Here is a 278,606-nt window from a genome sequence, read left to right as displayed (position 1 = left end):
CTCCCAGCCCATTCCCCCTAAACTAAAAGAATAAAATGCAGGTGTAAGTCAAATAAACGCATTCAAGGATATATTCACTTTGCTTTTTTTTTTAACACCTTTACTTCAAATCATTTTACTTTCCAGCTAACCATTTTTATAACATGCTGTGTACTGAATTTTTGAAAATCCACTTTGTGAGACACAAACTTTCTGAACCCATGATGTTACTGTCAACATCTTCTGAACTTGTACTTGGTGTTTGACACTGTTGCATGATAATGTAGTTTGTTGGTGTAGATTCGTTTCACAAATCAAAAGTCCTCTATTCAACAACAGAGCAGAAAAGGTACATATATAGTATTCATTGTGATTTATTATCTAAGACAAACACGTTTCAAGTCTCTACCGACAGATTTTTATAATGTCATAAATGGAACCCATGTTGCAAAATTCAGGTTGTTCACATTGAAATATCTAAAGCGCTTTGGAAAACAGTTGGCAGTGATATAAATGTCAAATAATTTGGATTAAATTGGCTAAAAGATGCGGAAACAGCGGCATTATGATTTGTTCTCATTAACTTATCACATAAATATTAAATAACTGTGAAACATGATGATATAATGCAATAAAATATGACCTAAAATAATGACAATAAAACTTACCATAGAGTTGAACTAACAACTCCCCGATCCCGTTTGTTAAGGATCAAAAGGAAGGTAATATTTGTTGCAGAGTAACTTAATTGTATCCCTCCATGTTAATGATAGGGAAACAAAAGACTGGTGGCTAACACAGACAATCACTGAAAGAATAAATTTAAAGTAGAAAGTGTTGTAAAGATCACGATTATCAGTTCTTAAGTGAAGAGGCAGCCTGTCTCAGGACAATTAAACTATCATTCAGATAATCAAAAGCTAACCACATTATTTAGAAGAAAAAGAAAAAAACTAGAATGGCACTCAGAGAGTGCAGACCTCCACCAAGGCCAATGTCAAACAACACACACCAGACTTCAGAGAAAAAAATTCAAATTCATAATAAATGATCTGGATCTGCTCCAAAATTTAATGGGCTCTTCCCTGGCCCATGCCCCATCCCTCCACCAAGTTTCATGGAAATTGGTTGAGTACATTTTGCGTAATTCTCCTGAATAATAAAGAGACATGGGCAAAAACACAACCTCCTTGGTGGAGGTAACAGAAAGATATAACAGGCTCAGGGCATACATTATGAGAGTATGGTGGTTGTGTTCCCTTAACTTCACCAGAGTTCCCACTCATACTGTATGTACATATATATAGGTGCCTCAGAAAAACTCAAAGCCTGAACCTTGGATTGACACTCCGACATGTCAATAGGTCTGACAGGCCTCTCCGGCAGCGGTGGATCTGAGATGTCAACAAAAAGTTGCAGTGAGTAATGCTTTGACCAGTCTTGTCTCACCACTGTTTACCTTCCCCTGCTCTCCCTCCATCCAGGCTCATCCTCTGTTTGCTAAGGCCCAATTTGACACAGAGGCGAGAGAAAAATGAGTCCTGCGTGCCTGTCCGTATATGCTCATCTCAGCAAATGAGCATAACTTCATCTCCAATATTGTTCTTTTCTTCTCTTTATCAGCCTCTCTCCTGATGTCTGCTACCATTGTAAAGGTTTGGAATAATGCTCAGTATGCCTATATCACCTCTTAAAATTCAAGTCTTTATGCTAAGCTAAGATAACCAGTTGCTAGTAGAAGCTTCGTATTTATTGCACATTGATGAGAGTGGTACCAATCTTCTCATCTAGCTCCCAGCAAGAAAGCATATAAGTGTATTTCCCAAAATGTCAACCATCCCTTTAATATTTTGCTTGTTAAGTTTACTGTGTCACTTACACATGGTGGGAGAAAATTGAAGAACTGAAAGGAAAGCTCAGCGTAACACAAAGAAAAACAATTATTAATCCCACAGTAATACATTGCATTGCTGAGTCTACTCTATCAGGATGGGTTTATTTGTGTTGGTTTGAAATGGCAGTTGGGTGATCACTGCTCCAGGTGTGTTTGCCACTCACTGCTCCTGGTAACTGGGATTACTGCCCCTGTGGTTTGGATACTAACCTTGGGAAACATTTGCTCAATTGCATCCTTCTCCTGGCTGCCCCTGAAGATCAGCTCCGCCAAACTCTCCCTTGAACCAGACCTTTGCTCTAATAACCTACACAAAAGACATTTGAAAAGAGTCCATTTTAAGGCTGGAAGAACAAAAGACCCTCCGCAGGAACTCAGATTTTAACCCATTGGATAACGATTGAAGAAAACTGTGTCAACCAGTTGCAAATGTGTAAAAACATCTCTATCAGCTTTCTTGCTGCTGTGATGTCTGACCTGCACACAAAATGTTGGGTTGTTAATATATTCCTGAAGGTCTGCTACTTCTCAAGAGTAGTTATAGTGTGGTGCCACTCACACCCGATAACACTGCGCACTCGGGTGACAACACACTTTGTCTGCTGGGTGCAAACTGGCTCCAGGGAGGACTCCTGAGCAAGGCAGCGTTTACTCACAGGACAGTGCAGCAGGTAACAGATCTATACAAACCCCACGAGCCGCACAGGATGCAGGTGGAGGAATGAGGATGTGGACCTGTGCGCTCATATATGGCCAATATTAGTGCTGACACGTTGACAGGTGATGTTGTAGAAACTTGAATATGAAAAACTCCAATAACTCAATAGAATGTTGCCTCGCAGGATCCTGCAACATGAGAGGCAGTTGGACCAGCCCCAGTCTTATCTAGGTTTTACACTCATTAGGGTCAACTTATAGTAATAGACACGGTATGTTCTAGTCAATCAAATTTTGCAGATCTGTACTTGTGAAATTCAACATGTTGAAGAGACCGTGACCAGATGGCCACAAAGATAGCAAATTACCGCCTCAACTGTCCAATAAATTATAACAGCTAATAATAAACATATAAATAGCCACAAAGCAGGACAGATTGGATAAATTGGCTCATTACTGTAAAAAATAACCAAGGACTTTGCCAACTCCATATTTTGGCTCCAGCTCTAATTGCTTTTATTTTGGGTATTTCTCATGGATGTGGGGAATGTGCCTATGGCACAGGCGGGTTGGGGGCACGGGGGGCTGCTGTCTCGCCATGTTTGCCTGTGGAGCGGTGAGATTTCACACTGATGGAAGACTTGTCAGCACAGGCCTTCACTTGCCTTCTTACCAAGCTCCTAATGTCCCCAAGCCAGTGCGCTGTTTCACGGTGACAGCCTCGTACTAACATCATACATGCTCCTACTAAACAGAGTTCAGCCCTAATTAACAACAGTATAACACTGTATTGTTATATATTCACAACATGTAAACACAAAGGCCACTGAGGGTGGTATGAACAGGTGCAAACATTCACACAAGTGGATCTAAAAAACATTCCTTGGAGATTAATTTCTTTACATTAATAGCTAAAACAGTGGTATAGAATAATTTGTTAAATTCGTATTTGAAAATTAAAGCACTTTAGTTAATCTGTTGTGTGTTTGGATATGAAGACACAGTGGCAGGCATACCACTCAACCGGGAGAAAAATATACTTAAATCAATGTCTTAAGTGCTTTCAAGGTATTACAAGATCTTCAACTAGAAAAAGGGTATATTTGGAAAAGAAAGTTTGTGTGCACTTGCTGCTGAAATTTAGCATCTGGCACATTTAAAAGAGCCAAAATAGGGAAACATTTGAAGTGGCATTCGAAATGAAGTTATTGGAAGTTGTAATAGCAGCTACAAGGGAAGTGCTGAATGAAGTTTTCAGTTTAAGTGCAAGCGCTAAGTGAAGTCCAAGTGTCAGTTGTAGTGAAAGTGCTGAAAGCTGCTGAAAATCAAAGCTCAAGCACGGTGAGAAGTTGAAATGTCAGTTGATATTAGGTGAAAAATTGAGCTAGAAGTGTCAGTTGATGACGAAGTCTGGAAAGAAATTAGTGGTGTGTCAGCAAAATCTTCAATAAATGTCCTAAAACTAAAGAATACTTTACATAGTTAACTTGTTTTGTTTTTTTAGAATTACTTACGTAGTTAATACTTATTAGAATACTTATATAACTAATCTTGAGTGGAACCGCAAAACAACTCAAAGTCTAACAGGCTCTCAGATTATCTCTGCCACTTTTGGTAAATGGAGCAGTGTTTGCCTGGAAGCCCATAAAGCTTTAAAAGAGAAGAAACTCTCCAAACATTTCAACATCTGCTCACAGTGCTGGCATGAAGTGACACCACTGGCCCAATTGCTATATCTCTTTTGTAGTGGACATAATTACAACATTTTCCCCTGGATGATGTTTGCAAGAGTCAGAGTGGCCGTCCGAGGAGGTGAGTCTCCACAACAGAGGGGTCAGATTGTGTTTGGTCATCTCACTTCTACGTGAGTAATCGCAGCTCTCTCCTGCGGGAGGGTCCTTGCTAAACAAGCCTCCAGTGGAGTCTGTGTTTGTTCTTGAATGCAGCGCAAACAAAGATCCAGAGTACTCACCGTTTCAGACCAGAGGCCTCTGCAGCTGAGTACCATCTCTCTGCCCACTCACCACCAATACTGGCTCTACCTTCCGAACATAAAACCCCAGACGTGCTGTAGGTCCTCAGATACAGTCAATATACTATAAGCGATCAAACTTTATTTGACAAACATTTTGGCACCAGTAGAACATTTTAGGCTCCTCTAAACTGTGAACTTACATGTTTTATATGATCAAAAGGGCAGAGATGAGAGAAATCTATTTGAAAAATGTTTGATGAAACTTTTGCCTATAATTATCCATAGATCTACTTAATAAAAAGTACCCACTGATATATGTTTTACCGAAGGAAAAAGTGATGCATGTTGATGGCAGTCAGTACTTAATCTGATTGGACCCAATGCAGACTTATTGGAGCTTAGGAAGTCACAACCTGGAACGGCAAACGTCATCCTTGTGTCCTCTATCTTCAGCAGTGCAGGGATGTTTTTCTGATGTCTTGTACTGAGATGTTTAATCAGCTGCAGACCTGCTTTCTAGCACTGTTAACATTACATCGCATACGTACATAGTCACATTTACTGTTTTTCCTTATACTGTAGATCTAAGAAGAAGAAAAACCAATAGTTTTGAGTATGGACCTGAATCGTTACTCTACTTCCTGCCATCCTGCAGACTTGTCTGTAGCTGTGATGGGTGACCATTATACTTGATGCACCTATAAAAGTCTTCCCAGTTGTGGAGGGTTTTCAGATGTCCACGCTCAGCTAACTGCTTCTGGAGGTCAAAGATCTCAGAACAGATATACAGGGACAGATGACTTTGATGAATGTTATACTGAAGGATGGAACATGCAGGAAATCTCAAGTCAGATGTGATATTTTTTGTTGTAATCACGCTCTCAGGACAAGATCTACCAGGTAATAACTGGTTTTTGGGAGGGACTTCAGGTATGAGTCATACTGCTGCAGCTTGGAAAAGGCCAACTTCTTTTGTTTCTGAGCAAAGACGAAAAGGGAAGGAGGCAGACAGACAGTCAGAGACGGGAAATGTGGGAATAGAGATTTAAAGTGAGCCTCCCTTGTTTAAGGGGCTGGGAAACAGTGCATAGAGAACAAATGGGAAGTAAACATGCAGCCACAGGAAGCCATTCAACTGCAGCAAGGACCAATTAGACCCCAGCAGGTGTTCTTGCCTTTGCCTGCTTTGGTCCTGCCTCACCTCCATGTCTGTGACAGAGCCTCTCGATCTGAGCTGAGGAAACAACGGGTAGTTTCATTTGCTCAGCATTTGAAGCAAAGGATTCCTACTGGAGGGCCTCTAAAGTCCTTTATTGTGCTCTCTTTATCCCCCCACCCCAAGTGCAAGTCATTAGAGAGGACAATTACATCCTCCTGAAGAAGCTCTGCTTTTATAGGAGGGGGAGATAAGACAGGATCTCTCTCATGTTAGACCCCCTCTACGCAGGCGCTCTCTGAAGCTTATTGCTCTTTTCACACGCAGTCAGTCAATAGAGACAGGACAGTCAAAATCAAAGTCAATCACAGCGGCCGCAGTGGAAGGAGAACTATAAAGTAGATTTTGAATCTTTTAAGCAACTCAATACCTTATTATGAAACGTGGCCATTACTAAACGCTTGCTGTTGATACTAGTATACCACTGAAATCATAGCATTGACATATTTTGTTTTGAAAATCCTCTTTCTGATTTTTTGTGGTTGGAATTCCCGTCTTTCAAATTTCCAGAGGTTACTTTTAAGTGATGCAATTTCAAAAACAAGATTTTAAGTATTTTTAAGGGTTCGCTAATGTAGACAGAAAATTGAAGTGCCCAGTGTTCAAAAACTTTATTCAAGCTGTTGAAATGTAGTTGGTCACTTTTGGATTTTGAAATTCAAGTCAAGCCCAAATTGGATTAGTGAAACTGAGAGACCAAAATACACGATAAAAAAAAAAAAATCAAACTTGAACATCTGCGTTGCCTTGGATAATCGATCAAGCCTGAATGGAATCTATTAGACCTCTGTCCTATCAGATTATGTTCTGTTAGTCACATGATCCAAGAAAGATGTCCAGATAACTGACTGGAGGCAGTAAGTTGACATTTGACAAAAATAGGTTCATACAACAGTTGCTTATGAAGTCACATTCATCATAAGTGTTTGCCTATACTGCCCAATCTGTGCAGGACATACAGACTCACAGGATTAAGTGCTGTGATCATGTTAATGATATGCATGTCACTTCAGGAGTAAAAGAGAGTGTCAAGGTGCTGTAGTCAAAACAGAGAGGCTTTGACACACAGGGTTGTGTATTTGAGCCCAGACAAAGTGTAGCGCAGTGATAGTGGCCTGCGGGCCAAATCCGGCCCCCCAGCAAAATATTTGGCCCCCTGAAGTTTTCACTGTCCTAGTTTACTCTAGATACAAATGCCGATTCAACACTCGTGTAAATCTCAATAGATATGAGCTTGGTGAATGTAACACTGCCCCCATGTGAAGAGAAACAAGCAAACCACAGCCGTGCCAGGCTATTTGATCAGAGCACGGTGCTGAAGCGAAGTCTGACACAAACTGATAATAAAATATACTTCATTTCAATGAATAAAGCACCACGTGGATTCCAAAGCTTTTCCCAAGGCAACAACAACGGTATTTTCATTTAACCATAAATGTATCACCCCTGGTGTAGAGTGTGTCAGAGAGTTGACCAACCAGGCCAGGGGCCCCAGACACCCGGGGGCCCCTAAAATCTCCATTTCATTTCATGTGAGATGGGTTTTCATATTTTAGTTGATTGTAAATTTGTTAGGAATGTTGCAAATTTGCAAGTACAATATCTGCTGAGGCGTGTCCTGCCTTATTGCCTGATTTTGCCTGTGTCTTGTAAAGGGGCCCTGTGTCAAAATCTAGCTGTAAGACCTTTATAACTGCCGTTTATGTTGCGTTCATATAGTTCATATTTCTAAATAAACTTGTTTAAGGAAATTACCACAAGCTAATTTAGACACAGAACCATGGGCCAGGCAGTATAATCTCAAATGACACATGGCCCTAAAGCAGGCTTTTGGTTTGAAAACTTTCTGTGGGCAACTCATAGAAACAATAAACTGGAAAAAATAATATTACTACAAAGAAAAACGCTTATCTTTCATTTGAAACCGTTAACTGTGAAAGTAAGGCAGGTAATAACCTCTACAAAACATGCACAAGACATAAGTAAAGTTTTTCAGCATTGGGTTTTTAATGATTTACCAGGTTAGTTTCATTCTCTGACTTTGCCCTGGCAGTCTCGTCTCTCTGCTGTAGCAGTAATCTTTGCGAGTGGACCTTTGTCTCTGAGCAGAGCAGCATAGCGACAATAGAGAGCGTCTCTGACACGGTCCATGTTCCTGTAGGTCTCTAGATGGCGCTGAAGGATAAACAAAGAAAATGAAGGCAGCCAGCTGAAGGGGAAATGAGCTCAGAGGAAGCGCCACCTGAGTGTGGAGGCAGAGAGCAGTGTGTCAGTATTGACTACAGATAAAGAAATAGTGAATGATATTGATTACTGGGAGGCATTGCTCAAAGAACCCCGTTCTCTCGCTGCATTATTAATATTGTGCCTTCTCTGCGATGACGATTGACGATCAAGTGTCTTCAACGTTATGACATGAGCACAATATTTATCAAGCTGCTCCAGCTGAGCCTGACGCCATGCCTTGGCCTCTTGGTCTGGGTCTGGGCTGCCGTCTTGCATCGCCTTCCTCGTCCAGGGCTCCACTGTGACTTTATCCCCTGCCCATCAACAATTTAGAAAAAACAATTTAGATGCTGTGGGAGTGAGTCAGTCAGCTTGCCTCAAGATTAAAAAAAGAATGCATTTTTGGTAATCCCTCTCATCTGCCAAAAGCAGCCCACACAACAGCCTGACATTGTGTTCTTGCAATGCTCAGCCAAAAAAAAAAAAAAAAAAAAAGAGAGAGATACGCAGGAGGAATCTGCCCACCACCTCTCCTATAAATCCCTCACCTTTTTTCCTCATCTTCCTGAAAACTAATTTGTAAGGTTATAATCTGCCCTAAACCTATATTAGGCAACAGTATTCTTTAATCTTTAATTAGTGTATTTAATCCTGATGAAGAATGACACTCAACAGATGTTGCAGAGGGAGCTTGTAGGGACAGATTTCACTACTACATCCTGAGTCAAATGTCGACTTGTCCCAGCAAAGACTGCTGAGGGTATAAAGAGAAAATATAAACTGAAAAGGAATGCAAAATGTGGAGCATGTTACAAAAAAAAAAAAAAATACAAGGCTAATGCGAGTAACAGCTTGCATGCCAGAGCAGATTAAGTTCACAGAAAAACATGGAGCTCTATGCTTCCTTTTAAAACCTTCAAGTGAAGAATAAAACATGCTTGAGCATTTATGGGAGGACTGTACTCTCTGATCTAAATCTTCCCGCTGAGGTTGCCCTGTGCCTGGGAAATGTCTCATTCTTAACAGGCTGCCACTGAATGACCGCATTGCTAAAGTTTATGGGCCAAGACTGTTCAGGGAGTGTCTGCTCTGTCTTTTCTCACAAAAGCTGCTGGAGACGCAGGATTTATCAGTTCCGTTGCCACAGTAATACTGTCGCGGAGGAGCAAAGGGACCTGCTGTTCTCTGCTCTCACTGCCGTGTGCAAAGTGTCAGTGACAGGCCGAAGGCAGCATCCATCTGCGCTGCCTGCCACTATAAATCAGAGGAGGATAATGCGGCTGTCTTGCTGTACCACGTCACTCCTCTAGACAGTGATCATGACACTGCAGCGAGGTTGACAGAAGCACGCAGCCATTTCTTTTTTTACTCCTGATCTGAAAACGGAAGATTAAATGGGAATGGCTTATTAGAAACTTAGACATAAAAGACATTAGATGCTGAGGGCGTAAACGAAAAAAGCAGTTTTTGGCAGAGGATGAAAACTGAGTTGAAAAGAGAGACCTGCAGCATGGGTTGGAGTTAACAACTCCAAATGAAAAAGACCTTGAGGGGCGCTTTAGAGGAAGTGTTTCCACTTGTAACCAAGCCGACCGCCTCAACTCTCACCAGCTCCTGCTTCTTTAAATTCTACTTTTCCTATTGAATACAAGTATTTGAGTTCCTTCAGACATAATAATGCAGTTCTCACCCCCAGGACAGTCACGAATAGCTCGGCTTCGGGCCTAAATCGGACGGCAATGAATACCAGAGGGAGGCACATAAACAAGGACACAATTGAAATGACACAATAGACGAGGATTACACAACTTTCAGTCACCGAGCCAGTAGATAATATCATCACAGGAGCAATGGAGAACCGAAGGGGTCTTGGTACAAACCGTACCGGCTCAGCCATGATCTCAGTCTGCCACATGTGACAATAAAACCACTTTGTGACACTGAATAGGAACATCTATTCAGGACAAGATGCTGTATTCTAGCAAGTTGTCTGTTTACTCATGCGACATAAATGAGAAAACCCTTAATGTCTTGTACTGGCCCACAATATTTACAAAGTTGTACCAGGAGATGTATTCGACACGTGACTGCGTTCATCTGTTCCTGAATAGAATGCCATTCAACAGGGTAACAGTAGAGCAAGTTGTAAAAATCTCAGTGCTGATGAGTGGGTTATATAAAATGCATTTATGACACCTTATTAACTGACAACAGATAATAAGTGTGCACCCAAAGCAGAGGGCAGAGTGCTTGACTGATGAAGATCTTTGCCCTCAGATCTCATGGCAAATCCACTATCGGGGCCTTTAGAGATAACAGTCTGGTCTCACTGTAATAATGTAAGAACTCACAGCGCTGATATGAAAATGATTTCGCATCAAATTCCAAAATAATATCAAACGACAATGTTTACTGAGGATATGAGTAGAGGTCATTTTAGCTTACCAGTTGTTGTGTGAGCTTTTCAAATGCACTGCACTGTCCTAAACGTTAAGTTCCTCTGTCCCAGTTGTAATTGAGCTTTTAAAGTGAACCACGCTGAGTCAAACTCTGGTTACCAAGTTACAGAGAATAATAGAAAAGAGTTAAAGCTTATTGCAGTGAACCTCCACACTGTACACACATTCAATTATGTCTGTGACCCGGCATGAAGGTTTAATTTGTGTCCAAGGCTTGCACGTGATCGGTGTTTCCTTCAAAGTTTCCCTTGAGTGGTTTAATGATCAGTGCAATAAAGTGAAGGCAGCTGAAGTGAATCAACAAAGAAACCAAAAATATCTTTATGGCTCAATTTTCTCTATCTTTGGTTTATTGTATTTTGCTGAAAACAGTCATTTACTGGTTTCTACGCTCTGAATCAGACCCGCTCTTTCTCTCTGAGTTGCAAACCAAGTTCATTGCTACTTATAGAATAAAAATATGGTCCTTTGTAGCTCGGTGAGTACCACATGAGTACGGAAATGTCAGGATGAGGCTCCTAGTTCAGAGTGGGAATACCTCTGCTGCAAATCACAAAGTTTTCTGGCACTAATTTACTCTTGTAGCTGCATGCACTGTGTGTTGTTTGATATGACAAAAGAAAAGCAAGCTGGGGGTCATTTTTCCCGAAGGGATCATGTACCTGGGCCAGGAAACAGGAAATCTAAGAAGCTTAGAACACTAATGCCCACATGGCCCCAGGTAGCAACAGTGGCAACAAAGAGCCTTTAAAATACTGACTGGGAACTGGCCAGAAGCATCAAAGAAATCTAAATGACTGCAAATCAGCATCATGTAACAGAATTATTTAAGAGGCACAACACAAATCAGCAAAGATTTACAAGGGTCAGGGACACTTGTATAATTAAAAAAAAACATTTTACTTCAAATGGCATTAAATCATCAGCTGAGAAAACGTTTGACAGTACAAATATTTAGTAAATATTAAATACTGTACATGACTAATAAATCCCTACAAAGGATATAATCCTCTCATTAGAGGAAAAATAAACAGTCCAGTTTGGTTTCAGCAGCAGGCGCATGTAAAGCCCTGTTGTTGACAGCGTATTGTTCTCCAACACAAAGGAACGGTCTCGCTTCCCTTTACGCAAACCCCTCTGCCAATCCACGGGCCCCCCACTGAAAACAGAAACCATGTGCAAAGGACGGAATTATTAAGATATTAAGTTCAAACTTCAACAAAACATTGAACAGACATTAAACTCGCAAAGCAACGCCCCTGTGAACCATGAGCACTACCGGATGAACCAGGCTGTAAATAACCTTTAAAATCTGATTTTTGTTAAGAGGTGAATGCCAAATTACCTCTTATTCCAATGCAATTTGCTGGTCTACTTCTATTTTCCTTGAAGAAATGTCATTCTTAAGGTAGTGACATCTATTTTAGGACATAATAGAAACACATCGGCATTCATTTGGAGACAAGAGGGTGATGTTCTCCCCTCATTTACAAAGCTCAAATTTAAGATGCTACTGCAGCAGGCCTACATCGATGCACACATTTTCGCGAGTCCACCATCTCTTCAATGCAAGTTTACAAATGGGAGATCAGACGTCAGGTGTCAGCAGCCTTTAAGGTGCGGGAGTGCAGAAAGTTTGTCGACTTTTCCCAAAGCAGCGGCGTTTTCGACCCCTTTCAGCCACTCTTTACATTTCCTTACAACAGTCTCATCCACATCTCCGTCCTCTTCTTCATACTCCACATCGTCGTACTTGTATTGATCATTCAACAGGGATATCTTGACGATGGCGGAGATGTCCTGCTCGGCGCTCTCCGCCTTGGCGACAGGAGCGCAGCCCTTGGACGCCCCGTGCGACTTCTTGGACGGGAAAACTCGCCGGTGCCGAAAGTCCGCGGAGGCGCAACACTTCTGCTGCTTTGCCATCATCTGTTTCTCTAGATTCCGTTTTTGGATGACAAGAATGGCTTCAGGGGTGAGACTGAGGGTAAACTGAATCTCCTTCTTTCCTTCCTCTTTGCCATGGAGCTGTCTGGTGGAGTCCATGGAGCTGGAGCGCCTGACTCCTTCGGATGAGTCTTGAGGTTTGGGCACCGCCAGCCAGGAGCACTTTCCCTGGGTCTCCTGACCGGCGGCCGGCTTCTCAGCCGAGCTTTTACTCTTCTCGTGCTGGGCCTTTCGCCCCAAATTCCTGAAATTCGCGGAGGTCCAAGAAGTGGACTGCTTCTCCTTGTCGGACCCCCCTCTCTCTCCGCCGGATTTGCTGGTGAGCTCAGTCTGAGGAGGCACTCCGTTGGCTTTCTTTTTCCCGAACAGATCCCTGCCAGGAGAGGAGATCCGCTGGTGGAGGCTGATTGGCGGAAAAGGCATTTTTTGTGTGTGTGTGTGTCTGGAAGTGATCAGGATATGCAAACGTGCAAGTGTTCAAAGTGCAGCTGAGGGGGCCCTGCGCAAAGCGACGAGCGGCGCTCTGTGGGCATTATCCAGCAGCGAGATGGAGGGCGGCTGCACTGCACCTGTTGTCCGCGCCGACCGGAGCTCAACTGGTGCACACGCAGGAGCCTGGCTGCTTTATGATCGCCGTGGCAGGAAGGCGTGGTCAGCAGACGCACCAAACAAAGCCAAGAAAAAAGTGTGGTGATGTCATTTCATCGCTTCCAATAACTTCCTCAAGCCGTGAGCCACTTCCGCCTCATGTCACCCCTCATCTTTTCTCACAGCGCTGCTCTGCTGCTTTCCAGTCACTGGACTAGTTTTTCACACACACACACACACACACACACACACACACACACACACACACACACACACACACACACACACACACACACACACACACTAATTTGTTTAATAGATGATAAGCGTGAAAACCCATCATTTCCTTCAAAGAGCCGTGGTATCATGATTGGATGGATATATTTTGGACTTACAAGTGGCCACTGGCCTGGGTTTATCTGCTTTCATGAAGACTGACACATTTTGGCCTATTTTAAAGAAATAAATAGTCATTTTAAACGGACAACCTAATTGGAACTGCAGCATAATGAATGAATGATACACCTCCCTATTATCTTACACGGATATGGTCATGAACATACTGTTTGGTCCTTGGGTCTTAAAGATAACTCTGTCTGTCCTTGAACTAAGAAAACATGTCAGGGGCACAATGACATGCACTTTGTTTTTATCCTTTCAGTCTGTCAATATAGTCTCAAATGTCAATAAACTGATGTGTATAGATGGCCCATTGTTGTCCTTTCAGCCATGTAGCCTATGAAAGACATCTGGGGTAATATACAATATTGATTTCGCTCCCTTTCTGCCGTTATCTGCGCTTTCACCCAGACAGTTCCACAATTGATTCAATGTGATTTTGTTTCCCTCGGTGTAGGGTTTAACAAGAAATCGATACCTCCTTTCAAATGTTCAGTTTTTAGACTGTTTATGTGATATTGCCTGAGGATGCTCATATTTTACAGTTGAGTCATGCAATTGATATTTTGTTGCTCTTGTGATTTCCATATCAATACCTGGGATTTAAGTCTAATTTCATGTCTTTTGATTTAATTTACTGTATCAAAGTGCACCAACTGTGTGTAACAAGATGCAAATGACTGCTTATACTTTCCAGAAAATGTGATTCACCCTGGGAAGTTACACTGCAAAACCAGGACAACAGTTCCTTTGACCAAAATGACACTGCTGTAGCTGATTATTTTAATGCACTCCTCTCCACTCTAGGCCAACCATACAGCTTGTGGTATTAATAAATGGCACGGAAATTATCCATGATAACACAGGCCAAGTTATTTATTCATCTGTACAAGATGAGCTGGATCACGAAGCTGAACAGAACACACGGATTTGTTTAATTTCAGTGGTTGTTGTGGCGTGGGAGCCTTCTTCTCTCTGACATAAGAATGGATTACATGTAATTTAGAGGAAACAGTTGGGACAACAACAGATTGCTGAGGTCAGGGGACTTCCTCTTCATCTTCAAACTTTGGCGTAATCGAAAAATGGCGGGTAAAGAAAACAGAATACAAAAACAACCAGAGTCCCTTCATTCATCTGAATTATTTTATCCCTAAGATTACCATGAGAGGGATTAGCTGGGTCTCTGCCAATTTAGTTGAACAAGTAGTACTGAAGGGAGATTTTGTCCATATTAATCCACTACCACATTATACAAGCATCTAAAGAAACTATGTGGGGGCTGCATAACAGGAAGAAAAATGCACTTATTTAGTTACATCAGGCACAAAGAAAACCTTGAGGCATGTTTCAGGGCATATTCTGCAGCGGATACATATGGTGATAGGATGCATTACAGTGTTTTTTATGCAGAGATTTTTTTTCTCTCTCTTTCCCCAGTGTAAACAAAGATCTGGTGATATATTCATGACTGAGTGCCAGTCCAAAGTGTTCTATAGAATGAAACACACTTTCTCATCCCCATAATGTGAACATCTGCACCACAGATTGGGGGTAGAAAGGGGTTATGAATCTTCCGGAGGAGGTTGTCATGACAACTACATCCTCAAAGGCTACACCATCATGCCGAAGCAATATAGGAAACCCAATGCAAGCTATGCTGGGTTATTAGGTCACGTCAAAATTACAATGCTCAGAAAAGCGCAATTAACTGGGTCATTGCTACATGTGGCAGGAAATCAAATTTTAAAAAAAGAAGCAATTTTAATGTCATTTGCTGAGGTGGGGGGGGACAGGTGTGTTCAAATGCACACTGAAGACTAACAAAGTAGACAGGAGCTCCTTTTTTATGTCTGTTTAGCTGGAAAAACCTCAAAAGAGCAGTGGATATCATATATCCCTGTGCATCATCATTGAAGCAATGTCTCAATTGCCTCAGGGAAAATGATCATATATAAACACGGAATAGCATCTGAGAACCTCTTTATACATCATTGCCTCATACACAGACAGAAAACAAAAAGACAATGTGTTTTAATAATGTGTATGTATAAGTAGTCAGACCACCGTTTTAAAATCCAGAAGAAAATAGAATTTCACTGTAATAAATGTATATATATATATGTGTGTGTGTGTGTGTATACGCAATGTTAAGGCACGTGTGTTACAATGTTTAGCAAAGTCAAAATCATTTCCCTGCATTTAAATGGTATAAAATCCTTGGAAAATATCTTTAAATATATTAAGCATTTAAGGCACTAATTGTTCTCACTTCAAAAGCAAAAGACTGAAAAGTGTTATAACTGATGATTGTTACAGACCTTAAAAGCAAAAATTCACAGTATGAAACAGCCATGGTAAAAATTTGGAGATATAATGTATAAACAACATAGATTTGTATTTTACAGAGCAACAGTTCTTGAAGTTTGCATACTGGGACCACTCCTCACATGAAATTGTGGACTCCAGAGTCCTAACTCAGACAGGTTGTGAAGCATTTCATCACAGCATCCCTGTGAAAAAAAATGGAGAGAAAAAGTCCAGACAATTAATAACCAGCATTATAAACAATGAAATAAAAAAAATAAATAGAGGAAAAGGGAAAGAAGGAGTGTTATTTTAGTGTTGTTCTAAAATGATCCAGTAATAAATAAATCCAGTGGACGGAAAATTCTGTCATGCATATTGCATTGTAATTGATAAGTTAAAAAAAAAAAAAAAAAAAAAAGCAAATTCCACCCTTTGTTACGATTATTTGGGTGGGGCTCATCATGAATAAGTGAGTGTGTTTTGGTGGGGAAGCACCACATGTTCAGAGTGATGGGGGCTTCCACTCTCCAGGTAGTCTGTGTTGAAGGATGATGCAATACGAGCAATCTCCATGGCAACCGCAGACCGTTTCCTACTCTGTTTCCCTTCACACCGTTTGCTCTTGCCATCAGTGTGTTGCTATGCAGACTTCGCCTGCAGCCACAGTCAAATTTCGGGGAGGAGGTGTAAAACCCTTCAAGGTTAAAAGGAGAAGGGAGGAATCACAAGGAGCCTGAGAGGGAGGAGGAGGGGAGGTCGGTGGACACACAGGAGACTCGCTCCTTCAAATAATCTGGTTAGTCCCTCTGGTGTATAAACCAAAATCATTCAACACCAGAGTTCTCATATTATGCTTCAATACAGAATGCAGTTTTTTTTTTTTTTTTTTTTAATATTCACTGGAGGCTTGATGCTATTTTTGCCTCAGTAAAACTGCATGAATAAATGAGGCGTCTCAGAGACTTTCCCCCACTTCTGATTAAATATCAGAGCAACAGTAGCCTTCAAGCACTGTGGGAAGTGCATATTCAGCAGGTTTAAGTACCATGGTCTGCAGGCATGAGAGGTTATAAATAGGCAACAAGGTAAAATACATTAAAGGATCAGGTCAACTGGCCATGTGGTGTTGTGGCTTGCCAGGTATCACAGTTTCTTTGACCACAGAGGGGGATGGGAAGGGCAAAGTTTAACGCTTTTGTACGTCACCCAGAGTGATATAGGCCCTGAGATCAAAATATGCAGATGTTCTGTAGCAACATGGCAAACAAAGAGACCTAAATGATGAAATCTAAATTAAATGAAAAATGGATTAAAATAAGAAGCTTAAGGGGAGGGGAGGATAATATGTTGATAAAAAAAATGTAAGAAGTATAATAATATAGGACTAACAAATAAATAAGCAATCACTAGGACTTCTATGGTCAGCCCAAAACTAGCAGTCAAATTTGCATTTCTCCATAGGAATTTATTTATTTGGAAGGGTGTTAGGGGAAAAAGGTCTTTGTTTCAGCTTTGTATTGTAGTTGGCATTTGGGTTGGGGGAGGGGGAGCTCAGGGTTGTTATAGCACGTCTCTCAGCTGTCAGAATGGATTATAAGGTCGCCTAAATACACAAGGCACTTAGTGTGGGGGCTCCGTGGGGGCTCTGGACCTCTCATCAAATGAGACATAACGCTGCTTACAGCTGGACTGGCAAAACAACACCACACCTCATCCTTGGCTTGTTGAAAGCACTGAGGTGGTAGTCCATATGGGACAATTTGAGAAGTGAATAGCTGAGTGTAGGGGAGTATTTTCTTTCATTTAAAATTCTTCACTGTGGTACAGTCTGAAGAAATTACAAAACCAATAGCTGTAGGATTTCAATTAGGCTCTATACTGTGAATTATCTACAAAAAAACAAAACAAAAAAAAAACAAAGTAAGTGACCAGGACAACCTATTTGGGTCTAGATCTAACTAAAATTTTGCATTTTGTACTTCAACCCTATAGAGTTTAACATACGCTCATCAACAGGTAATGTAAAAGCTACAAGGGGGGAGGAATACCTCTGGTAAATCTGGCTGAAAGAGCATTTTTCCACAAAAAATGATTTCATTTAGGATATTATAATTACAGCAAATAACATCACAAGGCTACAAGACAGAGGAGTGTGAAACAACAAAATGCCATTTGTTTGACACTGTGAGCCTGCACTAGTTGTAGAGGGGGATTATAGCCATATGGTGGAGCAAACAGTGTTTAGAGGCAAATAAAAACATGTTTTCATTGAAGTGTCGCTCTTTGTTTTTCCTCCAGTTGGTTGTGTGAGGCAGTACGGTATCATTTGTAGACAGGGCATTAATGAGATATAAATAGCAGAGGAATATGTATATAAAGGTCTCCTCTGACAGTAAGTGGTTTCTCAAAAGCGGTTCAAGTGAAAGGCCTACCCTTATACAGAGACTTAATTCAGAAAGCAACACATACAACTGAACATAACATACAGGACATATGCATCACATTAAGATCAATGCAGACAAAACATAAATCATATCATCATCTTATCTTACCTGGCAAATGGAATGTAAGAGATGCTGTACCTGAAAGAGGAAAACAAAAAACACCAGGATGAGGAGACAAATACTGTTTATGTCAAAGATAAGTTATTGTCTATATAAAAAAAAAAAAAAAAAAAAGACACTAATTACTTAGAAGAAAGTATTAATACACTGTACTATGAGGCTGTTATGAGACATTTTAAAATACACTGCCACTGGTATTTATTTCATGTCAACATGTAATGAATGTGATGTCTCCCTTATATTCGCATCAGATGGCTTCAAAGTTGAAATGTACTTTTCCTTCTGTCTGGCTACTTAAGTGAAATATTTACAACCAAGTTGCCATTATTTGGCTGCACCGTTGCACAGATAGTTTAACATGTCTTTAAATCACTGTCCATATATTTTCGTGTAATTCAACATGACATATCTTTAGAAATCTCAGGATCTTTACTTGAACTTAAGTTTCAGTCTGTTTTAACAATGCTCTTCTGCACATCATGGGTTTGTAATGATGTGATGTCTAAGAGATTTAGGATTAAAAAGGAAAAAAAAAAAAAAAACTTCACAAAGAATGCAGAAGCTAAAATAGATTTAGGACTTCATAGCAGCATAATAATGGCTATTTAATGAGCAAGACACCAAAATGTAAAATGTGTTTAAATGCTCAATCAAGTAGTAATTATTGGACTGAAGGGTCTTTGATGTTGCTCAGCAAGGGGATTAACCAGATGTGATTGTGAATGAATTGGATACACTTCAATCTTTGCACTGATGATTGTAGACAGACTGGTATGCCTAACACCATGTACAATAAAACCATGATACCCTGTACTGGAAGTGATTAAGCTTAAGTTTAGCTTTTTTTAAAAAAAAAAAAAAAAAAAGCCCCTGAGCAGACACATATATATATCAAATATGTGAGGAATCTGGTACAACAGTTGAATTATTAACTAAAGCCCACGACTGAGCATGACTGCCATCTTATTTGACCACCACTGAGCATGAAACCCTCATCTGTCCCATCTGAGTGACAATCACTGTAAGTACTGTAAACACTTTTCAAGTGAATGTTCTGAATGTCTAAACTAAATAAGTTAACTAAACAAGTAAGGTAAGTAGAAGCAATCAGTACTGTTTCATTTTTAAACTTCCTACTGTCTCCCATGCTGTATACTGAGTCAGTCTCTGCCAGTGGCGCTTTACTGTGATATGGTCACTTGACTGATTTCAGCCTGAGGACTGGACTTTGCCCACCTCTGTGTGGGTCAGTGGCGACGTCTTGTTACAGAACCACCTCCACACAGACCTCCGAGTGCCTGCGTGGGAGTGCACTATGCCCCCGCTCTTTTGTGAATGAGTATGGGATGTGTGATTGTGGTTGCCATGGTGATGCCTCTGCAAACGCCAGCAGAGCGGAAGTCAATGTACTACGTGTAGGTGCAAAAGCAGTGTAGTCATGAGGCTGACACACTCCTGCTCCATGATGCACTGAAATTGTCCATTCCCTTCTTCCTGAGTCGCTGGTGTTTGTGTTTCCATGCACATTCACACACTGAAACTCTTTTGTTACTGCTGTGCAAATATGTTCAAATTAGTGAACGTACAAGTGCTGACATGCCAATACACATCATTCACAGGTCTTGTTATTCACTGCCATGCTGTAACTTAACCCCACTGACTTTAATACCATATGTTCTCTTTTCTCAGTCAGCTAGTCTGATTTATCTGCAGGATTCATTGAGCCAAATTTGAGACTCTGAATTTAAAAGTAGTATTAGAACTAGGACTTTAACAATTATTCACATTTTTACTTGTAATAGACTAACCGTTCAGTCTAAAAAAAAAAAAAAAAAGTCAAAATAGTCAAAATCACTATTCCCCTATGGCACAATCACTATTTCCCAGAACCAAAGGTGATGTCTTGTCTTGTCCCACCAACAGTCCAAAACTCATAGATATTCCAATTGCAATCTTATAAAAACCAAGAAAAGCATCAAATACTCAGATTCTGAGAAGCAGGAAACTGAGAATGTTTGGCAATTTTCTTCATAAATGACTACAGCAATTAATCAATTATCAAAATTGTTGACTGTCTATTTTCTGGAGATTGCCTACTTAATCAATTAACTGAAGTGTTTAGCCCTAATGAACACACATTTCATGTCAAAACCATGTTTTTTTTTTAAAAACTGAACAGAGCTGATTAAAGCTTTCAAACCAGATAGTGTAAAAAAACAAAAACAGGAAACTGATTTTGTAGAGCAGATGAAATGATAAAAAAAGCCCTCTGTGTACTCCCATAAAATCTTGAGAATGAATCTCAAAGTGAAACTTGTATCACTTAACATTCTATACTTTCTATATAATAATAAATAATAATGTGTTCAGGTCTTTATTTGTGTGTGTGTGTGTGTGTGTGTGTGTGTGTGTGTGTGTGTGTGTGTGTGTGTGTGTGTGTGTGTGTAATCTCTGTCTCTGCCAGGGCTGGCATTGACTTTGTCTCGTGTGTAAGCAACAAAGGCGGGTACACCTGCCTATCTCTACTTGCAAGGGCTTCAAAAGCGATTCTAAACAAGAAGTTTCCACACTGATCCTGGCACTAATTCATCCTCCACAGGCCAAAAATATACTGACCTACTATGACAACTGGCATGATCTATCTACCAGTCTTATTACAACACCACAGATTCAACCTTTATATCAAGCACATATCACTGAATGCTGAGGCAAACTAGGGCAAATCAATTCAATCAAATTTTTCATATTGCATTTTATATGCTTCTATTTATCATTATATGACACTTTACATGGAATGACATTTGCTCTTTATAATCCAAGTTAAAAAGCTTAAACTATCTTGAAAAGTCATGGTGCTCTGAAACTTTGGAAAATGTATAGTGTTTATATTCAGGTATACTGTGGTTGAATGTGCAGTGTGACAATGATCGTGTAGGTTTAACCTTTTATAGATTTAGCTGTGCATGTGCCGACAGCAGTAAGTCATCTTAAAGCTTCAGCAGCGTGATTATCTCAACTCATTGACATTTAATGCAAGCCAAACCAGCTGGAGCACGGAAAAACGGCTTCATCTGGTTAGGTGTGAGTGATGAGTAAATGAACAGTAAACTATATTACAGTGGAAAGATGGCTGAGACTCTCGGGTCACACTTACCATGTCATTGCCAAAAACTGCAGAATACAGAAGATAATAGCCAGTCCCTTTTTATGCCACTGTAAAATAATAACACAATGGTTATTCTAATGGTTTAAAACACTGCACTAAAAACAACACAGACTTTAACGGCCTTGAGAACTATGTATTAACTACTTACCCAAAACACTGCACAAAGTGTTAAGACAAGGCAGAGCTGGCAGAAGAAGAGAGAAACGATTACGATATCTTCCTGTGTGCTTGCAGAGTGATGTCTGCTATTTGACAACTGATTTCTTACAAAAAGGAACTGTACAATTCTAACCCCAAGAAAATTACTAAATCTGTTCACAGAAAACAACAACAGTGTCAAGCTGAGAAATGTAGGCAAGATAGTCACTTTATCTGCTCAATCCTTTAAGAACACATGGTGATGAGTATCTGACCTATAAACCGAACCTGGCCTTCTAATCCAAAGTCAGAAAGATACAGACCTTTCAGGGGTAGGTAAAAGCAGATACACTATGAGAAATGTTGCTTTCTGTCAAGGTTTTATCAAGAAAACTGTTTCTGACACTTTTAGTAAAAAGGTAAAGACCACAAATAGTTTCCAATATAAACTTACAGGTGTATAAATATCCAGTGAAGCATAATAAGGGCTCAAAGTAACAGTAAAACACAAAATACTTACCAGCATAACAATGGTGGCTATCAGTCTTGTTGGTTCAAACATGCGCTTCAGCTGTTTTAGTGGTCCCATTAGGAAGCAGGTGCTTTAGAAGAACAAAAATGAAACAGAGTGACACTTTTTAAACATCAGTAAAAAGTAAAGTGACCTGTTGTTTAAAATGTTCATCCAGGAAATTATCACATCAACTTTTGTCACTGTGGTATAATTTCATTGCATTTTCCAGAGATCACATACTTAATAGTGCAGCCAAGACTGTGTCAGCACGCCTGCTATTGTTTTAATGTTAAGTACAAAGGTTTGATAAAAAGAAAAAATATATCATCACCCTGGTCAGCTATAAAAAAGACATAATACACAAACCTCTATTTTTACTCAATATTTGGGGTCAAAAAAAAAAAAAAAAAAGTGTCTATTCCATAAATTAAACATCAGAAAATGAATACTCTGTAACTAAACTTCATACTCTAGGTGGATTTCAGAATAGTCTTTATTTACTGAAATATAAGAATATTAAAAAACACATCTCTCTTCTGAGGGACAGAATTGTCTGGCCACGATAATCAAATTTACACTACATGTTGCAGTTAGTAGGGCGGTAAATATTTCATGCCCAACGCCACGATGACACATTTAAAACCTCCTACATGATGCATGCGTGACATCAGTAAATGCAACAAGACAAAGGCTTTCCCCGCTGACGAGGCACGCAGCGCTGGGCTCAACAGAGCTGTGTGGGTAGCGGGAGTCTGTGGAGCATCATATCTGTTAGATGAGACACGAGGGTAGTTTGTGTTGACGCAGGCTCTTTCTACTTGTCTGCTGAGAGAGATGGATGCTTTTTTTCCCCAACTTAATGTGACAGAGACAGTAATTACACCCCACACATGCTGTTACTGCTGATTAGAGAGAAGGAAATCAGTCATCTACTATATATCTATCTCTATCTATCTATATATATTATTGACCAAAAAACAAACAAACAAAGAAACAAAAAAAAATTACTTGACATAACCTTCCACTACTGTGGATTAAATAATGGAACTAATGGTCTCTGCGTAGTCAGAGTCACATACAGGTGAAAAGTGGTTTTATTCTCCTCAAATATGACACTCTCTTGCTTTGGATTGGAAACCTGGGCTATGAAAGCAGAAGGTGACCCAGTTTCTTGATGCATCTAAACCTTCTGGACATATGATACCTGAAAACAGAGACCGCCCTGTCTGAAAACAAACTCCTCATCAATGGTTCACTGTCTGTCAAACAAGTCAAAGACATCATTATTAGGTTTTAGACCTTGGAGTATCTACATTAAATCATCCATAATGTTGTAAAATCCAGTTGGCCGCTGATATCTAATTAAGTCAAAATTCTACTGAACCATTACAATCAAGATAGACAAAACTATCAGAAATAAGAATAAGTGTCTATATGTCAGTGTGGCACACAGCCAGATCCTTTCATTACTGGCTGAATGAATGTCGCACCACAAAAAGAAAACTTTTAGGACTTAAAACTTAATCTACTGTGCTCACTTACATGTTCAGTTTTTTTGTAAATTAGAATAATATAAAAACAAAGATTAGATATTGCGTGTGTAAGGTGACTGTCATGACAGATCTGTAAGTATGGAGCCCTATCACTGGGCAGGATTTAACCTTGTATCTTCTATAAAGAGGTGACATTTACTCGATACACTCCCACAGAAAACTTAAGGAAAAGGTTGGCAAGCAAACACTAATGTCTTCTCTACTAATAGAAACAGATGGCGAAACAAACACTTAGGAGTCACAGATAGCTCGTAGGTTCCCACTGACCAGTCTCTTTATCCCTAATCATTACCTATTGACTTTCAAGTAACAAATAATTGAGCATAATTACTTGCATAATAATTGAGATCCCAATTAAAATAAACCTAATTAAGTGCAATAATTGCCCTTTGCTTTTAGAGTGACTGCACTGTTGCATCATAACTGTGCAACCCCTATTCACAGGTAAGACTGCCGAACCAATCTGTGTTATTCAAGTAGTGATTAAGAGTCTCTGCTTCAAAAACAAATGTGCAGCTGCAAGATAGTGGATTCTCACTACAGAGGTACCTTCTAGTGTAGTGTAAGTGCATTTTCTATGTAGGCTTTAACAGTCTCTATACAGCCACATGCTCAAGTTTCATTATTAGCAAGCTCCGTTTTACTTACATTAAGTTGGGTATACACCCTTTATTATGTGACCTTTTTACGAAGTAGACTTTATGTTTAGTTTTACTAAGTCAAATGTGATCGCAAAGGCCGTTTTTATGTTCATTTAAACTGTAGCAATACTTATAGTTAATACTAATATCATTCTGTTCAAATCGTAGAGATTTGTTTTAGCTATTATCCTACAGTCCTGAGCTGAATCAGCAGGCGCCACTGTTTATCATCGGTATCGGAATGTCAATATCAATAATTCAGAATGAAAAATCTAATGGTTCCCTAGGCACTGAGATCCAAATGCTAGACAACAGGTACTGAGCGCACACAGGGGAATGATGGTACAGATATGACTACTTGATGTGTCGTCTTTATAAAACAGCCTAGAAGCTAAACTTGGAGAAATGTCTAGCTTTGCCAAGGATGACTATAACAGGGTGTGGCAGTTGTCAAGGCAAAACGATATCAGAGTTTATTAGTCTGCTGCTCATAATTTGTTGTATTCCTGGCAATGCACCACACTGGTGATCGAAATATAATATCGAGTTAATACTCAGACCAGCCAAACCTCAGCTGGACCTACCTGGAGAGAGCTGCGACGTTCCCCAGTGTGTAGAAGACAGCGAAAAGTTTGATTCCATGTGGAAGGAACAACAGTGCTGAACCCTGTTAAAAAAACAAAATGGTCTGTCAGCTACACAGAATAATGTCACCACACTTGAATTGAGATTTAAAAGACAAAATAATATAGACTTACCAAATAGCTAAGTGAATCCTGGACCTTAATAAGACTTAAGGCTTACATCTTTTGTTATTTTTTGTCATTAAAAAAAGAACCAAAAAAAACAAAGAACCAAAAAAACCCCAAAAAAACCCAAAGGATTCTGTGGGCTGTCCTACGGTTTTACTGAAACATGACAACATGATGGGCTCCCCCTAGTGCTAACATACCACAAGGCTGTGTTTAAGATTAAATTATATTATATTGCTGTGATTATATTAAATTCCACAAACATGTCCACTATTTAGATCACTGTCAGAGAGGAAGAGTGGTGAGCCATGCATTCAACAGAGTATGCATTTCACTATGAGATTTAGAAAACACAGTTATGAATAAAGCTTTTAAGGAGATGCAGCAACTATCATTTTACTTAAGCACTGTAATTTGTAGGGACATTCAAATAACCCGCAGCTCATAAAGGCATCTAATAGAAGGAACAAATTCTGGACATTGTTTATTCCTAAAGAAAACGGAAGGTGGGGAACCCCCATGGCTTAGGGGTTACTACCCCAAACATGAACCTGGTTTGCATCCTGCTGACAACTTTTGCTGCATCTCTCTCTCCCTCATTCCTTCTCATCTATTTACAATCTGTAATGAAGGCTTGAAATGCTAAAAAAATACTTTTTTAAAAAGGAGTTTTTTTTAGTTTGACCAGTGAAGATCAAACCAAACCCCTCTATGCATGGTTTTGTGAATGTGTGAATTATTGCAGACAGCAAAAGAGATAGACAGTGGTTAGCTGAGCGACCATCCAGATATGAATGATATGAGACATTGATATATTAAGAAACTTTAAGATTATGTGATGTTTAGTTGACAGATGCGCAGATATCTCCCAACTGGGAATCTCACCACCAGGCCTCCACAGAGAGGTTGTGTCAGGGCTTTGTCAGTGTGAATTATCACTATGAAGTGCCTTCAAAGCATAGTCAGTGCCGCCTGTGACAAGACTTCCTGTCATCTTAACTGCAAGTCTACAAACTGAAACTTCTTTTGACATGAAGCAACCTCTACGTGGTAATTAGGGACAAGTGACATGTGTCCGTCACAGGACTTTGTCTTGATGATAATGGCGCTGAGCCATGTTAACAACATGAGAGTTTATAATGCCTACAAACCAAACATAGCACAAGAAAAACTAACTTGGACCTTTGCTAACAGCGTTACAGTATATGGACGCTCTGCATCCTAAGCATTGTTAATGTCAGTATAAAGTCAGACAGGACAGAAAAGCTGCTTTTTCAATTTTACACGTAGAGACACTTACAAGTATTGAACACAGGATGCCTGCGGCAAAGCATATGACGAACCATTTCACCCTGGTGCTGTAGCTCAGAGTGGTGGCATCAAGGACCTGGTGAGAACAATGGGAGGATGTCACAAGACAAACCCAGTGACCTGCACAAAGACCCACAGGCTTCCTAATCATAATTTAACCACGTTGGCTGGAGCCGAGCAGATAACACCCAGCAACAGTTTTATCTTAAAAACACAAAACACACACAGCACAGCGCTAAGTTACAGGCACGGGACGTTACTCAGCACACTGAGCTTTGGCAGATGAACCAATAAAAACGACATTGTAAAGTAAAATCTGCAAAGCAACGCACACTTGCATGCTTTGGAGACTCTGGTGTGCCAGAGTGAAACTTTAACTTTGTGACAAGTTAAAAAAAAAAAAAATACCATCATGTAACAGAAAAACACAGGGTTCAAATCAGCTCCTTACCTTATTTCCTTCTCATCGTGAACGCGTGTAAAAAAGTATATATAAACAAACAAATACAACTTATTAAATGCTGTCAGAAAAAAATACGATAGCTAGCTTTAAACAAGGCTTAAAAGAAACCTAATATAAACATGTTAGTGGCACTGTTTTGTTGGCTACCGTTAGCTAACTCTCAAGCTGTCGTAAACTGACATTTTTACTTACAGCTACTAACGCTTAGAAAAAAAAAAACACTTTAATGTTAACAGAAGGTATCTGAACAGGAACGCTGAGTCTCAGACAAGCAACAAAACTAACACACTGCTACTTTTTTTAATTAAACTTCATCCATTGACAGAACGTTAGCATTAGCAGCGTATACTGTCGTTCACAAGCTACCTGTGCAGTGAGACCCAACTCTTCATTTTCCTCTTGACCGGATAACACACGACGAAGCTTGTCCATTGCTACGGGCTTGCTAGCAAACTGGTTAGAAAACAGTACAGTCCGTGTCTATAAATATATATATATATATACACACATATATATATATATATGTGTGTGTGTATATATATATAAATTACTTACTTTACGTCTAGTATTTAACGATGTCTACAATTTTTGATCGTTGCAGTAGCGACTTTGACTTCCTGAACGATACTTACTTTAAGTACTGGTTCAGAATCGGTTAGTCCGCACCCACTGTTTGCTTATGAATAGGGAGGTTTGTCAAACACCGACCGCAGATCAGCGTAAGAAGGCCACTTCACCAACCCAACTTCCTCGCAAATGCTGCTGCCTTTCGGTGCCGTCGGAAATAATGGAATTCCGAAATTAACTTCGTACAAAAAAGAAAAAAAAACTCGTACTGAATTGATATTTTGACGGCGTCTGTGATTGACTGTTGCTGCCTTACAATATTGAATAAAATTGAAAAAAAGGACAACAACATCAAAAGCCTATTTATTTAAAAAAAAAAATCGGGTAGAAACTCATTGATTAAAAATATTTTACGTTAAAACATTTTAAAGCTTGGAAAGGAGAATATCAGGCTTTATCAGTGGTATTGCTCTCTAAAAGACCAGTGTTAATCCGTATTATGTTGTTTTTCAAATATACAAATCCGATCACTGTTTTACGCGCCCTGCTTTCGCTGACGCTCTGTCGCCACCCGGTGGAGACAAGACGACACAGCAAGAAATAGTTGTTGGGGTACTAGGCTGTAGTACGTTCTCCTGACATGACAATGCGTGGTGGTTTCACTTGCTTATCTTGTGTAGAGTGTTTTGAATAATTCCACACATAACTTTGCCATTAGCTAGCCAATGCAAAAAATACAGGGGGTCATACACTATTATTTTAATGATTTTTTGAGGAGGTAAAAAGCTGGAAATTAAAAATAAATAAAAACAAACTTTTTCCCCGCAGTTTATGTCTAAACAAGTGGAAATGGCATGCTCTGTTTGTACCTGCGGCTTTCATAAATCCTATAGATCTAAGTGCCATGATTTCTTTATTCCACATTTAATCCTCAAGGAGGCAATAGGGGAAAATGTATCACGTCTCAAAATTAAATAAAACAACTTTTTTTTAAACAAAGGATTATCTACATTTAGTGGCTAAATGGATGACTGTCCCTAAAATACAGGGGAGTCCGGGACATAATTTCACAGTTCGGCCCAGTTTCCCTCCCCCTAAAGTCAGTCAACTTTAGTACACCTATAGTAAACCATGTATGTGGAGGTAAACTACCCTATTCAGGTATATGCACATTTAACCATAGTCAAGATGCCACATTCAAGTGGGGATGAGGCTGTTCAATCAATCGGGAGTGTCTACAAGATGTGCTCCATGGAAATGTATACATTTATCCCCACAGATTATTACCACCTTAAAAAGCCTCTACACTGATTTAATATGATTTGTTATGTTTAAACTTTCCTTACTATGAAGGAACATACCGGTCATATTCAACTACCAAATGACCAAAAACAGCTGTTCACAACATCTGACTTTATTATCAGTTTTAACTGACTGCTTTCCACATCGTTGTGAATATCGCAGAGAGCTCAGCCGACACACGAGCCGCTGGGTAAGAAGCCGAGCATCAGGGGGCCCCTGGGTGTTCGGACGTTGTCCAGACAGCAACAACAACAACGTGGACTTCGCTGCCAGTGCTCTTGTCTGTTGTATTCTTCTATGGAGGCAAGTGCGCCTCGGGGTTCGCCTGCCAAGGGATCTGCCGCTGTTTGTCCAACAACAGTCCGACGCAACACAGTGGCAGAAGGGGTCTGCTCTGATGTTGGGCCCCGAAGAGAAGAGACTGTAAGTTCACACCCCTGACATGGTTTTACGAATCTAGTAAAGACCGAGAGGTGGCGCGTGTATGATGTGATGCGTTGAGTACGGTGAGTGGAGCTGTTAGCTGAAGAGTGGTGAAGCTCGACTGACAACTTATCACCAGCCTCTGTTTGTTAATGCGTGATACTATACTTATATCAGATAGGATTCATTGCTATCTGTTCCTTTATGCAACTAACTCACCTGATAAAGCCATCACCCAGAGCATTTCGTGCGTATTTACGCAGGGGGCGAGGTTCCACCTGAAACGCACGCGCTTGGTCACACATTGACATGCGTTTAGATTAAAGTGACCGTTGCGCATTTCACATTTCTGTCCTATGTGAAGAATGTGCTGTGACTGTGCCACTGCTCAGCCGCCGGTCACCCGCTGTCCTGCACAGTGGCAGGATAAGTATTTTTTCGGAGATTCAGGGCGCCCTGATATATGCTGTGCAAGTGTAGCGTAAAACCATTTCACACGCAGCTTCTCTCCTGCCAACGCACTGGGGCGGCGGGAGGAAAGAGTCAAGTTGTTCTCACAGTACACAGCGCGCCCCCCTCGGTCTGCAGGGCTTCCGGGCATCGGAGCTCACCTTTAGACTTCAGCAGACTCTCGCGCGCCTTGAAGCTGGGGAGTCTCGACCTCCGCTCTGGTAAACGACGGAACCTTGAGTCTCTCCCGATAAGTGTCCGTGAACACCGAGGCTAACAGCCTCACGAGTGTATGAAACACCCACCCACCCACACACACACACACACACACACACACACACACACACTCCAGGAACGTTGTGATTTGTGCAAGGAACGGAAATTTTAAGTAAATTCACCTTTTCTTCACTTACTTAAGGTGTCCTAAATGATCTTCGGGGTACTTTGAAATTGCACTGAATTTGCATTTCCATATCCTTTTTTTCAGGTTTCTCTATCACTATTTCAAGCCATTCCTTCCCGGGTTTGAAAGGAGTCCAGAGGATGCATGTATCAATTTTCTGCCAGTGACTAACTGTCATATAACTGCAATGAAAGGTGGTAATCTCAAAGTTTTTCCTGTTTTCCCTTTGTGTTTTTCTTCCTCTGTGATCCGCTAGTCAACCAACCCTGGATTATCAAGATCAGATTTTTTTTCAACTCAAAATTTACAATTTCAGTTCTCACAGTGCTACCCCTTTGGTTTGGAGCAAATATGAAAAATGGATGCATTGCCAGTTCCCTAATGTTTACCATAGAATAGGGTCAAAGATTATATTTCAGTGCACGTCCCCTTTACAAAAATAAGTGGTGTTGTTTGAAGACCCTGTCTGCACACTGAACAGCAATCTGTCTTTTACTTTGAGGGTTAAACTTTGAAGGTGAATGTTCTTTGGACGAACTTAATTGTTTTTTTTTTTTCTGCTGTGTACTCAGTGAGATTGCTCAGAGCATAACCCTGGAAACCATTGAGACATTAGCGTTTAATAACCTTCTCAACCTGTCTGAAATGTAAGTCCTTTCTGTGGTTATATGACATAACTAACATAATGATTACTGTGGTGCAGCGCTGTGTTGACTGGTGTTTAATATTGCTTGGCAGCTCAATCCGGAACACGAAGAGTCTGATGCGCATTGGCAGAAGGACATTTAACAACCTTCCCAAACTACATCACCTGTGAGAGAAATCAAAATATACAATCTGAATTTATGTGTTTTTTAGTTTAAAATTTAAAAGCACACATTAGACAGAAATCTGTTTGTTTTCAAATCCCATTTACTCAGGCAATGACCAAATCTCAATTTGAATCCAATATCAGACACATAGTAACTTATATTGCTCTTATACGAACACCAAGAAATAACTTTTTCACTACATTGAACAATGCCGAAGCAATTAATTTACATTTGGTTTACATTCAAAGTAACAAAACATATCACTAAATAACACGTGTTTCTCTGTGCATAACAGGAGCGTCTCAAATACTGGGATAACAGTTTTCCCTGAAATAACATCTATCAATTCTCTTGAATCAGAGTTTATCTTGTAAGTACATTGGTTGCTGAAGCCTTAGAGACTCATGACAAATAAGAACAAACGGCACATGACAAGAAACACATTACATTGCGACGCATTGCCAATGAATACATTACAACGTAAGTGATGCAAGAAGTGTGTCTTCAACTGTCAGTTAGAGACAGTAATTCCTCACCTTTAATCAAATCATCTTGTGACTGATTGCAGGAACCTGTACAACAACGGCATCAGAGAAATACATGACCAGGCCTTCAATGGGACGAAGATAGATAAGCTGTATTTTTCCACATTTAGTTTTTCTCTCCTAATGAAATGATTTCAGTTGACTTTCTACTCTCATAACATTAACGTTTGTTCCCTTACCCTGCCTTCTGTTATCCTCAGGGTCTCAAAGAATAACCGAAACCTCAGAGTGATCCACAGAGACGCTTTCAAAGGAGCCGCGGGCCCTGGGGTCTTGTAAGTGAAGTTCGTAAACCTCTTGGCAGACATATGCTATGCTTTTATTTGCTTTGATTTATTTGGGAGAGGAAAGAAGAAGATGTTTATCAAATTGACCGTAGAAATCATTGACTGGCTTCAAGCTAGATGGGTGGATAAGGTGATCTTGACTGACTTTATGCTCTAAGGTACTGTACAAGCAGGACGATGCTCACAAAGAGGCTTTTATACAACCCTGCAGTTATATCCTTGTACATGCACCTCACAGGGACGTATCTGCGACAGCTCTCGTAAAGTTACCACCACGGGGCCTGGAGTCAGTTCTGGTGTTGTTAGCTCAGTCGGCATACGCCTTGAAGAATCTGCCTCCTCTGCAGGGACTGTGGAGCCTGCGAGAGGCCCACATCACCTACAGCGGTCACTGCTGTGCACTGCTGAGCTGGAATGCACACAGGTGACTTACGCTGCGCACTCTGCCGGTTAATCAAGGACAGATTTGTTTGTGGATTGCCTCAGTAAGCCCCCCTGCCCCGCTGCAGTTACGGTTTTCACCAACTACTTTAGTGGTTGAGTACAGCAAAAGCAGACTCTAATTCAGACAAACTACTAACTTGTTTATTACAGTATAAAACAAACAATATTGGACCACAATATAAGCATGATATACAAAATATACAATATAAGTACTAGTATTTCACAGATTTGTTTGTGTGTCTGACATAATTTTGGAGTCACTCTGCATGATTTCTTTCCTCTTTTCCAGGGACTTTCCAGTTAATCCTGCATGGACTAATGGCTCTACATATTGTGATGAGAGTGATCCGTCAGCAAGGTAAAAGTTTTCCTGTCCTACACCTGCTTCTGGTGAAACTGAACTCTGTGCCTCTAGCCTTAGTAGTTAATGAAAGGTGTTATTGGCAGCACCAAAACTATTAATATTTGATTTGAAATGACACACTCACGTATAAGTCTTGTTTTTTAAGCCATGACTGCAACAAAAGAGACACAACTAAGATCTTTCTGCTTGAAAAACTGTGACTTTTATGTACTTGACAGGGGCCCGTGTTGCTCATATTATCAACTCTTTATTCTGAATTCTTCAATTTAAGATGAACCAACCAGAACAATTTTGTCTCCTTTTTCTTCTCCTTTGAAAACAGGGATCAGCGTGTGACTTGAGGTTCAGCACACACAACTCTAGCTATGGACATGCCACTTTTCTTAGATGTTGACCCATTTGTCAAGGATGAAATTTTTGGAGATGTAAATTTACAATATCCAGAACTGGACTTCTGTCAGACCGGACCAACTTTGGTTTGCACAGCTGAAGCAGATGCTTTCAATCCCTGGGAGGACATTGCAGGTTTCAGTTTTCTCAGAGTGGCCATTTGGTTTATCAACGTGCTAGCTATAGCAGGTAACCTGAACGTGCTCCTGGTCTTCTTTACCAGCCGAAACAAGAAGATGGTGCCTCGCTTCCTCATGTGCCATCTGGCTTTTGCTGACCTCTGCATTGGGATCTACCTTCTGGTGATAGCGACCGTAGACCTGCGCACACGTGGTTACTACAGTCTACATGCCATCGAATGGCAGACAGGGCCGGGTTGTAGTGCTGCAGGCTTCCTCTCCGTGTTTGGTGGGGAGCTGTCAGTCTACACACTTTCCACCATCATCCTGGAGCGCTGGCACCCCATCGCCAATGCTTTACAGATAGAGCGCCGTCTGGTACTCACACAGGCAGCAAGTATAATGGCAGCTGGTTGGTTCATCTGCCTTGGGATGGGGATGCTGCCCCTGCTTGGTGGGAGCAGTTACACCAAAGTCAGCATGTGCTTACCCATGGACATAGAGACTCCTCTGGCTCAGGCCTTCATCATAATCATCCTGCTCTTCAACGTGGGCACCTTCATTGTTGTGTGCGTTTGTTATGTGCTGATCTATCTGGCTCTAAAGAACCCCGAATTCCCTGGACGAAGCGCTGACACCAAGATTGCAAAGCGCATGGCTGTACTCATCTTCACGGATTTTCTCTGCATGGCACCTATCTCCTTCTTTGCCATCTCTGCTGCCTTCAAAGTCCCCCTCATCACAGCAACTAATGCCAAGATTCTGCTGGTCCTCTTCTTCCCCATTAATTCTTGTGCCAATCCGTTCCTCTATTCTATCTTCACCAAGGCTTCCAGAAAGGATGCATATCAGCTCCTGAGTGCCATGGGCTGCTGTAAAAACAAGGCCGGTGTTTTTCGCATGAAGGCCTACTGCTCAGAAAATGCCACCAAGAGCGACCTGGGATCCAATAATAAAGGGCTCCCCGTGGGAACGGGGCTGGCTGCCGTGTCGCTGCAGGGCCATCCCCTGAAAGAGGAAATACAGCTCACCTGAAACCAACAAGGAGATGAATAACCCATATACAATACAGTACAACTGTTTAAGACTGATAAAGGGACAAAGTATCAAGAGAAACTGAAGAGAAACTATTCATGCTGGACAAAGTACTTGGCCACCTATCATGAAATTAGATTAGAAAAGTATGATTAGCCTATTTGGTAAACTTTCTGGTACCTCTGCTTTTCCCATCAAGTCTGATATCAGTTCAACTCACTCAGTAGGTCTAACAGGGAAAGCACAAGTCTAACTACTAACTAAAAACACTGACGACGGCTCGGTTCAACGAAGTGTCCCAGTGAACCCTGGAACTGGTAAACCTAAATGGAATGCAGCCATAATCGATGGCATTAGTCCAAGGCTTAGTTTTCCTGTGTCTCACATGTCCAAACGTGTGCAGTGACAAAAGGGTGGACATCAATAAATAGAAATCTATCAAAGAAAGCTCCAGAACAGCTGATAAATGGACCTGGATGGACCATAAGTCTCCCAAAAAAAAAAGGGGGGAAAAATGGAAATCTGAACATCTACAATTCCACAACTGGGCACAGTCCATTTGCTCCAGATAAGCTACTAAATGGACCGTGTGGTGAGATTGTTTACTCAAATAGAAATCGTCTCTCCAAGTGGTTGTTATGGAGAACAAAGGCTATCTCAATCCAGTTAGGAATTCGTTTCAAATAAAGTATTGGTTTGAGTCTGACCCTGGCTAAATGTATTTCGATGAACAGTATATATGGCCATGATTAATATGGGAAGCTCAGTAACCTAAACTGACCATGTGGTGGAGGAGTTGGACCGACAGCTCAACTACACAGCTGAGGTTTTTGTTTTTCTGCTCCAGGGTTTTTGAGATCTTGTAACTGAAAATAAAGGAGATCACCTACCGTGCTAGTCTATCTGTCTGTAGGCTATATAAATGTGCATAATGCTTATTATAAGATTATATTTGTAGGGGTCATATTTTTCTGTCTAAAAAAATAGAATAAGGAACAATTTTAAAAAATAAAAACACATAAACTCCCGTAACATATGCTGAGAGTCTGTGGCCCTTATCACTTATCCGTTGCGTTACTGCACTAAGTCGGTTGTTCTCGGTATTTCGGCGCATTTCCACACTCGGTCCCGCCTTCGTGGGAGCTCTCCTGTGACGTCGGGAAAGGTGAACTCCCCCACCACCCCCTCCCTGCGGCCAAAATGTGATCCTGGGTCAGCAACTCGCCACACAAGCTGTGCTGAAGCCCCAGCAGTGCGTGGTGTCGGAGACTGTCGCAGTCGAAGCACAGTCCGCCAGGAGTTTCAAACGTGGACGTTTGTCTTTCGGGCTGTTGCGGGACACGAAGCGGAGGCGAGGAGAGCTCAGACCGGTCATGGCAAAGAAGTCAACCCCAGGCTGGTTTGGAGCTTTTCTCTCTACAACGACCATAGTCAGTCTTGTTGGAAGTCCGGTCCGGGGTGAGTTGTTTGTTTTTGGAGGGTTTTTTTTGGAGTTTTTTTTTTTTTTTTCTCTTTTTTTCCCCCCCTCCGCCCTTAAAGTGAGATTTCAGGCGTAACTCGATCCAAAGTACAGTCGGGACCAGTTCACCGCATGATGGACTGCAGCTGGAACAGATTTAAATGCCAGTTTAAACGACTTTACGCATCCGCCCCAGCAAAGCTTAACGGATTTCTCTATAGACGCACAGAAAGTCCTGAACATTTGTTTCCTAGCGCTAAACGTGTATTTCCCCCTCCTCCTATTTAATGATAGTAATAAAAATAAGGCTTATTCGGCTGCGGGAAGCAACAGTGTCGGTAAAAAAGACAGCTTATGATCACTGAAAAGTATTTTAAAACTTTCAGTAGATAGACTGCCTTTGTTTTTTATTTTTATTTTGTGGCCTAATTTCACCAGTCCTGCCTCCATAGAAAAAGATTTTGATTTATAGGCTAAATATGAATCTAAATGTTCTTTTTTAGAATAATTAAAACTGATGGCTGCTGAGACATTAAGTTAATATATTGATTAGTCAATCATACAAGGTGAACCCCCAACTATTTTGATCATCAGTTAATCGTTTACGTTATTTTTTAAGCATTAAAGCCAGAAATTAACTGGTTCCAGGTTCTCAAATTTGAGGAAATGCTGCTTTTCTCGGGTTTTGTATCACTGTCAATAAATAAAAATTAAATTAAAAATAAATAAATTAATGAAATTTGATGGCCATTTTCACTATTCTGACTTTCAACAGACTAATCGATTAATCGATTAATGAAAATAATAATTATTATGTCACAGGCTCATGATCTTTGAATGCTTCTTTATGGTGCTTTTGTGAATTTTTAGATGTGAACATATACCAAGTGACTTTTGATCTAAAGTCTTTGATTCTTATTTTTATATTATTTACTATATATTTATTATATTCCATATATTTTTTTATGTTGTATAAAGCAGAAACCCTATTTTTCATTCAGTTTGCTGTCAGTATTAGATAATCTAACGGTTCCCTCTATAAACAGCCCAGTATTCGAGGATCCGGTTTCACCGAACAACCCGGACCTCAGAGCCTCTTGTGATACCGGGCCGTGTTTCAAGGGTTTATCTGAGCCCGGATCAGCTCAGACAGCTGCACTTCAGGCCCACCACAGGCTCCATCCAGCTATCAGAGGGCCATGAGGCTAAGTTCAACTGCTCAATCGACATCCCCGATGCCAGGGTGGAGCCCACCATCATCTGGGTGAAGAACGGCCAGGACCTGGCAGCAAACGTTCAAACGGTGGTGATCAACGAGCTCCAGACAATCACAGACGGGGTCACAACTCTCCTCTCCACTGCCAGGTATGTAAAACATGACGGCGAAATTTGAAAAAGCGTATGACAGGCCGACTACACAGAATGATGTGTCCTCATGTACTGTATTACAGCATTAAAAATGTGCAGAGAGCGGATGCTGGGGAGTATTGCTGCAGGCTGAGTATCGGCACCACGATGGTAGAGTCTCAGCCAATCATCGTTGAGGTGGATGGTGAGTTTTAACATGATATTGGCTTTGGGAGCTTCTTCTTCCTCGTTTTTACTGATGCCCTCGCGCTTCTTTGATCTGTCCATAGGTCTACCGACATTTATCCATCAACCCGAGGACAGGAACGTAACAAGAGACACACCTTTCACGCTATCATGTGAGGCGGTGGGACCTCCAGACCCTGTTCGAATCCTCTGGTTCCGTGATGGATTGCCTGTTGATGATGATCATGACTCTGCCAGCAACTACTCTGTGTCAGGTGAGAAACCAACAACACAGTCCAGTTTTCCTCATCTCTCTCTCACAGACACAGAGGTCATGTACCTCGCAGTCATCTCCACAGTAACAGCTGTACTCTTTCCCTCTTGTTTAATTTTACTCTCAAGTTGGTGAAAACCTCTAAAGAGAAGGGTAATTTCTTGCTGTTTCCTTACACATAGTTCAACAAATGGTCAGAATATGATGCTACATCAGTCTGAATGACACCGTGAATCAGATAGAAAGAAGCTGATGATGCACTTTGTGGTTTATCGCACTCAGATGAGATTCATGCTTTGTTCTTTTATCATTCTGAAACGTGTTAGAGGAGCCGAAGAATCTAAATGTTTGATCTAAATTAAAAATCAAAAGTGCTCCTTTAAAGTCTGATCCATCCGTGGAGATTAATTGAAAGTGCTTTTTGATCATGCTCTACATTTGTGGGTTGTTTTTTTTTGAGAATGGCAAGAGTAAGGAGAACATTTTTTTACCAGAAGAACTTCTGGCTTGTATAAAAATGTCGTAAAAGTAGAGTGCTGCAAATAATGCATCGCTAAAGTTTATTAACCAATTAAATGGTTTCGCTTTGGTTGACGTCCTTAGTGATTGGTCAGCTGAAATAAAGGGATGTTTGGTTCTTTGATAATGGTGACAAAGCATGGAGGTGGTCTCACTCAGCTTGCATTACTTTGTTGGTGGTTTCTATTCTGCCTTGTCCCTGCTGCCTCAGCATCTGTACCCTGCTTCCCCGCAATGAGATTTATCACCACGGTTAGTGTCACTGGGGCCTCTTGCTCCACTGCTGAATGGTTAATCGTGGTGATTTATGCAGGGTCAGTGGTTTTCGTAACACCGCTCTGCTAGCTGTACACTAGATAGAGAGGAAGATTGACACCACTCACAGATCTGTACAGCAAATATCTAGCTGGAGCCAGCAGCTGGTTTTCTTAAAAAAAAGCAAATAAGCGTACTTACCAAAATTTTGAACTGTTGCTTTTAAAATGAGGGTGCGCCCAACAATTATTTACATTATTTGTTGCATAAAATGTCAGAAAATAGTTAAAAGCCCAGGTTTACATATTGAAATGGTTTGCTCCTAAATATCTTTGGGTTTTATAGTCCATAATCTTAGGATATTAAGTTTAATAACATAGAAGAATATGAAAACCATCAAATTTTACAATTTTAAATTTTAAAAGCTGGAACCAATGAAATTTAAGGATTTTAGCTCAAAAAATACCTTAACAATGAATCTGTTATCAACTGTTAGTCAATTGACAAATAATTAATTGCTAATTGATTTCTGGGCTCTACGTTAAAGCGATCATCAAAGTAGCCATGATTAATTTTCATAAATGTACTGTGTGTAAAAGTGAAGACTAGGAGTTTTATTTTCATGTAATACTCTAAGATAAACGAGGAATTTTCTTGAAATAATGTAGCATTAACTTTTGAAAAACTAAAAGAACTGCTGCCAAAATGTTTTTTTTTTTTTTTTTTAAGTGGGCTCTCCCTTTCTGGCCTCAACCGCCCTCTTCTTGAATTCAAACATTTGTTATTAGGAGCAAAACATTTTGCTCTGAATGCTCTAACCCTTCATTTTCAGCTCGCCGCAGGCTAAGCACTCCTGCCGTAGTCAGTGAGTGGTGATAGAGCCCGAAGCTGAGGGGGTTAAAGGTTCAGAGCTGTGCTTTGGTCCAGCATGTGCAAGGGCCTGGTCCTGGCTTCGGGATGGAAGGCTGCACAGAGAGTCTGTTCGGGGGTTGACCCCGGGGACAAAGACCTCATTCAGAGAACGGCCCACTACCCAGCAGGGAGGGGCTGGACACAGAGGCTGGCAAGCTGCAGGCTACCAGAGCTCTGTGCAGGACCAAATATTGGCACAATAAAAGAGTGTAAACCCACTCTTCTGCATACTCAACTCATGCATACTATGTGCCTAGGGCCCCTTTTCCCCTAAAGGCTGGACTCCATGATATCATCCGAGTGCAGTGGTAAATTATTGTTTGTTTTATTTTAGGAATGTCACTGGCATGTATTTGTCATTCATATTGCTTGAAATCAGGTCATCAAATGTTTATTAAAGAGATGCAGAAGTGGATGTGGTTTTAATTTGGGTTATGGAGAGCCTTCGTATCGGCATTTCTTTATTTAATCTTTCTCAGGACAGCAGCGGAAGATCGGGCTTATGGTGGCAAGTTGAACCCAAGTTTGGCACTTCAACATTGAAAATACAAAAGAAACGGATGGAGCAAAGGGAAAAGTCATAGGCTTAGTTGTAACCTGACAGAGTAATTTGTGGCTGTATTTGCTGCCCAAATATAAAAATGGAAAAATAACTTAGACATCTCAGGCAGCTCAGTAAGCTGGAGCGCTCCCAAACCTGATAATTACAGGCTGCTGGGTCTAGACTGCAGGTCTTCCACATTATACATATGGTTCTTCCCTCTCATTGGCTACTCTACATTTACTGAACGCTTCCATCATTTCTGATGTTTCCATTTGAGAGGCCAACCCATCTTTTTTTTTTCTCCATTGTTGTTGTTTCCTTTTTGTTTTCATTTACTTGCCAAATACAGTGTAAGCAGAAAAGGTAGTGCTTGACCTTTATTCAATTCCCTTTTCCAAGAAATATATACCTTCAAAAGAATTTGTGTCTTTAGTGAGCCATGAGATTGAGATACTCTTAAAATCTTCTCTGTCTTTGACCTAAAAATAGATACTCTACTGTAGGGGTTCTATGGAGGATCAATTCATGATACCACTGCTGCATCATAATCCACCTCTCTGTTGTCGTATATTAACACAGTATTTTCGAAACACTCATTTGTTATAGCAAAATACTGCTGGATACATGCAAACAGGTACTCCCATGTTGCTCTTTCACACTCCTTGTAGCTCTGTTAGAGACTCTGTTAAGACCTTTTAGCCGTATTTTAACACGATTATGAATGGAACATACTGATCATATGTATAGGCAGCAGAGAAACCGATTAATGTGTAATTGGAGTGTAATTGGAGAAGGTTTTGTGTACATTGTGATACTGTTTCCACTATGAAAATTTATCACCACTGGCATCATTTTAAAATGACCATAGCACAAAGAGCAAACAACAAACTATGTACAGCAATGCTTCAACCCAACAGGGGCTGAAATTTCAAGACTCAAACGACAGATTTTGGGAATATCACTTGAAGGTAAAGCTGCCAGTGATGTTGTGACATCTGCTAACTTGGCTTTTTTTCCTCTTGTCCCTTTGCTCTTTGGTGAAATTCTATAAGAATGGCCAGTTTCATTTAGGATGACAGTCAAACGTGCTCAGTTCCCGCTATGCCCTAACCATCTGTTTGCCATGCAGTTTGAAATGAGGCATGTGGTGATTATATTTACACAGCTTGGCTGGAAATGCACATTTCTCTCAGAACTTAAACATCCGTTTTATTGTCTGATTTCAATCCATGTGATCCGAAATTTATTTTAAATGTTTTTTGTTTTGTTTTTTGTTTTTTAACGTGAATGTAACTTAGATGAATGATTCAATCAGACCTATTTTAACTGAGGCTCTATCTTTGTGCAAGCAAACGTACTGTGGTCATGGTTTGAGTGAAAACTGAAACACTCTTTACCCCGGTGCTCCCAAGCAGAGGAAGGCAAACTAACGAGGTCTTGATATTCTGCAGAATGTAAACAAAACATCCTAAGTTGGTTCCAGTCATCTCTCACAGGCTGTTCTGTGGCTGGCTTTGTGGAAAGGTTTTCTGAGATAGAGACAGTGGAAAACAGAACACAAAAGGGACATTATTTAGCAGCTGTCCCAGTCCTATTCTAACTGGCTAGATCTGTGGTTGTTGAAAGATGAGAACTTTGTGTCCAGGGAAAGAGACCAAGCAAAAGGATTGTTACAACAGTACATCACACTGGAGAGGCACAATTTGAGCTTACTGCATGTGTGAAATTTTGAGTTATAATAAAGAAGTTAATCATCCATAAATCTGTTTTTTTGTAACATTTTCCATCTTGCTTCTCCATTAAGGCTGACATGGCGCTATTGCCCCAGATTCACCTTTGACACAGAGAGAAATCAGTTAGTTTGTCCAAAATGTAGAACCTCACAAGAATGTGTCTGGCTGGCTTGTGCTTAAGGTTTTTCTTCCCAGTTTGAAAGTAAAATAACACCTCAGTTGAGGTTGATTTGCTAAGATATTTAGTGCTATCATGACCTTGAGGATTGGTTGTTTTGAATTCATACAACATTGAAGTACTACATTGTCCCTTCCAACGTGTCAATTGCAGGTGTGGACAAGCACACTCAGTTCAGCTGTGAAGCTTACAACGCAAAGGGAGTTGCCACCTCCAGAGAAGCAAATATCAACATCAAAGGTAAAACTATGTCCCTGTGGGCCTATTAGACATCCCAAGAGGTTTTTCATGCTCTGTAAGCTGAACATTTGCCTCCATATTAGGGAGTTAATGAGGGTTTTTATGGTGTTTCGTAGTGCCTCCCAGTCCTGTGTCTAATGTTACTGCAACGGCAAGTCAGTCCAATAAGTTGATGTTGAGCTGGAGCCCTGGTCACGATGGCTTCTCTCCACTCACCAGATGCCACATCAGGGTAAGCCCCACATCTGCACAAGCAGTGCTGTCATTTAATGTCCTCCGATTGTTCCTTACATGTACTGTTGTTCCGTCTAAGGTTAAAGAGGTGAGTCGGCGGAAGGGGGAGGTGACGACCACCCGGTTCATCAACGTCACAGTGCCGCCTTTCCAGTGTGAGGTCCCAGGGCTGCAGGCTATGACGTCGTACAACATGAGTGTTTCCTGCAGCAATGACGTGGGAGCCTCTCCTGTCACCATGTGGATCCAGAGCAACACCACAGAGGGAGGTGTGTGAGAACTTAAGGAACCTTGGAATACTTTGCAGGTTGAATTTTTGTCGACTTGGCGATACACCAGCAGATTGAGTGCAGTTGCAGTAGATACTTGCCTGAATCGGGGGAAGTTGAGCAACCACCTGCTCTGCTCCCGGCAAGTCCCCTTCAGAGGAAAGTCATATCCACTAAATCTCTGTTGTTTTCCTAAGGGGTCACATAGGAAATAGGAGGGGTCTCACTGAGAAAACACAAAGCTCTTACTGGGTGGAACTGCTTTTAATTTCCTTCCTGAAACCATCACAGGGGATATTTTAGGTGAAAGATTTGATATGCTGCTCCAGGAAGTGCCTACATTCCAAAGTGTAATCAAAGATTTCAATGGAGTTGCAGTTTTAGTTTCTCTTTTCTTTCATTTTGTGATAACTCTCGATGATGTCTCAATCCACCGGTTTCCCATGTCTTGTCACATTCTCAGTGCCATCAGTATATCCCCGAAATGTCACAGTACAGCTGAACGGGTCCTGGCTGGTGGTCAGGTGGAAGCCTCCACCAGATGATAAGATAAATGGCATCCTGCGTGGTTATGATGTTATTGTCAGACATGGCATGCAAGAGAAAAAGGTGAGTATGTCAGCAATGCGGTAATTTAAGATTTATGTAGCAGTCACGCTCATTTACATTATTAACTAAATAAACATTAGGAACAAAGGGAAGGATGGGAAAAAAATACATATAACAGATTTTAAATTGTAATCAGTGATTTCAATGCTGTGTGTGTGTATGTTCATTTTGGGGGCTGAAGTTTGTGATGCCGTTGAACTGTATTGCATTCTACAGAGAGATGTATCTGTTATTTAGTCTACCCTCATTGATATAAATACACCCACAGAGAAAACTGAAACATGATTTATATCCATTTATACTGATTATATGTATATTAGTATATTCTCCCTCATATTAGGGATTAGTATGACTCTCCTCATATATATTGTATATTAGGTAAAATGAACAGTAGTTGTGCTATTGTTCATAGTCATGTTCACGGTGTTGTCATAGTATTTTGAAAATTTTTGATAACCATTACTAATGTATGACAAATATGAAAAGAATGAGCCTCGCATATCGGGAATATGTGATCCTCCCTTTGTCCTGTTTACTGAACCAGAGGTCAGCTTCCCTATTATCAGTGAACAAGAGTTTTATCGCTCTTCTCAAGAATCAACGAGGCTGGCTTTTTTTAGATCTACACTCTAAGAGAAGGCACAGTTTAACTTAATAACAACCTCTTTTGTTTATATTAGTTGTCCCGTGCATTATTCCATTATGCTGTTTGTGTGTAGTCTTGCCTCTGTTACTGCATTGGTGCTCTCTAGTACAATTGTGTGTTTCCTGTCCCTTGTGTCTGTGTCATAGTCAAAGGAAGCTGATGGTGTGAAAACTGGTAATCAGTGTTTTTCCTTATTTGGCATGAGACCATGAGTCATCCAAGATCGAATAGAATATGAATACAACGGGATGTGCACCATAGACCCAAATGTCCTTATGTGCTGTCCAGTCAGTTGGTGATGTTATTACACACCAAGACTTTGTAATGGTAGCAGTGACTGGAAATGCGAACAAAGGCTACTTGTTTAATCCTCATTCACCTGCTCCTACAAAAAAAAATTCTTGAAGTGAAAAAGTCCAAAAAAAAAAAATAGCGACAAACTCAATTATAATCACTATAAATTAGAGGAATAAATTAGTACTATTACTTGCTCATAATTTTGTGTGTTTCATGGTAGACATCAACCACACGTTGCCTTGTGTTTGGTGCCACAGACATGGCAGACCATTAATCATGGGTTCAGCATTCCCCATCAGACTGTCAGCACATTAGTGGAGCAGAGGAGCCCCAGATGCTAACATGTGGTGTTGCGAAATACAGGACTATGTCTGTCACATGCTCCCTACCACTGCAGCTTATCCAGAAACTTTTGTCTCCTTCCCTTTTTTCGTAGGGAGTGTCATAATATACGATAATCCCCAGTATCCATTTCACAGGGAAGTGACAAGGTGAAATTAGCTTTAAGAGACTTTTTAACTGCATTTGTTGTAGTGCATTAAGTGGAAAGGAGGTAAAAAGCAGGAGACAACAGGTTGAATTTTCTCTCCACGAATATAACGATTGATCTTAAAATGTGTTTTTTTTTTGAAAATCAAATAACGACACTAGACACAATCCACATTTAAATGATCTCTGTTGTTGTCTGTTGTTTAAGATCCACAGTTACACCACCACGGTCTCTGTACCTGTGCAGGAATTCAACACAACCTACATTGTGGAGGTGGCTGCATGCACACAGGCAGGGAGCGGCATGGTCAGCCCACGAGTCTGGCTGTTTGTGCCAGAGGACAGTAAGCTCCCCTATTGATTTATCTCCTCACTTCATTACCTGGGAACTGTCAACTTTATAAAATGGCCAACGAAGTTCAGCTGATGTATTGTACTGTACTTGAATACTAGAAAATGGTTCTAGGAATGGCAGTGTCTGCCGATTGGTCAGTTTCTTTGGTCCAGATTGGTAATCTCAGCAACCATAGGATGGATTGTATTTTGTGTCTAGTGCTAATTAGCAGATGTTAGCATGCTAACACCTTACCCCTACATTGTAATTGATTATGGTAAATAAAATGTATTAACGTGAAATAACTAAAGATTACTGCAATGAAATATCCCATTTTCTTTTGTAATATAATTCAGATATGTAATCTTCATTTTTGGATTTTGGATATCCCATTTGCTGACTGTTATGTGTCTAAACTTTGATCATGCTCATCATTTCATCTGTCTGTCTCAGAATCAGTTGTGTCCCCATCGTCCAGCCCTGACACCGGAGTTCCAGACTCTGTCTATATTGTGCTTGGCGTGGTGTGTGGCATCTGTTTTCTGCTGATTATCCTCTGGGGGGGTATCTGTGTACACAACAGGACTTCTGACTCCTGGTTTGGGTATGCTGACTTCAATCTTTCACCTTCTGAGCAAACACAGTGTTGATTTAATCACCAACCTTGCTCCAAGTTTGATTGTCTTATCTTTGAAGTTGCTACCAATCACTCTTTTTGAGAAAAGTTTTTCTGCATGGGCAGCCTTTCACTCAGTCATTACTCTGACTTAAAAACATAAAAGTTTGATGTTGTTGTATATTTGGTATGGACACCTGGGGGTAGTGAGTAATCCCGCTGCAGCAGTAGGACTTCCCTTTGCTTCCTCTTAATCACCACTGTCACCTGTAATGACTGTGCAGCTGGAGAAGCGGACAACAACTACCGGTTAATTCCCTGGAATTCATTATTATGAAGTCTGTGAGTCAGACTTGCCACTCAGGATAGGAATGTGTCACAGGCTGTTGATCAGATAGGAAAACAGTATCTGAGCCCATTCAGGAAAGAAACAACTCAGAGGGCTGCCTCACTATGACCACCTCTTCAGCTGAATGTCTGTATATGTGTGTGTGATTACAGAGCTATAAAGAATTTAGTGAAAGGATTAGCTCACTGTTCAGCATTCCCTGTTTTTTTTTTTCTTTTTCCCTGTCTCCCCCTGCAGGCAGATGTTTGGAGGTGGAGAAAAGCCGCACCTTATCGTACAGTACCAACCCCAGAGATCCTACAATCGATCAGCCATCGGAGTCACACGTATGTTCTTGGATGTACCACTGGGAAAATAATATGTAGACATTTATGTTACCCTGTTTAAGACACATTTTTAAAATGCACAATAAATTGAGAGGGTCCTGTCTGCAGTTGGGAGCCTTGGTGTTAGTGATGAACTCCAGGCCAAACTCCAGGACGTGATGGTCATGAGGAACTTGCTCTCGATAGGGAAGGTTCTTGGAGAAGGTGAGGGAACAGATTCATTTTGGGAAGTGTGTACGCAGAGGAAACATGCCTCTCCACATCATTATATCTAGAGTTACACAGATAATAACACAAACTTTGCAGAGTACGAAGTATTTATGATTTGTTTTAATTTATCAGGTGAATTTGGCTCCGTGGTGGAGGGACATTTAAGAGAACCAGACGGAACATCAGAAAAAGTTGCTGTGAAGACAATGAAATGTGAGCTTTCCATTCCTAAAATGCATCCTTTGATCATCTCCAAACTATTAAACAAGTAGACTTGCAAATATTGAACTCACTTGTCTTCAAACAGTGGACAGCTTCTCTCAAAGGGAGATTGAAGAATTCCTAAATGAGGCGGCCTGCATGAAAGATTTCAACCATCCTAATGTCATCAGACTGCTCGGTAGGAGTAATGTATTACCTCTTTAAAGAATGGTGGAATCCCACTACTCTGTTCTGTTCCCTGGTCCATTTTCATTTGCACATTCTGAGATTAATCGTGTGTACTGGCTTGTTCCCTTTAGGTGTATGCTTGGAAGTAGGCTCAGGACATTTTCCCAAGCCCATGGTCATTCTGCCATTCATGAAATATGGAGATCTGCATAGCTTCCTCCTGCGCTCACGCCTAGGAGAGAGTCCAATGGCAAGATTTCAGCCAGACCCTGAAATACATATATTATATAATATATTATTATTACAAGAAGTCATATTAACTCATAATTATTATTATTATTTTTTTTTACACAGTTCTTGCCCACTCAGACACTCCTGAAGTTCATGGTTGACATTGCTTTGGGTATGGAGTATCTCAGTGGGCGTAACTTTCTTCATCGTGACCTGGCGGCTCGCAACTGCATGTAGGTTGCAATACAAACTTTTTTTTTGGTCACTTTTAGATTAAGTGCAAAACTTATCTGGGACTATTTACCAGATTTTATTTTCCTGTTTTATATAAAGTCTGTTCCTTGTTTGTCCCGCAGGCTACGTGATGACATGACAGTGTGTGTAGCAGACTTTGGGTTATCTAAGAAGATCTACAGTGGAGACTATTACAGGCAAGGCCGGATAGCCAAAATGCCTGTAAAATGGATTGCAGTAGAGAGTCTGGCAGACAGAGTTTTCACTGTAAAAAGTGATGTGGTAAGCACCTCCATCTGCTCCCGTCTGTTCTTTACTGTAAGTCTTTGGTCGTGGTACACAATATGGGAACGTGTTAGATAAAAGACAACTATCGTCTCTTCCAGTAACAAAAGTCACTTTAAAACAGTGTACAGTCACAGAAAGAAGAACTGTACCCTGGTCTGCGCTCTCTTTCACTCATTACTTTCTGTTGTACTACGAATGAATTTCAAAACCTTTTGTCTGTCTTTTACCTTATTTTTCAGTTTTTCCCTGCTTTTGTATTTTTCAGGACTCTAAAAGTAATAAACAGTAGATTAAAATTCAATTTCCTGAAGTATCAGGTGAAAAACAAAAGCCATCTTTTGCATTGTTGACAAAAAGGCAGAATTCACGCACTTGATATGTTTATTCCCACTTCTGTAACATTAAAAATGAAAACCAGAAATGAAATCTGAAAGAGAGAACACATTCCCAGTTCTCACACCTTAATAGGGGACTGCAAATACAAATGTACATTATTCTTTTGAAAATTGTTTTTTGTACTTTTCACATCAGCCCCACTTTAAGGATGAGGGTTTATCTAGGAAAGTATTTATATTTCTAGATAGCAGAGAAAATGACAGGTTGTTACATGCACTGTAAGTTATTCACACGATGAAATATCATCTAATGTTAACATTTCTGTGTCTTGTAGTGGGCATTTGGCATTACCATGTGGGAGATTGCTACACGAGGCATGACACCCTACCCTGGCATCCCAAACCATGAGATTTATGACTACCTTGTTGAAGGACACAGGCTGAAGCAACCAGCAGACTGTTTGGATGAGCTGTGAGTGTTGTCTCTTCTGGACACAAATGTTGAATTTGGCTTGGATTGTTTTGGAGGTAACAGAGTCAAGACAGACTATGAAAGTAGAGTGGAACCCTTTTTGTCTAAATGCAGGAATAGGGGTGATTTTGAAAATAAAACAATTAGAACAGGAGCATTTATGCTTTTCACGGGCACCTCAAAAATAATTAGTTGTTAAAATGCTGTAACGTGGATGTATTGGAGCTGAAGTTCCACTATACAACCCCCTCCTATGTGGTCCTCCCTTTCTCCTTTGTGTTGCAGCAAACTACATGGTAAACTTGAACACCTTGAAGTTGTTTTGCAATGGACTACTGATATACAGTATATTCCGTTTTTAGTTCTCCTCATTTTGGCTTTCATCCAGTCCAGCAAACTGGATGGCTTTGCTCACCACAGCCATTGAGGTGAAAGTGTATATACAACTTGCAAATGTGTTTTTAAAAATTGAGATTTTACTGGAAGGAATGCCTCCAGTTGTGTTAGCTGCATCCCAAATCAAGACATGATTTAAAAAAAAAAAAAAAAAAAAGCTTTATTAAATGATTGTTCCTTTTATTTATCTGCATCTAGATATGAGATCATGTACAGCTGCTGGAGGGCCGATCCACTGGACCGACCCCTCTTTCCCCAACTGCGAGAAATGTTGGAAAAGCTCACGGAAAAGCTCCCGGAGTCTTTCAGCAAGGACGATATCATCTATATTAACACCAGCTTTCCTGAGGAGGACCCCGACGGGGAAACACTTCCTGCAGAACATCCTGTGTTCAGCTCCTCCCCTTCCTGCAGCCATCGGGCAGAAGAAAATTCAGTAGTTACTGCGGACATTCATGGGAGCGTGGAGGAGGAGGAGGAGGAGGAGGAGGAGGAGGAGGATGATGATGATGAGGACGGTGATCGTTATGTGGTGGTGATCTCCTCTGCTCCTTCCCTGAGATCTCCTTCAGCGGACATTCCTCTTTTGTCGAGTGACGCTTTAAGTTAAGCAAATGGAGACATGGTCACTGATGTGACAGGCATGGATCACAGTTCAAGTGACACTTCTTTCCTGCTGTAACGATTGGTACCCAGCAGATTAAAACTAAAAAAGCTGTCACCTGGATTCATCAGTACTAAACATTTTTCCTCGTTGCACTGGGAGCACCTTGACATTTCCTGACGTGGACTTTCTATAATATTGTTATACAAACAGTTTATGCTTTACATGGACAGCCTATATGTCAGTGTTAGAAATGTTGCCTATGTGTGTCAACATCAAACATGTTCATTCACTATGTTCCAATAAGCTTGAGATACACTGAACTGTGAAACTCTTTACTGTATTGAACTGTTGCTATGTGTATATATAGAAATGTACAGAACATTTATAAAGTGACCTTGTATACTGTAAAAATAAAAGCTTTATTGACTCATTTGAGACTTGATAATTAAACTGGGATATATTTTGCCAAGATTTCTTCACATTGGTCACTATGATAATTATTGTAGTGGGAAAAAGCTCAAAATATCCACTTGTGTAAAAAGTAGGGGGGGGGTACTTCAGTAAATATAATAATTTAAGTAGAAGTCTATAAATATAGCCTACAATTAAACGTATAAACAAAACTACTCATCCTTAAAAAGGCTTATTTCATCATTGATGCATAAATGCTGAAAAATAAATAATCATAGGAGTCAGATATGTTAGCAGCATAGGTGTTAACTGCCATAAAATGGAAATATTCGGGTGATTGCCAGTACCTCAAAACTGTATAAAAATAAAATAGCGAATGTAGATTTGAGTTCGTTTTTATTTTTCCATCAACACTCAAGGTAGCGGGAATGGATTATGTGTCCTACTCGAGGAAACTTGAGCAGCTGTCACGTTGAGATGGTAAAAAGGCACGAACTCATCTGCGTCGCCTTTATTTCACCTTTCTGCCTGCGAGGTAGGCTGCGAACAAGTCAGTGCGATGACCGACGGAGATCCATCATGTCGGAGTAAGACTTTGTTCCTTCGTAACAGAGAGCAGTCTTAACAGCCTGCTGGGACGGCAGGGGACGACAGGGCACGCAGGTACAGTCAGGCACAGTCCCTGCGGGTTCCTCCTCCAGCCTTTGCGTCCACGGTGCCTCCCTGAGGGTAGTGTCGTCTGAGCCCACAGCGAACATGGCTACTACAGTCGGGATGAGGACGTGGTGCTGTCCGACGAGAGGAGTTTTCTGTCCATGGGGAGTGCTCCTCGTATTTTTACTCGGTACCATAAATGCGGTTGTTGCAGCTCCGGAGACAGGACTATGGAGAATCACAGTTGTAAATGTGAGTATCTTACTGGAAATACTTGACCCGCTGGGTAACTATAGCGCCGGGTAGCCAACGTTAGCTCCATTAGCCTTGTTATGCTAGCTCGCTATCAGCTGCGAGAGCGGTGACAGTCGCGTTACCTGTCCCGCAGTCAAGGTATCGCCTTAACCGCTCTTGGCTGCGACTGTCTGTCCTCCGTAGATTATGATAAAGTGTGCCAAACCGAAAGAGCAGAGTATGTCGCTAAGCTAGCTAATTAGCAGTTAGCCCTGAGAAGAAAAGCTGGTGAGCACCTTTAGGTTAGCGGTCCGCTAACTAGCTGGTTTCATCTCAAGTTAGATGGCTGTCCAAAGGGTTTGGGCTATTGACCGAGTTGCCGAGAGACACTCCAATGTATGTGTGTGTATGTGTCTAACCCGCCGACCAGTTCTCAGCCAACACTTGAGAGTCCACATCACATCATTGAGAAAGTATACAAGAAAGAACAACCTGAAAGTTAATCTAAATTCGAATTACTCACTCCTGTAGAGTCCGTCCACTATTTTAGCACTATTTTAGTACTAATGCACAGTCCCCAGACTTAGTCCAAGGAGACCTAGAAAGCCTTGATCCATAATTTAAGTACTGAGAAGTTTCCGTTTCCCCCCGTTGTTGTCTCTGTCTCTGTATCTAGGTGCAGAGGCAGGTTGCAACCTCGAGAGATAGTTAGTCTGTCACTGAAGTCATGCAGACTGACATACACCCTCACACCCAGCATGAAAGTTTCCACTTCACCTGATCCACGCGACTTTTTCGCTCTTCACAAACACAGAAAGGGACCCAGCCTGATTGGGTTTGAACCCAGGACAGTAGTGACCACTGAGCCCCCATCCTGCCCAAATGCTTAATCAGTTCACCAGTCTAATTATATCTGTTTGACAAGAAATTTACCCCGTGGTTTCTCTCCAGCTCACAAACCCAATTTACTGTTCCGCAGACCTCAAGACCACTGCTGTTAAGGAAATCCATGTATAAAGACACTGACATTGAATTGAAAGGTAAGACATAGACAATGTGCTCATGACCTATCACAACAAGTTTTGCCCTTTTTTGTCCCTTGTGTTCATCATCACTTGCGTCTCCTTCTTTTAGTTGTGTCTTTTGGCTGTCCTGAGGAGGTGACCTTCACCATTCACTGGTTTTTGAAATACCACCCATGTCACAATGCATTCAACAACATTGAAGTAAGGACAGAAGCTTAATGTCACACTAAGCATCAGACAGTCTAGACTTGATTGTTTATGAATGCTGAATTCACTGACTGTCATTGTCTGTAGGAAATGTACGATAGAACACCTCTGAGTCGTGGGGACAGCCTGGATCCAAATCCCCTCGGACAAGGAGAGTACATCGAACACAAACACAGTCCGATAACATGTAACAGTGGCCTGCGCTCTTTCCCAATGCTCAAAGTAGGTTTTTTTACATTACTCTCCTTAGCATAGTCACATACTTAGAATCATGGCGTTTATTATCTATTATTTATTATCTGTTTTCTTTATTATAACATCCAGTAACAGCCTGTGTTTTCCAGAAAGCCAAGGCAGATCCACATCCAGTCTCTCCACCTGCCAAGGACAAAGTGCCAGTAAGAAAACATAAATGCTATTTGATTTGAGGAAGTGTTTCGTTTAGTGTGTTTTTTTTCAATAAATGGCTTCCACACACACAGTATTAAATTATTTTTTAAAAGTGATAAACACTGAATAATTTTTTTGTAACACTGCAGGACGAAAATGACACCAGATGGATTACTGAGGAGTATGACAGCAGCAGCACCATGAAGAACAGCAGTGTGAATATCAAAGACAACATCATAGCCACCACGTGGAAGGACGGGCCTTACCTGCTGGTTGTTAAGATTGTGTCCAGTAAACAGGATGCCAAATGGAATTTAACAGGTGAGATTTTTTAAAAGCAATATACTGTGTGACTAACATAGAGGAACATAATCACCCTGTATTATTTTACTGCAATGCAGTTAGAAGCATGGATTGACTGAAAAGTCTGCCAAAGTGGTGCATTCATGTGCAGAAATGACCTTTGCATTCAGAAGCTGGCTTGTAAATGCAAAGGTGATTAGCAGTTGACACTGAAGAGTCAGATTGCAAAACTTGTCACAACCACAAACACATTCCAAACGTGGTGGCAAATCCTCTCTTGCTTCATTTGTTTAATATTTGGATTTTGTTTTTCCAGTTAATGTGGTGATGAGAGGCAGCCATGGCTACATTTCTATCACAGAATGGCCTCTAATGATTGTAAGTAAATGATGCAAGGAATCCATTTTTGTGAGTTATCTCAGGAACATGAATTACCCATTTGTAAAATAAATGTACATTGATATTATATGTCCAGGTTTTTTTCCTGGCTCTAAAGGAGGATTGTATTTTACTGTTTAGGGTTTGTACATGTCAGAAATTAATTGGTTATTTACAGTACATTGAACAATACAGAGTCAAACGATGTGTCCACTACTTTAAAGGGACAGTGCACCTAAAACTCAGTAATAATGTGACTGAAAAGTCGCATTTGAAAAGCCAATGCCTTTGAGCATCACTATAATGAAGTGATCTATAGCTGACAAATCCAAACCCTAGCAGATCTCACTGAAGCTGAATGAATAGTCAGTACTCTGAAGATGTTTTTGTATAAACTGTACATTTTTGTGGAATTTGATCTCTAACTAATGAAGACCAACTGCTCCCATATGCGTTTATAGACTAATCCCTCACTGTGTGTTTTGTAGTTCTACATGGTGATGTGCATAATGTACATCCTGTACGCCCTGCTGTGGTTTGTCTGGGCAGCGTGCTACTGGAAGGATCTGCTGAGGATCCAGTTCTGGATAGCAGGGGTCATATTCCTTGGGATGGTGGAGAAGGCCGTCTTCTGCGCCGAATATGAAAACACCAATGCTGTCGGCTCTGCTAGTGAGCGTCTATAGATCATCACAATATATTTTTACCATTTTCATGTGAGATAGTAAGATGTTTGGTTTATAAAGGTTTTTTTTTTTTTTCCCACTGTTACTGTTGCCTTTAGCTTCAGGCTTATTGATCTTTGCCGAGCTGGTCTCTGCCCTCAAGAGAACTTTGGCTCGATTGCTCGTCATCATCGTCAGTCTTGGCTATGGCATTGTAAAGTATGTCAGCATAAATCTGTACACAGAGATACACAGATACAGTTTATTGAAAATCAGGCAACAAACTTGTTTTTTCTCTTTCGTCTTAGGCCTCGACTCGGGACAGTAATGCACAGAGTTGTTGGGCTCGGTATCCTGTACTTTGCCTTTGCTAGCATTGAAGGTGTCCTGAGGATTACTGGGGTGAGTGGTATTATTGTTTAAAATTCAGATCAGTCTATGCAAATGTGAGAAATAAAAATTCCCATCAGAAGGTAAAATTCAAATTGCTAATTTAATCTGACCAACACTCATAAAGACCCAAAGATATTAACAACATTTTGAATCAAAAGAAAGAAAACATCCTTAAATCAGAGAAGTTGTAACCAGCTAGTGTTAGTTGGCAAATTTCAAACTACTATTCAATGATAAAAAACTGAACTTGATTAAGTTTCTGATGATCAGTGAGTCGACTCATTGTGTCACCACTGTTTGATTGATAAAAGAATTGGGACTGGCAGTGTTAAAGATCTGTGGTTTGTTGTCAGATTGTGTTTTGAAGTAAAACTAACTTCACAATTTGTGTATTTCCTTTATTTGCTGGGGGGCCGAAAATCAAGGGTCGAGACAATGGCCTCGCTCTCATTACAGCAATTGTTCTGGCTGTGTTTGACTCCTGTGCCATCTGGTTCATATCCTTCCAGTGTGTATTCCTCAGCAGCAGCAATAAAAACAAACAAAGTGGACATATTTGTTAATTGATCGAGCCCAAGTGATCATGAGTATTCTTGCCTTTTTGGGTGGGACGATTGGTTATTTTCCTCTCTGCACTTTGGTGAATGCTCTATATTTTACTTTCTGTGCTACTTTTTTTTTTTTTTTTTTTTTTTTTTTATCTCCCATTTTGTGATTTTTCTTTCCACATCTTTCACCCCTTTCCTTGTGTCCTCTGGTCCTGCTCTGTCCTCCCTTCCAGGCGAAAGACTCTGACTTGGCCCTGCTGGCCAACATTCCCCTGGCTCTGCTTGACTCCTCTCTGTGCTGGTGGATATCCTTTTGTGCACCTACAATCTTTCCCTGTGTGGTTCCCCTCTGCTCCTCAACTCCTTCACATGAGCCCAAATTAGACCAGGATAGTTTTGTTCTGCAGCCATCTTATTCCTTTCCCAGATAATTACCAGTGACTGTGTACTTCCAGTACAAGTTTGCAGAGAGACGTACTGCATCTCAGAAGCAATGGCCTTGCATTAATCATACATCATGTACTGAAATTTGTAACAACTAATTTTTTCTGGTTGGTGGTTTAACTGCTCTTGAAATTACCCATACTCAATATTTGTTTTCTGGCACAATCAGTGACATTTTGCTATGTTGCTATTAATGAACTGTCTTGGTGTGAATGGGCAGAAGTGACTGATTTGCAGGCCCAACCACCACCCATTGCAGTTGGTCCTTTTTAAAGATGATATAAATATGGGTGCCAGTAAGGTGGGCAATGTGGATGAAATGCTCTGTTATGATATATGTAATTTAAAGGTGCTATATGTACTTTTTTGCCATCGCTACATAGCCAACGTTACCATTAACAGCTGTTTACTTACCAGTCGCCTAGAAGAAACATTGCAAGTTCAGCATCCAACTTCATTCATTTACGCACCACTTCTTCATCCTCTCATGTTGAATTGAAATGGGCTTTTTATGTAATATCTGCCACATGTTTACCTTGACTGCTATTAACATCTTTGTCAGCCTGGCACAAACTATCAAGACTCTGAAGCTGAGGAGAAACCCTGTCAAGTTGTCACTCTACAGGCACTTTACAAACACACTGATATTTGCTGTGATTGGTAAGTGTTATAGCTATACTTGCAATTACTCATGATTTCTAGTTATTTGTATTTTCATCCATATAAAACCTGTAAGAAAACACACAGTAAAGTATCTCCAAAAAACAGTTGTCTCTCAAACTTTTCCATTTCTTCCCTCAGCTTCCATAATTTTCATGGGTTGGACAGCAAAAAAATTTCGGCTAGCAGATTGCCAGTCTGTGAGTTAGGTTTAGCATGTTTATCAAAAAAAAAAAAAATATATATATATATACGATTTTAGGTTTACGCTTTGTTGATAATTAGACCGGTTTTTGTGTAAAGGATTGGATTGAGCTGTGGGTGGAAGATGCTTTTTGGAGGTTCTTGTTCTCCCTAATTCTGCTCGTCATAATGTTTTTATGGAGACCGTCTGCAAACAACCAAAGGTACGTAGTACATTAGGACTGTTCAACAACCTGAACTGAATTGGACACTTTCTTCTTTTCCCTACTGGTACTTTATTATTAATTATTTAATTCAATGATCACAGGTATGCTTTCACACCTTTGATCGATGACTCTGACGATGAGATCGAGGAGTTCATTGCCTCTTCAAACATTGGTACAGTAACATCATAGACGTGTTACTTTTTACCCAGAACACTGCAAACATTTGGAGTGTCTAATAGTCTTGTTATATTTATTTTTGTTTTTTCTTTGTTTTGTTTTTTTAATTCACAGCTGATGGCATAAAGTTGAGAGCGACTAAAAGTGAGACAAATGGCACAGTGAAGCCTGCAGAAACTAACCCAGTAAGTAACACAACTGCACACCTGGTTTGTAACAGTTCTGTATTACTTGGTTGAATTTGGTGTGGTGTATTAAATATTAAGCATATATGATAAGAGTAGTTGTCCAAGTTAAAGAAATGCAACTTTTCAAATGTCCCATATTTCAGCAGATGGCAGTATTTACTTCTTTCATCCTCTGTTTGTACTTGTCCAGGATGAAGACTTGAAATGGGTGGAGGATAACATTCCTAGCTCTCTGACTGATGTGTAAGCATCATATAACATTTATATTTATTGACCGAGCAAGGCGTTTTCACAAGGTTTGATTCTAAAAGAGTCTGTCTTTGGTCCTATTTCTCACTGCAGAGCTCTACCAGTCCTGCTTGACTCAGATGAGGTATGAATTACATTACTTTTAATCTGCAAAACACGATTCACAAACTTGCTTCTTTAACCAGAGACAGTTAATCTAGATATGTGGGGGTGAGTAACATTGTCCAAAAACAGAAATCAAGAAAGCTTTGCTTGATAATGTTAGGGATTAATTTCACATTGCTATTTTAGTAGCAATATGAGGATTGACTTCAGGGTGTAGTGGCAGGATCCATGGTGAATTTTGTAAATAACTTTTAATCCTTAGCGGCCACTGTGTCTATGTTTTTCCCCATTCCAAAATCTAGTATGGATTTTAAAAGTGTTTGGAGGGTGATGTTTTTTCTTCATTTCCTTTTATCAGTTCTATCAGTTGTAGCCTTAGTCTTTTAGCTTGTTATTGTGTATGTAGCCATGAAATGCATTTAAGACCCATTTTACAAGATTCTCTTTTTAAAATAAGTCTGCAAAAGTCAGCCAGAGACATTGTTTTCAGTCAACTTGCTAGTTACAGCTGATAAAATCTGCCAACAGCACAGCAACATCGACAATTGCCAGCTAGAAATGAGAAGCCTCCTTTTCTCTATCTCTTTGTGAAATTAAGGGCCCGTTGTTTAAAAAATTACTAATAATTTCAAGCAGTAAACAGCTGTGCAAAAACAAAAAGTTTGACAGGCATAAATAAGGGGAGCGGGGCTTAGCAGATGTTACATTGTGTCCTCTACAGTCTAAATAGTAACAGGCAATAACATTGGTCTTCTGGGATTCTTTTCTGAAAGTGAAAAATTTAAACTTGATAGCCTAGGCAAAAATATAAAATGTATATTATATATTTGCATATTGTTTCCCAGGAAATCATGACGACAAAGTACGAAATGTCAAAGCTGGAGTGAGGCAAAGCATTTCCAGCCTTCAGCTGACACGGAGGGATAACACAGCAGCTATCCCTGACTCTGCAGCAGGGTTTTCTCCAGGATTTCCAGTCGGGTGGTGGTGGAGTGCCATTTAGGTTTTCAGGGGATCCTCCTGAATGTGTCCTGCTTCGCAGGGTGGTGCAGGTCACAATTTAGGAAGACCTCTGCTCATTTCCTCAACTTCTGGAGAACAAAGAACTACCAGAGGAAGACTGTCTTTTCACTGACCAACTGGTTCACTACTTCCCTGATAAGATCAGTTTTGAGCCTTTCTTTCCAAAGAGAATGTTTCATTTTATATTAAGTGCTGTATTTATTTCTGTTAAGTTGATGTGATTTTATTTTATCAGAGAATTCAAAACAGTGGGCCTCATGCATGAACATATTTGAAATCTACATTAAGTGTCTTTTTGAGGGTATCTACACATTATTAGTTGGTGGTAATAAAATACGATGCTTATTTATGATGTGGAAAAATAATTAAAAGGCCTTTTTTTTCAGCAGTAATTAACTATAGGAGTGATTTATCTAAGCTATTTTTGCATCCAGAGGAGAGTTTGACTGATTAATATCAAACAGGATTTTTCTTTATATATAAATATAAAATTGTTAAGTTTGCAAAAGTTAGGGATTTCAGTAAATGGTGTGTATTTTTCATGTGACTGTGAGTGTATGAAGTCCCCTTTTTTTGTTGCCAGCATTTAAATTCTGAGACGAGAAAATTCTGAAAATTAAATTGCTGTAACTTTGAATAAAACATTTGCTCTTATGCACTTTGAAGATCAAAACTGTGCCTACATGAAGTTCTTGTATGAGGCCTAATCTGTTCAGGAAACTGAGAATAATATGTATAAAAGTGTTGTTCATGTCTCAGATCGAATATACCCAGCATCCTCTGTATTGTTGCGTGAATGCTTGTGAGAGGGACGAAGCACAAACAAGTAACTTGTACAGTTTGAATGAAATGTTGCTGGGTTCAGTGTAGTGTAGTGTAGAGTTATGGTTTGCAGTCATGTTTCTACTTTATGTGTGTGGGTGGCCAGGTTTTGTGTCTTCTGAAGTAAGGAGCAATGTACTGTATGTATGTTGATATGGAGTGTAATAATCTCATTATTTATTTGCGTTTCAAGTGTACTTATAACTTGTTAAAGTGTGTTCACCATGTTTATTCTAAGTGTGTTTACGATGTGTGCTTCTATTGTTTCAATGACTTGGATCCTGAACAATCTCACAATGTGTTAGGCAAACAGCAGACTGCAGCTTGTTTCATATTTCTTTGCAATGTTTGCTTTCTTTGCCGATAAAATAATTTTGTTGGTTTCTCAGTAACCTTGATAACATTAATTTTCTTTCAACTAAGTCTTAAGATGTTAATTTTTTGTGGTTATTTTTTGAAAATGGCTGGCATGGTTTTTTTCTCTTTGTCAGTGTAGTTTTGGAGTTGGAACTCGTCGTCTTCATATTTCTTGTCTTGAGTAAATCCTGTCTGTTTAGGCCATGCCATATTATGACAGACTAGAAGAGTAATGTGGTTAGCACAAGCACAAGCTGATCATCTGAATGAGTTTATGATGTCACTGTTTTATTTCTTTTTTTTTTTTTTTTTTGAAACATGGAATAGTTGTGCTTATGGTGGCAAGCTGTCCCTCTGTTATATAAAACTGCAGCCACCTGCAGTGGACCTTTATTATTTGTACAGATGGGTTGTGGCTTATTCCTGTTATTTCATAATTCCACTGGTGGTGAGGTATCTGGATAATATGACTCCGCTCTTTCTTTTTCATGGGTGTCATGAAGAACTAGGCTTGAACTTTTCATACCAGCAGTTTTCCTCTCTCTTCCTTCTCAGGAAGTGTGTACACGCAGATTAAATATGAATTGAATACAGGAGAATATTTGTTTCCGTATCTGAATTTCAGAATTAATTTGGCAATAAAAATACATATTTTACTATGCGGTTAAAATCTGTTTTTAAAGCTGTCTTGCAAATACCAGGTTCATGAGAAAATAGAAAAAACAGTCGAATGAATGGACTATTGTGAGAAAAATTATGATGTATGATAATGAAACAAAGATTGAAACACTAAGAGGAAAGTTTGAATGAAGCCCAGTTACAGTAAATATAAACCCTGAATATTTTTGCCAAACCATTAGCCCTTAATAGGCTTGTGACTGGGAGGGCTTATCCTTTAAAATGGACATCACTCTGTTCCAGGTACTGGGCTGAAACACCAGTTTCAGAATTTGTACCCTTCTCCACGAAAGAAGAAAGACTTTGAAATGTGCAAACATTAAGAGCCCATATACTTTTACTGCAACTATACAATTATGAAATCACAAATAAAACCAACCCAATCTCTTTGTGGGGACAAACAGAAAAACGTGGCCTCATTTCGAGAAAAGCCACGTGGCACCGGGAGCCGCAGAGGCTCGGTTCCTCTTTGACAGTTTTACTTATGAGCAACCTGCTACATGAATTTATCTGGTTTTTACAACTGTTCTCTTGTTGCTGACACTAAGACTGCATCAAATCGTAGGATATTTGTATCAAATATACATATGCCATTATTATGGCCTGTAATAGCAGGTTATAGGGCACTTCAAAGTCAGAGACAAAAGCAGAGGGGGCTTCATTCTGCTTTCCTATTACTCTCACATATTTCTGGACCTCTTCCAAACATTTATCCCACATGAAAGATGATGCATAGACGACTTCTCCCCTTTCCGGCATAATAAAAGTAGAGCAAAATTCCTCCACAGTGCCTTTCATTCTGGGCGAACCCACCAGCAACACACGTGCCTCTTTTCGGTTTTGATGGAGATCCATAGATTTAAAATGTTTCTGCTGTTTCACTTCACAACGATTTATGGTTTTGTGCTTGAATGGGCAAAGTTAAGAGATGTTTTAGGAGGCAACTGAGTATACTGCAGCTCAACATTTTACTGCCCCTGGTATTTCAAAAGTTTCCGATGTGGAGATTTTTTCCTCCTTTTTGTGAAAAGGTGCTTGTGCTTTTTGCGGGTGGCACGTAACCAGGAGCTTTAACTACACTATTATACACACTATAGACGTGCAGCTATACCAGACTTCCTCACTTGCCAGAGTTCTGCTGTATTTGTGCCCATTTCGAACAGCAGTTCAGCCTTGACAATTAACAAGGCACGGGAAAGACATTACAGACTTCGTCAAACTGATATTTACCGCACTGTATCTTTGCGTGTACCTACTGTATGTGTGTCCACCCCTGATGGATGGTGCACTAAAGTCACCATGAGCACGGAGAGGGAGACTAGACAGAAGTAAAGTCATCATGTTTCTGTGACTCTGACATAAACGAGTGTAAACCACACTGTGCTGGCTTTGCCTCAAGGCCCTCACTGTATATTTTTATCATTACTCTCCCACAAATGGCTTGTGTTATGTAGCTCAGTGCTCTCCAATTGTCTCTGGCAATATCCTTCTGCCTGAGAATGGATGAAACGTGAACATCAAACAGCCCGAGCACAGGCCTGAAACAAAGGCTGCAATGTGAGCGCTCCTGGTCTGGTTACTGAAGGAAATTAGGCCTGCCATTAAGGCACGTTGTCATTTTCAAAGCAATGTGTGCCGTCATAGCATGTGTTTTGATCCTCACCATCCACTCCCTCCTGAAAGCATGCAGCTCTTCTGGCCCCTTCTATTGCAATGTAAACCGGTGGATGGTGACAGGAGAGGAGTGAAGGAAGTTAAGAGAACACATGTGGGGAACATTAGTCTCTTCTTTCTGTAACAAATAGACACACAGAGGTATGTTTTCAAAATGTGACAGATAGTTCCATGTGTTCAAGTCAAATAAAAATACTGTGAAATGCCTTTTGTGTCTGAGACGTGGGGATTGCTGCTTTGACTTGTGTTATTGGTGAGCTGCGGCCCCAGGGGTTATATTATACAACACACATTCTTCCTCTCTAACCTTTTATCCGTTCATCCAGAGAACTTTTTTTAGCCACCCAGCGTTCGTTTATCAACTGTGTGTTGGTTTGAACTTCGCTCATTAAAATTCACTCTTAATGGATGTAGAATGAGAACAAGCACCGCCACCAGAACATTTAATAGCACACTGTTCAGCATCAAATGAGGTAGTCCTAACAAATACTGAAATGTTGGACTGCCTTTATTAGAGTTATGCAGAGACAATTAAAATTCCAGATAAATTATATAGTGCATTGGCAAGCTTGCCGAATAATCTATGATTTAGATTATAATGAGGCTATTTCTGGGTAACATACAGAATATGAGTATTAGAGGAAATATGCCCAGGTACAGTATTGCATTTACTGTTTAAAAAAAAAACTCCCTTAGTATAATGACTGGTGTCCCAAACAAAGCAAGCTAGTACAAAAAAAACAAATATACAGTATATGATGGAAGATAAACATGTGGCGTACAGTATGTTACAATGTAAAAACCAGCAACAATATTTCCAATAAATTAGAGCCACAGGAGCACTAATGTCTTCAAGGGACTGATCATCCGTAAAACGAGGGCAGTGCATCAGCCCCAGGGCCTGACCCGGAGCTACTCAGACATAATCTATGATGGACATAAAAATACAAACATAAAGCAACAGTAATGGCAAAAACAGTTATCCATCTCTCCCAACCCATTCATTATGCTTTTGTTTAGCTAGTTTTCATGCATTCAGACTCACTCAGTCAAACATGATTAGTCCTAGATCATACTGACAATACTTGAAGTATACTACTAGAAGCATCTATGATGTGTTTTGCCATATACTGTTATATTCATATTAATAACTTTTAAATATTGGCTAGTCACTCTCTCACTCTTTTGATAATATGGCCACTAAACAAATGCTGGTTTGCGACTGGGAGCTCGGACATATTCATTTCTGACAGGGGAGGAAGAAACGGTATCAGAAAGATCAGTGCCCCTTACACACTCTGTCTTGTTCCTCTTAACCTTTCTGTTTCTAGTTTTTCTCCTTTCAAGCCTTTCTCTCAGAAGTTGTAAGGTGAAACCAAAACGTGGACCCTGGCCACATGCTTGGCCTGAAAGGTGCGGTCGCTGTACTCAGACATGTCCACGTCAATGCTGATCTCCTGTGGCCCGCGCAGCTGCTGGACCAGTATCAGCTCACCAGTCTGTCTGTCTGAACGCTGCATGACGAAGATGCCACGGGCGTTTCCGCTCACTATGCCGAAGCGCAGGCTGTCCGGCCCGGTGCGCCCAGGGGCGGCTGCGGTCGCCATTCGAAAAAGCGTGGCAGGAGTCTGCAGGTTGGAGGGCAGAGAGAGGTAGTGGAAGGACACGGTCTTAGGAGCCAGGTGGCAGGAACGGCTGTTCATGGGGCAAGGGTTTCTCTCACACTGACTGCAAGACAGAAATGCAGCACTTATTAAGCAGGGGCCATTACAGGACAACTTGATAAACATTTTCCATTCTGTGTGTTAAACAGTTGTCATGTAATGTGGCCATTTTGTCACTGATAAATGGTTACATAATTAATCTATCCCTGTGGCAAAGTGTTTATAACTGTTACTTTGTGACTAAAGAGAAATGACACACATACATAGAGCATATATGAGGCCCATTGCCCTGCATTACTGGATAATGACCTGGAACTTCATGCTGGAACAACAAGAAAGAAAGTGGACGACATCTTTGCCTGGATATATTGTAAACCCTGCAGGCCACCATCTGTCTTCTCCTCTCATAAAAACTACCTTTGTCTAGCTTTCAATTCCATAACATATAATAATAGAAAGATATTGTACAAAAGTATATACAAATTTTCATAGATTACAATTTTGCAATTAGTATAGAAGACATCAATGTACCTTTTCCATTTCGCACGGGAAATGGTACAGGACATACACTGACAGACATCAGTCAAACAGTAGATTGCAATTGCCAGTCGTACTTCATAAAAAGAGAGAGAGCTGTTTTTCCAAAGATACAATACAATTTGTGTTTTATTTGCTGGGATCTTCCTTCAGATATCACACCATCAACTGGAACTTTTTCAAATTTCTTGCAGCTGTAAGTAGCCGTTTCCTTTAAGCACTGCATGGTGGGACGTAGTTAAAATCAAGTGGATTTAGTATGCCCACTGACACCTGTAATTATACTTAATTTCAGTCACTCACTTTGTCATTGTGAATGCTTAACAAACTCGAAACTTGCTTAGAATTAGTGTGTGGTATCGATTTGGGACACAACTACTGGCTTACTCAATTTCCTGCTTTCTCTCTTGTTACAAGTGTTTTCCTAAACATTTCTCCATCCCCTTTTCTGCCAGTGGAGCAGAATTTCACCACATTGATGGTTCACTAGAAGCAGACAGAGCTTTGTTTCATGCTTTTAAATCAGGCAGCCTGCTGATGACTGGCAAACCGGGAGATGGAAGTCGTAACGTCTCCAAACATTTGGCCAGGACACAGACGCTCGACATGGTTTTAAATAACAAAAAATGATGTCATCTAGTGAAGTTCTGCTGAGCATGCATGTTTTTTGTCAGGAACAATTTGCATCACTGTAATACGGCTATAACCACAACCCCTCCTTTTGTAATTGACATTATTTCTATCAGTTATGATAACACCGTACTCACAAAAGTTAGATGTGGGAACATGGGGGCATCACTACAACGATGTGGCAAGAATCTCGAGCAGTCAGACTATCAGGCAGGCATTAAACAACAGTCGAGAACTTAGTCAGATTATCTAAACCACTTTATTTGAAGATAAAACTGACAGTGAGTGCACCCACAATGTTTGTAATAATCTCCCATTGCACTGTAATAATGTGAACACACAACTTCAGCAAGTACAGCAAGTCAAATGTGAACCAGGTGGTTAGTGGGTAAACCTTGATGGATGTTTACAACAGTTTTAATTATGGTTTCATCGGCAGCCTTCAATTTCTCCTCCAAAAAAGTTTGGTTAACTTCGCTGTTTGTGATTTTACTGCAATTCCAGATCTCAGCAGTTACCATGGTGAGTTTAATGTTATTTTTACTAATAACAATGATGGCCAAAACTACCAATCTAAGTTCCAACTTGTATGAAACCTTTAAGTAGTTTAGCTGGAGAACTCGGGGCTCTTCGGTGACAAATCTTTCTAACCACCACACCCACTAGTGTTGTACAGTTGACTTTGATTTAGCACGCAGAGGGTCACTTGAAAGTTTATGATAATTTCCTGCTGAACGTGGAAGAGGTAATCCTAGTTTATTTTTTTCTGCATATATTCACCGACAGATCAAGTGACAAAGAAAACAAACAGGTCACACTGAGCTGTATCCACTTACAAGGAAGATGTCTTGACATAGCTGATGTTGCCATGAGAACGGGGACACTCTGGGTTGACGCACTGAAAGCCTCCTCCCGTGTTGATACAAGTTGTCCCTCGGCTACAGTTGTGCTGCTGGCTTAAACATTCGTCCACATCTGGAAGACAAAACAGCAGAGGCATGTAAGAATGAGAAGCGGGGAGAGAGGCTTGCCAGGATGACTCCCTGCTTCCTGGTTACCACAGTCTGAGCAGGGGGTGCTGTGCTGTGTTTGTTTATTTGGTTTTTTTGGTTTAGTCTCACACAAACTTCATGTCCTAAAGATCCCTTCTGCTGGGAAAGGATGAGGTCATTCCTTCCACTGGCAAGCATTGTGAGCTTCAGGGGCACTACTGAAAGTGGTAGCAAGGTTTGCGAGGCCGACAGACACCTCTAGAAACTAAAAGCTCTGCTGCTAAAGGCTCCTCGTCTTTCTGAATCACAGGTATTCCTATCTGGAGCTACATAGCCCACCAGATCTGCAGCCAGGGCCCTGTGAATGAGCCTTTGTCCTCTGTTGACTCTTGTCACTCACCCTCACAGCTACGCCCATCTGGGAGCAACTTGTAGCCGCTGGGGCAAGAGCAGTGGTATGAGCCCGGGACATTCACACACTCGTGGACACACAGCTTCCCTCCTTGGTCCAGCCGGTACACTTCACACTCATTTACATCTGTCAAGAAATAGAAAAAAGAAATGCATGTACATGTCTGCCTTAAACATGCATCACGGGACCATGCCAAGGCATTGTGCATATAGAAGTAACTTGGAGGGAGGAGATCTTTGGGATATTGGTAATGATACACCCGATCCAGTTTACAACAGGAAGCCAGGTATGTTGCTGTCGTCAGTACTTAGGTCCCTCAGTTTTGCACTTTGACCATCTTGGACATAAACACATTGGAGCCAGTGTATGAAAACTCTCGTTTCAAAATGTTACTCAACCAATTACATCTTAAAAACCACTGAACTGTGACCTAAATGGATGCTAATCAGCCTGTGACCTCTCGAGAGGATTATTTTGTTTTTTCAGAGACTGGCTCTACAGATTACTCCCATTTGTAACCATATTAATCTCTAGAGGAGCAAAGGATTCGGGTATTCAGGGATCTTTTCACGAGTAAAGCCCCTATGACATCTGCTATTTGCCCCGGTGGGATGTAGTTGAGCGGTGCTCCCAGCTTGAGGGAAGTGCTCTGTAGCTGACCTTGCCTCCGCGTGAGGAGGAGCAGCAAAAGGAGAATCTCCCCGCAGGGATCAATTAAGTAACACATAATTACAGCTCACCCTGACAGATACTGTTGTCAGAGGTGCCACTCATGTGAAAGCCTGCATCGCAGCTGCAGTGTTGGGCTCGGTTCACTTGGGCACAGCGAGGTCTCCGGCTGAATGCTGGATCATTCATAACACTCCACTCAGGTGGTGCTACATTAGGGGAGAAAATGTCAAAGACCTGTGCTACAGTTTGACCTGGAGCAGAACATATTGTAAACATACACAGTAGTAGATCTCAGTTTGAGTCTCAGACATTAATTTTGTCGTACTGACCTGTCTGGGTTTGGTGCTGGCAGTGAGAGCCACTCCAATTCTGGGGGCAGTTGCATTTGTACTGGTTCACACCGTCCACACAGGTACCTCCATTTTGGCAGGGATTACTTGCACACTCACTAATATCTGTGGGTATAGGAGAGAATTATCTTGACTGTGGTCAACATGTTGAGAAAACTTCTTCAGCAGTCTCCAGTAATTTTCAGTCTGAACCCCATGTTCTAATTTTTTCATCATACTGATGCATACAGATGAAAGGCCTAACAGTTACCATTTTGGCCAGTCACATTACAGCTACTTCCTTCTGAGATATATATTCCTGAGATGAAAATGTAAAAACCTTGGCTGAAATCAGATCTGCAGTCCTATTTATCAAACAACATAGTGAAAAGGGATGGTAAGATTAGGTCCTGTCTGAAACACTTTTGAAAGAATATGAAAAAAATATGAACTAAAACAGACTTTGATTCAGGTTTCACTGAAAAGCAGAAGAGTGTGACACTTGTAAAGAAATAGCGAGAAAAAACATGAAAGAGCCTCCGTAAGTCTTTCCTGTCTACCATCCATCCATAGAGAGGGAATGAGAGTCTATCCAGTCTGAGAACTGATACTTAGGAATGAGAAACTGGTACTGTCATTATGGACACAGTATGTCAACAGTAAGTCAGCCATGCCCTTTTATTTTGTTCCATTTATGGAAAAGCAGTAGTTATATTCATGAAATATAATGGGTATCATCATTCAAGAGCAATTCAATAAAATCCATCTGCAGCTTCAAAGTTTTTGTTGTAAGTCTATGTGGACCTATGCTACATTTTACTCATCCTGTCAAGCACTGTTAAACATATAAGAATAAATGCATACAAGCCATTGTTGTTTTGAAGATTTGAGGCTTTTCCTTTCAGCAAAACAAACAGTTGTGAAGTACCTTCTGTCAACACCTTCTCCATAAGTCCCCATAAAAGTTTCTTGGGTTTACAGCAATTCTACCCACGATTTCATGCAAACTTCATTTAGAATTCTTCATAAGCTTTTTAGGGCCTCCATCTTAACCAGTGCAAATTGGTATTACTGTAAATGCCTTTGGCTGTGAGTAAGAGCAAAGTAGTATTGGAAATAGCCAACATTGCGATGTGAGGGATACTTGTACCTACTGAATAATACTGTATGTACAGTGTAAAGTGCAGATTCATTCATTCATCCACCAATGTTAAGTATATTGACTAATTTGTGACATATAGATAATTAATCATCAAAGAGTGGCTCACAAGATGATAGACTTGTGTATAATATAGTCTCACTGAACACAGAAACACTACAAAATGCAAACTGTTGACAACAACAGAAGGTAAGATAAATACAGTCCGCAGCTCTTAAACATGTTTTGTCTGTCAAAGCTGGGGAAAGAGGTGGATAAATAGTACATCAATGCCTTATGATCTTTACTTCTGTAGTCCGCACTGAGAGTTGAGCAGATGTTCTCTGTGGCTCCGCGAGCTCCAGCGCTGAAGCCATAGTATACTGGATGACAACCAATCCCTTTAATATTTATTTGGCTTCCCTACAGGCCACCAGAGGGCCATAACATGAAAAGACCCACTTTACTCTGCTAAATTTTTTTTAAAACTCTTCTTAACTTTAAAGTTTTCCCACTCTGTCAATACTGCTTTTTAAGCATGACTAAATTTAGACCGCTTATGCTGGGCTGAAAAATATGAACAGGGATAATACTATGTAAAGTCAAGCCTTCTCATGTTGGTTTAACCATGAATGTCAATAAATGTATGCACATGTTCAACTGAGTGTGCCACTTGGAATTTTTGGAAGAGTGCCACCACCACAGGCTGAAGGGGCTAGCAATAGAATGCTTAGCATACTTCTGTGCTATCAGACCATGGTGTGGGTTTAATGTCTGGAACTCACCCCGATCCACTGGGACTACTGTCAAAGAACTGTGGAAACATGAGCGGGGTGGGGGTGGGGTTTATCTTACAGTAGCCCAACCACTGCTGTTCATGAGGAGTAGAAACCTGCAGGGGAAGGCACCCCACAGTGGAATGCAGTACAGGTGTTTTTCTGTGTTCAGAGACATTTAATGCCATTTTAACGAGGGCTTCATTCAGTATGCTGAGGAGCTCCAGCCCCTCCAAAGAATGGCTCTTTTCTTTGCCTGTTATCTGTGTGTGTGTGTGTGTGTGTGTGTGTGTGTGTGTGTGTGTGTGTGTGTGTGTGTGTGTGTGTGTGTGTGTGTGTGTGTGTGTGTGAGGCGCTCAGTTTGGCGTCGCCCTAAATGGTTGTGGGGATTTTTGCTCGGCACTGAATAATGCACAGACATAGCGAAAACATTCCAGTCTGAAGTTTTAAAAAAGCATTTTAATCATGTTTTTAACAACTCAAAAAACTGTGGAAAGCCTGTCTTCATTCCAGGCCCTATCCCCACATTGCGCCGAGGAATCGGACATTTTAGTCGGCTGTTCTCAATTCACACATGGCTGCAGTCAGTCTGTCCATCAGACAATCTGTTTTTTATCGACAATTTTAATCTTTTCTGGGAACAAGCTTCCTTTTTCAGCAGTCATATCCACCACAGCTTCCATGGGACCCAGCTTCTATGGCATGGTACTTTCAGCAAACATTTTTCATGCAGCTACTCCAACCTCACGTCACTGACTGACCGCTATTCACTCCACAACAGATCTGGACTACACACTGGTCACTGATTGCTCTTCTCTATTCGAAGTGACCTCTTCACTTCCTGTTTGTATCACCAGCTCCCCCTACAGCCCAACTAATTATTGTGACAATCGAGAGCCTCTCTACCATCCCAGGTCTAATCAATAATAGACCACACATACGCTATAATGCAGTATGCAAAACCTATCTTGCAAAACCTACTCACCTTTTGACATCAAAAAACATATGCAAAAAGTGAAAAAAGCCTGACTCTCCACCTCCCATGTCATCCTCAGATTTGAAGTTTACATTATTAAACATTAACGTAGGAGTTTTTATATTAGTGATTTTATTTCTCAATAACAACACATTATTGCATTAACCATTAGTAGACCCCCAAAGCACAACCCTAATTTTCTATCTGAGTTTTCTGAATTATTGTCAATAGATCTTTTCAAATATGACAGAGTAGTTTTACTTGTTTATTTCAACTTGCATCTAAATGTCCAGATTCTAGAGCAGTGGAATATATGGACATTGTTACTTTATCAAACACGTCAAATATGCTATGCACAACCATGGAAATACACTGGACCTAATTTTTACAAAGGGTGTCGATGTTGATGTTTCAACTATTTTACAGGCTCCAGTTTCTGAACACTCCTGTGTCTTTTTCAATATCTTTCTCTGCACTCAACGTAAGTATTCAGGGTCTCATAGATATACTTATTCATATAGGCCTTATTACTTATTAACAACAATACTTGTGCTAAAATGACTGAGTGTTTCACCGATATGCTTGACTCCTGTAGTGCAATTTCTGATTCCCTTAATAATCTCACAGACAATCTGAATAGTGCCTTGTTCAAAATGCTTGACTCTGTTCTTCCTCTTACAACCAGAAAACACACTCGAGTGAAATCAGCACCATGGTTTTCAGATGACACCTGTGCCCTCAAAGAGATCTGTAGAAAACTTGAGCAAAGGTGGCGTAGAAACACGAGATAACACGAGATAAAACAAGGGATTTTCCGCCTTGCCTGGGTCGGCAGTTAAGAAGTATAACCGTGCACTGTCAGCTGCTACATGCATATTTCTCTCACTTGACTAGCATTAATAAAAATAATACACGGTTTCTGTCTGATACTGTTGTTAAACTTACACAGAATACCTCTGCCAATAGGTCTTCATTCAATGCTGATGATTTTTCTGAATTTCTTTGCAAATAACACTGATTCAATAAGAGATAAAATCCCTGGTCCAAACTCCTCTCAGAGTGATGGCTATGAACTCTCCAATACACTGATGATTGTAGGCACTGTGAGTCGGACCAACTGCACTCTTTCACAGTTTAAAGTCATTTCCCCTGGGGCCTTTACCAGCCTGGTAACTGCTTCCAAACCTACAACCTGCATATTAGACCCTATACCATCTAATCTTTTTAAGGAACTGTTTCCTGTTTTAAAATACTCCTATTCTTATCAATAAGTCACTTTCCATGGGCTCTATGCCCTCAGCTTTTAAAACAGCCATTATTCAACCGCTACTGAAAAAAAACAATATTGAACCACGAATTCTGAAAAAATTATCGGCCAATTTCCAATTTTCCTTTTATGTTGAAATTACTTGAAAGGGCTGTCACTGATCAACTTACAGCCTAGTTGTCAACAACAATCTTTTTGATGAATTTTTATCTGGCTTTCGGTTCCGTCATTCTACTGAAATTGCATTGGTCAGAATAGTCAACCATCTACTAATTACTGTAGATTCTGACTTAACGTCATTGTTGCTGCTTCTTGACTTGAGCACACCCTTTGATGCCGTGGACCACAGCATACTTTAAGCTGCTGGGAGAAGCATATTGGTATCCAGGGGCTGCTGCTTTCATGGTTTCATTTATATTCAAAAAATAGAACTCAACCTATAAGTTACAATAATGCAATCTCTGAAATTTCTCAAGTAAAGTATGGTGTACCCCATGGATCAGTCCTTGGCCCTATGCTTTTTTCTGTCTATATTTTTCCCCTTGATGACAACATTTGCAAATATGGTGTTAATTTTCATTGCTATGCTGATGACACACAGCTATATGTACCTGTAAAGCCAGATGACCATTCCCAACCCATACATTTAGAGGCGTATCTATCAGAAATGTAATTAAAAATAGTTTGGTATGAACTTTCTGCTATTAAATTCTGATAAAACAGAGTTATTAGTTGTTAGACCATCCAAATCTAGGCATTTATTTAAGAATTTGACTGACATTGATGGGTGGATTATTTCTGAAGGCTTGACCACCAAAAACCTTGGAGTGATTTTTGATTCTCATCTGACATTCCAGTTTCATATCAAGCTATTACCAAGACAGCATTTTTTCATTTTAGTAATATAGCTAAAATCCGACCAATTCTATCATTGCGTGATGCTGAAAGCACAATCCATGCTCTGGTCTTCCTAGTTGTGCTACTAGAAGTCTTCAGCTTGTTCAGAATGCTTATCAAGCTAGAATCTTGACAAAAACTAAAAAGCTTGATCATATAACACTCATTTTGGCCTCTCTTCACTGGATTCCAGTGCAAGCTAGAGCCACTTTTAAGGTTCTTCTTTTAACTTATAAATCAATGCATGGACTTGCACCTTACTTACTTCTCTGAGCTAACTATACCACATACACCGGCCCACCCTCTTTGCTCTCTTGATGCTGGTCTCCTGGTCTCCTTAGCATTGAGGTTTTTAATGTGGTTGTTTTATTTTAATTTTTAATATTAATTTATTAATTTATATTGTTTTATTTGCTTGCTGTATATTTTGTCCCATGTATTCTCTCCAATTGTTAAGTGTATTAATGGATGAGAATTCTGCACTTTAAATAAAATTGACTGATTGATTGATTGATTGATTGATTGACCAAATCATACATACAGTAGGTGGTAGTGGATGTGAAAAAAATAATGGTGGGGAAAAGCTCCTAATCCCATGATGAAAACATACTGTAGCATAAATGAGACTGCATTCTTCACGTGAACTAAATGTAACACTTTTCCCACATATGGTCAGAAATGAGGATTTCAGACAGGTTAATGGGTCTGGGATTGCTGTATCTTGCCCAAAAAACTATAAAACCCCAGTGAGACTCACCTTTACAAACAGCACTAATGCCAGTCCAAGTGCCATTGTCCCGACAAACACGTGTGGCAGAACCGACAAGATGGTAGCCCTGGGAACAAGTGAAATGGACCTCATGTCCAACAAAATACTTTGATCCAAACTTGGTTCCATGAGCAGGGGCTTCCAGGGAGGGGCAGGTGGTGGGAGCTGTGGGAGAGAGACAGAGAGCACGAGAGGAAGGCGGGTCACATGTGGAGTAAGCCTCCCGACATCCTCTGGCATTCTCTGCCTGGGGATATACACGTGTCACTGGGCAGCGCAGGGACTTCATGGGAAAGGACGGTTCAAATGCCTCATTTACAGTCAATCAGCGGAGGAACAGTCACTCTATGAGTCAGAATTGCACCAACAGCCAAGTGCCATGCTATGTTGCATGCTCTGGAGAGTTCAATGCTTGTATAATATATAATTCAATTACATTACATAACATTTTGAATGGATTACATTGACTTTTATGAGACGTTTATGCTTCCTCCAACTTGGAGGATTGTGAGAAAATGTTTCCTAATATTTCAATCTCAAGTGAAAACAGTACATTTCAGATACTGCATCATAAGACTTGCATTGCGAGACCTGAGTCATGTCCAGTTCATGTTTGTAGCCAATTTTGTCTCATTGTGCCCTTTTCTGACCATTTCGTGTCAGATATTTTTCAGACCAACATGAGCTACATGGCAGAGGTCAGGCTACATAGGAAACAGTGTTTGCAATATGTATTTATGTGTATTGTAGAGGGGGAAAGAATACATACATTTTAACAGTAACTAAATTCAAATCCTTCTGGATTTGATCCTGATAGGAGCATGTGGTGCAATATTTTTGCTCCTGTCTTTTCATTTTGGTGAGTCTTTATTGCTGCAAATGTAAAATATCAGCTTCTTCCTGTCTTGCCAAGTACTCTCCACAGAGTTATGGACTGGACTGGTCCATCACTAGCAAATCGGCTTCAGCATCGGCTGCCAAACAACACAATACCACAAATCCACTTCCCCTGTCAAGTACCCAGCTCTGTAACTGAGACGGCCTCGCGCTGTTGGACGAATCTGTAATCCCATAATACAAGAAGTTATCTCTGGCTCTCTATTGTCACTGGTGGACAAAAAAACTGTTTGAAGATCAACTTCAAACAACTGAAATTGTAAATTTGATCATTTGAAATCTTCTGTTGCTTTAAACTGAGCAATTATTGGCTGAATTACTGAACAAACCCTCAGTCATATCATGCATGCATGTGAAACTTTATACAACAAATTAAATGACTACTCAATTAGCAAACTCTTTTGTGAAAATAAATGCATAAAATAATCCAAAAAATCACAGATTAAATGATGCCCTACTTATAGTTTTACAACGGACCATATACTGTGTTTACATGATCAGTGGGGCAAATCTTGACTGTTATTCTGTGTGTTGATTTATGATGAAGTATATCTACCTACAATATCTATGCCAAATGGTCAAATAAAGAGATTATGGTAGAATATATGCAAAAAAAAAAAAAACATGCTTCTGTGACAGCCTTTAAACAAACTGTAGTCTCTAACTTCTATGAATAAACCCCCCCACACGTTTATTCATTTATTTACCTGAGCAATTAGATTAATGTTTATAAGTATATTTGAGCAAATTCCATGACCCAGTTTAATTTAAAGTGACCAATCTACAGGCATGAGACTGTAATAATTTCAGTTTTGCAGTGGTAAAATTCATTTATACATGCAGAATGTATGAAATATTATGGTGACATAATGTACATCCCTGCATAACTCGCAGTGACAATTATGATGACTACGACAATTCACAATGTCTGCTGAGAAAAAATAACAATAACGATGAATATGATGACAAGTGTGGGGCTGTGCGTTGTTATCAGTTTATTACTCACCAGCTGACTGGTCTGCCTGAGGTAACTTGGAGACAGAGTTCTGAAGCGTTGCCAGCTTTGACTTCATGATCCTGAGACCCTCTGTAAATCGCATCTCCTGGCCTTTCAGAAACTTCTCCATTTGACGGAGCACCCCAACCACCTGGTGCTTATCCATGCACGTCTGTGAATAAAGCATGAGCACTGTGAGGAGAAGTAAGGGCTGTAAAAGAGTCCTAGCAAAATGTTTCTAAATGCGTCGACTTTCCAACAAGAAAACGAGCCACAGAAGTAAAGGTTACCTTGGTTAAACGGTCATAAAATATAAAACATGAGCGGTGAATAAACATTAAAGTGCAGCTGTGGAAAATGATGTAATTGACACTAAATCCATTTTACTGGTGGGCACATAGTCGTTATGGTTACAAAGATTTTTCATTGATATTATAATATATTATGTAACACTGACAAGGCAAATTAATGAGATGTTTTTATCGTGCTTGCATGATACAGTAACTCACCATGATTTCTTTTACGTACAACGATTTTCACTTTCCACTGTTTTCCATTAGACCTCATTGCACTCACATTTCAGATATTCAAGGGCAACCACCTCCTGTCTTCTCTCCCTCACCCCTTTTCACACAACTCCAGTGGCAGAAACAGCTGGACAAAAGCTGTCTGGCAGATGTCAGTGGGACGTAAGTCCAAAATGCTGTTCCTCTGTATATTTTGCATGGTGGTAGGAAGGCATATGCTCACTGGATAATCCTGAATGGGCAGACTCAAAACAGCATGGGTGCCACTAGCAGTTACTTGAGGGAGAAAGCTTGTCAAGCCCTTACAAAGTTCCTCAGAGAAAGTGCCTCTAATCCTTTCGGGAGGGTTTATTAATCACATGCTCTTTTGAACAATTTCTCTGTGCAGCATACCTTAAATTCCTGTTCTGGCATTTTTAGGGCTTTGTACAATAACAACTAATTTTAACACATTAAAATTCACATTGTGCACACAGTTTGGACCTGTGCAGTAGTTATTAATGCTCTGCTTCTTTTACCTGCCCCGGGCAAAGGGGAAATGCCACCAGCCAGCTGACAAGACATGAGAGGATTCATATCCAGATGCTACAATGAACTTTTTTTTTTTTTTTTTTTTTTTTTTGAAATGGAAAAAGTATGAGGTAATTTCTCCAGTGGAAACTGTAGACTGTAATCACAAACCCTGCACAATATCACAATAGATGGAAGCCGGATAAAAAAATAAAAATAATCTACTGCTTGTTGGGGTGACTCTTTTTTTAGATAATAGGATGAAGATATCAAAACGAATTACTTTTTGTCAAATAGGCCTATGTGAATATTTCCAGATTAAGGCTTGGTCAGATTTTAAGATTTGATATAGTCACACACATTACTGAGCCAGTTTTCCAAGCACAGATCTTCTTGGACACGTGAGTTGTTTCTATAAACTAATGTAAAGTATATTAGTCTTACCTGGACTGCAGCATGACCACTCTGGATAGCTGCCAAACACAGCAAAAGCAAACACCTGCGTCGAAAAGACAGTGCCATCTCTTAAAGTCCAGTAGTAATACTTCTCCCTGTTGATGTTCTCCAGGATTTAGTGGGCTTTTTTTTTTTTAATGGTGCTTCGATAAAATCCAAATACAACAGTTATCTCTTGTGAAATCAAGTCAAAGAGATTAAACAGTTTGGAAGATGCTCATCAGGTGTCAGAGACACAGATGCGCTACTGTCTCTGGAGCAGTGCTTTTGTCAAGTTCAGCCTCTGAGCTCTGCACGCCACCTAAGTTTCCTGGGGCAAAAATCCCTCCCACCGAGATACTCCCAAACACTTTAAAGTTTCCCTTTTTACATCTCTCTGTTGCTGACAAGGAAAGTGTCACACAATACAAAGTCAGCTACATCCGGCAATTTACACGAGTGCAACAGGACTTTTGTGTTTGTTTACACGGTCTGTAAAGGTAAAAATAATTGTTTCCTTTTCCTTGCAAACTCATGACTTTCTTCAGAATAAGACTACCTTCCTAAAATATTGTGATGTAAAACAGGTCGTAGCCCCAAATGACCAAGGTATCTATGTGCAATACAGCTACATAGTTCACTGTTATACTCTAAAGTTCACTGTAAAGGCTACACTGCTTTGTAGCCTAGAAAGAGCAACAACCATTCTGAGCCTATAGTTAGTCTATTGACTAAACATACTGCACACTGCCGGACGTGCATTATGCTTGTTGGCTCGTTTACCCCTGTAAGAGCAAGGCATGGACGAGTCTTTTAGGATGGGATGTGTAGAGTCGGGCCGACACCTGGTGGTACACGACGGGACTGCACGTGAACGTGAAGTCCATTTCAGCCAATGGTCGTGTGCGTTGTGCGTGCGTGCGCGCGCGTGAGCCGGCGTGAGCCCGCGAGCGTAAAAAAGAAAAAAGAAAAAAAGAAAAAGGGGGAGAAATACGTAGCTAATAATAAAGCAATAAAGACAATTAGCCTCAGCTGGTTTGTCTTTAAAAATAGCATAAATCTGGGTCGTTATAACTGCGCACATACCCACAGTCACGAATTAAAACGCTGACAAAGGACAAAACTAAGCGTCGTATCTATTTCGTTGTTGCAGAGGTTGAAAATAACTGGCATGGCTTTGGACCAATGAGAATCGCAGCTCTCTTTACCCCGAGCGCAGTTTGACCAATTGCTGGTGAGAGTTAGCTGTATCCAAGTTAGATAGATCCAGGTAGGACTATATATACTTGGAAGAATACATAATCGAGGAATGTGCTGCAGAACTCAGAAGCCATTTTGAGATGATGTCCCTGTTGAGAAAACCCATGAAGATGCAGAAATCAACGAGCATGGTTACATTTCTGTGTGTTCCTCCCTCCGTCTCCTCTATTTCACCATGGCAGCAGTCAACCGACGGGACATTAGCAAAGCGGGGTATCAAGCTGTGCTCACAGAGTTAGAACGTCATTGATATGAAAGAGGAGAGTATCTGTTTACTGTCTCTGTCGAGACATGTAACACCGTGAGTTTTTTCCAGTCTGAAATCTTCCAGCATCTCTCACAACCCAACGTCTCCTTGAGTGACTGAGTTAATTTCACTCTTGTACCGGAGAGAAGGGAGGCAGATCCGTTTTCCAATGGCTTCTGTGAGCCTTGTTTCCAGTCCCCCAGCCCCTGTTCTTGACAAAAACATGACAGACTCTGAGCTTGCAGGGGATGAAAGGTCGAGTAACATTCTTGTGCAATTGTTAATACGCTCATCTGTGCGATTCAGTGCTGTGGGTCTACATGCTTGTGTTTCTGTTTTTCTTCTTTTAACCATTAATTGCAGGGCATAGAGACATTTTCCCCGGTTTCCCCCCCGCCCTCAAAAATCTTTGCATGCCTCTTTGGTGCAGTTGAATAACGCTGTCCAAATAGCCTAGATATCCCATCACCGTGTCGACAAGACTCATTCATAATCATTTCCATGCAAGATGATAGACCTCATCGTATGTGTTGTGGTACTGGGATGGATTCACGGCTTCATTGTTGCCATCTGCAGGAGACTATGCAAATGACTATGATGTAAATGCCACGCCCATCCTCTTATTGTACCCCCCCCCCCTACCGGGCACATGGCAGTACTGCTGAGACAGGGTTCATGCAGGGTTGAGATCGTGTGCTTCTGCCGGGTTTAGGCCATGCCTGCGTCCTTGTGATCGGTCTGTAATGCTAGCAGGACTGTCAGACCATGTGAACAAAGCGGGCAAAGAGTTTGGGCTGGTTTTTACTATCGAAAGCCATAGAAGGTGATCTCACTGACTTCAACCAAAGAAGAAGGATCAGCTGGTGTGGTGATTGGTTGGGGGGAAAAAAGCTTGATGGTTTAGTTGACATGCCTCACCTTGGACACCTGTTACTGCTTATAGATTTAGACTTCTGATTAAAGCTCTAAAAATTGTCAAGACAAGTCATGTAGAGGTCCACTAGGGACTTCAGGTATGGCTGTAGTGCTCGGGAAGGAGATTGTGGTTTTTATTGCACTTCGCAGAATTACTTTATCACTCTATGGTATCACTGGGAAATTCATGTTTCTATAAATATTGAATAGTTATGCCTAGTATTTGCCTACATTTGTTATCAGTCTTGAGTTAAGTGTAATTACGGGCAAATGCGAAAATAGGGAAGGGTAGTTTTATGCTATTTTTCCTTAATCATTTTCAAAATATTTAAGTTGGCAAACGTTTCATATTGGCTCTTTGCTGCTTTAACTGGACTAAAAGTGAAGTTAAGGTCCAGTATTACAGTAGCTTTCACTGTTGAGGGTGACAGGTTGAAACCTGAGCTGCACTGGTTACAGAGGAAGATGTAGTTAGTGCCTGTGAAAACAGACCTGGATCAGTGGTTGGACATATTTTCCCATTTCATGGTGATTTTGTTTCACGTTCCTGCCTGCACTCTATTTTAAAAGCAGCTACATTACATGTTATATCAGCACTGAAATGGTGATACAATTGTCATTCTTTGATAGAAAATGTACTTTAAACACACTTTTTAGGATATACTTTTACATGAAATACTTGCTCTGTACTGGCTATTTACTATAACACGGTGTTATAAAAGTTTGACTTTACTGTAATTGCCAAACTTTAGTTCTATAACCAACTGAATTTACTCTTACCATCCCTGTCTGAAACATGACGGCTTATTTATGTATGTCATTTGCTGATTAAATAAGAGTAGTTTGCAGTAATAGTGGTCTGTTGTCACAGAGATTTTTGACTTTGAAATACGTCTGCCTAAATCAGATGTATCTGACTCCCGGTTGTCATTATATAAAGTAACTGAATAACCTTGCTTCTAAAAAATAGAAGAATTTACTCAACCTGAAGTTGAATTTAATTTTATTTTCATAAATTAACTGCACACTGGAAATAAAGACTTAGCCTTGAATTATTAATATTGTGTTTAGTACAGGAAAGGCTGAGGGCGTATTGGAAGCTGTCTGGCTGATATTTGGTACTTTGCTCCAATTGGAGGGAAAAGACATTACAACATTTCTATTATAATTTAATTGTTATATCTTAGTAAATTATAATACAGCAGGCTCATCAGATATTTTTCTCATGATGTGAAAAACATTTTAATCATCTCTGAAAATGACAAAATACAATATATAAAACCTTGCAGTTGTAACCGTTTTACTGACTGTTTTCTTCTTTTTAGAGAGGATGGCGAACTAGAAGATGGAGAAATAGATGATGAAGGGATTGGAATTGAAGAGGAAAACAAAGAGGCTACAGATGTGAATGAAGAAAGAGAGAGAGAGGGAAAGGGAGAAAGAGAAAGCTAAAGAGAAAGAAGAAAAGACTCACAGGCACTCCAGGAAAAGATACAAAAAGACCAGAGAGAAGAGAAGGTCTAAAAGGAGGAGACGTGATAGACAGAAAGTAAGATGCCATTGTACTTGCTATTACAACATATCTCTCAATCAGGGTATGAATATCAGCTACTTAGACTAATTGAAAATTCACTGTAATGTTGTGCCCTCTCCTCAGCACCATTCCCCCTCCAGCAGCTCCAGCTCTGACAGTTATGACTCTGACTACGACCGAGCAGAAAGGCCTAAAAACAGGAAGAGCCAGGGATCGAGCCGTGAGTCTGATGGCCAACCCTCTCAGGTGAGTTCAGCTCAGCTGGCATGCTGACACTAAATATTCATATTAGCATTATTGTGTGACATTTTTCTCCTTGCCAGCATGTACGGGATTCAAAGGGAAGCCACGGCAACTCACAGAGGTCCCCGCCGCACAAGAGCAACGATTTTGACAAATACAGCGACTACAGTGATGACAAGTATGACTATGATGAAGAGGAGGATGATTATGACAACGAAATGTCCGAGTATCAGCAGTCAAAAGATTCAACATCCCCAATTCAGGGGAGGGGACGCCATGCTAAAGACCAGATGAAGAGAGGAGGCATGAGGGGGATGAAACAACAACACTGTATGAAAGCATTTTCAAGTTTAAACATTTTGGATTTCACATAGTGCGCATTCATCTGATAAACTTTTGAGATTAATCACTTCTTCCAAAATTTTCATTTTTCATTTCAATTCATTTTATTTTTCAATTGTCATTTTCAGTTGGGCAGAGGGGAAGAGGCAGAGGGAGTGGACCTGGCAGAGGTCGTGGGATGATCAATAAGAACAAGAAGCTGAAGGGCAAACCCTGGGGGGGGCGTGGACGAGGTCGAGGAGGAGATCATGGCATGGAAGACATGGCATTGGTAAATATGCCCCTGAAGATTCAGCCAGATGTATTAGTATCATATAACTAATTATGGAAAATTGACTTATTTTCTATATTAGTCATGGAAAATCAAGCTAAAGTCCCGTGTATATTTTTAGTGTCTGCATCACAATGTAATAAAATACGTTTTTTTTTTGTTTTTTGTTTTTTTGTTTTTTTTACAAAACTGACCTAGTAAAAAAGTGGGGAAGAAAATTTCTTTTGATTGTGTATATTTATTAGTATCCACAATGAACCAATAAAATAAAAGATATATGTTGTACTGTATATTAACTAATTAGTTGGGGGAGCAAGACAAAACTAAGACCACATCCTTTTGTTTATTTTGTGTCACAGGAAGGAAAAAATTCTTCCGGTTTTCAGAAGAAACGACCAATTATGAGCAAGGAGTTTATCAATCAGCACACAGTTGAACACAATGGTAGATACATCTGCAAGTATTTCCTGGAGGGTCGATGCATCAAGGTACAGCAGCACTGATGTTCTTTTGCTTGTTTTAACAGTGTAAGCCTATTTATGCCAAAATATCTGGAAAACAAAGACTTTCCTTACTGAAAGATAAAATTATTTTGTCTTCATCCAGGGGGAACAGTGCAAGTTTGAACATGAGCTCGTCGTGCCTGATAAGAAAAAGGAACTTTGTAAATTTTACCTCCAAGGATACTGCAGTAAAGGAGATAATTGCATTTTCATGCACAATATCCTTAACTAATGACAAGTGTTTTTAATTACTTTTGTGTAATTGCATCGCATAATTAACGTAAATCTCATTATACCTTTTTTATTAGTCCTGTTCCTTAACCTGTGATTGTACATGAATATCCGTGCAAGTTCTTTCATACGGGAGCCAAGTGTTATCAAGGGGACAACTGCAAATTCTCCCACGAGGCTCTGACTGATGTGACCAAAGAGTTGCTTGATAAGGTCAGACAGAAGGAAAAGTGGTTTTTGATTGGGACACCTCCATGCCAAGAGACTCTGAGCTCTAATGGTTAACATTTTTCTCATTTCTGCTTTCTGACTCATTTAACAGATAATTAACACTGAAGAAGAGAATGCCCGAGAGGACGAATTGGAGCTGGAGGATCTGAGAAAGCAGGGTATCGCCCCACTTCCAAAGCCTCCTCCTGGGGTGGGGTTGCTGCCCACTCCTGGTCAGAGCAGTCCTACAGACGGAGCCTCTGGCCAAGCAGGGAAGAAGATCCCCTCCCTGTTTGAAATCAAGGTTCAACCTACTGTAGACTTGGCACAAAAAATTGGTCTGAGGTAACCAAAATAATCTGTAATCAAACTCAAATCAAACTCTAAAGAGTGCTTGCAGCTTATCCTCAATTTAATTGTACACTTTATTTGTCAGTGGATCCAACTTCTCACAGAATCAAGGTGAAGGCACTGATCAGTTTACTGGCGGCTCAGAGGACACACAGAGTGGCGGTATGGTGTCTTCAGTGCCCTCTGTTCTTCCAGTTCCTCCCCCTGGATCACCAGGACCATCCATACCTCAGAGCCCCCCAGGACAGCTCCCACCACACGGATTTCCAATGCAGCCACCAGTCCCTTCTGGTCAACCCCCACCCTTCCATGGAAACCAACCCAATATCAACCCTCAGATGAATATGCAGAGGCCTCCATTCCCCCCTATACCAGATCTACAGATGCTGCAAAGTCTCTTCCCTTTTCCATCGTTGGGTCAGAATCCAGTAGAGCTCTTTGGCAGCTTCCTCCGAAACCACGGCATGGGTCAACAAGGAGGTCAATGTTATATTAATTTGGTTATCCAATAGGTTAATTACCTTTTTAACTGTTACTGATATAGCAAAATTGTGTTGTTTTTTTTTTGTTTGTATTTTATTTTCAACATAGTAGACCCTGGTCTGGCCTTCATACAGAACCTCCAGCAGCAGATGGGTGCAGAGTCACAGTTGCAGTCTTTACCACCAGCAGTACAGAAAGCCATCTTTTTACACCTGACACAGCCACAGGGGAATGAGCCACAGAGAGCAGAAGTTCAGGATGATAACAATACAAACAGAGGTAAGTGCCCAAGCACAAAAAGCAGGTTTGCTGAATTAATTCAGATATAACCCAATACGACCCAGAAACCCCTCAGACTGAAGTAAAAAGACCTGTATTACCCAGGAAAATTATCTAAATACCTCATAATAAATTACAGAAGTGCTCTGAAAAAAGGAACAATTAAATATGATTTCATCTTTTTTTTTTTTTTTTTTTTTTTTTTTGCAGATGAAACTACAAACTGGTACTCAAGCGATGAGGAGGATGGTAGCTGTGTTGCCTCCATCCTTAAATCTCTGAAAAAGCAGAATGAGATGCAGCAGTCTCAGTCCAAGGCCCCCCAGGCTGCCCCAGTGGCCCCAGCACTGGGTGACCCTCGGCTTGTGAAGGAGAGGGCCCCACCCAGTGACCCGCGTGTGAAGACGGACCCTCGACAGCGACCCCCCGATGTGAAAAAGGAATCGGATGGAGCTGCAGATCCACGCCTCTCCCGGGACCCCAGGAAGATGAGACCAATGGAGGCAAGTTCATATCGCCAGCAGAGCCACCCTGTTCCTCAAAAGCCTCCTACAGGAGATGAGGATGAAGAAGGAGAGAGGGAGCTCCGGGACAGAGCTGTTCTCATCCCTCTAGATGCCGGCCCCGGTGTGGTGCTGCGGGACCCTCGTTGCCAGTTAAAGCAGTTTAGCCACATCCGGGTGGACATTCTGCTCCAACGGCCTGCTTTCGCTCAGACAGTAGTGTGGGCCCCTGAGGACCTCATCCCTTCCCTGGTGCCCAAGCAGGAACACTCCATCAACCTTCCCCTTCCACCCCTAATCGCTGATGCTCAGATGAACCGAACAAGCCTGTCTGACCATCCGCCCGTCTCCAGCCCTCCACCATCAGACCCCAGACTGTTAGCTGCACGTTTGAAGGAACGTATGAATCGAATTCCCACTGGATCTCTAGATTCTCGATCCTCCACTGAGAGACCTGTAGACCCACGCCAGCAAAAGGCTCTGGACCCCAGACTCAAGCGTACAGGAAGTCTGGACTCCAAGCTGCTGGTTCAGAAAGAGCCCTCCTCTGGGGGAGGGGTTGTGGACCCCAGGCTACAGAAGGCCAGTTCCAGCTCCTCTCCTCAGGCTGCTCGAGCTAAGCCAGAGCCCGAGAGGCTGCCGCCATATGCCCCTCGTCTGGCATCCTCTGGTGGAGGACTGGAGAGTCCCACTACAATCCTTGGAGGCATCAGTCTATACGATCCTCGAACTCAAACAGAGCAGGCTCAGAATGAGCAAGTAGAGCCTCCTAAAAAGGTAGGGATTCTGAAACACCCTGCTAAGAGAGAGAATACTCCGCCACCATCACTCTCACCAACCCAACGAAGCGGCTCTTTTGAAGAAGCCAAAAGCACAGACGTTGCCTCAGATCTGCCTCCACCTTCCAGTTCTCCCACAGTGCCTCCCACCTCACCTGTCAAATCACCTGCCGTTCATAATCTTCCCATCCAGGCACTAGCTGGACTGATCCGACCCCAGTACACTGACCCCAGACAGGCCAAACTAGCAGGACAGGGCTCTACAGGAGCACAAGAAGAGACAGACCTAAAGAAGAAGCAAGAGCCGGAGCAGGAGCAGGACCAGGAGGAGGCCCTGAAGGAAGAACGGAAACAGGAGGATCCAGATGAGGAGGCAGAAGACAGGACGCTTAAAGACGTGTTCAAGACTTTTGATCCTACTGCTTCCCCTTTCTGTCAGTAAACACCCCAGTATGGAAATATGGAAAAGTTACATAAGATTTGTATATTGACGAGATGTGTCTATTAATCTTTATTTAGCTTTACATGAACCTATTTATTTCTGTATATAAATGATCCTGTATAGAATCACATATAATTAAATGCACCACACATTTGACAGTATGGAGATGATTCTAGATATGTGCACAGACACATAATTTTAATATAATCATACTAATGCCGAAATGTGTGTTTTGAAATTGTGTATGTAAATGTCTTTTTATCATTCTGTAATTTTCATGTACGTTCTAAACAATCAGAAAAAAAGGAATTTATGTTAAGTTTTCACTAAGGACTGACCCAAATGTTTTCTAAACTCTGGGTTCATTCCAGGCGTTACACCCTGTAGAGCAGATTGATTCATTCACTCTACATGCAGAAACATAATGCTGAGTAATCGATGTAACCACATTTGTAAGAATTCCCTTGAGATTTTTTGTATTTGCATATTTATTTCAAGGCACTTTTATATTCTGAGGTATTTATGTTTATGCTCACTTTTGTGATAAAGGATTTTTTTTCACAGTAAGTCAACAGATATTTTTATTGAACATTTACATTTTTTATGACACACACCCTTATAGGATAAGAGCTTGTGATTTGTCAAGCTCTGACATGATCAGTTCAGATGATCATTACATAATCCCTGCAGTTCCTTGTTGCATGTAGCAATGACTGATTGCTGCTCCCATTTACAGTTTTTAAACAAAATTCTCTACAGAGAATTTTGCAACATTGCAGCTGTTCATTTTCAAATTTTGTAGATTGTTGGACCGTTGTCATTTTAAGTGGCCTAAATGCTTTGAGGATGTTACTGTTGTTGGCTTTTCTGACTTGTTATTAAGTAATGACAGTTAATGGAGTAAATTAATATTGTTTACTTAATCTGATTTGTCATTGTCATTCCTCAAAACACTCACTGCTGACAAGCTTGTAAGTTGCTCTTAAAATGTCCTTCACTTTTTTTCAGCGATAATCAGAATAAGATGTCAAGAATGAAAGAATTCCAGTGTATTATACAAAGAGAATACTATCTTGGTGACATTGTAGTTATGTGTATATGTGTTACAAATATGACCATTATGACTCTTTTCGCTGTTGAATTTTCTTGGAGTTGACTGTAGATGAACTACTCATATGGGGTAATGTGTACTACAAAGGGTGAACGTTGTAGACCTAAAGTGGCATATCGCTTGGCAGTTTGTTTTAATCAGCAGTTTGGTGTCTGTTCTGGTGAGCTTGTCATTTGAGTGAAACTAAGCTATTTAATTTTTTTATTGTTTTCATAATTCACATTGTAAATGCCTATTTTGTATCACGTGTACAGTGTGTTTTTGAGTGTTTTAATGAATAATTCTTTATTTTTTTCCTGTCAGTATGGTGGTTATGTTTGTAATAATACTGTATGACATTTTATCAACACATATGCCTGTCACATTTGTTATTTTATTATGAATATCTGAAATAAAGAGATAAAAAATCACCAATTTTACTTCAGAATCAAATATCAAGTTCAAAACTCTCATTTTAGTGTGCATGTCCAATGCACACTAAAAGGTGATTTTGTACCACCTTCAATACAAAATGTTCCATGTCTTCCACACTCCTGAACTATCTTAGAACATGACAATCTGTGGAAGTGCAACAGGAGTTTAGTGGGCTTCACATTCTTTATTAATATGTCACATGGAAAGCAAAAAAATCCAACCAGTGTAAGTTGATTTGTTTCTTGAGACACAAATACTACTTGTGTCACTTGTAGCCATCTTGTACATTAACTGGTGGGGCAAGACTGGGTGCTACAGGGCGGGATGAGGTCTTTCTCAAACCCAGCTCATCTGTCTCTGGGTTAGAGGTCTGCTGGGCTCGATGGATCTCCAGGTTCCTCTTCCACTGGAAACACAGAGCTGTAGCCTCGGCACCATCTGAGTTTGGCTCAGGCTGCTTCAAACCCTGCAAGAAGAGCGTAACTTTACAGTTTCAACGGCTCAGGAGACAATTCACAAGACATCACCTAACAAATAGTTTGAGTTGTATCAGAGAGAAGACCTCATTGCTTTACGGGTTTGTTACTGTATGTTTGTGGTGTTAAATTTACTGAAATGCAGGCTGTCTCTGCAGCATGGACCCCACGCAAGACCGTCTGGAGTAGATTCTGTGCGTTCTTTACCAGGATCTCATCAGATGATTTGCACCCAGGTGTTACAGCATTAACACTAAGTAAACAATAAGATACTCACGTATTACATTTCTTTATTATTGTTTTTTTTCTAGCTTAATTTTGCAGCGTGTGATTTGTGTCCAAGCTCCTCTGACCTGGAGATGATGTTGAGCTGTTTGGTGAAGGTGAGAATCTGCTCAACAATGAGGGACAGTTCAACCGTACACTGTTTATCCAAGCAGTGGTAGGCAATGACTCTGATAAACTGAGTCACTGACTGGCAGTTTGAGATCACATCTTTGGCTGCAGTGACAAATGCCTCTTGATTCTGAAAAAAGGAATGATCCTGGTTATTTGTGCCTAAAAATATCAAGATAAAGGTAAGAAAAAGAAAAAAAAGCGCACTCTAGTGGTTCTTACTAGTATTGGGCCTTTCTTCTTCAAGTACTGAGTCATGTAGCATATTGTGTCAGCCATCTTCCTGGTCACCTGGACAATTCTGTTGTCTTTGGGATCCCAGCTGTCACTTTCTTGTTTAAGACAAAGGGATTTGTAGGCCAGCGAAGAAACTTCTTTGTATGCACCAGACCTGGCACTATCCTGTAGAGATAAATAAGGACTTGATTTATTGTGACATAAAGGAATAACTGACTGGCTAAAATCTTGTCAATCGTGAGATACCTACATTTTTTTTCAGATTGCCAGGTCCATGTTTGGCCACAGCTGTCATTTTCATATTTGTTTCAGGAGTATCTACACTTTCTTTATTACTTTTCTGCCAGGACGTCATTGCTGTGTCAAAGGGAAATTCCACTTCTTTGACTTTAGATGGGATTGAAGCCAACACTTCTTTGATATCCTCAAGTTTTCTGCCCTGCAGACCAGCCCTGATGTGCTCTTTAGCATCTTGGTGAATCCCATCTTGCCTCCTGATCTCCTCCACCACATAGTGAGCTTTGGCTGACCAGCACTGTATATGCACATCCAGACTGAGTGTGTCACAAATGTAGTGAGTCTCTACCATGAGCCTCGCCCTGCTGATTACATCTGAAATCTGAAAAGGCAAGTGGTCGTTGATAGACCTCAGATTAGAACGGGTGTATGGGTTGCGGATGTAGTTTAAACAATCCTCGACCCTTTCGGTCGCAGATTTTACTTTTTCGAACAGTGTTTGTGCCGCAGCTTCAAATTTTTGCTCTGCATCTTCTGTGTTGTTCTTCTCCCTAAAGTGTTCAGCTGCAAAATAAGCAATTTTGGCAATAGTTTGAGGTGCAGTGTCATAATCCTTATTTTGTTTGCTTAAATGACCAGAAAGCACTCTAATTTTAATCAAAAGATGTCTCTGAAAGAATTCTGATTTTGCAAGTTGCATCACACTTGGCATTATGTCAAGCTCTTCTGCAGTTTTAAGGTAGGCTTCAGTCAATGTTTTTAGTTCATTTTGGTATCCTGTTAACTGTTTTGATTTGTAAGCACTTTTACAATTTAGACTGGTGATCCTTGCTGCCTCTTGGATTCGAAGGGAGTTCTCAGATAACACTGATAGCTGTTTCTGGGGGCTTAACTGGTTCATTGCAGTTGACGTGCCCAAAATCCTATCAAGAGAACTTAGTAAAATCTGAATGGAGAGACCCCAGAGGATACAGAGTCCCTCTAGTTGATCTACCTGTCCTTCCAGCGAGGTGCAGAATTCAACCAGATACCTTGTGTTGTTCTGGGCTTTGTTCAGCTTGTTGTGTAAAACGCTGAATGGTTCTTGACCGTCACATTGTGAGGTTAAATCAGACGATGTCAATTGCTGGACCGTGTCAGCACATAAATTCATCACTTCTTTTAGTTGCTGTGTAACAGTGGCTGGCATTGTTGGCAGATTTCCTTGCAGCTCAGTGTAAACTGCATGATACCAGGTTCCAGCTACGGGCAGTAAAACCTTTCTGATGTTGTTAATAAGGTCAGAAAACTGTGTGCTTTGTTTGCAGATGCCCTCTGTGCTCATTGCTGAGCTCATCGCTGTCTCTTGAGCTGTCTGGACGAGCAGTGGAGTCAGTGACACCAGCTCTGCTCTAAAACCTTCCAACATTTGACAGTCAACTGCATCAACAACGGCCAAGGCTTCTTTTGCAGCTTGAGCGTAATAGTTTGAAAGCTCAAGAACACCAGTGCAGGCCTGGTTGAGCACTGTCACATCTTTCTCTTTAGTCACAGTCACAACTTCATACAAGAGGGGTAAAAGGTCAAATTTAAGAGGCTTGCAGATCAGTTTGGGTGCACTGGAGACAGCTGGGATCTTTAAATCATCACCGTCATATTTATGAGCCAGTTCCGCTTCTATGGTTTCTTCATCTGAGTGCTCCTCCTCATGTTCGGCATAGGAATCCCTCTCCATAACCTCAAAAACAGGAGAGTCAGAGCCTCTTATCACAAGATCCAGTTTCAGTTCACAGGTGTCTTTAACTGGTAAACATAACTGTGAGATTTCAGGCTGACGTGCCACCTCTCGCAGCGGGCTTAGGAGATGTGGATGCTGTTGGCCATCCAGTCCCTCTCTTAGCACTTTAAAATGCTGAATGACTGTGGAAACACTGTCTGAAAAGGTAGAATATGCCTCCACATTAAGACAGGAACCTAAAAGCATGTCTCTGATTGACTCACCCACTTTGGTCTGAGATGCCTGAACCTGTTTCAGCAGGACCAAGAGGCCATTCCTGTAGATTGGGTTATCGCTTCTGTCCAAGTGCCTCCGCACTGAGTGAATCACCAACTTCATGTGACAAATAAGGTTTGTTGCATGCTCATTAAACAGTTTATAGCTCTGCTCTCTGTATGCTGCGTCACATCCATGCCGGTGATTGACCATCTCATTAATAGTAATGCTGGTGAACTCCCTCACATCCATTACATCACTGAGCGCATCCTGAAGCTGACTAGTCTCCTCCTCCCATTTTTGACAAACTTCATGAAGCTTTTGAACAGTTTGCATTGAGTTATCTGCCAGCTCCAGTGAAAGAGGTGCAATTCTAGCTCTGAGTCTTGTAAGGCATGCTCGTGAGTTCTCCACGTTCTCCAAACTCTTTGCATCAACAGCCAGAGCTGAGATAAAATTTGCCACTTGTGTTATTCTATCAGTGGAAGATATGAAATCCTCAACTAGTGGCTGAATAATGTTCAGATCCATCTTTGTAGAGGAATCGGCTACCAGAATCTGTCTCATCACACTTAAAAGTTCCTCAAATGTAGAAGATGCTGTAAGAAATGTGTCCAAGACTTGATAGAGAATAGTAGTTATCAAAGCTTTGTCAAGCATTTGTATTTGTTGCACCAACAAAGTGAAAGTTTTCTCAAGGCTTTGCTCATCAAGATCCTCTGAGGACTTTAAAATCCTTTTTATGTCTGACCAGAACTGCAGGATGTGACGACAATGACCCACCACTCTTTGCTGAAAATCTTTACGAGAAGAGTTTGCCACAACCATACAGTGAAACACAAGATCTCTTACCACGCTGTCAAAGCAGCTGCTTCGGATTGAGGAGGTGGAGGAACTAGTAAGTATCTGCAACAGTCTGGTCCTCCTCCCTATGTAATACCCAAAAGGACCCAGTGATCCTCTGTGGCATTCACTTTTCAGGGTTATTATAATGTCACTCACTATGCTGTGCACCTTGTCCAGGATGTACCTCTTGGCTGCTTGTGTCTGCTCGCTTGTAGGGTGTTTGATGGATGTGCACATGGCTGTGTGCAGCATGGAGATGCACCGCCTCAGGGTCTCCAGTGAATCAAGAAGCTGTTTCGTTTGTCTGGGATCCTGTAAGGAATTTGCTCTCTCCACTGTCAGACTGTTGAGGTGAAACAGATCCTCAGAAAACACCTGGAAAGATCTGAGCAGGGAATAGATGTCTGAGGAGGAGCCAAGCTCAGAGAGGCACTCCAAAACCCGATCAGCAGCAGCTACAACTCTCCTGACAGTAGCATCGTCGTCCACTAACAGAACCTAAGAACATAGATACAGATAAGGTCACTATGTTACAGCAGCTGGACATGCTTTTTTATCCATGCTAGTGGCATGGATCTGTGGACGGAAATGTCGGCCTGTCACAAGTCGGTCAATCAGTCAACCACTTTGTCTATTGTATAGACATTCAACTGTAGGTCCCCAGATGAGCACCACCATTAGGATGACATTTTTGGCTTTTAGTGAAATGTCTTGACAACAATGTTGGGTGGATTGAAATGAAATTTGGTTTTGACATTCATGACCCCAAATTTGTAATTCTGATAGTGACAAGACCAATTGGAAATTATAATTTTTCCAGTACAGTCAGTGATTAAATACCTGCAAAACGAATGACAATCCGATCGGCCTCAGCCCAGCTTTACTTTAGGTTTAGTGCTACTTAGCAAATATTAGCATGCTAACACGGCAAACTAAGAGAGAAAAATGGTAGACATTATACCTGCTAAATATCGGCAGTTTAGCATGCTGATTTGACCATTTAGCTCAAAGCATTGCCATGCCCAAGTGCAGCCTCACAGAGTCGCTAGCATTGCTAAGTGTAACTTCTGCTCATATTTCCCACATGTTGCCTATATTCCTGCATGGGCATTGTAAGTATTACCTAGTCATGTAGTAATGTCAATGATCAAATTAGAAATTACAACTAAGTTTGTATGCACGTGAAGCAAATGCTGATGAAATGAAAAATTCTACATTGTGAAATACAGGCGGTGTATATATAGAGATCTTGTTTCGCAGTATGACTGCAACATATTATGACAATAGCAATTTTTGATAAAGACAGAAGTCCCAGATCATTTTGCAATCTCTCCCTAAGCCTTGGACAATGGTGGGAAATTTTTTTTTTTTATGTGTCAGCATGTTCTGACTGTAAGAGCTATTGTTTGCAAAATAGTTAGAAATTTTAATTGCACAAATCACTGTATCCAAATATGATACTCTAGTGTGCTGAAGCAGATCTAGACAGCATTTACCATGACCAAAGAGAAGAAAAAATAGTGTGCCATAGACCAGATAAAGTTATAAAAGATAATTACAGTGTCAGTAACAAAGTAGACGTGTCCTTTTTACAATATACAAAGAATAGCTGGTGTAATCCCCTTTCATAAATTGTATACAGTCTGTACACAGGCATGACACTACAGATACGATATCTGTCAGTATCTAACATTAGGGAAAAGTTCACTGTCCTCACAAATTAACAAAGGATGAGTTAAACTGTTATTTTTAACAGCGTAGTGTTTCCATTTAAGGGAACCTCAGAGAAAGTGAAGCAAATTCAACTGTTGAAGATGAATCTATTTGAACCTCTCAGTGTTTTTAATCAGTCACTGTCTGTTGTTGGGCAGTCAGCAATTCCTTTCTGCCTATCGCTGTTTATTTTAAAAAGGATAATATTTTACAACATATGGGATATTTGGTAATACATTTGCAGACTTTAAAAGTCATACTTTACTTTGACTACTCCTACGAAGACGTTTTGTGTAGCAGTGATGAGTTCCTCTCTATGTCCTGCCAAACTGGGCTGGATGCTGAGTTTCTGGGCTGCCAGCAGCACATGCTGTCCACTCACGGTGACTGACTCCAACAGTGATGACATCTCCATGTGCAAAACTTCATCTTCTGTCTCACTTATTTGCCTGGAAGTAAAGACCCTGTTGTTTGTCTGATAATATATTACTCATGTCAGTCTCTCACATACATTAAATGAGGTTACATGTTGGATTATGACTATTACAGACTGTTGTACCTGCAGTCTTGCACATTAAATTTATATTCTTTACACCAGTAAATGCCACACTGTACGTACCTGGAAGCCACTACTGCCATGTTCTCAGTAGCTTTAGCCACAGCCTGAGCTGCCTCCTCCAGGTGGCTGAACTGTTCAGGTTCATCTGCACTGTCACACAGCAGCACCAAATGGCATAAATGATTCGCAATTGGTGCTAGCACCTGCTCCACCGCCGCAGTCCTAATCAACCCATGATCCAATAAAGAGGACATAGTTAGCAGAGTGATTCTCTCTAGTCAAAAGAATGTGAGCAGCTCCATTTGTTGTAGTGTTCCTGCTGTATTCAGTGTGGTAGTTGTATAAATAATTCATTGTACTCTACAGAGGAGCTTGTGCTTGATGACAGTGTTTCATAGCAACTGACGTCTACCTGACCAAAGTAACTTAACCTCATCAGGTTTAAAGAATGATGAGCTGCCCTTTTTCTATGACACATTGCTTTTTATGCAGACCTGCAGTGCTCTGCAGCTCCCGCAAGCAGAATGTACCGTGTGCTTCAACTAAAGATCATTGACACTATCAGTTAATCTATCAGTTATTATTTTGACTAACTGATTACCCCTTTGGACAAGTGGGTTTACTGAAAGTCGGACATTAAAGTTTTGCCAGTAAATCTTTTTTATTCTGAAATCTTGCCACAAGGGGAAATTTGGGCTTGCAAATTAACTGGACCTTACAAAACATAGGCGCTATAAGTAAATATAAATTAGTCAGTTGTTACAGACATTGTATTTTAATAAAGCTGTGTTTTCTCTGATCACGGTTCACAATCAAAACGCACAATATCATCTTTATTTTCCTTGGAAATCATATTTTGAGCACTGTCCCACCATTTCTTAAGGTGTAACCAAAACTGGGACAATATTATATTGACTATCAGTTGATTCAAGCATATTTGATTGACATGTTTCTTTCAAATTTAGTAGGTATAGGAATGCATTGAATTAACTTGTCTAAAAGAGTTAATATATTGTCTTTACTGAAAAAAGCACAGTAGATCAGTGTTCAACAGACTAGCTGCCCAACTAAACCTTAAAAACCTGGTGTTATTGGGTGTGAGAGTCTATTAATCAATTCACTTCAAAATATTACATTAATATTCAGAAGGGTTGTTGCATTTCACAAAAACATGACTGCTGTGAGTGGATATTTGTTACAGTAGTTCTCTGGCACGTTTACCAAAAAGTGGCCCACTGTTGCTGACTTCACCCTCAGCAAAATATCAGAAAAAACAGTACAAAACCCAGTGATATTTAGTTTACAGTGATATAAAAGTGACAAATCATGTCATTTACACAAATATTACTGCAAATAACTCCTAAAGAGTTTTCCAACTTCTTTGAATATGTAGTTTTGTGTTTAGTGTTTTTCCTGTTCTTGAGTTTTTGTCTGTACATTTACAGCGAAGCCAGTAGAGAGCACCACACACCAAAAAACAAGCAAACCAACCAGCAACCACACTGGACTCGTGTTAACAAAAACAGCAAACAGCCAGGAAATTTCTCTCTAAAATTTATCAACAGATAAATATACAGATCAAACATGACTTTAAACATCAAACATACAGCACACTATAATGGAAATGATATTCAGTGACAGTAGTATACTCAGAACAAAACCCCAAATAACGGTGAGATTAACGTCGACAACAAACAAACATACAAACAAAATATAACCATCACAGTTAAAATTTTTTCAAAAATGTCAAGTGTTGGTTTCTCTGCATACAGGTATAGCATCGGTTTAACGGATGCTGAGGGAAGACGTGAATGTGTACAGTATATGCCATCATGCCAGTGGAATTAAATGGTAAAATTCATACAACACAATAGAGAGCTAAGCATTCATAGTGAGCCATAAAGTGACTTAGCACTGAAGTCTTAAATTATAGTTTTTGTTCTTTGGCATTGCACGTTTCAAACTGACTCTGGTCTACTGCAAAATTACCCCAAAGTCCTGAGACTGCAGGGTTTCATCCTAACTTACTGATATCTTTTTTAAGATATGTAATTTAAACCCAATGGTCACTGATAAATTCTTCAAAACTTACTTTATGGAGCATAATTTAAGTTTTTTTTCATGTTATTTTGCGATAAAGCTCTTCAAATGAATAATAAAGTTAATATTCTTTGGGGACATTTAATATAAAATTTTATTCACTGTGTTCTGCAAAATTTCATTCACATCTGGCCCAGCAATTTAAAAGACATAAAAGAATGTGGGGTCAAAATTTGAGCAATGATGAGCTGTGGACTTCAGTGGTGGCAGATTTTCAGGGCGCTAACATTCTTCCATATTGACTTAAAATGCGCTTTTCCCATGAGCCCCAAAGAGCTCGTTTATGTGTAGTGATTGAGTGCAGCACATTCCCACCTATTTTTAGGGCATAAGTCATGCCATGGGCCCCTGTAAATGACTGTAGGTGGAATCCCATTGCAGACTTTCATCTGGCCGTGGAGAGTAATGTATCTCATATTTCACGCTAAAACCCAATGCCTAATAATATAATAGTAAAATTAAACGGTCTGCTTAGGTGAAGTCTGGAAAGGTTTTGGAAATAAATCATGATCAGGTCTTATGTCATGACATATAGGGAATCATTTCCTATAGAATAAACTAAGATACCTTCATTTTAAACCTGGAAACCTTTGGGGGTCCAACTAAAAAGCCAGCTGACCAATATTTCCTTGCAGAAGCAGCTTCAGATAATTTTCTCTACTGCACATTGCACTCTGAAAGCATTTGTTAATTCAAAGCATCACCGAGAGTAAAGCTTAAAAGGCAAATCAGTCAAAATCACGTACATTACATCCACTTTAACACCTACAAATAACATGGCTAAAAGCACGACCAGAACAAATGGAATGCTTATGGAAAGTTGCAAAGCTTGAAATGTGAATGGCAGCTTTTATGGTTCAATTTACAACCCATCCCCTGCATTGCAGGCATGGATAATAAAGGAAACATGGCAAATAAAGAGTTAATAGAGAATTCAACAGTGCTGTTGGTTTCCACATCCTGAACTCGGTCCCAATGACCTCAGAAGGCACTTTTTCTGGGCCTTCAGAGCTTTTGAAACAACTCTCACAACACCGGTGGATGACATCAGGACACAGCGTTTTAATCATTGTGAGTGTCGGTGTAAAACACGGAATTAGCTCTGGCTGATTATCTGTGGGAGGGAGGGGCAGTCAGATGTGTAAAACAGATATTCATAAGCAGGAAATAGTACAGAAAAGATACAATCTTTCACTGCCAGGAAGAGCTGAATATACAAACGACTCCAATCATATACTACACAGGACATATCTTTGGCATAAAAAGTAAAGCTATGGAGCCAAAGCATTCATTCTTATCAAACATCAGTGCTTTTAGGAAAACATACTGTACAAACAGTATGTTTATAATGGCCTTCAAAACCCCAAACTCTTCTTGAAGCCCAGTTTTATACAATATGGCTTAAAGTGTATGTATAAAAATAAATTTGCTATGTAACACAGCCCTGAGGGTTTTGTTGTCCACCAGTATTCCTGCCATCTCCACATCTCTGTACGGATGTGGGTTCCATCAACAGCCACGCTCCGCTGGCTGGGAGTTACCTCCTATGAGATTAGCTGAATTACACAGCAAGTGTCCTCTGGCAAGCCACACTGTCACCTCAGAAGCCTGTTTCCTGGACCCCCACCCACAAAAAAATATCAAGTCTCCAAAAAACATGGAGAATATTCTTCTCTTCCACATATGGAAGACTGAAGGGCCTGGTGCCACTGGGGCGGCTGGGCTGTGAGACCCCGTGCTATTGGATCCTTCCCGACCCAATCCCTAATCGCATTGGCTCCTCTGGGACCCCCACTGCAAGTCTCAGTGATTCTTTTCCATCCAGTCCCAGCTTTCATCACTGTCCTTCCTGTTCTTTTCAGCCTCAATGATCTCTCTGTAGCGCCGACGGAAGAAACCCATCTGTTAAAAAATGAGAACAGCATAACATGTGAGGTGTTAGTATGGTGTATCTGTGGTCAGATCTGACTGCAGGAGTTAAAAACTTGTAGTTTCACGTTTCAGCTCATTAACTATGAATCACATATACTTTACATTGGTGCTGACCGCCATCCAAAACGTATCACAGCTTTTAGGGTAGATTTTACTATCTTGAGGTGGCCATTGTTTTTCAGACAAAACTAGGTAAGATAAGAAATGCACAGCTATGACCTAGAGCCCAACCACAGGCTGATATTATCACCCTATATTAGCTTATCACAGATATATTGGTATTGGCAAATATGTCACACTTTAAAGGAATGGTTTGACATTATACTTATTTGCTTTCTTGCATAGAGTTAGTAACTTCATATTTGCTGTACAGACGTGAGTGACATCAATTTTGTCATCTATCTCTTAGTGAGATAACAAAGTAGCATATTTCCCAAAATGTCAATTTTGGTGGTTAGTGCATATCTTAGCCATAGTTCTCTAATCACCAGATTAATGGGATCCTTCCCAAAATTTTTTTACTAAAGTTATGCATTTATGTTAAAATATATTGTCTGATCCAGTATATTGTTCGATTTTTCATATTCCCAATACAGGAGTTTTTAGGCTAGTACCTATATTTTGAACATCCAGGGAGATGCAGCTGCAGAACAGCAACATTTTTAGTGCAAGGGAAAAAAAATTACGCAACATTTTTCTTGGTTGTCTTCTGGATTTGATTTTACATACCGTGTAAATGCAGTGTTTTTCAGTAACTGACTGCCAGCAGTGTCACTGATTGAACCACCAATGAGAGTTTATTTAAAACAGCTCCTTCTTTCAGTTGCATTATTATGATAATAACATAATTTGAACAAGTAACAACTCAAACCTTCAGTTCACTTAAATGGATTATATCTTTAGTTTGAAATAATATCTAAGTTAGAAATATATCCAAGTTGAGATTTCTCCCACTGTGACAAAAATTGAAAATAAATGATGTGTGGGAAATAGGAAATCAATTTAAAACATCATGGCATGGTTTGCTTTGAAAAAAGCCCAGCAGTAATGTAAAGCATACTCAGTTTGAAGTTAATAGGCTAAACCACGCAAAACCACCAGCATGGATGGAAGCAAACCAAGCATTTCCCCTGTAGAGATGTGTTGTTTCTCTAGTAATATAATATGGTATTGTAATTTACATTTAACCGAACTATAAGATGCATTTACCAAGTATAATATAAAGGAGCCTTGAAAGGATGGAGAAAACAGTAGGTTTTTGGTGTGTATCTAAACAAAGCAGCCACACTAGGATGCTGCCTCTCTCACTATGACTCCATTCATTTATCTGCATTTGGCTACTAGAGTTTATTGATACAGACCTGTACTCTCCTCAGGCATTTCCTGAAAAGAGCAATACAGGACATGTGCTGCTCTTGTAAGTGGGGTTTGTTTTGGCAAGATCCGAGGACCTGGGGATTTGGGGAGGGGGGGGTTAAGTATCCCAGGACCAACATTCCAAGGTTTAGTTGTGGTATTCCCGGTGGAAAATGAAGCAGTGAAAAAGAAAAGGAGTTTTGTGCAAACACGGCCTCTGGACATCAGTGTAATTGCCATTTCCTCTTTAGATTCTTCTTACATGTGAGTGGTATGGTGTGAATTATTGTCCAGTCTGTGATTTGTCCATTTCATAGCTGTTGAAGGCCCAAAGCAAGCACTCAGCCTCACCTCTTCCCCTAGCTCCAGCTGTCTCTGTACAATTGAATACTGTGCTGACGTCTAATCAGTTTGACACAAGTCTTCTGGCTGTGACACACAAATTTGTGACAACTGCCTCTTATTCACTATTGTAGCTTCAGCAAAATCTTACTAGAAAAACAAGCAGTTTGGTAAGTTTTTAAACTGAGGTTGGGTGCTGAAAAAAATCGGTTTTCAGGTGTTGCGTTACCTTCCAGAGTAGCACAGCTAACAGCAAAAAGATGAGGATTCCCACCAGCAGACTGATGGCGATGATCCAGCCGACTACGTAACCCCTCGGCTCCTGACTGTGGAGAGCCTCGAACACCAGCTGAAACCCAACAACACTTTAGTCAGTCAGTGAGTCACAATCAAGTACAACATGCTCAAGCAGGGACACACACAAGGAATACACATTAGGTCATGTGCTGCTCATGATGCAATGGAGTGCAACAACAATGGCCAAAACACATCTCGTTTAGGTTTGCTTTGGCTGTTGTCAGAACTCATGACTTGAGTCAAAAGGAGCTACATGTAAAGCAAAAGTACCATCATACAGCAGGAAACTGGACACTAATAGAATCAAATCAATCAATGTGGAATTAAAATCAGTTTATTGTGTACAGTGTGGTGTTTCAAGAAAAATCCATTGAAACTCCGTTTTTTTTATTGAATTCCAAGGATGTCCATACTGTTTAGCACACCCAGGTCAGGACAGGGTGGTATTGTGACTTTTGTTCCACATGCAACAAGTAGCTAGTGTCAACAACTCTTAGCAGTACAAATTGTAAACAACTTGTGCTGTAAAGCACATTTTTATTCACATAAGAAGTGATCATTTTTGACCACTCTAGCAGCATGACTCTGTTGATGGCAATGTAAATCTGTTGGTCCGATGGTCCACCACTTTGGTCCAGACTGAAGTATCTCAACAACTGGAAAATGGATTACCATGACAATTTGTACAGACACACATGGTCTCCAAAGGATGAATCCTGCTGATGTTGGTGATCCCCTGACTTTTCACCTACATCTACATTTGAATTTGTCCAGTACTTTGGTTTATGAGAAAATACCTATAAAACTAATGCCACCCCATCAGCCTCAGCTGTAGTTTGTGTTCTGTTCCAATCAGCAAATATTACCAAGCTAACATGGTAGACTAATATGGTTAACTTTGTACACATTATAACTGCTACACATAAGCATGTTAGCTTTGTCATTGTAAGCTTGTTAGTATGAGGACGTTAGCATTTAGCTCAAAACATCACTGTGCGTAAGTACAGCCTCACAGTGCTGCTAGTTTGGCTGTAGACTCATAGCCTTGGTATTCATCATGGCCTTCATCTGTCTAACAATAATGCCCTTTTATGTTTTTTTTCACTGGTATTAATAACATCATAGAACTACTCAGTAAGTTTGACCATCACTGTTTCATAATGCACTGCCAACGCCAAACAAGTGTTCATTAGATCAGTGTAATTCAAAATAATTTCATCCTCTCTCTTTTTCAATCTGGAGATACCTTTAAAATGACTCTTTGAAGCCCAGAATAAGGCTGGCTCTCAGTTATCTTGTCCATTCTTTGGAAACGCTTAAAAATAGCCTGGTTCCACAATAAATAAGAGCTACTTGGGCTGTTTCCCATGACATTAATGAACACTGACCTGCTGGATAATCTCTCACTGACAGCAAAATCAGTTCAGTTAACCCAATGCATGGTGTAATGCTAAACTACAATGGAGGGAAGTAGCGTCCAGTGACAAATGCAGTATTTTATTTAATTACGAAAACACAATTATTTTAAATCACTTTCCAGCACCAGTGCTTTGATTTTTATTTGCTTTTCCAATAACCATTATTTTCATTTGTGTGACAATAAAATGACCATTTTGGCTTTGTACTCTAAAGAAGTTCCTTTGAAGTTTTTTAATATTTCTGTGCATGAGTAATTTCCAAAACAATTACTCTGATGACTTAAACTGATTTGCACTGAATTAACAGTGGTTTGACTTGAGTGAAACATTGCATTGCTGGGCACCACAACTAAGCCTGCTTTAATGTCAGCATTTAAGCCTTAAATGGAAAACGACTCATTCACAAGGATCATGAAAGAGATGAGTTTATTTACTAATGATCTTAAATTAAGACAAATAATGTGTATTTTCCCAAATGTCACACAGTTCTGCATCATTTGTTACTGCCAACATTGGTGGGACAATTTCAGAACAGCCTGAGGAACTTCACTGCTTCAATGTGCCGTACTATATAGGCTTTGAACACAAAAGTGGCATGAGACACCAACTGTGAGCCAAGACAAAACCAATGGACAAGTGAAGATTAATCTCTGTTGAATAGTTTCCCCACATTAACACCTCCCCCTTATTCTGAGCCCTGGAAATGTAGCTGTTGTTATGCATGCCAAAGTGCTTGCGTGAACAAAAAAGAGTAAAGCTCTACTGGTTGTTGCTCTCTGACTCTGACTTTCCCAATTTAACTTGTGCAATCAGTTAATTCTTGAAATGTGTGGTTAATTGTGAAGCTCATTAAATTCAGCTTTGTGCTGCTAAATTTGTAACTTGCATACTTAAACATATGGATTTCTATGGGTTTGTTTACATGTCACGGGTGATAAAAAGCGAGCATGTCATTCTGCTGACAACCAGTAGGCTTGCTGTGAGCAATACAACCAGGGCTCACAAATTATACTTTGCAGTGTGTACTCTAGCCATCAGGGATCCTGGGGGAAAAGGTAACTGTGTTTACTAAAACCTAGGGGGGTAATAGTCACTGGAATGAGCACACTCACTATGTGCTGAAAGAGTGGCGTGGTATGGACATATTCATAGCAGGTCTGAACTTTCCGAGCATGTCTGGAGCTCAGGGTCAGCAGGGCTGCAGCCCGGTCAGCACCCTAATCACTTGAGAGATCCCACTGCAAGCGTACTGGGTACTCAATATAATCATCACATCTGATCTGGCGGTCCATTCAATCACTCAGCAAACAACACTGTGTGTGTTTGTGTGTGTGTGTGTGGGGGTCTTTCGGTCCTTGAGCACAGCTGAGGGCCCCGAAAACAGCCAATAGAACTGCCACCAAACAGTATACCCACAGGTCCCAGCTGTTCCCTGGACTCACATTCTTTCTAAATGATCCACAGTGGAGCACATCAGTGGCTCGAGAAACGTCTAACAACAGCATGATGGACTATACTTCTAAATACTATACTTCTACATGTGTGTGTATGTGTGTGTATATATATAGGCTTATTGACATGTTTTTGCAAGCGGAGCCATGTAGTGAATAGCCTGTCCTTCAACCAGAATCCCTGGGTTCAAGCCTCAATAAGCATCTGCCCTGCTTTGAGCAAGACACAGTCGCCTTACCAGCTGCAACAGTTCTGCTTTGTGACTTAACCTGTTACTCTTTACATGAAAAAATATGTCAAAGTGATGGATTTAGACTGAGTGAAAGCAACTAAGGCTCAATTCACCCAAATTAGACAAAGATATTTTCTCACTTACGTCTAGAGGATTTAATTTAGGTTTTATTTAGCCAAGTTTTGAGATATCTCACAGTGAACAGTTTTATTGGAACAATTTTCTATCTAAGAAATATTCACTATGAACACAGTGTTTCAGGTGGTTTATTCAGAGTAACAGCAACAGCCAGAGTAATTTTTTATTATATTTTGAGCAGCACAACCACAATTCTATTCATTGACATTGTGTTAGGCTGGGGGCCGAAACCTAACTAAATATCATTAGAGGAGAGTAATGTTGACGTATTGTTACCTTATAAACTTTATATGGCGATCATGTTAGGGAATAGCTGCATATTTACACAGACAGCAGACAGGGAGCAACATTCACTGTAATTTTCAGTTACCTTTATGGGGACCTGACAAATGTAAGTTCAATAATCACTCTTCTTTTAGTTCCTGTTTTGGTCTCCACCAGCTGCTGAGAAAAACATCTGGCCCTTTAGCTGCTAAATACTTCATTATATTCACCAGCTAATCTCTAACTTTGTCTATCTGCTGTTTGGTACTTGATAGATAGTGTACAGTTTGTTTATCTGAGCTTCTTTGTTGAAAATAGCTCTGCTGTGGCTTAAAATGAGATAGATGAAAGCATCGCCAGTGATTGGAAACAATAAAGCTGTGGGATGAAAACCAAAACAATGAGAGCTGAAGGGAACCGCAGAGTGTGGTGATAATTCTCTCATAACACATAGTCATCTGACCCATTGTAAACAAAAACATTTGGACTAGAGCAACTTTAGGTAGATTTTGCATAATAAAATCTAGCGTATGGTACGCTACAGATGCAATACAGTTATTTTGGGTGCTATAATTAGTATTAGTAGTATTGCTGTCAGTGTAGGTAGATAGTCCATTAACTGTTGATATACTCACAGAAATGTCCTCTGGCAGGCCTTTTGGCACCTCCACTGCTCTGTCATTAACTTGCACACTGCCCCTTGTCACAAACTGGATCACAGAGGAACTGTCCTGTGGGTTAAAGGAGGGTAGATTAATGTTGCTCTTTGAATAACAATAAACTGCAACTAAAATTATCAAGCTTGTGACATGTTTCTTACCCTCTTAAGAATTTCAGTGTTGAGCAAAAGTTTTATATCTATGCTCAAAGCTTCTTCTTTTAACTGTGGACCCAGACTGCAGGAGATTGTCATACACACTCTTCCAGGCCGGTCACAGTCCTTTTAAAAAAGACAGAGAGAAGAATAAAGAGAGTTTGGGGAAGACCAGGAGAAAGCGTGTGGAGGAGAGAAGGATGTGTGATAAACAGATGTTGCACTGCTAAAAAAAACCTAAAACAAAAAAAAAACAAGAATCCTCACGGGGGGTCAGTGACCTCTGAAATGTCAAAATGCAATGCGAGGGCTGCATATTTACCAAGACTTTACGTCCTGATTTGGTGAAGAAGGCAAATATGGAGTGGAAGATGCTCTCTCTGTCCTGGGGGATGGTGCACGGTGTCGGGTTTCTGTGAGGAGTGCAGTTTCCTCGACCATCAGCCACCTGACACATGACAGTGGAAGAGTTGTGCTGACTAAGATGTTAGGCAAAATCATATCTAATGAATACAAAGGAAGTATAGCAGAGTTGAGTTAAAATAGGATGTGTTGCATGAATGTGTATGAAAGCAGGGGTTTTGTCATGTTTGTGTTGCAAGGATGGGTTTGGATTTGAGTTTGACAGCAAAAATGTTGAGAAAAGCACTTTCGCCACCTAAACTGGCCCAGTCCCACTATTGTTATGAATATACAGGGCTCACAGGAAGTTCGCCCCGTCAAGAGGCTGGTACCCCTCCCAGACAGATTTCCCATACGGAGTGATTTAGAGGTGTCTGTTTTACTGCCCAGCCCCCTGGGAACACCTCCCCTTTCCCCTCTTCTCAGTCTGACCTAAAGCTCTGGATGTGGAAATCTCCTCTGGCCTTCCTCATTGTCTGCTCTGATACCACTCAGCATGTCTGAGCTTTGATTGCCGCGCTTTCTCATTGTCCTGTGTTTTTGCTGCCATTGCTGATTTGAAGATTCATAGGCTGTACTAACTTTAACCTGGTGAAATCCCCCAAGAGAACAGAATTTTCACAGTAAATAATGAAGATTGAGGGATTTTGTGCAGAAAAAGTTATTCAGTCATTTTGTAAATCAAATCAAGTACAGAATTATCCTATGGAACAACAGTAAGGAACTTATACATCATGTCTGACCAAACACAGGTCTGTATAAAATGTACAAATATCTGGCTATAAAATATAAGTTTGCAACTGTCCGGTGTGCCACAGGCTAGACGCAGTGTTAAAAGTGTTTATGATGTGTGGTTCCAGGCTGGGGATGGTACGGAGCAGTAGCCAACTCTGCAGGTGTCCCATTCCCGTTTCGTGCAAGCCGCCTGATCCCCTGAAAGTGATTCCAGATGGGCTCTAGGAGGGTGGGATACATACAACCCCGTCTGCCCATTCACAGTAAATACAATTAACAGCTTGCGCTACCCCATGATCTACCTATATGACAGGGCCGATGCAAGGGTTAAGAAAATATTCAAACCCAGTGGGAGTATTGTGTTTCTTTATCTAAATGCAAAATGTTGTGAAACAAAATGGTCGCTTAGCTTCAGTAGCAACATCAACACTTTCCCTTAGATTGTCACTGGCCCAGTGGTGCCTCGCACTCAGCAAAGTGGTAAAAATGTGTCCTCTGAGGTGGACACAGGCAGCCATGCCATGAAGGGAGGCAAGAACAACAGGCATGGGCTGCATAAATAAAATAAAAGTATGGCTGCCTACAGGGGAATAAACTAATAAATAAGGATCAGGGCTAGATAAATTAGTGGACAGACTGCTGTTGGCATCCACCTGTGTTTCAATGACGTGGAACATGTCAGCTCCGCTGCCCGCCAGCCGGTTGGGTATCCTGATGTCCACAGTAGAGCCAGGCAGCCTGCTGGGCCCCTTGTTTATGGCCTGGAACCATATCACACACAGACAGGGAAAGGAAAAGAAAAGTGAATATATATAGGGAAACATAAAAATATTGAAAATCCTATATACCCTGTGATTGTAGTACCTGGAAAGTGAGATTGAGAGGCTGAAAGTTGCACTCCATGTTCTCCAGCTGGACGAAGCGCGAGGCATCGATGGAGTTTCCATACACAAAGGAGCTCGGTGTCACCACTCTGCAGACAGTCGTGTTCAGGAGAGAGATATCAGATGATGCATTAACATTAAAAAAAAATATTTCCTTAAATGCCCACAGAAATATTATTAAATAGAGATTCATAAAAATCTCTGGCTTCAGTCATGTTATTAGCTAGACAGCAGAGTTTTCTTTAGGAGTTGAGATATGCTTATGATGTGTCCAGCTTTGCTCTGAGGCCTCCTTTCACATTAAAGACAGTGCACACAGCAGCCTTATCAGATGTGAGAGTTCTGGCGGATTTGGGCTGTTTTACATCTCTCTCCCTTCTCTGTGAAGCAGAGCCATGATAAAGTGCTCAGAGATAAGGCTTTTCAAGTTGATATGCTCCATACTAACAAAAGCAGTCCCTCTCATCCCTAGAGCCAGCAGATGAGCAACCAGTTCAAATCTCCACTGGAACATTCTTGTTCTTACCCAGTAATAGTAGTGTCAGTCTCATGAACCAGAGGGATGGACAGATCCAAACTGTTGTCAGAGAGTTTGTGCTCAGGATTGGCGCTACAACAAACAAGTACCAATAAAGTTATTTAGTCATTTTGTAAATCAATTCAACGACAGGAATAAATTCTAGAAAAAACCATGAAAAATGAATGTACTCTATGTGGCATAAAAGTGGATATATTTATGGGGATTAATCAGCATTTTAATTCAAAGGGAACCCTCATTACACAAAATAAATATTTTTAAGTATTAACTACAATGTGACTCTTAATAGTTACCTTTTCGCTTGAACTAAGAACTGCAGTGTGTCATTTTCCCCAGAGAGCTGACTTGTGTCAAAAATCACTGCAAAATGATACTGAAGAGAAAAAGACAGAATAAACCAAGCTGTCACCGACTTTACTCTCAACCATGAAACTGTTTTCCATGTGATACAGTATGCTTGCTGTGAGCTGCTACATTTTGTTCCACGCAAAACTGCCGTTACCAGGTGGCATTGCTCTTTACTGAGATTACAACACCTCTACAAGCGTTATGTATGCCGCATGCAGTTTTTTGACATTGTGAATGTAGTTGCTTGGAGCTACCTTAGTCTGTGCTCTCATGAAGGGAAATCCCACGCTGCATCTGAGGAAGTCCAAATCAACAAGTTCACAGGAAATACCCTTCTCTTCCTGCAAAAGGACAGATAGACACAAGAATAAGAGGGAGTGATAGAGACAGACAGACTGGAGACAGAGTGGGTGACACTCATGGACGCAGACTGTGACAAGGAACAATCAGTTTTGATAAGTTACCAGGCAAAAGGTATCAGCAATGGTTTTGGAAGGTAAAATGAATGCAAATATCAGAGATAATGTAATTTACTACATATGCATGACGAAAAGCAACAGTCTAACCTCTACTGCAGCTTTAACAACATAAACATAGACACACACACCTGCCAACATTCACAGTATAGGCCAAGTTTGTTGTTAGAAAAAGATTTTTATATGTAAAAGAATAGGTTCTCATGTCTTATTGAAGTTCCAAATTAGGTTAAATGAAGAATGTACGAAGCAGTGACAGCACACACACATCTTAGCGGGTGGGTAATTGGACAGCCTCCAGGCTGTGTGTTTGGAAGCTTGTCTAAACAATATGGAGCTTCACCGGCTGCACTATGTAAACACTTGGGCCTTGACCCTATGAGGAGTAAGAATTCTTTTAGCGAGAGTTCACTGAGAGTCTGTCAGCTGAGCTTGTGTGGTGGAAGCATGAAAGAGGGCAGAGATACTTCATGACTTTGATGAAAAAAAAAAAAAGACAGACTAGTGCTTCTGGAAGATTTAGCAGGGGGGTTAAGGTAAGTCATACAAAATATGTGCAAGCTTGTTCTGCTGCCCAGTTTGAGCCTATGTTTATAACTATTTGGTGTGAAGGTCGTCTCTGCTGACATATTTAAAGATACGTATCCATCAACACTATCATCCACACTCCCATTCCCCTTATTCAGCAGATTGCCAGTGCCAGTCCGGGGTGTGGCTATGCCCTCAATCTTCATTAAATAAGCTGAAACAAGCATGGTTGCCCTTTGCATGGAGACCGGAGCGAGCCCTGTGGGGGGGGGGGCACCCAGCACAACTGGCAATGATGGAATTTCCTCTATTTCCTGTATCCCTCAGTGCTGCTGTGCAAACACTGCCTGACCCATGGGGCTGGGCAGGATTGGGGAAGTCAGCCTGTTTACCCATCACCCACCTGGCAGCCCTTGAGAGAGAGCAGAGCACTCAGACATATGGCGTGTTGGGCCCCCAAATGACAAAGTCTGTTTGTTCAGCACTTCTTCGCTTTCTTTCTCTTGCTTACTTTCTCTGCTTTTTCTCTGTCAGGAACAAATACTGTACATGCTGGGATTTTCACAAATGGCAGGACCATTTAAATATCACTGGGTCTGTTTACCCAGCTTTAGTGTCAGCTGAAGCCTCTACTGGAGCAGTCTGTCAGTGAGGAAGACAACACACAGGAGGCCCGCTTTCCGCATGTTCTGCATATGTCCTCATACCTCCATCCACTTTATACATTTGGTATCGGTATTTGGCTTTAGTTCGGTCTACCTTTTCCAAACCACTGTCATCACCTACTTTATCCTCTCTACACAGGTATGACGATTCAGGTCCACTTTTGGCTTTCATGGCATTTGCAAAGCAATGCTTCACAGCCAAGACAATCAGGGATTTGTGTATTCTTAGGTTTGAATCCCCACTGAAATTCACAGCTTCACACATTTCTCAGTAGCATTTTGAATTTCTGACCTTTTCAACATGATGCTAATCTATACCAACTGTTAAATGAACAGAAGTATTCAGATCCTTTACTCAAGTAAAAGCAGTAATACCACAACATAACAATATTCATTTACAAGTTAAAGTCCTGCATTCAAAATTGAACTTAAGTAAACAGAAGTATTATCAGCAAAATCTACTTAAACGTAAAAGTACTCATCATGGAAAAAGGCCTCTTTCAGAGTGTTATATACTATATTTATATACCAGCAATTATAATCGCTGAGTTGAGTTAATGATTCGGAGTCAATTTTAATCAAAACTACTATAATTAGTTACTGAAGTTTGAGATTTATATGTGTGGAGGGTTTTGCCTGATTTAATACTTACCGGTGGAACGCAGTGCATTACAATGAACAGAAATCTGATTATTTAAAACATAATTTTGCATACGTTTGTTACATCTTGAGGTGGACAAACATCCATAAATATCATGAAATTGATTTGAAATATCACCCAGCCCAACTGCAACATTAATGTTTAAGCAGTTATTTTAATACTGTCTCTCGCTGAAGTGAAGCTAACTTTTGATGTATTGCTGTGTGTTTTAATCTAACAAATCATGATTTAGAAGAAGGTATGTTTTGCGTGTAAAATATTTATCAGCAAAACAAACTAGTAACTATAGCTTTAAGGTAAATGTAGTGGGGTAAAAATTAGAATATTTCCCTCTCAAGTGTAGTGGAGTAGTATAAAGCGCTACCAGAAATACAGTGGTACAAACATCTGCCACAGCTCTAACCTTAAAAAAAAAACAGACTACTCAAACATTTCAGAGATAAAAAAAGAAAACACAGAAGCTGGTGCAGCAGTCTCCGAGTCCCATGGGAGTAAAGGCAGTGCTCCTGAAACCAATTCACCTCCACAGCTCTCTGACAGCTTGTGTTGCAAGAACAACAGAGAGTTAACGCACCCCACTCTTAAATATGAGGGGCGTGCAAGTCCACGCTACGCTCACTACAGAAAAAGCCACAGTGGGAGGACTGAGAGCTGACCCCAACTTTCACATCATCATCATCTCAGACGTCTCCAGCAGTTGTTAGAAATGTCTCAAAGTGCATACGGCAGTAAACCTGCTCAGTGGCCTCTTTGTCATCTCCTTATACTGTTCACTGCCTGTTCTCTTTGTGCAGCAGGCCATCCTGACTTATCAGGTCTCCAAACAAAATGAGGCTCTGTGGCCGCTGGAAACCTGATACTTAATGTCAGCCTGGTTCATTAGATTAGCTATGAAACTGAAACACTGTTTTTCTAATATTTGCCTGCAGCATGTATTCTATTTAAATCAAATTTCAGCTTTGTTGGGGGGGGGCTTTACAGAGATTGTCCTATCCATCACAGGGGTGAAAAAACCCAGCTGGAGGATAAACATGAGGTGTGTTATGAGGGGAAAAGCCTTCCTGACGGATGTTGTTCCCAGCCGTCCGTCTGATGTGGCGTCTCTCTCTCTGCTGTGAGCGGACCTGCTGTCCTCTTTGCAACAAGTGAGCAAACAGACATGACCAGAGGCAGAGGTGGTCGCTGTGAAATCCATCCACACGCAGCGTGGTCGCAAAGGAAAATGTCTCAGGTTTAAAGTGGGATGGCAGTGGGTAGATATTTCTTTAACAGAATTCTGAAACTGTTTTCTGTTAGAGGTGAAAGAGTGTCAGGAGCAGGCCTGATCAATACCTCCATTAAGGTATAAGTCATTATCCTTCGAAACCTGTATTTGCCCCATTCAGTATGGGAGTCTTTAAACATGTGCAACGCAATTTTAATGGTGCGCAGATCAAGCTTGAGGTAATATGTATTATGTGATTTGTTCTCATTCACACAGCTCATATATTGTTGACATGGTGCATCTGTCTTAAATGAGTCAGAGAAGCGTATGACAGGTCAGCCAGAGTAGCTGCCTTCTGAGATGGGACAGCTGTTACTGCTGCTGCTGCTAGGGCTCTCCCGCTCTTCATCTCCTCACCTTTCATCCACATGGTCGCCTGTACGGCTCAGGCAAAGCCCTAAGTTCAATTGCCCTTTCGCAGGTTTGACTGCTTCACTGTTTAGGCTGTACTCCTGACATATAATCAGTCTTTTTAATAAACTATCTCTGAGAAAATGTACATCTCATTGGAAAACTAATGATATTCAGCTCATATATATGTGTGTAAAACACGGTTAGGTGTATCGTTTCAACTTCAGTTTCACTTTTACTTTACTACAGCAAAAAACAAACAAAAAAAAAAAAACAAACAAAACAAAACAGCAAATCAGACTTCAGAAATAAACATGAGCACCAGATTAAATAAACAACAGATATTTCAAGAGCCAGAACAGACCTTCTGCCAAAAGTTGATGTAGAAAACTTCTCTGGAGAAGTTGAAGTAGATGTTGGTGTCGTAGGCATCGTCTCCAGCGTTAGAGATGGTCAAGTTTAAAGAGATGTTCTTCACTCCCCCGAGGGCCAAATGGGGCTTGCTATGCAACCTGACGGGAACACATAGTAAATCATGTATTTCAGAGAATAAATAAACTTCTTATAACAACTGGGGGACCTTACAGGAGGAACAGTAAGCAAAGATTTATATTAACAATGGATCTAAATTTGTTTTATTTTTGATGTAAAATATAAGTAAACAGTGAGGCGGTGCCCTTAAATTATAGCATCTGCTTGTTTTTGCAGAAAAAAAAGAATGTATCTAAAAAAAAGACAACTGGTAACCATGACAGATGTAAACTTTCACTAAATGTACATAGAGCAGATGATACACAATAAAAAGAAAGGGAACTCCCTAACTATGGAAAAACATATGGATATCCTCCAAGCATGCGTCATGGTTCCACTACCCACACCCACATGGCCTAATATTTCAGCTTGCTTCCTCACTACTGGAAGAAAAGGCAAAGACAGAGAATGAATCTAAATCTGAACTGTGAAGATGAGGGTTTTTACCCAGAGAGCAACAGTTTCCCATGGAGCCTCAGGTCTGCAGCACAGTCATCTGACAGGCAGTTCTTCTCAAACCAAGTCTGAAGAGGAAACAGTAAAGTACACAATTCATATGACCTCATGCTGTCCATGCACTGAACACACTGACTCCATATTCAGAATAGGGGGCAGTGTTGTGTGGTTTTTGGCACTATCCAGTAGATTTTTATCCAGGAAGGCCAAAAGTCTTTACTCTGTCTGATCTCTCTTTTAATTAGTCAGAGGATGGTCTTTGGTTTAAGGCTAGATCATGAAAGGAAACTTAAGTCAAGCATTAGAGTTCGAAGAGTTTCAGATAAATGGATTCTGTAGGTGCTGAAAGACGCAAATCTCTCGGTTTTTCAAGGAGTGCAGACGTTGGGGAAACACATGTGGGGCAAGTTAGAGGTGGTTGCAAAGAAAATAAATGAATCAGTCTTGTTGGATTTCACTCAAGAAAAACTAACACAGACAATAATGAGCTAGTAACAAGCACTAAATCATTATAACCTCAATTTGAGCTATTTCATTCATTCCTTCTGTCGTCCTTTTGTCAGGTGTGGGGAGAATTTCACTTTCTGTCGAACCAACTGAGGAAATAAGAATCTGCACTAGTAGAAAATAACTGTGATTCTCTTAATACAAGATCAAAATTAACATAAAACATAGTGATAACACTGTTGCAACTTGGGTGAACTGAACAATATCTTTATAAAAGTGCAGGCGGATACGGTATCTAGGTAAGTAAGAAGGAAAGAGAGATTGAAAGAGGCTACAATTAGAGAATAATCATGGTCTTGTGACACTACGTTTTCATGAAAGATAAAGTCCTATCTGATGTCCATTTTCTTCTTCAGCAATAAATTGTCTATATCATATTGGGGCTAGATAGGTGGTAACAACTTTAATTGTCCATTTTGTCTCAAGATCCATTCACAAGAAAATAGATGTATACTTTACTTTCAAATCCAACTCCTGACAAAGGTTTTCCAAATAAAGACCATATAAGACTTTGTTAAGTGTTGCAGCTGGTGAAGTGTATGATTCTCCAAACCACTTTTTTGCAGTAAAGAAATGAGGAGCCCTGAAATCTTCAACAGCTACATTTAGAAGGATTTTACTTCATCTATTTATACGATATTAATCCTTATTTTACCTCGTTCCTCACTGCAATCTTGTTTCCTTTCCTCCATCGTAGCACTGGAGTGAGCGCAGGCAGGTCTCGCTCCTGGTGTCCTGTCAGCACATGCTTCCCCAGGCTGTAAGCCGCCTCGAACGTGATGGCTGTGAACACGTCCTTCACATCTTTCTATAGAGACCATAAACAAAAAGGCTATTGCAAAGACTTTGCCCCACCGTAGACATAAAACTATTAAAACTAATTTTAAGGTCAAAGCAATGACAGCCTTGATGATTATGGTAACTTAACATCTTTGTCCAATTGACACTTGTGGCAAAGACTGATTACACTGCAGATTATCAGAAGATCATACAGTCTGGATATGATGTTATCACTATAATCACTGAGCCAAAGGTCCACGTGGTTGATTGCAGATGTAAGTATACAGATAAACCACCAAATCATCTTAATTAGTTTCAATGGACGGGTGAGATAACTCTTTCATCAATTACAATGTCTTTTTTGTCATTTTATTGAAATAGCAGAAACAGGGCCACCACTAAAAGTTCTCAGCAAAGCGAACACTCGGAACTTTTTTTTAAAACCTGCTGGCACTGCCTCTGAGAGCTATATTTGCGTTTCTGGCAGCTCCATCTAAGACCACAAAAGAAGTGTTTGATTTGGCATTAGGTTTGGAAACAATGCAGACAGAATGAAAACAGAGCTAAATGTGATCAAATCCCATATCTTCATTAGATGACAGTGGTGAAAGACATACATGGGAAAAGCAGATACTGTTGTTGCTTTTTCATCTCTTCTGTTCATTACAGCTACACTCAGATCTTTGAATGCTGCTTGGTGGGTCTGACTCTGATCTTAATGTCTAAAAGCTGCAGCAACAACAGACTCATATGCACCCTGTGTCCCTTTGCCCAACTGATGTCTACCAACACGGAGCCAAACCCACAATTTAAACACAAAGGGCTTCCCTGTGCTTTCCGTTGGTCACTTAGGCCACACGTTCTTTTGCACTTTCTCTCTTTTGTCCATTATCAGAGCTTTTTCCAGTGTCCACCCACCCATCCTTTTTCCTCAGACAGGGCCATTCTGGGCTTCGAACACATTAGGCAACACCATTGGAGAACCCACCCAACTCATCAACAGTGAGTGAGTTACATCAGGAAAGAACGACCGTTAGCGCAGGACATGAATAAACGAAAACAGAATATTTTGGGCTCATTTGGGAAATGGTGATGCAAACAGATAAAGAAATGGCATTGCTGATGATAGAGAATTTTTTGTGATTTTCTTTCATTTTCTTTTTGGCTCTACAGTTGACAATTGAAAATAGGGCTGCAAATCACATTTATTTATATCAATAATTAATCAGCCTGTTATTTTCTTGATTAATCAATTTATTGTTTCATTTATAAAATATTCCAGAGCCCAAGCTGACATCTTAAAATTGTTTTTTGCAACCAACAGTTCAAAACCAAAGATATTCAATTTACTATCAGTTAAAATTTAGAAAAACAGCAAATATTTATCTTTGAAAAGTGGAACCAGGGTATTTTTTTTTATCATGTTGGATGTTAGCAGCTCTGTGGGTGCTTTGAGCTTTACGATAATGTCAGAATGTTCACAACGACAATGTTGACGTGCTGATGCTGAGCACGCATGTCTATCATGTTCACCATCTTGGCAACCACATGTATGGCTAAAAATTACTAAGCGATAAAGCTGATAACTGTGTTTTAAATGTGTTTTACTTAACTTATTATTGTGTTGCTATGTGCACATTATTTTTACAGTAAAAAAAAAAAAAAAATCTACCAACTCGTGTATGCTGTATTATGACAGCAACAGATATAAGAAAAAACCTGGAGATAATACGAGTATTTAAATCAAAATGTAAAACAATTATTAACACCAGCATTCCTCTGCGTGCGGGATACATTTCGGCATGTAGAGGAAGTGTCGAGGGCAGCAAGTTCTTACCGGAGCTGGTATCAGCAGCTGACTTGAGTCGAGTATACAGCTTTGTAGTCCCGAACACTCTTAGCAGTGAGCTCACACAGCTACTGTAAGAGGAAAAGTAACTACCTGCACTGCTTGAACCAAGCTTAACTTTGTCACACTGAGTTTTTAACACTATCTAGGGTTGTAATTCGTTCATTTATATGACTAGCAGTTAGTTTGGTAACATATAAAAGCCGATTAGACAAGAGAAGGCAAGGGCTTTTGCCAGTGTCGGACTTTCAGTTCAGGCATATTTCGTGGAGGCGGTAGGTACCAGTGTAAACTCGATTCGTATCGAAATCGAAAAGCATCAGTAGAAAATATTTGGTCTTTCATTTTGGGCCAGCACTACCCGTTACCACAGTAGAACTAGTCAAATAAGGCTGGGTAACGCAGATGCAAAATAGACGTTGATCTCACACTGATCACTAGAGTGCAATCCATGCCTTATTGGACTTACAGAGACAGTGTTGCTCAAGTCGTATGTCGGCTCAGCTGGGAGGTAACATGACACAGTGTGGTAGTCAGTACTGGACAAGTGGTGGTATACTATGTGAGGCACTGGCAAAAGCCCTCAGCCTCAGCAGCCATTAAAGAAGAATGCTTGAAATGGACCCTGTCCTCCGGCATCTGAGTGAAATGACCCCCTGGAAGTTCACTGCTCAGGTCTCCAGCCTCAAACTCCCACCGCTTATCTCACATTTTCACAAGCCACAGGGGGACCAAATTACTTTAAATGAAATGTGGTGTTTTTGCATCTCATGCTTTAAGAGTGACTTTTATGCACAAGTGAATAGGCATAATCTTTCCATTAATCTAGTGCGCTATGGAGGGATTTCCACGTCTTTTTTTAACAGAGCATCTATTATTGTGCAGATACAGGATGACTTTGTTCTTGAAACACAGGCATACAGACTGCTAACTAACTGGCCTTCAAGGCTACAGATTGCTAACTGGAGAGTTCCCAAGACTCACAGAAAGCTTACATTAGTAGTGCCGACGGCTGTTCAGTAACACTTGGCCTAAGCTTTTATTATCCCTTGACCAATGCTGCCAATTGCCCCACCCGAATCCACACTCCTGGTCCAGTTATTTACTCCCTCCTGATCCTGCTTTTAATTCCTGTATTTATGGAACAGAAGAGTTCCTGAGCTCCAGCTGAGAAGGACACTGGCTAGTGTTAACTGCCTGCTACCTATAATTTTATGGAAAGAAACCCTTACCGGCCTTATGTGACTGTAAGTTCACAAGAGACAGGTTATTCTGCACTAAAAGGCTTCCACTCATCAAACATAAAGTCTCTGATTTCAGATCGGATAGAGCAATTCTGGGATTTATGTTATTTAAAGATCATTATAATGAAAGTAGACATATGAAACAGCAGGTTTATATTAGTTTTTGCCAGTTTTAAAGCAAAAGTATATGACATTTAAAAGAAAAAAAATAAAACATTCTTCCTCTTACATTATGTTACGAAAAGTTGAACTCATGAGCAATAAAACGCACCGTCGCTCAATTTAATACAGTCAGGGATTTTGCTGCTACAGCCTAACTTGGTCTGGTTTGACCAGTAGCCAATGGTGGCTAAAGTTAGCCAATGTTAGCAAACTTTAGATAAGTGACATTAGTGAGTCTATTTGCTAACTTCATGACTTTTGACTGATTTTTCAGCCCTGTTTCAGTTCTTTTAGCCCTATTCATCGGATTAGGGGCATGTATTTCTGTCTGACACAAACGAAAGTGAAATTTTCAAATTATACACATATTGGCTTTAAACAAGATGAAGGATTTTTGAAGGACAGTATGCTTAGAGTTGGAAGTACTGCCCATAAAAAAGGTAAATTTCCTAGTCACTTAAAATGAGTCTGAACCCTCTCATCATCTCATGGACATATTTACTTATTAATGGTTCCAGTTATACTGTAGAGATGCCAGCAAACTTGGCAGGAAACAGTTGTTTTCCAGTAGTTCCCACCATATTTTGGAAACTGTAAATTCTTATCTATAGGACGAAAATCTGCATGGTACAGCAGTTGGGATATTTTATGACACACTCGATACCAACCCTTCCTCCCTGTATGCATATTCATATAGTTAACTCACAGGATGGAGAACAGTTTGCCACTGCATGTTTTCAAAGAAAACAACTGGGAATCAAACCTTCACCTACAACACCCCCTCTCTGTGGAATATACTATCTCTGTGTTTATGTTCACACTCAGGACCCATTTATTTAATACAGCAGAGCATAACTCGCGCCCTTACCAACCATTCTTTCCCCTTTGATTTCCCTCTCTGCTGCCTGTATGATTTTTTCCTACACATCTACACTTGATGCTTGCTTGTTTTAGGAACATAAAGATGCTGCTGCATGAATGAATTTGACCTAGTTAAAGATATTTTATAGATTTCGCCCGGAACTCTAGTTGAGCTGTACTTGAGTTATACTCTAGTGCTGCAAGCTCTGATCTTCACATGTTAATCTGATCAACAAGATGGCAACACACCAAACTGCCCCTTTATGCTCACAGAGCAGCTCCGCCATGGCGGGTGTGGGGAGGATGACATCAGGCTGCAACAGGCTCTGATCCTCAGTTTAAACGCCTCATGCTTGGCTGAAAAGCACAAGAGCTCAACTCTCAGCCAAACCATTCCCCCCAAAGCATATAGCCTAATCCTGGTCATGGGAAGTCTTTATTAACTCATGAGGGAAACGTGCTCACAGAACTCCTTTTTAGGACAATGGATGTTTGGATGACTTGCAGGTTGAGGCCATTTCATTCGATGGCTAAACTCCAGGGAATCTTAGTTTAACTGGAAAAAGCTTTTTAGTTAAGTGATGAATGGATTCAGCCTGTCAAAAGTTAGGGTTACGTGCATATACTAAGACAAGGGGAGACAACTTGAAATTGAAAGTATTTACAGTAATGTCTGCAGCATACGGCAGACATGCACTTAAGCAGTTTATCTCAGCTTGTCCTCTAAAAAAATTCTATAAGTGAGACATTTACCGACATTTTTAGTGAGTAACTCTCTGCCAGATTGACTATAGGTCAAACTATAGCAGCTGCTCAGCTCAGAATAGGTTAGCAGATGTTGGGAAGCCTAGAATGACAAATTGTGTAGGAGCAGTAAAGAGTGTCATCCAATTGTTTTAGCTAGAAACCATATTGGACAAGTCAACTATGGACGGCTTACTCTGTGAAAATGATCCCAGTGCTCCTAAATGTTTCTATTCACGTGTCATGGCACAAAAGATCAGAGTCTCTACCTGCTTTGTCACCATAGCTTCTTGAAACAACAAAACTGCAATCCTTATTCTTAAACCAGAAAAGATCACAGATCTATGGATAAATCCCATGGCCGATCCTCATATTTAACAGAATTCGTTTTGGATTGATTAACTCTTACTTGATTTTTCTGCTATGAACTTCACTAATATCTAACAATCATCTTTTCATTCTTCTAAAATCTCCCAAAGAGCAGCTCCTCAGTTCACTGCTGTTGCCAGTGACGGGATTTTTTTTTTTTTAAGAAATCTGAATAACTTCCTTCAAGGACATTGTCAAGGACTTCTGAGTGAGAATGACTGCTTCTAAATCTGGTGATTTTTTACTGTTATGTTCTTTATGTGCTTTTCCCCTTGTTGTTTTGTTACTTGAACTGTGCCTTGCGTCCACTATTGTCCCCTATTTGGCTTGCCCTTTCAAATGAGGTGTTTTTCTGCCTCTCGTAATTTTTAGTTACAAAGTTGTTGTTGTTTTTTTGTCAATTTACTTGCCTTTTTGTCACGTTGCTGGTGTTATTTTAGTATTAGTTTTTTTTTTCTTTTTTTTACATTTAGGGGCACCAGAACAAGCTGTAAATCCAACACTGTGGTAGTATCACCTTATAAAGCTGATATTGCAAACATTATTATATTTATTTATCATATTCAGTAGTTACATGTCATATTTAAACATCCAGCAGACATGCTGCAACATTAGTATTTGTTTGGAATCGTGTTTCTGGCCACCTGGCAAATCTAGGGACCACTATTCACTCTCCTATTAGCTCTATTTTGGTCTCCACCAATTCTGTCAAATGATTGCTCCACCATGTTCACTAGCTAGTCACTAACATTGTCTGTGTGCTATTTGGTCCCGGGCCCGTAGTGCACAGTGAGCTTATCAGATTTTTTTCACTGAAAACATCTGCTTGCTGAGGCTCGAAATGAAACTGAGAGCGGTGAGAGTGAACCAAAAAAATATAGTTACATGCTAGAAAGTCAAAAAAGTGAGCTGAAAGATGCTAAAACCACAACATAACTACAGAGAAGGCTAATTCTCTGTTGGTTCGTCACTAGTGACTCTTTTCACATCAAACATAGTTATCTGATCCATTGTTAATATAAAAATATTAATTAGTGCTGCTTTAAATCTGCAGTAACTAATTTATTGGCCACTTGGGAGCAGCAGAAACAAGTTGTGAAACAGCTGTGTCCAGGGGATGATTTAAGTCCTTTTTTGGTCTTGTTTTTGGTCTCCACCAAGTCCTGAGGGAAATATCTGGCTCTTTAGTTGCTAAATGCTTCACTCTGTTCACCAGCTGGTCGCTAACTTTGTCTAACTGCTGATTGGCGCTGAGCAGATACAGTGTGTTTTTAAAGCTTTACAGGTGAGTACAACAGCCTACAGAGTCGGACAGTCAACCAGAACGGTAAAATTGCGATCTGAACTGCTAAACAATGAGCGGCAACCCGCTATCAAGCTGCTTGAAGCCAAAAGGATCTGACTGAAACAATGACATGAATCTATGAGAATAACCATGTTCTTAATAGCAAGTCTGGAAAAATGTTACAAATCAATAAAAAATGCACTTGGACTTTAATACCTCCATCCTGCCCAAAACCAAATAATTCGGATTAATATGAAAATGCCACACTACCAGTCATACCAAATGCATTCAGTATGCTTTTAAAACTGTTCCCATTCAACATGAGCCATGTTTACTCTAAACACTGGAAAATGTTTCAGCCTGTCTGATGTTAGTAGTAGATGCTGCGATTCTCAGATGTCTGTCCAGCTTCGGGCACCAATCTGATAAATAACACACTTCACACACCCCACAACCTGGTGTGCATAAAAACACACTGTGCCCAGAAAACAGATTGAACTGACAGAGCATTTAAAAAGCAGAGCTCTGAGATCACTGAACATTGTGTCTGTTACAAAAGGGAAATATGTTTTTACTACTGAGAGATACTCCAGTTATAGTTCTGCTTATTAAACTAATTTAGTTAGAAATGAAAACAAATGTGTGGATTTACAAGGTTCTACGCTCAGGATAATTACGAGTTGTGCTTTCAGTAAACAGTGGAGTGGTCTTGCCTACAATTAATTTTTGCACAAATAAATCAAAACACCTTCTAACTGCGTAAACCCTTGTCACTTGTCATAGTGGTACTCTGACAAGATGGAGGGAGTGTACTTTGACATCAGAATTGTTGGCACAGTGAAAGTGTGAGTCTGTCACATGGTCATGGAGTCATGAAGTTTGAGTCTAGAAGAATATTTTGCTCTTTATTTCTAACTCTCCTCCATTCCCGATTCTTACCCTCCCTCCATTTTTAAATCATTACTGTGTCACTTGTTTCACTTCTTCCCTGATTTGTGTCCACTTCGATGAAACATTTACAACAATCATCTGCCATTGCTACTGCCGGATCAGAACTGTCCTCAATTGAGAATTCCCCTTAATGTCTGCCCCAACTATACATTCACCGCCGCAAAAAATTTAATACGAGAGAAACACCACAAAGAAACATTTAGCTTTGCTGCTGTACATTGTCAAAGACTGAACTCAGTAAACTATGAGGCTCCTTTGTACAATTTTGGGATGTTGTTTCAGTGAAACATTAATCAACCAAATCCTAACCTTTAGCAGGACTGAGTGTTGCTAGATGTGGCAGTGAGTTGCAATGTCTCCCATGAGCAAACACAAATTTCCTCCTGGCTAAAACAGAGGAGCATCATCACGTAACTGACAGGAAACGTATTCCATCTGTACTGTCATGCATGAGGCCGCATCAAGAATAAACAGCAGTAAATACCATGTTGCTCTTAACGCAGCTTATATGCAAAAAAATTATTTGCAGCAGTACACATTACCTGCTATTCAAAATCCTTGCCTCACGCACCAACTCTCCGCTGAAACACTCAGACTTTCGCTTTGGACTTTCAATAGAATGGCTCTCCCACGATAAAGATCCCAAGGGTGCAGATATGGAGATATACATCTCTTACGTGTTGGAGAATCCAAGTGTATTGAATTTATTGCTTTTTTAAACAATGTTTGCATAAACACAAATTGCAGGAAACTTTTAGGGTCTCGCATGCATCATGAAGAAGGCATTCAACATTTGACCCTTAAAACCGCAGCTGGGATTTATAAAGGAGGAGAGAAAGGTGCCTCGCTTCCCTGGTGGAAATTGGCAGATGGAATAGGTTTACTGCTCAAACATACCAAAATCATCAGCATGTTATTTTTACTATATTCCATCAACAACAACTTGATTCAATGCCAACACTAACTATAGCTGTATTAGTGTAATATCTGGGTCTGAAATCCTGACATTCACCTATAAATACACTGATGTGTTCCCTCATATCTCAGTTCCCACATTGTGATACTTTCAACATATTATTTGTGTCTGCGCTATTTTCAGTGTCATTACTACATCTCCTTTGGAAGAATTTCAAGGCTTTACACTCTTGAAATGGCCCTAAGGCTGTAAAGTTGAGCTCTTGATATTCAGGAGCAGAAGTGAAGGTAAATTAGCCTAAAAGGTCTCGTATTATAGCCTCTTCATTTTCCAAATTCTTGACCCAGGGCTCCCATCATCGTCATCACTATCTAACTTTAACCCTTCGCTGATCTCTATTGTAACCTGACTGATGAGTGTGGAGTCACCACAAGGACACATGCAAGGCTCTCCTAAGAAGCAAAACAAACCTTTTTGCTGAAAAAAAAAGAAGAATCCAGATGAGGCCCTTTTAAGGAAGCAGCTCTGTGTTTTGAGAGCTGTAAATCAAATAGGAACAAGGTGGATTTAAGTCTGTATTATGTTTTAGGTAATAATGGGAAGAATACTAATACGACTACAACAAATGATAAGAAATTTCACACTGATTTGAGACACTCAAATATAATGGCAGGGGGTAAATGTAATGCACTAGATAGCAAATACGGAGAGATTTCAGGCCCAGACAACATTTTATTGGGTTTTATTCATAAACTCATTAAACCAAAGGCAACAGAATTACATTACTGAATTTTTGTTGCCACTTAGAGTTATCAAGAAGCATCTGAAGACTTCCTGTCTTTGAGAGATTAACTTCCTTCAACATCTTGATAAATATTTCTTCTGCATAAACAGGAAGCTTGTTATCTGTAGACTAATTCAATTAATTACAGAAGCACGGTGAAAGAAGGAGGATTCCTTTACATAAGTTCAAAGTTGTTTTCTGCATCGTGTCTTTTAATTACATGAAAATTAGTTTTTTAATCTCAGGAGAAAACCAGATGAGATCCTAGCATGGAGGTGCAGGTCAAAGTGTGCAGTTTTTAAAATGGAGTTCACCGAGTTTGTGAGTGTGTTTGAGTCTATTCCATCCTGGTGATAGAGGAGGTCTCCAGGTGCTTCCTGCAGCTGATTTCGTCACTGTGCACAAAATCTGGGGCATTTTTACTCAACTGTTATTGCTGGAACCATTGTTTTTAGACAAAGCCCTGATAATACTTGGAGCACAAATTAGTCAAATCTAACTGATGAGGGCAGGTTACGGTCGCTGCCGGACATAAACAAATGTCTTCTGTGTATATTTGTTACACTTCCTTAGGGGCAGATCTTTCCCATGTATGCAGGAAGCAGAATTTGATGCTGACGCCACCACATCAGGAATATACCCTAATATTAACAAATAGATAAAGTATGGGAAATGATGACGGGGTCACTGCCAGGTTGTTAAGGAAGCATCACGAAGATGCCAAGTGATGAAGTAGCCTTTTTCTCTTATCCTGGTGTGGTGAAGCACAGGCACCATCACATTATGACATTCTGACTCTACAGGCAACCACATTCACACTGAACAACCGTATACAGGCATGTTTCCTCTGCAGTGGAAGCGGGAAACATGGCAAGAGAAACTCTCTCATTGTGGTCAGACTTGGCCACCCATTACGCTGCCTTGCAATGGCACTGTGTGGCCGTAAAACAGCCAAAAGACTGTGGAAACATTCTGCCCAGCATGCTTAGCTGCCAAAATCAACAAATCATCAAATCTGCCCAACCTTTGGGCTGTCTTGATATGAGTAACGGGAATAGATTTACCATGGCAACAACACAGAGTAGGACTATTAAGCAGCCATACCAAAAATAATACCTTACTTATACTGTATCTTCAATGCACACGCCGTAGAGGAACGTCACAAGAAATTTGACTTGTTTTACTGTAACAAAAGTCTGTTGGCTGTGCACTCCCAAAACAAGCCTGGAGAACTGTATAATGTTCACTCTGGCATGACCATGTAGGGAAATTCTGACCAAAATATTACCCTGAGCTAAAATTAACCTGAATAGCTCTTCTTTAGTGTCCAGTAAATACAATTAACACTAATACTCGAAGACAAAGCATTTAGCTGAACTTATTTATATGGCAGTGTCTATGACAGTTTCCACTTGATTTATTATTGCAGCACACTGCACTAGTATTTTTTTTTTTTTAATTATTTTCATTACATTCTTTATAAATATATGCTTGACTTGCTGCCATGTGTAACAGAAGACAGCTGGAATTGATTACCTTCCTGCTATATACTTTCATTGTATCAGCTCTCTTGGCCTGAGGGTAAATAAAACCGGGAAGGCATCAAGGGAACTGCACGTTTCTATTCAACTGTAAAGAGGCAAACAAAGCAGGCAGTGTGGCAGTGGCCCGGCTCTGGGTTTCTACATGCCAGACAGTGTCGAGGCTCTGGCACTTTGTCAAACTGGAGACTCTTTGGGATGCAGAGACAGGAACTCTTTGCTTTACTCTCCAGGGTTTCCTGTTTGTCTGTGCAGAGCCGACTGGGGTCAAACAGTAAGTGTAAACGGTTTTTCACAGATTAGCAGATTTAACAGCATAACACAGTTCAAACACTGTCAGGTAAGCTGTCAATCATTACGGTGTCTGTCCGGTACTTCACTTTGATTGTCCAGATCTTCTCTCTGCCTCCAGATACATTAAGCTAAAGCAACTAGCAAAATACCGATAAAAACAGTTTGACCCAGGTCTTTTAAAGTCAGTGGTCAGTGTCAATAATGAATCTATGGAGCACCATTTGGTTTTCAATCAAATTAAACGGTTCTTCAGAATCAGAATCAGGAGTAACTAAAGCTGCAAATAATTATTTTCACTGTCAACTATATACGATTATTGTTTTCTCGATCAATAATTTGGTCTACAAAATGTCAGAAAACGGTGGAAAAAAAGGCCAACCAACAGTCCAAAAGCGATTGAATTCAGTTTACGATCATAGACTACGAAAGCAAGCAAATGTTCACACGTAAAAAGCTGAAACTGGTGAATTTTTCGCATTTTTGCTTAAATAATAGCTTATCAAAATTGTTGTAGATTAAAAACTTATAAATGAATCAACTAATCATTTCAGCTCTACTATTTGCTATTATGTCTTTACCATTTTGCTAGCGCCTAATTTCAGAAAGTAGCCATTTGTGGATACAGGCAGCATGTTATATGGTATAACGGCATACAAGTAGCAGTTGTATAAGTGGAGCTGAAACTACATCAGTGAAGCTGATGATGCACCACACACAAACCCCCACCAACACAGACTTATTCTCTAACTTGTAAAGCTGCAGTTTGATTGTTTGTTGTTGTTTCTTTCTTCTCTCAGGCTTTGTTTTCTAACAAAATATAGCATGAAAAAGATGGATTGGCCTGCCCAGTTAAGCCAAAAGAGATATGAATGAGATATGACACTAACACAGGGAGACACACACACACACGAGATCAAACATTACTGCCTTTCAACGGAATTTGGAGAGGTAATGATACAAGTAACCTGGTTCCTTCTGTAACTTCATAGACCATCATCAGTCAATCTACCCAGCCTGAAAAACTCACGCATTGTATGCTAAAATCCAACATGCCTACATAAGCTAGTTTTTCCATTCATTCAAATGCGACTGGAGCCTGGAGATGGCCTCATTGCATTTAGCCTTGACAGATAGATGTTCCTCCTGCAGATGCCCCAATAACAGCAGCAGTCTTTAGAATAAAATTTGATGGAGCTTTAAATACTCCGGTGGTGCCGAGCAAATGTTAGGGGGATATGAGATATAGGGCACATACTCAGTGGAATATAGGCCAGAGGAAAGTGAGCAGGATACTTTACAAGCTAAATTAAACAGACAACTGTTACAGGCAGGCCTCTAGCTGCCTATTTTAGCTCCTCCTTGGAGACTGTGCTGGACCTACAGTGCTGCATAATACCACTCATGACCACAAATGGAAGTGGCTCTTGGCATGATTTCAATGCTCACGTGCACTGTGATGGGACTGCTGGAGTAAAAACACGTATATGACGATGGATGAATCGCCAAAGATGTAAATATGCCACGAGATGTGATCAAGGACAAAGTGCAGAACATCTAACAAACGAATACTTAAAACATGTTTGAACACAAGCAATAAATCAAAGCCAAGTGAGCAGTAAAAGCCAGCCTGCAACCACATAGTATGTGACACAATGAATAACGAAAGCTTTATACTTGTAGTAAGACACAGCATATTATAATGTGATGTTGACACACCTGTTGCACTTTGAATCTATGGACACTGATGTGCTCCACTCCACATACAGCATGCATTCTTAGATACACAAAACACAGAACATGATCAGAGTACTCATGTCACTTCATTTGTTTTGTTTTGGTTTGGTCCTTGCTAGCATAATGGCTCTATGGATGGCGTGTATATATATATATATATACCATCCTCTGTAGATGGTCCCTTATCATACCCATCTAACATAAGATACCACTAAGTCAGGTCCAGTAAAAAATACGTCTGCATGTAAAAAGTCATTTTCCTGTTTCATAAGAATTCCTACTGTTCCAGTTTTCTGTCCTTGATGCCACTATAATAAAGTTTTTATTAATGAGGCATCCATTTGCACATGAATAATACTCCAAACCTTCAAGCTATTTCACTACAAGTGCTCTGGCTTGCGCAATAAGTTGAGAAACTATGCCACACTGTAGCACGCCGACAGTACAAAATTACTTAATACAACACATCCAACTGAAGAATTTCCGCTTACAGTTGGTGAGTCTCTTGTTATATGACTCATTTCCATCTCACGCACAGCACCTCTGGACATCTGAACCCTAATCATTTATCAGTCATCGCTGCTAGGAAATGCTTTACCTCCCTAATGTGAGGTACAACTGAAGTGAAAGCCTGCATGGAGTTTATTTTGCTAAAAATAACCAAACAAAGTCCATCTGGAGGGCTTGTATGCTGTTAGTCAATGCCAATGAAAACATGTTTAAAATGATCAACATGAAAGACTTGCATAATTTAAGAAGGAATTCCTCCAGAAAAAAAATGTTAGCATTGAACTATTAGCTTCTGTACTTTGCGCTCTCTAAATAACTAATGTTATGCCCTTGTGTTCTCAACACTACATGATTTACTGAGCAGCCAGTCCAGCTTTTTACTTGACTTCAGATGGGGAAAATTGAGCATGTCTGTTCCAGTCCTGTTGCTGCATGTGCATAATGTAGAACAAATACAACTTTAACAGTGCATTATTAAACCTCGCTGTTAACTGAGGTCCTTTAAAAGTGTTTAAATCTATAAAGTCAACAAAATGGGGTCGACAGATGGTCAGAGTAGTTACAAACGTGAGAGTGGCTCAGAATAGCTCATGATGCTGCTTCCACCTCATGCATCAGGGCCTGGGCAATCAACCCTGACAGGGTTTTCCATCAGCAGTGCCAGCATGCAGCTCCAGTTGACACAACAGCAGCCCAACACCCTGCTGTGTTGCTGTAGCGCAAGTCCTGTGTTTTAACTGCATGTTGTAGCTACGAGAGGGGCAGGGTGGACCCCCCCCCCCCGAGAATGTAGTCGGGCAACCAGCTGGTTTCCATTAGCATACCTCTTCTGGGCAACGGGAGGACTGGCTCATGCAGGCAGACACATGAGGAAGATAAATGATGCGATTGGTCAAGCAGACTGGATCCTCTCTAAGAGTGGAGACAGATCACCTCTGATTATGGCGATTCTTTAGATCTTCTTTAAAGTTTAGGACAAAGTACTGTATGATGATCATGGCAGACAGTTACCATGCTAGGTCATAATCTTTGTCCCTTTTACTTTTCATACACATACAAGTCATTCAGCCTGTAAACAGTCTGGTAAGGTTGTAATTTGGACACCACACCTTCACCATCCTGTATGGCTTTTCAGCGTCTGGTAGCTCTGGGAATCTCATTTTTGCTTTTTGGTGCTGAGCTGGTGGAATCTGTGGATACATACAGTGAAAAAATAATAACCCACACAGCCGGATGAATGCATGATGAATGCAGCTGAATGAATGTGAAGTGCAACCATGCTGCACTTCACACCTCAGTCAAGCCAATCCAAATCGGAGGATTTGGATTGGCGATATCTGCATGAAGTCACCCCGAAAGACACTTGTCATCTCTTTAACCCCTGGACAGAGCGGGGCTAGCTATTTCCCCTGTTTCCAGTCTTCATGCTAAGCTAAGCTAACCATCATCTGGCTCCAGCTTCATTAAGAACAGACAGGCATGAGAGCGGAATCGATCCTCTCACCTAACTCTTGGCAAGAAAGCAAATAAGTATTTCCCAAAATTCGCCAAAAAACGAACGATCCCTTTAGCAACATCGAAGTGTAATTTCTTTCAGCACCATTAGGGCTTCAGCTAACCAATGGAGCTGCAAAATATGCCTCGTCCCTGAAGTTATCATCTGGCCTGATGGATGGCACTTAGAGCATAAGTGTGTTTATCTCACAGCTAGAGAGATGCCACAGATATGTGGCATCCTGTTAATGTTCTGTGTGTTGAAACCTAGACAAAGAAAAGAGAAAACTACATTGGAAATGCGCATGTGCAAAACTATCCAGTTTTGATGAAGAGCGTGGATAAATACATGCAAGACTTCTCTGAATAAAACTCGATAACTGAATGAACTTATTGCTACAACTGCTTTGTGTGATATACATTCATTATAGTCTGAATGGTTGAAGGAAGAGAGGCAGGCACGGTAATGACAGCCCCCCCTTAGTCAGCAGCTCAGCCTCCCATGGTGAAAGCGCCTGGAGAGCACCATTAAGAACACCAGCGAAATTTACAGGCCTGCAGTGGGCCTCTGTATTAGAGGAGGTGAAACATGGATGGTGCCCTCAGGACAAGGACCCTCTCCGTGGCTACAGGACTAAATCACAGAGGAACACAATAGAGACACTATGTAATGACAAAGGAGACTCTGTTTCCTGTTACTGTCAGTTTCTGCAGACGCACACTTGAGCAGCAGGGTGTCATGCACCATCAAGGGCCTGAATGTTACCTTTAACCTATCCCAGCAGGGTGACACAAACAGCTTCCCAGCAGAAGCCTGTTGATCCATACCGTTTAGCTGCAGCAGCCAATGCTCTTACATCACTATGAGATATGTAATGGTCCTTCCTTTATCTTGACATTTAAATTTTTCGCTTTTTTTTAATTTGTCTAAACATTTCAGAAAAACAGACCATATAAGCAAATAACTCATATCAAAAATCAACCATGCAGGGTGAGGGTGCTCAAGGTCATGGGAAAACAACTGAAAGTTCAGCTTAGGACATGAGCAGCATACAAACAACCCAACACAAACACCACCAGCAGTTATGGCCAGACGATCCAAACTTACCTTAACGTAGGCAGTGTAGCGCTGGCACTCCTCCCTGTTGATTTCCAGGCTGAGCTGCTGGCTCATCTGGCTGATCTGAGATCCACTCTGAATGAAGTAAACCCGGGAAGGCTGGCTCTTCTGTCGCTTATCCACATCAGCTGTCAAGTTATACAGCAACTCTGAGAAAGGGAAAGAAACACTGTTACACATACTGCAACATCGACTGATAGCAGTGGTTCATTCAGTAAAGATAATCTTGGGAAACACTTGACATATGCAGGCTTTGGTTTTTTTGGTAAATGCCATCAAAACATGGGAACAAATAAATTATCTCTTATTGCAGTCAAATTGATGTGACTAAGAGGGAAGATGGGAACATGTTTGACATTTCTTGGTCAAATCATCTGATATTACTTTAACTTAACAAGAGCACTTTGTTCTATTTTGCCTTACAAAAACAGTACTAATTTCAGTGGATTTAATGTAATTTGTTCACAGGTTTGCTACAGTGATGAACGCCCACTTAGCATTGGCTTCTGACAATCTTTCACCCACAAGCCAGCAAAGATATGAAGAAGAGCTAAGCAGTATAAGCTATTTTATTTATGTTAGCTCATGCAGGAATGAATACTGATAAACTGAAATTCTACATAAAAACAGGCTTTGCGTGCAGATATTTCTGTAGCTTACGATGAGCAGACAAGGATTATCAAAAAAAAAGAATTAATTTTCCAGCTGGTGGGGCAGAACTGGTATTGCTGTGAAAGAAAACATTTCAATAACAACATTCCTGCTGGTTCCACCCCAGTTTTAGTGACACTGTGACACTTCAAATTTATTTGGAATTTAGAAATCATAAGCATGAAGTCAAACATTACCAGTGTGTCTGAGAAAAACAAATATGGGCCATTTAAAATCTATTCCTCTGAATGAATCAGCCTCATTCTGTAGTAATTGCTTCAAGAGGGAGTCATACTGGTAAAACAGTGGGAGAGGTGGCAGACACACCCCAGTCGGACTAAAACCTGGCTTCCTCCGACCAACAGAGGGAATGCCATGAGCTCACTCCAGAGGAGGCAAAAGAGGGTTTCATTATAGGAGTCACCAAACACATGGTGCTGCACTTTCCATGGGTTTTGCCAGACAGCTAAACAGAGAAGCCTTATTCCTGCGAGCCAGGATGTAGTCATTATGTAACGACAGGGCTCCTGCTCCCCTGGGGGGGTGGGCTACGATTGACCACACCCAAACACTAGAACAGGACTGCACCTCACCGTTCAACAGGCACCGCACCCAAGAGCCAGTTAGCAAAGGCTGAAGGGTACCATCGGCCATAAGCAGTGACAGTCAGCCACAAACCAAAGGCTAGCCACACTGACTGTCCTCAGGCTTGGGGAGAATTGCTCAACATAATCATGTTTACAAATTTTCCTCATTTAAATGTCAACTAAAAATTCAAGGAGTATGAGTTTCACTTCCTCATAATATATAATATATCTGCGAGGGTTTTATAAGAGTATAGACATGACAAATGGCGACTGAGTTTTCTGGCTTTTGAGATTCACTTTCAAAATTGAATGTGATGACAAGACTCAAGAAAGTCACTGTGTTTGGACACTGGTCACCAACAAATAGTGGAAGCCATCGTTTTTACATTTCTACAGATAGAGATAGTTGGGTTATTTGACTTTTTTTTCTAAATTAACTTTAGAGAAAGCCAAGCTATCGTACCAGTCATATTGGTCCCAGGTAGTTAAGAAGCTCTTTAATAGTGGACTGACAACTTTTGTGAGGTTTTTCTTGCTGGGATTAGTCCTCACCTATCTGTCCCGGCAGCTGTCTTCCCCGGAAGCGCATGCAGACCGTGACGTTGAAGCAGTTTAGGTTCTGGTGGCCCTCGTGACACTGCGGCACAGAGATGTTGATGGAGACGGGCAGGAAGATGGAGACATCCACCGTAATGACAGGCCGGGACCTACAACCACAGCGGCCGACACAGTGAGGGAGAGATTGGACGTCAAAACGATTCATAAGCAGAAAAAATAATTACTGCTGTGTCACAGAGATTGATCCATGTACTCACCTCAGAAGCACCACGCTATCTGCCATGAAAGCTCCAATAGTGACATCTGCAACAGAAACATAAGCATGATTGATTTAAAAAGCCATGAAGAAGAAAATATGGTATTAATGCAACTCCTGCTGACAGCACTGTTTACACCTGCAAACCCAAAACAATATACAGAGGTCTTTAACTGTCAGGCCGACTGAGTCTGAATTTCAGCTGTGGAATGCAGTAAACAAGATGCCTCTATCACGAGTCTGAAACTCCGCAATTGCAGGGGAATGAGAGCCTAAAGCCACGAGGGTACAACACCAAATATTTATAATCTCATCCTTTTCCATGTGGTGTGTTTTTATTTCATTTTCCTGGTGTGGTAAGAAAAATCTTTCAAGCCCTCATCCAGTCTGGTATGACTGTACCTGTGTAACCATTGCCATCCATGTCCACGTTGCCGGAGATTGACTGGCCAAACATCTGCAGACCAGGGTTTACACTGCGCCCAGACAGTTTCTGTAACAGATGATACCAGCTTTCAAATAATATGTCAGCCAACATGGGCACATTGTGTAATATGTTTTTAACCCCGCATTTATTTTTCAAAGATGATTTGTTTTGCTTTTACAGACTTGTGGTAAATTACACATTTGATATCTTAGCTTGGAGTGAAGACTGTAAACAGGGTGAAACAGCTAGCCTGGCCATCTCCAGAGCTAAAAAATACACTTCTAAATTTTACAATTTAACACATTATATCTTGTTTGTTTAAATAATTATGATAATCCTTTGCTTAACATTAAAAAACAAAATTCTATTTGGTGCTGGCATTCTGTCTGATACTAAGAGTTGTCTTACCATGGAGTATTTGCTGATGATTCCTGCGGCATCCCCATGGTAGATATAAACAGCTCCTCCATAGTCATCCTCTTTAGGTGCTCCTATGGCTACATCTGAAGAGACAAATAAAGGACAAAACGTGTTTTTGTGAAGAGCTGGAATAGAAATGAATGAGTACATAAATGACTGTGTGTGCTCCTGAATGTGTACAAAAGCTTTCATTAACCCCCTGTTTACTTTCAGCTGGGCCAGTGCCTGGGAAACAAGCTGTTACAGTAAGGCTCTTAATAGACAATTAAGTGTTGTTAGTAGCCATAAAAACTTGTGTGACCGCTGAGAAAGTGGAAACAAGACTATATAGTGCTGGCGAGAGCACTGAAACAATGTCTCCTTATGCCATTTCCACATGAAGTCCATATATAAACTTTCTTTTTATAAACCAAAACACTTACATGGCATGTGGTGCAGCATACCAAAACAGAAATTGTAAAAGAATGGCACTTTTTTGTAGTAAATATCACACAATATTGAAGTCATTATGTAGAAGTAGAATTATAAGTCTTTGTTCTCAGTGCAAGCAAATGTGTATTCTATTTTTACAGTAGTTCTTTCAAATTAAATGGTAGCAGTTAAGTTTTAAATAATATTGTCAGTCAGAGAGCAAGTCTGGCTCTTTTCAACACTCTGAGAGTGACGAGTTACAAGGTGAGATATGCTGCCATTTTTCTCTGCACACACAACCACAATGTGCCAGGCTGCAAGCCTCGAGGCATATCTCACATGGAGATGAGACCAGGCAGCGGCTTCTAGCCTCGAGCGTGAGACGGACGCCAAGTTGAGCCGTCAGGGAAACAGACAGTGTAAATGTGTGTCTCTGTGTGAGGATAATTTGGTTTGAGAGAAGCGCAATATTTCCTGCAGATCCCCCTCGCCGGGTAATCAAAACAAAATGTCTGTGAAAATGGCGGGGTTTTGTTGCACCTACTGAGCAACTCAACCTGCCAACATTTGCTTGCGGTTTTATGTGAGGAGTATGAACTGGGTAGCTTAATTACTCGCCAAATGACAGAGGAAGTGGTTTTGTTGCTGGACAACAGCACTGAATAGTGTTACAAAGTGGTTGCCATTGCTTGGATTGTACTGTAGAGTCAGAGACCACTGGAGGTCCATTACAAGACTTAAACATATAAAACACGTCTCCCAGCTTTGTCCTGATGCCTCACCGGTGGCTAGAAAGAGTTTACATGCCTGGAGATGCTTAGGGACAATACCTATAGTTTTGCATGTATGGCCCGTTTTGAAATCTCTCCTTTTTTGGAACGTTCATGGACACTCTGGTTGGCATGGTTGGAAAAATGGTCAGTACTAATGTAAAATACAAAAGATTTGTGTTTATAAGACTGAAACATGTTAAATCCCCAGTGTGGTCCGTTGAATCAGTGGTTCCCCTTTTTGGGTTTTGACCCCATCTACTTGTTACTCCTTTATACAAATTCCAGATTTCAGCAGTAGTAAATAAAATAACATAAACAATATACATTTTTTTTAACAGAACTTTGTTTTTCCCTCTTTCTTATCTCATCAATAGTCTCGTGACCCCTAAGATTTATGTTGTGCCCCAGTGAAGGAGTCCCAACCAGTAGGTTGGGAATCACAGTTTTAAATATCTCAATTTCTCAGTCTTCCCATTGACAAAATACAGAATATGTAAACACTAGCCAGGATTGTACCGTCTCTTTTAAAACATAATAACACATAAAATACTAATATATATATAATATATATAATAATAATAATAATAATAATAATAATAATAATAATAATAATAATAATAATATAATAAGACATAGCATAACTTATTTATAATAAAAAAGAATCATGTAATAAAACTTATAAATACATGGACAAGAAGTCTTAAATGTGCTCAGAATGATGCAGCATCTACAGTTCCATGACAAATGAGCAAACTTCACCTGCTAATGTAGACCGTGTGATAGCTTAAAGCAAGTAAGTGGACACTGAGTTGAGACTATTCTCTCAACATCTAGTATAAAAACCTGTAAAGCCTAAAGTCAAACAGGCAGTTTCTGATATGTTACTTTGTACTGACCTTGAAAACCATCATCATCTATGTCACCAATTGCACTAATGCATTCTCCAAAGTGTGCATTGAAAGCATTGTCACCAGTCAAAACACCGGCCTCCTCCATCACCCCCTAAAACCAGACGCAGGCAAGAGAACAGTTTAAATACAGAGCTGGCAAAATGAAAGAACAAAGGTCCATCGGTTTACTGCTCCAGTGAAATTACTGCAGCTTTACTCAGATAAAATTATCTGGCCACTGCTGCAGTTAGTTTGCTTTTATCCAAACAGTTTAACAGGCAAACAGACAGTCAGTTTCCTCGCAATTAGTCATAAATATAAATTGTGCAAAATAAAGCTGAATCTTTAAAAATCTTCGTCAGTTAAATAAGTTCACTGCCGAAATCACACAATCCCCCACAGTTTTAGTTTAGTAACCCAAGAATAATTATGGTCAGGAAGAAATCAAACATGAGCTAAAAAAGCTAACCACTCACATTGCCCTTGCTGAGGTACACAGACACCTGGCCTTCATCCCGGAGCTGGCTGTGCATGGGTGCCCCCACCAGCATGTCCGACAGGCCGTCCTGGTTCAGATCAACTGCACACAATGAGGAGCCAAAGTAAGAGCCCATCTGGAACCAAGCCGAGCCACAGAGCAATGGGTCAGATCACAGACACTTCTCCTTCAGTTCATGCAGTTGACATACGCTCTGACTGGATTTATTTCCCCTTTTATATCTACACCAATATAAAAGGAATATTTGCACAACTTATGTCTTAAAGCTACCCCAACTCCTTCTTGTTTACTCTGAATGAAAAGCATTAGCTACCTCCTCGGCTTTGGCATCTAGCAAGTGTTTTCCTTCTTTAAATCACTGTTACTGTCTAAACACTTAAAGTAGATATAAACACAGCAGTTCTGAGAACAAAGCAAATAAAGTAGCATGTCTGCAATTTATCTCAGGAGTCAACTACACGGTCCCTGAGACAGATTAGGTTAAAAAAAAAACCCTGTCGTACTGTTTCTGATAAGAGTATAGTCCAACAATAACCTCAATGCTTAATATGTGCTGCATAATGATTAAAAACAGAACTGTCAGAGACCTTTGGAACAAGACAAGACCACATCCGAGCTCATACCATTTTCCCTGAGGCTTGAAAACTCTTCACCAAAGACACACCCTCGATTTTGAAAATGTAAACCTGTGTGGGAGAAAAACAAAATCACTGTGGCAAGCAACACAGGAGGACTTTAGTTCAACAGCTGGAAATAAGACAAAAGATGAAGTCCCTACTTTTCCACTGCCGCTGTGCTGAGGCGCCCCTGCAGCTATGTCGACTACATTAGGAGAGGAGAAGTGCCCCGCAGTCACAGCATAGCCTGAAGACACAGACAATAATCAGTTACAGCCCCTTTGCACTGATATATTTGACATTCAACACAAATATCCTCATTAAAAGACTCTAACCAAGGTAGCTGTATCTGTGGGAGTCGACGTCTTCTTTGTTCGGGCTGTAGAAAGAGTCAGAGGTCAGGTTGTACACCTTGATCGTCCCAGTCCAGTAGTATGACCCCGGTGCCCCCATTACCACCAGCTCCTGAAAATGAGAAAAGCCCACATTCATTCAGATAACTCTGACTTTGATTCACCTTCCATCTGCACTGCGGTAGCCTGCTGAAGAGAGGAAAAGGAAAAAAAAAAAGAGAAACGCTGCTGGGTGAACGTCTGGTTAACCAGAGGCCACAGTATGGTTTGTGCTATCTGCTCTTAACCACATATCCAGATGGCATGCCAGCTGAAGCTTTGATGTGATGAGGAATTCAGAGCCCAAGGAAAGAGTGACAGCTGTGAAATTGGTTGTACACAGCTTTTTGTTGTGATGGTCCACAGCTATGAACGGAACCAGAGCACGGCAATCAAGATGCTCTGTTTTGACAACACATTGCCAATAAAAGGTGTTGTGCTCTTGCTCATCACCTGATGCTTCAGTTTCACTGGAGCGTGTGCAGTCACCACTGAGAGCTCTTGCCTCATACAAACAAACTGAACAACACAGTGAGGACCTTACTCAGCTGTATACATTCCCTGCGCTGTGGTATCAAACATCTGGGCACCACCAGGCATGTGGACCGTGGTTCAGACAAGGATAAAGTTTAACAGTTGGACATCTTTTCTTTAAATTCCCCACATTCTTTCAAGGGGGGTCTTTAAAGTGCTTTAACAGATCAACAGTGACGTTCCCAGCCTTTGAAAAAAAAGTGGGTTTGATGACTTCCCTTTGGCTTTAAAACAGTAGGCTCATTGTGGAAAACGTCATCAGTCTTTTCTTTCCTGAAGCCAAAACTTGTCTTTCTTGTGTTATTCACAGCTTTCACATGTCGACTGAACCATCTCACATACAGTAAAATCTGATGGTGTTCCACACCTGCGAAGCACTCCAATGAAAATACTGTGTTTTTTCATAGGACTTTATGTAATTAAATAACGAAACTAATCTCTAAAACATGACGTCACGCTCTGCTCTGCCCCTATGTTCAAAACAGCTGCGAACAAGGTTTTCAATCGCTCTTTGACACTGTGTTTAAACACACACATCAATCAAAGAATGCGAGGTAAATGTTAAGCAGGTTCGCAGGCAGATCATGTGAAATGATCCCATTTTAGTATCTATGTAAGGAAAATCTCTTTTAAAAGCAAAGCCATGTGGGTGACATTTCTGTGCTGCTGAGTCTATCTTGAATGTGTCTTTGTTAATGTAAGTAAGCAGATGTAGAGTTTAGAGCTGCAAAAAGCAGTTATTTACATTATCGATTAATCTGGTAACACTTTACATTAAGTCCCCCCCCATTTAGCTTTTGTAAGTACCATTCAAACATTTAATAAATGCTCTATAACAGACTGTAATGTAGCGTTTATCAATTTATTTGTCAGCAACTACAATGAAAACTGGAGGCTGCTGTATAAACAGATAATTAATGACAATATACTAAAACACAGCTGTATTAATATAAAAAATGTCTACATAGGAGAAGTTATGGCATTTGAAAAATACTGCACGTTAGTAAACAATTGAAATGTCTTTATATCTGCTTGTAAATACATTATAATGTGTTAAAACCATTTATTAAATGCTTATATACTGCTTATAAATAGAGGGATGTAAAGTGAAGTGTTACTATTAATCTGCCGATTTTTTCTCTTCTTTTTTATTAATTGGGTCTATTAAATGTCATGAAAAAGTGAAGAATTGTCCATCACAGTTTCCCAAAAAACAAGGCGGCGTCTTCAAATGTCTTGTTTTGTCTGTCCAACGGCCCAAAACGCAACGATATTCACCTTACAATGATATAAAACAGAGAAAAGAATGATCGGAGTTGCTGCTCAAAAATGATTTGAACGATTAATCACTGTTTAAAAGAGCTCTTGATTCATTTTCTCTGCTGATTTCATTTGTTGTTTGTGGCTCCGGTAGAGTTGCTTTAGATTACCGCCAGACTAACCTGAAAGCTAAAATAATAATTTTATTTAGCACAGGCAAAATATCTATCAAACTCCTCCTCACCAGTGAAAATGGTTTCACCTTAAGAGCTTAGCCGTACTCCCGAGGACACATTTTAAGTAGCTTACGCTATACTGTACTCTACTGTATATCCCAAATTAAGCAAAGCTGTAATTTGAGACCTGAAAAGGACCTTTGCAGAACATACTGCTCGCGGGCAACAGCAGGAAAAAATAATACTGCTAATGTACATTAAACAAAAAGTATAAACTGATCAAATATAGATTTTTCACGTTTTAATTTATTCCTCATACGCGCATTTCTTTCTGTCAAACTATATTTTCACAAAAATGCTTTCGGACATTAAATCTATTTGGCCTTTCTCTCACCACTTCTGCTTCTTCTTTCTAGACTGCCCACAGACAAATGTGGGAGACCGACAGGTGTTTCGAAGATACAACAAGGTGCTGTGCAATTAAGGGTGTTGCCGCATGTGAATACAAAAAAAGTAGTGGATCTACGCTGTGGAGAAAAGGACACTCTTATTTTCTCAGGCACCTTATCTTGTGGAACCACACCAGAGGTCAAGTGAGGCCACTGCAGCCTTTTCTACAGTATCTGCCCGTGGAAACATAAGCTAACAGTTATCAGCAGTTAGTCACCAGATTGCTGACTAACATATATATCTGACTGTAGAATTTTTTCCACATCATTCCCCCTCAGCTCCGTACAGATTATAACATCTCCGCTAACTATCCTCAGATAGCAGAGAGCCTGAGTCCACGAAGAATAAGGAAACGGTGATCATACTTTCAACTGAGAAAATGAGCCCTCGGATAAGAAAAAAGACAGTAAGGAATATAAGAACGATTAATACTTTCTATTAATAAGTAACATGAAAACGCAAAAGATGCAAATTGTTATTACGTTTGAAGATGTGATTCAACTGCTCCGTTTACCAAACAGTAAACTGACTGATGAAGCTCCATGAATGTCCAGACAACAGAGTTTGGATCACAACAAACAACAGAGATAAAGAGGGTATTAATGGATTACGAAGATGAACAACCGGTTTTACTGACCTCCGTAAAAACTCCCGCTATCCCGGCTTGGCACGAGCCGTGCTCTTCCCCATACTTCTGCTTATAGTCTGTAAGAAAAAACAAACCACAAATTATTTCACTGTGTGCTTGAGCCAGCGTTTACTGGAGTTTTTCCTGCATTCCATATGGAGCTAGTCAAACTCGTAGTCCCATCCAAGAGGAATCCGGGGGCAGAAAGGAGACTGAGAAGACCTCTTACTTGGAGAAGGGGGGACAGTGCTCTCTGGTTACAAAAATATTGAACTTGGATCTGCGCAAAATTTACTGTAAATATCATCCCATGCAAAGTCTGCCTGGCTTCTCCACAACTGTTGGCAACAAGAGTTACGGAAGGAAATGAAATTGTGAGCTGGGAACACAATTACAGTGTAAAACAGCCGTTGATAAATAGCTCTGAGTCACATATCAAAATATATGAAGAACACATTTGCATGAGTCAGCTTAAAGTGTTATACAGAACATTATTTTTCAATTGGAACCGGATTTTTTGTGTTGTAGAGTGTTCACAAAGAAAACGAACCTGCAGCACAAATGGATTTGATTTTCTACAATCATAACAAAATGCGATTTCTCTACTTTGCAAGTAAATCTTTTCATAGAAACATCTGATTTCTGGAAAATCAAGCCAAAATCTGTGCTCTAACAAAGTTTCCACAATTGCACCGTTGTGATAATGTCTTTCTTTTGCAAAAAGGTGTACAACTGTGTGTCCTTCAGCAGTCAGCGCTTGCTCTTGCCAGAGCACTCGCGTTGAACTGAGGGCGAGAGCTCGCACTTCAGGGCTCTCTTGCTACTGTTCCTCAGTGCCAAAACACCAATCAGAAGCCAGAAGCAGATGTGAGGTTCATGCTGATAGCGCTTTCCACAGAGATCACGTGCCATGACAAAACGTAACCACAGAAGAGGATAAACAGAATAAACCAGTGGTTCCCAAACTGGGGGTCTGGACCTCTCGTGGGGACCCGAGAGAAATCTGTGTGGTTACAAGATGATTAAAGGGATAAGAAATAAACGAGACCTAGTCATGTTGTCATTTAGCATTTGCTAATTTCCACTAAACCCAAAGCACAGCTTTGGCTGAATTTCATTTATCTGGAAGGCATTTGTTCATAAACCAAAGAACTGGACAAATTAAAGGTTTGACCTAATGATGGTGACCACATGATGAAAAATTAAGGAATCACCAAAGTGATTAGAGTACATCCCGCTGGGGGGGGGCAATGAACGCAGGACCTGAATTACATAGCAATTCACCGATAGTTGTCAAGACATTCTACTCGAAACCACAAGTCATACTCATAGTGGCAAGGGGGAAAGTCATCACTGCGACTCATCCTCTGGGGGCCCTGAATATCTGAACCCAATGTGCCGCTAGCGTGGAAAAGCATAATTTACTTAGACAAAATTATGTTCAATTTTTCTGACTTTTCTTAAATACTTTCTATTTTTTTACACAATAAATTTTGAGGCCTTTAGTAATCCCAAAAATTAAACACTGTGAAAAGAAAAATTAAACTTTAACTGCTCACAACTCAATTCCAAATGACGGCCTTAAGCTGTGACTTTGCTTGATTTTAAGGGGTCAAAAGGTTTGGGAGCCACTGGAATAAACCATCAAAACCTCTTTCTTCAAGTGTCTATTTCTGTCTAATGTGAGGAGTTAATATTGGTTAAAATGAAGGAAAATCCTAATTAAATGTGTACTGCACCTTCATAACAGGGGATGAGTGGCTTCGTCCTGCCCTGAAGCGTGGGAGGAATGATGGAGCAGTATCCATGAGGAAGGATATGCTCCGAGTCGTAGTAGACGTTTTTCCAGCGGTGTGCACAAGCCTGCGAGAGAACAGCAGGAGCGAAAAAACAAATTCAGACACATGCTCATTCGGTAAACACAAACATTTCAGTCTGCAGGCAGGCGTTCCTCGACCACGCTGAGTGTTTAAGCCCCTTCCTCGCTGGGCTGGAGTCAGTACGTCTCTGCGGCTGTCAAATGATCGTCAATGAAAGGGGAAATTAAAGCCCATCCATAACCCTAACCATAAAGAGCCATGGTCTGTGGTGTGAATATCCAAGCTGCAGCTTGAGATCTGTGTTTCCCAGGCAGCATTTACTGTGCAGCAAGAAAATCTTCTTCACATTCACATTTGTATTTTAAAAGGTTTCATTTCAAAACAGCTCCACTGGGCTTCACAAGCAAGTGGAGAAGGTTCAGACAGCAAAAAAAAAAAAAAAAAAAAAAGTGGATCAAAAGATTGAAAAGAGAACAAATTCTGACTTGAATGTGCTGCTGCTGAAAAAGGGAGTATAAAAATGACAGTGAGTAATTCTCAAAATAACATTTTGCTGCTGTGTTTTTCAAAATACAAAAACATACCGCAGATCAGTAAGTAAACAGGATAATACAGACTAGACTTCAAACTCTGCACAAATCAGGCCACATACATATGTAAATGTGGTAATAATTTAGTACCCTAGGGGTTGGTGGTGGGGTTCCTGTGGCTCTGGGGACAGTTCTGGACGCGTCTGGCAGACAAAGTTCACTCCATTTCCCCCTGCACTTTTTAACTCCCCCAGTGTCCCTCCCACACGCACGCACACTCACACACACACACACACACACACACACACACACACACACACACACACACACACACACACACACACACACACACACACACACACACACACACACACACACACACACACACACACACACAATCACACACAGCCAAACTAAATGGATATGAGTTCGGCAGATTGTGGGTGCGCTCAGAGCGTCAGATGACTGCCTGGAAGCAAGATACTATGTTGAAAAACAAAGGACAGCTTGGCCATCAGTAGTAGCAATACCAGCATGAACTCTGCCTCCTGAGTAAAGCGGATTCTTGGAAAAAAAAAAAAAAGGTCAATCAGCTGACAGAAACATAGCAAAAGGAGCGCTCGCAGCAGCTGACAAGTTCTGTCGAAGCAGCAACGGACGCTTTTATGGTTGGAGTATGCTGCTGTTGTCATGTTAAAGAGCTCACTGATCACAAACAAGCGCAGATGAAATCACCACTGCGCACATCTGCCAAGCAGCCGTTTCTCTCCTGTTGCACAGTAACGTGAGTCCATTCAGATCAGATTAAAAAAAAAAAGAAAAAGAAGAAGAAAGGCGCAGCAACACGTGGCTCTTGAAAGTCACCACCTTTCTTTTATCATAACCCTCTCTGGACGGCCTAAGAGTGGGCAGCTAAAAGCTTGTAGTTATACAGGTCTATGCTCAAATTCACAAGGCTGACAACTCCAAAAAGTCTTCAGATTTTGACGGACTGACTGACGAGTAAAGCCAAGGGTAATGGTTTGAAATTCATGCCAATATACTCTGCTGAGGAAAAAAAAAAAAATGGACCGAAGGCTAACATATTGAAAGGAGTAAGCTGGAGAAGCCAAACAGTTATCTGGACATCTTCAGAGAGAGGAATTCTTGTGATGTTTCTGACTCCCAGAGGAGGCGGCCAATCAGCAACAGCATTCAAGCACATTCACACCTGTCATGATTGTTTCAAGAGTTGCCCAGTCCACCAGTCGCCTTCAGACTCCCTGAGAAGGCTTCTAGTTCCCTGACTACCCGCCGCAGGAGACCGGGGTTAACATTTAATGAAAGGCCGCCCTTAGACGGGACCACCGCAGAGGCGCTGAAGCCTAAACAAACTCTGCCAGCTGCCCTTTGATCTCTGCGCAAATACCCAGCCAAGCACCTCAGGGATTAGCATCACTAGTTGAACTTCTGATTTCTCTAAATCCCGCTCTAATTTTTTCTTTTTTTATAAACAGAAATCTACTTTCGACAAACCCTGTTCCACTGACTCTTCCAGCTCCAAACACGAGGTTAATGTTTCACAGTATTATGTAACCACACAGCACTTTCCAAATCTGCCTGACTTTAGTTGGGACTCCAGCGTTGAATAAGCGAAAAAGATAATTCAACGTCATGACTTCAGTTCAGTCTTTACTTGCGCCATTCAAAGCTTCTAAGAATTTGACACAGAATGGAAAGAAAGGCCTTTTAGCTTTCTTAGGGTTGTGATGTTGAGGCCTATTGTGGTTTGACAGCGCAGTTCACGATAAGACACTTGTAACAATGATGTTTTTAGGAGCAACCATGGTTGGCATTAAATCATTTGCCGAAGGGACTGCGCTGCTGTGTCCCTGAACTCACCAGGATTTTGCCGTCGGCTCTGTCCTGGCGCGCCAGGCTGACCCCCATCCACTCATCATCCCTGTCTCCCTGGCACGTCTTCCCACACGACTCTCTCGGCTTGTTTCCTGAAAGACAATGAGAACAGTTTGCAGACGTTGAGTCATCAGAAAAGAGGATGTCTCGGAGCAAGTATCTTGTTACCTGTCAAGTTGAGTCGTGGTTTTTATTATTTATTTCTGCTGAATGTGTGTGTGTTGTTGTGGTGTTTACAGAGATGACAGGTACTCAAAAGAAAAAAAAAAATCCATTATGACATTTAGTACAGCTCTATGACATTGGATTTATTGAAGTAGAAATCAGTATTGACATTTGAAAGTTAAACAAGTCTGATAACTGGCTGATATTCTTTTCTTTTTTTTACATGAATACATAACATAGACTACTACTTTTTTTAGGATCCCTTTAGGGCTGCAATTACTTGACAGATCTTTACAACTGATTAATCTGTCAATTCTTTTCTCAATCAATCAATGAATTGTCCTGTTACTAAAACATTTGAAAACAATGAAAAATGCCCATCATAATTTCCTCGAGCCCAATGAAATGTCATCGAATGTCATGTTTTGTCCCACCAACTGTCCAAAGCCCAAAGATATTCTATTTACAAAAATGTTAAGAAAGGGGAAAGCTGCACATTCTCACATTGAGGATGTTGGAACCATTAAATGTTTGGGATTTTTTTTTTGAAAAACTGACTTAAATGACTCATTGATTACCAACATTGTTACAGATTAATATTCTTTAGATCAGCTAACTGAACTTTTGATCTTTGACATGTTTTTGTTTTAAAGATTGTGACCTTGCTGTGTACTGGGAAGGACGTTTTATAGCTGAAAAAAAAAGACTGGTGGACAACATTATTTTTTAAAAACACTGCTCCTAAATTACCTCTAACATATCTTTCAGTACATATGCACAATGCCGACATACTGTACAGCTTAATATAAAATATAGAATTGTAAATAGCTTAGAGTATTAGTGTATTTGTGGATGTGTATCTTCTAGTGCTTTGTAATTCCATTAACATCAGTGACTTTGAATCCTGGACCAGCTAATGAAGAACAGAAATCATAAAGATGATAAAAAACACACATCCGGTGGGAGTACATGAATTTGAACGTACGTTATTAAGAGAATGAAGCCAATAAAAAGACAAAGATCTATGGCACATACAGATTTCAGGGACAGTTTTCAAATCTTAAATGATAGATTACCATTCTACTTTGTGCCCCCGCCCCCCTCTATCTTCATTCCCCCCCGGGGTTCGGCTCCTCTGGCCCACGATTCACTGGGCACCAAGCAGCACATGCTCACTGTGATCACTGCTGTGTTTTTTTTGGTGACACATTGACAGAGCACAGGGTAAATATTAAAGCCATGCGTGCACCCCAGCGTTCTTGACCACAAGAACAGACCTGGGGAGGAGGGGCTGAACTTTTTGGCTCACATGCTTGGAAAATATTAGCAGAAGCATAAATCAAATTTATCAAAAATATTTGTGGACCAAAGCCCTGTCTGTGTCTTGTCTTTTACATGTCTCCACATTGCAGGTTCCGAACTGAAAGAACAACTGTCTCACTGTTAAGAGTAGCATAAGGCTGCATTATTCTGATAAAACAAAACAGATGCTTGGGGGAGTTTATGCAGAGAGTGGACAAGAAAAACTGCAGGAAAGTCCAGCATATGTGTGTGTGTGTGTGTGTGTGTGTGTGTGTACTGTAGCACCGGATAGGGAACTTTTCTGTGTGATAAGCCCTAATTTCTGAACTTTTCAAGCAGTGTGTGGGTGCATGTATTGCCCCAAGGCTGCGGTTACTGTACGTATGTCTCATTATAGGCTGTTGCGGTGATGCTGAACTCTGTGGTGACCGACCTCTTCCCAGGTCCATCTCCGTGCAGCGGCGCTCTGGGTTGCTGTGAACTCGACACTTATACACAGCTCCAGGGGAGTGCACGGAGCTACTGTAGGTAGAGTTTGCCCTCGGAGCCCCTACTAGGACCCTGAAGACACGAGGAGAGGGGAGAGGATGGGACACAGCTGGGGTTTTCACCCGCCAAACACCTTATGGTATCTTTGTTCTGTGTCACTGCAGCCTCTGAATAGAAAAGGAAAATCTACAGAAAAAAGTTAACAGTACAAACAGAAATGGCTCTTCGTGAGTAATATTACCCACTACTGTTTTAGATTTATTAGGCTTGGATGCAGCGCAAGCTCTGGAGACACATAAAACATTGGTTTCAAAAGTACAAACTCATTGCATAATTGTTAGATAATAACATCATTTCCAGGAACAGTACAAAACGGGACTCACCAGCGTGTGTTGTCATGATAATGCTCCAGCACTGAGTAGCCAAAAAAACTAGAGTTTGGTCCGCGGAACACCAAAGGATGTTCTAAGTCTATATTGTAAGAATAAGCCACTGAAATGGAGAGACAGACATAAAAAACATTTTGTACTCCCCTTTTTTGTCTCTGAAGAGGAGCCATCCCTTTGCGCCTCATGCGTAATAACGCGGTTAAAGTGTCCAAAAAGAAGAAGAAAAAAACCAATAAGGAGGAATTGTCAACACTTCAGTGGTCAAAGTGTTAGAAAACTGTCTTTCAGCTATTTCTTCCCGGTCTAGCACAACATGAAGGCTGTGATGGCATGAGTGAAGGCTTGAGAAGGAAAGTTAACGGTCCGGTGAAATAACGGTGCGTCAGCTTCTCTCCATTCTGTGTCAATCTGAGAAAGTCGTTGCTCGCAGGCTCCCTGTCGTGGAGATAAATGTTGTCAGCCGTGTCAAGTTAGCTAGACTCGGGCCTGAGGCAGTCGCAAATACGAGAGGTCTCGCTCAAAATAAAAGCACCGCCGTTCGGTAGAGCCTCTGCTGCGCGGCTTGGAGGCGCAGCGAGGGCTTTAATGTGAAAGGTGAAACCGGAACGTGCGCTTTCACTCCGGTGCGCTCCGCCACTGGCAAACGCGGTCATGGAGGGACGCGGATGGTTTTGAGGCGCAGAGCATCACATTTCACCCGAGGGCTTTGGGGGCTCAGCTCACCCAAACCGAGAAATGAGGGCGCACTGCTGCCATCTAACGTTTTCCAGTCACAAGGAGCAGTGTAACATCTTCATTTTGATTAAAAATTAAAAAAAAAAAAAAAAAAAGGCTTAGGTTTTATTGAGCAGTTTATTATTATTTTTATACTCATTCAAGATTCTCAGAGTTAAAATCAGGGGGTACCAAAGAGGCCCCGGGAATAGTGTACAGCTTTATTGCAAAACTTTAAAATGAAAACCCAAGAGAGGGACCCCTCTGATATGGTGTTTTGGGACAAATCCTCTGGCTGTATTATACCCTGAAGCAGTGGTCAGTCAATCAATAACTTTATTTGTCCCCTGTGGGGGACAACTTGTTATGCAGCAGCGGGATGCATACATTTACACACATAAAACACAGGGCACATGAATACAAAACTAAGACCATAAATCAAAATACATAAATACGCAGTAAAATACTCAGTTAAAAAGATAGAAAACTAATTAGTTTTATACACAAATACCTGCCTTTTCCTCCTAGAGTTTAGGAGGGAGACGGCAGAGGGTATAAAGGAGTATTTGAGTCTAGTGGTCTTAGCTAGTGGAAGTGTGAGGAGGGTACCAGATGGTAGAAACCGAAACTGTTGATGGAAAGGAAGGGAACAATCAGACAGGGTGGACTCTGCTTTCTTCTATAACTGTTTATTGTAAAGATCCCGCAGAGTTCCCTGTGCAGCGCCAGTTATTTTGCTGCAGACGCGAACCACCCTATTGAGTACATTTTTGTCTTTTACCTTGAGAGATTGGTACCAGCAGATAAAAGAGAAAGTGAGCACAGACCCAGTAGAATATTGTCATTGGGGTCTTGTCAACCTGGAACTTGGGGAGCTTCCTGAGACAAAACAGACACTGCTTGCTTTTCTTGTACACCATGTCAGTATTACTCTCAAATGTCAGTTTATTGTCTAATACAGTTCCCTAGCACTTGTAGGACTCCACTTTTTCTATATTCTGGTCATCAATCACTGTAGTGTCAGGAGATGGGTGAGAACATCTAAAATCAATGCACATGTCCTTAGTCTTTGACACATTCAGCACTAAAAACGACCCATGACACCGACTTGAAAAGTCCTCAACAACAGGACCACTCCGACTGTATCGTCAGCAAACGTCAAGACGTGATGGCTTCCATGCATGCTGCGGCAGCCATTGGCGCACTTTATGTACAGCAGAGGAGAGAGGACTCACCCCCTGGGGACGGCCAGGAGATGTTGCGCTCAGACATGTGGTTCCCAACATGTTTGACTTGTGTCCCCTTAAAATGAAGCAATGACTACTTGCAACCCTCCTGTCACAGGTCACAGGTCACAGGTCTACAAGTTGTGACCAGTCAACCAAAGACTGATTTTGATTTCCTTTTTTTTTTTTTTTGGACTTTTAGAGTCCTGAAAAAATAATCAAGATTTACAAGAAAAAGGCAAAGATTAAAAGAGAGTCTGAAAAAACTGCATAACTTTGTGTAGCAGAAACATGTTTTTTCTGCTTTCTGTCATGTGGGTCATGACCAACATATTCTGTTACACATTATTTAATAGCATATGCATAATTTCTTTTCGTTGTTTTATTTATAGAAATAAAACAAGGAAAAGAAATTATAACAGCAACTACTGTACAGTATATACAGCTCAGATTGTTAGTATAAACTTGGACTGTGGTACTCGTGCGCTACGAGTGCATATAAATTACTCTACATAAAGAGAGTAATTTAGTTTATTTAAGCGTTTTGTTGTTGCATAGCAACTAGTTAAGAAGCAAATCATCCATTCAATTTGCAACTTACGTACTTATAATTGAATATTCATACATTTTGATAGGTAAAAGGTGTTTTAATCATTTTTAACTTTTTCATTGATCTCCCCCCCTTTTTTTGGTGAAAAAAAAACTAATCAGACACAATAATGACTTCAACGCAGACTCAAACATGTCTGGAGAGGTTTTTAGTGTTTAACTTTACTTCTGCCGTATTCATGTTATTATACAGAATGTCGGTTTTTGTTTCCTCCCGTAAACTTGTTTTCTGATCTGTGTTTGAGTGTGTTGAGAGCGACAGAAAACCAGAGTCACATTCTTTGTATGTGTAAACATACTTGACCAATAGTTTATTCTGATTCTCATTAAATGACAGCATCCATGGTCTAATACATGTATGCGTGCCCTCTATATGATAAAACTGCATTTTTGTTGTGGAGGAAAGAAATAAAAGACAAACAAAGGTTACCTGTTAGTAGTGGCTTGCCTTTGCTTAAGGTTTGGGTAACGCACCACCAAGAGGATCTTTAAAACCCATATTTGATGTGGCGTCTGTATTCCAGGTCTGTATTTCAACAGGTTGTTATCATACTTTATCCTTTGGTAGACAGGTTAAACAATGTACAAACAGGTAATGAGATAAGTGATTGGATTTAACACTTAAGATTACTGTAAGATAATAAGGATAAAGGAGTGACAAAAGGTGTTCTGTAAATAAGATTTAATTTGTTAGACTGCAAATGTATAGCAAGTAATATAGTGCCCTATGGTACAGTTTTAATTATCATAGTACAATTTACAGTTTTGTGTTTTGGGGTTTCTATTTTAGTGTCAGTGACAAAATATAAAGCATAGAAAAGCTGTGTTAAACAAACAAGGTCCAGAGTCCAGTATCTTAATGTGGTGCAAGTGCACAGTTAAAGGGTCGTTTACAGTTTTACAGAGGAAGTGATTCAGACAACGGCACAACACAGAAACCTATAAATCAACTGACCGTCAGCATCAATACATGATTATGATACCATTTATTGCACAAGCCAATCCGTATGAACACATTCTAAAATAAAACAAAAACAATTTATCTTAATCTAAAACATATAAATTAAACTCAATACCAAAGTAAAACTGGACTCATAGAAGATAATTCCCTCATCTCTTTACATATTTTCACACATACTGCAACACACACACACACACCCATACACACATAGAAATACCCACACATACACACATAAAATGACAAGAAATGCAGAGAGAAGGGCTCAATCACTTTCATGGCAGTCTTCCCCTTCAGCAGTGGCAGCAGCAGATTTTCATCCCAAAGTACCCGAATCATTCAGACACTCATCGTAACCAAGGCTGTGCAGGGACAGAAATGACATTAATTCAGAGGTGACTTCAGTGAATGAGCTCATCGAAGTATCCTCAGCAAGTAAACAGATGCTTACAATCGTTTTTGAGTCTTCTTTGTCCAAAACCTTTTGCGCTTGGTCCGGAGGAAACTTCAGCATGGAGGTAATCACTTTGGCCATTGTCTGTAGATGAGGAGCAAAATAATAATTATTATAATATGCAATCTGAACTTCATTCTCAACAAAGAATTTTTCTGACCCTGCTGTTCAGTCTCAAACATTTCTTCATTTTCATATATTTTTTATAATATTCCTTTCACAAACACGAGATACATTAAGCCTTTACCCTTTGACACCATGATCCAATTATATTGAATTTGTTGAGACGATTAAAGCACAGGACCAAAGAAAAAAAAAGAAAAAAAGAAAAAGAGAGAGAGACAGAGGAAAAAAAGCAAACACTATCTGCATAATCAACTCCAGGCCTATCTGCCAGGGTGCATGCGTTTCCCCATAAACACAGGGGATAATCAGAAACAGGGCTGCTGTGTAGAAAACATAACTGCTCTACTAACACTAAACAAGGCCAGCATGTCTTTAAATGGCAAATCTGCGTCATACAAGATGCATGTGCTAGCAGGCAGCCTGGGGGACAACGTCCACACTGGGGAGGTCTGCCATGCTGCCATAAAGACTAACTGTTTGCTAGGTAGCTCGGAAAAACCTGCTGACTTTAGGACCATGTCAACAGCACTGTTAAATTAGGGAGATCACTGTTAATTTTAAACAAGAAAACTGGACACAACATGACTTTTATATGACCTCCTAAAAAAGGGATGGACTGAATCTCCGCTATCGCCAGTTATTTCGATGTGATGGTTTTGAATGGTTTGGTTTAGTTTAATTTACTGACAACAATATATATTTATAAAATACAACATATCAGACTCAGTAATAGAACAATTAAGTCCTAAACTTAGTATTTACATTGTTGCCCCTGGTGTTTTTTTTGGAGACGGGCATCCAATGTATGACATTCAATATTAGAAAATAAAAAGTTAAAACAAGAAAACTGAACCCAATGAACAACCAATTGATCATTTTTTTGTGTATAAAAATGTTTAAAAAAAAGAAAAAGAAAAAAAACAACCAAAAAAACAAAAAACAAAACATACTTTTGTTTCCCGTCCCATCATGTATTCAAACAACACCTTCCTCAGGTACTCCATCTCAGTGGGTTCTGAGAGTGCATCAGTGCTGTTAAATCCAGGATCTGTAAAAACAAGCAAAAACAGCCTTTTAAATATCAGTCTCACTATAAAGCATACTTGACCAAGACTGTCATCCACCGTCTAAAAGAATGTAACTGTTTTAAATAAAACTAATTTATTGACTATTTATTGACTGAACTTTATTGACTAAGTCAATAAATTAAATAGTCAATAAATTAGTCGCTAAATTATTTGTTTTTAATGGGACTGTGTGTGAAATACTCTTTGCTATAACACATTTGCTTTATAGATGTACAGTGTTTGTTTTTCTTCTCTAGTTTTAAAGTAAGGCTAGGACACAGTTCAGCAATGCCTTTCACTGTCAAATACCCTGACGGTAGCTGAATTGTGGCAACCCACAGCATTATGTTTGCGTTAGCAACCAAATACAGAACCTCTTTCTGCACAGATATGGGTTCAAATGACACTAACTACCAACTACAAGCACAAGAAAGAATGGCAAGGCTCAGCATGAGCACTTTAATACCACAAGAGTCTATGAATGAACGTTAGAATTCTCTGCCCAAAGCTATAACTCCATTATCCCCTTTAAAAAACTATGAATGGGCAAACCTTTGTTACAACTTGGACAGGGCTGGTAACACTTAAGCTTCTGCCTCTACAACTGAAAAACCCCCACCAGGTCTTTAATATGGAACAACACCTATTCGCTCTCTGCTTTTCTGGAATAATCATTCAGACGACACCAAATGTCCCGGCATGTGCCAAGAGAGACCATGTGATTAGAGAACAGGAAAAGGTGATAGAGAAGTGCAGACAACTCTTTGATCACTGCCGTGAAGTAATGCATCACCAATAAATCCCCTAGCCTTTGTGCTCCTGACCCCATGTTGCCCCAGCTGAGCCTACCATACCCACCAATCACAGAGCAACAGAGCTGAAACCGGTTATCAACAGCCTTCCGATCAGCCCTCTACCTGAAACCACAGCTCCGCGTGGGTTAAGTAGGCTCTACAGAATGAGTGAAGACACTTTCACTAATAAGTATGGCAGTCCAAAGGAAATACAGGACAGAGTACTTGTAGTATGTGTACTTGATATAGAGGATTTGAGAAGTCTGCGTGCTGCGGGGTCTTGTGTGGGAAACATTGAAACCACGATCTGGAAAACCCATTAAATCCAAGGATGGCTTCTTCACCGCCCCCCTTCTGACAGCAGATTCTCTTTATTACACCAGCAGGGAAGGTCTAAGAGAGGGTAGACTTCACTCAGTCTCTCTAAATACTCTCTCGTGCACAGCACGCACGCACACACACCATGTTCGGTTGACAATATACTTGAAGATACTACATTGAAAGGCTTACCCTAACCTTAACCACAACGGTTATATGTCTAACCCTAACCCTTACTCTAACCTAACCCAAACTCTAAATTACAACCGCAGCTCTAATCTTAACGAGTAAGCGTAAAATCATACTCAGTTGGCCACGATGTCCTCAAAAGCTAGTTAAACCAGACCACACACTCACACATCATCACACACCACTCAAGATCTGCATCTCTGATCCATGAAGTGATGTGGGTGCTGGCGAATTAGGGGGAAAACACCAACTCTGGGATCTTACAGAGCAGCTAAGCTCTTAGCTCTTAAGATCAATAACTATAAAAATCACATGTTAACACAATTTATAATTACACGTTATCTGTTAAAAATACCTACCACAATAAAAAAGCAATATTGATAGGTGACCTATCTTTTACTGTAGGTGTATGTAGTTGATGTTACACCTTCCCATGATAGTGTACTGAGTTTAAGCACTATGTATGGTGTCTTTGTTGTGCGGATTTCAAAGAAAATTAGCTAAAAAGCAGAACTAAGTGATTCATGGTGTTACCGTTACCTTTGAATGTGCTCCCGAGATGAGTTACAACAGTGTTTCGGTGGAAACATTTAATCTTGTCCTCAAGCGAGTGAATCTACCGTGGAGAAACACACAAGCAAGCACAGATTAATAATCGAAAAACTATCTGACCTCAGCGGGTTAATTCTATGTGTTACCTTAATTGTTGCATGGGACATAAGCATTTTGTTGGTCATCCTTTGAGGATGTTTGCGAGAATGACTACGTGTGAGAAAAACTGCGGGAGGCGTTGCTCTGATTGTTTATAGGGTTAAACCAAATGTAAGCAGATGTGCTGTGTAATTAAGTTGATGCAGCAGGAGAGCAATAGCAGCTCTTGCTGGAGGCCACAGAATCCTGGGAATACACTGCATGGGATTTAATGTTCACTTGTCCCTGCAAAGAGCACACACAGGGCCCAAAACTCACTCTCTCAACAAACCCCTGCTCCTTCAGCCGAGCCTCGCTCAGCAAGGTTGTCTTCTCGGCAAGCTGAGCCTGAGGCAGATGACAGAACATGAATGTTAATGAGAACTGGAAGGTCGAACAAGTAATGCGTGCAATGCACAGATAGTTAATGATGCGTGTTTACTTGTTCAAACAACTTTCCTTTACAGGGGCAATAGGCTGAAATGATACGACTCCTACAAACAGTGGAACCAGTGATGCTGGAACCAGCAAACATACCTGTAGTTCTTCTGTGCTCATCTATGCCGGAAATTAATGAGAAAAAAGTGAAGTTACTGATACTGTATGTTAGAATAGAATGAATAAGATACATGTTTAGTAACAGTAAAAATAAGAATATATACAGTAGATTCAATCATTTTTTTGTATAATAACAATTAAATAAACTGCACAGTTTATCTTTAAAGGACAAGTTTACCGATATTCTATATATTTCTTTTAGTCAACAAATACCATGAAAAGACCAAACCAACAATAAACTGATCATAAGTATTGTTTATATATCAAAATCCTGATAGAGTTTATTCCTATGTGCCATAGAGCTCCATTGTTGTCCAGAAACTATTAAAAACACATCAATGAGCCACACAGTTGCACTGGGTGACATGCTCCTTCCTTACCATGACCTTTGGCACTGTGGTTTATTTTAGATCAATTCCATAACACTTGTTAGAGCACCAAATGTGTTTTAATCCACCACTGAAAACAGTTCCCAACAAACAGGCAATATAGTCCTGTTTGAGTAATGTTTTCTTTGGCAGCCACGTACAGGTGCAGCAAGTAAGAGAGTACAGAGAGATGGATTATCTCACTTTCGATTTTGGTATTTTTTTGGGATGTTTTGACAACAACAAAAATTTACAACAACAACTACAACTAAACTAAAAGGACCGTTCATGCCCAGTTTTTTCTGCAAAGATATACTAAACTGGACTTGAACTTGTGAAAAGAGTGCTGTCTCTATGGAGAGACACACTGGCCCACTGTCTAAATGAAGAATGGTTTGTGAGGCCCGTAGTAAGGAAAGGCCTCCCTGAGCATAAACCCGTACAATCCACCCATAAAGTTATTACCTCACCAGGGAAAAATGCAGCTGAGTGAGCAGCATAATTCTTTGTGTTTGTGTGCATCTGGACATGTGTGTAAAGGTAGAAGAATCGGCACAGGGGTCTCATGGCACCTCAACACCTGGGTAAAACTCCTCTCAGGAGCACTTTTGTCCTATATGGCCCCTTTCCAGGACGCACATCTTGCATGCGAGTATCGGTGTAGTATAAATCTAAGGCCTAGAATCACCTCGTATGATGATAATTGAGAACAGGGATTGAGACTGGCTGTTGCCTCACAATCTTTGTTTTCCGAGGCGAACATTCCTGAGTGAATCAAACGAGCTTCATGGCATCCGGTGAGTTTTTGGAGAGCGGCCACACGACTGGAGCGGGACACTGATCAGAGCAAAGTATGTAAGCAAATTGTCCCTCGGCTCCTTCAATTACGAAACAAGACAAAGGAAAAGATAACTAATAACTGCGAACTCTGTTAACCTGTTTATGAACTTTCAAATAATGGGGTGACTGAAAGGGCTCTGTGGTCCTGACACAAAAATGCATCTGGATTAGGCTGTCATTCAAAACTAGGATGGCTTCCATCAGATTCCAGCCTTTCTCAAAAGGGAACTGAAAAAAAGTGATTTCATACAGCCATTGTTATTTCATGCATCCACTGTAAAGTGACTTATGACTTCGACAGAATCACTACATAAATTTAATCTAAACCTCCAGGCTCGTATATAATAATAGCTTCAGGTATGAATTTCTACATCTGCATAATGTCCACGATACATCAACCAGTTGTAACACCGATCACAGATGTTTGATGACTTGGTGAACATTTACAGTAGGTCAAACAAGTTTGTACCTCAGAAGTGCCGCGGCTACTTGCTTGCAACTCCTCCAGTTCTTTCTGAACCTGCCAAACTCTGTCTCCCATCTCCTCTTCTCGACTCTGGGGGGGAAGGAGGAAGAAAAAAAAAAAAAAAAAAAAAAAAAAGGCTGAGTCATTTCCTATATTTCATCTCATCATCACAACTCAACTATGCTGGTCAAGTCACTGCCTTATTTCAGACCTCCTACCCTTAATTATGTTTGGAGACAGTAAAGAAGGTAATTTCATACCAGCCGCTGACTAAATAATTATTTGACCGGATTCCAAATATATATCATTCAGCAGGCGTTCACTGATGATTAAGTTATTTTAGTACAGGGAGGAGGTTGCCAGAGGATATGTGAAAAGATTGTAGAGTAGTAGAATTTATGATTTCATGAAAAAAATATGTCCACATATTATGTCAGCTATAACACCTTAATAATGTTGTGATTGAGAGTGGGTGAAAACTAGTTAGCAAAGAAGTAGAGAAGTTAGAACAGTTAGCTTAAATCTAAGAGTAATGTTAGTTGGTAATGGATAAATAACTGAAATAGTTAACATATAAACAGTTGAAATAGATGGCTAAAAGTAAAAGGATAAATGGTTGAAACATCCATCTTCTGTCACTCTTCATGGTACAAATGCAAACAATGACAGTTCAAATATATGAGATTTACCTTAACATCCAATGTTATATCCACTTTTGTATCATTAATGGTTAAATAATATTTTATATTCAAGAAGTTTAAAATCAGTTCAAATAAAGAAATCTGGAGCATGACTGCTGGTATCCAGGAAGGGGTACTTGAGTTCATGTGACGGGTCTGTGGGGCTTGTTTGACGGAAAAAAGGGATGGCAACCACTGCTTTAAACTGAGTGAAGGCAGCTGCCAACTAGTGCAGTGATAGCTTCCAAATGGTGGGTGGAGTTAATCTCCTTTCCACAGTAAACCTATAAAATAGGGTTTTGTTTGTAGGAAGAATGTTTCATCTTTTTTATTTTAATACCTGTATAACCTGTTCATATTTCTGAACAGTTCTGTGCAAATCATCCTCCTTCTGGGCAATCACCTTCCTCAGCTGACTGGCCTCTTCACGATGGCAGCTGATGAGCTCTGCTTCAACACTCTGGGCCTTCGCTGTGTCGACGAAAGGGAAAGAGGCCAGAGTTAACCCATAAAACCAAAGTCGCATCAGAACCGCTCAATCACATCCCCACATCCCATCTGGAATGTATAACATGATTTACAGTAAACATGGAGGAAGGAAGGAAACATGGCAATTCAGGTGCACCGTTTCCAAGTGCAACGATCCTTTAATTTTCGGTATCAAGATTAAATAATGCATAATGTTTCAATGTAGTTATTCCACCCTACTGTTTTACATGAAAATCAATCATATTTACTTTGATTTTTCATTCTAAGGCTTTTTTTGTGAGCTTAAAACATACGTACACTTTAATGTACTAAAATGACTTCACCACAACAAAAGAGAATTCTTCACTCATCAGTCATTTCCCATGCTTAATGATGCAGCTTTAAATCTTGTCACTTTCATTTGATTTCTTCTGTCTCACCAATGGCTTCCTTCACTGCTGTATCAAGCTCCCTCTCTTTCAAGGCCATTTGCGTGTTGAACTCCCTCATTAACTGCTTGATGGCAGAATTGTGCTTCATTTCCACCTCTTCCAACTCCACTCTATTACAACAGAAAGTAAAGGAAGTGTATTAAATTAGTATGGAAAGCACAAGCACGTGTTTAAATATCTACAGATAAGAAATTCATTGCAAGCTCTTGTTTACAGATGTCGGTTAGTTTTCATTTTAATATTTTATTATGAATTATTACTAATTACTTACTTAATGAGACATCATGAACTTACTTCAGCCTTTTCTCATTCTCCTCTAAAAATTCTTTCTTCGTGTATTCTAGGTCCTGTTCATGCTCCTTCCTCAGTACTCGGATGTCTTTCTGTAACCTGGCAAAGTCCTTGTGGATTTTCTCTTTCTCGTTCGTCACTTGACTCAGTTTGTTCTTGAGAGTCTCCAGAGAATTACTGTCCACTTCTTGCATTGGAGAGTGGTTTTCCAACTCGTTATCCATCGCACTCCTGGTTTGCTGTACAGTGCTACAGTCCACCTTCATCTCAGCCTCAAGCTCTGACTGATTTTGGAACTGTTTACTAGTTGCCTGATGTTGATCAAGCTGGGCATCCTTCTCACATATTTCTTCTTTCATACGATTTATTTCTGCAAGAAGGTTTCCATTCTGCTCTTCTACTTCTTTTAGTTTTGCCTTGATTTCGTGGAGAGCTAATTCAGTTTCTTTGAGCTCCCCTTGTTGTGTTGTATCTTTCTGAAGTAAGGAGAGCTTCTCTTCATACATGTTTTTCAATTCTTCTAAAGACTTTTCTTTCTCAAGCCTCTCATTACTCAGAGTCTGTTCAAGTTCTTTCTCCTGCTCCTCTTTAAGCTTGACAAGAGCTTCCTCTAGTGTTTTTGTTCTCTCCTCTAACGTTTCTATGTGTTGTTTGCTGGATGTTTCAGTGCTCTTGATTTCCTCCAAGCTAGTCTCAAGAGCCTGGATCGTCTGCTCTTTTTCCTCAAGCTGCGAAGTCAGCTGTTTTTTAATCTGACCGATTTTCTGCTCAGCTTTCTTCTTCAGCTCTGATACTTTCCGAGCGCTCTCTGCAGACAACTTCTCCTCAGTTGCCTTCAGACTCTCTTCTTTGCTCTTGATAATCTCATCTTTCATCTGTTCAAATTCCGCCCTTTGACTTTCAAGCTCGCGTTTGCACTTTTGGTTGTCTTCCTCGAGGAAGTGTAGTTTTCCTACCATCTCCTGCTCTGAGTTACCATTTTGAGTGCACTGCATCTGGGTCTGCTGCAGCTGCTCTACTAACTCTCTTTTTTCACTCTCCCTGATGCTGTGTTGCTGTTTGAGGTCAGCTGTGAGCTGTTCACACTCTTTTGTCTTTAAGGCCAACTGCTCCTGAAGCTCGTCAAGTCGGCTAATACAAGTCTCCAGTTCCAAGGTAAGTCCGCTGACTTTCTGCTCTTTCTCACTCAACACTTGGTCCATCTCAGACTTGCTGATGGACTGATTGTCAATGCTCACTGTCAGCCTTTGTAGTGCTTCATTCTTCTCAGAGATTTCACACTCTAGCTCTTCAAGCCTGGTCTGTAGAGATGTAATAGTGTTGTTATTCTGTGTGAATTTTGTCTCTGCCTTGTTCTCATACTCAGACAGACTGTTCCTGAGTGCATCTGCCTGCTCCAATGCAGACTTTCTCTCGTGCTCTAACCTCTCAGTGGTCTCCTTCATTTGAACAGCAGCCTGTTGGCTCTCCTCTTTATACTGCTGGTTCAGCTGATTTATGGCTTCCTCCTTCTCTTTTATGCTACTTGCCAGCTTATTATTCAAGTCACTGATGATGCTTTCCAAGTCCCTGATATGCATCTCACTTGCTTTCATGCTCTCTGAAATGGTTCTGTTTGCTTCGCTCAGCGCTTCAATTTTCTGAATTTTATCACTGATAGACTGAGAATGATTCTCCTTCTCATGTGTTAAGGCTTTGATATGCTCTGTATGAGCAATTACCTGAGCAGTCATCTGTTCTAATGAAATGCATAGATTCTTATTGTCCTCCTTCTGCTGGTGGAGAGTCTCCTCTAAAGTGCAAATTCTATCTACTTTAGTCAGGATTATGTTTTTGAGATGCCCTACCTTTTGCTGACTACAGAGCAATCTATCTTTCAGCTCTTTCACCCTACATTCAACTCTTTGACAGAGTTCATTAGATCCACACTCCACTTTAGATTGAACTTCCTTACAGTATTGGTCCATTTGATTGCTGATCATGATTAACTGCTGCTGGAAGTTTGCTTCCTTGGCTTGTAGCTGGATGGCCGTTTCCTCAAATTTACTCTGCAAGTCCTCACTTTCTTTACATCTGGAGCCTTCCAGTGCTTTAAGCTGCTTCTCTTTTTCCTCCAACTTTTCTGACAGCGTTCCTAACATCTCTCTGCTCTCTTCCTCTGTCGTGTTCAGCTTGTCTTGGAGGGCATTTCTCTCATTCATAGCCTGGTTAAGGTTCCTCTCCACTGACTCCATTTGGTCTTTCAGCAATTTTTCACCCTGAGACAAACTTTCCAGCTTAACCGCTGCTTCGTTAAGCTCTTCTTGCAGCTTCTGCACAGTGGTTTCTCGAATTGCCAGGTCCTCCTTTAAATCCTTTATTTCACACATTACTTGCTCATTCTCCTCTCTGCTTCTGCCAAGTTGCTGAGATAATTCCTCCAGTTCCTGCACCTTCTCCTGTAATGTGAGTGAGTGTTTCTCCATTATTTCTTCTTCCTGCTGTCCAAACTTCTCCTGCCAGCAACGCTCCAGCTCCTCAATCTCACGCTTATGGGTGTCATGTAGCTTCTCCACTTCTTCCTTATGGTTGGCTTGCAGCTCTGACATTGCACTGCTTAGGCCTTGGGAGCTTTTTTGGGCCATTTCAAGAATTTTCTCTTGAACTTGTTGCTCTTTCTGCTGAAGCTCTGTCTCCTTCTTTGCAAGTTCCTTCTTCATCGTCTCTTCATTCTGCTGAAGCTTTTTCTTAAAATTCTCCTGCATTTCTTTGGCTTTCTGCTTGAACTTTTCCATTTTTGTTTCCTGTGTTTTCAGCTTACTTTCCATCTCAGTTATAGTGTTTTTCATCTTCTTCTCATGGGCAGCTTTTTCATCATCCAGCTGTTTCATGAGGCGTGTTAGTTCTTCCTGCTTAGCGTTCAGTTCTGCAGTAAGTGACTTCTCCTGCTCAGAGAGCTCCTTTTTGGTCTGCTGTAATTGGTGTTCTAATTCTTGAATTGACTTCTCTTTTTGTTGACAATCAGTCTTTGCAATATCCAACTGACGCTCCAAATCTGCCAGATCCGTCTTACATTGATCAAGATCCTCTGAGATCTTACTTAACTGTGCATTAGACTCCTTTAGGCTCCCATTTTCCAACTGGGACTGTGATAAACTCTGTTGCAGGTCCTCCAGTTCCTTAACCTTGTCATTTACCTCTTGTACAGTAGAACGGGATTCCTCTTGCAGTGTTTTTTCTTTAAGGATATATTCTTCAATTTCCTTTTCCTTTTCTCCGAGAACAATCTTCAACGCGTTAAGTTCCTCCTTTAGAGTTTTTTCTATACCTCCAAGTGACTGCTCGTGCTCCTGTTTGATGTTTGCAAGATCTACATTGTGCTTTGCCACCTGGTCCTGAAACTTCTTCTCGTGCTCCTTTTGAGCTAAACTTTGAGCATCTTCAGCTGCCCCCAACTTCTCCTCCAGAAGCTGTTTACTTGTCAAAGCCTCAGAAAGTTCAGAGGAAAGAGCCTCTAGTTCCACTTGCTTTGCATCCAGCTTCTCCAATGTTTTCTGGTTCATGTCTTCAACGTGTGCTTGGAGCTGCAACTCTTTGTCCTTCAGAAGAGTTTCCACTTCAGCTCTGTGTTTTTCCTTGAGCTCCTCAACAGCCGCATTATGCTGCTGGGTAAGGGTGCCCTTGTGCTTTTCCAGCTGCTGCTGGTGCTTTTCCTCTAATGCAGAGATTTGCTCTTTGTGTTTATCCTTCAGCTCATCCAGCTGACTGGAAAGTTCATGGGACAGACTTGATCCATCCTGTGAGGTCTTCTCCAGAGAGCTCTCCAGCTCCAATATTCTCTGCAAACATAGATGTTGGTTGTTATATTATTGTATAAAGTCACTACAGTTAATCATTTCACAGAATTCTGACACAGTGAGAGATAGAAGATATATTTTTTAAAGTGGGACTGTACAGACACAGTACAGTTGTCACCAAATATTCAAAGCTTCAAGGGCTTGGAGAGATGGGTGTGTGGGTGGCTCTTCAATAAAAAAAAAAAAAAAAACATGACAAAACAGAACAAACAAAAAACAAAAGACGACATACTCTAATACATTTTGTCAATTTATTGATTTGATCCAAAATTTTACCTTGCAATTTAACCAATGTGTTATGCTTTGCAGTAAAGTATGCTCAAGTATGTCAGTTTGCTATTACACTGAATAAATCCATCGTCTCCTCCTTCCCTCTCTCCATCTGTGGGTGTGTGTAAATGTGTGTGTATTCTGTAGAGGTTTAGAACTTGTAAATTAAATAAACACATAAAATCAGATAATATCATTGCTTTTTTTTTTAATCAATGCACTTTTTAATCAATTAACATGGAAATTAACAACGGTTTGGACCTCAAAGCTTTCAGTCAATCGTAGTTAATAAGTCCAATATTATCCGAGTAACTTCATTAAAAAAAAAAAAAAACAACTCACAGTCCTTGCAGTTTCTAGCTCCAGCTGTATCTCTTTAACCTTGTGATCAGCTTCTGTCCTCAGAGCTGTCTTTTGTAACTCTGCGTCCTCCAGAGCGAGGGAGGCCTGCTGCTCTTGTTCCTTGGTTAACTGGGCAAACTCCTCTTTGCATTGCTCCTAAGCAGCACAAGTATGTCAAACCAAATTTAAAAGTGAATGTTTTTAATCTGATTTACTTTTTTTATGTTGTGAAATTAAATGAACAAAAACATTTGGTACCTACCACAGCTTTGTTGATTCTGGCATTTATCTCTGCTTCTTTAGCAGCCAAAGCTTCACTGTGGAGTTTTTCCAAACCAGCCACTGTTTCCTCTGATGATTTCTAAAAAAATTAATCATAGTTATAAAAAAAATAAAAAATAAAAAAAATAAGATTTTACGGTCCTTCTCTGCTTTCTGAAAGAAACTTTACAACATAACATATCAAATATCAATAAAGTGCATCAAAAGTCAAAAAAAAAAAATCAAACAGGATAAATTTGCCTTGCACTGTGCTCAATGTCAGTTGAGGAATAGTTTAAATGGGTAATACTGTACAGTTTGGTAAAAAGTTTGGTGTTTTACTACTATTTTTTCTCAAACATAAACACTTCAATTGGTGAGTCAATGTTACTACTTAGCTTCTATTACGTAACTATAACATGTCATGTTCAAAGAAACAACAACAACCGGTATAGCCATCTGACAGTGTAAAGCTAGTAATGTTAATGTACTAATGACTTCTTCAGAATGAAAATGCATGAGTACTCTGCGGAAGTCACTCCCTGACCTTCATGATAGTGACCACCTCCTGTTTGACTCTTCTGAGTTCCTGCTGCAGGCTCTTCCTCTCTTCCTCACTGGCCCTTTCAACTTCTCTCACTTGCTCCTCCAGCTGAACTTGCAGCTGCTTTCGCGCCTCCTCCACTCGTTGAGCTACACCCAGTGCCCGTTCAAGTTCTTCAAATGCTTTTTTGGGAGGGGCACATTATTAGCATATTCAGAAAAGACATTTTTCTTGAACACTATCAGTAATTGGATTTCACTTACCTGATTTCTCAGCCTTTTCTTTCTGTTCCTGTAATTCTTCTTTCTGGGTAGTAGCCTGCTGGAGCCTGGAGCGTAGCTGCGCAATCTCGTCTTCTTTCATTTCCAGTGTCTCATGCATCTGGCGCTTTGTCTCAGCAATCACCATTCCCTGAAAGCCAGCAACCAGCCATAAAATGCCATAAAAAGAAAATCAACCATTAAACTGTACAATCTAAGCTAATGATTCAACACTGAAATTGATGCTGATTTGATAGTTACTATATCTTTATTTTACACTGTAACTCAAGCCCTGTGTCTATAATTGTTTTTGACTTTAGGTGCTTTCAGTCCTCCTGACAGAGATCTCGTGAGCTGCTGTCCATCCTGCAGAGCTTGGGTCAAAGTTTAAGAGAAATACTATGGGGCTTTACCATCTCTGCCTTCTTCACTCGGTAGCAGAGTAAAAAAAAACATGTCTACTTTTCTAATACAACTAAATCTGCAGGACCTTCAATCAAGATTTTACTAAGGCCTAAAAACCTCCTCACCCACCTTGTCCTGCTCCAGCTGTTCAATGAGGTTTTTGGCATCACGCAGCTGAGTGATCAACTTAGTCTTTTCTGTAGTGTGCAGTTCCTTTAAACATAAAACAGTTGACAGAATTACAGATGAGAATGTCACACATTTCCAACTGTCAAATATCCCACTTTACACCAGGCCAATTCTGATTTTCAGACTCATATTCTGTATATACTTTGGTCAGATAACTTCAAAATGAGAAATTTTCTGCACCACCCAGGTTGCCTCACCCACAAGCCAAGTAACCAGAGAATGTACTCAAGCCCTGCTAAACCAACAATTCGACCTAAATTACAGCCCAGTTTAGCAGCAGTGGCATGTGTTTGCTATGTCTCTGTGCCACCACAGTTTAACCAGTGGTTACTAAACAGGAAATGCTGGGTTGACTGTATGTCTCAGTTTTTGATCTATGTGTGCCACAAGGAATGAGAGTCTACGCAGCCTTTTGATTTACAGGTGATGTTCAAAACTTCATAAAACTAATTTGAAAAATGTATAATTGTACTGTGAATATTAAAAAAAGCCAGACCAGATTGTAAATAATAAATTGGAAAATCCTTGAGCTGAGGGTCTGGAGTCGTAGACAGATGCTCTGTTTTATGGGATATTTGTCTGAGGCGGGGGATGAGAACAGCCCAGCCCAGCAGTTCCAGGATGCCTTCAAGCTGCTTGAGAGGGCTAAACGCCAGTTAACCTCTGCTTTTCCTGACACAGGAAAAGCCCTACTCCCAAACAGAGTGCAGATTCAACATAAAATTTATGGCATTAAATGAAAGCAACCCAATCAACAAACAGCAAAAAGACACGCTGTCTGTTATCACAGTGTCTTTGTAATAACAAAATATTTTTTATCAGACGCTGCAAAACATCAGAAAAGCTATGGACCAGCTAAACAAGCCAAACATACCACTAAAGCAAAATGTTTTGAAATCAATGAAAACAATGGTTCAGTCATGTCACGCTGACATGACATGAACCCTGGTCCTGGAGTGTAGCCAGAGAATCTGGGTGTTTGGACACTGAGAACCACAGCAATCCACTATGTCACTGAGATAATGGAGTCACATTATCAGTGGATCATAAAGACCCTGGGTGACATTTTGCAGCACAACACGAATAATTATAAATACACTGTTCAGTCATTTGCAGCATCTCAGTCCTGCTCAACTTTAATCAAACCTCTTTGTAATTACAGTTTACCACCACACCAATTTCTAGCGAGAGGCTGTTGCCAGGAAATTGCCTCAAAAAATCTAGCTACTTTGTATTTTGAATTCACCTTACTGACAAAGTGATAGTGTATGAGCAGATATTATCTAAAATGTATGGATTCATTTGACTGAAAATGACCTATTATTACAGTATGAACACGGTCAACTCTTCGGTATCATTGCTTTTAAACACAGCTTAGTTACCTTCATCTTCTCCAGCTCCTGCAGTCTCTCCTGCAGCTGCTCCTGCAGAGTTTCATTCTCACTGCCCAGCTGGGCACTCCGCTCCTTGTGTGTACGCATCACTTCTTTGCACTTCTGCAGAAGGTTTTCCTGCCTCTTAACTCGCTTCTGCAGTGCATCCATAAGTTTGGTTGGATCACTGTCGCCCTCTCCTGCCCAGGAAATAAATTACACTAGTTAAAAAGTAACATTATAGTTCCATAGAAAAGTCATATAGATTTCACAATTAATATGTTGACTTTTGGAGTTTGCCCCTAAACCTAAGTTATATAAAAAGTATGCTTACCCTCAGTGACTCCAGGCTCTATTCCTTGTTCCTTTGAAGGACTTTCTGAGGCAGAAGTAGATTCTTCAGTATCTTCAGACTGAGGGGACTCACCTTCAGGTGGCAGAGCACCATCAGAGACCCCCTTGACTCGTTTCTTCAACAGAGCAACCTGACAGGAAAAACAAAAATCCCAGATAGTGAAATAAACCTCCCTGACTACTTAGGTTGATAACAGATCGTTTTCTAAATTCGGCATTACTACCTGCATTCTCAATTTTGAAAATTTAACTTTTAGCATTTATTGAATGGCTTAATATTTTCTTCCATTGTTAATGTATTTATCTGTACAGCGTTGAAGATGTTGCAATTGTAGAGCCAAGTTCTAAGATTTTAAGTTATATAGAAACATCAAAGAATAAATCATGTTGAGCAAAATCCTACCTCTGATTTGATGTCAAATATAATCTTATCCATATTAGTTTATTAGTGCAGTGAATTTGAGCAGTTCAGAGGAATAGTTGTATAAAAACGTCTGTATAAAAAATTGATATGTCAACAATATTGATTGCAAAACATTTTACCCAAGATATTAACACAAGGTGATTATTTTGCTCTTTGTAACCTCTGAAGTCTCACGGTTGTTCCTGACTTTGTTGTAAGGAAATACAAACATTGCTGTTTTCTGTTTTGTTTTGTTTTTTTGAGGTAGAGCATCCAAGTGAATTTCAGTGCAGGAGAAACACACCTGTTTCCTCTTACAAACTGCTATGTAATAACCTGATTATGTCTATGCTTTTGGTTAACATCCATATTTATCCAAACTACATGAGTAAGATGTACAAGAGTATGACTACCGGTGGGACACTGGGTATCATTATGTTGGTTTCATGCTCAAGTTGATAAAATTGCTGAAACTTTTGCTGCAGTCTATCATTCACATACCATTGCACTTACCTGTGTTTGGAGGACAGTGATCATCTGGTCTTTCTCCTCCAGTGCAGCGTCAAACTCCTCCTGTAGGTGTTTCTTGGCCTGCTGGTCCATTTGAAGCTCCTAGAGATCATTCAATATTTTCACTCTGATGTAAAACTTAAAACGAAAAGAAAGACAGACATTGACCTAGAGAGACAACAACATTCATAGCATATAGCCGTACCTCCCGCAGCTCCCCTATCCTGCGGAGAGCTTTGTCTTGACTCTGACTGAGGATGACCTGAGGGAAAGGAGAACAGAAATGAACATCTGATCCGTTCAGGATACTACATTTGTTCTGAAAATGACTTGTGAGAAATTTCCTGGGGAAAACATCATATCAAAAGTAAAATACTATTAAAATTACCTGTGTTTTTTCTTTATCTCGTTGTACTGTTCGGTATGCAGTAACCAGCTGCACGATAAAGAAGTGGAGAGAGAGAGAGAAAAAATCATGAATGCGAATACCTCAAAGCAACTATAGTTTTATTCTTATATGGCTATGTGCTATGCACTAAACAGGTTAATAAACTAAATATTATAATCTCTTTGGGCCCTGTTTGATTCTCACCTCTGAGTACTTCCCCCTGTACTTCCCCAGACTCCTCTCCACTCGAAGCAGTCGGTGCAACAGCTGCTCTTTGGAAAGAGACTCTGCACTTCCTGGTGGCTCGTCAGCCTCACTCTCAATATCTGAGGGGGGATCATATGTCGGGGCGCCGGGGGACTCGTTTTCTCCCAGAAGTGTCAGGGAGTCCCGCGATGAACTTCGGACCAGGTTCTCTTTAGAGGGAGAGCGGAACAGGTTTTCTGCCCGACTGGCACCACCACGAATCAACGACTCCATTGAGGGAACTTTTAACTGCAGTTTCTGGGCAAATGACTGTGGCTCCTCTCTCTGTTACGATGTTCGAGACATTGCATGAAAAAAAAAATTTAACTAACCAAAGAATGAGCAGCAGCATCATAAAATTATCTTGACGTTTAAAAAATGAAGTAGTAAAAAAAGTGGATAAACGTACGCGAGGAGAAGCACTTCCATCACCATTGATGCTACCTCTGGGAGACCTGGCTGGTCCTTTAGAGGCACCCTGCAGATAATAAGACATTATGAGAGAAAGGAAAGCTGTGCCAGTGAACTTGCCCTGGGCCAGTTAGTCATCCACACCCAGCGTGGCTCTCCCTGATTACTCTGGAGGGAGCAATATTAGTATTGCTGGGAGCAATGCAGGGGCAATGGGTACCCTCATGCAACTTGGAAAAAACAGAGGGGTTATATACATAAAAAGAAGGCATCTCTACCATACATTAAACAAAAAAGGGTTAAAACTAGACTCTACAGAACAGCCATGAGGATAGAACAGACAGACAGTTAAAGTCAAGTCGGTATTTGAATTAAAGATGCTTGGCAGTGCCATGTGCAGCAGTATTACAAGAGCACAAAGACATATTTGAAGTGAATGAACGGCAGCTTAATTGGTTAATTAACTTGTTAGAAGCAGGATCAGAATAAGCAAATTTTCTCCTCCCTTGTCCAGCTCCAAACTACTCCTTCCTCTAGATTACTGTGCAAAACATTCAACATTTATTTCCTGTTTCTTGTGAAAATATTCCAAATGGAGCAGGAGTCACTGCTGGCTCTGGGTTTTAACAATGGCTCTTAAAACAAATAATGAAGAACAGCTTGCAATGTATTCTAGTAACTTTCCAGGGCATGTTGAGGTTTCAAACCAAATAAGTAAATGTACGTCATTTTACTGGGTATAGGGGGCAGTTGTTTGATTTTTATCAATGTGTAAATGTGTGTGTGTGTGTGTGTGTGTGTGTGTGTGTGTGTGTGTGTGTGTGTGTGTTTGTGTTTTTGTTTGAGTGAGTGTGTGCATGCGTGTGTACATGTTGGGGACCACCGAGCTAAACGGGTATTAAAAAAAACACAAATTGTGCTGTTGAGTGTTAATATCTAGAAGGCTAAATATTGATGAGGTCAGAAGATTTTAAGAAAAATCTTGATTCGAAACAAAGGCATTGTGCCATGGCTACCTGATGCTCTTACTTTACTCACAGGTTTCTGTGAATTAACAGGAATTAAAAAGGTACGATGTGGACTTTCACCACAAGAAACACTACGGATCAGTGTTTTTAGCGATGGGTTGTGTTTTGTTTGTTCTCTTACACCCGCAGGAGGACAGGCATGCATGTCTGCGGGCCTGAAACTTTTTAGAAAAATCAGCTTAGCAAATGTTTTATGATGAAAGGAATGCAATCAACATGTTCGTTAGACATCAAGGATACACACAGTGTCTTTTGGTGAGTAACACTGACTGACAACTTTTGTTTGTTTACAAGAAAACTCCATGGGGTGCTTTCAGGATCTACATTTAAAAATTCTCTGTAGCATACCGCACTTAGGCTCACTTAAACATTTATTTCATGGACTTCTTTCACTACTTTACTCAGTGTGTTACCTTACTTACATGCTTGTAACTGTTAAAGGTTGGACAACAACTTATGGGGCTCTAGTTGAGGGAGGCCTACAGTAAAACAAGAACAGAGTGCCTCTAATTCTGTCCTGCATGCTCAAACACTACCCATCTAAATTTTCACTGGGATATACATGATACACCAAATCCAAAGAAGTTCTGAATCCAAAATCCTGTCTCACAATGGTAGCTACTACCACTACCTCGATGAAGTCCCAAAAGAACATAATTTAGAGAGAATGAAGAATTCCTTGTATGAAGTTTGGGTCAAATGACAAACATAGGTGACAAGGTTGTATATCCAAAAAAAATAAATAAATAAATCAATAAATAAAATAAAAATAAAAATCAACAAATTTAATGAAACAGTTTTATATGATTACAATCATGGGATTCAGCAATCAACATTATATAAGGACGTGTGGATAACATTTTGAAAAGATGTAGACGGAACATGACAAAGACATCGTGATGGATTTAGGATATAAATGGTTAATCACAATCTGTGGCTGCAACACATTCAAACCCTCCAAACTGTAAAGCAATAATCCACTGATCTCTACGGTCCATTAGGTTTTAGCCTCACCCTTTTACATATAGTGCAGCTTTTACGATTATATTTAGGTTAGATGTAATAGAGAGTTACAACGCAACAATTCAAGACTCAAACACTGACCCACTTTACCAGTATGTCCTTACTGGCATTAGTAAGCACTGACAATGTAAATAACAGGTATACGTTCACCGTAGGAGAAGAAGTTCATACATCTTACAATTGATGTCGAACTGTTTCATAATATAAAATACCCACATCAATGGACAATTATAACATAAACTGTCTAATATAGAGTTTGTGGTAAACAACCTCAAGTAGCATTTCAAATTGAATTTTACAACATGTGTACAGCACAGGAACTACATATAGCTAGCCATTTCCCTAATGCTTAATTTCTGGAAAAATGTGTTGTTTGTGTCACAAATGATGAATATAAGGTTTTTTTCAAATTTTAATTTCCTCCATTCTTCTTGCTTCCTCCACATATGAACACATATAATACAGTTTTTAAGCCCCACAAGAGCATCTACAAAGGTTTGCTGTTCTGTTTGTTTACTTGGAAGAGTTACAAGCAATTTAACATTTCAACCGCTTAAAAAGCCTTCCTGTAACTTGTAAAATGAAAACTTCAACTCTCCAAATAAACAGACTTGTGGGTAGAAGGGACAGGGGCCATCAGGCAACATAACAAGGTGTTGAGGGTCTACAGGGCAAGCAACTAAGGATCCCTAAAGACAAGGAGCCAATATTCAATTCTATGACAGATAACTGAATAACTGAAAGGTAGGGCAATACACCAACAGACGGCAGAGAGCACACAAGCTTCTATCCCACAGTGTAAACCCCCATTAAATGCAGGGTTAGACTAGATATGAGATGCCTTCTTGTTGCTAATCCAAAGGAAACAGGAGACAGAGAGCAGGGAACAAGCTGTCCCTACTTGGGCCACAGTCTTCCACCGATTCCCCAAAGGCGCGAAGATGGGAGGAAGGAACAGGGCAAGAGGAGGAGGAGAAGGAGGTGGAAGAGGAGCAGGAGGAGGAAGAGGCAGGAAGTGAGGACAAACTCACCACACTGGCTACCTGGGCCGTTTTGGGTCGTTTTGAATGGTCCAGAGCAAAGATAGTATACTCAGAGAGAAAAGCGGGCTCTGCTATCATCCCAGCCAGCACCTGACCCCGTCAGTGCAGTAACGGGACGAAAGGTGGGGAAAGGAGAGGAACACAGAGAGCAATGAGAAAAACAACACCATGAGAGTGAAATAGCGCTGAAGGGAGTGTCTAGCCAGACAGTCCAGAAAAGGCTAGACGACAGAGACTGAGATGGAGGGAGAAAAAGAGTGTAGAGTGTAGAAGTGTAGAACGAAAGAGATAGAGGGAGAGAGACTACATGAAATAGGAAGAAAAATAAGAAAAGCGGGAAAGTGAAACACTCAATCAACATTAATGCCATGAATAACAGTTTGACATCTCTGCATGTAGTCTTAAATTATGATGTTGTCAAAAATAGGCTAAATCTGCCTTTAATGATCAAATAAACACTTTCAGAGTGTGTCAAAGTGTTAAAGATTTGTGAAGTGAAGATGCTGCGATGATGAGGAGCTTCTAACTTGAGGGCATATGAGCCAAAGTTACAGCTACACATCTGTGCTTCCAAAGGAGAAAGGAGAAAGTATAATGTAAAAAACTGACCAAATAGGGGCACTGTCACTATTCCAGTTTGGGGTCTGCAGTGTTGCAATGTAGAAAACTTGTCATGAATGAGAAATAAATCCCATTTTTTGATCTAAAGATCAAACAGCCAAGACTGTAAACATCCATATGTAATCTCTAAAATAGATGCATTAACCATATGTTGCATCATCCATTTTAAAGTCCTGGTCAGTACCTCACTGCCGGTCTACCTCTGTCTAAAGATAACAAAGAAGTCTTGCATAGACTTGTCCATATCCACTGGGACAAAATATTGCACCAACTCTCCAGAGAAAAAGAAAAACACTGAGAGGAGGATACATCAATTATTCATGCATATGCAGAAATATGGCCTGCTTGCCACCATTAAAATGTCCTTCCCAGTGCCTGTAAATGAGAATCTTTTTTTGGTGAGCAGTTTCTGTACAACTGTGAAATATAACTTATATTGTGTCATTAGATGACCCGTTGTAACATAATATTTTGATTTCATGCACTGACACTTTGTTTATATTACAAAGCTTTTTAACAAAAGATTACATAATAGTAATTGGCCAAATGCTCTTAAAGAAAGACATCAAAAGGCCCGGAATTTAATCTAAATTTTGACTTCACTGTCCCATGCGACAATACATGCAGTTAAAAGAAGGAAAACTTAAGAGACCATACCTGTATATAATGAGATCAAAGTGCTGAATAATGCAGGGAATAATATGTGTGTCTTTTATTATATTAACAAACTCTGATCAGTAGGAGACACAGAGCAGAGGATGAAAAGTAGAAATTTTCAATAGTCTACATGCTGAAAACTGAAAGCACTACTTGGTCATGATGTACTTTCACTTGGCACAGCAATTAAAAAGGCACTGGTTTGTTACTGAGGGAACACTAAGCGTAACAAAACACATGACATTTATTACTCTGTATTGAAAATTAGAACAGAAGCTGGGGACAGGACATGACATCTCTGCAGGCTGTAGCTTGAATTCAAAGATATTAAACATATATTAGCACAGGTTGACACCATGCTCACCTCTCTATCACTGGGAGAGGGTGAGCCATCGTGTTGAAATGGGGGGGTTTGACTACTGCGCCGGTCGCCAGAGCCCATCTGCTAAAATAAATAAAACAGGATACATTTGTATTAAAAATACAGAATCCATCTCCCCACATTACACACAATCATAACTATGCTCTCTTTCTTATTCTATTATGAGAATTGAAAATTCAAGTCTTGGATAAATATAATACTCCTCTTTGCTCAAACTAACTTTTCTTGTCATTGTACCCCACTGTCTGTCAATCTTCACCTTTGAACCCAGTCAACTCAACTTGCTGGTTCTGCAGCAGGACAATGGGTGTCATCAAACACAAACAAAATTTAAGTAATAAATTAAAGTTTGCTCCACGTAAGGGTAAGGTTACAGAACGAGCAACTCAAACCTTCAATAAAAAGTAGACAAACACATGTCATGCGCTATGGAAAAGGACTTTTTACTTGTATAGGAACTTGAACTAAATTACAAAAGTTTGGTCATAATTGCCAAATAGCATCCAAATAGCTAGCTACAAAGGAGGTTCGGCAAACAACACAGATATTTAAATTATGGTTTTTATAGCAAAAGAGCTTTCACGATGAAATCTCCGCACTGGTTTTTATATTTGCATACTACGATGGCGCACTGGCAGGATTTGTATGTGTCAAAAATAAGCTGCCAGCTGCCTTTCAGCCCATGCAAACAACATAAAACAGACACGCCTATTTTGTCTATGGTCGATTAAAAGCTTTCTGACAAGTGTTTTGACTAAAACAAAGTTCACTGACTGTTGTTTTTTTTTTTTTTTTCTAGCTGGGACATCGAGATTTACCAGTTACAAGTTTTCTTGTACGCACCTTACTAGCTGCTGACAGCTAAGTTAGGCAGTTAGCTGAACTACCATGGTACTAACGTTTCCAAGAAAACACAAAAGCCAACTGACTGAACAAGTTAAGAAAAGTTGACAGCATATTAAGTTAAGTCAAGGAGATATTACGAGATAATCATTTAGAAGCATGAACTATAATTTCAGCGAAACGACAGCCCCCTTCCTCGGCTAGCTACCTGAGCAGTGTAAACAGATAAGATTAGCTTAGCCTGTTAGCTCCCAGCAACACAACAACCAACCTGGGCCTGCTGTGGTGACTGCGCATTCCTCTGCGGTGACTGCTCCTCGTTTATCTTCTGTTTCAGTTTTTTAAACATCTTGTCACAGCGACTCAGCTAGGAGCTGACGACAGATGACTATTTTCCGGCGGAGATGTATTTCGTTGTTGTTCAGCCTGACATCCAGTCCTCAGTGCAGACTTCCTTGTTCGCTTCTGATCTCCAGCAGGTGACCGGGCTCTCTGCGCATGTGCGGCCAACGTGGAGGAAAAACTGAAACGTCAGAGTTAAAAGGCCAGTCAGGACTAAATTAGCTACAGCGCCACCTGTAGAGGAAGTAAAGCACTCCACTGATTTTTCAGGTAGCTGTCTTTACAGGTCCTGCTGATATTAGGGTGGTTAAATTTGTTTTATGAGTGTTGTCCTTTGGTAGTTTGGAGTTGCACTTTGTAACATGATCCCTAAAGTTGACTTTACTGGTCACAGAAATATCAGGATTTGTTACATTTTGCTTGGAATAAAGTTAAGCTTTTATCACTGTCTTTTATAGGGAGCTACACACGTGTAATATTCATCATAGTGTTCAATGCTGAGGCCACGGCAAGGTCCTGGTTAAAAAGTTTACTATAGTTTTATTTGTGCAACACAGTTTATGCAAAATTTAATGGACATCGAACTGAAAACAAATTCTATTACACATTCATATTTCTCTGATGCTACTTGACATATCTCTCAAGAGGTAATATTAATCAATATTTCATAAAAGTCAGAATTTTGTATAACATAGGTTTCATACATTTATTTTTCTCTTTCTTTCTTATCCCTTTAATTTCAGATTTGTCTTTGATCAACCCCCAGTTTGGGAACCACTGTTCTAGTGAACATATACATCATTTATCATGCACAGAAAAACTTTAAAAACCCACCTTATGCAGCAGATGTGAACACAAAAACTATACAAACTTAATAAAAATACTTTCCAACATATGTCTCCCTCCCTTTTTTGTCACTTTTGCTTTTAATAAAAAGGAATAAAAAAGGAGAGGGTACAACAGAATAATACAGTAGCATTGTTTGGACAGAAGAGGGCACTAGCTAAGTGTGTTTTTACTGTGATTTTACTTCAGGTCAGTTCATAGCACAACTGACAAGACTTATGGAATGTGCTATCAAGCTTTCGTGGCTGGTACTATTTCCCTTGCTAAAGGAAGATCAATTACTTTCTCGTTATTGTTTGGCGGAGTCCCTGAAAGTGACTGTCACAGGGAAAAGCTGTTTAATAATTGAAATCTTTGTACTACTTAACCTGAGCCAGTGTCAGTTTCACCAGTGTGATGCTGTTGACCTGGGCAGACAGATTTATCATCACAAGCACATGACCTCTGGTACAACAGCTTTTTTTTTTTTTTTTTTTTGTCAAAGTTTCATGGTTTCAGTAATGCTAACGAAAATGGTGCTGAAACCTGGAAAGAAATCCAACTAGAAAAATTCCAGTAGGATTATTTGAAATGTCCCAAAAATGCACATAAGCACCCCTTTAATGTCAGGATATTAAACGTATAATTCGAAAGTTGCAGAGTGCACCCATCTCTTTAGTGTGTGAGTGAAACATATAGGAACATATTTTTATGCAGAGGGGATGAACAACCTATCACACGAGGCCCAACACATTATCTTTGTGAAACTTGGAACATCTGTTTTACATGAGCCCATACTGAGGCCACAATAATTTATAAATGCTGTATGTGAGAATTTTTTTCACAGTAGAAATAAGGTCAGTGTAACACATACATCACAAAAAGATCAAAGTGTTCATGTGTATTGTCTATCTGATGATCTATGCTGGAATCCCTGCACTTCAGTGTTTTATATTAATCTTTTATCGTTGCATAATCTAAAAATAGGAAGTCTGTATGTTTGCTCTTCTTATGAGTCATGAGATCCTTGGGTAATGCAATGAAAACTGTAACAGACAGAAAAGCTGATAGAGGGGATCACATTGTGGGCGTGAGTCATGGTTTAAATATATGGTATTTTCCTTCCTCTGGGATCTGGCCATGTGCAGATATCTGAAATAAACACTTCTGAGTCAGACTTTGCTGTCTGGTGGAGAAAGAATATAAGAGGTGCCATTTTGGGCCACAAGCCAACAAAAAGAAGGCTGAAATGAGTATGTGATTTGCATTTTTTCACCATTCTGGTTCTGATGCTTACAACTCAGCAGGGCTTTTGATCTATGGTGGGTGCCTGGAACAGTGAGAATGAATGATGGGTTGCTAATGGCAGGGTGATGGAGCTCCCCTAAACAATGCTGCAGTTCATGCCTCGCTCCGAGGCATACGACAGAGAGGATATGTTGTCAAAACAGGGAATTGGCTGCTGCACGTCTGGTATGACTATTTTGTTTTGGACTATTACTAATCAGCAACTTTTGTTGCCACTGTTTCATACACTTGTATGAAGCTGAGACAAGCACCCCAAATGCACTTGCACTGCTGAAACAGCAATACTATAAAACAATGGATATTAACAAGTGGTAAATGAGGTGATCTATGCAAATATCCCTGAGTAAGGGTTCTAATAACATTCAAAGTTCATTTGTGATCTTGGAAACACCTGTTTCCGTTGTTCTGGAGCTTTCAGTTATACAGCATGATCTTCATCAACAGACTGAGTTAGCTCAGTTGTCATTCTTGGTCTTTGGAAACAGCAAATGGGAATACATTCCCCCCACTAGGTCCATGTAGTAGCTGTTCTGGGGCTTTGGATCATATCATATGATCTTCATAATTTCAGTCCATGTTGTGTACAGAGACCCCACCGGTACCACAATCTGCAGCCTTCAAAATGACCATGAAGTTGAACAGTATAACCAGACATTAGTTTCAGCTAGGTGTACCTAAAACTGGAAACTAAGTGTAAACTATGGTAATACTAGTATTGTGTGTATTTATCTTTTTTTTATGAGAGAATAACAACATTTTTGTGGAAACAGCATCTCTAGCCTCAAGTTTCTGAATGGGCGTTTATTGGTTGATTGACAGCTACAGGCGTTTTAGGCCTTTTAACCTGCAGACTTTTGACATGCCACCGTAGGAAAGGCACAGGTGCAACTGATCAAGAGAATGGTGGCTGAATCTCATTTATCTTCTTCGTTCCCGCTGTTGTTCATGCTTGCTCACTGTCACACTGTCATGACGTACCGGGACACTTGAACAGAACAGGAGCCAATGTTAAGGTTTTTAGTGACATCTGTGCTTTTTTTACAATGACAAGTCAAAATATCTGCTGTGTAAGAGTCATATTGTCAACTTCCGCGATGCGCTATTGACTGGATACTGTACATTCTACGAGCGTTTCCCCTCCTTTTTAAGTAAGTAATGGAGACACATTGTTGTACCTGTTTAATTCTTAATATTTTTTAAATTCCATAATTTCTCATTATTGTGTATTTTATGACTCATTTTGTGGGATTGTGATTTATGTAATGAAGCTATTTCTTTATAAATGGTAGTGTGCTAATAAAATTGTCAATTCTAAACTGAAATTTATTTTCTGTTTTCACGTGAGAACTCTTCTGTGCTTTCTGGGCCTTTCTGCAAGGTTACAGACAGCACAGCGGGTTTGAGGGGGAGAACACCCAGCACATTCATTGGGAGTAAGGCTCAAGTCCAATACGTGCCAACTCCAGGAGAGTAATGTGCACCTTAAATTCACTGCTAACAACACAGTGAGCTTCAGAGACCAGATCAATGAGAAGAAAGCTACAAATCCCATGTGGAGTTCATTGATGCCCAGTTAAAAGCATATCTGCAGGAGGACCTGAAGACCAAGCAAACATTACACGGCTCTGTCTTTTCTCCCAGCACCAACCGCTGCCACCTGAGAGAAAGGCCAAAACTGATTAAATATTGATACACTTCATCCTTGATTTGATCCTGCTTGCCTAGGCTATTTGTCACCTCCATCCTCTCCAAAAACCTCTCAACACTGTGGACCAGATCCTGGCTACACCTCCTCTTCCTGCTCGATCGGAGGCATCCTCTCATCTGCTACTGCCATGTGTAATATCTCCTCATCATTTCTTCTTCCTTAAAACTGTTCTGTCCTTTATTAAGTTGTGCAATAAATCCTCCAAGGCACTAACAATCTGCCCCAACAATCTTTGCATGCTGTGAGTCTTTGCATGCAAAGGACCTAAAACACCACGATGTAAATATAACAGCTTTAAGTCAAAAATGCAAAAGAGATTTAGCTTTACATTGAAATTGCTTTAGTATTACTTCATATTCTCTTCAAAAATGTGGCAGTCTTGTGCTGTGGTTGATGTAACAACTTTTTTTGGACACCGATTGATGCCTAAAGGCTGTTACACTGATCAACTCTTGCCCCTTTCCCATCTCCCATGGTGTGATCATCTGGTAGTTTTGTGCCCATGCCTCCTGTCATGGTGAGGCCGTGCCAGCTTGAAGAGCCTGTTAAAAATGCAGTTCCTGGGCACATTTTTGTCACTGGCATGCGGAGAAGCATTGCACAGCTAAGAGCACAGCCATCAGCCCTCACACCACATCCAAAACCCAAATACATGATGATTTGCAAACCTTTTCACGTACCCATGCAGTGATGAACATGTGCTGAGGCCAAATGCCAAAGTCAGCAGTAAAAGTCCAAAAAATAAAAATAAGAAAAATTAAAATTAAAAGGTCATTATTAGTTTTTGAACAGTGGCTGAAAGGAACTTTTTGTGTGGTTTTTGTGTATTGTAAAATGTTCAGCATTTAAATGGTCTTTATTTTCCCAGGAGGAAACTTTTTTTCATGACCTGCACCTATGTATGACCAACAAAAAATATAAATATACATGCAATAAACACTACATCCTCAAGGATTTGTGTACATATACAATCATTCCCCAACATTTATCCTCAAATATATTTAGATACATATATACCCTTGCATACAGATATATTTTATTGATGGCATATTGGACAAAACTCAATCTGGGTCCAAAGAGTGGATTGAGGGGGTGTAATTTGCTGTGGTGAATTTGAGACTGGTATTTCCGAAAAGCAATAATCTCTACTGTGAATTTTGATTGTTGCTGTGGTTTAATGTAAGTTAGATGCACTAGATGGAGCTACCCCTGTACTGGAACACACGCCCTGCATGGCCTTTTTTTCATGTTAAGAAAGGAGAAACAGAGAGAGAGACAATGCAGCTCTGCTTGTCTCATTAGACTGGTCGTATCTGGAACAGTCCATGATAATTAACCATAGCCTAAAGAGATGGCACTAAGATTTATTGTATATATGAGGGAGCCATATCGGGCTCTGCTAAACAGAGACATTACTTAACAAAGCTGACAGCATGAGAGCAGTTATAAAAAGACTAAAAAGGAAGTATTTATTCGAGATAGCTTGCCGGCTCCTTCTGAACTGCCACCCACCTGTCTGAGTAACTGCTCAGTTTTGGAGGTCCATACCTAATTCTTTGGCGATATATTTCAGATGTGAGGAAACTACACCCTGTACTGCCGTTTACTGTAATGGCTCTGTAAAACAAAGCGTGGACAAGGCAGTCAGTCAGTACAGGCAGTCATGCCTAAAGGGACATAAGCAGGAAGTTAGGATAGTGAAATAGATGTTCTGCAGTACTGGCTGTCATCATGACATATAAATCATGACCTCGATCTTTCCCCAGACTTACCCAAGTACTCAGTTCCCTAAATTGAACCACACCTTAACCATGAGGATGGCAAATCCGAAAAATGGTCATATAATGAGCCATGGGCCCTATGAATGAGGAATTCACTGACAAGTGACAGATTATCTTGTTCTAATGTGAGAACCTGTGAGAAAATCATCACATAAAGATTAAAATGCCATCAGCGTGAGCAAACTTAAATAAGTCAATGAAATGCTTGCTTTAGGTGTGATGAGTGCAAGCATTTTATCTACTTTTCAGGAGAATGAGAAAAGATTAGGAGTGACTACGCCAACTTAAATCAGAATCCTTTCTACCAGGGCAGTTTACTAATTTATTTAGGAAAAAAAATGAAATTTGGGGTCTTTGAATAATTTGATAAACACGCCACAAATGGACCTCTGAATGTCTCACTCTGTTGGTAAATCCCGGGGTTTGTTCCACCCTATAACCTACCACACAGTTTTGCATTCCCCACAGCTGGGGATTCACACATAACTACACATTCTTCCAGAGGACATAGTTGCTTTTTTCCAGCTTCTTCCTTTTTTGTCATCAGCCAGTATATCATAAGTTTCTTTATAATTGCTGGGGGAAGAAGGAAAAGATAAATCTTGCTCTTTGGAGGTACTGACTGCAATGCCTCAGTTTGTTTTGGTCCTGTATCCATATGAAATAACAGAAATGAAAAATTGAACAATGGAGTTTAAGTTAAAAAAAAGGATGATGATACATGTGTACTGGTAATTGTTTAAGTTTCTGTGTGATCCACCTGGGGATTGGTCATATTTGTGTTTTTCTGATGAGAATGAGCCATGCATTAAAAGATTTGGTATCTGGAGAGGAGGAGGGTACACCTGGATGAACATGTTTTATATAACAAGGATAATATTTCCAACAGGCTGTTCCCAGTATTATTATGTCTTGAACAGCTGGATTCCCATCCTTCTCTGTGGTCAGAGCCACTGGAATATCCAGATGGCACGAACACCCCGGTGCATGAACCAGCATGCTCTTCCCAGTGTTATCTCATTAGTGCTTACATCTAGTTATTTGTCATGAAAGTATCAGTATTTTTCCCGCCCGGTATTTAGTCCTGTCAGTGCGGAGCAGCCCTGGAAAAAACATTTTTATAGCTTTAAGAGTTATAATCCTTAAGATTTTCATAGAATCAAACCCCGTTTTATACTATTTATGAATTGGAATTTGGTCAGAATGATCTGATCAGGGACTGGGTATTGTGGCGAGATGGACTCATTTTTTCTCAAATCTGCAGCCCTGATTGTGTCACAACTTTATTTTGCAGACTAAATAGGTTGTGTATGAATATCAAACAGGAGGAAGCAGTGCTGTATAATAACTGGTGAGCTGAAACTTGTCACTTATCTCCATGAATCCCATCAAGTGAGTTCCAATTAGCCTCTACACTGACATGAATATATGTGACCAATTAGACCCACTTTCATGCAATACTACAAGGCATCTGCCACCACAGATAGAGGCTCCTCTGTTGCTGACAATGTGATCAGACAAACATCACTCTTATTAAAATGTCTCCAGTGTGTTCTTACTGTGGCCATCATTTCCATAGTGCAGCCTTGAATAGGGACTGATAAAATCAAGCTGAGAGGACAGTTGTAAGTCTGGCCTCACAGTCCACAGGCAGCGGCAGTTTCTTTTGGGTAATGGTACGAAGGGTTATCTGCTTGCCCCTTCGAGACCATGCCAGTGGTAATAAAATGTTGCTTTGCGACGGAGGATAACCCTGCTGATAACTACGATTCCACCTCCTCTGGAGCTCCTGGGGGTGGGGCTGAGACAGATAAGCCATTACAAAAGAAAGGAGCAGTAATCTCATCACGTCCTGTAGGGGTGAATGTGGCATCAGTCCACTGTGCCATAATCTCAATCATCTGCCACGGAGCAAACATAAATTTCCCATTTGTTCTGTACTTACATCAGATGACACCTGTGCATTTCTGGTCGTATTCTAGAGTCTGTATCATCATGATAACCTCTTATCTCCGCTGGATGCAGAAAAGCCCATGGTTTGGCTCTATCGGTACAGGCTCATAAAGTGAATTACATGTTGGATGAGTGCCAAGGAAGGCACAGTCACTAACGATGATTGATAAAGGCTGCAGACCATTAATGTTTAGGTTATCTAAATTGGTGTGAATACTGCTCTGTCTGTGTCACACTTGGACTGGGGCTTACCGTATCATTTATAGGTATAGATTTTGGAAGGGTAAAACTTACAGTAATGGTAGAAAACCATCCTCACAACTCCTCAACAACTTTCGGATCAATTTTGAAGAGACAGTATATTTGAAATGAAAAAAAGTCAGTCTGCCTGATTAAAAATAAATTGTTTCTTTAAATGGAGAATGGGATGAACACTTGAAGAACAAGTCAATGAAGGGCATGGCTCATGACTTGATAAATAAGGGTCGAGACAAACAAATGTGAAAGCGTTTGTTCCTCTGAATACAATGCCTTTTTCCAAAAGAGGTGTCAGGTACAGCCCTAGAAAAGGCTTTTCTAGTTTAGAAGTTGTGTTGACAGGGATCTTGTAACTGAAATGTTCTTTTTTTTTTTGGTCAGATTTATTCACATTGTCGCTTTTGCTCATGTAATAAATTGACTCTTTTTCCATCTGAAGAGTGCAGGCATTGTTTCCTATCGTATGGGACCACTTCATACATAATCATAATACTAACGTTAGACATTACTAGTCACCAGTAGCCATGCATCGATGTGCTCATGTTTCTTTAATTCAAGCACTATTTTAGCAGCCTATCAGCATGAACCTTACCTCAACACGGCATGAGAACTGGATCAGCATTTTCTGTATGTTCAGTGACTTGGCACATGCCATTACCTTATACTATAACAACATAATCCTGGAGATCAGTTCATGTCTCACTGGTATATAACTGTGGGGAGGAAATATTCATTTCATACGTTTGGGTGTGAGATATTCACGCATCACTAGGAGTAGCAACAGTATGAGAAAAACATCAACACGTGGTTTAATCGAATCATCCCAGTGTCTGAAAGAGAGGTTTCTCAACCATTTTTTTTATAAACAGCATTGTGGTGCTGCACCAGGTTTTCACAATCTGCTGACTAAGGTGCTTGCTAAGAACGCAACACACCTTATCAAATCACTTTTAATATACTGCAAGGGGGCATTTACTCCTCTTAGTCTCTGCTCTACAACAACACAAAATGCTGTATAATTCCCTTAAAACCTCTAAAAACCTGCTGAGCATCCAATTTGTGATAGAATATTTATTTAAGAAAACACAGATTAGGACTAAGGGCAGGAATTACTTTACTCTTCCTTGCTGCTTTTATTTGGCATGTAAGTATGGCTGAAGCATTTTTTTTAATGTTTATTTTTTTTAGGGATTAGAGCAGCCTTGACAGTCGTTATTATTAGGTTGTCAGGGCAGAGACTGCAACTAATACGTTTAGGTTGCCTGTTTACCTCCTTTACCTCCTATCCCTTTATACCACAGATTAATAAAACTGCTGGAGGAGTAAATCCCAATGAAAAGTGTTTATATTTTGAAAGGGTGTAGGTTTGGTTTCAGAGGTGGGGTGACACAAAGAAGTATGCTATGTAAACCCATCCATCCATCCATGTTCTGCTGCTTATCCGGGACCAGGTCGATGTGGCAGTAGGCTTAACAGCTCCTGGGGGACTCTGAGAAGTTTGCAAGCCAAATGAAATAGATCATCTCTCCAGCTTATACGGGGTCTCCCCCCAAGGTCTCCTATCAGTTATCCATGTCAGGAAAACCTCCAGAGGAAGGCTCCTACGAGGCATCCTGATCAAATACCCAGAGCACCTCAACTTGCTCCCTTTTAGATGCTAAGGAGCAGCGGCTTTACTCCAAATGTCTGAGCTCCTTACCCTGTCTCTAAAGGTGAGCCCAGCCACCCTACAGAGGAAACGCTATGTAAACCTCTGTATTGTTAGTGAACTAAGCCTACTTAAAATCATACTCAGTTTCCTTTATAGATACCTTGTACTGGTGTTGTAATTGTATCTTTACTACAAAGAGCACTGTGCTTTACTGTCTTGTATTTAACTGCTGTTCAATTCTAGCATCTTTTATCAACTCAGATCTTCTCTCATCCGGACTATGGTGGCAGGAAAGTAAGAGGACAATGTTCAGAGTGACTTTGGTAAGAAAATCATCTTGAAACTATAAAAGTGAGGTAACAACAATACATTTTGAAAAGTGAGACAGAAATGTTACCCCGTCTCAAGTGGGAATTATGCCCTTGGTATTTTATAACCCATCACACTGTAGATATCCCCAGATGGCCTTTGCTATAATACCAACAACATACTGCCAACACGGCAGTATGTGTTTTAGTGTCTGTGCGTGTGTGTGTGTCTGTGTGTGTGTGTGTGTGTGTTTTTTTTTTTCCTATGCAGGCATAGGTATCTCGTGTGAATCATGCTCCAGTGCTATCATCTCTGCACATCTAAATTACAAAAGTTGTCAGAAAGTGGTTAGAAGATAGAGCCAATGGAGAGAGGGAAAACCTATAGGCGGCTGTCACTATGATAAATGAAACTAGGGGAGAGTCAGATTTCCTTCACTGTACAGTTAAAGGCTCCGTGGGCCAAAAATGAATCCGGTTGAGATGAACTCTACCTACATAACATGAGCGGGAATCTATATTATGATGGGATTAACTGATTACTTTTTTTACGTAGGTCATGCTTCAGCATCTTGTGATAAACGGGATTAGTTTTAAGTGTTATTGCTGCATCCATAATTCTTTTTTTTTCTTGCTGACACTGAGGATGTTAAGAATTGGCAATTTGTGGGTAAATAAATGTACAGTTAACATGAGGAGTGTGACTTTTCCTTGATACTGGATTTATCCCAGAGCTCTGAATTTACAGCTAAACTACTGAACCATGACATTTGCTGCTTCAAGGGATTCACTGCAACCAGGGATGCGGCCCCTGGGAAGTAAAGCTGTCCAATCAGTCTTTTGCCAGTAATTAACAGACCCTGGCCATATCTCAGCCTACTGTCACTTGTAAGTTTGGCGTCTGTGTTTGGTGGTCTTTAAGGAATAAGGACAGTCTGAAAAGAAAAACACTTAAGTGTCCCATGGTGCTTTGTCGGGCATTCACTTATTATAATTAGTTTTACTTAAGCCATAAACACATACTACAAAATTTAAAATGACGATGCATGTGCTGCATACAAAAAGTCACAGTATTACAGCACTAGACTGCAGCTGACACTAACATGAGCATGTTTTACAATGATTACCATCCAAATCCGGCTTATCCACTGTCAGGCACGACTTGTGCATATTATCTTTTCAGTCTGAAGTAGCATTTGATGATAAGATCATGAAACTAAAAGAACAGGGAGACTGTTAGCTGAAGTACCCCTGACACGCTTAAAAATCTGCTTCACTCCTTTCGCGAACCATTTAGCTTGTTGGAAAGTTTTGGTATGTTGGTTCGTAATTCCGTTCCTCATGCCGCCCTTGAGAACTGCAAGCTGCTGAAAAGGTGAGTGGATTTGACGGGTATAATAATGCAGGAGAACTGCAGCAGAATAAAACCATCGAGAGCTCTTAGTGTGGACCACCTCCAGGTGTTGACTGGACTGGAATCACAAGTGTCTCACCAAGAGAAATATGCTCTACATGAGAGGATCCTCTCGAAAGGCTACGATTTAGAGGACATACAACAAAAAGCTGGTCTCACTCTACAGAATGACTCATATATATGTGTTGCATAAAGGCTATCATTAGGCTGAATAACACAGATATTGATGAAATGACCAGGAGAAGGATGTGGACATAAAATAGGAAAAGGTGAAACAATCACAATCCTGTTTCCAACCACATGATAAAACTACCAACGGAATATAAGCAAAACTTTATGTTTTTGTAGCATTTTAATGCAGTGTAACTCTTTACAAGATGACAAAACTTGGATTATCGTTCCACTGCAGCATCACAACCAAACCAGGTCCAGTGATATAATTCTTTCCAAAAAAAAAATGAAATGCAGGTTCCACAACTGAAGGAACTGCCTTAAACCTAACGCCCCCCAACCTAAACATTAACCCTGCAGTATTTTGTAAGAGAACCAATGTTGTTGGGCTGTAAATTTAATTGGATTCTTCATGTCAAATCCTTCTCAGCAGGAAGAGTGGGGAAATGATTTTCATTTAAAGCAAATGCACACACACACACACACAAACAACATCACACAAAGCACAAAAGAACTGGATTATTTATTTATTATGGGACAGATGTACTGATTGCCTGTCAGAGATTACAACAGGAGTTTATTTAAAAAGAAAACGTCTGATTCATAATGGTGGACTAGCAAAGGTTACATGCAGTTTAAATTTTGCATATAGCTTTGACTTATACACATTATTTTTTAACTTATAATTAAATTTCCTATTAACAGACAAAGTTGTACTTTTAAGGCTGCAGAGATATATAAAACACAGCATTTCAGCATGCACATTGAGATCAGCACCATGGACAGAGCTACTAGGTGAAGATGGGATTTTTCCACCTTCTTGGTTTGCTCTAAGTCCTTCACTTGTTTTACTTCTTTTCTTCATTTGAATTATTTCTATAAAACAAAACAATAACAGATACAAATATAACTGTCCTGCGGTGGACACAGTGTACAGGTGTTGCTGCGTTAAGTCATTCGCTCTAAGGCCCCCCATGACAAATGAGGTTTCTGAAGGGTTCTTCTCAAATCTCAGAGGACTGTGTTGGGCAAATTGGCCATGTCAAGCCAGATCTAGATCAATATACCCTCACTCCTTTCAACAATACCCAATACCGTGTGGGCTGTGTAACGCTCATGTCCACCTAACATGCTAGAACCTATGGAATGCATCAGATCACATTTACCCATTAAAGGTCCCTGTGTGGAGTATTTTGATTAATATCAGCATATGTTCTCAATCACACTGGGAGCAGCTCTTGCACAGCCGGCTGGGAGGAAATCCCTCACTAGCTTCCCTCCCTGCTAAATTTCTCGCTTTAACTGGATTTGTGTCCTCATCTTTATTCACTGCAGGAGCCCTCATTACTGCACTCTGAAGGATTGTCTCTCCTTTGTCTTTCCCAAATGCCCTCTGTATCTCCTGTATTAGGCCAGTTAGGGTGAGTGCGGAGCTACGGCTGGAGTGCATTTAAGACTTAACCTGCACTACTGTGAAATAGCTGCTGCAACAGAGCTTATCATTTAAGGGTGGAATTTGGCACGCGGGCTTTTTCTGACAAGTACTAACGTATTTTTTAATGTTCAAACAGCTTTAAAGGTAGATTATCTGACTTTCAGAAAAACAAATGCCCCATTCTTCATCTCACAAAGACATTTCATTTTCATGTGCAATAAAACACACCCTTGCTTGATGTAATACACTCCAGCTACAACCTCTCTTGGTCTGCTAAGGCCATCGGCTTATGATTGCTAATATTAGCACAGTAATTTTTAGATGGATATTTCTGTAAAACAGACATTATTGAGTTACTTTACTGATTTTATAATTTTACTGTTAGACCGTGCTATTGCATATACCATTATCCCATAATGGTCATCATTGGCCACAGTGACTGTACACAGCAAAACTCACACAGGTTCACTTTAATAAACTTTAGCCTCAAAAGCATCACATTACACAGTAGAGAACAGGGCACTTCTCTGCAGGTTTTGGCTACTGTGAATCTTTTTAAAGTAGGACTAAATGTGATGCATGTACACTTTTTATTATCAAAAATAATTAATACATTACTTGTAAGATCTTCAAAAATATTTGGAACATTTTGGCTTCATTGGATACTTGTAAACAATTCTACTGTGGAGACACTATTTAGCATTTACAAGCAGTATATAAACAGCTGGTAGGCAGTTACACTATATTATTAGTGAGCATGTTGTGGCTGTGTGCAGACATATGGACGCTTCAAGTGTTTATCAGTGCATTATATCTATGTAAACAGTTAATGAATCCTTTATAATACTCTGTAAGCGTGACCATATGCGTAGTAACACGTAATTGCAAATGATTACAGGTATGTAATAATGTACAATCAAACATTCTGTAACTCTTTATACTGCAAAATCTTTAAAATACATCCTTATATATTCCTTATATTTGCTTACAGCAACATTATCATTTGTTATAGTGGTATTTTTAAGTGTCAGGTGGACTGGCGACTCTTAATTGCCTGGAGGTATGAATGAGCGTCTGTAATGTATGTCTGAAAGCTTGTAATAACTTCCCCTGCCTTCCACCCACTGCATGCTGGGATAGTCTGCAGCCCACAACATTTCACGTGACCCTGAGAAGAAATTAGTGGGTGGAGAATACAAATGACAGAAGAGGGGGCACATATAGTTTTTCACTTCATATCGACTGATCAGTGTTTTCCCTGTGCTTCGGTCATGCTGTGTGCTGTATGTTGCTTCTAGTAGACGGCACCCTGCCTATGTTTCATGATTTTCTGTAAGTCGTGTGCATTCAGGCACAATGTATGAGCCCATTTTAAACCGCAAAGAGTTTATGATATAATTAAATATATGTACAGGCCTTCACAGACATAAGCTTTCATTGAAGCCTTCTTCTGTTACATCTCTGTCCTGTGCTCTCTTTTCTTTTGAGGGAATGATGGGGATTGACAAGGACAGTCAGTGGTGTAGCCGAGATAACTGCGCTGAGTGTGCCCTTGGTCTGCAGTCTGCCTTGATATCTGTGAGCCAATTAGCTAGATTAGAAAGCATAATCAATACAGTAAGCTTATGCAACCACTGTCTTCTCATTAGAGAAACAGCTACTGCCTGTCCCAACAATGTAGACGCAGCTTTGGGCTCTGATACCTTCTCTTCTAAAGGCTCACTCTCGTTAAGGCATTTGTGGAAGAGTATTAAAGGGGTTCATTTGTTCGTTTCAACTAAACATCACTTCTGAAGTCTAAAAAGACAGTTTCTTTGTGGCAGAGAATCACTACTTCCACCTCAGTCGTATAACGGGTCTTTTTAAAGTGTCAGTCGATAGTTTCACGGCTGTTTTCATGGATCAGCAGCTCCAGGTCGCCATTGATTTTGTTAGAATATCCACTGCGTATCCACCAACCCAAAAGGATATTGCTCTTTTCTCCCCTTCTCCCTGTCTGAACGGCCATTTGAGCCTTGTTGTGCGACTTGCGAAAGTTCGGCCATCCGTGTCGTATTATTCTGGAAATTGTCGATAGAAAGTCTTGACCTGCCTTAAACGTGACCAGCCTCTGTTGTCTTTTGTTAATCCGGCGTTTGACTCTGGCGCACAGCCCAGCTACTTCCCCAGGACGTGTCGGCGCATTGCAAAAACTCTCCATCTCGCCGACAAGTCTTCGCCTGGGTCTTAAAAGCATGCGGAGTGGGTCGTTATTCATTTGAATCAAGTGAAACGGGGACAGCAGGGTGAGATCATGTCTAACTGTCTTCGACCATTTTCCTTAATGTTACTGGGATATCACGCGTGAAACGGGCACACGCATACAGCAAACGCTCAGGGCAGACAGGCTGATTATAGGATGTTCTGCTACGGGCCTGTTGTTATTATTTACGGTGCTGAAAAGTGAGGTGAAAGTGCATTTACTTACATATTTTCCATCCTTTGTAGCCTACTTCTACTTCTGTCTCACTACATTTCAGAGAGAAACATTGTACTGAGATTGTACTGGATTCTATGTCAATGTAAACTGAACCGGTTAATCGATTATTTGAGAAAATAATCCTGATATCAATCGAACTGAAAATAAGCGTAGCCCTACATACGATGCAGTGGTAAATATATTTTTTTAAATTGCTCATCAGTATATAAAATTGTTCAAATTAGCTCCACCCATAGGCTACAACTGTACTTCTTAACACGTTTATTTATCAGTAATGATAATCCAGTTATATAAATAATCCAAATATAATTCCAACAGGAGCCACTTTGCTGCATGATTACCTTTACTTCTAATATCTGAAGCATAAACTGCTGATAACACTTTTGTGAATGGCTTCTAAGTCTTTTTTTTTTAAAGCTGTTGTATTGACATTTTTTTTTTAGATAGGATCTGATCTGAAGACTTATTCCACTTCTTTGCATTTGTGCCCACGGTGCAGAAAGTGAGAGTAGGTTTTCCAGCGAGTAGAGCATCCTCAGTGCGCATGACACAAGGTAGCACGGCTGCCCTCGAGTGAGAATGTAAATCCTCTGTTTTCCGAGGACTACCTCAACTAAGGACGCACGGGCATACAACCGCGCCACCCAAATGTCTTGTTTACCCTGCTGTCCTGATTTTATGGCGAAAGAGTTAACTCACCATATGCACTGACAGGATGCGACGTCCACATGAAGGCTGCAGCTCCGCGCGTTCTTAGAAAAAAAAAAAGCAGAGGCTGAGGATAAACGACTTTATCAGAGAACGGGACCGGGCTTTTCCTGCAACACACAAGTCTGTAACTTGCAGGATCTCGAGCTACGTTGTGCTCTTTTGTGGAGCAAGTGTACATTTTGGTGCAGGAGGGCCGGATGATACTATTACTATTACTACTGCTTGCGTTTGCACAGAGAAGCGCGCCTGGCTGGATGTGAGCTGCAGTCTTCACACCAACTGCATTGCCACAGCAACAAAAGAGCAAATCTATGTGTCATGACAATATGCGCCGGCTGCTTTTCTCATGAACTCTTTCGCGGACCCCACAGACTTGTATCCCCAAGTGGAGCGTTTTTTTGGGGGGGGGTTTCAGCCACAGATAATGTCACTTCACAACTACAATGAGACAAGGTAGTGGGCTAACTAGAAGGAATGTTGCCTGTAGAAGTGCAGTGAGAGAGCGGGACAGGGACTTCAGGGGGACACCTGCAGACGAGTGAATGCCTTCTCTGATGTGGAGCTTGTCGCTGTCCGACGCGCGAGTGGTGCTGAAATTTGGATGATGCCTGGCCAGCGACTGCAAGGCTGCCGCTCCCTGCACTTCAACGAGGACAACGGCCGCTTCGTGCTGCTCGCCATCCTCATCATACTGTACCTGCTGTGCGGCGCTGCGGTCTTCTCGGCCATAGAGAGGCCGTCGGAGCTGCGGGCTCACGGCCGCTGGAACGGGACGCTCCTCAACTTCAGCGAGACCTTCAACATCAGCCTGCAGGACCTCAACTCCTTCCTGCGGGAGTACGAGGCTGCCATCGCCGCCGGGATCCGGGCTGATGCTCTGAGGCCACGATGGGATTTTACAGGGGCTTTTTATTTTGTTGGAACTGTGGTGTCGACTATAGGTGGGTGATCTATGCAGCATTCACTGATTTCCCTGACCTCTGGGTCCATTTGGTTGCGGGGCATGGTGTCCTTTAAATACTTGTTGAAAAACATGTATTATTCCATTTAGACAAGCGAATACGAAGCCTTATAAATACAAAATACACTCCAAGAATGCAGAGTGATCAGCTCACACCATTAAGACAGATCTTTTACGTAGGAATGAGAGTCTAAATAATGAATACATTTGGGACCTCATGACTTTATGAAACCACATTCAAGACAGATAAATTGGAGAATGGTTAATATTAATCTGGCGTCTGTTTGTTGTGCTGAATAATCACATCATTACTGACAGTCTGGGAGTCAAAAGGAGTGGAGCAGCCATCCCTTTAGGCTGCTTTCTTTCCTCTGGCTTGCATACAGAATAACAGATTAACATGTTTGTTTTGTTTTTTTTTCCAGTCATGTGTTACATTTTGGCTGTGAGGGACTTTGGCAATGGTGGCGGCATCTGACTGGCCTGCCATTTGGAAAGGCACACTCATCCCTGGCCATAGGACAGCACCCATGGGTGCAGTCTTTTTAGCCACATTTCCATTCAGACCATCAGGAATGTCAATGAGAAGCCCCGTCTGCTCCCCCTCATTTAACATTTACTGTGCAATAGGTCAGAAAAGAGCAAGTCTCCCTCGAAGGGTATCCCGAGGGCCAGTGGTATGTGGTGCACTGCATGCCTGATGGTTCTGAAACTCACTCTACACTCCCTCCATCCTCACATACAGTAAGGGTGTGAGTGTGAATGGATGGACGAGCAAATAAACACACCCCAGGTAATCATTTGAGCTGACAGCAACTGTCTATCTCTGACCTTGCCCTCAACACACAAAGACACACATACATACACTGTGATACCCCCGGGACCTCCTATTAATTGAAAACTGTGGGGAGGAGAGTGCTACGGAAAAGTGATTGCTGTGTATGGTTGCACAGCGAGTATTGGATCCACATGGGCAGAGAACCTGTCAGAACTTTATTTACTTTAGCCCTCTCAGGAGAGCTTTATTGTCTCATCCATTGTCTGTTCCCACATATACATGCACAAATGCACGAATGCAGAGCTCTCAAGGAGCCCTTGCGCTCAGCTCATCCAGTCACGGGGGGGAATCACAACAGCTGTGTTCGTGTACATGTCTATGGCAGGTTGAAATCCTTTGAGCACCAGTTGTCATGCAGCAGTGCCAGCCATCAAGCAGATCATACAAACTGAGTCAGCTGCTTGGGGGAAAAAAGGGTGATGTTGAGGTTCTCTCTGCAGTATTTGTCTTTTTCATTTGCGCACATGTATTTCTGTTTAGATTCCCATCTCGCTTTGATCTCCATTCCTCCAGCCCCTCAGGCTTCTGTACTAGTTTTCTGCATGCTTGTGAGCCGGATATAAAAGGGATTTGGGGGCCTCCCCACACAGCTCTTTATCAGAGCGGCATCCCCCTGTGCGCTCTAGACACTCCTCCCAAACACTTCCTACCTCTGACTCTGCTTTGGCTGCAGCTTCAAATCAACAGTGGCACTTTGCTGTCATTGATGCGCCTCCACAATATTGCTTTGAAGAATGGAAATGAAGCTGTGGCCACTTGAGGCACTTGTTCACCCAATGTTTCAGCCAGGTTCCCTGGCTACATTCGTTGTGTTGTTTCACTACTTCAGGAAATACTGCAGGAAACAAAAGGGCTTTTTCTTAAATATGGTCTAAACAAATGCAACAAAATCAGCTATTCAATGTTTTTCTCTAGTTCTTTACAGGTTGTTTTTTTTTCGTGAAAACAATATCATCACAAGGTTTACTCATGGTTGCTCTGGAACGTTTGATCATGAAAATGGCAGTTGACAAAAATAAACTCACCACATTGTTCTGTAATTTTCAATTGTAGCACATAATCTTCCCCAGTTGTCAGTGGTTGGTCAGTTGGGGCAACACTTTGGTCCACACTGAAATTTCTCAACAGCTGTTGGATATATTGCCATGACCTCTGGTACAGATATCCTTGTTACCCAGAGGATAAAACCTATGGACTTTGGAGACTTCTCATTTGTAGTGCTACCAGCAGGGAAACGTTTTCCTGCAAAATATTTTAACATCTAATACATGGACAGGCACAAAATTATGTACGGACACCATGGTCCCCAAAGAATCCCAATGACTTTGGTAATCTTCTGACTTTTCCTTTAAAGACACCAGCAGGTTGAGATTTGTGGTGTGGAATGAAGTGTTATGACAGCTATTCAATTGATTACTATGAAATTTGGACCAAAATTATGATTTGTCCAATACTGTCCAATACCTGCAAAACTGATGATATTCCCATCAGCCTCAATTGTTGTTTGTGTTTAGTCATAGTTAGCAAATGTTAGCACACTAACACGCTACACTAAGATAGTGAACAAGCTAAACATGACCTGTTAAGCACATGCATGTACTGCATAAGCAGAGCAACAAATTGCTGCCAATTGCAGTGGCCACTCACAATATTGCAACGAAAAAATCCACTGTGGCTAAAAAAGCCTTTTCCCCATAGGCCACCATTATAAAAGTAAAACTGTTGACAGAGCACTTACAGCTGCACCATCTTTGTGTCCAGTATCCAGTTAGTATCACAGATACTTAGTTAAACATCATGTCTCTGTGAACATGTTAGCATGTTGACATTAGTATCTAGTTCAAAGCACCGCTGTGCCTGAGTACAGCCTCGCAGAGCCACTAGCACCGCTGTAGACTCTTAAACTGGTTTTTTTGTTTTTTTTTGTCTTTTCATGTTGTTTTGAAAGTTTGTTTTTGTCAGCATCAAACTCTTGGTTGTGTCCTGCCCTACATATTCAGATGCAGCTCTCCTGTTTGCATGCTCATTAAAGAGGGCACAAAAGTATGCTCTGTAAACAGAATTTCTATTAATATGAAAAGTTATTTATAATCCTCAAGGCTGACTGATAGCTGGCGACTTCCAATTAGGACAGCACTCTGTAGCTGTTTGTGGGCCTGTACGTCTCAGTATAAGTTGCTACCATTATATTTTGGAGAAATGCTTGTTTTGAAGTGCCAACAGGGCAAAGACTTATCTGAAAATCAAGTGTACTTACTGATGGCTTTTAACTTATTGAGATTGAGTGGGACAAACCAGATAGGGCAGTTAGTTGTTCAGCAGTTTTCCGATTAATAATCTGCTGCAGGTTTGGATTGTGTTGTGGGCTATTTGTTCCTGGGTATATAGACCCCGTCCTGCTTCTTCTCGCCCCTGCCAGCCACTGCAGCTTCCCCCTCCATCACACTCATATCCACCCATTCAGAGAAGTCAAAAAGGCAGACAAGGCAAATAGGGCATTTTAACAAACAGCAGAGGCCTGATTTGACCTCAGTGCAGTCCATATCTTGCAAAATGAGGAGAAATGTCAGAGGCAGCTGGAGTTAAGAGAAGATGAAATCCTTCTAAACCCCTGGCTGTACGGAGCTGTGCTGCAGCAACATGACAGTGTCCTCTCCCCTCAGTATACACCAGGACAGGCATAACCTCTTCCAACACAAACCAATGATTGAAATGTGATCCTTAAAACAAAGTAGCCTCATTAGGGTAACGGCTTCGGCTTGTACTTTAATGTACAGTTTATAGTGACACTGTAAGAGAGGTGTTAAAGCAACTATATGGTATTTTTTGTGTTTCAGTTTGTAGTGTTGCATTGGAGCGCATCAGAAACACACCTCAAAATTTTGCTAAAAGCTGCACTAATCAACATGCCTACATTAAAATGGATTAAATGACTATGTGTAATGTGAAAGGAGTCACTCATATAGATGAACCCACAGAGAATTACCGTTTAAATCTGCACTTCCCCCTCAGTTCTACAGAGCGTTTTAGTTTTGGTTCACTCTCACCACTCTCATCGACGTTGTTTTCTGATACAGCAGGCAGCTGTTTTCAGCAAAAATACTTACAAAAAACACTGTACACTACCTCCCCAGCACCAAACAACAGACAAACAAAGTTAGCGACTAGCAGGTTAACATGGAGCATTTAGCAGCTAAAGAGCCAGAAATTTTTTCTCAGGATTTGGTGGAGACCAAAACAGAGCTAAAAGGACAGTAAATATTGGTCCTGCATTTGTCTGGTCACCTGAAATTAGATTGTACAGGTGTTATTTTCTACATTTCTGGTAGCTGTACAGTATAACTACAACCAGTTGTTGACTCAACTTGAGGTTGTGAGTCTCTCATAGTTTGACATTTGACTTTAGCACCCGCATCAAGTTGATAAATGTATGTTTTTATATATTAACCTCTGATGACGTATTAATAATGTGACTTCCCTGCAAACTTTGCCAAAATTGGATTAGTAGTGTCTGAGACAGCCCTTTTGAGTTTGAAATATTGAGTGTTATAACACTATAATTCCTCTGTCACGACAGTCAGTAAGATTTTAAAATCCAGGACACAAGCCATAATCCAATTTGCAGACTTGGACTTTCAAATTTGTCCAGCTGTGTTTGGGATATCATGTTTATGTGCAAAGTTTAATTTAATTGTATAGCTCCTACACCAGGCAAATCACCCTGTGGAACATTATGTGAAGATGCACCCTGCCAAATTTATTGAAACTCAACACCACACAGTGTATGACAAACAAATATGACATTTTCAGGTGGGAGACTACAGTTTCCTGTTAAGGAGCAATGGATCTGACCTAATCCCTTCACTACAAAAGGCCAGACAGGACATGGAGAGGACATGCATGTATTTATTTATCAGGTTTTATATAGGTCTTGCTATTATCATTCTGACATTATATTCAGTTCTTAAAACAAGTGTGTTGTGATGAGAAAATTACAATTTCATTAAGATAACCACAAGCTTGTTACATCATGATCACGATGAACGATTCTGAAAAATTAGGATGACCCATGTCCTCTCCGACGATTCGTACTCCGCAGTGTGAGTAAACAATCAGACCTAATTTGTTAGTGGGTGTTAGCCTCCTCATCTTCTTGTGCCAATTAAAAAAAAACTGATTTGGCTGCAGAGTCTCTTTGAGGCACACTTGTGAGGTTTGAGTGACTATTACACGCCTGTCTGACCAAAGCCAATGTATCTGGAAGAGAACTGCAAACCAAATTTGTTCTCTGTACTGTATGGTGCCGCGCCTTGTAACTCATGTGTCTAAGGTGACAAGACAATGTCACCTCAGACTGGCAGAGCGTGCGTTTGGCATTTAAGCAGTGTGAAATGTCACATGATAGACAGAGGTGGATTCCTGAAGGCAGTCTGTGTTTTTGTTTTGATGTTGTGTTCTTATTTAGATTAACTGCTCGGTGCTGCCTTGCTGGTACAGAACCATCTGTGTTGTTGCGACTGTATATGTTATGTGCTTTCAGGAGGTGGGTGGGAAAGGCTTGCAATCTGTGAAAGCAGATTCATCGGTGCACAGCGATGTTTCAGACTTGTTTTTGCCTTCTGTCTCTCACTTCAGCTCTGCTGCTAGACTGTCCCACACAGTGATGACTCTTGTTTTACATCAGTCTCAAATCTAATTCCTTTGCTTGTCTCTACATAACTACCAGATTACACTCATTTATTTGGATTAATTAATTCAGTCATTTTGATCGCCTATATACTTTATACGTTGTGTTTCTGTGGGAAAACATTGTAATGGTGTTAGAAAATAGAAGCTGCCCGTAATGCGCAAGGAGTACATTGTATAATGAGATTAAGATCACTTTACAGAACCATTTGAAGCTGTTCAGTGTGTGACTCTCTATTCTTTACCTAGTCTCTGCTGCCCCCCCATCTTTTCTTTAGATCTCCTGGGCTGATCTGTGAAATCACAGACTCAAAGGGAATGTCACTGTTAAAAAGAGGGCCCTCAGTCACATGAAAGGCACTGGGTGTCTCTTTAGATTGTGCGCAGTCCAGATGCTCAGTACAAAAAGTGTCTCCCCAGTCCCATTGAGAAGATGCAGCTGAATTGCACTACTGCTGCATAGGCAATCCACAAGCTTGTGTCTAAATTAATCTAGTTGTTGTGTAACATACCTAATTTCTGCCTTAAAGCTGCACTAATCAATATTTTCATATTAACACTGGAAAAATGACTGCGTTATGTGAAAGGTGTAATTCACAAACAGCTTTAAACAATTTTTTTTTCTTTTTTTTCCTAATATGCAGTAGTACTGCCCAACACCTGGAAACAGACTGCAATGTGTAAAATTGGTGGTGCTTAAAAGACACATAGATTGATATGTAATGTAAAATATAAATGCAATAGTTATTCCTCAAACCAAACTGAGAGCGTGAGTCTGCCACACACACTCAATTGATGCCGTAAACAGACGTATAATTCATAAATTCAAAAATAAAGAGAGAGAAATAATTTTTTTTTTTTTTTTTTTCCAGATAACACACAGCAACACAGCTTCCTGATGTCGAATGGAAACTTATGTGTGTGTGTGTGTGTGTGTGTGTGTGTATGTGTGTGTGTGTGTGTGTGTGTGTGTGTGTGTGTGTGTGTGTGTGTGTGTGTGTGTGTGTGTGTGTGTGTGTGTGTGTAGGGCAAACCTCTTGAGAAGTACAGGCTTCAATAAATCCCCATCTTAGTCAACTGCTGCTGTAAAGGATGGCTGTGCACACCTCTGCACTTCGTCACAGGGGGTCATAAATCTGCCCTGACTTGCTAAGGCGCGTACTCGCTTACATACAGTAACTCACAGACTCAAATCATCATGGCCAAGTGATACCAAGATCATTTTAGAGGACACAGCAGATTTGCGGGGCTTCCTCCTCCTCAAACTAATTAGCATTTCACTGCTCTGCTCTGCTCTCTGCACTGGCAGGGCAAAGAGAGGATAAACTCTGTGCTGTGCTCTTTACACTCTGCAGTCCTCTGACCTGCTTCCCATCAGGGCAAATTTCCACAAACAATTTAAGATTAGTCCTGGTGTCATCAGTTTCACTTACAAGCTAATTTGCACTGGTGCTGATGTCAATGCTGACTTGTAGCTACAAGATTTTGAAGTTTTCCGATAAGCAGAAAATTCTTTCTCTTGAAACTTTTGGCTGGTTGGCAACCTTTGATGCAATAAAATCAGACACACACTTACAGAAGCAAAATATTGCCATGCTACAGAAAGCCTGCATAGCAATTCCACTTCTGAATCAGTAGATTATTTATCTGCATCTTGGGGTCATAAATAATTATCAATGTTAAAAAGCTAACAGCAAGTTGGCAAACAGTGTGAGCTGGTAGCCGTCCATTTCTCTCTGTGTGAAGGAGGGGCTGCTTGTGTGAGAGCAGCGAGAGACAGGAGGACATGCTGTGATAGTGCATCTTTAAAATGGCTAAATGCAAACACAGTGGAACAGTATTAAATGTAAAATAGTTTGACTGAATGTCAGATTTGCGATTATTCAAATCTCTCTCAAACACTATAACAGTGTAAGTCATGACAGAAGGTGCACATGTGAATTTTGAGTATGACCTTGAATCAGTAAGATGTTTTATCATGATGATTAGATTACAGGCTAAAAAAATGAGAGGGAACTGTGTCATCCCTGGAGCTGGAGGTCATGAGCTGCATACTACTGGGAGTCATGAAAATTGCATGATACACAGTTACAGTAAATCTACTATGGGGAGAAATAACGCGCAGTTTAAACAATAGAGCTGGTTAAAAGTAGGTAACTTTATACATGTAGTTTGAGCCCCTCATGTTCAATCCTTCCATATAATCTGTTAGAATTTGAGGAAACAGCACTCCTGATCCCTCTCAATCTTTATCTAGAGAATAATATTCTTTCAGTAAAACCAAACGAGATTCCCGGTATCCCTGGAAAATTCAAGGATCACACGTAGCTGAATGTGTTCCATATCTTTTGGCCTCATGCCAGCATTCGCCAATTATTCAGCTACCTCCAGGTCGGAAGCCTCTGCTAGAATCAGACTCAGACTCACAGTGGGAACTTTCACTTAATAGAAAATAAAACATAATTTAATTGTGAACAGCTGAGCACCGCCTCATCATTTCTTTGAGGCACTTCGCTATGGTTTCTCTATGTATAATTCAAGATCATTATAGCCGCTGTCAGTAACTTAGCAGTCCCTGACAGGAATCAGGTTTTTGCACAGCCTTAAATTTCAGGGACTTGTGCTTTCACATTAGCGGTAATGAAAAACCATTAAATCAAAAGTATGTCGAACCTGAAGCATTCGTTTCCTGCTGGCATCTGATCTGACTGTTTTCCTGTGATGCCCTCAAATCTGAAGCAGCTGTGAAAGACATACAATACATTTAATGTAGCATTACAACGATACTGTATGAACACCAAATCTGTATTATCTATTATGCTGCACACGGAGGCTTATCACACTGATCTGAGGGAGTGTTTCAAAACCTCCACCTGAACAGGTGTGTTTACTTTGGGGAATAATACAAGAGGGCTTTATGTAGCTAAGCTTTTAGTCAAACATGGACTGTGCATACAGTACAAGATAACAGGAAACACAAAGACATTGCCTTTAGATCCATCAGGGAGAAGCTATTAATCTGACGAGAGAATGACTCCTCAGTCACATGAAAGGAGAGAATCTCTGTTCCCATTTGAAGATGAACGATGAAGCCAGGTGACTCTTAATTATAATTTTGCTTATTTAAAACCTACCCCCACCCCCCCAATCTGTGAAGCTGCATAATAACCGACTCGGTTTGTTTTTTGCTTTTAAAAATCTGTAAAGATGAAAAACAGATCAAAAAAAGAAGAGCAAAAAGAATAAATGTTGGCACAGATCTAAAGTCAGAACAGCATTCTTTTTTTTTTGACAATAAATCAATACGGACAAGGGCGGATTCATCAATCCTCCTGGCTGTCTTTGCCAGTGACTTAAGTAGTGAGATACAATTTAAAACACTAGACTCAATTCAGTTAAGAAAGAGCCAAATGAATCACAAAATCAGAATAACAAGGTATTTTGGGTTGTGTTTCATCGACCAGGTTTGTGTTACCGTGGTACTTCTACAACCAGCTTTAATGACTCTTAGCCACATATTTCATTATGATCACCTCGGTCCCTTATTTTATAATTATTGCACAACTACATTTAGCACAAAAACACTAATTATCAATGCTTTGACATGAAGAACAGATACCTCTAATGTCTCGCCTGTATGTGAACTGTGTGTGAAATTCAAAGCCACATTGATTTGCTTCAGGGCCCCATAGCATATATTGTAGTATGTGAAGGCTTTGGGTGTTTTATTAATATTTCTATAGCTTTTGTTTAATGTGTGCATGCAATGCAGAGATCTCAAAGTAAACTTGGCGTGTACGTGACCTATTCTTTCATCTTTTTTTGTAATACTCTAAGCATAGTGTGGACATTCCTATAATTACTCAGTCTGCCACTAATCCTGGCAGCTCCTCAGCAGATGGTGTGGTGATGATGTCTCAGGTCTGGCCATGTTGCTGCTTCCTCGGCCCTCTGTCCTCTCTGCAGACCCCCGCCACGCCATCCCGTGACTAATGATTTCCTTTTCGTCACAGAAATACAGTCATCAGAGGGACAGGCATGCGTGGTGCTCTTATCGGGCCAATTTACGACTATTCCCACTAGTGGGACGCAGTTGGTTTGACTGGGAGCTTGTTTTTGGGCTCATTAATTGGGGACATGGGGATGCAACAGGAGGCAGAGATTTGATTTTTGGTTTGCAAAACAGCCACATAATGAATCTTTGTGTCCTTTTTCAGGCGTACAGAGAGTTGTGCGGGGGGATGTTGTCCTCAATGACACACAGTGACCTTCAGACTCAATGCTACTTAAAGAGACATGCGAATGTACAGGACTTGTCCTTTGTTCAAACAGAGAAACATGACTGGGAGTGCTTTTAGTCATCATTTTCCTGTGGGTATCCACTAGGAGCTTTGGCCCGCTTGAATTGGCTCTATTGTATATTTCTGCTGTACTGTGTCCTTCTTTAGCTTATGCAGATTATTTCTGACTGTCGCTCGCTCACACTGAATGCAGACTTCTCTAACATAAGACTGAAATGGGCTTAGGCTTTCTGATGGTTGGCCTTACGAAGCTATTTCCAGTAAAATTAATCAATATTTTATTATTTTCTTGAAAATAAAATGAGGTATCCTGTTTGTCATTTTGACTGCTGAAATGATGCGCTGAAACTGCCATTTTAAATGATAAGTCTGATGATATTCTATATTTTTCTTATTGTCAAAAAATCCCATGAAAACACCAAAACCATTTATATATATATATATGGTTTTGGTGTTTTCATATATATATATACCCCATGGGGGGTGGTGGTGTGTCTTCCTCAAGCTCGGGTCCTCTACCCAAGGCCTGGGAGTTTGAGGGTTCTATATATATATATATATATATGCACTATATATATACCAGAGTGCACAGCTCATTTGCAGTCATGTTTTTGCCACTTGATAAGTGTAAGTCCAATAGTCCCTCTCTGTAAAGCTCTGTTTTATTTTCCACTAACTCCTGAGAGAATGTTTTTTTAGCTGCTAAATGCTCCACTAGTCACTGACTTTGTCAGTCTGCCATGTGGTGCTGAACAGGTAGTGTACATTGGGCTTTTAGAGCCTTTTTTGCTGAAAATAGTTGCCTGCTACAACCAAAAACAATGCTCTGAGGGCAGCAGTAAACCAAAACAATGAGCCGAAAGACACTAAAATTCTCCAGAGCACTGAGAACAACTGCAAGGGGACCCCTTTTCCAATAGATGTAGTCAATTGATCCATTGTTAGTATCAAAATTTTGATTATAGGAGCCTTAAAGATTTGTCTTCAGTAGGAACTAAAGCCAAAGACATGCTGGGAAAGTTGGAAAGTATTGAGAAATTGACTAACACATTGTTGGTAGAATATCGCCAACTTTATGCATCTATCTTATAATCTGTTATTACAAATCTGTTTTGTTAATCTTTATATCCTTATTGGTCAATTATTTCTACTGCCTCATTGTTCTGATACACAAATTGCCATAGAATAGCACAATTCAACATCCTACCAGGGAATTGTCACTCCCTGTGCCGAGGAGAGTTTGAACAGTGCACTTTAGATTATTTAGTATCTGCTTTTAGCTCCTTTGTGCCTCAGACTCTCCAAATAATGAAATACTTGTTGAATTTTTATAGATTTTATACAGCTGTCCTTCACCCAAAGTGGCTCCTTGGTGTAAGATCTGATAATTGATTACTGTTTAGAGGTGAGTGGTCTACAAAGTGCAGCAAATGAAATGCAGAGCATTCATGAGGTCCATCAATACTTCTATTCGAAACACTCTATGGAATCTTTGGTAGTTAGGTCAGGCTTGTCATGTTCTGCTGCATTTAAGGACCCATCCTGGCTTGAACAGAGTGGAAAGATTAAAGTGTTCCCTGAGATCAGCGGCAGGATCATTGGTCTGGACTGGTGACCTTAGTTGTAACCTTTGATTAAGAGTTTTAAAGTAGAAATAAAGAAGTCTTTGTGAATAAAGCTACACAGTGTTTGCATCTTTGGTTTCAGCTTGCCTGTCCTTTGCTTTCTATTATTGTTCCATTTTCCATAATACGTCTTGACGCAGTAGTCTGGAGTAATGGCTCTGAAATGCTATACTGAATCAATGCCTGGTGCTTTTTCCTCTCTTAGGTAATTTACTTGGTAATGAGAGATGGTGCAGAACACTGTCTCTGTGCACCCTGAGACGATGTAATCTGTTTTCCCTATGATTCAGTTGGGTTAGAGAGAATTGGGCTGCTAATTAATTAACTATGAAACAGTAAAATAGGATTTCACTGAAGGGCTCAATTTAGGTAATCGCTGCCCCTCACCTTCCTGTTAGCCAGCGGTGCCTCACTGTCTGTTACTGAACTATCTTTGACAAAACCAGATAATTCAAGGTCTGATGTGATATATAAAACCTACAAAAGTCTATCTCTGTGTGTGTGTAAGGCCATAAGGTGTGTGTGCATGTGTGGACATGTGGGGGTTAAGTTTCCTCTTGTCTGTATCTGTATCAATCAGTGTTGATCTAAATGACCCGGCATGTCAACAGTAACCCACGAGAGTGGTTTTCAGTACAAGAGATAAGGTCAAAAAAGCCATTTTGGGTATCATAAAGGAAATATTGTCTAGATATTGATGTCATTTATTACCTGACAGGGATGGTTATGGACGGGCTGGTGGAAAATGGGGGAAAAGCGCTGCCCTAATGCTCTGAGAAGACTGAAATGGAGGATAGCCATTATGGAAGAATCAGTTAGCCTTGGCCTGGAAGTGAACTGGTTGATCTTTCAGCACGATTTTATTTGTTGACAAATATACCATCTGCTGTTCTGTGGATAAAGGGCCTGGCATTGTGTATGTGTTTAAGTGTGTGTGCTCACATTGGCCCTGGGACAGAAATATGAGTACTGTATGAGTGCATGCAAATAATCATATAAAATGTAAATATAGGATCAGAACATTTGCATATGAAAAATCAAACATCGGTAGATGTTTAATACATGTGTAACAAGTCTCATACTAGCAGATGCATGTGTGTGCATTCTCTGCCTATATAAATTATTTTCTACTTATTAGATGTTTTAAACATTGATGTTGTGTACTGATAAAATCAGTTTTGCTATAAGCCAGTGTTTGGGGCCCAACAAATGGCTCCCAGGAGAAATCTTTAAGTTCAAAAGACTATGAAAGGGATAACAAAGAAGAACAATATTTATATTAAACAAAATTATGTTTTTTTTTGTGTGTGTCTTGACTGCAATTTGTGCTTTTTAGCCATGGTAGCGGCATGGCTCCAGTGATACTTCAACAACCAGTGGATGGACTGCCATGAGATTTGTACAGACATTCATTTATTCGTCTCCTCGTTGGTGTTAGTGGTAGCCTTCTTGCCGTTAAAGTGCAGAAAAAATTTACATCATTAATTGACCTCATATGAAAGAATAATGTACCAGACACTCAGCAGCAAATGTTAACATCAGGTGCAGCTGCAAAGTCAGAGCAGCACCTGTGACATGCCTTGAGACTGAGAAGTGCTCTTTCAACATCCAGTAGAATCCATAAACATCATCTCCTCTCGTCTGTGAAGATTCTCAGTCATCTGGGTCATGTTATTCTGTAAGTGCTATGCGAAGGCAACTGGACTTGCTTGAAGTTCTTGAAGACGTTTCACCTCTCGTCCGAAAAGCTTCTTCAGTTCTAAGTGACTAGTGGGGAGTTCCAGGTATTTATCCTCTGGTGAGATCAGCAACACTTGTGAGTTGTTGAGGTCACGTGGATCGTTGACCCTCCCTGCCATCTTGTGAGTCGTTATGGTCACATGAGTCCTGGTGTGGATGGGTGTTCAGCTGTCTGGGGAGTGAACTTAGAACTGCATTGCAGGTGGCTGACAGGTGCTGTTTGTTACAAAGATGACTTCTTTCACTCCTCTTTCAAACCATCTGTCTTCTGTGGCTAAAATGCTTACATCATGTGACCTCAACGACTCACAAGTGTTGCTGATCTCACCAGAGGATAAATACCTGGAACTCCCCACTGGTCACTTAGAACTGAAGAAGCCTTTCTGATGAGAGGCGAAATGTCTTCAAGCACTTCAAGCAAGTCCAGTTGCCTTCGCATAGCACGTACAGAATCCTCTCCTCTCCTCTCCTCTCCTCTCCTCTCATAATCCCTTCTTCAGCTCGAACACTCAATCTAATTGACTAAGAAATCAAAAAAGCAGGAAGGCAAAATACACAACCCAGACATAAAAAATATTCAGAGGGCTTACCTAAGCTTATTCCTGGCATCCTCTCCCTTCAATATAACCCCTATGTCCTTTATTTTTCAGGCCCACCAACAGCAATAAACAGTATGGGTAAAACTGTATATAAACATATGCTGCACATACAATATCGTGAGGCTTTACAAGTTGCAAAATATACTTTAATATCAACTGACGTCAATGTAAGTTCTTGAATTAATGCTAATGACATTCAGTAGAAGTTGAAGTGTCAGATGGTGTTAGATTGTTGTTGGATATTACTCTTCTTTTTAATCATACTGTATAAGGTTTAAACAGAGGTCCTTTCAGGTACTAAAAATTTATTTTATTTTGTTCTGGATCTAATAACCTTAATGCTGGTTCCACAGTAGGGCCTATTTTGTTATTGTCACTCATTTTCTGTTACTTCACAACATGCATCTTCATTTGCAATGCAAAACGCTTTTTTTTAATTATCCCATAGTCGCTTTTTTTTTTTTTATCATCCTCTCATTACTATGACTTTGAATACACTTATCTTCCAGAGAAAGCTTACAGTCTTGTCATCAAGACAAATTATCCAGTATTTTCTGCATTTCAATCCACTCAATCTGCTCTTTACAATTTTTTTCATTCCAGGCACAAATATTAAGAAAAATTTAAGCCTCATTTAAAACCCTCATTTAGATTTGAGGTTTGTTTTGCTTTCATGCACCAATTCCCTCATCTCTAACCAGAGATATAATTTCTTGTGAGGAAACTGAAGACATTTTGTAGGTAAAATCCTAACTGTCTGATATCGCTCCTCTGTCTCTGCAGGTTTTGGGATGACAACACCAGTGACAGTTGCAGGCAAGGTGTTCCTGATCTTTTATGGGCTTCTGGGCTGTGCTGCCACCATCCTCTTCTTTAACCTTTTCCTGGAGCGTATCATCACACTGCTGGCTGTGGTGATGAAGGCTGTGAGGGAGCGACGAATCAGGAACAGCGGCCTGCTCCCGCCAGGCATCCGCCATGACTTCTCAGCATACTCCCTCCCAGGCTGGAAGCCCTCTGTGTACCATGTGATGCTGATTCTCGGCCTGTCAGCCATCACTATCTCCTGCTGTGCATCAGCCATGTACACCCCCGTGGAGGGTTGGGCTTATTTAGACTCACTCTACTTCTGCTTCGTCACCTTCAGCACCATTGGCTTTGGGGACTTTGTCAGCAGCCAGAACGCAGCTTACGAATACCAAAGCCTCTACAGGGTGGCCAACTTCCTTTTCATGCTAATGGGTGTGTGCTGCATCTACTCTCTCTTCAATGTCATCTCCATTGTCATCAAGCAGGTTCTCAACTGGATGTTGGAGAAAATGAGCTGCTTGTTTTGCCAGCGCTGCAATAAAGCCAACGCCTTCCTAGGCAGACGCAATGCCATCCGACCGGGCTCCAGGGGTCGCAAGGGTCAGTTTGGCCAGCCACCTGACTCAGACGGACCTTGTGATAGTGACACTGAGGGACGCAGACTATCAGGGGAGATGATCTCTATGAAAGATCTGGCAGCCTCTAACAAGGTGTCGCTGGCCATCATGCAGAAGCAGCTGTCTGAGTCAGCCAACGGATATCCCAGGACAGTCTGTGGCAGCTCACGCCATAATGGTTTCTCTGGTGGGGTTGGCGCCCTCGGTATCATGAACAACAGGCTGGCAGAGACGAGTAACTCCAGGTAGAAGACACAGTGAGATAGTAAACGAAGTATGGGAGCTCTTTATTCTCATACCATGTAACAAACCCTGAGGTAGATCGCCATAGAAAAAATACAACGCTTTTGAAATGGATTGCCAGTGTAACTTGTTATGCATGATACATAGGATTTTTTTGGATACTTTTGGAATTACAAGCCTGTGGTGATAATACAGGTAATGATGGTGATGGTTTTAGTAATGATTTGATGATGATGGCATGAAGAGAGAACCACAGAGTCAACAAAAAAACACAAGTTGATCTGGAAGCGTGGGGACCACCCATCACCCATTTCATTAACCTCAAACGCAACCCAGAACAAATCACTGAAAGTCTCTTAAATATCAGTGTTAGTCTGCAGCGCAAACAGTCTCTTATACACGCTCAATATATCAGACTTATACGCCTGAAATGTTGTGCTGTAAAGGAGCCAGGGGAAGCATACAGTGTAATCTTTGTTGTTTGAGGGGTTTTGCCAGTTTATTTGAATGTACATATTGAATGCTGATATAAACAGGACAAGTGTAATCACTGAATGATATAGCACATACTGATCTATGCATTGTGTTTCTCATGCATTTTTTGCACCATTTCTAGACCTTCTATTGATTGTGCAAACCCCATTCTTTCTTGACATGGGTCAAGTTTTTACCCTCAGGGGATTAATTTCATTTCTGGGGGCAAGCGTGGAAAGTAGAGTTTCTAAGCATGGCCGTGATGTAGCTGATTTCGACAGGGCTGTAGTGAGGGGAGGTTTTAAAGTGTGCCACACTAACAGGAGTATATTCCCATTGCTCAAGATTGAGAAAAGAGCAAAGCTGAATGAAAATCCATTTCTCGTGAGAGAGGAACTGGCCTTTTTATCAGCTCAGAACATGCTTTGGCGGCCAAAGACTCTGACTTGAGGGGTAGGAGAAGGCACCTTCCGACTTTTTCACTCTCTCTCTCTTCTTTATCAAGCTTACAGCTGTCTGCAAGGAAAACAAATGATAAAGGCTTGTAATGTATTAATTACTCTTTGAATGCAGAATGTAGACTTGTGCAGTTGTAAAACAGAATAAATGAAAAGTAAGTTTATGGTTTTTTGAAGTGAAATATAAGGGAGTGGAGGGAGGTGGAGAAGGAAGCAAAATATGGATGGTTTCATCCAATATTATGTTGAATGATGCAGATTGATAGTAGCTGGGTCAATCTCAGATTCTGGAGTGGAAAACAAAACCCTAAAGGATTCTCTCACTTGCACTGATTTAACTTTTGTGGGAATTTTCTGTTTTCATTGAGGGAGACTTCTTTGCTGATACATGGCTCTCTCTGTGAAAACAAAGCATGATCCAAAAGCCTGCATAGGCTGATTTTCCTCTTTATTTCAGTGTAAATGTGTAGAGGAGGTTTAATGGATTGCTGTGTGTTTGCGGAGGATACGGTGCTACCTTGTCAGGCTGCACGATCAATGTCCGTGTTGCCAGTAACTTTCTTTTCCAAGGCAACAGTGATTTAAAGCCATGGGATTGTGTTTGATGCTCGTAAACAGAGGAGAAGACATTGATATTTAAACAGTCTGGGAGACGGTGATGAAGGAAGACAATTAGAGTGAGGGGCTTTTGGCAGCAGCAGAGGTAGAAGAGGTGATGTTAATCAACTCCCTTCGTGTTAAAATTCATACCCAATACAAATCAATGGCTTCTCTCAGCCAAGGGCTCAACTTTTCCTGGCGTCCATCTTCAACATCTAATATCCTCCCAGGCCGCTCACTTCTTTTTTATCCCTGTCATCTCTGCATTCACTTCACACACACTGCACCAAAACCCTCCTGCTTCCCTTTTTCTTGCAGATCTCGGCTCTCTCCTCACGCTCATCACCCTTACACTGTGAATATGAGACATGCCATAAATGTATATATATATAGCGTTGGTACAGCTTAAAAAAGCGCTTTTACAATAAGGCGTGATTTGGATCTGGATCTATTCTTTGTCAGTTTTCATAATTTCTGAGCATAGATCTGAAAGATTTCCTTTACTCCCCAGTCTCAACAAGAGGAATAGAAAAAATGACTCAGGTAGTTAAATCTTCAGGCTTGTCTTAGTTTTTCCTGCATGCCATTATGGCAAAGCCATACAAGATAGATGTATATAAAACAGAGGACTCTTTAAAGTCTATTTTTATACATATAGCTTTCAAAAATTTACACGTGGATGACTGAAGAAGTCTCACTGTCATGTCTCTTACACATTCAGTCGATAGATGAATTGAGACTCAGCATTCAGAACTTAATTACCCTCTAAAAATATTGATATTGGGGTTACAAAATGAAAACAGGTTTTCCATGTGTTAAAGAATATTTTGTAACTTTTGGAAATACGCATATTTGCTTTCCTGCAGACAGTTAGATGAGAAGATTGAAACCACTCTCACATCTGTGCGGTAAATATGAAGCTGGAGCTGGTTAGCTTAGCATAAAGACTGGACCTATTTAGTCATATGAGATATAACATGTTAGTCTGTTAGCTTTAGATGAGCTGGTAGGCAGATTCTATTACCTTTGAACAGAGCCAGTATAGCTGTTCCCCCTGTTTCCAATCTTTATGCTACGAAAAACTAGCTTCGCTAAGCTTTCTTGACTGGGGCCAGTAACCTCCTGGACTCTCCGCTGGTTACCTTGCAACTGGCTCCGGCCAAGAAATAGTCTGGCACACAACCCCCCTTAAAACGGTGAATTGTCGAGATGTGTGTGTTAACTAGAAAGCTTTAGAGCTAGGCTAACTTTTCCCCCCTTTTTCCAGTCTTCATACTATGCTAGGCTAACTTCCTAGCTATGTCCTAAGATAATAAAATCTGCCTAGCAGCACATCTAAAGCTCACTAATTAACACATTACACCTAATTTTTTTTTAAAGTCATACAAAAAACAGAGAGTTAAAATGAATATTTTAAGACTATCTAGCTATTGCCCCTATTTTCTTTTAATGCAAAGCTAAGCTAATGGGCTGTTGGCTGTAGCTTGATATTAATGAATACATGTATTTCCCAAAATGTAAATTAATTCCTTTAACAATTCCCAACAGAGTGGCTGAAGAGCAGCAGAGTGAGCGTGTATTGCTGATGTCATGTGAAGCTTGCAGCGCCAAGGGGGTCATGTGTTGCCACACTGTTCTTAGCAGTGACATTGCGGACATAGAAAAGTGTCAAACCCTGGGACATTTGAGGAGGAGTATGGGCTGGCGGTAGCAAATTATATACTGTAATTTGAATTCAATGGTGTTTCCCTGCTATAATAATTCACCAAGGGAGGAAGTTCTGCTGGCACGTCTTTAAAAAAATAATTCCTGATTGATGTTATATATGTGAAGCTTCATTTTCCCAATGAGAGTTAATGTAAGAGTGGTGAGTGGCAGGGGTTTCAGGATTGCTTACTGATTTTTAAAAGCTCCTGTAGCTTTCAGCTGCATTGTATCCTTAACCATACTTTCAACAAGCAGCATGTGTGTGTGTGTGTGTGTGTGTGTGTGTGTGTGTGTGTGTGTGTGTGTGTGTGTGTATTTGCGAGTCCAAACCATTGTGTAAAAGAGTGAAAATGAGAATTAAAGGACTGTGAATGTTACCTTAACTGCCTCCCTAAACACAAGTCCCCCAGAAGTTGACTCAATATATTATCCATTAAAATATATTTTCCTTAAGCCTGAAACACATCAAGCTTTTAAGACATTGAATATAGTATTTAGAGTAATGTTTGCTCATCTAAAATGCATGCATGTCTTGAAATCAATTGCCTTACTTTAGTCCTTGCATATTACAAAAAGGTTCCTTAATGAAAAGATTATAGTGTTTAGAGCTTGTGTGTTGTACTATACAATCCTTTTGCATTTTGCAAAATTGATCTCCATTGATTGCAATGGTTTTAACGGCTCCATTGTCCTCTGTATCTTCTGTAAGAGGAGACAGGTGGTCTTAGGATTTACTGTATGTTTGTATTTGTTATCAGCAGAAATGCCTCTTTGATGTGATACCACTGACTTTTCTTTTTAGTGTAATTAATTCCTCTCATGTTCTCATCAAACATGGAATCCGACTGAAATGATGCAAAATTTTAAAGCCCACACTGTTTGTACATAATATGGGTGAACATAGCAGACGTGGATCACAGCCTTGCGTGATTGGCAGTAAAGTTTAAATTTAATTGCATATTTAATTGTTAAATTTAAACTCTTCCTACCCGGTTTATTCCAGTCAAGATATATTGTACTGTAGTCACACAGGAAAATCTGCTCCATAGTCAACAGCACTTTGACTGTAAAATAGCCCCATTAAAATGTCATGCTCCATAGCCGTTACATGCCCCATAATAAAACAATTCGTTTGAAATACGCAGAGACTGGAGATGTTGTTAGTGTTAATCTTGAAGGCTGTTGATGGTGCTAATGGCATTAACGTGTATTCAGCAGAGCTACTATTTCTTTGTGATCACAGTATGTTACATAACACTGTGCTCTTTCCACTTCCCTCTGAGGAAGAGTGCGTGAACTCTTTCGTATTTTGAGACTGTTAAAGCTGCTCATTTCAGGAACAAAATTCACATTAATTTGGCTGGGGCGCATTGGAAATGGCTGTTACCAGCGGGCAGGTAAACAGCTGAGTGGCTCAACAACAGAATGATGTATTACAGCTCTGCTTGGCTTCTTCTGATCTTTAACAAGAGTCGCACTTTTTGTTTTGATCTGGAGCTTGATTTCCAAATCTGCAGGACGTATGTGCCTACTGTTTTTTTTGTTTTTTGTTTGTTTTTTTGAAGACAAATGATATGGAGCCACAAACTACATTCAGATCTCAATTTAAAAGCTGCTTCGGTTGTCTGTAATCCACAGTTATGTTGACCTTTGCATCTAACAACATCAAAATGTATGTCTCATGTTGCTTGCATTGTGGTGTAACATCCAGTTAATGTATGCAAATTAATTCTGTTTGCAAGTTGCACATTTATACCAATGATTGTACTTTTATATTTATGTAATTAAAAGTAAAACCTACATGAAACAAAAAGGGGTTCCATTAAACACTGATATTTACTGATGTTCTTTTGATTTTCTTACTTGTTATTGTCCAATAACGACTTAGAATTTCAATGTTTATGGATAATATAAATGTTTAGGGGTACGTTAACACTATATCAATTATATTTGGGTTTAACTACACACATTGAACAACAGACTTTTGATCAAGTGAGACATCCCTGTTTGCTTGACTTCTTAGCCGCTTTTGTTTAAGTGCCATGTTGGGTATAGCGGACCTTTCAGAAAAATCTGAGCTTCCCCCTCATAATTAGGACGACTTGACATGAACTCTCTTTACAAGTCACGAACTTGATAACTCCAATATAATATGATTGCAGCATAAAGTTCATTAATGACTAGCAACCTATAACCTAGTAGCTGGACTAATAGGTTATAGGTCATGTAACCCCTATAAAACCACAACTTTAAACTTGGATTAAACAGAGGACATATATCGTGTTGATTAATGACCTTTGGAGGGGCTGGCGGTTGGATTTTAATACCATCAGACACAGCCAGGCTAGCCATTTCCAGTTGTTATACTAAACTGATCGCCTGCTATCTGTAGCTTCAGATTTAAGGTACAGATATGAGAGTGGTATCAATTTCTTCATCTAACTCTCTGCAAAAAAGCGTATTGCGCAAAATGTCAAACTCCTTTAATGACTCACCAGCTAGAAAAACTTCACAGTTTATAGCTGATCTACAAAGCAATATGATTATAATGATTTATTAACCATTAATAAAGTCATAAGTGACAACTTATAAATCCTTCATAAAGGGGGGCGTCTTATTAGAAATGGATACCACAGTTAGATGAAATATGGTAACATGGTCAGATGTGAAAATTCACAATTACATGTTGCTGGAGCAATGCTGCAAAACTGCAAAAATGCTGTTGAGCTGTATAACTGAGACTAACAAAAAAAGGTCAGTACCTGCAGTCTTAATACTCGCAAGTTAATCTCACCAGCAAATGTTAGACCTAGTCCTGCTGTGTCTCAGCATCACATTTCCAAGTGAAGAGAGACAAAAGAGGTTTATTTTGCCCTTCACTGAAAGTTCATAAATACTCAGTTTATTAGCACTGGTTCTCAGTATGTCATTTTGATAAATTAGCTTTTATGTACTCTGTATTTCCTTCCGACATTATTCTTCCAGAACACATACAGCTTGCTGATAGGACCTTGAAACAGCGTGGCTCTTCAGTAATGGGTCGATCAGGATATTAGTCATAAAGGGGAACCTGTAATTGCATTCATTATTGCAATGAATCTGATCCCAGCAAATTATCCAGAAAAACAACATACATTATCTCACTGCACAGGGGTTAAGAGGAGTCTGTGTAGAGGAAATGTGCCACAAAGTCTGTACTCATCAGTAATTTTCTGTTTAGCAAGAAGCCTGGTTTCTACTATCAGCAGAGACATTAAACAGTCCAGTACTGCTGTTGGAGGAATTAACACCCACCTAGAATGACTGCAGTTTTCCCTCTACTTATGCTGGACCACATTTGATCACTAGACTTTTCGTTTTGCTAGAATATCTGCATGTTGCCAGACTTCTGCACAATAACTGCCTCTGTTTCACCCAAAAGAGTTCCCTGAATTTTAACTGTTATGAGGGAACAAAACGAATCCTTGTATCTTTGTTTTCCCTTGCTTGGCATACAAACAAACCTTTATGTCACACTGGTACAGTGTGAAGAGCGAGATTATCCCACAGGGAGACAGGACTGCAGTTAAACCACCAGCAGCAGACTGAAGTCTTTCCTCTGGTTCAAGCCGTCAGAGATGTGCCTCAATTCCTTCACTGCGGCAGAAACCTCTGATTCCCTGCCATTTGTCAAGGCTGCTCGCACTGTTTCTCTGCATCTCTTCTCTGTTTTCTACCCACTTCAGTTAACACAATATGAACACCCCTACAACTGTAACCAGATACATTATAACTTCTTTCTGTAAATAGACAGATATACCTAAATGATGGGATAGGATAGGAAAAAATGGACTCCACCACTACCACTTCTTCTACACCCACAGTGGTAAAATCATTTATCTTCAATTTAAGATTGTCTCAAGTGATTTGGATGACAAGCTGTTGTGAATCAAGTCTTAAAACCTTGTCCATTTAGATACATTGTCTGATCAGTCCTGACGGAATAGCAACAGGCATTAACACAGTTAAAGTGGCAGTAGGTCTGTGGAAAGGGATCATTTAAGATTGTAGAGTTTTGAACATTAGAGGATGCAATTTGGAGCCACTTTCTTATATAAGTTAATATTTTTTACAACATGGACAAGAAATGGTCAAGAAAAAACATATATTGACTTTTAGGGAGGAATAAAAGCAGGATGGAATTGTGTCCTTTTTCAAATAAAGAGGAAGCTGATGCTATAATCACGATTAAGGACATAAAACGTGACATTCAGTGTGGTCGTTTTGTTATATATTTAAGTTCTGCCTTAAAGTATCAGGCTGGTGATAGTCTATATTTTTCCTACTGGCATTAAATCCCATAAATAAACCAAAACCAAAAATGAATCGATCCTATGTATTTCCTGTGTAGCTAAAGCCTGATATTCTCCATATCTTCCAAAAACTATTAAAAACGCATCACTGAGCAACACCATTTCACTGGCTTATGTGCTTCTTCATTATGATGAACCTCACGATGGGCATTGTAGCTTATGTTGAATCAATTCCACATACACCAAGCCGGTGCCATAAATACGGACTAGTGCACCAAATGTGTATTAATCTGCACCTAAAAATAGTCCTCAACCAAAATCCCATTTCCACCTGATTGAGGGAAATTTGTCAAAAACTACAGCGCTCAGCTGTTTTATGGCATCATTTAGCCATTTTTTTATTGAAATTGAATTGAATTGAAAGTATATATTCTTGACCTTTTTTTAAACATTTATACCTTTAGTAGGAACAAATGGGATCGAGGCTGAGACCCACAGAAAGGTAGAGGAAATCAAAGAGTATTAATAGACTGTATCATGCATTGTTGGTTTTGGTCTTTTCTTGGGATTTATTACCAACATGGAAAGAAAACATGGAATATCACGTGCCTTGTACTTTTATTGGAGATAAGGCAGCAAATAAATTTGGTTGGTGCTCAACTAATGTTTTCTCAGAATTTACAGCTCAATTCATATCTTAGGAGATAAAAAGAAATACCAAGCTGTGGCTGCAGTAGATGTTCTGTGAATTCATTTACTCCCCCCATGTTAAAAAATTAGAGCTCAGACAAGGCATAATGATGTCCAAAAATATATTTTCTCTAATATGACTCTTTACACTGCCTGGCCTCTTTGGTATAAAGGAAGGCTAAACCAAGGACTCTTGAAACATTTATAGGAACAGAGTACTAACCTACGACTCTAAAGGATAAGCCTGTCGACAGAATAAATCTAGACATTTAAGTAAGCGCTGTAATAATGGGGTTAATTGCTTCAGTTGCTTTCAGTATCGTCATGCTCTGTACTCCTTATATCCATGTCTTAACCTGGGGCAATAATACGTTTAGTCACATTGAGGATCACACTCAAACCGGCAACCTCTTCTTGCACATGCCTTTCATGTGCTGTGAAAGTGGTCGGCGTTTCATTAATCTATTCAGCATGCAAATGAGGAAGTCTGTTGAAATAGCCTGCAGTGCTTTAATGGTACCTGAAGAGACCATGAGCGTATCTGAATTCAAGTTAGAGTGGGAAAATCAAAAGTCACTGTGGAAACGGGACATTTACATGTAGAGGGGCTGAGCAGTCTGAGTGATGAGGCAATTACCTTATAGCATCTGCTCTTTCAATTACCATGGGAGGAGGGACGGAGGAAGAGAGGGGTTAATAGATAAGAGAAACTCACTAATTCAGCTGATTAAGTTAAATTTGATATCCGCCTCAGATTATAATAAAGTGGTGTTTACTGCTGCAGAAATCCTTCAGTGTCAGCTCACTTAAATGCAATAAACCACACAGTTCAAGGCAGATAAAGTTAGACAAAAAGTAATCAAGCCGGAGGTGACAAGCAAATCTTTCTGTTTTAAAAACCTCCTTGACTCAGATCAGCTGGAGATTTAGAGCAAATTTCAAATGGCTTTTCATTATATAAAAAGGTCCAGATACTACAGACCTATACCAAAAAATTAATGCAATTTATTAACAATATAATCATTACTAAATATAGTTACAGTGCATTCAGAAAGTATTCAGACCCTTTGTTTTGACACTTGAAATTTAGCTCAGGAGCTTCCCATTTCTCTTGATTGTCTTTGAGATGTTTTAAACCTTGATTTTAGTCCGCCTGTGTTAAATTCAATTGATTGGACATGATTTGGAAAGGCACACACCTCTCTATATAAGAGTGACCATCGGGTTCTTTGTCACTTCTCTTACCAAGGCCCTCCTCGCCAGATTAGTCAGTTTGGCCGGGGCGGCCAGCTCTAGGAAGGGTCCTGGTTGTTCCAAACTTCTTCCATTGAGGAGATGTTGAGGCCACTACTCTCTTGGGAACCTTCAATGCAGGAGATATTTTTCTGTAGCCTTCCCCAGATCTGTGTCTCGACACAATCCTGTCTCTGAGCTCCGCAGGCAGTTCCTTCGACCTTATGTCTTGGTTTTTGCCCGGTGTGTGACTTTAAAAAAATCATGTCCAATCAACTGAATATACAACAGATGGATTAAAATCAAGGCGTAGAAACATCTCAAAGGGGATCTCGAGAAAATGGAGGCACCTGAGCTAAATTTCAAGTGTCAAAGCAAAGGATCTGAATACTTATGTCAGTGTGATATTTAAGCTTTTACTTTTTAATAAATTTGCAAAAAATTCTAAAACACTGTTTTTGCTTTGTAATCATGGAGTGTTAAATGTAGACTGAGGTGGAAAAAAAATCAATTTAAACTGTTTTAGCATAAGGCTGCAACATAATGAAATGTGAAAAAAATAAAAGGGTCTGAATACCATCTGAATGCATTGTATATGCAAATAATTATTGGACTAGCCCTTTAAATCCCTGAGAAATATTTGCAGTTCGGTGATGGACACTAAAGCATTTCTAAATCTGAAAGTGATATTCTCTTGTGAAAAAAAAAAGAAACTGAATTGTAAAATGAGGGTGGTTAAATTGCTTTTGAATTGCAAATCACTGTGCACAGCTTTGGCAGAAATTCTACGGATGATGGAAAACTAAATAACACCGGGTGTTTTCTTTTGTTCATCCTTTATGGTAAAACTTTGCATGTTTTCTTTGTGTGGATGCACAAAATAACCTTGTTTGCCAAGACTCAGCAACTAAATGTATCTAAATATCGACAAAATTGTCCATACTGCACCATAGAGAGGACCATATGCTGTTCATTGTAATATCGCTCTTCTACCTCTTTCCCTCTGTCTAGATGCAGAAAGTGAAAATACTGCACTCGGAGTTAAATCTGCTGACTGCACTATCACTATCACTCCACTATCAGTGACTGGCTCCAATTCAGCTCCCCCTGAGGACGCTGAATTAAGAAGTGACGGAACCTTACACATTCATGGTATTTAAATAAGGTTCAGTGACAGAAGAGGGCTGTGGAGGGACGGAAAAATCGCTGAACGGATCACTGCCAGGAGGCAAACTGGCATTAGCCATTTGCATTAGGATTTTTAATTGGTCTCTGTGTTTTACTGTTAGGAAATGAAAGTAAAAATGAAACCCTGTGATCATAAAATCTGTCTTATGTCTTGTGAAGTTAAAGCAACAACAAAGAGAGAACCTTTGTTTATCTGGTCACCCTATTAAGCAGCAGAGCAGAGGACGAAAAGATGAGAGGGAGGAAGGAAGGAAGGAAGAGAGGAACGGCTGAGCTGTTATTTCATGTTTTCTCTCTCTATACAGTCACATTGGTGCACAGGGAATCACTCGCTACATGAGCCTCATGTGCACTCCTCATTATGCTTAGATGAGTCCCATAGAGGCTGCTTTCAAATAGTACTGCTTCAGGAGTGGTTGGAGAGAAAGAAAGACACATAGGAGGAACAAGAAAGGAAAAAAAAAAAGAAAAGAAAAAAATTATAATAAAAATAACAGGTAAGATTATGGCAATGAAGCCCATCAAAAGAAAATGGGATTAAGAACAAGAGAGATAGAAAGACAGTCTCTCTTCTCTCATCAGCTTTATTGTTTTTGCACTGTCCCCATACAGGTGTCCATAGAGATGATTGTTAAATTAAGTATAATATTAATAATACCATTTTGAGGAAGTTTCTTATCAACCTTGCCTACACTGATGCTACAGTATAACTCAATAGCTCACAGGGTCCAAACACTGTCAGGTGCTGTATCATTTTGACAGATATCCTCTCCCTTACTTACACCAAAGCCATTATAAACCGGTGTCTCCCGAACTGCCACTCATATCCTGGCAGTGCCTTTCATAAGCACATCAGCGCATGATTATGAATATTTTTAAACTGTGATTTAGTTTTTCCACAAGCACTAAGTTTTTCTGACTTTGGAAATTGACAAAAGATAAAATGATGAAGACAATCTGCAGTAACCTTAGCTGTGCTACACAACTTTGCAATTTGGTGGAAGATAACAGTTTTCGAAGGACAATAATAATTTGATGTATTTCAACACGAACTACGTGACTTAAACGTCCTCTTTTTGACAGCTGGCGGAGATGGAAATGATGAAAAGAAATCCCTTCAGAGGCAGGTTTAGGTATCAGTCCAGCTTGCTTGATGCTGTTGGGGAGCGACTATTTTGCTGCTCGCAAGGTTCAGCGACCCCCCTCCAGTGCTGGACTTGTAATCTGAAAGTCTCAATAAAGTTGGATGGAAGGATGTTCTCTTTTGCAGCCTCAAGTCATGATTTAAGTGAATGAGCTGTTTGTATTTTTAACACATAAATCCAAGCTTGACCAGGCAATGGAGGGCAGAGCAGGATGCAACGATACATAGTGTTATCCAAACTGCACCTTAGACTTCCTGTCCACGTTATTTATTAGAGCACTTGACACAACTCAAACAACACGCTTGTGAATATGTCTGTCATTCAGATGGAATATTTTAAGAGGATTTCTCTGCTTGGAATATACAGACTTTATGAATTTGGTGTTATAGTGCTCTCTGGCTTGTAGCCATACTCCTCTCGAAGCTGTGCACTAAAAAGGGTGAGAGGTGAGGAAACACTTGACAGTATACAAACACGGGTGAACACTGACTACAGAAGCTCAGCACATCAACCCTGGCTGCTTGACACTGTAGCATCAGCCTTATTGACGTGCCTGCTGGGCAAACCACTACTGTGGACACTGCAGATGCTTCAGGAAAAAAGGATTTATGTGCAATGCAGGAAAAGAAAAATGCAGTATGCCGAGACAAGGAGGAAAAAAGTCATTGTTTGATGAAAGGATGTGATTTGTCTGAAAATTGTCGTTGGTTGTCAGCGATAATAAAGAGAATTATATTTCCACTCAGTTTGTGGTTTTCAATTCAATAATCTGAAGAGATTTAGTTGCTTTTGTTTGCTAAGATTGATTACATCTCACCAGCATGTTGTCATCGGAAAAAAAAGGTTTCTGTTGAATATAGTTAGACATATTTTTTGTCAACACAATTAATACTTGGGGCCACATTTTCACTACCTTGCATTCATTATACACATATTCTTCTTCCTCTTTGGCCTCACAGAAGAATTAACGAGTTCTTTAAGGGCTGGCGACTTTCCCACAAACGCAGCTCTCTCTTTAAAAATGGCTCTTTGAGACTGCTGGTACTGCAAATACTTCTGTGAATACTCTTCCTAATCAGGTCTTTTTCACACAAGACATTTCAACATGTCACAGTGTGAGAGAGCACAGGTGTAAATAATAAAATGAACACGTCTGAATTCCATGTAGCTGCTGCAGTTTCAGGGTCCTGGCTTTGCTCATGCTGCTTCGCTGTCACACTGTCATGACTTACTGGACAGTTGAACAGAGCTGACGCATCAATAATGTTATTAGTAAAACATGTGCTTTTCCTACTCCCATACGTCAAAATGCCTGCTGTGAAAACGGCCCACTTACATCAGGAAATCTTGGCCTTTTAAATTAGCTGACTGCTCCTCAGAAGACTCCATCCTGGAGACTTGTCGCAAGTTCTTAAGGTAATGAATTTCCTTGTTTTCTACAGTGCAAAAGACATTTGATTATCTATGTACTACTTCAGACATAAATAACAGCATTCACTCTGCTAAAAGTCACTCTGTTAATTGCGGTTTTATGTAAAATATACGATATACAGTACATGACACTATCCGTTTTGTTCGTCTAATACACACAGCCTCTGGATCCCTATGCTGGCATGATAACTATACTTCACGTTTACTCATTGATTAGTGATGGAAAATCCAGTCTCACTGAGTTAAAACAGCTCCTCATAATGACTGCTGTGTAAGGTTTCATAACCTTGTCTTAATTAAATGCTTTCTATCACCCACACACCATACGGCAAAGAGTCACATGTGGGTGGATGTTGGGTTGTTCTGAATATCTAAGGCCACCCTTCTCTGCTGTTTAGCGGTGTTTACTTACACTACACTTTGACAACAGAATAAATATTTGCAGTTAGTCATTTTAAGTTTTTGTATATCACAACTCGGAGCATTACCAGGTAGACTGTAATATTTCAACGGAAGCTTTCTGCTGAAACAAGGACACTGTGTATGCACAAGCAATGCTGACTCATGCTTTAATGGTTGCATGCTGCTCATTTTGTTCCTTTTGATCAAATTATGCAACAGCAGGACATATTAAACAAAATGGCCATGAATCGACATTTATGTGCTATTGCTATTCTCATTGTAAGTGGTTTTCAAAAGGACAACAGGGTGAAGAAATCATGTGGCTCAGTTCTCTGTCAATAACTGGAATAACTGTACGTCATCCCACAGTTGAAGTGTATGAATAGTCTATCAAGACAGGGGCTATAACTCATGAAGCTTCCAGGACTCGGCTGCACCCTGCTGGTGGTAAAGGAATAGCACAGATTATAGATTCCGTGTGCGATGCTCCGTATACAAACTGACAATTTTGCAACTATAATAATAATCTGCACACACACAGAAGACACTAATTTCCCGCATCACCAATTTACTCCAGTCCTATATACTTACAATCATATGTAAACTTAATTATTTCATCAACTCCTAAAGAGACCTTATACTCTTATTATACTCTTATGAACTTTTCTAGTCTATATGTTCCTACCCACAACTGACATGACCCATGAAAAATACAATTCAGTTCATCGGAAAATTTTTCAATGATAGGTTCTGTGTTATCTTTCTTTTATGGTCACATTTATGGTCATACATGAAATATTTACTGAATATGTAGATGTGTACTGTACTTTTGTATACATTGCCTAAATGATAATGTAAATACTTTCATTTCAATATAAAAAACTGCCAAGACTTTGATTGTAATATACTGCCAAGTCCCTCTTAAACATAAAGCTGTCGCCCTCTTATTCCCAAACCTTTTGTCCTGTACATACATTTACTGTAGGTACCCAGTAAGTATTTTACTGATGATACCGAGACAAGGGACAAACTGTGTATGTATCTACCGGTGGTGGAATGTAACTACATTTAAACCAGTAACTTACTTAAGGACATTCATGAGGTACTTGCACTTTCCGTGAGTATTTTCTTTTCATGTCTTCATTTCTACTTCTACTCCACTACATTTCAGAGGTTAATATTTTACGTTTTACATTTCTTTGGCACCTTCAGTTAGTAGTTGCTTTACAAGATTTTTGCAAAGAAAACATATGAAGAACATATAAAATATGTTTTGTTATAAATTAAACTTCCCCAACAGTATATAAGTACAGCTGAAAGGATTAGTTGATTAGTCAATTGACATTAAATTAATTGACAACTATTTCGCTCATTTCAGTAATTTCTCATGCAAAGATGGCAAACATTTCGTGGTTCCACCTTTGCAAATGTGAGGATTTGCTGCTTTTCCTTTTTTAAAATTATTTTAATGATTATTATTAATTATGTAGTATTTGTAATATTTTTGAGGTCTGTACTGTTGGTCAGACAAAACCATTGTGAAGGTGTCATTTTGGCCTTTGATGGCTTTTCTCGCTATTCTCTGAATTTTTACAAAGCAAACAATCAATCAGTTAAGTGAACAATAATCAGCAGATCATTCCAATCAATGTATAATTGTATAACAGTCACATGGGCCATTTTCTCTGCATTGAATACTTTTACTTTTAATACATTAAGTACGTTTTTCTTTTCCTGATTATACTTATATACTAAAACACCATTTCCAATTCAGGGCTGTTGCTTGTTACTGAGTATTTTTACAGTGCGGTATTAGTACTTTCACATGAGTAAAGGATCTGAACGCTTCCCCCACCGGTATGTTTGCCTCTGTGTTGGAAATAAAGTTGAGAGGAAAAAGAGGGAGGGAAAAAAAAACAGTCCTCTGGGCGCCAAGGGAAGTCATGTTGACACCACGTGACTCTCCCGTTCGCTTGTCATTGGTGGAGGCTCGTGTCCACGCCCAGCACACCTCGTGGATGTCTTTCCCGCGAACTGGAGGCGCTCGCGTCGTGACGCTGCGTAGCTGGGTGCTAGGTGATGCGGGGCGGCTCAGGGCGCTGTCATTAGGTTTATATCCGAGGAAAATACAACTACAGCCTCTAAACTCGCACACATGGCGAAGCAAAGCTCTCTTTTCAATTTTTTCACCAAGTCTCCGCCGCAGGTCTCCAAGCCGAAGCCCAGTCCCTCTCCGGCCGAGGCAGACCTGCCTTCCTCCGTGGAGAAGTCCAACTCGTCCCCTAAAGAGCAAGCTAAACAGACACCACCACCACAACAACCGACCAAGACCAACAAAGTCAAACCGAAAAGTGACTCCAAGTCTGCCAAAGGGGGATTCAAGAAACTATTTGGCGACAAGGCCCCGAAGACCAAAGAAAGGTGAGTTAGCCATGATAAAGTTGGGGGCGGTGTAATTGCTGGAGCCACGTTTGGCACGGTTTTTCTTCTTCCTGCTGTAGAACGTCTGCAAGGCCCCACAAAGACTTAACCAGCTACTCAAATTGTAAACGAGGTAATTAAAAAAACAAAAAACAAATAAATTCTCTTATGCATTTTGTGAATTGGAAAAAAAAGACTGCATTTGGACGAGTTAGTCGACTTTGAAAACCTACTGTTTGTTTTACCATGTTAGTTTTTCATGTTTCATTTGATCCTGCCTGACATCTGAATGGTCTTAAAATCGAAGGTGACCCGATGAAAACTGAGCAGGACCGTGTGCTGCGATCTTTTCCCACTGTCAAATCAGTGCTAGTCCGTCTAATTTAACAACGTGGAATACAGAGATTAGAGGGCAAATTTACTAATGGAAACCAATGTAATAGTTTACGCTGGTCGGAGATCTTTAGTTGGCACCACGCAGTGGGCTCGTTTGGTGATGGCTGAGGTATCGGCTCATTTTCATCATAGCAGCAACACCCTCTCTCTACTCTCTCCGCAATAAAAATGTATGTAGTTTGGATCTGTGTCCGCTAGATGACATGTGAAATGTTGTGTTTCGAGTCAGAACAAAACTCGAGTCAGAGAAACTGATTAATAAAACTAAATCCGGATGCATTGTATTTACTAAAGGTTACTATCACAGTTGAATGACCGAGGCAGTAATACCTGTACCAGGTTACCCCCTTTATTACTCAGAATTTTGTCATTGCTATTGAGTGCCATTTAAGAAAACATTGGAGATGACAATACAACTGCATGTTTTAAAGTAAGACACGAGCTGTGTCAAGGCAAAATTCCCCTCACACAAACTGAGAGAAAGGAAGAGAGAGTAGCCCGTTTACTTTCCAGTGCGTGTGTTTGGATGTTTTGTTCCAGTTTTATAGATAACTGACAAAATTCAAATTGACTGTAAAAGCTTTTCAGTGCTGCAGTATTATGATAGTGCAATCTGCCCTCTGAGCCCCTCTGGCAGCCATGCCATGGCGGATTAGATGACCACAAATAACTCAGTCTAGAGCTAAAACAATTAGTCATTAGTCGATCGTCAGAAAACTTAACTTATTTCTCATTCATTATTTGTTTTAATCATTTTTCAAGCTATATTGCTGAATATTCTGTGGCTCTAGCTTCTCAGTTGTGAGAATTTGCTGCTCTTCTCTGTTTTAATGTCATAAATTGATTATCTTTGAACTTGTTGCTCAGACTAATCAAGGTAACTCTTGTGATGGGCATTTTCATTATTTTCTGACAGTTAATGGATTAATCAAAAAAGTAATCTGCAGTAATTCTAATTATTAGTTAGTTATATTGTAATGGTAATAATCATTACTTGCAGTTAAACTCAGTCCTGACAGAAAGGGCTGTAATATACACAGGATGATTCTTATTTATCATGACTCTTTGAATTATGTACAGATGCCGATATTGGTCTGGGTCAACATATGATTTCCTAAAATGCTTGTGTTTTTCTTACCTCCAGCAGCTCCACATCCTCATTCAGCGCCGGTGCCCTTGTGTGGGCAAAACTGGAGGGACACCCCTGGTGGCCGTGCATGGTGGTACCACAACCTCTGACTGGCCAGCAGATGAGGGGCCGAGGTCGAGACCAACGCATACATGTCCATTTCTTTGATAAACCTCCCACTAGAGGATGGGTCAGCACCAAATATATCAGAGAGTACCAAGGTTGGTAACAATTATTCCCATAATAATACTACTACTACTAATAATAATAATAATAATAACAATGATTATAATAATTATAATATATGTATTTGTTATGTCTTCCTAGTAAACTTCATGACTGTTTGCTGCAGTCACTTCCGAATGATAAGTGTGTACTCTGTTGTTTCAGGCTCTGAGAGCAGTGATGCTAAAACCGGAGGGGTGTTCTTCAGCAGCAAGCCTGTCATCCGTCATGCAATGGAGCTTGCTGACGGAGTCATGTTCGACAGCCCCGAAAAAAGATTAAAGATGCCTCTCTGCACAGATCCATCAGATGAGGAAGAGGATGACGATGATGATGAAGAAATGGAGGTGACATTGCATTTACGTCCAGTTATGTTGACAGTGTGTACATTAAAAAGCCTGAATTTTAACTAAAATGTTTAATAACTTATTCTCGTTACTAAAATAGTAAAACAGACATCAGTACTCATAGTAGTACAGAGTGTGTTACATAAACAATTGTTGTCAGAAATACAGGTGACATATTGTTATAACTTATTCGTATTTGTGCTTTGTCAGCTTGACAAGTCAAGAGTGACTGATGAAGAGGTCAGTGATGAGGATGACCAGAAAAATGGGGAAGTGAAGTCATCCAAAGTCAGTGGCCGTTCATCCCGTGCTTCAACAGAAAAAGGCAACAAGGCCAAGCGACGTCGCATTATTGTAGCCTCAGACAGTGACGACTCAGATGAGGAATTCAAACCAGATAATGCTGCGTCCAGCAGTGAGGATGAAGAGGAAGAAGTGGCAGTGAGTAGTGAAGAGGAGGAAGAGGAGAGCACGCACGAGTCAGAAGTAGAAAGCCCCGTCAAGCCCGTGAAGCGCAAACGTCCTGCAGAAAAGTCTGCTAATGTAAAAGCCAAAGTGACCACTACCCCGTCTGCTGCCCCTAAACGAGCTCCAGCAGCTATGGCAGCTGACACAAAGTCTCGCTTGTCAGCCTTCACTGCCCCTGAAAGCTTCGAGAGCCAGGCAAATGGTTCAGGTACCATTGGAGGGGCAACAGTTTGGGACCATGAGAAGCTGGAGTGGTTGCAGGATGGCAGGAGGAAAGACGGCCGAAGGCGGCGGCAGACAGAGGATGACTACGATCCTAGCACCCTGTATGTGCCTGAAGACTTTCTAAACAGAAACACTCCCGGTATGCGTCGGTGGTGGCAGCTCAAATCTGAGATGTTTGATACAGTGATCTTCTACAAGGTTGGGAAGTTCTATGAGCTCTACCACATGGATGCTGTGATTGGAGTCAACAAGCTGGGACTGACTTTCATGAAGGGGACCTGGGCACACTCAGGCTTTCCAGAGATCGGCTTCGCACGTTTCTCAGATGTGCTGGTCCAGAAGGGCTACAAGGTGGCGCGAGTGGAGCAGACAGAGACCCCAGAGATGATGGAAGCACGCTGCAAGACCATGGCTAAGCCCACAAAATTTGACCGTGTGGTGAGAAGAGAGGTGTGCCGGATTATCACACGTGGTACCCAAACCTACAGTGTGTTGGACGGTGCTCCCTCAGAGAGTCAGAGCAAGTTCCTGCTGAGTTTAAAGGAAAAGGCTGAAGAGGAAAGCTCCGGTCGTTGCCGCACCTACGGAGTCTGCTTTGTAGATACCTCTGTGGGTTATTTTCATGTAGGCCAGTTCCCAGACGATCGTCACTGCTCACGCCTGCGCACCCTGATTGCACACTTTGCCCTTGCCGAGGTGCTCTTTGAAAGAGGGAACCCATCTGTTGAAACGCGCAAAATACTCAAGGCCTCTCTGTCCTCTGCTTTGCAGGAAGGACTTAATGCAGGAACACAGTTCTGGGATGCGCAGAAGACTCTTAAAACCCTCTCAGAGGAAGACTACTTTAAAGAGACCGCTAGCAAGCAGCAGGAGGCTGGACACAGTTTTCTTCCTCCTCTTCTAAAAAAGATGACCTCTGAGAGTGATTCGCTGTGCCTTACTCCTAAAGAGGGATATGAGCTGGCACTGTCAGCACTGGGTGGATGCATTTCCTACCTGAAGAAATGTCTGGTAGACCAAGAGCTGCTCTCCATGGCCAACTTTGAAGAATATGTCCCTGTTGATGTTGAGATGGAGAAAGCTGCTGGACCTGCCAGTTTCTTTGCCCAGACTCGTCAGCGAATGGTCCTCGATGGAGTGACTCTGGCAAACTTAGAAATCTTTCAGAATGGGTCAGGAGGAACAGAGGGCACGCTGCTGGAGCGTTTGGACACGTGCTCTACCCCTTTTGGCAAGAGGCTGCTGAAGCAGTGGCTCTGTGCTCCTCTGTGTAACCCCACATCCATAAGGGACAGACTGGATGCAATGGAGGACCTGATGGGAGCTCAGGCCCAGGCTACTGAGGTTTCAGACCTGCTGAAGAAGCTCCCAGATTTGGAGCGTCTCCTGAGTAAAATCCACAGCATTGGCACTCCTCTGAAGGGCCAGGACCACCCTGACAGCAGAGCAGTTCTCTACGAGGAGGTCACCTACAGCAAGCGCAAGATAGCAGACTTCCTCTCAGCACTGGAAGGTTTCAAAACTATGCAGGAGATTATTTCTGTCCTCGCTCCAGTTTCAGGTCAGTTTCGCTCCACGTTGCTCCGTCAAGTTGTCAGTCTGAAAAGTGCAAAGGATGGCCTCTTTCCCGACCTCTCTGCTGAACTCAGGCGCTGGGAGACAGCCTTTGACCACCAGAAAGCCCGCACTACTGGTGTCATAACCCCAAAAGCTGGCTTTGACCCCGAGTACGACCAAGCTCTGACCGGGATCAAGAACTGTGAACAAGAGCTGCAGGGTTACCTGGACAGACAGAAGAAGAGACTTGGCTGTAAAAACATGGCCTACTGGGGGACTGGGCGAAACCGCTACCAGATGGAGGTGCCTGACAGCGTCTCAGAGAGGAATATCCCTGAGGAGTACGAGGTGAAATCTACAAAGAAAGGCTGGAAGCGTTACGTGACAAAGGAGACTGAGCGGCTGTTCTCCGAGCTGCAAGGATTTGAGGAGAAGAGAGATGCTGCCCTGAAGGACTGCATGAGGAGGCTCTTCTACAACTTTGACAAGGACTACAGAGACTGGAAGACTGGTGTGGAGTGCATGGCAGTGATTGGTAATTATAACATTTTTTTAATTCTTGTTAATCAGCATTATTTTTTTACAGCATGCATCAATCAAATTGATCCAGTAATACTTTAAATAACTGGAGTACAAAACAAAGTGTAACTTTGTAATTTTGCATTTTGTGACTGTTTCTGGGGGGGGGCATTGCAGGAGCCTGCATTGCAGGTGTCTGCTCTGAATACATTTCCTGCAGATGTTACTGATATGCCTCCATAATGTGTATTTAAGATGATGTTTTTAGAGTTTTAAAGCATGAAAGGTTCGGTGCCTCATTCCTGTTTTTACTTTTTTTTTTGTGCCCCCCCCCCCAATAGATGTACTGCTGGCCTTGTCACGCTACAGTCAGGGTGGAGACGGACCAATGACCAGGCCAGAAGTGGTGCTCCCCGAGGATGATGACCAGGTAGTGCCCTTCGTTGACCTCAGTGGATCCCGGCACCCCTGTGTCACCAAGACCTTTTTTGGTGACGACTTCATTCCCAATGACATCTTCATTGGCTGCCCTGGTAGTGGTGAAACAGATGAGGGGAAAGGTAACGCCTTGTGTGTCCTTGTCACGGGGCCAAACATGGGTGGAAAGTCCACTCTCATGAGACAGGTGGGTTGTTTATGGATATATATTTACATTTATTTTCTCCATGTGTATGAAACTACAATGGACTGGAAATAATGGCATGGAGAGTCCTGGTCTATGTGAAGTCACTGCCCATTTTCATATGCAGCACTGCTCTTTTTGTACAGTGTGGGCTTGTGATCATCCTAGCTCAGCTGGGTTGCTATGTTCCCGCTGAGAGCCTGCGCTTCACACCGGTGGACAGGGTCTTCACCCGGCTGGGAGCCTCAGATCGCATTATGGCTGGTAACATCACAAACTCCTTTAACAAGTCTGTTACGTAATGTTCTGAGCTTCCACCTCATGGACTAAACTTGTACTGTGGACTCTGTCTTTCTGTAGGAGAGAGTACCTTCTTTGTGGAGCTAAGTGAGACTGCCAGCATCCTGCACCATGCCACTAAACACTCACTCGTGCTCCTGGATGAATTAGGTAAGTCTTTGGTGCCTATTACAGCTTATTCATAATGACAGTGAACGTCAAAGGCAGTCTGTTCAGCTCTGTTTTGTTTCCGTAGTGGTATGTTTATGGGGTGTAACCTTACAGCTGTGAACTGTTTGCAGGAAGGGGCACAGCTACATATGATGGCACAGCGATCGCCAGCGCTGTTGTGAAGGAGCTTGCTGAGAAAATCTGCTGTCGCACCCTCTTCTCCACACATTACCACTCCCTGGTGGAGGACTATGCCAACAACCCCGCTGTGCGGTTAGGCCACATGGTGAGTACAGCAACACAAAACAAGCTAAATACTGCAACAGCAGCAGATGAAAAAAGCTCTTACCTAAAATTATTATCCAGGGAAATATCTTCTGAATTGTATTTGATTACTGTAGCCTGTCTATTGTACTATATGTAGTGGAGCCAGAGTCAAATTTCTGTGCAGGCAACCTGGTTATCGGTTATACCCTTCTTTGCTGTTCAGTTATAGTCGTGTATTTCTTAGACAGTCTATTTTCTGTCAGTAAAACCTTTGCTACAGGAAATAAATTTTGAAGTCATATTACTCCATTTCATGACGCTACAGTGCAGATGTTTTCCTGGGGCCGTCGTAGTGGGTGTTCCTCTAGCCACAATTTGTAACTTCAGTTCCTACTACTTCAGTACCATAGCCTAAATAATTTGAGGGAATTGTGCGCACACTAATTGTTCCCACATAACATATTGCTAATTGCACATTGATTATTTACTGTATGTACATATGAATAATTTCACCCTTGTTCTTGGCAGGTTCTGTAGTTGTGTACACACACACACACACACACACACACACACACACACACACACACACAATCTGCAGTGCATTAAAATGCCATTTGTCTGACCTGGTTTTCGTGTTTTCTGAATCAGTGTGCAGCGCCCTGGCGTTAAGTATAATGTCCCTGTTTTGTCACTTTCAGGCATGCATGGTGGAGAATGAATGTGAGGATCCAAGTCAAGAAACCATCACATTCCTCTACAAGTTCATCACTGGAGCTTGTCCAAAGAGTTATGGCTTCAACGCTGCTCGACTTGCCAGCCTGCCAGAGGAGGTCATCCAGTCAGGGCACAAGAAGGCCGGAGAGTTTGAGAAGAGCACCATCAGCCTCCGACTGTTCAAGTATGCATTTATATTGCAGTTAATTTATCCTGTTGCCCTTCATGTTACTGCAGAAAAACATCCAAAGCATGGATCTGAACATGCCATCTGTAACTAAGACCAAAGTTTTGATGTGATCTCCTCTCCCCTTCTTTCTTGCAGGAAGCTCTGCCAGTTTGCTGAGGATGCCACACAGAGCAACACACACTTTGCTTCACTTGTTCAGATGCTTAACAACCTGTAGTTTGTAAAATATAATTTGTTCTTGCTGAATGTTTGTTTTCTCAGCGCTTGAAAAAACACTACTGTAATGATCTAATAAAGTTTATTTTTAAAAAAATGACAATGTTTCATCTAGGAAATTAAACCCTTTTAATTCACGCTAGCGCCTACATAACGGTTATTGAATACTTCACAATATATTAAGTCTAGATGTTATGATACATGCATACATTTCAGTCTGTATGAGAACCCACAATCACCAGTACACATGAATGGGTAGGGGGGAGGGGGGACTGGGGGCAATGAAACCATATAGCGCTGTATATAGATACTTGTCTCAGCTTCAGTAGAGTAAAAGCCTTTTAAATTCTCCAGCAACATTGGCAAACAAGGGAAAGAACACATTAAAATTAGTTGTGCTTTCACAAGACTTGTCTCTTTTTCTTGGCTCTAATCAAAGTAAGAAATGAAGTCTGTCACAAAAGAAACTATATCTTAAAAGGCCGAGAAGTAGCATTTTTGCCTGTTCATTGATTCCAATACAGGGTAAGATGTCTACAGATTATGTAGTCTTGACTGACGAGTCAATGACAATTAGTCAGTGTACCACAGAGGGTACAACCAGCCAACTGTCATTAGATAATTTTGCAACGGATGCACAACACCCTGACCCAAACGAGCAATGTATTTTTTTTTAATTTGATAAGTTAAGAGGAGGCTGTGTCTTAATTAGAAACGACACCCCTAAATAGTTATACAACTGCAGCCTCGAGTAAAAAATGCTTGATTTTGCCCCATTGCTTTCTCATTCGACCTTATGGTAAGTTGGGTCTTGCATGACAAACAGAAAATATGAATAGATTATGTAAAGCAGACTGAATTATAAGAACTGTTCAGCTCCCTTACAAACGGTGATGCTATGCAAGTCTTGTGAAAGCACAGTTCAGCATCTATTTTTCTGTATTGCAAATGTAAATGAGTCAACATTGCTGGAGAAAATGTTTAGTGTTTTCCTCTCTTTTCTCTGATCTCTTTCACAGAAAGAAGTTAGATACTGCGACATGAGTATAATTACAGCAATTCTAGGGTATAATAACCAAAAAAATTAACACATTTAATAAAATAAAGACATTCAAGTACAGTAAGATTTTTGCATGAAAATACAAAACTACACAAAAAGCATAAAATCAAATCTCAACAGTTTTCTTGAGGGGGGAGGGGGGGCTGAAGTGCTAGGTCATTTTTCTCGTACATATCGTACGAGCACGTCGGTTGCCCAGTGATGGAAGCATTGTTGTGTTTGGGGCCTTTGCCTCCTCATGAGAAAAGTTGTGCCTCTTCTGACTGAGCGTCTGTCCTCGATGGGGCTGTACATGACTGCAGTATCTTGTTCTTCCACTTCTTTGATAGCAGATGAGCCTGTGGCTTTTTGTCCATCTCTCATCGGTTTCACCTACTTGACTGAACCAACACACCCACAAACCCTGAGTCAACTGCTCTTCTGCTCTTTCCAACTGATGTCATCTTTTTTTTTGTCAAATAACTGAAGAAAAAAAAGCGAGGCATCCATAATCAGACTTTTTTTTTTTTTCGAAATGTCTCCTTTTAGCATATTCATTTCCAAGTCTTTTTTTAAAGTCACTGTATATGCTCTGTCAAAGTGAATCTGTATTGTAGTTTGGATTTCCTCCTCCACTGCACAGCTTAAAGTGTCTCGTGTCCATTATTGCTGAAGCGCAAAAGGACCTCGGGTCTTTAGCTCAGTTGTGCTGCAGTGTATTGGACTCTATAGGAGGAGCCGAGTCATACAGTGTGTCTGTGTCATGAGTTGGCTCTCCAGCTAACGTGCAAGGATTTGACAGCGTCCCTGCACCACAGTCACAGAAGAATCTGCAGGAAGAGGAAAGAGGAGAAATTATTACATTTGGTTCAACTCTATAAAAAAGGTACCAAGACAAAAACACAGTTGGCACACTAAGTCCAGAACCCAGAAAAGCAAAACATGTTTGAGGGCCAAGTGATGTATTAAACTTAACTGACAATCCTTTTGTAAATGTAAATATTTTTTGTTTTGCTAATATATGCATACATGGAGAAATATGTTTCAGAAGTAGTATTATTATTTATGCAGTTTAAAGCGGGAGGGAAACAACTAAAAACACAACCTAACTGCCTTATTTTGGTAATTCAGGTACTGGGATAAGGTTTTGTAAATTGAGGTATATTGTGCAGTTTTTTAATATGCAATTCAAAATCTTCCCCGGTTATGCCGTTATTGAACATCATTTTTGATCAAATTTCAGATCAGATAAGTCGTTCATATTCCATGTTACCACTAATACTCTTCACTCTTGAAGTGTCACTTGTTAGCCGGCTCAATCTGTAAATTGGTCAATTACACCTGGCAGTTAGGTGTATTTATTAGTTGACAACTAATGCCTATGTAAGAAATTAGTTTGTGTGGTGCAACCTGTTTTCATTTAGTGATCTGTACACACACAATTAGGCCAAGTTTGGTGTAAAGCCCAGTTTTTTCAATGATGTTGAATGGGACTGATATCTGAGGATTGCGGTGGTCAGCCCATTAATATTTGGCCTGAATACTTCAATCATTCATGGATGATTGGTGGCTGATGTCAATGCTTTGAGCAGCACCAACAAGAATTGAGTGGCAGCCAAAGTCTCAGAAATGGCATTTCGCCTTTATTGAATTAAAGTGACAAGTGGTAAAATAATTTTTATGATTCGGGTGAACTGACCCTTTAAGCCACCGCAACGGCCTTCAGCGGTTGGACATGGACAGAAGAGAGGTTCTCTGCTACGACTGCCTGGACAGGCAAAGAGTGCAATGCAATTTGTGTTCCACATTCAGTTGTTACACCCCATAACTTACAGTAATTATGTTAACAGTTATACAGAGGGCCTGAGATCATTCGTTATTGCCTGATTTCCTCACGTCTCCAATACAATTCATGTTTTGATGGGGTGTCCTGTTCTGGGTCATTTGTACACCTCTAAGACTGCTCATCAATGTAATTTCACCTGAGTGCTGCCTTTGAAATGCAGCACAATGCTCAAACCTTCTCCTCTGCCAGTCATGACTGTGCCCTTTCAAAACTCTGTTGGATCATGCTCTCATCCATCCTCATGCAGAACCAGTATGGAAACAGAAATGTGGTTTTATGCAACTGTTTATGTGGTGACAGGTCCCAGTGTAAAGAAATGACCAGGTTTTTCTTTTTCTTCTGTCACTCAGTTGTCAGTCTAAATCACAGCCTTTGTTTGTAGTGATACAGGTCAGTAAGACTGACCTATCGTGTCTGATGAACTCCACATCATGTCCTTGGTGACACTTCTTGATGCAGTTCACACAGATGGCGTTGCGGTCTGTCGTGTTACAGGTGTGACACCTGTGGGAACCCAAATTGTTTTGGTTAACAATCAAAAAACAGATGAACAGTTGAGGATATTCTAGTCACCTTGACTGCGAGTATAAGCATGAATTACCTGTAAAAATCGTGCATTGGGTAGCTGGTGTAACTTGAAATCTTGTACAGGCACTGACCTCTGCTCACAGCCTTTTCAATGGCATCTTGATTGTTCATTATCTTATTATCTGGAGGAAAGATAGCAGAAATTGGTAAACTGCAGTTCACGTTCATTTGGATATGGCATTTCAGGGGTCGTCAAAAACTTTGTGACCTGTGACGGTACCTTTCATTGTTACGTTGACACCAGATGCAAGAAACAATCCCCCAAAGCGATTGTTGAAGATCTGATTGCCCTCTAGGGTTGCTGTGGCATGATTGGTGATCTCAATACCTGGCAGGAAAAAGAAAAAAACAAAAACAAAAACCATTTAGTTCATATTACAGTGCTCCTGCTTCCCATTAGTGAGCATACTGCACCTCATTAGGAACTGTTTGTTTACACAGACATATCTGTAAGGATGTTAAAAAGCCATAATAATTAAACTCAAACACCTCATCACAATTTCAAATAATGACAGATTACAGCTTGTTCGTGGGGGTACCCACCTGCAGCAAAGCCGTCAAATATCCTGTTTTTCCGCAGTACGGGGTGGCTGTTGGTGCTAATGAGGACCCCTGCTTGGGCATTTCTGAAGATGTCATTTTCCTCTAACAAACCTGAAGACAGTAATGAGACTGTCAATTACGCAAATCACTGATGTGAAAATGTAACTGTGTAAACAGTACCTAGCTGAAATAATTTTTTTTGATTGTGTTGACCTATGCTAACTCTCTGGCCCATTGAACTCCAGAACACCCCCCAAACCCAAACCCCACTGAGACATTTTTTAATAAAATAAATGATTAATCATAAATTATTATTATTAGTTACCTCTTCCTCCATTGAATATACAGATCCCACCGTCTCTCCCGTCATGGATCTTATTCCTCCGCAAAGTGGGGTTGCTGTCCGTCTTGATCCACACTCCTGCCATAGCATTGTCGAAGATCTCATTGTCCTCGATAAAGCCCAAGCCTGAAAAACACATTCATGGTTCATCATAAGGGCACCAGGGAAGAGAACTGCTATCACAGTGGTCAAACAGTTGATTAGCAATGACCACAGAAAAGACTTCTTTGCTTCTCACCTGAGTTGTAAACCAAAATGCCACCATTCTGGCCTCCCCAGATCTTGTTCCGCCTGATCTTGGGATTGCTGCCAGTCCTGTCACAAAAAACACATGTCACACAGTTGATCCATAGCTTCACTAATGCTAGATGCATTTCCCTCCCTACCTAACCATCTTTACGTCAGGACAACTGAAGTCTAACTTTACTGGGAAATTTATCTGCTATTAACATATCCAACCCTTCACAAAACACAATGAGAAAAATCTTTTTTGATTGTCATTTTCCACACACCTAATTTGAACTCCAGAGTACATGTGATTGTAGATATCATTGTCTTCGAGCACACCATGGCCATTGTCATAAAAGTAGACGCCAACCTGTACAAATGACAGTGAATGAAATATTAGCTCATTTATTCAAAGTATCAAAATGTATTTTATGAATGTTTTTTTATATGACGGAGCTACCTAAATAATATCAGAGCTGATTTTTTAAAATTACACAGCCGTTAACAAGTCTCACAATGCAATTTTTGGCCATGTACAGGTATATGACAGAATTATGCTGTTAATGCCAGTGTAACTACATCACATCAGGTAACAGTGTACATCTCATCAAGGTTGTGTATGGGCCTCATAAGTTTGTTTCTGGTTTGTGACTTTACATTTATTTCTCATCATTAAACTTGTAACTACCCCGTAATCTTACCTGCTTCCCGCTGTGTATCCTGTTCCTCCTCAGTACTGGCGTACTGCCCGTTGTCACCCACACTCCTGCCAACGTGTTGCTGTACACCTCGTTCTCTTCTATGACGCCTTGTCCTTTTTCATGCTGCATGATACAAAATCACCATAAATTACTGCTATGTTTGAAAAATTATAGCATAAAAAAGCTGAAGAAGTGAAGACATTCCAGATGTAACTTCATGGGTTTAATGGCAGCATATCTTTTTAAAATATTTACCACATAGATGCCACCATGCTGGCCATCATGGATCTTGTTGTGTCTGACAATGGGGCAGCTGTTTGTCCTGATCTGGATTCCTGCCAGGGCATTACCGTAGATGTCGTTTCCTTCAATTAGGCCTCGGCCATCACCAAAAATGTAAACGCCACCTTGATTGCCGTTAAAAATGGCATTGCCCCTATATTTGGACAAAACAACGCATCTCAGGATATCATACAACTGTGCATGCATCAGTGTCCAAATTGATACATTTTAAATGATATTTTAAATTTCATATTTGACCTGCTACAGCCAGGCCAGACTGACCTTATTGTGGGGTCACTGTTAGACGTGATCCACACCCCAGCAAAGTTATTTGCATAGATCTTGTTTTCAATGAACTGGCCGCGGCCCTTTTCGTGCACGTAGATGCCCCCTGTCTGACCATGATGGATCTCACAACGAACCACGGTTGGATTGGCGTACGCCTTCACCTCAAAGCCGGCTATACGGTTCCTATGGATATTACAGCTCTCAAAGTAACCCTGGAAATGGACAGGGAAATACAAAATTACTGTGTGTCCTATCAAAATACTTTTCAGTCCATGACTAGGAACCTTGTGTAACCAGCCATTTACACTCTAGCAATAACTACATTGCTGCTTCATTACATTATACACTGTGTAATTAAATTTAAATTAAGGTTTTTACACTGAAATTCCTGTACACATGAGAATGTTGTACAACTGCAGCATTGCAGTGACACTACAACTAAATGCAGTTCCTGAAAAATGCTAACTACTTGTAATACGGTAAAAAAAAAAAAAAAACGGTAGCTCACAGTGAACAGACAAGGTTTTTTGAACAATGACCAAACACCAGTAAGCTGTATCTTACCATGCCGTGGTCAAATGTAAAAACACCAACATCTCTGCCGTGGTGGATGTGATTCCGTCTGATGATTGGATTTCCATGGTTTTTCACCCAGATCCCAGCCAGAGCGTTGTTTGAGATCTCATTGTCTTCGTATATTCCCTGAAAAAAAAAAAATCAACCAAGTTGAAAAAGTAAAGGCTTGGAACATTTTCATGTCCACTTTAAAGTTATTTTTAACAGTCTGTTGTATTTGATCATACTACTGTTTCAGTCTCACATGTCAGTAGTATATAAGAATTAAGAGAGATTGGCCCTGCTACTGTTGTTCATTTAGCTAATGTGAAGTTGAGATACCCAAATGTACAATGACACGGACTCTGACACATGCCTTTCAGTGTTAACATAATACCTAAACAACTGGGATGAAAGGTGTGTGTTACCTGTGCATGGTCAGTGATGTAAAGACCAACATTTTCACAGTCACTAATGTTGCAGTGCTTTATTGTAGGACAAGCACCCTGGCCGCTGACACAGACAGCTGACCCCACTGAAACAAGCAGGACAGAGATTTATTGGTACACAGTTGTTCATGTCACAATATACAAAAAAAAAAACAAAAACCAAAACAATACTATTTCAGCAGATAAAAATATCCAGGGGTTAGCGCATGGATTCAAGCTGCACCAAAGGATCATTACCTGTGCATGTGCTGCGTATTATGCAGTGGTCAATGATGGGGCTGCAGTTGACTGTAATCTCCAAGCAGTGGTGTGCGTTGTGGTGCTGGGCGGATTTATCATCAGGATTGAACTGCAGTGGATCCAAAAAATGTTAGCAACAACTGTGATATACTGATCAAGCGTGCATTTAACATTTAAGGGTCATCTCACCCTAATGGTCATGTATCCAACATAAGCATCTTCTGATCCTTCCATGAATACAAATGTAGAGTCTCTGGTATTCTCAATGATGACTTTCTCTGCTACTTTTCCAGGAGCTACAAAATGATCAGAAAGGTTAAACTAGAGACAAGACTAAACAAATACACAATCAAACTGTGACCATGACTTCAGACACACATACCAGCTCCAATCATTGTGATAGGTGACTCGATGTAGATCCATTCGTCTGTGTAAATACCAGAGTGCACGAATATGAGGCCGTCAAAGTGAGGCTCCTGACCACCTCCGAGAGCATCCTCAATGGTATCGTAGTACTAGCAAAAGCATCACAAGTCAAGTGAATGACAGGAGCATTAAAATGTGGGGGGGGGGGTCAAAAAGTGTTGGAAACAGTTCACTTACAAACATGTTATCTCTCCCTTTGTATCTGGCAGGATTACTGTAGAAGTGTTCTGCAAAGCCAGGTTTAACATGTGCTCCTTTGTACTGTAAAAAAAAAAAAGAAAAAATATTCACGATTATTCACATGCTAAAGAAATTAATAATTCATAATGAACAAATTCAGACTACAAAGACATTGCACTGACACTGCATTTTGAACGAGATGGGGGGAAAGAAGTCATCACTAGAAAAAATATCCGAGACATTTTTCGTCCAGGGAAAATTATCCTAAAGGTCAATATATCACAAAGGAATATAATTTAAACACATAGTTCTCTTCTACGCCCTGCTTACTGAATGTCAGCATTATGGCCTGTGGTCCTGCCCTTTCACATGACATTAGCTGTCTGTACACAGGAGGATTTAAAGTCGCACAGATGGAAATGGCAAAGTCAGTGCTACTACATATATCTACCATAAAGGCCATAATAACCATGAAGAGTATTTCTCAATTCTAACAGCTTCGTGCCAATTTCGCATTTACTTCATGGTAAAATATGAAATCAGATGGTTCTTTTATGGCAGTGAAATGTTTGTTAATGGAGAAAAAAGCAAAAATACATGAAGCAAGACTTTTATAAAATCAGCAGTGAATCAGTGAGCCCACAGGAGGTTCCATACCAGCTGCTGAAAACTTTCCTTCCAAGGGTTTGGCTGCTCGTACTCTTCTGGGTTTATCTGGTAGAACTTTCCTGCCTCGGGGTGCATCATGGGTCGTGTGTATTCAAAAACTTCCATGTACAGCCTCTTCCTGAAAGATTAAGGCACAATGATGATTAACACTATCCGCCTCTCATTTGTGGTTTTTGTGAGTTTTAGTCTCCAGTACAAAAGACTCAGTAAAACATCATGTTTAGTAAAAACTTGATGATTAAATTAATATGAAAGTGAAATAAGGCAAAAGTCCCGCACAAAGTAGCAAAATAAATATCACAAGGTACTGATCAAGAGAAAATGTTCCCAACACCAACAGTCTAATCCAACATGTCTCACCAGAGGATGGGGTCGTTGGCCAGCTCACTGAAGCGTTTGCACACACATGCAGCACGGCACAAGTCCTGCTCCAACAGGTACGAGAAGATCTTTAGCACCACCTCGTCTGGAAGCTTCTCCTGCAAATACTGCTCTGCTGGAGCTGCTGGGAGGAGGATGACCGTAGAGTTAGAATAAAATATTTTGAAAGGACAGGGTTTTGAGTGTGGTTAAACAGCAGCGGCAAAACGAGTATATATATATCTAGATCATGTGCGATCTCTTTGGGCACAAAAGCAACAAATTTCTGCAGAAACGATGGAGGCCCCCTTTGAAGCAATAAAATTGCGTAACAATTTGAATTGCCCTATCATTGTACTTCTATATTGCTCAAAGATTTGGGGCTACAATGTATATACAAGGGTTTGAGTCCCACAGTGTTAATCAAATATTGATGTGAAGATACTCAAAGACCCTCAAAGCTGAGTCTATATGTGCAGGCTGGTGCAAGATGTTAGAGTAGAGCGATATATTGTTTCATAATTTCTGAAGTGGACTTATTTGTTTATCATACATTGACAAAAAAAATAGCTGATGTTTGTGTGGATTCTTGAATCAAACTTTAAAATAAGGGAAAGAGGAATCCTGGAGAAGAATGTCACTTTTACTATATGGAAGTCATTTGGTACTAAAATAAATCATGTGGAGCAACTGTGAGCACAGCATGATGGAACGTGTCTAATTTTTTGACCACGTATTTTGACATCACAAAGCTTTCTCTTTCTCATACACAGTATGAGAAAGACTCCAAATTTCGCAAATAACAGAGCTGCAATTTCAACTTTGTGAAACTCATGGTGCCACTTCATGTCTTTACCAAAGAGGTTTTCAAAGAGATAATCTCACATAAGGTTGATAACTTACAAGCAAATCACGTGATTCACAGACCTCTCATTGTGAAAATGTAAGTGAAACTTCAAATTTGACTATTTGAAAAAATATGCACATATTCATAATAGATTCTGAAAATAGCAATGTGGCCATTTGTGTGATGCTTAACTGCCCAATATTAGCTAACTTGAGAGACTAAATGTACATTTTGGCCTGATAAACAAATCAACACAGTGCTCTCATTGTATTGAAGGAAAAGTAATTCATGTTTTGGTTGTTATAACTCAAATTCTCCCTCGCAGCCCAGGGGAAACACTACGATGAATACACCTTAGTGGAAGATATATTTCAAGTCAAGTAATGTGTTCTTAATTACCAGGTAAATCTTGACACTTTCCTGAAACTCTGGGGCGCTTAGGTCGATGTCCAAAGTTGTCTGTGGTTGAAGTGGAAGCACCCTGTAGATTAAAACAAAATCAGTGGAAATATTTAAATATTAATTAGTGTTTCTTTAAAATCAAATCTTTGTCTTTAAAGCATTTAAGCCATCTTTTAAGTATGTCTGCTAAAATGTACCTCCATGTTTGTCTTTGTCGGACACACTGTTCTCTTGGGTAGAGACTTTCTTCTAAGTTGGTAGGGACTATTCTGAGCTCCTGGACCGGATTCTTCTGCGACCATATCTGCAGGAACGTCCTCATCTGCAAATTGTGGAAAAGATAAAAACTGAATACTTACGATGCTATTATTTAAACCAATACAAAATACTGTATGATATACTATAGAAAGAAATACAATAGAAATGTGTTTTTGGTGTATTGTCAACAACATATTCATGATGCAGCATTTCAAATATGCTTATTAAGAATATGAGTTATCACTCAATAGTAAGCACTGTGACTAAAGTGTGTATTCACTTGTCCTGTGTAGTATAGGCTTGTCTGCTGTGGAGCCCTAAAGCATGTGTAGCTTCATCTACAATGATGGATGTTAACTAAATGTATGTTTCAGATCTTTGGTTGAACTACAAACATGAATATAAACCTTCCATTAAATTTTAACCAAAATTATTGGAAATTGTTTCAGTCATTAAATTTGAGCATTCAAACATCAATTTGTCAGTGATAAGCAATACATTGTAACAAAAGATTACCAGATGCAGTTGTCTGAAAAGTATCTATCACACAGGTCACAGGACAAAACCCAGAAAAAACAAAAACGGTTTTGTTCATTACCTGCTCTGTTTGCTACAGATTGATTACAGATCCTATCAAGAGGGGATTCAATCAACAGAAAACAAAACAACCATAGCATCAACCCTGAGCTAAACCAGACATCTATTTATAAGTCTATTCACCATGGCACGATGAGTTGATAGCTACCCCAGATGGGAGATGCAAACTCTCTCTGCTTGTTGCTCTGGTTGCAAGGATGACTCTCCCTGACTACTGGGCCAGTAACTACTACAAACACTGTCTATGTAACATACATTTCATGGCAAATATACATTGTACTATGTGAAAACGGCAAACATACTATTGCCTATCTGTTACCAACCACACTATCATTTACTCATTTACTGTCATCTTAAAATGACAGGTGAGCTATGCTGTAAACATCTGGTCAGAGAGACATAGGTACATTGGCAAGTCACGTCTAAATAAATGAATTGAGACAGGGAAAGCAGTTAAAAAAACCACTATTTATTACTTAGTATTACTTAATTATTAGGATGAGCATGACGGTTCATTTTCCATTACTGTTTTGTCAGCATTATCAAGTTATTACTTAAGTGCTTTACGTTTACAATCAATTTTGTGACAAACAACAAGTAAGAGTTAAACCTCTGCTGCTTATTGGCATTTAACTGAAGCTGTGAGATCCAGTATCACAACATGTCACTAGTCCACCTGAAAGCATTTAATCAGATTCAGCAAGCAACCTTTAATGTTACTGATCACTGTCCCCCAGATAGACTGGGTCTCGCTCACTGGCTTTCAGCCATGGCAACGCTTAGAGAGCATCCCTAGCTAATGTTTACTTTGAAAAAATGCTGTCAAGGTTCGTTTACATCACACCGTATGTTGTCCAACAGCGTTGCTGGAAAGAAAACAAAAACATAACGGAACTGAACACAAACAGTCACGTTACTACACTGATTACAAGCATCATATCCCTGCTTTGACATTTTAACGTGGGGCTTTTTTTGAAAACGCCAGGACGCAGATAGCTAGCCAAACATGCTAATAATAATAGCTAACTAGTACAGTCTAGGTCCAGTTAGCATGCTACGACAACTGGCAAAACCAATTTGTGTATCCTTCCTCTGCGTTTGGCACCCATGAACCAAGCAAGCCATTGTCTACAGCGTGTCGGTTTGACCACGAATGTAACGGTAGCTGACAAAAAGCCAAGCTCAGCAGCGATATGAGGCCAGACAAGCAAAAGAAAGACCGACTCGGGGCAAAAATCAAGCAAAACAAAGCGCGGCCTGAATGCTAGGTACGCACACAAAAGCCTCGGTGTTTCCTGACTACGCGGCGAACCTCTGAGACTGCTGTTAGCTCCCCACTGTTTTATCTCAACAACTAACATTGCCCTAATGCACACACTACATAGGACCATAAACAATACTTAAATGTTTCTAATCATAAAACATACAATTCAACCCTAAAGCTAGCTGTCTGACAAGCCGTTCAGCAAGGCTCGCTAACATTACCTCTTTCCTGGTGGTTCCTCTCCGGCTGCACCGGGCGCGGCCTCGATACTCGCCTAGGTCTTCTGCTAACGTTACTTGCTCTGACGGAGTTCATTTGGGGTGTTGTTAATCTTGAAGAAATGTCGAAGCCTTCACAGCAGAAGAGGCGACGCCAAGCACACCATCTATGTCTTTTTCTTCAGCCTTGCACAATCTGCCATGTTTAGCCGAGGCTCCAGGAAAACGTATCGCGGTGTGTTATTCCCGTTCCCCTGCACTGGTGTTACGTCTAGCCCCGTTCTACTGTAGCAGGAGGAGCCATAACAGACAGGCACAGTCCGTCAGGCCTCGGTCGCATCACATGGGAGGACCTCTCGCCGTCACGTCACTTTCCCCGTTCCCCGCCGTCTGTTCAACGGTGATTTCACTTGTACTTTTCGAGCATCCACCAGGGGAGAATTTTGCAGTTTGTCCCAGCAGAAGCTGACCTCCCATTTAGATACTGGAGATAAGTGCAAGCCTTATTGGTGGAGGCCAAGGATCAAGAAATGCAAGTCTTCCAGCATCCTTTCACCAGACAGAGTGCCACCAATTATTATTATTGTCTCTGACACCAAATTACCCAATAACACACAACATATTTTGTCTGGCTCTGATAATGTGATTTGAACACTAACCACCGAGGGAACAATCGCGGATCAATGCTTGATCAAAATTTATTTCAGCAGATTATGCAAAACAAATTATCAACCCAGGTTCACGATCAAGCTGCACATCCATTGTTTACTAAGGTCTACGTTTTGTTAGATAAAATCAGAAAGATAAACATCTGTTCAGAATCTTTTATCTTTGGTATAACAGGTGGCCAACTGTATCATAGCATGACACAATACGGTATGTGTAATTGGGTGTGGCTATAATATATTGGCTACATATCAAAATATATTGATGCTGTGCTGGATTCTTGACTATTTTTATGTCAAACAGGTAAATCAAAAGATCCTCTAATCTTCTCAGGTTCTGCTGCAGGAAACATTGTTAATCCAGAGCAGATATGCTCTCATTTCGGGTGGAATAAACCTCCCCAGCCTCACAAAGTGTGTGAGCCAATAAAAACCAACACAATAAACATGTTTTTTCCCTCAGTGTTGTTCACAGTCCTTGTGATTTGATGCAGCCTTGATGTACACATTGTAAAGTGAATGCATTCTTGGTTAAAATTAAGTAGATCTGACTGAGCAAATGTTTGAGTGCAAATAAGAAAATAGTAGTAAAGCAGCAAGAACCAAACCAAAACTATGCATCAAATAATTTTATGCTAAGATTCTAACTTTTAGATAGAAGTTCTATACCTTAGACAATTCCCAAACAATTCCCAACAACTGCAGGTGAATTGGTGCTTAATACATTGCATTTTGAACATCTGGCACTCTGTCTGATGGTGGTGCTATTCAGCATGACCAAATGAGCACACTGAATAGGGTCTCACGTACAGGATACAGTATATGAGTCCAGCCCAGATTTTGCAGAATTCAGCCATTATAATTTGATTATTTACACTTTTGTTTTTCCTACTGTAACATGTAAAATGCCTTCTGTGAATAGGGTATTTTAGGTTGACAAAGGAAAAAGAGATTTAAAAAAAAAAAGCTAATTATGCACCATGTTGTAAAATATGATGTGCAGTTAAATTTAACACATTTTTTTTGGTTCATAGGTTTGGGTTTATTGTCAGTCTCCTCAGTTTACTAAATAGACAATTAATACAGTATTTGCACTTGCACAGTAGCCTGTTTGTCCACTAGATGTCTCCTCGTCTCTACCTGTGAGTTTTCACTACATTCTCTGTGAAAGATGAGCATCACATGATACTTTACCTCAATGTATGTGTCTTTTTGTCTCTTTTGTCTGAAGGATGCCTATCCTTGCTCAGGTTTTTTTTCTCACCGATGCTAAAACATCAGTGTTTTCTTTCACATACATCCTGAGTGTTCAACCCCTGGCAGTCACTGTAGGCTATTATTTCTCTCCAGACACCTTGCCCTAGGATGCTGCCATGACAACAATGTTGTTTGTCATACCAATTGTGTCAAATTACTAAATACATTGTAGAATTATCTCCACTCCGATGGACTGAAACCCCGGCCTTTTTTATAGCAGGAATTCTCAGCATTGTGATTATGTAAATATTTGCTTGTAGGATATCATTATATGCCCACGGTGACAACATGGTAAATAATTATCATATATTTTGGCTGGTCTAAATGAATACTCTTCCACTGACTAATTAACTACCTACAGTAAATGAGTCACACTGAGCAGTAAAACTACCCTGCAACTGCCTTTAGGTGGCAATGTCCTCACAACTGATGCAACAACGTTAGTTTTCATAAACATTTATACACAGTATTTTTTATTTTCCGGTTTTTCGCTCATATTGTTTTTTTTTATGCTTTCAATCAACCCCAGGCCTATCAGCAGGACCATCTGTGATTTGTTGCTCTGTGGTCATTGACCCATCTGTGAGTCTGTCTGTCTGTCTGTCTGTCTGCCTAATGAGGTTAATGTTGACTGACCTCAAGAGACAAGTCAGCTGAGAGTCTTGTGTCAGACATTATATTGTACAAAAACCTCTGCAAACATCGTTGTGGTTTTTGTCTTGTGACCTTTATTGATAAATCTAACCTTATGTGGTGTTAAATTGATCACTTTTTCTGAATGGACTTGTTTGGTCTGTGGTGTTATAAATAAACGAAGGTTTTTAGTTAACTCATATGAATAAATTAAACTAATTACATTTGTGTTCGTGATGCACTAGCTTTGGCCCTCTAATGATAAAATGGTTGGACTCGGTATTGCCATGGCCAGAATAAACATTTTTCATCCTGTCCTACATAATGTCCACTTAGTCTTTCTTCTTCTGTCTTTCATACTGAATCGCCAGTCCTCTTGGAAAAAATGTACTGAAACATACTACTTTACTTCAGCCTGAAACATGGAGAGCTTAACTGTCATTATCTGTTGTCTTCGACACTAATCTGCTGGAGATATGACAGTGAGGCACATGTGTTGGCTTGGTAACCAATCTAGTATCCAGTGGCAACAGAGGTCTATTGAATGCTGGGTGGCTCTGTATTGGCTGGTGTGCCCACCGCTCTCCAGTGTCACCAAGTCACAGAGGCACATCCATATAGCGGCTGTGGATAATTGTAGGGTTGTGTAATATTCAGCTCAGGAGTCAATATTGTGTGTGAGTGTGAATGGCAAGGGGTCATCCATGCGCTGATATTACAAATGCTCTTTCTGTTGAACAACTTAATGTAGTGACCTGCAGGTGGTAACACTCTCTGTCACTTTCTCTGTCTCTTTATCAGATGCGCACACACACACACACACAAACACACCGTCTATGTTTAAGTCCTTAATTCAAAGACCTCCCTCCTTAACATTACATACTCCCATGAAAAGACAGGACATGTTTCAGGATTGTTTCTGTTCTTGGTCATCATTGAGTTCTATCCATATCTGAAGGCATCCACTGGCGCAGAGGCAGACACAACAGGATAAGCGTCTTTGTCTCAGACTCCTGTCTGTCAGAGACACCCCCCTCCCAGCCTCTCCTCTATTTGGGCGACTGTTACAGAGAGGGCAGATGGCTCATTACCATAAATAGGACAGAGAGAGAGTGAGTGAGGGGGCCTTGCACACCGACCAACAGGACCATGCCGCCCAAAACCAAGGAAATTGGAGGCCGTTGCTAGGAGAGAGGAAAGACAGCTTTATGGCAACACAAAGCTGATTCCCCCATCCGACCTCATATTGCTCCCGCCCCTTCGTTCCCTGCTCTGGGGACAGAGCCTTGAATCTGGTGGTCGGGGACAGATGGTCGATGGGCCCCACTGTCTCTACAGCTGGACACAGGCTACACCGACACAGTCAGACCTGGCAGGACTGAATCACACCTCATCCCATCCAACGTATCAGAAGCAGGAGCAGAAAGTGCTGGAGCCCAGGCCATCAGCTAAGAATAGATCCACACTTGTTGCCCACGGGAAATGTGTGGCTGTACAATAGATGATAATATGTTAAGCGTTTGTCTTTGTAGTAGTCTAAGATGAAAATAATTTACTGAGGATAATCACAGGTTGCCTCTTGCTTCTCTATTACGGCTACTTAGTTTTTAAACACGTAATGGCAATGATTTGGTCAGGAAAGTTCTAAAATGATACACATACCAACACAAACACACACACAAAATCCCAACATGACTCTGATGTAAATAGGAATTTTTTTTCAGCCACACCTCTCTTATTTTTAATCTTTCTCTTTTTGCTAATCCGAGCACACCCATTTGAGGGGTTGCACTGGTTTTTTAATGACTGCTATGTGTGCTAAAACTATGGGCCCGAAAATAGGGGGAGGTTGGCTTAGGTGAAGCACTTCCTCTTATGGAGAGTCTCTCAGTCAAGACATCACCTCTGAAACAATAGCACATCTGCTCTCACTAGACCTCTGGATGAAAGGGCAAGTGCAGCCAACTGTCTCAGAGACAGGAGGGAGGAGAAATCAATTGAGAAAACAAGAGAGTCTAATTTAAATAAATGAAAAATGTTAGCCATAAATACTTCAGTCTTGTTTTGATCTGATTTGAAACTAGACTCAGAAATTTGCTTATGTTAATTTCCTCTCATTTGCCATGATGGTTCATGTTGGTTAATTAGGTTTGAGACTTTTTGCACATTGTCCATGGAGGAACAAATTGGGGCAGGATGTTTGACAGCATCACATATGTGTTGCAAGAGAAAAGAAGGACAGGAAAGGAGGGAGAAAAAGACAACTAACCAGAACGAGGGGAAAAAAAAGCGCAGCAGCAGCATGACAACTAAGCAGAATAGAGGCGGTCCTGCATCACCTAGCCATCCGCCCCGGTTGCATAGGAACACGAGGGCCATGCCTACCCTGCAGACACACTCCTTTCGTCTCTCCTCTGCCACACTTCATTACCCACTGCTCAGTCAGGCACAGAGAGGCACTGCACCACTTTCTCAACACTACAGCTGTGTGCCCGCTCACAGCCTAGCAGCCAGGCTCCCCGTAGACCCAGGAAGGGTATACACTGCCCCTCAGGCATCGGGTCACACTCACTTTATATTCATAGTGCAGAGACACCACTGCAAGGTCTCTACTTGTATCATACTAAGCAGTAGGTCCCAACCTTTTTATGTCAGACATATCCCTTCAGTCCTGTTGAACTCAAGAGATGAACTCAAGCACTCATTCATTGACACGACCTATCATGTTCCAAATGTGTCAGTCTGAACAGATATTAAAAACTCTTTTATTTAACTAATAATGACAAAAAAGTGGACATAACATTGGATGTTACAATATTTTGTCATTCAATTGAACTGTTAACATTTAGGTCCGTTTGGTTACGTGTACATTGGTACTACTACCAGGACTGGCAGAGGCAGGGCATTTCCGCCATTTATCCCTTTCTTTAGCTAACCTTTTCAACCATTTGTCCTTTTCTTTTTAGCTAAATATACTTATTCACACTGCTGGAGGAACACTAGCAATCCCTCATATGTGTCATAGCCCGCTACGGAGCTGGCACTGCCAGACAACACGGTTGGGCACAAGACCACCATTGTTCCCACAAGATAAAGTGCGCTTGTGACCAAGGCAAGGCGGGGAGGACTAGATGCTGTGAAAAGATAAGGGAGTTTCAAAGAACAAAGCTTTTGGTGTCGTGTGGTGTTTACAGTGAATTCAGCAGTCAAATGTTTCTACACAGACGTCACGACTCCACATCGCTGATGGAGCATTTAAATCGTAGGTGCATGTCAAAGTGAGATGTCTTCCTTTTATCCTCCTCCTCCTTCACAGTTAATTGAGTACAAGTGTTCATTTGCCTGCAAGGAGCAGTCATTAAGGTTGAATAACAAAATTTAGCTTGGCAATAGAACAGCCAGGGATCAATGGGTTAATTCAATTGCCCCTGCATGTGGTGTATTGTATAGCAGGGCAATTTGAAGGCCTTTCTAAGTGAGTCATGCAGTTTTAGTGTCCTTAAAAGTGCAAAGAGATAGCATGGATATTGGTCAAGAGAGGGAGGAAAAGAACAGCACCGAAGGCAATGAAATAAGAGAGACCAAAGTTCAGTACTGTGTGTTTGGTGACAACTAAGTTAAATAGAGTTGACTGAAAAGGGAGTCTGTCCTTCACTTGTTACAGTCGAGTCTGGGAAACTGCTGTCATTGTATACAGTCAGAGCTTTTGAGGCATTATAACAATGCATCATCATTCCTTTATGACAGGTTACTGCAAGTACATTGTAGCTAGTCCATTACTCCCCGGCCCATCGACTGTATAATTTATGTTTATCAAGTTTTGTGGTGTAGTGGAGGCTTATAGCAGGAGCGACCCTCTCAGACAAGAGAAACTTTTGTACTAACTGTGCACATACACTTGGGGGCCCAGTTTCACACTCTTGCTTGGGGGGCAACCATATCTAGCTGCACCCCTGGTTTGGGCCTTTGACATTATTAAAACCAGCCCTTTTGGTTATGTCTCTGTTTCTCAGTGAATGAGTTTTGTCTTCATTACAAGTACATGATTGTTTGCCTCATTGTTTACCGAGCTCTGATTACTGAAGAGGATAAATAAAAACCAAAAAAACCAAAAAAACCAAAAAACTTTGTACTAAGCAGTTAGTTACACAGTCCTGTCTCATTAAACAGTCGAGTTCTTTTCCATTAAGCCTCAGTAAAATTTAATTTGCTGTCCTTAGTTCAAGCTGGTAAGCTTAATCCTCCACTGGAACAAATTGACACTTGGGCCTGTTTATACAAGTGTTTGCCCTGAACAAATAGACTGAATCAATACAGAATTACAGAATATTTGCTTGACTGTTGAAAAGATCATTCCTCTGCCCTACATGTTGAGCATTTTATTGCCCATGCATTAAAAGAGGCACTTATCAGCTGATAGATAACAGACAATCGGGACACTGCTGACACAATTCATAAGACCCGGTAAGCAGAGAGGATTGTCAAACAAAGGCTTCTGAAGGCAAATACACTCTTCAGTTCAGGATAACTGCAGGCAAAATCTGGGAAAACCTCTAGGGAAAACAAACCTGAAGAACAAAGAAAGTGTTGCATTTGAAAGAAGCTGACCACGCCTGGTTGCTCTGCTGACAGTTAGAGGGCGTTGTAAGCGTAATATTTACACTATTTTCAATGCAAAGATGCAAATTTAGCCTTTGAGGTAAAAATAATCTGTGCTTATATGTGCTTGTTTTATGCTCTCTCCTTAAACTCCTAGAGCAATTAAGTGTGGACTGGTATTCACACAGCAGGTGGCCTCTGGCAGCTTCACAGGCAGTTGCATTCTCGTCCTGGGGAGAATGCAAATACTACCTGTTTAAGCAGTAAACCAGTCTGACCATACTTATCTAGGAAAGTGAAATGCCATAGAGCCTCAGTGCATGTGTGTGCACATGCATCTGCATGTGTAAGTATGCATGATTGTATGTGTGTTAGGGCTCTTAAATCTATGTCGCAATTCTCTCAACGGTTCTTGCACTTCCCATTTCAAAGGAGGATCAAACTAATTAGCTCAGGGTGCCGCTTGTCTGTTGGTCTCACTCCCATAACAACTGCAGGTGATTGTTTCAACATCTAAATCTTCTAAAAGGACCAGGACAGTGACTTTGTATGGTACATTCTATAATGTCCTCACCTGTCCAAGGTAAATAAAGTGGAACTAACTAGAGAAAATAATGTTATTTTTTTGGAAAGGTTTTCCAAGTGCGCATACAGGTAAATATTTTAGGTAGCACCATGGTCCCATATGTCATGAAGAAACCCAGAATGCATTTTTCTTGTCATTACAAATGCATCTTGTTCTAAATGTGTGTGTGAGAGCAAGAAGGAAAAAGAAATAGGTAGAGATACAGTACCTTGCATGTTTCCAATAAATATTCTAAATGTATTATTCAGTGCATATGTGTGTGTGTGTGTGTGACAGAGAGATATAAAGAAAAAGAGAGATTATTTTGAATCTCGATTACCTGATACCTGTAGTGGGGAAATCCTGTTCAGTGTTTTAACAGCGACTTTCTTCTGGAATGTGATTTATCTTTACAGTTTCATTTCTTTACCGACTGTGTACCAGAGAAATCACTGCGTATCAACGTTTGTGTTCCCACTCCAGACACCAAAGCTAGGTGGAATGAGAAAAAAAAGAAAACAGAGAGGGAACAACAAAGGCAGGAGGACAGATTGAATGAAGAGCAGCACACAAACAAGGGTTGTCACTAATAGAGACTTTTATGAGCTCCAGACCTGCTGAAATGGAGTGCTGTGCGTGTGCAGCAGCTCTTATCGGCTCGCTGGCAGTAGGGGAGGGTGAGAGCCTCCACACTTGTGCTCCGTAAAAATGGTCTGATTCATTTTCCGCATGAGAGGGTCTCACTGGGGTGGCATCAAACCAGCCAGTCCACACAGATTTATGGACCATTAAAGCAGCAGGCCTCCTGACCGCTATGCCACCATAGGCTGGCTGCTAAGACACAGTGCACCCTCATTCATGCTCGGTCACTACTCTCCATCACAGGCGAGCTTCCTCATTGTTCATCTCTTCATCAGTACCACTTTTACTGCCCCACATGAACTCCTCATAGTCTGTAATCCTACTATTCTTCATGTCACTCCCTTTGATACAAAGTGAGCTGTTTACTGTAATTATTCTCCCCCCATTGTTAACACAGTTGTCACAAAGACATTTCTGTTCTTCTTTCATGATAATGCCTATAGTCCCTCATCAGCACCTTGGGCAGATAGCATTTTATATCGTCCAGGAAATGCTCCAGTACTGTTATGAACATCTCTGACGGTGGTCAGTGGGGCATGTTGTTTTAGCCTAACAGTTTTACAATCAGATTAGCACCACTGCAGGCACAGAGACTAATGGGTCTGTCTTTTCATGGCATCTTCAATCAACTGTTTCCCTGGTGATTAATGCATCTTGTTCTGCGCTCTCTCATTTGCTAGCTTTGCAACTTCATCATCCCTGGGAGTGATACTGGAAGGAAAAGTGGGGCAGAGTCTCTGCTGCTGGCTGGCCCTAAGAATAGCTCACTGTGCAAGAAAACCATGCCACAGCAAACCTGAGCAAAGGCTCAGAAAAAAATGAATGAATGAATATAATGGCATATGGAGTGCTCTGCCACCACTGATAGGCTAAATCACTTCACACACTTCTTTGTCAGATAAATGAATATTACCACATTTAATGCCATTCTTTACCTTCTGTGTAATAATAAAGCATAACATTCTTTACAATGTACCTCAACTGACACAAAATAAACAAGGAACTCAATGAAGTAGCCTAACATAAATGTTAAGTGCTAATCCACAGATCTACTAAAATACTTTCCACAATATCAGTCAGGCATTAACTCTGACACATAACCGCCATTACGCCACTGCAAAGCCTGTTTGTCCAGTTGAAAGAGGGGAAAAACAAGGGTGTGCATCAACACCAGCGAAGAAGTATTTACTACAGCACTGCTGCGTGGCAGATATTTAGGTTAATACACAGTAAAAACAAACAGAGAGGCTATTAGATCCGTCTACAGAGAGCTACTCGTGTACGCTTATGAAATGGAGAGGCTGAGATGAGTAAGGTATCACCATTATGTGAAAGTTACAGTTTGGTGTGAAGTCAGTTGGCCAGTAAAGCTGCACTCAACAGATAGCCTGGATGAGACACAAAACCAACCCACTGGCTATCCTGGAGTACGCTTTCGGCTATAAAAACTCATCCATACAGTCATGTAAATAACAGCTAGGTGCAATTTTGACTTTTCACACATGCACAGAGAATAGGTTTTATCCACTGGGATAAGTGCATAAGTGTGGTTATCTTTCTCTTCCCATTCCTTTTCATTGGCTTTGACTGAACACTCGGGCATCAACGAGCATGTCTCTGTTGTGTATCTACACGTCACGTTAGCTCCTTGAATCGTGGTTTACTCTAGGAGGGGCCCTGTTGAGGGTCCAATATCGTCATGAGGCTGGGTGTGGTGACACATCCTTTCTCTCCGCCCCGAGGTGCTTGTGTAGCCCAAATAACGCGGGAATGCATGTGCTTGGGACCTGTCCTGCTTGATCACTCACACAATTTACTAATTTATAATGAATTCCATTAGTACCTCGCTTTCAGTAATACCTTATTATTCAATCAATTTGTTTAAAACCATAAAACCTTTAACCCTCCTCTAGAGTACGTTACAAGCAGCTGGCTTATAGAAGTGAAAGCACGTTGCACGATGCAAAATAGGATGGCGTGCGCGTTCGCGGAGCTCCTGCTCTGCGGCAGTTGCCAGGGGAGATAGGAGGGGAGGGGTTTTGATTGGCTGAAGTGGGCCTGTTGCCATGACGACGGCAAGGGGTTTGGTAGCGTTGCCGTGCGGTGTGTGATCTGCGCGCTGCGTGTATGGAGGAAGCAGCTGCTGATCTGATCTCTGACATTGTGTGAGACAGACATCTGAATAAACTGCGCACAGACGTGTCTTTAAACATACCGCACCGAGGCACGCCGTGCATGATTGTAAGTATGTGATCGTTTTGTTTTTTTTTGTTATTTTTTTTCCAATTTCCTGTAATTAAAAAGTGTTTGGCAGGATGCGGTTTGTGTTTCGAACAAGCTAAAAGTAAATGTGGTCAAGTGACTTTGCTTAGAGCAGCCAGCATGGCAGATCAAGCGACAGCATGTGGCCAGCTAGCTAATGTTACCCTTACTTCTCTCTGTTCTCCGGACTCGAAGCTCGAAGAGTGGAGAGGGATATTTACAGCACCGAAGGCTGGCTGTCGTTTTATTTATGAAAATAGACCTGCTGTAATATTGTAGATAGTTAAAATGTTATGCTAACGCTAGCAGTAGATTTACCTTCACTGACCCACCGAGCGACCGCTAACGCTACTTTACCTCACGCTTGTGCTGGGTGAGCTAACATAGGTAATGTTACAGCTAGTGAACTTACTCTAATAAAAGCTAAACAAAATGTAATGAACTAAGCGGAGACAAGAGACTTAGTAACGAGTCCGTTGTGCCGGGAAGTGTTGTGCAATTCCCCAAGTCATTACGTGTAACTTTGTATTCCTCATTGTGTTGCTGGCTGTGCTTGCTTGTGCGCGTACCGTTGAGCGTACCGTGGTGTTTAATGCCACAGTATCTCTAGCATTAGCTACAGAGCATATTAGTTTTCTTTGCTAACAGCACTTTCAGTTTATCTTTAGCACTTGCTTAGTCCCAGTGTTTCATTAAATGCCTTTGATTATCGCATAGTTTCTCAAGTTGTTGTAGATGTAATAGTGATATTAAATCTTTTTTTTTTTTTTAGTCTTCGTTTAGGACACACATTTCCCCCTCTTATGTATAAATAGTTCAACATTTCATGGTACATATCGGTTATACCAGAGGTTTGGAGGCTACACTCGCGAGCTGAGCACATGATGTAATGGATTATCACAAGATTGTCCCAGATACAGAGTGCTCTACAAACAATGCCAGAGTGTAGGAAAAATATCTCTGTTTAATCCAGTTGGATATACTCTGTATGTCGTTGTTGTTGAATAGACCTTTATACACTTTCTGTTATTCCACGTGTCTGCCCTTGTAGTTTCTCTACCTGCTGCCTGTCAGTGTGGTATTTATGGGGCTGGACATACCTCTTCTAAAATTCAGTTGTGTGCACTGAGGTTTCTGTGTTTGTTTGGAAAAAGTGATGGGAACATTTCTTTTCCTTTTGTGAGGAAAAGATTAATGTAGACTGACATTAATGTAGACTGACGGTCCTTTCTTTCATCTGGCTTGGCAGTTGTTAAAGCCCCAGTGGTAAATAGAAAACAAAGGCAACAGGAGTTTAAGGGACAGAAAAAGAAAAAAAACTAACAGATGTTGTCATTCTGCCATTATTTTATTGCAAGAATCTCTATGGTCATATTGTAGGTCAAACCATCTGTTGTCTTTGCTGTTTTTTGTAGTCCTACATGTATCCACTCCTGTAAATGTTAGTATGTACAGAAGCCTCTGAAGGGTAAGTACGTTTGCCTCCCAGAATAGACAAGGGTGTGCTAAACTTTACTGACATTCATTTCTATAAATAAGACTTGTCGTAACCTAGTGATGTGGTTATTGCTGATGTGAAATGGCTTTAATAACCACAAGGATTTGAAATATTATCAATAGAGTTGAATTATCATTAGTTGTGCACCATCATAAGGTTATTTGAATTGCTGGAATAGGCCTTTAAGACACTGTAGTTACCACAGGTAGCATCACTCTGTGGTTTTGAGGTTCTTTTTTACTTCAGTAAGAGGTGAAATACAGTGAAATAGGAGGCAGACTGCCCAGTGTTTTTGAATATTCTGGTCTTTTTTTTTATGGGTATGCTCACAAAGCACAATGTTCAAAAAGGTAACTGGCACTCTTGAGTGATATGCTTTAACTGATTATAACTTGAAACTAAAATTTACAACTAGTTGACGTGTCAATCGCTTATATGAGTCATGATATCATTTGGTGTTTTTGTCATCCAATCCTGACGGTAAACCCTGGCGTATTGGCCTTCTTGTTAAAGTCATTTAATTATGTAAGTTCAAAGTCTAGGCTTTTTTTTGTGCTTATTCAAAACATTTTTCGAATGAATAATTCCCTGATTGGCACATACTTCAGTGTTTTGACTATAGTAATAAAGGTTTCATTTCACATAATTGGAATATTTTAAACCAGCGTAGCACAGTAGTAGACACAGTAGTATCAAATGTCTTGAGCTTCTCTTCAACCATTGAGAGTGGTGCACTCAATTTTTACAACTTGGTAAACACACCGGTGTCACTTTTCTGAGAAGTTGCTCTGTTGTACTGTACTGATGAGAGAACGGGAGGATGTATGATAATGATGCAACGTGACAAAAGACACCACCACAACACAACATTTTCATCAAGTGAATTTCTACCTTTTTAAAACCAGTGGAGCTTCATTTTCCTGTTCAGTCATCACAACATACTGAATATAATATATAGACATTTTAATAAGGAAATGGATTTGTACTGGATTGCTCTGTTACCCTCTTTTCAAGCAAGGGCATTAGAATCTGCAGTCCAAAATGTTGGTGTTGCCATGTAATAACTCTTATCACAGAATTGTGTACTCTGACCCAGAGTAAAGGATAGGTTGTGTCCTCTAAAGTCCACCATGTTCTTTGTGGGTCTATGAGTGACTGTGGATTTAAATTCATTGCGAGAGCTGACCCATGTGGCAGAAACTTTTGGGTTTGCTAAACACAGTCTAAACCCAGTTTCTCGTGGACTTGCTGAACAGAAAGGTCAAAGCTTTGTAACTTATTTTTATCTGAAAACTCTGTAATTACCAAGTCATTTATGACTTTGAATTTAGTTGCCGTTTTAAATAGTTGGATTAGCATAGTGGTTGAATAATTCGATGGTTATCAGAATTGGGAAGTTGACGGAATTTGTTCCCTTGAAATGACTGTTTTCCCATAATTATGTTGTTGTGTGTGTATTGTATAAATTAACAACATGTGAAGGAAGTGAAAGTCGACAAGCTTTGCTACTTTTATCCTAAGTAGTGTATATTTTTTATGATCAGCTAAAGAAAGTCTTCATATTCTGCTGTTTTTATAAAGAATGTGCTGATTTCCTTCTACCTCCCATTATGAGGGCCCAGGTTGTTAAACTGAACAATCACATATCTATCTGAGATCAGTCACAAATCAGTGAGCTCCCTCTCCGAGTGCTGACGTTGGCCTCTCTGGCTTGCGAAGGTGACTGCCTCATGCAGTTTTGTGGTGGTTGGCTTGAGTGATAGAAGCTGCGCATGTGTGTGTCATCACCTGCTCACAGCCCCTGTGTGTTTTTTGAAGGAGGGATGTCCCCAGTAGTATGTGGTCTTCTGTTGTCTCAGGTCTGTGACCTTCTGCTAATCAAACGTAGGTGGCAGCTGTGAATTTGAGATGCAAATATAAACACCTCTAGAGGCATGTTTACACCCATGTTTCCCTGATCAGGATTTTGTTTTCCTGTCTTGTTCAGATGATCAACTTGTCTGTTTTTTTTTTTTTTTTTTTTTTTTTTTATGATGTTTCACATCATTTAGCATTTCCTGAGATCAGGGTACAGCTAAATGGCAGCTATTTTTATCCTGTAAGCTTTCCACTTAACAGCTGTCACTGTAACTGGGGTCATCTTATTGTAGTTAATGTCATGACATCAACAGAAAAACAGAACAGGTTGAGATTTGGTTTTGCAAATCTAAAAATAGTGTGAATGTTTCCAGTTATTGTTTTTGCTCTCTTGATTACTTGAAGCGGTTAAGCACTGTGAATGTGAACGTTTTGAGTTTCTACCTCGGTTTTTCCTCTTTAAGCCTGCCCCTGTGTGTGCATGTGTGTGTGTTTTTTACAGAAGTTTAATATGGGCAATGTGTACATTCCTGTTGCGGCGGCTCTCCCTCTAGTTCAGTTATTGTTTTACATTTCTTGATTGGTCACAGTGGTTATGCACTGCCCCTCCTTCTCTTTCCTGCCCCTCTCTAACCTCCTAACTGCCTCTGTGCCTGTCTCATTTCTGACCGGGTGGACTCAAGACGCAGCCCATTAGGGCCCATCTCATTGAAAGCAACACTGATGTGACCGTTTCCCTGACCAAGAGAAAGGAAGAGGGAAGCACGGCTGTGTCCTGTGTCACAATGGGTCTTTGTCTTATTACCCCTGGCTGAATTAACAGGATTTATTTAATTGATCATAGTATAACAACAATGACACAAGCTGACCAGCTTGTGTGCAAATGATCAGGATCTTCTTGGATGTGTGGGGCTGAATGGGGATTGTTTTGTCAGTTTACCAAAAAATTGTGGAACCAGCGCCAACTGAGGTGCCACAGAACATAACCAACTGAGTGTTCAGTTGTAAAACAATATCGTCATTAGAACAGCACGGGTTAGGTGTTTGGCCAAAGTGAAATGTAGACACAAAACTAATACATGATGCACTCTTATTTGAATGAGAGTTTTATACTGGACTCTGTACTTGAAACAGCTCAATCCATTAATAAGTACAAAGCATCGTCTAGAGCTGTGTAGAGCTTTGCTATTTTTAAAAGTCTGGCATAGTCATCAGATCACCATGGTGACTTACTGCCCAAAAAAAGTTCGATAAAAAATTAAACAAAAATGGAAGTAAACTTCATTTGAGCAGACCATGTAACAGAGGCAATTTACTTGCATGGCACCATAATGTGTATTCATTCTTTATAAGTAGAATAATAACCTGTTATTCTAAAACTTACAGTAAAAACTTGTTTGATGTTGCACCCTGATTTAACCTACTTGACCTATGTATATTGCGACTAATTTGCTGTAGCCTCTGTGTTGTACGATGTTGTATGAAGAAAGTTAATTTTGGGTATCAGATCTCAATTTTTTTGTAGCACTGCATATTGAAGCTCTCCTTGTACTTACTTTGTTTAATAACAAAAAAAGATCTTTGTAGAAAAATAATGTTTACACTCCAAAAACTGAGGTATTAAAAAAAGTAGCATTTTGGTACTGAAACCTTGGGTTCTGTATTAGCACTAATTTAAAAAAAAAAAAAAATTATACACACCCGTAATAACAGTGCAAGGTTAATGGAGACGAATAAGAGGCTGTAATGTAAAATGCAGATAGTCAACCCTTCAGTGCTGCCAGAGGAAGAGCACAGAGCTCAGAACTCTTTGCCTATCTTCATGTTGTTATTATTATTACTACTACTTACTGCATGTATGCACTTTTGTTGATTTACTCACTTCAGAAGCTTCAGTAATTATTTTTTCTTCAAAAGCAAGGTACTTCCAGCTGTCGTCTATACGCTGTTTTCTCTAGGTTTTTATGAGAGCCCTTTTGTTCCCCACTGTATTTGACGTGGATACCTATGAAGGACTCCTTTCGAGTTTGCTCTGATCCAGGAATGAAGGTTTTTGTCGCTTGATTTTCCTGCGGGGCTGTATTGGTGCTCTGTGTTTCTTGTACAAAATATTGCATTTGCAAACACTTGTAGTATTTACATGGAAAGTAATCTCTTACAGAGCACATTCCTGGAAGGGTTTCTGTTATAACTTCAACTAAGCTCCAGAAATATAGAAACTTAAAAAAAAAATCTCCCTTCATTCATGTATTACATGGATTTGGACAGTAGTGTACAGGTGTAAAGCAAATGATCTGGCAAATAGTTCTGAAATTTGAAATTTGAATCCTATTTGAAAGTATAGGAGGTTGTTGCTTATGTTGATTGCTGGTGAGTGTTTGTACACTGAACCTACAGCCACATGACCCAAGAGATAAGGTTTCAGTGTTGGCTGGGGGCTGGCATGTACTTTGGAAGGCCCCACCTCTGTTGACAGTCAAAGTGCAGTACTGTGTGTTTGAGTTTGAAAACTTGGTGTGACTCTGTCTCTGATGAACATCACAATCATTATCCATTGTTTTGTTTGCTTGTTTTTCCCCAACTGTTAAGTGATTGCATTGGTCAATAGATTAGGTTCGGCTTGGGTGTTTGTCAGCAGTCTATAAGCTACATGCTGCTGGAATTCACAGATTGCCAAAGTAAATACTGCTGCTTCAGTAAATGCTACCTCGCCGTTCAAGTCCGCTGTTTTAGCGTAGAACAAGCCCAACTGTCTCTGTGTGGAGTCTGAATTTGTTTTCTGAAAATGAACTTCCTCAACAGGCAGGAGGTGTTTCCTTCCCTCCCGTTCCTCTGTTTGAAACTGTGAGTTGAATACTGAGCACTTCTGAAACATGACTAGAGCAAAAACAACTGCTCCTTTGTACGAGCCGAGTGTGGGGCCAATTGTAATGCTTTGTGCAAGCTTTTTCTTTTGCTTTCGCCTTGGACACGGTGTAGATCGTTTTAATCCATGGAGTAGTTTTATTTAAAAATGAATCATTTAGACGTGCTTTAACAGTAGCCTGATTAGCCTTCACATTAATGGATGCTTTATTTGTTTTGACATAATTTGACCCTCCCATAAAATAAAAGACTTCCACTTGGCTACCTTGCTCTGGAACACCCTCTTTCTCTCTCTCTCCCTGTCTCTCCCACTCTAATTCAGCCCCCCTTTGTCTCATTCACAGTTTTAGAGCTCCAGCCAGACTGGGTAGTCACCTAAATATCAGTTAGGGTTTCAAGTAACAGCCCTCACTATGGGGCTGTGTGACACACCTTTGTGTATCTGTTACAGAGGTGTAACTGGTTTGTGTCAAACTGGTTTATTACTTGTGAAGAGGGTGTGGTGTGAGTTGTTCTGAAATCTTGTTCTGTTACATGAAAATGATGCGTTGTATGTAATCTTTTAAAACAGCTTTTGGGTACATGGATTGAGTATTATAAAAGTATGCCTTAATGGCACTTGGTGAGTAGTGCCATGACATACAGGTTGGCTGCGGCCTTTCCCACTGCTCTTTGTCAGACAGGTTTGTGGAGAACAGCAGCAGACTGCTGGCCTCAGCATTTTCCGCCTGTATTGATCTCCCCACATTAGCTCTCTCTTCATGCACAGACATGAGCACAATTGCTTCCCTTACAACATTGGCTGCCGTGGCAACTGAGTCCTGATCGTGAGATTCGCTCCCAGAAAACATCTCAAACCAGAACCTCTTCATTTCGATGTCGCTATCATCTCCTTTACATTCCCCCGTACATATTTGACACATCAACGGCTTGATTTGCCACTTAAAGCTATCTCCATATGTCTTTGTGTATTTTTGAATAGGCTAAGTGCTTAACAGGATAAAAGAGCAGTTTGAAAGGGGGGGGGGGTGTGCCTTGGCACCTGCTGTTAGTGCCTGCCTGTTTGCACATGAATATGATGAGGCTGGCGGTGTGCTGGGCTATTTTAACTTGCAGATGAGCCATCAGGTCAGCACCATTGCAGCTTTGGTGTATTTTCAAGGATGAGCTGCAGTCAACAGGCCAGTTCGGCTTATTAGCTCCCTCTACCCTCTCCACTCTTTACACAGCAGCGTCCCATAATTCATCGCATTCCTAGCCGCCTCCCTTTGATGCCTTTTCATAAGAGCAATGATAACTGTGATCATTGCAACAGCAGGGGTAATTGACCAGCTGCAATCATGGTAAAGCACTTCCTGTGTTTGGCTGGATGCAAGGCAGCTTTCTCATCTGTCCACCCTGCCTCTGTTGATATTCAAATGATGGTCTTCTGGAGGAACTACTCAAAAGAGGATAAGCGGTCTCTTGGACCCAAGGGCCCAGCTGATTGGTCAGGGCTGTGAAGATGGACTGAGGTGAAGCTATCTTGTGTTTTTAAGGTTAATCAGTGATCTGACACTTTACCCAGGCCATGATGTCTTTTCATTTCCCAGCCACAAAACTGAATCAAGGTCACAGGCAGTTGTTCATGGTACTTTTTTTTTTGAAGAAGAAAGGACAACAATGTGGAGTGTTTACAGCTGACTCCAGCTTCAGAAAACACTTTGGCCACACCTTTGAATCAAATGAAGACCTGATGTAGTCAAGGCCTTTTTTGCCACACCTGTGTTAGCTTGTGGTTTACTGTGAGCTAAGTGTTTGTCATCAGCATGTATTGGGTAACACTGCTGCCTGCCATGGATTTAGACTTGACTTAAACGACAAAGAAAAACCCAAAGTAGGGCTAGGTCAGTCTGCTACGTTATCTTCCATTTAACTATATTTTCAACCCAGCCTTGGGTCCTTGTCAGATGCCACCCTCACTCATCCTTTCTGGCTCTTTGCCATCAACACAAATACATAGACACTTTGTAAAAATCTGGCCCTAACTGTACCTTTACTATTAATTATCAAAAGTGCACACACGGCTTAATAAAGTCTGAAATGGTTTTCTGAAGGATACATGGTGATTTCCTGCAAAACTGTAGACTCGTCTACAGGGGGAAAACACTTCCTCGTCTACTGTACACTCGTCTACAGTTTTGGGGACTCGTCTGCTTGGTCCCTTTTCTATTTGCAAATTGATTCAGAGTAGGAGAATGTCACGTCAAGGAATATCGTTTTGTGTTTTGGTCTCTTGAGCAGAGATTTTCTCTAAACACAAATGGGCAGTTCTCTTGCTGCCTGACATATCTCATTGCTATACTTTGCCGAGAGCTGTGATTCATTCCAGACTAAGGATAACTTACATAGCCTACCTCACTACCAACTTAGTCTCAGCTCTCTCTCTCTCTTCTCCTCAGTCTCTTGGTCTCTCTTTCACTGTTTCTGTATTTCTCTCCTTCCATAAAAAGGATTTCCCTATTGTTGGATCTCTTCTTATGTTCACTCTGCCTGTCCCTTTGCCTTGCGCCTTGAAAGCTCTTTGACTTACTTTTTTTCCCTGGTGATCAGAATTTCAGAAATACATGTGGCAAACAAAGACATTTCAATGCTACTGACAAGCAGAATGCAGGACAAAAATGTAGCTACCATGATGTCACCTATAGAACAGACAGAAAGTATGCTTTTAAGGCTGAAGAAATCATGACCCTAGATTTACAAGGCACTCTGTCTGTCTGCTGTATGTTTTTCCCCTCAGTAAGAGTTGAGTGGTCATTTTTTAACTCAACTAATGCCTCAGTTTTCCCCCTCCTGTCCTCAGTGACTGCCTTTGACAAACTGATTTTAGAGGGAGAGTGTGTGTTTGTGTGTGTGTGTGTGTGTGTGTGTGTGTGTGTGTGTGTGTGTGTGTGAATGTGCGCATGTGCGCGTGAGTGTGCGTGTGAGTGTCTGTGAGTGTGTGTGTACAGTCCCTCTCCCTTCTCGCCAACCGTGCAAACACTCTCTAGTTTGACCCAGTTCTTATCTCATCACAGAAATGAAAAGATATGCCTATCCACCAAGCTCTGTGCGCCTTTCCCTCTCCAGCCTTCCAAACCCTACTTCCTTCTCGGTCTGGTTCCACAGCCTCCAGGACCACCCCGGAACCCGGGACACCTGGTGTCCACACACGGGTGAAGGAGGAGTATTCTTTACAGGGTGGCTGCCCAGCGGTTGTCTGTGGCAGAGCCAGCCAATATGGATTACTTATTTTCCTATTGACTCCTGTTTGTGGGATTTCTGCTCTTAATTGAAGGGACCGTATGGTTGTCATGGTGACACCCAGGACATAAAGCTTGTTGTGAGCTGAGCCAAAGAGTGATCTCTTTGTGCTTTTGGCCTCACAAACCAGTGTGCAAGAAAATAACAAAAAAGCTGTAGAAATATAGGTGTCTTAATAGGCAGGATGTAGTGAAATATTCAGTTTCAGGCTATGATACCTGAATATATCTCTTTCGTGCCAGTAATTACAATCATTTCTCTCTTTGCATAACTCAATACAATAGATTCAACTAAAACTTTGACAGGATCACTGCTGTTGTATAAGATGACAGGATTCATGTGAGCTCATGTAAAAAAAAAAAGAAAAAAAAAAGTATCATTGTCTTGTTAATCAGGGTACTTGGGTGGAATTGGTTAATGATGCAGGGCTCAAGGCAATATTGAATTTCCTAATGCTTTTAAACGACTGACAACTTCTGGGGCTGTAGCCTCTTCAGACTACTTAATCTGGCATGTGACAAATGGGGACTTGATGCTGGCTGAATGCAGATCGGTCAGTGAGAGCCATCCACTCTGTAAGATGGAAGCCTTCCACTCATTCCTGCAGTTGTTGGATGGTTTCATGCTCATTTACACATAACGAGCAGCTGGGTCTTATCTGAAACGAGGTGGGCGTAGAGGAGTGGAGCCTTAAGTCGGTTCAGTTGCTTGAGAGGACCTCCTCAAAGCTCCTCCGCTGGAGTCAAGAAGGTGGGGGGGGGGGGCTGAGAGCCTCTCTGTTCTTGCCAGGCATGGAGGAGAGGGGCAGTGAGAGGGTCAGGAAGCGCAATAGAGGCAGACAGGCACAGCTACAGGGGGTGTGCCCTCAGGGAACACTTAAGACAACAAGGTCAACGCTTGGAAGAGCACATCATTCCAATATGCCACATCCAGTTATTTCATTTCAACTTTGTTTTGAAATCAAGTCACAAATAAAACTGTGATTTTATCTAGATGCTGTTTTCAACATTAACAACCTCTTTTTCTCTCTCTCCTCAGACCTCTTTGATTTAATGGGTCCAATCATTGGGATGTCACCAGATAAGAAAACGGAAATTCCGGGTATGCAAGAGGAGCGGACGGGGCTCAGAGGTGTTTGTGGTGTAGGAACACTGCCTGAGGCGGAGTGTGCTTCCAGTCCGCTGGCAACCAGCGTGGATCGTACTGGAGGTAACGAGGATGAGGAGCTCACCAACCTCAACTGGCTCCACGAGAACCTGCTTCAGAACTTCACTCTGGGGGGTCCTGAGGCTCAGCCCAGTGGCAGCCCCCTTTTCGACATAGAGGGAGACTACGGGTCCAGCCAGGGCCCATCATCCTCCTCCTCATCCTCGTCACACAGCAGAGGCAGGGAGCGGGACTCGTTGAAGTCTAAGCCCCCTTTTTCATTTTCTCTGCTTATCTACATGGCCATTGAGCAGTCACCCAGCAAGTCTTTGCCTGTTAAAGAAATCTATGGCTGGATTCTTGAGCACTTCCCTTATTTCTCCAATGCTCCCACTGGCTGGAAGAACTCAGTTCGTCACAACTTGTCCCTGAACAAATGCTTCCGCAAGGTCGAGAGGAATTTGGGAAAGGTAGGTTAGCAAACTCTCTCCGAACGTTCATACATTTCACACAAATTTAAACTTAGAAAACTGCACTGTTTAAAGTATGCCCCCGCAGTGTTGCTCTTGTGACAGTGTCTGGGACTGTAACACAACTGCAGGAACCTCTGACTCTGCTGCGATAAGGGTGGAATCCAGTCAAGGTCGCAGATATTCCTACAGCGGAAATGCAAACACAGCACACTAAGATAGGACTTTATCTCCCGAAGCACTAAAAGGTAGTGCAACTGTTTTAACCAGGGAGAGAAGCATCCCACAGTTTGAAACCTCAAAGTCATGCTCCGAGAAGGAAGCAAACATGACAGAAAGTGCCGATGTGAGTTTGTAGGAACAATCTTTGTCAGCCTCGTTCTGGCAGAATTATGCTGCAATCATGCTCATTTGTGTTTGTGTTCCTATATAGAAAGGAAAAAAAAATAGAGAAGTTGGCCTTCTCATATGCACATGCTTGTGACAAAAGGTTAAACACATCCTGTATATCCTGCACAAACATTCTTGTGAAATTAATAGGATGTGAATAAAATGTTTTTTGTGAAATTTGTACTTCACTTCCTAATGGTTGCGATTTCCATTTAGCTTTCCAGCCTTTTTGTGTTGAAAAAGGTGGTGAGGAACAGAAAAGAGAGTTAGTGCTTGTTTGAGAACATTACTGACTTTAAAGCTGCTGAAACATGGTTTTCAAATGTTATGTATTTCTGTATAGCATTAATATTCATGATTAAATAAGATAACACTCAAAGTTAAACCTTGTAAAAATCATCTTCAGTTTTTTTTTTGTTTTTTTTTTTTACTGAGAGTTTCATACTCAGCTAATCTGCTCAATCAGGAATGTGGGGATGTGATTTGATGAGAGATGATTTATAGTGGCTCGCTTACATTAACAAACACCCCCAAGAGAACCTGTGTCAGACCTGTATACGCAACCTAATTTGAATGTTACTATAACTGATCCAGGGAGTGACATGAAGGCAGCCATATTGAGCTTCAGTATGAGTTCAGACTTGCGACCGGTAGAGCCCATGGTGCCAAGGCTGTGCTTGGCTAAGGCTTGATATTTTCCCACCACGGGAGGGGATGGTGGTTAGCACTCAGCGAGTGGCAACATGGTGCAGTGCAGGCCGCTCAGCGTGCAGGTGCACAGTCTGAGCCCTTCGTCTGCTGAGAGACCAGCGCCAGTTTCACATGACACACTGGCTGGTGGTTTCCGTTGCCATGGAGACATTTCCTTCTTCCTGCACCAGGGCTGGTTGGTAATCTGAGTCAAGGTTATTCTCCTCCCTCCCTCCCTCCCTCTATTCTCCTCCCAGACTGGGCAAGAATACACCGCCATCAGATAAAGTGAAAGTTGACACACTCCGCACATATCACCAACAAACAAATTAATTCCTCGCTGTGGAGCAATTATTTCCTCCTGTTGAAGCTGTTAAGGAATTCTTACTTATGCATTTGTTATTTTCCACAGTTTGGTTTTTGACATAGTGCTCCTCTAAGAACTATTGCTTTAAAGTTTTTGCCATATGTGCAAAATGAGACTTACGTGAATGAAATGTGACACATAACTATGCTGATTTAGTGCAGTGTACTGTAGCACAGATTTTATCAGCTGAGAATTTTTTCTGGAATTTTCTGAATGTAAAAATCCAAAAAATCCATGCATCATTTTGATGGATCAAATAGAATATAGAATATGGCTGCAAAGAGTTCACGTTTTTTTATTGTGGTGATTTCTTTTTTTTTTTTTTTTTTTATATATTAAAACAATTTCAGTATATCTTTTATAAAAGGTGCTATGAAGCTTATTGTTGAAAAAGAGACTGTGAAGAAGTGTAGGAGTGCACTCGTGAAGACAGTGAAAAAGATTGCAAGCTAGCAGACATGAATATAAACAACGCAGGATTCAGCATTATCAAAAATTCTGCTTTGACAGTGTATAATGTATTTTATAAACACTGGATTTAACATAACTTTTGTTTGTTTACAAGGAAACTCCAAAGAGGTTTTGTTTCTATATAATCAGAGGACCAATGAAAATCATTTCTGGTCAAACATATGGCAGTTCTGTAACACATTTGTCTAATCGTCAGGAATCAAGACTTTTCTTTTCCAATGTAAGAACTTGTAGATTTACTGCAAATCAAAATTCCCTTCACAGTTTGTAGGAAGGGAAGTGCCACAAGTTTCATACTTTAGGTGTTGAAGTTTGACTGTCCCTACTCTTTCCTACAGGCCAATGGAAAAGGTTCTCTCTGGTGTGTTGACCCTGAGTACCGCCCCAACCTGATCCAAGCCCTTAAGAAGCAGCACTTCCCTGCCGCACATGCCTTCTGCACACCTCCCGCCTCCCCACCCAGGTAGAAGTCACTCTCTGGGTGTTCTGAATTTTGAGTTTGTCTGTGTTCAAATATTACTACCGTATTTGCATTGTTGGTGAAACACATCTTAACAGGTTCTTGTTTTATTCTGGAGGTCTGTATTTCTTTTCATTTGACATTAGATCCTTTTAAATAACTGAAGGTTTGTACTTTTCCTTACATCTCCTTTGCAAAATCAAAAGCTGACCCTCTATGTCTTTTGTTTACCTTCCACAGTGCCTCCTCGCCCCCTCGCCATCTCTTTCTACAAGGCTGCTCATTCAAAGGTGAGACCGCAGCAAACTTATCTCGGTTTATAAGTTTGGATATGTACAATAAAAGCTGCCTGTCCTGCAAGAATCGGCAAATGTCTACAAATTCCACTCAGTGCAGTTTTTTTTTTAGCTTGTGTTTGTGCAGTATTTTGATTGTGTTTCCTTTGCACATTTCAGTCCCAGAACATTCAGCATCACTGTGATGTTACCTTCAACTCTTGGTTTTATTTGTTGCTTTCAAGTCATTGATGCATCATGTAGACCATAACATTGAGAGCTCCAGGTCGATGTCTCAGCCTCCGCTTTCCCCCCTCTGCCTCTTGGATTTGTAACCTTGACGACAGGCAGAGGTTCTTCTGGTGCTGAGTGTTGAGCACTCCGTCTCACTGTAATCATTAATAATTTAGAGCCCCTGAAGTGAGCTGTGAGGCTTTTAGACACTTTGTCAGGTCTGAAAAGATCGGATGCACTCTGTCAATATCAGTGGCTAGAAATTATCCTCTAGTTTGTTTCAGAGAATCTTCTGCATATTCAGTCCATTCAGTAACACTGATTGACTCACTGTCTCTCTAGTTTAAAATTACTGAAGGAGCCCAGTCCTCCCAGTCCTAATAGAGATTCCATGCTACCATGCTTTCACACCTTAGGACTGACCATCATGCATGTTCTCTCCTCTTCCAGAGTCTGACATTGATGCTGCCACTGCCATGATGCTCTTAAACTCTGCCCCCGGGTACCACGTTGACCCATGTAAGAGAATCCACAAGCAGCCATCCTTTCATATTCTTCCAACTCTGTGTCTCCTACCCCTGACATACCACCCTGTCATGCTTGAATCTTCTTTTATTTTGTGTGCTTTAATTTGTTATATGTACGTCACTAGTTTGTACAAGCAAAGTTTTTGCTTCTTGCGCAGGAAAGGTTTCAAGAACATTATTTGTACCCGATTGCATTCAAATTTTCCTGTAGACGTAGTTGCTTTTAAAGACATATTAAAGGAAGAGTCCAACATTTGGGAAACACTAGAGTCAGCGGCAGGTTAGCTTAGCTTAGCACCATGACTGGAGACAGGGGGAAACAGCTAGCCTGGCTCTGTACAAAGGTTACAAAGCCCACCTACCTGTAAAGCTCCCTAAGTAACATGTTATATGTTGTTTGTTTAATCCATAAAAAACCTGAAGTGTTAGGACAATTTCCTGTTTTACGGGGGCAGGGTTAAGTGCCTGACAGGAAGTTACTGGTCCAGATAATATACTCTCCTCCAGAAAATGACATTTTGGGAAAAAAGTATTTCCCAAAATGTAGAACTGTCGCTTTATCAAATGATTGATTCTAAAATGTTTGAGGAGAATATCACAGCAGCTAAATGCAGTTTTAGAAAGTAGTGTGAAAGTGCATGATCTTTCTACATGGTAAATCATTCATGTCACATGCTTTTAATGTGATAAGTTGTTTTTTAAATCAAACTTAAGCTATCGTTTACTCTTTACATCAGATTAGAATTTATTTAGCTTGTACTTAGTTCATTTGATTCATTGCCTGCAAAAGCCCCCTAAGGATCATTTTAATGTGAGTGGGTTTGGTTAATATTTGTACTTTCCCCATCGATGTGGATTCTGCTTAACATGCATGCAACTAGATATTTTTAAATCAGGTTTTCCCTTTTTGGCCAGGACTCATCTTAGTTCTGCTTTATACATATAAACAAAGCAAGCTAAAGATACAGTGTGTAGTCCTCTGTGTCTGATTTCTGCTTTTTCTTCTTCAGAAAAAAATCTTAAAAAACAGTAGCTAGTTTACTGTAAAGTTACATTAGGATTTACTAACTATCAGTCACGAGCTATTTTAAACCAACTAAAGTGAGAAACTTTCCCAGCTAGAGTCTGTAACATTCGTTTTACGTATCTACAACGTGCAATATTTAGAGCATTGGTCATGTTGTAACAAAAAATCCTTTTGCATTTGAAAGAATACTTACCAATTTGTCTGCTCTCCTCAGGCAATTCTGACAGCCCGCTTGACCTCTCCAGACCTGACTCCGTTCTGGTCAGCAGTGATCCAAAGCAGGACCACAACTACAGCAGCGTCGCTCTGCAGCGCTGCTCTTCCCGTTCCTCCTCCTCGTCTCTTTCCTCCCTGGACGAAGGAGGCTGTGACCGCAGGCAGTCCCGCCGCGCCGGCAGCGAGGGCTTCCACAGTGATGAGGACTCTGACCTCTGGGACGAGAGGGGCGTCCACCAGACTTCTCGACATCCACCCGCCACCAAGTGGCCCGCCGGCAAGAGGGCACGACGTGAGGTCAAGCCAGAGCTGGATGAGGAGCTGAAAGAAGCCGCCGGCTCCTTGCTGCACCTCGCTGGTATACGCAGCTGCATGGAGGGCTCCAAACGTACTGTCAAGAGCACAAAACTTAACAGGAAATGAAGATTCCCCCCATTAGACTCCGGACCCTGTGAACCCTAACCTCTGACCCCTGATCATGTGTCCCAGTGTGCCTCCTTCTCCTTATCTGATCGTTCATTGGCCATTTTGAGCCTTTTTTTGTTTGGGAATATCCCTGTCCAACAAAACAAATGGCAATAGTATCGTTCAAACAGGAGAACAAAGCCATATAGAGACTTTTGTATCTCGGGGGTAACTGCTGGGGGTGGGTGTTTGGGCTATGGAGAACCATCAAGATACCTATCCAAAATGACCCACCTGCTTCTGTTGGATTGGGAGATTATGATTCAAGAATTTTTCTCTGAAAGACAAAATGGGAAAAAGCTGAAGGTTTTATAACTCAAAGCGTTGCATGCTTCCTCCTCAAACCTGTATCCTCTTCCAAGTGAATCTATTTATGAAGCGAATGAGTGCATGTTTGTAATAGACAAAACCTAACCTGGTGTTATCAGTTTCTCCTTTTTTGTGCTAAAGAAAAAAAATGCCACTGGTTTGAAAGGAATTCTTGCTCTATGAATCCTCTTGTAAGAGAGATGCAATAATTAATCCACATCCTTAACTTTTCGACATTATTTCACAGTGGCATTTTTCAGAGTTGAGTATGCTAGTTAAACTTTACAATTAAGAGAATGAATGGAGTAGTATTATGATCTTGTTATGCGATAAACTTACTACACACGAGCTCTGGCTCTATTTCAGGATTAGCAAGATGTGGAAATAGTATTACTCTGCCACTGCCAAATTTAGTTGCAAAGTTAGCTATACTACTTCACTCAGTTTTGTGCAGCCATCACAGTGCTATAAAAATGAAAAATGAAAGCTGTTTTTTTTTTTTTTTTTGTTCTTATTTGAAAATCCACTTCTCATCCGGTCAATCCCTTTCATTCATCAGTGTGTTTTGATATTTATTGTGCAGACACAGAACATATATTCACATGTTTGGTGACAGCCTATACAAAGTAAACATCTGCCATGTATTGCCAGACGTTCACTGTGTTCATAGGTTATCCTCCATAGATTTTATTTTATTTTTGTGGGGGTGTGTGTGCGCGTGTGTATCATAGTGCATGTTGACTTCAGCCTGAACCTGAGATGACGGTCACAACAGAAGAGAGTTTGAAATGGTCTTTTTCTTCCACTGAATACGATTGGTGTAATGACAGATCTCCTTGCTACAGCGGTGTTGTAGGGCTGCTTGGTACCCTGTTGGCTTCTGGTCCTTTTTTAATGCAGAGCTGGTCAGTGGTCAGAAACAGGAGCAGACAGTAAATTACCACAGCTTCTTGCTCCATTATTTGGGTTTGCAGTTTGATTATACCTCCGTGTGTTCTCCTTGATTTTTTTTATTTTATTTTAATTTTTAATTTTTTTTTTTTTAATTCTCAGTGAATTCTCTGCTGGCTGATCCTGTGGCTGAGTTCACTAACAACTTGAGAGAAAGTTTGTCTGTTTTGGTTCAAATAAATGAAAGATCCAGAGCTTAGAGCATATTCAAGTGCAAAGAGGGAGAAGGGAACAATACAGTCAAGGCCCGAGCAAAGTGAACTTTGTATGTGCAGTTCGATCGCAGGTGAGATGTTGAAGGCCTGTGCTGCTGCTCTCATGTTGTGCCCTCGGTTCTGGCCGGCCACTAGTGTTTGTTTCTTCCTCTTCGAACAAAATAAGGAAGTGCACGCTCTCTTCTCAAGCTGTGAAATGGAGTGTTTATTGTCAGTTGATTGCATGCTTGTTCACCGAGGGGAAGTTGCAAGCCACTTGATAAAAAGGCCAATAATCTCATTTGAGCTTTTAAAAAGGCTGCGTAGTTGCAGCACACAATACAAGGTAGCATGGAACTGCACAAGGCTAACAAACTGAAAATTATATTATTTCTTCCCACAGTATGAGATCACATTTTGTCATAGTGACTGTTAGTATAGCATGCATGGTCAGTGCCAAACATTTTCTTGTGCCACTGATGTAAAACTGCAAATGGCCATGGTCACTATATTCCCCTGCTGCCATAATGTCAAAGTGATTTGGAGCAACAATGCCGTAGTTTTCTGATTCATCCTAACAGGAAATGGGAAAGGACTGCGGTCAGTACGGTGACTTAACCAATTTTTTTGGTTTATTTTTGTCGCTTTAGAGTGGGAACTGTTCTTGCCAGATTAAGCTTCAGTTCTCAGAAGTAATACTTGCATACACTGGTCTTGTTTAGCTGTGAAAAAAAGAACAAATTATTGTTCATTAATCATCACCTTATTTATGACATTAATTTATGGGATTATTGAATGCATACTCTATCAAACACTGGTCATCTGAAACAAATGACTGGGCACATTTATTTTTCTCCCTCTGTGAACTCTTCTTAATAAGTATTTTGTTTTCCTCCTTTATTTTACAGCAATACAAATTTTTTTTCTTTCACTATGTTATAGTGATTAAGTATGCCAATGTCTATTGTCCTTAGAGCGGGTGTATTGTTTTTTGTTTTTTTTTTTTTTTTCCAATTTAACCATGACTGCCAGGTTTTCTTGATGTTTTGTTTTGCTTTTTGTTAGGCTGGATAGAAGACAATTAACATTGATCCTGAAACCTTTTGTTGCCAAAACTGATGTACAGCTGGGGTTTAAAATTTAAGATGGACACATTCCCCATGTACTGTAGAAGTTCTTTGAAGCTAATTTAATCATTTTTACATTTTTCACATTTATTGTTTATGTTTAGATATTATGACTAAATAGTCACAAAATGAAGATTAGCTATCGATCTCATCACAGATAAGCATCTTTAAAGAATTACTGCCACTCATAACTCAAGCTTCCAGGTATTGTTATGGGATGTTGAAATGTTTTGAATATTACTGAAAACTGGATCAGACTAAGTCAGTCCCTAGGCGCTGCTGCTGTGTACTTTCAGACCTATATTTGTGGAGAAATAATGGAGAGACTTGTAAAGGAAAATCTCACTCATTTTTTCTGTAGCACTTGCAAAAGAAAATGTTATATTGGTCTCAAAGTGACACTTAGTCAGTGAGTTGATCTGTGGACGAGCTACCTAAACATTTTGGGTTCCCAGGACTTAAAACCCAGTTGCTTCATTGCTCAGCAGCTGTGATCGAATACTGATTATGTGATTCTCTAAATTCTGTTGCAGTTGCTATGGGTATGATTGTTGCATTTGACAAAGCTGCCAACCCAGTATCAGTTTGTGTCTGTTGTCTGCCATGTCTGTTAGACCGACACACCTTTTGGTTTTTGTATGCTAACCTCTGTTGATAAAATGTTTATAAGATTTATTTTCGCCAAAGATATGCAATTGCATTATATATGGTATTACAAAATATTAATAAAAACCTGTTCTTGTTATCACTGTGATTATCTTTTTGTTCTAGTCTGAGATGCAGCTCGGCTTTAGCACTGTCTGACTGCAAATAAGGTTTGACATGTTTTTTGCCCTCCAAACTCCACAACAGAAGAATGGCATCACTTTACATTAGTAGCCGACACTAGCAACATTTCTGAACAACATTGCCACCTGCTGTGAAGGCCACAGTTTTAGTTAAAAATGCCTATTCTTTAGAATTGCTACCTCTCCATGTGGCTGGTTTCTCAGTTTTCACATAACCATGTTACAGCTGGCAAATATTTTCCACAAAGTCCAGCAGTTCAGTGCCATTTTTACTGCACAAGCTGTGCTCAGCGCCACGTGTGGCGGCTCCTCCACACTTTTCCGTTTTCTACGGCATCTCTTTTGAATGCACCAACATGGCAGGCTGCCAGAAAGGCACCTCACATTAATGTAGATTCCAGGGCTGTGCCAGTGATGGATGCATCATCAGATGTCCTCTATGACACTCTTTGCTGTAAGTTAATTAGTCATGGAGGACTGTGGGATGAACACAGTGTGACCCTGAACAAGGGCTTGTCTGACTAGCCTCAGGCCCATTGGCACAGCTCTATTGTTCAACAGAGTCCTGTGTGTCGACTGGAAGAGGGGGGCTTCTCCCTACTGACTGCCTCAATTCAGCTGGAAATCAGAGCAGCATCACCCCCCCCTCCCTCCCACACGGCCCTAGCAACCACGCCACGCCGACAGTTGCCAGGCAACCAGACAATGCTGGAGCCACTGGCTGTGGTGTGCGTGTGAGAGAGTTTGTGTTTTGCTTGTATGCATTTAAGATCAGGAATAGTGAGACGGCAGCAGAGGAAATGTCTTTCTTTGGTACCAAACATTCAACCCTTTTATGAATACGTTGCGTGCTACTAATTTAACAGCTGATACAATAAGAACTCCACAGTTATGATTTCTCTAAAGAAATAGTGGTACTTTGCTGAAAATCTAAAGAGATTATTATGGATTAGGTGAAATTAATCTTGCAGGATTTGAGCAGTGATGGCTGCATTAGCAACATGCCGTTTCACTTCTAGTCTAAACGAGGTCATGTGCGTTTTAAAGGGAAATCGCAGAGACAATCCTCCACATTGCTACAACCTGCTTGTTATTTTCTGACCTTGTTTTTGTTAATGCAACCCTTACCGCACTCAAACTCAGCAGTAAATAATTTATCGGTGACATCACATCACTTAATTGTAAATGGCATTAGGTCTAAATGTCTTAGAGGAAAGGATGTTATAATAATAGCAGCATCTCCATTTTGTTTCATACTAAAATTACATTCAGACCTTCCTATAATCACCTGTACAATACAAGTGTACAAATAGTTACAATATATAATAGTATATGTTTTGGGTACTTTATATCACCAGTGTAGTGTAACAAAATGTACAACTTTTTTTTTTTCCTTTTTAACTTGATTTCCCCACATTAATGTCTTATTGTTTTAATCCTAGCATCTATCTATCTATCTAGAGTGGTGACACTAGTACTCAGATACTTTATCTAACTAAAGGTGGTAATTCCAGAGTATATACAATACTCAATTAAAGGTAAAAGTCCTGCATCAAACAGTTAATTAAGTAAAAGTAAATACTGTAAGTTATCACCAAAAATAAAAAGCATTAAAAGAATATAAAAGTACTCATTCTGCACGATTGTCCCCATCACAGTGAGTGTCATATTGTTACTATTTAATAAAAACGCATCATATTTTATTTGTTGACCAAGTGTTTTGTATCTGAACTTGCAAAGTAATTTGGAACCAATGCCGTCAGATAAATGTACTGGAGTAATGAGTGAAATGTTCCCCTCTGAAATGTTGTGGAGTTTAGGATCAAGTACACTACTTACCCACAGCTAGCTACATTCCACTGCTCTCTGTCTGTCTGTCTGTCTGTCTGTCTGTCGAGACCTTAAAACGCTAGACGGCGCCCTGCTTACACCGGCTCACCACTTTTCTGTTCTCTGACCTCTGACCTCTGAGCTTGTGTCTCTGGTCGGATCCTCGGATCCGAGGGGGATTTTGCGGGTTAGAAAATTAAAGTACTCCTTCAGACGAATTGATTATTAAAGCTGTTTCAGTAGGTTAGCAGCCGGTACACTCACTCTTCGATACGATCTGCGGAGGCAGCGCGTTCCACGGCTGCTGTCAACACCGATCTAGCCTGCATGTGTTGCTCGGTGTCGGGATTTGTTTTGCTACATAGCTACGTAGCTCTTGGCTAGTCGGCTAGCTATAGCAGGCGCTGTCACCGCTAGTAGTGCTAACTTGAAAAAAAAAAAAAAAAAAGCATTGCTCTCAAGTCGGAATAACATCCTGCTATAGTAATCGGTGAAAATCAGGTGACCAGAAGCCGCTTCTTTCTCCGGGACTTAGAAACGTCCCTCTGTCAAAATGTATCCGAAGTCGGATTTATCAAGTGACGGAACAAGCCTCCCTAAAGTAGCTAATAACAGTGAGCTAATCCACCTGAGTTAGTTACAGCGCACCGTGTCCACCGTCAACGTTTCAGGTAGAGGACAGTGTGGAGACCGGGTTTGGACAAGCTAGCCGGATAACCATCAGCTAACAGGGCTAGCCAGGATAACGCTGTCTAGCATCAACCACCAGCGGCGGGATACCGTTTCCATCGACAATGGCTAACGTTACAGACCTGCAAACAAAATACAGCAAGCTGGCACAGGAGTACTCTAAGGTAAAACACTCAGCCGCTCGTCCAGTGTTGAGAAAGTAAAGTTAGCTGTCACTGACACACATACACTTATCGACGATGAGGAAGGAAGTCAGGAGCTGCCAATGCGTTATTAGCGCTAGCTAACATTCAGTTGTTGGGATACACCTAGCCAAAACTAATAAATAAATCCCACCATTTTTAAGGTTCGAATGTCCGGTTTTTGTTCAGGCAGTCTGATTTAAGGGAGGTGTTGGCAAACCTTTTTGACGATTACGGTCATTCGTGACATGAAGGCTGTGTGCATCTACATGGTGGTGCTGTTGAACTGTATTGTCTGACACTGTTAGGTGTTAGTAATACATTGCCCACTCCATTTGTATCACCAAAAGTAAATCGTATTAGAAAACAGAACACTGCAACTCAACAGCGCCACAAACTACAACCGTTAAAATGAACATAGAGTTGAGCACTGTAAAAGAGTGTAAACAAGAAAAGAGCATTTTTACATTCATGGAGGGAGGATTTATTAAATGAGTGCAAGGTGTACTAAAGTGGCAAATGAGCACACAGTATATGGATATGATGATGAGATTGTGATACAAGACTAGATATTACATGGGACTGCGGTTATCATAATGTGTTTTAATTTAATTGTTTAATTTCTTGATGAGTACAATTTCAGCATGTTTAAGCTGAACACTAATTTCACCCTAAGAGTTTGTCAAAGAGTGTAATGATCCTCTACCTACCTACCTCTGGTGATACATTACTGTTGCCAAATTTTGACAGTCAAACTGCCAGTGAACACCCTGTGTCCAAGTGCTATAATGGTAACCTATCAATGAGTGATAGTTAAGTGACATTAAAGCCTGTGTGCCTGTGTTCTCTCTTGCGAGCTGTATGTGCCCTTTGTTTCTGTGTCAGCTGACAGCACGGGGAGTGTGTGCTGTTTCCTGTTCAACACTGATCTCCCCATTAGCCAAGCACCATATCCTGCTCAGAAGGTGCTGACTATGTAACTGTCACTGTCATACTGCCACTGTGGTTAATAAAGCTTGTGTTACAAGGCCCCTAGCCATAGAGTATAGATACTTGAGTTTTAAGTGTTGTGGTGCAGAATAGGATTTAAAAAAAAAAAACCCCAAAAAAACCCAGTAACCATACAAAAGCAAATGACAGATTTTCTGTGTAAAGGCAAATGTGAATTCAGGTTAAGATGACACATACATACCGCACGCAGACTGCCTTTGCAGCTCAATCATTACCACTTATAATGTTTTTATGTTGTATTTATGTGTTATGTCTCAGCATTTTTCTTTTTTTTCTTTTTTTTTTTACAGCTCCGTGCCCAGAATCAGGTGTTGAAGAAGGCAGTTGTGGATGAACAGGCCAACTCTGCCTCGCAAAAGGTAATGTGACATATAAAAACAAAATTATTATGACCAGAGCCAGGGATTAGTGTTGTAAACACCTATATTTTTAAATTTGCTAGAACAAATGTACACAGTCACCTCATCTGATTAGTGCTTTTTGCTATGTTGCTATTAGTTATGTTGTATTTACACAATGACAACTATATCATCTTTGCCAGAGAGCCTTTTTTAAATTTTTTTAAAATCAAAGCAACTACTCTAATTTGTGCATAAAATCACATCATCATGATTTAGAGGTAGTGATTTACTTAAAATGCTGGTTTGTAAGAAGACATGTACAGCAATGGTATGCTCGACATGTGTTTGTCACTATACTAATTTTTCTCCCTCATCAGGAGCAGCTGAAGCAGAGGGACCAGAGCCTGAGGAAGCAGGAACAGGAGATGGACAGTCTCAGCTTCAGGAACCAACAGCTGGCCAAGAGGGTGGAGCTGCTGCAAGAGGAGCTAGCTGCTAGTGAAGCCAAGGGCAAAAAGGGGAAGGTGATTATGAGGGGAAAATACAAGGGAGTGGCTACTCAGTCGGGTGGAGGCTGTACAAGATGTATTGAGTGTGTTTAGTAATGGACAAAAAATTAATCTGGTAGGAAAAACATTAGTTTTAAGAGTGATTATGAAATTTGCAAACTCATGATTATGATTAAATACTAATGTTTGTGGACCCAAATGATCATGATTAACAGCCCCTATTTTATCTCTTCTTCCTCCAGAGTAAAGGGGACTCTCCCTCACAGCATGGCCTGCAGACCCAGAGTGTTTTTGATGAGGACCTGCAGAAAAAGATAGAAGAGAATGAGCGGCTTCATATCCAAGTAAGCAGCTATGTCATGTTTATATTGGTCTGTCATTGCATATTCAGTATTTGAAGTTAATGCACTGGGGAAGCCATGCATATGATGACACTGTTCTCTGCTGTATACTCATTAGTTCTACGAAGCAGATGAGCAGCACAGGAGGCAAGAGGCTGAGCTGAGGGCACGACTAGAGGAGCTGGAGAAAGACTCAGAGCAGCACCAGGCTGTCGTGGACGGACTCACCACGAAGTACATGGAAACGATTGAGCGGCTGCAAAGCGACAAGGCACGCTTAGAGGTGAGGTTAACCAGAGGAGGATGAAGTACATCATGTGACTGTCAGTTTTAATAAGGTTCATTAAAATGTGTGGTTTTTTTCTTTTCATCTGATAGGTGAAGGCACAGACTATGGAAAGGGAAGCAAAAGAATGCAGAATGCGAACAGAAGAGTGGTATATCTACTTTTTATTCGCAGTTTGAAAATGATTTAATCCGCCAATGTGGTGGAAGGATCCACCACATTGGTGATTTGCTTATGCAGCAAGTGCACATTAATATAGAGTTACAATATAGTTTAAGTGCATGTTACTGGTGAAAACTAGACACATATAAGGCTACGTCAAATCCAGATTTCATTACCGCAGTGTTGTCTGACATATCAGCATTCACATAAGTTCAAGACAACGGCTGTGCTGTGATTTAGGCTGCATTTACTTGCAAAATGATCGCTCAGAAAGAAAGTTAGAAGCTCATTCATATCTGTGTCAGCTGCCCAACAGTCAAGCAAATGAGATGCAAAGAGAGGTGTGTGTGCAGAGGGAAAGCCTGACCTCGCAATACTGGCGATGCTCTTCTAGCAAAGATTTGTCCAAAAATTCACTAGATTTGTCGCTAGGTGCTTTCGACAAAAGCTCTAATTTGGCAACACTGCCTCTAAACACCCCCTGATGATGCAATAGAAACTGTTTGTGCCTGTTAATTTTGAAAGAGCGATGGCCATTGGTCAAACTTAAGCACTTAGTCACGTGGCTTTCAGCTGACCAATGCTGTTACTTCATCACTCACTCACTCATGGAAATTTGCTATATAGGCCTGGCGCTGCTGTTGTGCTCCAGCAAAAACTATCTCTATATCAGTGTTAAAATGATCTTCTAAGTGATAAAATATCATCAACCTTAATTTTGGATAACTGGATTATGATTTACTTTCATACACATTAGCCACACATAAATGTGTAACTGACATGTTTTCTGACGTAAACCTTGGATATACATTTTTGTACATTGTAGGTTTGACTCTCAGACTGAATTAAAACTGAATATATTATGTATTATTCATTGAAATGCATATTTTAATCTGTTCATCTCCCTTTCGGTCTTGCTCTGCAGTCAGCAGCAGTTGAGGCGGTGCCAGTCAGAGCTGAACAGACAGGTGAAACAAAGCAGCAGTGTTATCCAGGAGAAAGTGCCCTTCAATGACACCAGTGAGTATCACTTGAACAAAAACAATCTGCTACGGAGCAGACATCTATTCGAGAACATTGATATCTGTGTCACTGATACCATAACAACATTCGGTCCAGGAGTAAATAGTGTAATACTACACCAGACTGTAATATTGCACGCAAGAAGGCAGGAGGCAGGAGGCTAAACCATTTAAGCTATGTTTGTCAAGTCAATAACGTTCAGTGCAGGGACTGAGGTTCTGCTCTGGATGAACTGATCTTCCTTCTCATCCTGCAGAATTTAGTGACTACAACAGCCTAAATGTACCGCCACATAACCGAAGGCACCAGGTGAGTGAGAAAACAAACCCACGTGTGACTTGGTGTTAATATAGAGTTACAGCTCAAGGTCTATATTCCCTCAGTAACTTTAACATTTAGTCCTTTTTTTTTTTTTTTTAAATCTCCTAAGTTTTCAGTTCCATGCCCAGCTTGAAAAATGTTATTACTTTAAACTTTTTGCCATCCACAATCCTTTGTTTGTTAATATCTAAGGACACTAAGGTATACTCAAGCATTCACAAATGTATTAACAATGACTTAGATACATACCATATGTCACAGATTCATACATAAAGCTTCCTGTCTTAGCAAAGGTACTAAAACAGTGGTCTGGGGATTTTGTTTTCTTTCTGTGGATTCAGCTTAAGGCCCGAGACCTGGCAGGTCAGGCTCTGAGCTTTATTCAGGACCTGGTTGCTGCTCTGTTGAACTTCCACTCCTACACGGAGCAGAGGGTACACATCTATCCCCTGGACTCCTCAATTGAGCCCATCTCCCCTCTTAACCAGAAGGTGAGGCAACCGTACCACAAAAGAAACAGACTGTCTGTCGAATATGATTTTTATGACTGGGCCTACGTGTGGAGTGCTATTTATTGCACAAACTCAGAAGCATAATTCTTCTCCTAACCCAGTTTTCTCAGTACCTACACGAGAATGCAGCTTATGTGCGCCCCCTGGAGGACAGCTTTCTGCAGTTACACCAAAGCATCACAGAGGACACCATCACAGTATTGGTGAGTGGTTTTTAGACAGGGACATTGGGTTGCTTGTTTATATTTAACCACTAATTGCGTGTTTTTGTTGTTGTTGAATTGAAGGAGACTGTGGTCAAGCTGAAGAGTTTTGCTGATAATTTCTCCTCATACACCCACTTTCTGCAAAAGATCCTTCCCTACCAGTTGAAAAGGTCAGAACTGTGTGTGTGTGTGTGTGTGTGTGTGTGTGTGTGTGTGTGTGTGTGTGTGTGTGTGTGTGTGTGTGTGTGTGTGTGTGTGTGTGTGTGTGTGTGTGTGTGTGTGTGTGTGTGTGTGTGTGTGAGAGATAAGGAAAAGGAGTGGAGGAGGCTGTACTTATGACTATCCTCGCTTTTCCTTTCAGCCTGGAAGAAGAGTGTGAGGCAGCTCTTTGTAACGCTGCCCTTACTGTGAAAAACCAGGAGCTGCAGAAAGACATGAAGAGAGTAACTTCTGTGTTTGAGAAACTTCAGAACTACATTAACCTTTTGGCCTTACCCAGTATGTTATCCTATGAGCTCTTTTTGCCTAAAAGCTAGTTAATGCTAGATTGGAAAGATTATTTTACAAATTTTTCTTTAAAAAAAAAATGGAATGTGTTCATATTTAAAGAAGGAAAGGCATATGAAGTGATAATAAGATACGATTTTTTTTTTTTTTTTTTTTTTTTAAAACAAATTTGTACAATGTGTCTAGGTGTTCGGCAGGATGCCATGCCACAGAGCAGCACCTCAGCTGTCTTCACCCAGCTGGCTGCCTGCCTGCACAGTCTTCACGATGCCATTAAAGGTGAGCAGCACTGTGAGCCACTTTTGACCCGCAGCCAGTCACGACCAGCGTGACACAGCTCGACTATTCCCTCATGTAACCGCCCAACTGCTGTTGCCATTCATAAAAGTCACGCTCATTTTCTGTGTTCACAACAATACAGCACCGGGCCAGTTTTTTTAGAGTATATATCCAGAGGCTTTAGTGTAGCATCTGTGATACTGTGACAGCAAATGAAGGTATAATTTAGTGCCCTCTGGTAGGGAAGAATCCCTTTTGTACAGCCAACACATTTAGCTGACAGGAAAAAATGTTTATTTAATGAGTACTTTTGTTTCTTTGTCTTAGTTCGTGTGGGGACAGTGGTTTTGGCCAAATATACACAAAACCTGCAGTTTTACACTATGAAAATATTCCAAAAAAAGTCATAGCTAACAGTGAAGCTAAAGAAATGGCCAGATGCTTTAAATGCCTCTCCTGCTGTTTTGTTTCCTCCCTGTGTCTCCAGAGATGTCAAAGCACTACAACCAGAAGGCCGGCTTAGAACAGGAGCTCCCCACCATCACCCAGAAGCTCTGCACCACCACAGAGTGCCTGCTGGGATCTCTGGCCTCACTGACCAGCAGCACTGGCAAGGTACGGCCAACAGAGGGCAGGAAGCAGCCAGCTTTATATTTCCTTTATTGTATGTTCAACCAGTGTGTGCTCTTTGTTAGGCGTAATGCATGAAGCCTTATTTGTAAGCAGCCGTGAGTTTTCACCGCAACTGGATGATGGTAATGGTTACATGTTGCAGAATGGCAGGACTCAGGTGGGCAGCAGTTAAATGTTCAAAAATACTGTCCAAATCACAGTTTGCACAGCTGCTCCCCAGCCAGAGTAAAGGGATAAATGATTTCTCTTTGTGAATCAAGGGAACCATTGGCTGAGATGTGTGTGCTGATGGGAGGCACAGTCCGGCGGGTTGCAGCATCAAATAACACGCTGGCACTCGATGTGTGGAATGAGCTGCATTTTGAGAGTGATCATCTCTGTAGGCAAAAGCTTAATTGCTCAGTCATTTATCACACTTGGTGGTGGAATCATCTCCCTGCTGTAAACACACTGGTTAATTTGAGGCAAAACAGAATGTTGAGAATCTGCATTGAGAAATGTGAGCATTAATTAGTGTTTTGTTCTCTTTTGTTTCAATGATACGAGATAATGTCCCCGTTTTGTTGCAGATTGCCACTTTCTTCAGCAACAACTTGGACTTCTTCACATCCTCAGGCTACAGTCCAAGAGGCAGCACAGTAGCTTTAAACCCCTTGCAAGCGGAGAGTATGCTGGTCAACAAAAAGAAAGCAGCCGCCTATATCCATGCTATCAAAAAGGTTAGTATCTGCTTAAATATGCTAGGTATACCCAGGTCTCAGCTGGTGACAAAAGGTGACCGTGCCTTTGCGGTTAAAGCCCCCCGAGTTCAGAACACCCTGTCCTCTGACATAACAAAGAAATCATCAGTAACGTCCTTTAAATTGCTTCTTAAAACATTTTTTTACGAGAGAGTCTTTGTGAATATTTCATATGTTCCATCTGTTTTTATCTTGCCGCTATTTTAAGTTGATGAATAATTAATAATTGTTAATAAATGACTATTCTCTCGGTATTCTGCTTGTTTTGTTTCTTCATTCAGCCCAGGCCACAGTCTGTTCCATACAGAGAAGCCCTGTCAAACCGTCGTATACTTACCAGTTCCACTGAGAGCAGAGAGGGTCTCACTCAGCAGGTATGCCCCTCGGCTCAGAGAC

The 278,606-nt window shown here is 40.6% G+C and overlaps 14 protein-coding genes across 30 annotated transcripts in view; 8 read left to right on the top strand and 6 right to left on the bottom strand.

Annotated features, from left to right (window-relative positions):
* Positions 1 to 10,763: 10,763 nt before the first annotated feature.
* prr18 (proline rich 18) lies at positions 10,764 to 12,953 on the bottom strand. Its single transcript, XM_040138569.1, has one exon. It carries the CDS (start codon positions 12,774 to 12,776, stop codon positions 12,009 to 12,011), a length of 768 nt encoding a protein of 255 aa, XP_039994503.1. The 5' UTR covers positions 12,777 to 12,953; the 3' UTR covers positions 10,764 to 12,008.
* Positions 12,954 to 15,358: 2,405 nt separating this feature from the next.
* Positions 15,359 to 27,506, bottom strand: sft2d1 (SFT2 domain containing 1). 2 transcript variants are annotated; one of them, XM_040139938.1, is made up of 9 exons: positions 27,385 to 27,506; positions 27,119 to 27,205; positions 26,279 to 26,365; positions 24,811 to 24,893; positions 22,039 to 22,120; positions 21,529 to 21,564; positions 21,369 to 21,427; positions 18,203 to 18,232; positions 15,359 to 15,853 (listed from the first exon to the last, which is right to left on the bottom strand). In XM_040139938.1, exons 2-9 carry the CDS (start codon positions 27,182 to 27,184, stop codon positions 15,814 to 15,816), a joined length of 483 nt encoding a protein of 160 aa, XP_039995872.1. In that variant the 5' UTR covers positions 27,185 to 27,205; positions 27,385 to 27,506; the 3' UTR covers positions 15,359 to 15,813. The 2 variants fall into 2 exon arrangements, with proteins under 2 accessions (XP_039995872.1, XP_039995871.1); XM_040139937.1 differs by having other exon boundaries at positions 27,308 to 27,504.
* A 944-nt stretch (positions 27,507 to 28,450) lies between these two features.
* On the top strand, positions 28,451 to 33,893 carry lhcgr (luteinizing hormone/choriogonadotropin receptor). The gene is given in 15 exon segments (XM_040139749.1): positions 28,451 to 28,462; positions 28,861 to 28,977; positions 28,979 to 29,005; positions 29,007 to 29,044; positions 29,982 to 29,993; positions 29,995 to 30,039; positions 30,470 to 30,544; positions 30,636 to 30,710; positions 31,005 to 31,087; positions 31,138 to 31,189; positions 31,278 to 31,346; positions 31,455 to 31,529; positions 31,780 to 31,965; positions 32,275 to 32,343; positions 32,672 to 33,893. Coding segments are annotated over 15 exon segments (2,157 nt in total).
* A 1,129-nt stretch (positions 33,894 to 35,022) lies between these two features.
* Positions 35,023 to 49,343, top strand: mertka (c-mer proto-oncogene tyrosine kinase a). Its single transcript, XM_040139542.1, has 19 exons — positions 35,023 to 35,351; positions 36,399 to 36,717; positions 36,804 to 36,904; positions 36,990 to 37,160; positions 41,454 to 41,540; positions 41,657 to 41,772; positions 41,854 to 42,043; positions 42,507 to 42,652; positions 44,293 to 44,428; positions 44,872 to 45,022; positions 45,621 to 45,709; positions 45,818 to 45,913; positions 46,052 to 46,132; positions 46,227 to 46,319; positions 46,441 to 46,559; positions 46,664 to 46,773; positions 46,897 to 47,056; positions 47,733 to 47,869; positions 48,464 to 49,343. The coding sequence occupies exons 1-19, from the start codon at positions 35,267 to 35,269 to the stop codon at positions 48,873 to 48,875; spliced, it is 2,799 nt and encodes a 932-aa protein (XP_039995476.1). The 5' UTR covers positions 35,023 to 35,266; the 3' UTR covers positions 48,876 to 49,343.
* A 672-nt stretch (positions 49,344 to 50,015) lies between these two features.
* On the top strand, positions 50,016 to 60,938 carry tmem87b (transmembrane protein 87B). Of its 4 annotated transcripts, none has more exons than XM_040139503.1 (19): positions 50,016 to 50,189; positions 51,151 to 51,211; positions 51,306 to 51,397; positions 51,491 to 51,625; positions 51,748 to 51,801; positions 51,943 to 52,114; positions 52,413 to 52,474; positions 52,963 to 53,146; positions 53,259 to 53,358; positions 53,448 to 53,541; positions 54,314 to 54,385; positions 55,076 to 55,184; positions 55,326 to 55,384; positions 55,488 to 55,591; positions 55,696 to 55,766; positions 55,886 to 55,956; positions 56,135 to 56,202; positions 56,302 to 56,332; positions 57,159 to 60,938. In XM_040139503.1, the coding sequence occupies exons 1-19, from the start codon at positions 50,040 to 50,042 to the stop codon at positions 57,198 to 57,200; spliced, it is 1,731 nt and encodes a 576-aa protein (XP_039995437.1). In that variant the 5' UTR covers positions 50,016 to 50,039; the 3' UTR covers positions 57,201 to 60,938. The 4 variants fall into 4 exon arrangements, with proteins under 4 accessions (XP_039995437.1, XP_039995436.1, XP_039995439.1 ...); XM_040139502.1 differs by lacking the exon at positions 54,314 to 54,385 and adding an exon at positions 53,958 to 54,029 and having other exon boundaries at positions 57,159 to 59,972; XM_040139505.1 differs by having other exon boundaries at positions 56,150 to 56,202; positions 57,159 to 59,970.
* Positions 60,939 to 61,389: 451 nt separating this feature from the next.
* LOC120796388 (fibulin-7) lies at positions 61,390 to 76,311 on the bottom strand. The gene is made up of 9 exons (XM_040139185.1): positions 76,076 to 76,311; positions 75,302 to 75,356; positions 73,830 to 73,992; positions 71,915 to 72,091; positions 66,104 to 66,229; positions 65,843 to 65,980; positions 65,091 to 65,228; positions 64,535 to 64,673; positions 61,390 to 62,595 (listed from the first exon to the last, which is right to left on the bottom strand). Exons 1-9 carry the CDS (start codon positions 76,177 to 76,179, stop codon positions 62,223 to 62,225), a joined length of 1,413 nt encoding a protein of 470 aa, XP_039995119.1. The 5' UTR covers positions 76,180 to 76,311; the 3' UTR covers positions 61,390 to 62,222.
* Positions 76,312 to 76,580: 269 nt separating this feature from the next.
* Positions 76,581 to 85,373, top strand: LOC120796386 (zinc finger CCCH domain-containing protein 6). The gene is given in 13 exon segments (XM_040139184.1): positions 76,581 to 77,054; positions 79,040 to 79,136; positions 79,138 to 79,263; positions 79,372 to 79,494; positions 79,572 to 79,821; positions 79,962 to 80,104; positions 80,464 to 80,592; positions 80,711 to 80,825; positions 80,942 to 81,051; positions 81,161 to 81,393; positions 81,485 to 81,879; positions 81,991 to 82,161; positions 82,372 to 85,373. Coding segments are annotated over 13 exon segments (3,492 nt in total). The 5' UTR covers positions 76,581 to 76,968; the 3' UTR covers positions 83,886 to 85,373.
* Positions 85,374 to 92,511: 7,138 nt separating this feature from the next.
* itga9 (integrin, alpha 9) lies at positions 92,512 to 143,713 on the bottom strand. 2 transcript variants are annotated; one of them, XM_040139289.1, is made up of 28 exons: positions 143,290 to 143,713; positions 142,851 to 142,978; positions 140,936 to 141,042; positions 138,444 to 138,567; positions 136,714 to 136,781; positions 133,600 to 133,729; positions 133,426 to 133,511; positions 133,271 to 133,333; positions 132,625 to 132,762; positions 132,155 to 132,260; positions 130,063 to 130,157; positions 129,630 to 129,720; positions 129,229 to 129,274; positions 128,966 to 129,120; positions 127,164 to 127,324; positions 111,193 to 111,345; positions 110,022 to 110,098; positions 109,408 to 109,555; positions 105,353 to 105,439; positions 105,044 to 105,123; positions 104,739 to 104,822; positions 104,193 to 104,301; positions 103,982 to 104,089; positions 102,514 to 102,639; positions 102,198 to 102,317; positions 102,013 to 102,108; positions 97,806 to 97,925; positions 92,512 to 95,848 (listed from the first exon to the last, which is right to left on the bottom strand). In XM_040139289.1, the coding sequence occupies exons 1-28, from the start codon at positions 143,478 to 143,480 to the stop codon at positions 95,750 to 95,752; spliced, it is 3,096 nt and encodes a 1,031-aa protein (XP_039995223.1). In that variant the 5' UTR covers positions 143,481 to 143,713; the 3' UTR covers positions 92,512 to 95,749. The 2 variants fall into 2 exon arrangements, with proteins under 2 accessions (XP_039995223.1, XP_039995224.1); XM_040139290.1 differs by having other exon boundaries at positions 142,851 to 143,092; positions 143,290 to 143,396.
* A 2,798-nt stretch (positions 143,714 to 146,511) lies between these two features.
* Positions 146,512 to 170,422, bottom strand: golga4 (golgin A4). Of its 6 annotated transcripts, none has more exons than XM_040139282.1 (25): positions 170,224 to 170,422; positions 169,092 to 169,172; positions 167,438 to 167,539; positions 164,354 to 164,422; positions 163,903 to 164,229; positions 163,699 to 163,746; positions 163,516 to 163,572; positions 163,314 to 163,412; positions 162,378 to 162,528; positions 162,053 to 162,243; positions 160,611 to 160,694; positions 160,080 to 160,227; positions 159,820 to 159,998; positions 159,274 to 159,372; positions 159,012 to 159,167; positions 154,567 to 158,381; positions 154,261 to 154,382; positions 153,693 to 153,823; positions 152,676 to 152,762; positions 150,978 to 150,998; positions 150,720 to 150,788; positions 150,291 to 150,366; positions 148,333 to 148,430; positions 147,254 to 147,340; positions 146,512 to 147,164 (listed from the first exon to the last, which is right to left on the bottom strand). In XM_040139282.1, exons 1-25 carry the CDS (start codon positions 170,299 to 170,301, stop codon positions 147,150 to 147,152), a joined length of 6,390 nt encoding a protein of 2,129 aa, XP_039995216.1. In that variant the 5' UTR covers positions 170,302 to 170,422; the 3' UTR covers positions 146,512 to 147,149. The 6 variants fall into 6 exon arrangements, with proteins under 6 accessions (XP_039995216.1, XP_039995218.1, XP_039995217.1 ...); XM_040139284.1 differs by having other exon boundaries at positions 153,756 to 153,823; XM_040139283.1 differs by having other exon boundaries at positions 169,092 to 169,169.
* Positions 170,423 to 186,897: 16,475 nt separating this feature from the next.
* On the top strand, positions 186,898 to 202,722 carry kcnk12 (potassium channel, subfamily K, member 12). Its single transcript, XM_040139846.1, has 2 exons — positions 186,898 to 187,237; positions 201,830 to 202,722. Exons 1-2 carry the CDS (start codon positions 186,898 to 186,900, stop codon positions 202,720 to 202,722), a joined length of 1,233 nt encoding a protein of 410 aa, XP_039995780.1.
* Positions 202,723 to 218,341: 15,619 nt separating this feature from the next.
* On the top strand, positions 218,342 to 226,219 carry msh6 (mutS homolog 6 (E. coli)). Of its 2 annotated transcripts, none has more exons than XM_040138663.1 (10): positions 218,342 to 218,757; positions 220,301 to 220,503; positions 220,673 to 220,854; positions 221,065 to 223,639; positions 223,965 to 224,248; positions 224,392 to 224,509; positions 224,606 to 224,695; positions 224,827 to 224,981; positions 225,661 to 225,860; positions 226,002 to 226,219. In XM_040138663.1, exons 1-10 carry the CDS (start codon positions 218,492 to 218,494, stop codon positions 226,081 to 226,083), a joined length of 4,155 nt encoding a protein of 1,384 aa, XP_039994597.1. In that variant the 5' UTR covers positions 218,342 to 218,491; the 3' UTR covers positions 226,084 to 226,219. The 2 variants fall into 2 exon arrangements, with proteins under 2 accessions (XP_039994597.1, XP_039994596.1); XM_040138662.1 differs by having other exon boundaries at positions 220,298 to 220,503.
* Positions 226,220 to 227,639: 1,420 nt separating this feature from the next.
* LOC120796187 (F-box only protein 11) lies at positions 227,640 to 238,822 on the bottom strand. 2 transcript variants are annotated; one of them, XM_040138664.1, is made up of 22 exons: positions 238,409 to 238,822; positions 236,266 to 236,390; positions 236,066 to 236,147; positions 234,820 to 234,964; positions 234,448 to 234,577; positions 233,788 to 233,871; positions 233,567 to 233,699; positions 233,374 to 233,480; positions 233,182 to 233,293; positions 232,924 to 233,030; positions 232,505 to 232,642; positions 231,935 to 232,152; positions 231,626 to 231,806; positions 231,371 to 231,493; positions 230,954 to 231,039; positions 230,680 to 230,756; positions 230,424 to 230,567; positions 230,099 to 230,209; positions 229,776 to 229,883; positions 229,569 to 229,677; positions 229,373 to 229,471; positions 227,640 to 227,951 (listed from the first exon to the last, which is right to left on the bottom strand). In XM_040138664.1, exons 1-22 carry the CDS (start codon positions 238,500 to 238,502, stop codon positions 227,822 to 227,824), a joined length of 2,643 nt encoding a protein of 880 aa, XP_039994598.1. In that variant the 5' UTR covers positions 238,503 to 238,822; the 3' UTR covers positions 227,640 to 227,821. The 2 variants fall into 2 exon arrangements, with proteins under 2 accessions (XP_039994598.1, XP_039994599.1); XM_040138665.1 differs by having other exon boundaries at positions 234,820 to 234,961.
* A 10,072-nt stretch (positions 238,823 to 248,894) lies between these two features.
* Positions 248,895 to 268,579, top strand: foxn2a (forkhead box N2a). 5 transcript variants are annotated; one of them, XM_040140121.1, is made up of 6 exons: positions 248,895 to 249,007; positions 259,569 to 260,146; positions 262,403 to 262,527; positions 262,765 to 262,814; positions 263,484 to 263,552; positions 264,802 to 268,579. In XM_040140121.1, exons 2-6 carry the CDS (start codon positions 259,583 to 259,585, stop codon positions 265,224 to 265,226), a joined length of 1,233 nt encoding a protein of 410 aa, XP_039996055.1. In that variant the 5' UTR covers positions 248,895 to 249,007; positions 259,569 to 259,582; the 3' UTR covers positions 265,227 to 268,579. The 5 variants fall into 5 exon arrangements, with proteins under 5 accessions (XP_039996055.1, XP_039996054.1, XP_039996058.1 ...); XM_040140120.1 differs by having other exon boundaries at positions 248,908 to 249,011; XM_040140124.1 differs by lacking the exon at positions 248,895 to 249,007 and adding an exon at positions 249,172 to 249,401.
* Positions 268,580 to 270,576: 1,997 nt separating this feature from the next.
* Positions 270,577 to 278,606, top strand: part of ppp1r21 (protein phosphatase 1, regulatory subunit 21) — a 12,750-nt gene continuing 4,720 nt past the window's right edge. Inside the window, exons 1-17 of the mRNA XM_040139689.1 lie at positions 270,577 to 270,654; positions 271,139 to 271,321; positions 272,641 to 272,709; positions 273,069 to 273,215; positions 273,443 to 273,544; positions 273,660 to 273,824; positions 273,920 to 273,978; positions 274,915 to 275,009; positions 275,269 to 275,321; positions 275,675 to 275,824; positions 275,947 to 276,048; positions 276,133 to 276,221; positions 276,413 to 276,549; positions 276,745 to 276,837; positions 277,325 to 277,452; positions 278,040 to 278,189; positions 278,492 to 278,584. Of these exons, the coding sequence (XP_039995623.1) occupies positions 271,262 to 271,321; positions 272,641 to 272,709; positions 273,069 to 273,215; positions 273,443 to 273,544; positions 273,660 to 273,824; positions 273,920 to 273,978; positions 274,915 to 275,009; positions 275,269 to 275,321; positions 275,675 to 275,824; positions 275,947 to 276,048; positions 276,133 to 276,221; positions 276,413 to 276,549; positions 276,745 to 276,837; positions 277,325 to 277,452; positions 278,040 to 278,189; positions 278,492 to 278,584 (1,692 nt within the window). The 5' untranslated portion in view covers positions 270,577 to 270,654; positions 271,139 to 271,261. The remainder of the gene's footprint in view (positions 270,655 to 271,138; positions 271,322 to 272,640; positions 272,710 to 273,068; positions 273,216 to 273,442; positions 273,545 to 273,659; positions 273,825 to 273,919; positions 273,979 to 274,914; positions 275,010 to 275,268; positions 275,322 to 275,674; positions 275,825 to 275,946; positions 276,049 to 276,132; positions 276,222 to 276,412; positions 276,550 to 276,744; positions 276,838 to 277,324; positions 277,453 to 278,039; positions 278,190 to 278,491; positions 278,585 to 278,606) is intronic.

Source organism: Xiphias gladius, chromosome 11, assembly GCF_016859285.1.
Source record: "Xiphias gladius isolate SHS-SW01 ecotype Sanya breed wild chromosome 11, ASM1685928v1, whole genome shotgun sequence".
Taxonomy (NCBI): domain Eukaryota; kingdom Metazoa; phylum Chordata; class Actinopteri; order Istiophoriformes; family Xiphiidae; genus Xiphias; species Xiphias gladius.
This window is presented reverse-complemented; position numbering and strand designations above follow the sequence as displayed.

Bases quoted from the DNA above. Each gene is read 5' to 3' on its own strand.
- mertka (XM_040139542.1), top strand. From the start codon at position 35,267: ATGGCAAAGAAGTCAACCCCAGGCTGGTTTGGAGCTTTTCTCTCTACA. The intron at 36,718-36,803 runs GTATGTAAAACA...ACTGTATTACAG, and splicing joins ACTCTCCTCTCCACTGCCAG to CATTAAAAATGTGCAGAGAG. The intron at 37,161-41,453 runs GTGAGAAACCAA...TGTCAATTGCAG, and splicing joins CAGCAACTACTCTGTGTCAG to GTGTGGACAAGCACACTCAG.
- LOC120796388 (XM_040139185.1), bottom strand. From the start codon at position 76,179: ATGGACTTCACGTTCACGTGCAGTCCCGTCGTGTACCACCAGGTGTCG. The intron at 72,092-73,829 runs GTGAGTAATAAA...TCTCTCCCACAG, and splicing joins TCAGGCAGACCAGTCAGCTG to CTCCCACCACCTGCCCCTCC. The intron at 64,674-65,090 runs GTGAGTGACAAG...TTTGTCTTCCAG, and splicing joins AGATGGGCGTAGCTGTGAGG to ATGTGGACGAATGTTTAAGC.
- kcnk12 (XM_040139846.1), top strand. From the start codon at position 186,898: ATGATGCCTGGCCAGCGACTGCAAGGCTGCCGCTCCCTGCACTTCAAC. The intron at 187,238-201,829 runs GTGGGTGATCTA...CTGTCTCTGCAG, and splicing joins AACTGTGGTGTCGACTATAG to GTTTTGGGATGACAACACCA.
- msh6 (XM_040138662.1), top strand. From the start codon at position 218,492: ATGGCGAAGCAAAGCTCTCTTTTCAATTTTTTCACCAAGTCTCCGCCG. The intron at 223,640-223,964 runs GTAATTATAACA...CCCCCCCAATAG, and splicing joins GGAGTGCATGGCAGTGATTG to ATGTACTGCTGGCCTTGTCA. The intron at 224,249-224,391 runs GTGGGTTGTTTA...CTTTTTGTACAG, and splicing joins AGTCCACTCTCATGAGACAG to TGTGGGCTTGTGATCATCCT.
- LOC120796187 (XM_040138664.1), bottom strand. From the start codon at position 238,502: ATGAACTCCGTCAGAGCAAGTAACGTTAGCAGAAGACCTAGGCGAGTA. The intron at 234,578-234,819 runs GTGAGACATGTT...TTAATCTTTCAG, and splicing joins GCCAACGACCCCATCCTCTG to GAAGAGGCTGTACATGGAAG. The intron at 231,040-231,370 runs GTAAGATTACGG...TCATTTGTACAG, and splicing joins GGATACACAGCGGGAAGCAG to GTTGGCGTCTACTTTTATGA.
- tmem87b (XM_040139503.1), top strand. From the start codon at position 50,040: ATGGCTACTACAGTCGGGATGAGGACGTGGTGCTGTCCGACGAGAGGA. The intron at 52,115-52,412 runs GTGAGATTTTTT...TTGTTTTTCCAG, and splicing joins TGCCAAATGGAATTTAACAG to TTAATGTGGTGATGAGAGGC. The intron at 55,185-55,325 runs GTAAGTGTTATA...TTCTTCCCTCAG, and splicing joins ACTGATATTTGCTGTGATTG to CTTCCATAATTTTCATGGGT.
- sft2d1 (XM_040139938.1), bottom strand. From the start codon at position 27,184: ATGGACAAGCTTCGTCGTGTGTTATCCGGTCAAGAGGAAAATGAAGAG. The intron at 24,894-26,278 runs GTAAGTGTCTCT...TTTTTTTAACAG, and splicing joins GCATCCTGTGTTCAATACTT to GGTTCAGCACTGTTGTTCCT. The intron at 15,854-18,202 runs GTAAGATAAGAT...TTTTTTTCACAG, and splicing joins TCTTACATTCCATTTGCCAG to GGATGCTGTGATGAAATGCT.
- foxn2a (XM_040140120.1), top strand. The intron at 260,147-262,402 runs GTAGGTTAGCAA...TCTTTCCTACAG, and splicing joins TCGAGAGGAATTTGGGAAAG to GCCAATGGAAAAGGTTCTCT. The intron at 262,528-262,764 runs GTAGAAGTCACT...TACCTTCCACAG, and splicing joins CCTCCCGCCTCCCCACCCAG to TGCCTCCTCGCCCCCTCGCC.
- itga9 (XM_040139289.1), bottom strand. From the start codon at position 143,480: ATGAGGCGCAAAGGGATGGCTCCTCTTCAGAGACAAAAAAGGGGAGTA. The intron at 142,979-143,289 runs GTGAGTCCCGTT...TCGTGTCTTCAG, and splicing joins TATCATGACAACACACGCTG to GGTCCTAGTAGGGGCTCCGA. The intron at 129,721-130,062 runs GTAAGACAACTC...CATCTGTTACAG, and splicing joins TCATCAGCAAATACTCCATG to AAACTGTCTGGGCGCAGTGT.
- golga4 (XM_040139282.1), bottom strand. From the start codon at position 170,301: ATGTTTAAAAAACTGAAACAGAAGATAAACGAGGAGCAGTCACCGCAG. The intron at 163,747-163,902 runs GTGAGAATCAAA...TTTATCGTGCAG, and splicing joins ACAGGGGGAAGTACTCAGAG to CTGGTTACTGCATACCGAAC. The intron at 147,341-148,332 runs GTATGTTTTGTT...CCTCATCTACAG, and splicing joins TGATGGGACGGGAAACAAAA to ACAATGGCCAAAGTGATTAC.
- prr18 (XM_040138569.1), bottom strand. From the start codon at position 12,776: ATGCCTTTTCCGCCAATCAGCCTCCACCAGCGGATCTCCTCTCCTGGC.